The 288,358-nt window shown below is 36.8% G+C and overlaps 2 protein-coding genes and 1 pseudogene across 5 annotated transcripts; 1 reads left to right on the forward strand and 2 right to left on the reverse strand.

Annotated features, from left to right (window-relative positions):
* The first annotated feature begins 3,011 nt into the window (after positions 1-3,011).
* On the forward strand, positions 3,012-122,679 carry GAS2 (growth arrest specific 2). Of its 3 annotated transcripts, none has more exons than XM_082660954.1 (9): positions 3,012-3,071; positions 11,348-11,512; positions 21,894-22,015; positions 44,464-44,605; positions 55,380-55,443; positions 63,496-63,637; positions 70,415-70,522; positions 85,052-85,105; positions 121,500-122,679. In XM_082660954.1, exons 2-9 carry the CDS (start codon positions 11,368-11,370, stop codon positions 121,716-121,718), a joined length of 996 nt encoding a protein of 331 aa, XP_082517080.1. In that variant the 5' UTR covers positions 3,012-3,071; positions 11,348-11,367; the 3' UTR covers positions 121,719-122,679. The 3 variants fall into 3 exon arrangements, with proteins under 3 accessions (XP_082517080.1, XP_082517082.1, XP_082517081.1); XM_082660955.1 differs by lacking the exon at positions 3,012-3,071 and adding an exon at positions 3,258-3,363; XM_082660956.1 differs by lacking the exon at positions 85,052-85,105.
* Positions 122,680-132,156: 9,477 nt separating this feature from the next.
* On the reverse strand, positions 132,157-141,144 carry SVIP (small VCP interacting protein). The gene is made up of 4 exons (XM_082661259.1): positions 140,980-141,144; positions 138,238-138,288; positions 137,587-137,700; positions 132,157-134,590 (listed from the first exon to the last, which is right to left on the reverse strand). The coding sequence occupies exons 1-4, from the start codon at positions 141,031-141,033 to the stop codon at positions 134,576-134,578; spliced, it is 234 nt and encodes a 77-aa protein (XP_082517385.1). The 5' UTR covers positions 141,034-141,144; the 3' UTR covers positions 132,157-134,575.
* Positions 141,145-168,641: 27,497 nt separating this feature from the next.
* Positions 168,642-184,103, reverse strand: LOC309826124 (transmembrane protein 59-like; annotated as a pseudogene). Its single transcript has 4 exons — positions 183,805-184,103; positions 174,126-174,215; positions 171,106-171,179; positions 168,642-169,150 (listed from the first exon to the last, which is right to left on the reverse strand). The product of its transcript is annotated as a transmembrane protein 59-like (transcript).
* Between the last annotated feature and the right edge of the window lie 104,255 nt (positions 184,104-288,358).

The raw sequence follows: 288,358 nt of genomic DNA on the forward strand, positions 1-288,358 counted from the left end.
TCCCAGTAGGGAACAGATATCTGTGCTACTGTTGTGTTGTACTTATAAAGTTTAAAGTTCTCCGTTGAGAGTAAAGCAATAGATTTTTTAAAGTTGCATATCAAACTGAGAGTATATCTTGAATTTTCCTGTGAAATTTCTCCCATTTAATTCATTCTTTGTAGTTTTATACATGAATACTGATAAAAAGTAATAGCATTGACTTTTTATCCCTAACAGTATTTGTAATTTCCATACTAGAACTTATAAAATCCATTTTGTTTGCCTTATGTGATTTAAAAAAATTTATTTCAGTGTAAGTCAACTGAAGGCCTGTATCATGGGCCAAGATGCTAGCTAGGTAGGGAAATACCAACATATTTTACATCACTGATAAACTATTTCAATAAAACATAAATAAATGTTTTCACTTATTACATTGCTTTATGCATTTCTTCAGCACCATTACATGTCTTCATGCTGCTTTCTGTAGCATTTTTCTCACTTGCTTCTAAAGCTATCACTTGCCATCTTTAAGTGCCCTTTCAAAGCTATTTAGGGATATAAGAATGTCTTGGTCACCCTTGGAAATTTATTTTACTTTAATCTAGTGTCTCTTCCCACATAATTTATTTCAAAATTCCTGATAATCTCCATCATCTATTGAAGGTTTGTCCCACTTTTCAGAATAAGTGCATTTATATTATTTCCATGAGTGGGGGGTGAGGGGTGAGGGTGAGGAGAGGCTAACCTATAAATGAGGAAAAAAATACTTTTATTGCTCATTTTAAACATATATATTCATATATATACACACATATATATATTTACATTTAGAAAAAGGCACAGTTCATATTGAAGACAATGTTGAAGGTTTAGAACACTGAAAAACATAGTAACCCAGGAATTCTTAATATAAAGTCTTCAAAACTGTGATAACTTAAAAAGGAAAACAATACTATGTTTTCTTTAAATTTGGCTTGACTTTTCCTTTTTATGCCATTATGTTTCAAGAATGTATTTAGACATTTTTCACCCCGTTAGGTGAGGCATTCGCTTCCTTCACCTCACATCAGGGAGGTTATCATTGAGTCAGTTGCACTATGGTTTCCTAAGACAAATATGTTTAGGTTGAGACCAAGGCAAGAAAATTCTTGGATGAAAAGATTTTCTGACAAATTTTTATAAGTGACTAATTGGAATACATAAGTATAAATTTGATTTAAAAAACACAAAATAAAGATCAAATGGAAATTGTTACAAATGCTGAAAAAAATTTAAATGAAAACACTACTTTGCTGCCTCTTCAGAAATCTTTTGTATTACTTCTCTTTTGTCACCAAAAGAATACTCAGCACAACTCATAGATGCTAAGGGAGAAAATACGTATTTCTCCTAGTATTATCCCTTTGGCTTTTGCTAAAAAGGAAAGAGGATCTGATATAAGGCAGAATTTAAAATTAAAAATACCTGGAAGAAAGGGGCATGAAAGGGAGTAATTTGAATGATTATGTTCTCCCAAAGCTTCTGGAAGCCTCCTTATTTTCCCAAACTGGGTTTAACATTGTCCCTCAATCAACAAAAATATTGTCTTTACACTTTGCTTTTTATAATGTCAATATTGAATAATGTGACAAGAATATTTATATAGAAAGGAGACTATGAGCTTTTGAAAATCTAGGTGTTAAACTTTTTGAACTCTTATACCCTGAAGATATTGAAATTAACATTTATTGGCTGCTGATATTTTGATCATGAAGAATTATCAAGGATGTTTGATTTTACTTAAATTTTATAGGTTCAGAAACTAAGAGTTCTTTGTTGGGCCTGTAGTAACACTCAGATCTATCTGGTTAAATTTTGAAAATTTTTATTATCAGAATGATTGCTCAAATTCATCAGTAACGTGTTCTGTATGTTTTGTTGTTCTCGTTGATGTATATCTAAGCAGTAAGATAGGCCTTTTTATAACGCTGTTTCTCCTTAAAATGAGGAATGGCTCTTTTCCCTTTCTTCCGGGAAGCCTAAGGAGGAATATGGAGCTAACTGCAGTACCCAACTGAACTAAAATAAAAAGCTTGGAGTTCAGCGCCAGCAAACTTTTCCATCTGTTTTCTTCCCTTCTTCATTATTTGCACCGCTACTACAACCAAAGAACTGATGCAGTTTCTAGCTGTTTTAGAGCAAATAACCATTTCCAGATGAAAGCAATAAGTACAAAATGCATTTTTTCAGTTATATCTAAAATTACCCACATCAGTTTGCTATTATCCATCCACAGGTAGTTTCTATTTTTGGGGGGGGTGGAGGGGAGGCTGGGCTGGGTGTGTTGGTACATTGCTCACCATCTTAAACATGATATCCAAGAGAGGACTAGAATACATGTGCCACACGATCATTGGATAGAAATGCTTGTGAAACTGATGAACATGGAAACGACAACAACAAAAAAGTATGATCATTTTCACCTACACTCCACGGAAAGTAGTAACCTGAGGCGATTAGGACACTCAACAAGAGGTCACATGTCTATTAGAGGTGAAGCAGACACTTGAACATCTGTCTGCTTCATGGGGAGACTTTTCGTCTCAGAATACATACCCTAATAAACAACAGTTGGAGAAAATTGTCTATGACATTCAACATAATACTGAGCTGAGGCTGAGAGAAGGAAGGGTGGAACTGTATTTCCTTTTGTAAAGCGAAAACAGCCGTGAAATACAGCCTCTTCTAAAGTCTGATATTTAAAGGGAGTTGTAAGAAATCAAATTGTTCAATTTTAACGAAGAGTGGCCCAAGTTACTGGCAAGCTCACGCCTCCGAGTCTGCAAAATCACTGACCAGGAAAGCAAAACCTTCCCAACACCCAATTTTAATATTGTGCTAAAGCCACTGACTTTGTTAAAACCTCCGAGTTAAATATGATCCCCTCCCCACCGCTCTCCCCCGCCCTTTAGGTTAGTGTTTGGGGGACCGGGAGGGGGCCGGAGCTTGGCCCCAACCTCGGAATTGCTGCCAAGGGCTTGTAATACAATCTCTCCCCGTTTGAAGGGTAAATCAGTGTCAATTGCGTTTGCTGTCCACCAGAAAAAGTAAGCATTTTACTTCCGCTCGGTCTATGTGGACTGATGAAATGTAGGAAATCTGTTTCTGGCAGGGGGAAAAAATCGTTTTCCCAAACAGCACCGAGAGGAGCCATCAGAGAAGTATGAAGAGGGGCAGCGCGGCTGGAGCTGCTGCCGCTGCCGCCGGGCTGGTGGGGTGCGGAGAGCGGCTGCCGCAGGACCCGCGCCGGGAGGGGGCCGGCCCCGAGACGCTGCAGGAGCCGAGCCGGGAGCCCCGGTGCCCCTGAGAGCCGCCAGCAGCCCAGCTCCGGACGCGGGGGTGAGCAGGCGGGCGGGCCCCGCTCTCCGCCGCCGTTGCCGCGGCGTGAGCGCTCTGCAGCCCGGCTTGCGGAGCCCCGGCCTCTGCTGCACGGCTGGCGGCAGGGGAGGGGGGCCGTCGTTGCCAGTAACGTCGGGCACGCGGCTGGGAAGGGTGGAGAGCCTCGGACAGCCGGACGGGCTGTGGCGCTCGGTGTGTGGTCACTGCAGTGGGTGACTCTCTGACTCCCTGGAAGCGACCATGTGTTCCTCATCCCTATTGTGGAACAGTCCAAATGACCGCCGCAACGAAGAAACCCGCTGGGGCGGCTCAGCCAACCGGGGACAGGAGTGAGGATTTCTCATTAGCACAACGATTGTAAAGACACACATATGCATTTCGTGCAGAGGGTCTCTGTCTGCATGCTCAGCGTTGTCCCTTATTGAGGAGAGGAAAGCGGAGGGGGGATGGTCTTAATGGATTGATCCTTATTGCTTTACTTGAGTCAAGGAGGCCGGGAGGGGGGGAAAGAGCACGACACGCGTGATTTGGGGTGATGCTGTCTTCCACTGATGAGTTTGACAGAGTCGAGCTTTTGCTACGTGAATAAACAAACGCTAGGCTAGCCTATGAATCAACCCCCTTTGGGGCGATTTTTTTTGCCTGGTATTGTTCTTCTCGTCCAAAGAGCAAGGTTTTGGAATCTGAAATTATTTGGGGAGCACAGGAGCCAACTTGGCTTTGGAGGCATTAACGATTCTGGCAAGATTAAATTCTATCAGCCTAATAAATTGCCATTAGCCTAGTCCAGACATCCGAAGTTTCTACTGTCATGAATAGAGGGGAAGCAAAAGCAGGGGTTAACAGATTCTGTCTTCTACCTTTCAGTACAATTGGGGTGTGTGTGTGGGGCGGGGGGATTGTACACTTTCCTCCAGTTAACCTTTTTGGAAATCAAAATCTTTCCTCTCTCCCACCTTCTTCATCTTCATCCTCTTACAGTGAAGAGTTTGCAAAACTTTACTGTCTCTCTTGTAAACTCCTCCCTCTCCCCAAGCACCCTCTCCTACAAAGCTAGATCAACTATGGGAGATCTTATGCCCAGGAAATAAGATCTGCATGTGCACAGGAACACCCATTAGGCCTCCTAGTGTTAAATAAAGGCTCAGACAGGTCGGAGGTGCCAGCCAGGCAGAGGAAATCCACCTTTTCTCCTCACCTACCCCCTGAGATTCTCAGAGACAAGGCTGAGGAGGCCTCTGCTCACTGGTTTTCTTCCCTAACATCTTAGCAGTGTGGACGCTGATTAACTCCAGCTGGATCTGGTTTGCCCAGCCTGTCTTTGAAATTGATCAATGAGTTCCTTCTCGAGGAATGCTCCCCCCTAACTGTGGAGGAGGAGGTGGTGACTGTGGCAGTCCTCTCCAGCATGGGCATCTTGGTTCTCAGTGCCTAAGACAAGGTAAGGGACAGATATCTGAGGCATGGGACAGGCAGCCTTTGCAATGCACCTTGCAGCTTTAGTACACGGTTCCCTGAGTGGGCTCTGAAAGGGAAAGGTAGCTTGTATTTCAGCCTGTGTGCTACTGAACTTGGGGCTTAGTTCTTCATTTTAGTGTTACACACCATACTTTTGTGATGTGGACTGTGCTTTGCTGGGAAATAAACTCACAAGGCAAAATTTATTTCATCTGGTGCAAAAGGTACTGTGATTGCCACTGAGTGTCCTAGTATCTTGGTAAGAAATGTTAGTTAAACTTGCAGGTATGGAAGAATGTCAGGTCTTATATTAATCCTAAGTATGTTATGCATAATTTTAGAATTTTGCTTCAAGCCTGCAAGCCTGCTTTATATTTATAGACTTCGGGAGCCTTTGGAAGGCCAAAGTTACCTTGGTTGAAACCAAATAATGAGGCTCTAACAGTTTGTTTGCAGAGGGAGTTGTTAAAACTGGAGCTGATGTTAAGGTAATTTTGGTATCTTTGTGGTTTTGATATGGTGGCACAGAGATCCCGCTGTTTCTTTTAATTTCTCCTGGACGACTATCAAGATTTTCCACTCAGTGTTTTCTGACTAGAGAAAAGAATTGGAGTAAAGGTAGAAAATATCTCTTGGCAAAAAGAGTAAGATGCTTGTGTAATTTTTCTGTCCTAAATGTTTTCAGAGTCAAAGCAACTGAGTTTTTGCTAATGCTCTCCCCTTACATGAGAGTACATATATATTCAACAGAATGTAGAACTCTGCTAGCTCTCAACTACACTATAGTTACGTAAAACAGAAATCTTTTTATTGCAAACAACACACACATGGACACACACACAACAACATCTTCTTATGAATTAAGATTTACTTAATCAACTTAGGTTAAATTTTGATGTAAGTCCTCAAACATCCTAATCAATTAATGGCTTTCAGGTGATTTTCTATTCAAATTAAGTTTGAAATTAATCTGGTAGGGGTCCAGAAACCTGAGCTAAATTGTTTGGAAGAATACTTTAGTATAATTAAAAAAAAAAAACTTAAAAATCTCTAATGCCAAGAAAATATAAGAAATTAGTTCCCACTCAGTCTTAATATTTTGGTCATGATTTGAGAAGGAATTATTATTGTAGGTATACCATCATTTGGTTCAAGACAACTCATCATGGGGCTGCAAAATAAGAAAAAGATTCCTGGAAGAGAGTTAGCATTCCTTGAGTTTGGGCACCAGAAGGGCTGAGTAGGGTACTTTTAATGACTAACTAGACTTGTTACTTAGGCCAAAATGTCTTAGGCTTCCAGTCCCTTATTAATAACCAGAAATTTGGCTGGTAAATCTTCTAAGGTCCATTTGAGTTTAAAGATTTTATTATATAATTAGAAAAACTAGTAACGAGTGTCATTTTGCCTTTACACTTGGCGCTTTTTAATTTCGGACAAGTTGCTCCCCTTAGCCAGAAGCAGAGGTCCATTTACAAGATCTAGAATTACCTTTCTGATTACATTTTGGACTTTTATTTTCTGTTCAGATTCTTAGGTTAAGATTTTACATTCATTACATTGGTTGAGAATATATAGCTTTGTAGATATATTATTGGCCAGCCAAAGTGAATCACATAGGCGTAAAGAACTCAGAATGGTGAAAGAGCCATCTAGAGCTATCCTTGGTTGTTAATTCTTTGAGTCTAGTTTGAAAGATAACATTTTCTCCTTCCAGATTATGGAAGGGTGTTTGGCTTAAGGTGTTTTTATTTTTTTTAATTGTAAAAGACAGTGTTATTGACCTATAAACTTTGTTTTCTTAGTTGTTTCACACCCATAGCACACAAAACTGACTAGACAGAGGGGAGGTCGATGCTCTAAATCAGAACAAAGGTGACCTTTAGTGCAGGGACCCTTGACTGTGGGTTCATTAGCACTCTGTTTTAAATGGCCACAGTTAGGTGTCTTTGTGGGGGGGAAGGGTGTGGTGACATCCTTTCACATTTATTTTGAGAGGCATGGCATTCCCCTTTCTTAATAGCTTATGAGTCTTTGATGCCAAAATGAAGTATAATATGTTACCAAAATTTGTTTTTAAAAACATGTAAACTACCCATCTTGGAGTTCAGCATTTCACTCATCATCCTGGGAGTTTCATCCCTCTCAATATGAAGAAAACTTGGGATTTTCCATTATTTATGGTTTTATTTCATCAATTCTTTATTTGTTTTCATTTCTCCCCCTGGCCTTTGCCATTTTAGTTATCTAGAGTTCTACAAAATATTCCTATTTTTGTTACAGAATTTCTTTTCTTTTTAAAATAAGTCAGTGGAAGCTTTATTTTTGCATATTTCCTATGGTGATGATTTCAATTTAGCTAGTGTTTGTTGAATGTAAAATATATGCCAAATACTGACACAAATATTTCATCTTCACACGTATATGTGAGGTGTTAACCTCCATTATACATACTGGAGAACTCAAGTACAAAGAGAAAAAGTCATATAACTAGGATAGAACAACTACTAAATGGCCAGGTAGTAGAGCCAGTATTTGACCCCAGGACTCCTGATTCCAGCTCTAATATTCTATTATTCACGCTTCTTAGCAGAATTTCATATCAGACAGTAGTGATATAATGTTTATCATTTTATTCTTATTTTTCTGTCTTTCCAATTTATTTTCCATGCAATATTGCGATACTTTTTTTATAATATGGCAACAAAGACTAGAGATAAACCAGAAACCATCTTGGTCATAATCGAAGCACACCTCTAGGTGGTGAAAAAGAATACGTTTTCCTCAGAGTCAAAACTATGTCTTCAACTGGGATTCTGGAACAACAGACTAAACAGAATCTTTAAAACATGTGATATTGTACTTACAGAGTCATTAATTTTTTCTTCTTCCCCTGGGCTGGTTCAAGTCTCATCATATTCATAATGGTTATTCCAGAATCACTTCTATGGAAAGAAAGAAAAAAATACACGCACACACATTCTTTGAAGAATTCTGTATTAAGTTTCTGCATGTTTTTCCCTTTAAGTTTTATTTTTCTGAATTCCAAATCCTGAGGGTTGAGTTATCCATTTTTAGATAGACCCATAAAGCTTGGAGAAGCCATAGTCTGAAGAAGGCATACAAGCATTTGAATGCTTACTCCTTTTTTCAAAGCGATTGGCTTTGCTTAGTAATTACTGAAGTTACTTATCAAGCTTTTTAAATATTTAGGTTGTATGAATTTTAATAGTAACATCTTTCAGTATTTAGATATGTTATACAAAAAAAGAAGTTTCTCTTTCTCCAAAACCTATTTTTTTTCTTCAAGTCAGTGTATCATTTCATTTCCTGTCTTAAAAGCTACCCCTTGGTATCTCTGGTGGTTTTTGAAAATGTTTGAATGAATTCAAAAGATCAGAAATGACCTTTGTCTTGTAATTTGTTCTTTGTGATCTAATTCAACTCATTCAGATGGATTAAACATTTGTTGAAAATTATAAAAGGTTTATAATCCTGTAGTGATCTTTTTATCTGGGTAATATAAATTTATTTGACCTTTGTTCACCGCAATTTAATCATTTCATTTGGAAACTGCTTCAACATGGGGTAATTCACACTCCAAATTTTGATCCGGCTAGGTGGGTCCATTTTCATCTTTTCTATTCATATCTCAGCTATATTTAAATCCAAGACCACCATGTAATGACTTTCAGCTAAACCATAGAGTCATGCCAAGTTTGATGGTGATTTAAAATGTGAAAAAAGGATCAGAAGAATTTGGATCAAAATCCTAATTTTTTTCAAAAGGGACTTAAACAGAAGAGTCCCTTAAACAGAAGAGTCCCTATCTATGACAGTGACTTAGGTGTCTACATATTTGGCATATGTTTCATTGTTTAACTACTGTCAGATGCTAATTACCCACTAAGCCTTCTTTCTCCTACCTTTGCCTCCTGGGAAAATATAACTGTTCTTTCTTTTTTTTCACTTTACATATAATTTTGATTATATACAAAGCAGCGTAACAAACATTGCTTAGTTATTCTTATTGTTTTAACTTAATGATCATCTGTAAATATTAGAAGATAGTTTAAATTACATTTCTGGCAAAATACAGGACAGACTACATGAGAAATAAATGTGCCACTGTCAAGGAAAATAAAAACTTCACTGTTTAGAAGCATTGAGGGGACAGATTGTGTCCCTCTGGCTCACTGAAACTGTTACATGCCATTAGGCTTACTGTAAACTATCCCTTGATGAATTCTTTGCTGGACAATGAGCTTACGAATCTGAGGTGTCTTCTTGCTTTTACAAAGCAAAATAGGACTCTGATGCTTAAATGGAAGTTGCAGAGAACATAATAGGATGTAGGTAAAGTTACTGAACTACCACATCTCACTTTCAGGAAAGTAGCGGGAGATATTGTGTCTTGAGAAGAAAGGCATTTTAGAGGTAACCCTTTTAAGATTTCAATTAGTTATTTAAATGTATGAATCATGTGCTTAAATGTATTATTACTTAAATGTTTGTTTCTGAGGCTAGCTAGCCTGTAGGAATCCTAACCAACTACTGGGAAATGTTTTGTTTTCCTGGGGTTGGACCTATTTTTTAAAGAACTGGGGCAAAAAATGTTTTAGCCTTCTGGTTTAGTCACAGGGTTTGGAGAATCTTTAGGACTTTATATGAATAATGTCATGATTAACTGCAAAAGAAAATAGACAATTGTGATCTTCTGGTCCCTGTAATGACAATTTAGTAGCATATGACAAGGTATATTAAAATGTTTCACATTTTCACTAGTTATTACTTTAGATGACTAGATATACAGAGATTTATGGAAGGTGTTTTCAAAGAAAACTTACAGTAATTTTTTTCTGCAAAAATTACTTCAAAGCATAATTTCTCTGGAAATTAAATTGTCTGTGCTTTTAAATTATATATTTATGACACTTTTTAGGTGTTTAACCATGTTCCCAGCAGTCTTTTCTAATGCTACAGCAAAATGTTTGTGAAACTGTCACATTTTACAGTTTTCTGAACACCAATGTCTTATTTTGTTTAAAAGCTGTCTTTAAAAGGCAAAAATTAACCGAGGCTAAGAGAATTAGAGTTTGAGATTAATTGGAAAAGAATGCTATGTAACGTTTCAAATGATAAAACTGACAAGGATATATACAACTTATACTGGTGAACTTAAAATACCATTAGTAATAAATATAGCTGAAAACCCCATTATATCATATAAATCTTACTTTTTGTCATTTGCAAACATCTTCATTTTCATTTCATTCAGTCATAATGCATTTGGTTATTTTATAGTCACTATTTGCATACAGAATGGAGTTCTACACATAAATTTATGAGTTTATTACCTTCCCGCTCCAATATTACATCTGTAGTTTTAGGTCCTATAAATAATGCATACAATAGTACTACATTTAAGGCCAAGTATATATTCATACATCTTTTCTGCAACCCACATAGAAGATTGTGTTACTCATAGGTTAGTGAAATCATCCCTTACTGTGTAGATATAAGATATGTAATGTAATTACTTCTTTGCTAAACATGAATACAAACAAACCCTAGTATGCAAAACATACAAAGTGAGAAGGTACAAAGTATGACAAAAGAAAACCTGTGACGATATTTATTAGAATTACGGTGTAATTCCTGGGTTATAACGTGGGTTCCTGATGACACTATTTTGTAAAATGTGTCATTCTGAAAACAGTAATGGTCTTAGAGTAAAGACCCAAGTTCAAGCCTGACTCTGCTGTGATCTAGCTATATGATCTTGGTTGAGTCACCCTTCCTCTTTGATTTTGTTTTCATTAACTGTAAAATAAGAGAAGTGTAGTAGGGACTCTAAAAGGATGCACTCCCCCATGTCCCACCCAATTCTCTAAAGTGTAAGTGCATGATTACTTGGCCATCTGCAAAGAACCAAGGGCTGTGCTTAATCTCATAGGTAATAGTTTTAAGAGTAGTGGTCATATGTTTATAAGAAATTTTGCAAGTCCAAATCTTGCGGATCAAAATTTGGAGTGTGAATTACTCCATGTTGAAGCAGTTTCCAAATGAAATGCTTAAATTGCAGTGAACAAAGGTCAATTTTGCTAGTATTCAGTCCTAAAATTCTGTGGAAATCGATGGCTTCAAAAATTAACCCAAACAATGGGAGTTTACAATTTGGATACCAAAATTTTAATCAACCACTTTTTATTGTTTTTGAATAAGTAGAATTTCTTTCCTTAGAAACTGTCGTTTTTCCAAATCTGATGTTTTACACAAGCAGAGAGCTTACTGTTTGATTTTTCTATTTGACCTTTGACAGCTGCTGCTTCCTACCAAGTAGTTGGTCAAAAGTGACAGGGCCAGTACAAGTAAAGCAAACAGTGTTTCATGAGGGTTTAATAATTAATAACCTGACTTGTCATCCGAACTTCCACAGATCCTGTTCCTTACTGTGTCATTGGCAGTGAGATTTTAACAAGAGAAGTCTGTATAAAAAGCAATTGCTCTTTTGTTTCCAAAACAGGTATTACAAGTGGATAAATAATGTGCACTGCTCTGAGCCCAAAGGTACGCAGTGGACCTGGCCTCTCTGATATGCATCAGTATAGCCAGTGGCTGGCCAGCAGACATGAAGCTAATTTGCTACCGATGAAAGAAGATCTGGCCTTGTGGTTAACCAATCTGTTAGGTAAGGTTATAAGATCTCATTTTGTCATCAAAGATAACAGGTTTATTCTCCCTGCTCATGTAGTGTCCTTCTCCTAAGCATGTGACACCACTTTAGAAAGAAAGACTTTCATTATTTGCATTTTGCATCTGGGAGACCTGAAGCATATAGAGAATTTAAATGAATTTCCCAATGTCTCTCACATTAACTGTGCTTAGTAATTCCAATATCATGCATTGTAACTGTGTGGTCAAATTGCTCATTTCATCTACACTCTTGCTGATCTGATTTATTTTTACTTTTCTTTCATGCAACTGACCAGTTTGGTCTATTCTTTTGACACTGCACACGGGCCACAGTCTGTGAGATCTGGCTTCTAAAGCTAGATTTCGTTGCCCTACTTTTATAGTACACCTTCTAAAACTGCTAAATACCCAGACTCTGGAACAATAACATCTATCCTTTGTCCAAATGAGCTGACTGGAGTCATCCAACCTTGAACTAAAATTTTTCTTTTCATTACACTTTTGTTTTTAAGTATTCTTCCAAAAGGACGATCTTAGAGAAAAAGGCTACCTCATGCTAAGGCTGCCTCTTTTTTTGTTTCTGTTGTGCTGGCATATTCAGAGTATACAATTTCAACCATGTGCAAAGTGGAATCATACGTTCAAAGGATCATCATATAAAGCAATGCTTTTTCACTAGTAATTTTTCACAAAGAACAAAATTGTTTTAAGACCTGAAAAAAGGATCCTTATAGAGTCTATAAGATTTGAATATTGAGTAAACAGAATTTGCATGGTGCTTTATCATTTACAGAAAGGATTTCACCAATATTATTTTATTATTGAAAGGATTCCTTCAAGGTAAGTGTTGTTATCGTCACTTTCTAGCTGTTGAAACTGAAGAGTTTAGTGAAGAGCATAGTGCATCTGTAATTTTAGCAAGGTTTGACAAGGTTTTAGCACATTTGAGCAAGATTTTTCTTTTTGCTCACCATGGCTCTGGATTTTTACATTGCTTTTGCATTTTTTAAGCCTTTATCCTAGAGTTAGATCTTTCCTTTTTCCTTACTGTGTGCACATGCTTTTGACAATTCTATGTAGTCTAACCAGGGCTACCGCATATGGAAATGCAGGTGGTGCCCTTTGCAAGGGAGCCCAGTTAAAGGGTAAGAGAAGAAATGCAGAAGGCATCCTTCACATCCATCACTCCCCAGAAAGACCCTTCACTGTGCTATGGAGTGATATCCACCAGAAGGAAGGGCTACCTTTCATTTATACAAGGGGAGAGCATTTTTATTTATCTCCATTATATAGAGGATGTCAATTTAGCCTAAACAGATGGGTTTCCTCCCTCTTTTGTGTGTTCACTAATTATTGTTATATTAGTATTTTATTAACTTAGAGCTGTTTTCAGATATGGGCTGTCACAGCATGGCAGTATAGAAGTTAAGGCACAGACTTGGAATGAACTGCCTGTGTTTGAACACCAGATGTGCCACTTAACTGGCAATATGATCTTGAGCAAGTTATTTAATCTCTCTGTTCTTTAGTTTCCTCATCTATGAAGTGGTAATGACAGTAGGATTGCTGTGAGATTAAATAATTAAAATATGTATACTACTTAGAGCCTGAAATATTATAACTCTATATGTGGTGGTGTTATTCCATTTATATAGTTCAGTGATATGATTAATTTGATTTGATGGGTAAGTTTATTCATTTATTCAACAAATATTTGAGTGTACATCAGCATAATAATTATTTGAATAAAATGGACTCTGGAATCAGAATGCTTGAATTCAAATCTCAGTGCCATCACTTACTAGCTCTGTGATACTGGGCAATTTTCTGAATGCACTGTGCCTGGGTTTCGTCATCTGTGAAATACATATAATACTAGTACCAACCTCATGGGATTGTTGGAGCGTCAAGTAAGATCGTCAGCTTTAGAACAAGGTCTGGCACATAGTAATCAACTAGCTATAGTAAATATACTAGCTATTGTGTTTATCGTGTTTCAGCACAGTCTGCTAAGTGCTAGAGGGTAGAGTGGTGACTAAGAATAGACAGAGTGCCTGTTCTTATAGAGCTTGGAGTAGATTGAACAAGAAATAAATATAAATAAGTGACTGAATAAATGATTCATTAATTGGACTTGGTATAAACACTAAAAGATATAGGTTGCAATAAGAATGTAAAAACAAGGAGATGGGAATGGGGCAAATGATCAGAGGGCTTGGGGAAATCCTTTTTAAGGGATCTTATATTTAAAACTGAGATCTGAAGAATAATTAATAGCTAGCCAGACAAAGTGTGGGGAAAAAAGCCTGTGTGGAAAGAATGGCATGTGCGGGATAGGAAGGAGTTTGGCGCCTTAGAAGAACTGAACGAAGGCTAGTGTCAACAGCGTAGATCAAGAGGGGGAGACTTTCATGAGATTTGTTGGGGCTAGAGCGTATACTGCTTTGAATACCATGTTGAGGAGCTTATAATTTATTGCATGCTCCACGAGGAGTCCCTGAGGTGTTCCAGGCAGGGGGAAATCATGATTATGAGTATAGCCTGATTACACAGGTGTGTTCCAAGGTCCCATGACTTGTCATCAAAAGCATTTTATTTGGTGAATGTGATCATTTACAAAGTAGCTTGAGCAGTGTGAGCAGCCCCAAGACAGCCTCAAAGAATAGAGAGTCAGTGTATGTGTAATGGAAATATCCTTGGACTAAAAGTCAGGAGACCTGGCTCCTAACTGGTGTCAGGAGACCTGGCTTCTGATTCTGGCTCTCTCACTTGGTAAACTTGCCCAAAGTCACTCAGCTATCTTTTCTGGGCTCAGTGTCCTCAACCATAAAATGAAGGGGTTGGAGTAGATGATCTCTAATGTCCATTCCAGTTCCAAAAGTCTAAGTTTCCAAGAAATCCAGCTCTTGAGACCCAGTTTGAAATCATCAATATGTATAAACAAGGAGAAAACAGTTTACGTAAATGAATAATCTTTCTTTTAAAGAATAAAAAGGCTAATGTTCTTAATGCCAGTTATTGGTAACACAGAAGCAACTGATGGCTTGTGAAATTTTCTCAGAAAAGAAATCTTAAAAGAATCTCAAAAAAAAAAGAATCTTAAAATATAGTAAAGTGCCACTTTCTGTTAACTTGAATTCATAAAAGTAGGTAGATGATAGATTTCAAGTAAATATCCTCATGGTAACTTGGAAAGTAGACCAATAGCTTGAGGTTATTTAAAGTGGTAAAACATTCAGAGGTAAGAAAATATGTTATGTACTAGAATGGTGATAATAAGGAAGAGAGAAAAAATGTATGGCTATGTGACAAGATATTTTTACTACACATAATAGATACATTTAGTATTCACGTATTTTAGAAATGGAGTCATTAAAGTAAATTTTAAAATTCTTACTGGTCATTTTGTTGCCTCAGAAATATTTGCAAATTTATATTATACAGCTCTATTTCAATTCTCCATTTTTATCTACTTGAAGGTTAGAGATATCTTGAAGGTAGTTTCAAAGTTGATCTGGTCTCTAGATAAAGTATCTGAATTTTTTGGTGAGGTGGAAATTCACATACTAAATTAAAGCTTCTAACTGGACTTTGCCATTGTAGTGTGGACCTTACTTGTGGAAAGATTTCCTATTTCTTTCTAGCAATACTTGACTAAAATGTAACTTTTTTTCCTTTTTTGCCTTTCAAAAAAAGTAGTAATGATATTCTAAATTCAGGTATTTCTGATCCTACATATAAAATGTCAATTGAAAGGTGGAATTTTTTAAAGAACGCTCACTTTGCATTCAGGTTTTTTGGTGGATAAAAATTATTTGATAGAGAAGAAAATTATTTCATTGGTTCATAGACCAATATTCACATTCTTGCCAATTATGAAGGCATAATACTGTAATTTTCAAGTACTATATACTTACTTAATCAGTAACAATAATAGCGCTTTAGATTCCTCATCATAAAATTAAAGCAGCAATAGCAAATTTGCAATAGCAAATTTTTAGGCTAACTAAAATTTATATATTAGAATATAAAAAACTATTTTATAAGTTAACTAGTTGAGTTAAATAAATTGTCATGATGGTTGGGATTTGTTTATGTGGTAGCATACCAGTCTGATTCGTGAGAAAATCATCCTGTGATATTTACAGACTACTTACATATCTTTGTAGTCCAAGTATGTTTTCTATTGATAATAGTTGACACTATGGAGTTTTATGACCAACACTCAGAAAAGACAGCAAAAGAAACCTGAATCAAGAGAATCTTGCCTCTAAAACATTTCTCTGGCCATTGTCCCCTGCTGTACATTAAATATACACATGTAATTTTTATTTTAGGCTTTCTGTTTTGTTATTTTTGTTCATGAACTAGCTATTGCTCATTTGTTAATTAACTATGTCCTTAGGACATATTTGAACATCAAATGATTATACAAATAAGTCTTGGAGAAAAACTTGTTACTTTGAATAAACAGCATGTAATTAAATTAACAGTCCCAGATTATAGCAACTACCCATCATTCAGATAGATGAGGCGCATTCTACAGATTTCATGATTGTTGAAAGACTATTGAAGACTGTTGTTGGTTTAATTTTGAAATGAATATACTAACATAGATGTTCTCAGATTGTTTATTTATTTTATGTTTCTTTAATCATTTGAAAATGACCTTTATCTTCAATTAGTATTTGTTTAATAACACTACATGAATCACATGGGAGTATAATTTTGAGAAAAGACTGTAGTTGTTGAGCATCACAGAAATTGATATTGCTCTTAAGGATTTTAGATCATTAAGATGTAGGCATATGTGTTTGGATATATGCAGGGAGTTTGAATAAATCAAAAAATGTATTACAAATCAAGTTAAGCTAAATTGATTTTACTAATATTTAGAAATGCATTATGACAGTTGATGTTATGATGATTGTCCCTTTCTCTGACTTTCCTACATGCACATAAAGGAAAATTCAGTTGTTATATGCGTAGTATGATCAATAGGTAATGTTTTCCTTATTTCAGTTATTTCTGAAAAAACCTATTTTTAGCATTAGAAAGTTAAGCACCTATTTACTGGAGTTGCTGCTGTCTAATGAGTTTGGAACAGCTCTTTTCTTTTTTCTTAAAGTCCTTTTACTGGATACTTGTCCTGCAGACTTCTCATATTCTTGATGTAGTCAATTAAAATTTCTTAGGAAAGGTGGTGTCTTATGCTAATTCAAAAGTTTAAAGAATCAAGACTATGTTCACAAATTGACACCTTTCAGAGCAGTTACACCCTAATGTTTTTTACTCAACTTTTCCAACAGAACCGACTTTGTCTTTTGTTGATACAAATACAGGGTAGACTCTGAATCAGTGTGGAGCAGGTGCTGATCTAGGGTTTCTGGATATAATCAATCATTTCCTATCTCACAACATTTATATTTCAGTCTTAAAACACTGACTAGTTTGAGTTAAGATAGCAGATGAGTTGCTTCGAGTTCTCTAATTGGAGAAATAGACTGTGATTGAGAGGTACAGTGGAGATTGGAGTAGAGTTTGATCATATCTAGATCACCCTTATAGATAAAACATACTAGTTTTCTTATGCAATGAATCAGGCTACATAACAGAGCATGCCTGAATGCTATTCTCGGTCATTCTCCAATCATCAGCAAGGTGACTTGCTATTCATTTCTCAGCACCACTGTCTTCAGCCCTACACTGTTTTGTTTTTTTCTGAAGGAGTTTCTAGAGAGAAAAAATCTGTAGATTTTCTAAAAAGAAAAAGAACTGCATTCAAGAGAATGCATTGTTATAGAAAATAGTCATTTGTGTATCCAGCAAATATTGATTTAACTAACTAAGAGTGGTGGCTAAAAACATAGACTCTAAACCTAGACTTCTTGGGTTAAAGAGTCAGATTCACTGTGTGAGCTTAAGCAAGTTATTTAACCTAAATACATCAATTTCATCATCTGTAAAATGGATATAATAGAAGCACTCACTTGGCAGTTTTGTAAAAATATTAAAAACATGAATACATGTAAAGTGCTTGGCATATAGTAAGAACTCAAATGTTAAATATCATTATTAGATATTATATATTATTAGGAAACTGAGTGTAGTACTGCTAACTTACTAGGAGGAAAACATTCTTTCCTAGCAAAATAGAAGATAAAAGGGATAATCTTTATGGAAATTATGGCAAGCCTACATTTCTGGGAGGAATACACTTGTATGTACAAGTATGTGTGTTGATTTTAGTTACCTGACAAAATATTTCAGGTACATGATTATTTCATATCATTGTATCCTCATATTTTAAGAGGAAATGACTAATCACAATATTTAACCAAACCACCTGATCTCTGTCTACTGGCAAATCATGACTGAATTGATGATGTGAAGATCTAAGTTCATAATTATGAACCCAGTAAGTAAAGATATTCTTTCTAGACTTGGCTATTTTGGGTTGACCTTCAAGTCAATAATAAAGACAACCCAGTATGTGTCGGCATTCCAAGGTGATTTAATTGTGTCTGTTCATTGCCCCTTCTTTCACTAAATATACCAAAAACGTGGAAAGATGGGATTGGGGAAGAAATGATTCTATGCTACTAGAATCCTACTGTTTCTAGCATTTATAGTCTAATGTCTCAAACCAGCTACACAATTTATATTAAAGGAGATCTGGTTCTGCCTGACAGAGATTGAACTGTGTATAGCTTTTACTTGAGAAACTGTAATTAGTAATTCATAGCCTATTCTGATGGATTCGTCATGATTAAATTCAGCCAACTTTATATTCAGTTTTTTATATACTTTTGGTAATATTAATAGAATAAAGAGTATGATAATATATCACCCCATATAAGGATTATAACTGATTTCTTAAAATTATACAGTACATTTAAAATGTATATTTTATGATTCTTAATCATTGGATGGAAAATGTTACATATGAAGGTTTAAAAAAAAATTCTCTGTCTTGCATTTTTCCTTCATTTGAGTCAGTACATTTCAACCATAAAGTATGTAATAGTGTCTGCTTTAGCCAAAAAAAAAAAAAAATCCCACCTTTTGGAGCTATAAAATATACAGAATTGAAAGCTGAGACCTAATATATTTTTCATTAGGTACAGATGTTCAATGTTAAATTCCTCAAGTATTCATGAAAAGGAGGATAACAAAAAATTGTTCAGGTATAATGCAGAAAAAGTAAAAATCATTCCTTTTGGTAAATTGCTAATGACTTTTCAATGAAAGCCATTTTTCTTTTTATAATTTACAAGTTCTTGTAAATTTATTGTCATCATCTCATCACTTGACATTATGAATAGAATCTTTAAATTTTCAAGTAGCTTAATGAAATAATGCCTAAAGACCTCTTCCAAATGTAGAAAATCTTATAAGTAATTTATAAAGGAATCATTCAACAGTTTAGGTAAAGTTTACCTTCTTTACCTTGAAATGTAATTGATAATTTTTAAAATATTTCTAATATTTATTTTTATGCTTGTTTGTAATTAACTTTCTTATTATCATTAGAAAATGCAAGCCAATATGGTGAATGCATAATACAAATTCTGTTGTGCTGGCTTTTTTGTATCTTGAGACTATTACTTTCATTCCTTAATTGAGCTGAGCTGCATACAATTTTGAAATACTAATAGCTCTGTATAGGCTACCTCTGTGGTGAGTACTTAGAGCTACTGATGTTTTGCCACCTGCAGAAGTCATTATCCTAACTGAGGGCTAAAATGTGAACTATCCAGTAGGGAAAAAAAGAACATAAAAAAAGTAATTCTTTTTCCTCCTTCACCTGCCCTTCCCCCCAAACTGTAAAAAAATCATTTCAAACAGATGTTTCTTAAAAACCAAATATATTAGATAGTGTGAGTTTAACTTTAAGCCAGTAGTATATCTGTTGTTCCAGTTGGTTTACATTTATCTTAAGTGTTCATGGAATTGAGCTGCATGCATTTTTCTTAAGATAAAAGGTAATCCTATGACTCTCAGTATAAAACTTTAAAATACCTCCTTTTTTTCTTTTTGCTTTAACAACTACTTTTCACGGAAATAATACCCAACATTTTCTCAAAGTTTTCCAAGAGTTTGTTTCTTCATTTGTCAACTCACGTACTCACTGAACATGTTTTACTAGGTACCTTCTATGTAAGTAACATTATGCTTACCTCTGTAGTAACACACACACAAAACAATATACCTCAAGAGGTTTCTAATGTACTGGTGATGACAGGAACTTTGTACAAAGCATGTTATTAGCCACAGAAGAAGTTTGATGAGTGCCAGAGTGAGTGATACTCCTGAGTATGACCATATAGGAAGGAGACTGATGTACACTGGGAGAATCTCTTTCTGGATTTCTGATTAAAGGGAAAGTAGAATGTGGCCAGGCAGATAGAAGATAGGGGGCTGTTATAGGAAGGGGCCATGCCTGGACCAAGGCATGGGAGTGGAAACGGGAGGATCTGCCCATGGAACTAGGAAGGCAGGGTGCAGACCAAGGAACAGGGTGTAAGCAAGGTAGAATAGAAAGGTGGATTAGTGGCATATGAGAGGACTTTGGATATTGGGTTAAAGCGGGTTTGTTTCATCTTTTACGTAGAGGAGAAGATTAGGGACTATGCAGTAAAGATGAAGATTGGCTCAATGAGGGTGGTGTTTAGCAATATTAATTTTAGCAGTGATTATGGTATGTTCTGGAGGCAGACGTTGAGGATACGAGGACTAACCATTGTTCTTGCTGCTAGAGTTTAGGTATCAGACCATGAATTTTTTTTTTTTTTTTTTTTTTTTTTTTTGCGGTACGCGGGCCTCTCACTGTTGTGGCCTCTCCCGTTGTGGAGCACAGGCTCCGGACGCGCAGGCTCAGCGGCCATGGCTCACGGGCCCAGCTGCTCCGCGGCATGTGGGATCTTCCCGAACCAGGGCACGAACCCGTGTCCCCTGCATCGGCAGGCGGACTCTCAACCACTGTGCCACCAGGGAAGCCCCCATGAATTTTTAAAATTAAGATTATGGTTCTAGAAACAGAAGGAAGCATGAATCTACAGGACTTGTGACTAATAAGTTATAGGAAATTAAGACAGGGAAATAAAATATTCTGAAACTTAGAGAATTACAACACCAGGAAAAGGAGAGAGCTTAGGGAAAGGAGTTTTGAGGAATATACAAAAAAGAAATTAATGATTTTATAGAGCCTGGGGGGGTGGGGAATGGAGCCATCGGGAGTGATAGTTAAAGGGTACAGTTTCTTTGGGGAGTGATAAAAATGTACTAACATTGACTGTGGTGGTAATTGCACAACTCTGTGAATATACTAAAAGTCATTGAATTATGCACTTGAAAGAAGTGAATTGTAAGGGGTGTGAATTATATCCCAATAAAGCTGTTACAAAGTGAAAGAAAAGAAGAAAGAAAATATACTTTGGGAGCATATAAGAAAGAAAAATAACTTTTAACCAATAAAATGGCAGGGATGGACAACTGTGAATCATGTTCATAAAAGCAGTAATTGAAGCTGTGAGTGGTTGTGAGGAGACAAAAAAAAAAAAGCAGAGAGATCTGAACCTAATAATTCCACAGTTCAAGCACTGCATCAGGAAGGGGAAGAGTGGTTAGAGGGGCAGTGTTTTCTTATAGAGAGTTTCTTACTTGCATTAATTTTACCTGTATTATCTTCATCAGGAAAACAAACTCAATGGAATTTAGAGATGTGTTTTTTTGTTTTTTAATTTTATTTATTTATTTTTGGCTGTGTTGGGTCTTCCTTTCTGTGCGAGGGCTTTCTCTAGTTGCGGCGAGCGGGGGCCACTCTTCATCGCAGTGCGCGGGCCTCTCACTGTCGCAGCCTCTCTTGTTGCGGAGCACAGGCTCCAGACGCACAGGCTCAGTAGTTGTGGCTCACGGGCCTAGTTGCTCCGCGGCGTGTGGGATCTTCCCAGACCAGGGCTCGAACCCGTGTCCCCTACATTGGCAGGCAGATTCTCAACCACTGCGCCACCAGGGAAGCCCATAGAGATGTGGTTTTATGCATTGGCCACACTCTTAAAATTGCCAGTGGTGGTTGATTTTTGATATACTATGGCTCTATTTTATATTAAAGGGGAGCTATGGAGTTCTTGTGTTGAAAGACATATACACAACACAAAATACCAGTTTCGCTTTATGCTCTTGCCTTACAGGCCAAAGTAACTGAAAAACGTAAAATTCCAAAGAAACCATTCTTTCCAGTGATTTCCTATCTCAGATATGTAACTCAGCTAGAATTGGAATTTTGGTGATAAAAACTGCATATGTTGGCATGAATGTCACATTTGGGTTGGGGAATGATTGTGTTTTTATAATGCTTCTTTTTGTTATTTCAGGGAAGGAGATTACGGCAGAAACTTTTATGGAGAAATTGGATAATGGTGCCTTGCTCTGTCAACTTGTAGAAACTGTGCAGGAGAAATTCAAAGAGAGCATGGATGCTAACAAGCCCGCCAAGGTAAAAGATCCCAAGGCAAAATCAGTCGCTGTCAGATGGTGGATTGCATTTGTAGTCGCTTATGAATTGAGTTTGAGGATTTTGTTGTGAATGGATGCATTAAGTCCTCTCTTAACAATGAAACACAGAGGGTGCTTTTTAATTAGGTAACGTGTTGTTTGCACTCTAATTACATAAATTACATAATCCTTTCAATAAGTCTAATTAAATAGAAGGTTATGGAAGTTGATGGTATTAATACAAAACAAATGCTGTATATAAACTGGTTGAATCTGATCTATTGATTAAAATTTTAACAGAGAAATAACTTATGTCATCAGGCAACGAACAAAATCTGGCCAAGAAAGATTTACTGAATAGGTCTTTGTTTCCAGATAGATTAAGACTGAATACTGGAACAAAATATCTGGAGTGTGTAATATTTTGCTCTTTTTAAGTAAGTAGTATTAAGTATTAAGTACTTAAGTACTAAGTAACTTTGAACAAATTATTTTCTTTCTGACTGCTCATATTTCCTTTCTGCACATTGTTCTAATATTTTTCCTGGTTATTATAAACACATAATAAAAGTATGGTGTTTGATATTTTTTGAAAGGAACAAGGTAGATGACATTTTTCTTAATTTTATTTTTTTTTACTTTCCTTAATTTTAGACAGAAGAAAAAGAGGTAAGAAAAAATGAGGTTAAAATATTGTTAAAGACAGCTTAAAAGTAAAAGGAAAAGCTGTTAAACTTTCTGCAACTCTGGCAAAAAAAAAGTAAAACTTATTATTTATGTCAAATTTCTTTATGATTACTGAACTAAAATCTAAACAAAAGATAAAGCTCCCTGAAACAATGGGTTTCTTTTTATAGCGCTGTAGTTAGTTTGGGGATAATATTTTATATTGCTCTGTAAAGTATTACATAACATAAAAAGCCTCTTCATTTTTTTTTCCATCTTAAAAGCAGGACAGGAATAATGACGCAGACATAGAGAATGGACTTGAGGACACGGGGAGGGGGAAGGGTAAACTGGGACAAAGTGAGAGTGGCATGGACATATATACACTACCAAATGTAAAATAGATAGCCAGTGGGAAGCAGCCGCATAGCACAGGGAGATCAGCTCGGTGCTTTGTGACCACCTAAAGGGGTGGGATAGGGAGGGTGGAAGGGAGACACAAGAGGGAGGGGATATGGGGATATATGTATGCATATAGCTGATTCACTTTGTTATAAAGCAGAAACTAACACACCATTGTAAAGCAATTATACTCCAATAGAGATGTTTAAAAAATTTTTTTTAATTTAAAAATTTAAAAAATAAAAGAAGCTCTGTGAAAATGTTAATTAACTCATTGGCTCCCAAACCTTGCTGTGCAGAGGAATCACCTGAAGATCTTTAAAAACTATGAGGCCTGGCTCCTTTACCTGAACATTCTGATTTAATCCCCATGGAGAAGGACCTGGGGATTGGAATGTCTAAAAAGCTCTGCAGGTGAATCTGATGTGCAGCAAAGTTTGGGAACCATTGAGTTCATTTTTTGTTTTCCTGCATTTAGATGCAGACTAAATGATTTATGAACGATCACGCAGCTAGTAAGTGACAGAGCAAGAACTTGATGTAGACGTCCTCTTTCCAAGTCTAATGCTCTCTCACTTTGGTTCACTATGCATAGCTTAGACACGAAGAGATCGTTTATGAAAATGCAGACAATGTTAGGACTGTTAGGAAACTGATTTTTCTTCTGCTGTGTCCTCCATTGTAATGTAACTGGCTTTTACTTCAGTTCACTAATGAGAAAACATAATGCATAGTAGGAGGACAATTTGCATAGAAAATTCACTCTAAAATAATTAACAGAGGGAAAAAAAAGTGTTGTGCCCAGATTTTTGAAAGCATTATCTTAATAATGCTTGTATAGGTCCTGTAACCTCTATTTGTATTATTTATTGTTGAGGAAAGAGAGCTCATTGCCTCCATATTAAGATCTTGAATCCTTCCTGGTAACAAAGAATAAACAACTCTACTAAGGCACAGTTTTCTGATTTTGTTTATTTTGTCAACTTTTGCTTTTTAAAACAGAAGTTAAGATCCCTGAAGAGAATTATAAGACTGTCAAGTGTAAGACAGCCCACAAAGCACTAGTCTATTGCATAAAGGCTTTGATGTTGAACACATTTGGCTTGGGTTCTAGTTTTACTATCTATTGAGTGGATGTGTCTGAGCCTTAGTTTTCTTATCTTTAAAATAGGATTAATAATTATGCATCTATGCCTGCCAAAGAGCATTACACAAAAAAGACTATTGGTAAATATTACCTCTCATGCATTTGAGTTAAGAGACCCTGATGAGAATTTTAGATTAACTAGAGGAAACTAGAAGAAAAAAATAAGTACCTTGTAAAAGTTTATAGTTAACGTGATAGCTACTATATGCAAATATATGTATTGATACATTTGCCTCAGATCTCCATAGTAATATGTAATATTGAGGATAGGTATGAGTCAGGAGTTTGCTAGCTGTTTCCTTTGAAACATTTATTTCAAATTATATTAGTTTTATAATAAAACTGTAAAACATAAAAAGAAACAAAAGAAATTTTCCTTTCATTTATTGACCCTAAGCCATTTGTTTAATTGAATAAAAAACTCAAGTAATATTTTGACTATGATAAATGTTTTAGTATAAAAATTCAACCATCATTATTAAACAAGTGTAGGTTTTAAAAAATCCACTATGACCTAACTTTCAATGCTCAAAAAATCAAATTTACTCTGAGTTAGAAGTTGACACAATTACTCTTGACTAAATTGCCTTCTGTGTCCTTGGCAAAATTCATGTATTTCACAACTTACTTCCAGTGCAGCTTAAATCAAAATAGCATGTGCTTAACTTTATGAAAAATGCAAAGACAGCTAGTTTTTCTTTTTGCATTTTATGAGAAATTTTTCAAAAGATGAAAAGCCAAATGGCTAATATCTTCATGGCTATTATTGTTCATAAATATAATTTTCTCAAGAGTCATGGTCTTCAGTCCACCTTTGTCTATAAACAGAAATAGCTGTTATATGATATTCGACAATATTTTGTTATTATTAAATCTAAATTTAAACCAGAATAGATTTTCTAAGACCCACGTAGTTGAGTTTACATTGACTGTTTCCTTTAGGAAAAAAGGAGACTTTCAAATTGGAGGTTACAATATTAAGATCACAATATTGTTTGCTTATGTGTGTATGTAAGTAATTATTTTCCACCTGGACATTTTGAAATTTAGGGACAATAGTGGTGAAGATAGATGAGTTGGCCAATTACTTTGCTGAATTAGTAAAACTGTTATGTTTAGAAAGATGTTAAAACAATATTACTTAAAAAAAAAATCAACGGCAAACTTGATCTCATCTAAAGTCACGTTATAGGAAGTCCTTTGTAATTCTTTTCCAGCTGCTTAAATCTCATATTCTTGTTCTCATAGCAATATTTTTACTTTTCCTGATTGATAGTTAATTTGGGGATTTTACAGCTGTGTAAATACTTTAGAGCGAGTAAGTTATGTCTGGTATGTGTGAAGTATGTCTGTGTTAAGAGTGATTTAAACACTATTAATATTTACAAGTAAATTTAATAAATATGTTAGACAGTTTACATATTTAATATTTTATTTATAAATGCATGACTCATAGCCTATTCTGACTTGATAAAATACCCTGAATTAAAATAAATTATATCCTATGATTCTTTCTTTCCAAGCATCAATGGATCAATTTTAAAAATAGCCTCTCTATGATTTTAGCTTTAAGTAGTTAATCTTAGCCTGTGCACTTTCTCATTTTGCATGGAAGCAATGCAGAGATTTCACAGAGTTACGCCATAGTTGGGTTACAAGTATTTGAGACCAGGGTGCAGCAATTTAATGTGTAATTTGATTTTGATTACTTTATATGTACCATAATACAATCAATTTATTATAAATATAAATGTTAATATTCCCAGAGCTGAGGAACTTTAAAGGCAAAAATCTAAACTATTAATCTTTCCAATATCCTATTGGGATGAGAAAACCAAAACAAGTGATAAGTTCAAGGTTAGGTTTTATGCCTTTTGACCCTTAGTTACTTGGCGTCTCCAATCAAGACAAAATAATTGTTACATTGTTGTATGAACTTTCATATCCTGGTCTAGAGAGTTCACTTGCTATTGTATAATTACTCTGTTCTTTTTCCCAATCATGACTTGCTGATTTGTGTACACGATTTTCTGAACCACTGGGGCATCAACATGGTGCAAAATACTCAAAGGATTCAACCTCTTTTTTTCTCCTAACATTCCTGTTTGTCTCATTTATCTTAAGAGTCTCTGCCCCAGACATCAGAGTTTCCCTGGGTTCAGAGTTTCCTTTGACTTCAAAGAGCTCTGGGTGGTTAGATCAGGTTTGAAGTACATGAAGGGAAAAGAAAAAAAAAAAAGAAGTTCTGTTACTTAGTAGAATGCTACATTATGCTCTAAGGAAGGAACTGAACATTCACCATCTAAATGTAGAATCCAGCCCTTGTTTGTGGGAAAGAACATCCTAGTCAGATAGAAGGCCCATAGTATGTTTGCCCATCAAGAAAACCTAGTTCTCTGAGCTGTGAGATAGCAATACCTCAGGATGTTGTGCCATCCAGGAATTAAATAAGACATAAAGATCAGAGTTTTTCCCCTCAAAACTCAATAGCACATTCTGTTGAGAGAACGTCTTACCAAGATTAAATTCAGAGAAATCCAGAAATTTGTGTGTACTGCTGGTGTCTCTGACAGAACAAGTATGGTAGAAGTGGTAAAAGGTTTTTCTTGAAAAGAAAATCTCAGCTGTGATTAATCTACAGGTGTTTGTATCTAGCTGTGCAACTAAAATAATCGTATATTCCTTAAGAAATCCATGATTTTGAAATGCAAATGTATTGCCAAGATTAAACCAACAGAGTGAATCATGATGAGAGGGAGGGAATATAGGTGGAATGATATGGAAATAAATGATTTTTTTGATGGGTTATTTCTCGGCCTGGGATTGAGGAGAGATGAAAAAAATAGGAAAGTTAGTGATAAAGTCCAATTCCTAGGAATTAAAAGAAATTATAAATATCTTCAAGTTTTAAATATATTAAAATAAATTATTCCCCATTATAAAATTAAATTCTCTTGTCCCAACTTCTCTAGCTCAGAGACAATGAAATGTCTTGGTTAATGTTTTTATCATTGGCAGTTTCTTCTGTTCTATACCATATTACAGGGATATACCTAAATGGGGCTTAAACGCTATAGCAGTAAATGTTATAGAATAATAACATTTATAGAATAGCATACATAAAATGTAGAATGATATAAAAAGCTTCTTGACTTTTTTTTCACCCTTTGTCAGCTAGTCATAGGGGACTTGATATGGACTCTATGTGCAGGCTGAGAAAAAAAAGTAGTGTGAAAAGTGAGCAGGATAGGAAGTGAATGATGTGCTTGTGGAATTTACCTGGACCTTCAGGACTGATTGAACTAATTCCATATGTTACACTTCTACTCCATGATAGAGTGTCGCTGGGCACAACTAAAAATATGGTCAAGTTAATTATCTGGAGCTAAGTTCATTATAAACTGTTCAAGTTTCATGGTCATTAGTATCCCGAGACGGGGATTCAACCTCCATCAAACAACCATAGCAAGCTAGGAACACTTACAAGATGTCCTTTACAAAAAAGGCAATGTTCCTACATGGCCTCCACTACTGGCCCCAGAAACTTTACTTAGTTGGCAAAGCCCCCTTCCTGGATTCTCATAGAGTTTATCTTATACCCACTAGAATGCGTGTATTTTATGAACTTATCTAATTTCCCTACTATTCCTGTTCTTCAATATCAAATCAGCAAAATATCATGATATAGTAGAAGAGTTTGGTATTTTGTGGGATGTTGAAATCCCCATAGTCCCTGTAGGCTATGTCACAGAGCTGGAGCTTGAGATGCAGGATAGTAAGTGTTCTGTTATTTTTGTCAAGTGTATGTAAACTGCTTCTGGATTTTTCTATTTATTAGGATTAAGAAAATTGCATCTTCCATATCAGTAGATGCATGCCAAGTACCAGGATATTTGTTCATATACTTCAATGAAAAGACCACATCTGGAACAACTATGATTGAAACTGTTACTTCATTATAATTTCCCCACTGTTCTTTGCATCCCATCTGTCTTATATATGGCCTTGAATCAAATGGAGATATGATGGAAATTACTTTCTTTGCAATGTTCGAGTCATTGATAGTAGTGTGAATCTCTGATTTTTTCAAAATTGTGATATTTTATTTGGTCCTTCTGTCAAATATGAATTATTCCCTGTATCAGGTAATAAAAATTCTGACAGTTGCTGAGAATATCCATGCCAAATACACATTCTGGAAGGCACAATAGTCATAGTGTAATGTGGACTAAGGTCATATATCCATCTATCACCTGGTCCCCACAAGGCATTTCCCTTTCCCTAATGCATAGTAAACAATTGAGGTCTCTTTTATAAGAAGGAAGCTTTACAGTAAAGACTTGAGATCAGCACTCCTTTCATTCACTGGGCTCAGGGTCTACAAATTGGCGCTCATCTGTCAGAACACCTGTACCCTATTGTTATATTTAGTTGTTTTCTTGTCTTATTCTTTCTTTATTCCTTTACTAGACTCTAAGATCCTTGAGGACATGGTTTGTGTTCTATTCACATGTAAGTCCATCATAATAGCTGGCATATAGGTGCTCAGTTGACATGTTTTGGATGAATAAATAAATGAATGAGTGAATAAATGGACCAATGCAGACATTTACTTGTAGATCCAGATGTTGTTATGAAACGATTTTTAATCCTGAAGATTTTTATTCTTATCGACTTGAAAATTCCTCCCTCTGCTGGTTTTGCTTAGCTCAGAAGTCTTTGATGTGCAAAATCATATGGAACAAAGTTGACTTTTTAAGTAATGGAGAAAACGGATTAGAGAATTTTAGGGTGGTACAGGGCAAGAAAAAGGATCTGAGGACATTAAAAGTACTGACAAGAGACTGGCTGAAGCAATAGACCGTGGAGGTCTAAACTAGTTAGTAAATGAATGCTGGAGGAGGTTGGTCATTTAGGCAATTGTAGATGTTATTAGATAGTCACATGATACATTTATTTGAGTTCAGAGCATTATCTAAAGGTAAAAAAAAAATGATGATAGAAATGATCGTATTAATATCCAAATGTTTTATTTAGTTTCGGGATTACTTTTCAAGGCCTGTTTGTAATGTTTGCCACAGTTCCTGTAAAATAAGGATGAGATGAGTGATAACCAGTAGTTTTATGAATTTGCTCACCATTGAGAATTAGGAAGAAGAATAATTGTAGGGCCTTTCATGGAATAGGTTCTCAAGAGATAGTTCTGACCTGAAATGAGGTATTGTTACAGCAATTAAGGGTTGTGTTTTTCAATTACTGAAGGAGCCGTAAAGATGGAATCACCATGTTTCTTTCTTTTCTTTTTTTACATCTTTTTCCCAGTAACTGCCTCTTTTGCCTAATAAAATAGTTGGTGAGTGAAATGAGAATAGAAGAACTATTGTTTCTTCTCAGCCCCTAATTAGTCATCTACCAAAACACTATTTAACGACCAAGGTAAAAGTACAGTTTCTGTAAAACTGCAGGAGGGAATCAGAAAATTGCAGTGTTTAGGAACATGAGCAATAAATACTGCTATTAGCTTTCCAAAAAACGTGTTATTTTATTCACCAGTGGATAGCTCAAAAAGAAAATATAAAAGTCATTAAAGGGTAACAAGTTCATCATTTTATCAATCTTTAATAATATAGAATATTATGAACTACAAATATTTCATAATAATTGAGTCCTACTTGTACATGTCATTTTGACATTTGTTAGATGATTGATGAGTATATGCTAGGAGCAGGAGGTGATGTTATTTGCTCTGTATATTCATGTGCCTGCCTGTTGGTGGTGAGAATGGGTGTGACAAAGACACAGTCTACTCAAGGAGTTTACTCTCTATCAGGGAGAATAGATGTAGGTGGTAGTACATAGATGTTCAGATCAAGCATACAAAATGATTTGGAAGAAAGGAATTTTAAGCAGTCACAGATTAAAAAAGAGAAAGGCAATATTTTATTATGTGGCTAAATTTAGAATAGAACTTAAAACATATAGTAATATATACTGAAAAGTTTTCATACACATCGTTTTAAAAACATTATTTTGAGTATGTCTCATCTAATTCCTAGATCAAAGGTATACAAATTAAAAATAATACCTGCTTTGTAAAATAATGGCTGTACACACACTTGAATGCCCAGTGTGCACTTATATGGCCCTATTGCAATGGTTTTTAAGTGGATTTTAGTACATTCATTTGACCATGTCTAGTACCCATACATTATTACGTTGTTTAATCTTACTTTCTATTACTACAAAGTCAGAATCTAAATTATTCTCATTTGATTGTTCTCAATGAATCATAGAAGAATTGTCAATCTTCCTCTTATTGTATAATTCTTTTGGTCGGTGGTGGAGAAAGCCAGTGTCTAGAAAGGCAGGCTGAGGTTCTTTGGGAAAATTACTAAAAACAGTATAAAGTTTGTTCAATTATCTGTAGATGGAATTAGAAGTTCAACTACACTTTGGCTTTACATACTTATAATTATTTGGACAAGTGTATAGATCCTTGTATAGCCAAATGGAAAATAACCATGTGCAAAGCATAGAATTAACCTTTGTGACAAGCACTCATGTTTGAGTAAGGTTTTTACATAAAAGAAGCAAATGACAAGAATCAGAATTATTTCAGAATTTCCCTCAAATTGCAAGAGAGTAAAATAAATTTTATTACTATTATGTTTACCTTCTTTCTTACTTGTTGTAGACCAGTAACTGCTGACCTTTTTAACATGAGCAAAAGCAAGTCATTTTTTCCCCCAAGTTCTAATGTTCTTTTCACATTGGAGTTTGTTTCTGATGAGCTCTTTGTGCTAAGAGATGTGAGAGAGGGTATTTCTAGCCCTATTCTAATGTGCTGCTGAGAATCCCCAAAATCCAGAGTGAGGGGGGAGAAGGAGAAAGGCCAGGTGGCAGCATTTAATCTAGAAATATGAAAAGTTTCAGAGCCTACAAGTTTATGTGGACCTGCTGATAAAGGACTCTCCTTCAAAAGTGTTTTTGAAAACTGTTTCAAAAGTTCAAAGTGTAAGCTATTGTTTCGTAGTGTAAATGTTGGCTGCATTAAAGACATATGAGGGCTTCCCTGGTGGCGCAGTGGTTGAGAGTCTGCCTGCCGATGCAGGGGACACGGGTTCGTGCCCCGGTCCACGAAGATCCCACGTGCCGCGGAGCGGCTGGGCCCGTGAGCCATGGCCGCTGAGCCTGCGCGTCCGGAGCCTGTGCTCCGCAATGGGAGAGGCCACAACAGTGAGAGGCCCGCGTACCGCCAAAAAAAAAAAAAAAAAAAAAAAGACATATGAAACATAAGACTAAAAATAAAACATGTTGAATTGAAATTCCAGAAAACGTGAAAAAAATTAAAACAAATTTTGGATTAGAAGAAGGAGGCTCACACACACACACACACATACATTTTTCATCTACATGATTTCATAGCACCAGCAGAACATTGCCCCCTGAGCATAAAAGCAAACCTGATCAAATTTTTCCATGATGACATCATCTCTTCCCCTTACACGCTTACATACTGCATTTAACTGCATGCAGGCACATGGGCAAGACAAGATTGTAAAAGGAGTATAACTGGGGAAGTGTTTTCATGATATTTGATAGCACTAATTGTGGTCACTGCTGTTTCGAAGCTCTGTGGGTATAGAATATTATGTCAAGAAAAGTCACTCTCACCACATGGAAAATAGAAAATTAATCATTTTAAAATGAGCTGTTACTAAATGCTTTGGAGAAATTCTGGTCATTTAAACAAATCAATAATGATTATGCATGCCATTTCTTAATGAAGAACATCCACAGATTTTATAACAAGAGCCTTTTTTAAGGGACTGAAAATCAGGGGAAAAGAGTTTCTTTTTAATTTAAACATGTCTAGGGATTGCTTGGTGATTTAAAATATAAGTGCTCACCATATTGATGTGTGTGTGGTCCAAGGTATGTGGTACTGGTATATTACAGGCTAATGGCATAATGTTTTTTAGATGAGGTAATTGAGTTTACAGTATATAGAGCTTTTCAACTGTATCTTAAGCTTTTAGGGGCTGACTACATGAATACCTTCTATTGTTTCACTTAGCAGTTTGAAAATGCATTACATATCATGCATGAAGCTGTCTAGTATGTATTTGATGTTTATATTACTTTGCTAGTCATGTCTAATTTCACGCCAGTTTAGGCTGCTTGTCTAAAGAATGCCTTGCTAGCATCACTGCTCCAAATAAGAAATAATGTAGCAATTCATATGTACATTTACATATGTATAAATATACATGTATCAATTATATTATAAATTATTATAATTTATATTGTTATAATTATATTTATTTATTATGTTAATATTTAATAAGAGCAACAACACCACATTTTATTCTATTTGTCATACTTGCTATATCTAAGCATTGTTTAAAGATTGAAACATAAATGTCTGATCTTTTTTCTCAGACTAAATGAATACCATGTGATATGATAATAAAGCAACCATTTACTAAGTACTTACTCTAGGTCAGTAAGTAAGTTTTTTACATGGATTAAATCATCAGATAATTTAAAACTTAAGTCATGTCATGTCAACTCCTAGCTCAAAATTCTTCAATGGCACCTTGACTCACTTGCAGGAAAAGTCTGAAATCTTTCTAAGTCTATAAGCACTATGTGCTCTGTTCCCCAGCTATCCCCAGTCATATTTCCTATGACTTTCCCCTCACCCCACTTTGCTGCAGCCATACTAGCTTCTTTGCTGTTCTTTGAACCCAACAAGCAGGTTCCACCCACCACAGGGCCTTTGCACTTGCTTTTCTAGCTTCTTAGGGTAGTCGTTCCTCACATGCATGTATGACTTGTTCCTCACTCCCTTCACATCTCTGTTCAGATGTCATCCCTTGGCTGAGGCCATTCCTAACCACCCTATATAAAGTGTCATTTAAAGATGCTGTTCTAGATTTTTCAACAAATAGATATTTACTGAGTGATAACTGTGTTCAAGATGCTGATAACTAAAAAGAAGAAGATTAAAGCATTACTGTCACCTCTCAAAGGGCTTACAGTCTAGTTAAGAAAATAAAATATGAACATATAAAAATACAGATATCAATGGTAAGTGCTCAATAAATGATATATACCAATGGTTCTCAAACTTTTATCACCATAACATATATTACATTGATGACATTTTATAAATTATTCAATAAATATTTATTGGACACTTAAAATATGCAGGACAAGGTAACTCGTGGAGTAGCAGGGAAGGGAGAATAACTTTACGCTAATAATGAAGTCAACAGTGAATTACAGCTGTGTTATGACTAAGTATGGGAAAGTCTAAGTACATGAGTAAGTAAGAGGAAGACCTAACTTAGTCTTGTAGAAAGATTTTTCTATAATTAATTCTGAGGTAGGAATGGGCATTAGCCAGGTAGAGAGGGAACACTGAGTGTTTTAAATACAGAAAATAGCACCTATGAAAACCCTTAAATGTGGAGGTGCAGGATGACTTCGAGGAACTAAAGGAAAATGAGTGTCTGGATACTAGAATGTAATACTAGAGCATCAAGAGGTGAGACCAGCGCTAAGTTTTGTTGGATGTTGTCATCTATTTTTTTTTTTTTTTTTTTTTTTTTTTTGGGTACGCGGGCCTCCCACTGCTGTGGCCTCTCCCATTGCGGAGCACAGGCTCCGGACGCTCAGGCTCAGCGGCCATGGCCCACGGGCCCAGCCACTCTGCGGCATGTGGGATCTTCCTGGACCAGGGCACGAACCCATGTCCCCTGCATCGGCAGGCAGACTCTCAACCACTGCGCCACCAGGGAAGCCCTGTTGTCATCTATTTTAAGAACAATATTATACCATTGAACAGGAACATGATCAAGTCTTTTGGAAAGATAACATTAGCAGTGTGGAGAATGGATTAGGAAAGGTGAAAATGGAACTGAGGACCCACTTAGGAAGCTATTGTCCAGGTCAGGTGAGAAATTATGACAATTTAGCCTAGGATGGTAGCAGTAGTACTAGAAACAAGTTAGTGGTTTTGGGATATACACTTGGCAGGCTTGGCAGGATTTGGTGATGAATTAGATAGAATGGTTAGGGAGATTGGCCCAGGATTTTGTACATGAAGAAATGGGTAGATGATCGTGCTTTATTTTACAGCTGAAAAGGCAGGGGAAGAGTCAGACTGAGGAAAGATCATGGGTTCCTACATATTGTGCAATATACCCCCATGGGTGCCCAAGGGTTATGGGTGCTGTGGACTCCCTGTCACACCAATCCTTTCATTTCTGCTCAAGAAAAAATATAAGCAAATGAATAAGGGGCCAGGGGGGCTGCCTTAATTGCCATAAGTCCTTAAAAGGTTTTCAGTTTTAAACTGTTAGATCAATAGTTTTTTGTTTTTTTTTTTAATCACAAACATCTGGAGACTTAACTCTTAAGCAATTGAAACACATCATTGTACATGGACATCTACTGATATAGACAGTAGATTCTATAGGGGCTCAGAAAAAAAGTTAGTTTGTCGGAGTGCTTAGAGAAGTTTCCATGGAAGCACTAGAATTTGAATTGCCCAGACCTGGTGCAAATAGATGAACACGGAGAAAAAGCAAATACAATGTAAATTCGTGGTTAATGAACCAAATATTGAAGTTGGAAACATGTAAGGGTATTCTAGGGATGGTGAATAGACCAACTTGATTGATGTGAAGAGTATATGGGGAGAACTTTTTGTAGAGGGACAGATTAAGTTGATAGCTGTAAGGTTTAAGCATTTGAATCCTTGTTTGGTAGACAGTGAGCTGGAGACTGAAACCATTAAATTTAGAAAGATTAATATGATGATGATGTGCAGATTGTGTTAGAAAGATCTGAGGTTAAAGATAGGAAGAATACTTTGTGAAGTTTCTGCATTTGTTCATACATGAGATATTAAAGGATTTAAAGTAAGAGTGTCAATACTACGTTGAAAGGGGCAGGACATTTCAATACATATTTATTAGAAAATAACAGTGAGCTGGTTTGGTGACTTATTGGCCAAAGTAGGAAGAGGTGAGGAAAGAATAAAAGCTATACTATGCTTTTTGAAGTTTGAAAAACTACAATTATGAAGGTACAGAACTAAAAGAAGGAAGTTCTGTTTGTGGGAGAAATATAAGAACTTGATAGTTATCCCAGATGGCAAGGTATGAAAACGGAAATGAGGAATATTTTTGAGACTGCCAATGTGTTTCAGTGATCATTAAAATCCCCAACAGGTCATTGAAGCTGCAGGCTGAATTTTATATCATTTTTTTAAAACTTCTCTTTGTTTCAGTTTTCTAACAAACATATATTTATTCCTCATGAGCAAACAAAAGCTGGGTCTCACCCTGTAGCACAAGGGTCTCTTCTGAGCATCCTTAGTCATCAGGGAGCAGATGTGTAGGGGCAGGAAGCTACACTGTAATCACAGGGCAGGAAGCTACACTGTAATCACTGGGCAGGGGAGGGAGGGAAAGCCTTTATTTTGTGTAACTCAGCCATTGGAGAAATGGCTGCCGCTATCACAAGCTATGCATTTTATTCAATGTTTCCAGTGAGATTCATGTCTTGCTTGGAAAATGGATGTGTGTCTGCTTGTCATGAAAACTTACCAGCAGAAATCCTTATTCCTTTGCTACAGATGTACCAAAAATTGTCAAGTCTTTTCAGTTTAGGAGTTTCTTTAAATGTATAGTATTTTAGAAAAAAATCAATAAACAGTTGATCTTGTGAGAAAACAAAACAAAACAGAAAACCTTACTACATGTGAGGCATTATTTCAGGAACTGTTCATATAAACTCATACATCCCTCACAGCAACCCTATGATGTAGACACTAGTATTATTTCACAGGTGAAGTTGATTCACGTGCCTGAAGTCACATAACTAGTAAATCAAGGTCCAGGATTCAAACACAGGCAGTCTAGCTCCAAAGTTTGTGCTTGTAACCACTCCATTCTGCTGCTCCTCTCTGGACATAATATATGCCTTAGCTACACTCAGACTTGTATTTATCCAACAAATATTCCGTAAATACTGTTCAGTAGGTGCTGGGGATAAAATGGTGAACAAAACCAGACACTGTTCCATTCCTCATGGAACTAAACCGTCCTGAGGGAGATAGTTGCTAATCAGTTAATCTCACACAGGAACATGGCAGCAGGAGCCCTTGAACATTGTGGATTTTAAGCAATTATAAAGAAGTGTTGAGGGGTGGTGTTTGGGGGTAAGTGATCTGTCATCTGGGATTGGGAGGTATTTGGGCAAACAGCTATGGGAAGGGCAGAGAGGACAGTTCTCTGTAAGGGCTGTGCAGTGGGAGGGAGCATCGGGAGAATGCAGGAGTGGGAACAGAAGCTCCTGTGGCTACAGAAGATAGGGAAGGACCATGGTGCTAGGTCGGTAGGTAGGAACCAGGCTAATACAACCTGTGGAAGCCATATTATAAGGAGCTTTGTCTTTATCCTAAAAGCACTGGGAAGCTAAATTTGCCTTTCGGAAAGTCCACTGTGATTAGAGTGTGGAGTACGAAGATGAATGCACAGCATGATGAACAAAATTAGAGGATGGATAAAAACAAATTGGAATTAAATCACCATATAAATATAAAGCATGTCTTTTGTTTTTTCCTATGTATTTGTGAGCTTATTATAGTAAGTACAGATGTGATGATGTATCTGTTTTTCAACTCTCATCAGGGTATTTCTTGTAAATAGACTGAAAGTAGACATGTATTTGAAAAAAAAGTAACAGTAATTGGAGATAAACTATGGTCTAGGATTGGTATTAGGCACTTTCCCAAACATTTAATTCTCGTAAAAAGTTACAAATGATGGACCTGAGGTTCCAAAAGGTTAAATAAATAGCCATTTTTTGTCACGGCCTTACTGCTGGTGATTTGCAGTTTCAAGGCTTAAGCCTTTTCTCTGAATTACTAAAAGTTTAACATCCCTGTGTTTCAAACTACTGAGCATCTATGGAGCTATCATTAGTCAATTGATGGGCATTTACAAGGTGCAGTCCCATGGAGTTACAAAAAAAAAAGTCTGCTCAAAAAGTGTTTAGAAATCAGTTAGCCACTAAAATAAATTGAGTTTCCTGGAATCCATCCATAAGGCAATCTTTGGACCTTTGAAAATGCTTTTCTTTATTGGATATTATACAGATGGGTACTAAAAGTAGCTTTAACTAAAATATTAGAATAAGTGACCCTGTGAACTCAAAATTTGCTGCCAGTAATCATAAGTTATTGCACCTTAGAATGTATAAAATGTTGTTGGAAAGGAAAATTTCAAGATACATTTTAAAAGAATTTTCCTGACTATTTCCTTAAGGTAATTTCTTGATCTGTAGAAAGGTCACAGAAAACTGACATACATTCTCAAAAACATTTTTTTTAATTATCATCAACTATCATCATTTGTTTGAGTTCCTATAATTAATTACTAATTAACAATTACCATTAATTTTGTTAAGACTCTGAGGGACTGCCACACCTGGTATCCAACACTTGCTTCCTCTAAGAAATCTTTCATATTCACAGAATGTTTCTCTTCCTTCCATTCAAACCTCATTCTTTCAAGTCTGACTACTATAGCTGTGATTTAGAGGTGTTGCAATTAAAAAAGAAGTGACAGAAGAAAAAGAAGTCACTGGTTTTTACTTCTGTAGAATTATCTAAAAAATTTTTATTCCTTTACACCTTCTACAACAAATGACCTAGTTATTTTTCCAAAGTGTGCATGTAATTTAAACTACTTCTTAGTTTAAAATGTTATTTTTGTTTTTTATTATTCCCCATATGAACACTGAGATTGTAAACTGGCAACCACATAGAGCTGCCTATAGATCCAATTGTTCAAACTCAGGGGACTTTCACATTAAAATATCCAGATTTCCAAATTCTTCTGAGAAACTGGAAGATCCAGCAACACTGGAACTGCATTTCTTTATGGAAACATTGAGTTAGAACTAAATAAATATGGCTGCCCCTCCTGGACATGGCATGAGCTCTTTAGTTTTCCACAATTGCCACCATTTCTTATAGTCCCCTAGTGCTAGCCACTTTGTTCTGTTATTTAATCTGCCTGACTTCTTCTGGGCCTTTGAGTTTGTAACTCCTGGTTGACATTACAATATTAGTAATTCTTTTTATTTATTTATTTATTTATTTCTTGCGTTACGTGGGCCTCTCACTGTTGTGGCCTCTCCCGTTGCGGAGCACAGGCTCCAGACGCGCAGGCTCAGCGGCCATGGCTCACGGGCCCAGCCGCTCCGAGGCATGTGGGATCCTCCCGCACCGGGGCACGAACCCGTGTCCGCTGCATCGGCAGGCGGACTTCAAACCACTGCGCCACCAGGGAAGCCCATTGCCTGCATATTTGAAAGTACATTCTATATACCCTTTGGAAAAGGGAAGATATTAGTTCCTGCCAATTTCCATTTCTTCTTTTATATATCTCTTCTGTTTCATAGCTGAAATGTCTACTTGATGTAGTCAAGGGGAGTATTTTATCTCAAACTTTTGTGAAGAATGGATTATTTAAACTACTATTAAAGTAAAAAAAATAAACTACTAACATTAAATTTTCAGTTCACTGCCTATGGAGAACTAAAGATGCCATTCTCTCCATTTTTTCTAGTTTTAATAGGTGAAAGAAAATACGTATTTCTTTATTGTAATGTTACCTGGCTAAAACCTTGGGAAATAAATCAAATGCTGAAATATATTAAATTCCAGGCAATGGTGAGCTTTCATGGAGCAGTTAGAAGTGTACGGGTGTAAGAGACTGAATGATTCGATTTCAACTATGTGTGAGCTCAGTTTTTTCATCTTGGAAAATGGAGATACTATTATCTACCTAATTCATGGCATTATTTTTTGAGAATTAAAGAGGATAATCTATCTGAAAGTATATGTTTTGTGTGCCTAGAGTGCGGTAAGCACTCACAATGTTAATTCATTCCTTCCCCATCTACCATAAGATTCAGAAAACAAGAAGTCAGGACTGCTTATGTGTGAAGCACTGTATTTGACACTGTGGCAGTATAATGATAAATAATATCGTGGTTCTCTAGGTGTAGATTGTTTTAAGTAATATAAATAGAATTAGTCACTACTGCCCTTCTGAAGCTGTAACACCCACAACACCATAACTAGGACATACACATGCTGTACTCTGCAGCACATAAGTAAACTCTTTCTAAATGACCAACATAGTTATGCATCTCAGTAACTATATCCAGGGGAACTATTGGATTTGAGGGACTTGAAAGACATGGGGACACTATTAGTTAGAGACAAAGTAGTCAAGGGGTTAAGTATTGGACTCTCTAAACCCCCAAATAATGGCTTTACTTTCCCTGTTATGAATGCCCTAATATGATAGCCACAAGCCACATGTGGCTATTTAAGTGTAAACTGATTAAAAAGAAATAAAGTTTAAAAATTAGTCTCCAGTCACACTCACCACAGTTCAAATGCTCAATAGCCACATGCCACTAGTGGTTACTATAATGGGTAGCACAGATATGGAACATTTCTATTATCACAGAAAGTTCTATCGGAAAGCTATTTTAAAAGTGACGTTTAAGTTTAGGGCAAAGATAGAAATAAATTGTTTGCCAATCTTTTTCTGAATTCTTGTACCTGTAACAGAAGAAAAAATGAAATGTTTTCAAGAAAATATGAGAGAAGGAAATCATAGGCAATTCAATATATTTTTACTTGCATTGATGGCAGTGATGATAACTTTATTGAACACTTACTTCTACACTTGAATTATATTATTTAATTTGCACTCACACATAGTCGATGAGATGCATTTTTTTTTTTCTATGTGCGTTGAATAGAAGCTGAGAGTGAGGCACAGAAACATTAAGTATGAGACTGAGGCACAGAAACATTAAGTAATCTGTCCAAAGTACCATAGCAAGAAGGTGACATAGCTGAGTTTGAACTCAGGTAATTGAATTCCAAACCCTAGCAGGTGATTAACCTAAGAGGTAATGGATTGAATTAAAAGATTTTAGAAATAAATTAAAAATCTTTCTTTTTATTTCAACATAATTTGGTTGTTGCTTTGAGGGAATGGGGAGGACACTTTCAGATTTCAAACCATCCATTCTCTTGTATGTTCATCATTCAGTTCACAAGTATTAGTATAGAGGCTGAGAATATATAACTTAGGTTAATCCCGCTGAGAGATAAAAGGATAAACATTAGACTATCAATATTAGAAAAATTAACATGAAATCTAAAAAGAAATAATACGAATGAACTTGTTTGCAAGACAGAAATAGACCCACAGACATAGAAAACAAACCTGTGATTACCAGGGGGGAAGAGGGGAGAGGGATGAATTGGGAATTTGCGATTAGCATATACACACTGCTATACATAGAGCAGATAACCAACCTGCTGGATAGCATAGGGAGATATACTTAGCATTTTGTAATAACCTATAAGGGAAAAGAATCTGAAAAAGAATGTGTGTGTGTGTGTGTGTGTGTGTGTGTGTGTGTGTGAGATAACTGAATCACTTGAAACTAACAACATTGTAAATCAACTACATTTCATTTTTAAAAAAAGAAAGAAAAATTAACATGTATCCTACTTGTACATGATTCTAATGTTTTATTGGTAGTCATTTCTCCTTTTGCTAACACAAAATATTGAAACCTATACCATGGAGGCTGGAGGACGGTAGCATGACTTTTACTAGTGAGTAAGCAAGCCTAAATTTCTACCGGATCTCAGCTCAGCTTGGCAACTATTCTCAACTCATTCCATATTCAGTAACTTTCGAAAACTGTTCAAAGGTTTTATTATATTTTTCAGTTATACTTTTCTTAATTTATGGGAAGCATTTTATGTGTACTATAAATTTAGTGAATTTTGAAGGCCCTGGAAACATGTCCCTTGGAGATGTAAAATCTCTAAGGCAGAGTGTTTGCTCCTGCCCTCACGTTGATTATGATCTAGTGTGAGGGGTCAAATCTAACCATTCATTCGTGTATTCATCAATCAGGTTCTGAGGACATAATATATAGCAGCATTGTCGGGAAAAACTCATCTGAGTAAATAATTAGAGATGGTATTTAAATGCCGTAGGAGTTCTTTGGAGAGTTAAGCAGTAAAGGGAAAACTAATATGGAAGTTGAGCTATATGTGGAGGTTCTCTTTTGAATCCCTAGTTCTTTACATCTGAAGTATTCCTCTCCTTATCTGTGGTCAATTTTTTAGCTATTCAAGTAGACACTGTCATAATTACTCAAGACAGCTCTCTATTCTAAACCTCTTCTTCAAGATTTTTGTGGCAAGGTGAAAGCTGATTTTATTCAGTACATCAATTTGCTTTTATTTTATTTACTGATACTAAAGAAGAGATTCAGAGCTGTCATTTTTCCTAGGATTTTCATGAGAACCTAGAGAAATTAATAATTTTTTAAAAATAACAGAACTTGGAGAGATATACAGTAATTGCTAAGGTTTTTGGAGCTTTATGAATATTTTTGTGTAAAATATGTCAAAAAATATTTATAAGTTCCAAAGGTATTGAGTACTGATATTATCGAATCATGTATTCTTTAATTCAAGTGAAATATGACATCTGCTCTAAGACTCTTATGTATAAATGGCACAGCAACCTTGGGAAGACTGTTGACCCTTTGATTTTTGGTTGGTATGCAGCCAGGAATAATATTGGATTCTACAAGCTATGAGCTATGTCCCTTGGTGGATTAAGTGTCAAATCAATCTAGCTTCTCTGGTGCAATCTGGATATTGTATTCCTTTTTGCCATGAAACCCATGCACCTCATGTCCTTTGGCATGCCCTTATATATGTCAAGTATTTTATAGTTCCTAGGTTATAGTTCCTGTGTGCAAGTGTGCAAACTCATTCATCAGTTTGAAGTGGTTTCAGAAGGTTTTTTTTCCCCACCCAGGGATAGAGGTGGTAGATTTTAAAATGGCTTAGTGTTTGACTCTGTTTATGTTCTTTTCCTATTTGCATCATAAAGAAACTTTACAGTCACCTCTTGAAGACTTTTTTTCAGCAGATCTTTTTGTTATGTTTTGGCTGACATGATTTACCTTATTTGATTATTTAATTGGAAAATATTGATAAAATGTAAAAGTCACTCAAAATCCTAATACATATTTTGGAATTATGTAAATTAAGATATAAATGATTCTCAATGCATCAATCACCTTCCTCAAAGGTAATTACTATCAATCTGATGGATGTCCTCCTTGAATTCTTCCTAAATGAATGTTATATAAATAAATACAATATTCATATTTATAATACAACATATTTATATGCAATTTAACTTTATATATGACCATCTATACTGTGTGTGTATGTACATATACATGCACCAGTATGTATGTGCATACACACACATCATAAAATGAAATTGTAGTGTACATATGTGTTTGCAAATTATTGGTTTCTGCTTAAGAGTATATACTGCACATTTTTATGGTCCAACACATATATATTTATCTTATTCTTTTTAAATTATTGCACAGAGTTCCACTGTATTTGTATACTTTATATTATTCAACCAGCCCTTTCTTGACACATTCTATGTCTATTTTTTTCCTATTCAGTGTTGCAACAAATATACTTGTCCATATGTTTTGAAGTAATAATACTATTATATTGCAAGATATATTTTTAGGAGTAAATTGCTAGATTTAGGGATATATGATTTTTAAGTTTAATAAATATTGACTAATTGATGTTCATGAATATTTTATAAAGGGGACATTAAACTATGCTATTTCTTATTGTTTTTTACAATTCATATAGGAAAGCATTTCTTTGAAAACCACTACTTAACCAAATTGGTTAAGGGGTATTGTTATATGTATATATAAATATATGTGTATTCATGCAAAAAATTTTTTATGTCTAAGCCTAAAACAAATTCAGTCAGCAACAAAGAGATGGATCTTTGCTATTGGACAGACACAGTCTTTGAGTGATGTAGTAACTGAATATTTTAGTTATGTAGCCATAAAATCCCTGGACAGAAAAAGCCCTAGTAATAGTTTGATGATAGTAGGCTTCACCAGTACACCAAGACCACTATTTCATTTTTTGATAACCATCTTTGTAAATGACCTCAACAATCCACAACATTTTGTTTATATTTTCTTGTTCACAGAGAATAGAGGAAATAACCTATCTGTGAATTGAAATCACAAAATGCTTCTCCCTTGATCTTTTTGCTCTCAGAGGCAAAGCTCTGTTTAGCCCAGATCATCCAAACACTTGGCTCAATCTTTCACATCACATAGAATCACATTCTGTGACTTCATGGAATGCCGTGAAAACTGGTTATATTCTATTAAAGGAAAAAACCTCACACAACTCTTTATAACATTTGGTATGGTAAGGGAGATTTCCAGGGCTAAAATTTTATGAGGCTGATAATAGAAAAGTCTATCCGGGTTCACACACTCCCTTTTCTTAAGCATTTTCTTATCCTGGAAGAGAAATGATGCAGAATGTAAACATGTTTCAAGGTCAGATAGCAGAAATCCAACCAGAATTATTTTTATATTACATAAGAGAGCAATAATCTATGGTTTAAAAGGAAATAGTCTGGAAGAATGATGGTAAAATGTTATTGTTAAAAGATAAAAAATTTTAATATTTCCTTTTCTTATATTGGTGATAGAGAATTATGGATGTTAGACAATTCTGCTGCTTTCTTTTGACTTTATAATTCTATTGTAATTTTTATTGTGTGTGCGTATGTATACACATAAAAATGCAGATGTGTGTGTTACATTTTATCTATATTCATATACTGCATTTGTGTTTCATTCTTCTTTCACAAGTGAGAAATTCATTTATACATACTTTATGAGAAATACTGACAGAATACTTAGATGAAAGAGAAGGCCAAAAAAAAAAAAATAGTAGAAGAGAAAGAAAAGAGGCAATCTGAGCCAGGGAAGGGATTTATGTATGTTTACTTCTAGATACTAAAAAGGTAAGTATATGTTTACAGGCACAGATTTTCCTAGTCTCTTAATTAAGAACTGTTTCATTTGAGTTTCATGTCCTTTCCTATAGTTCTTTACAAACCTATTTATTGACATAAGATTGTACCAAAGCGTTTTGTTGAAATCATAAATGTACACTTAACGTGTCACTGTGATGACTGCCAGATATTCCACCAGAGTGAGATTTCTTTGTTTTTCAGAAGCTGCCCTTAAAGAAGATTCCATGCAAGGCCAGTGCACCCTCAGGATCCTTTTTTGCCAGAGACAATACAGCAAACTTCTTATCCTGGTGCCGAGATTTAGGGGTAGATGAAACATGTCTGTTTGAATCGGAAGGTTTGGGTATGTACATTTCCTTCAGAATTTTAGCTGATATAATATTAAAATTATTGTTTGTCTGTATAACTCTCAAGCCTAACTTTTTGTGTGTGATGTCATTTCATGCTTTGTTAACTTTAAAAAAAAATTGTAGTTTGTTGTAAACTTGCAGTTTTTTTGTAAACTTGAGTCTTTGAAGGTAGAAAAATTCACCCTCTTAATCTTGGTCACCTTGTGCATAAAATAACAGGAACGTTAAGTAGCAGAATCCTTTCCTGGTTAAAAATAAGTACATACAATGCAAAATTGGGGGATATTTGGAAAATGTAGGGTTAAGTTTTACCACCAGGCTCTTACCTGGACTAGAAGGGTAGCTATATATGTTCCAGCCCTCCATCAAGAGCATTTTCGTCTTTTCACCTCTACAAAAGTATGAAAACACCATCTCTCATAAGTTCTATCTTTCTTGAAACTGATTTTTTTAGTTAGTTAAGCTTATTTTTAGTTAATGAAACTTATTTTTTAGCTAGTTAAAAATTAGGCAAACAAGCAAGAGGTTAGGATCATTGGAGACGATGGAACAAGAGACAGATACGTTAGTGCCTAGGCCTACCCAGATAATTGTGGGGTTTTTGTTTTGTTTTATGATTGAATTTTGGCAAGTCCACTTCCATACCATAGTTTTGTATTTCCTTGGGAGAAAACATACATTGGATCATTCAGTGTTTTGACATTACTTGATACCCTTAAATGTTCAAACCTTCGATATAAGACCTACCCCAGTAGAACTCTACTATGGAAAGTATTGGAATTAAAGTCCAATTCTAGTAAAGTGGAACTAAGTGAAGAAAGGAGACATTTAGGGGGGAAAAATGCTTTGGTTCTTTTACCTGAGGCTTTAAAAAATCAATTCACAAAATCACGTAATACAAATATTAACATCACAGTAAGCTGAGCATCCTTCAGAGAGAACAAGTATACAAACTGCCTTCTGAACAATGAGAATACACTTTGCCCTGAGACCTCACAAAACAGCATTCCCCTGCTGAACCTAGGAAATTGATGGTAGAGCAGCTAAAGTCTTACTCATTTTATGTGGTTAAGGAAACTTGTATTTGTACTAAGAGGAGTTGATGTGATATGGAAATACTGTCATCAAATTTCTGAGAAGTCTCCCAACAGAGAAGAGGATAACATGAACTTAGACTAGGAGAACATTTTGTACCTGAAAGAAAAATTTAACCAGAAAAATTGCACAGAAGCATACTGTATACAACAGTGTGCTCTATGAATGCTCATTGTATATGTGAGCTTTGAGTGTTCTTACCATTTCCTCACGTCAAAGTAAAAAGAAGTTGGTGGAGGATATGTATGGATATAATTCTTTTTCAGTGCAGTGGTAATTTTACAAATAGATTTTAACTTTCATGTTTATAGGTTTATGCACGTGGATGAGTTGTGAAAAAAACCCTTGAAAGATCTAGTAAATGTCTGAGTGTGTGTCTACACACACACACACACACATTTTTATATATATAAATTTTAAAAACTCAAATCTTAGTCACAAGAAGCACACTCTTTATGTGTGGACAAATAACATCATGATTTAAAATTCTGGAGTGCCCCTACATTGCTGAAGAACTGCCACATGGGGAAACTGCTTTATTTTTTGTTAATTTGTTTACTACACAGGTTTCCATTAAAAAAAGCATTTTTTCAGTGACTACTGTAGGCCAAGTGGATTACTAGGAGCTCTGAATGTAAATATGGTCTTGTCTCAATTTTCTTACTATTCATGAGTTCTTTGGTTAATTGAACTAACCAAACTTTCAGTTGGACTCCAAGAATCTTGGATGGCTTTTTAAAACCCCATTCAAGTAATAAATAATACATTTTATTTTGAAACAATAAAGCATAAAGCAGCTCATGTAACAATGGTCCTGGTATATAAATACATACTCTGTAGCATATAAAATTATGTCATGAAGAATTTTTAGATGGTCGAATTCTTCACTCTGTTTGAAAAAAGCTGACTTTATAAACAAGAAATTTTTATATAAAAATTAAATACATGATAATTTATATGTCAGAGTAGTTTGTTAAAATATCTTTGATTCTGGTTACCTTCTACAGTATAACTTCACTTATACCTTGCAATTAAAATGCAATTAAAATGTATTTATATAGCCAAGAAATTTTCAAGGCTATAAATTTTTAAAATAATTTTGAATCCTCTCAGTACCAAACCAAATCAAATAGTTAGGCTTTCTAGTTTGCTACTCAATGAAAAGATAAATTTGAAATTTCTGCTGCTCAGAATAGGGCATGAGGTGATGTACAATAGGCCCTGTGGAGATGGAAGAAGGGAGCCAATACTATAGCATTGACTTCAGGATTATTCAGAGAAAGGAAACAGCTGTACCCATAGATGTTAATGATAATCAGGAGGAAGCCCAATGAGAAATTCCATTTCCCCAGGTGGAACCCATTCTCCTTGGATTTTTCTTATTCGCTTGTGAGTGAGGAAGTGATTGAGCCGCTGCACTTGCAGAATTGACTTTCTTGCAACAATAATACTGTGTACTCTGCTTGATGTCTTTTCACACTTCACTTTTGAAAGGGAATTTAGGGCAAGGGTGTTTTCTTTTTTCCCTACCTCAAGATTTCATTTCAGTAGCACACAAGATGAAGAGCATCCTTTGTGTCCTAGTGTTTTGAACACCAAATAAAAGAACAAGATGCCCTGATGAAGGGGAAAAATCTGTTTGAATGAATGATAAAGTAGATCATTGTACTGAATGTGTATCAAGAGGCTTCTGTCTTTAGCTCTTCAAAGGTCTTCGCCTGCATAAAGCATTCTTATCTTTGTGGCAACTGATACGTTACCCTCTGTTGCAGTGCTTTTTTTGTACGATTATTTGCGGGAGGATCTTAATTCATGACTCACTCTATCTGTTCTCTTTCCACAACAGCTAATGACAAGAAATCTCAGTGGGTGGGGAAGGGATGCCAGGGATGAACTAGGGAGTATAGACAGCATCTTATTCCATATGCTTCTCTCGTGCTTGTCGTTTTGATTCTGGGCAGATAACTTTCTATGCCACATGACGCGATCACATACAGGGTGTAACCTTCCATTTACCTTCTAAGACATTCTTGAGAGAGAATTTTTCCTCTGTCAAACGTCAGTTCTTGGATTATAAGTTTACTAATATCTCAGAATAGTGTTTCAGAAGTGAGACAATAGAAAAATGGATAAATATCATGAACAGCTTATTCATAAAAAACTTATAAAAGCCCAAAACAGAGATAAAAATGTTTGACACCTTAGTAATAAGGCAAATGCAAATAAAAACTATGAAAAATTAGTGAGAATTAACAATTTTATATTTAGTGCTGAGTATAGAGGAAAGTGGGATCTTCTATACGTTGCTGAAAAAAAACTGGAAGTTGGCATGCCTTCTTTGGAGGGCAGTTTGACATTATGTAAGGTCAGTGCTCATATCTTTTTATCAAGTTGTTCTACTTCTAAAAGTTTATTTGAAGGAAATAAGTACAGATAAGCAATAGAATGTCCATTGAAACATTTTTTATAAGAGTAAAAAAGGGGATGAAATGAATCTATTTGGTGGTAGCTTAAACTGTAGTCATTCATAGATACCAAACAAAAATAATATTCATAATATTTTTGAGACTAAGAATATGTGAAAATTATGATATAATATGAACATGAGGTCTCAGCATTTACATTAGTAAATATCAAAAAAAATACTATATTCAGAATCTGAAAGTAAGATAAATAGTAATTGGGTTGTAAGTAATATCATTTTCTTCTTCAGTTCTCTATTAACATACTTTAGACCGTAAACAGGTGCGGCATGTAATCTGAAACATGAACAATTTTATTTATATTAAGATAATTTGAACCAAGTTGAGTAGAGATTTATTGACATCAGTATATTATACATCAGTATATTTTATATATCAATGTATTATAAGGGCTGTTTTATATTAGGACCAAATATCTATGACTTTTTCTCAATTTAAAAAAATTTTAAATTATGAGCCCTAAAATTGATGCTCCTATATGATTTTTTTCTAGGATATTTTAAGTAGAAACTATTTCTTTAAATTAGTGATACTCTTGCATGGAGGATTTATTATTTGTAATTTACTTTAGCCCACTGATTTAGAAATTGTTAAGTTAGCTTAATTTTTTCCTCAGAGCTTTGTTTATTTTGCTTTACTTATGTACATTCTGGTGAGCTGGAAGTTGGAAAAAGGTAAAAGGATGGGGGAGGGAATATTTGAAAAATGCACATTTTTTTGCTTGCTGTAATTGTGTCAATATTATTATGTTATTGGATGATTATAGGATTTGGAGGCCAGTGACTATTCTTCATCTATTTCTCTGAGAAAGAATCTACTCAGCAAGAAAAGGGTTTGCTATCTGCTGTGCTAGCATGCAAATGTGTGTGATTTGTTTTTTATTTTTTGTATTTGTGTTTGCTGTGTGGCACTGTCTTCTTTTGATGCATGACTCTGAAGAGTAGTTTTATACAGTTCTTTGTTCTATTGAACACTGGTCAAGCACTGACCTACCTACAGTATTGGTCTGATGTTGCACAAAAGTGAAAAGGATTGTGTGTGGATTTTTAAACATTAACATTTTCTGTTTTATACATATTGCATCAGAAAAAGAATCTATGCCTGCCTTCCAGTGTTTGATAAATCATCCCTTGGTGGTGTTGTTGTCTGTATTGAGGACTATAAGAGTATTTCTGTAGAAAAAAAGTTATATTACTTTTATTAATATTAATGTAACATAACAACTTCAGGATACCAAATTAGCTCTGGATCATTTATATTCACATTATTTCTTCCCCAGGAACAATTTATTTTAGACTTTGGATTTTTTGACACCTGTTCTTATAAAGTACTTTATTAGCATCTTGGGGTTTTTTTGTTTTTTTTTTTTGCAGTACGTGGGCCTCTCACCGTTGTGGCCTCTCCCGCCGCAGAGCACGGACTCCGGACGCGCAGGCCCAGCGGCCATGGCTCACGCCTTGAGAGAACAAAATGTCTCCCAGTATCAAGGATTTGATGGAGTCAGGGTTGAATTAGGAAAGGGGACAGCCTTTTAGCTTTCCCAGAATCAAATTTTCACTGTGCGATATTAAATAACAATAGTTATATGCTCAATAAGGGTAGCCTAGCAGTGCACATGTGCTATCATATCTACTTTCCCAACAACCACCATTTTATAATGAAAATACTTGGTTAGGACCAAGAGAATTAAATAACTTGCCCAATATTAACAACTTCTCAGTGACCCAGCTAGGATTTGAATTCAGCTTCATTAACCTTCAAAGATCATATCCCTGTGTTACAGAAAGTTATGCTTCGTATGAGTTAATTTTAGAAGTTCATATGATGATTTCAAGTAAAAGGAAAAGTAAAATATAAATAAAAACCAAATTAGAAGAGACTCTTGACTCCTATTGCTGCTCTGAGTGATAGTGACTTAATCCATTAATTTCACATAAGGTCTGGGTGCTAGAGACAGAAAGGGCACTCCTTGCTCTGGGACATTTTTTGACTTAGTGGCAAAGGCAATTAACTATATTTTATTCTATACATCTTCCATCACTGATGAGATTATGAATGAATTCTCTTTGTTTATGCGAATTATATGGCTGCTGTATCCTGTTTTAAATGCAAACAGTGATTCTGAGAAATTTGGATACACACACACTCAGCATTCTTGAGTTTGTGAGGTTTATTCTTGTTTGCCTTTTCTTCTCTTTAGGTTCCCTCAGATCAGTTTTAAGGCACCTAAATTTCTTTGCTATTCCTAATTGCTCCCTACCTTTAAACTCAAGGATTTCTGCATGTGACTTTCTGGGAGTGACATGATGTAGACAGCCATCCCTTTACTTTCTTGGGAGGCATCTTTTGTACCTTATAGATCCTGGTAGGTGATAAATGCCCATAATACCCATTAAGGGCTAATCCAATTCACAAATTATTTTTTCCTCCATTCATCATCATCTTCATCATCATAATCATCATCATCATCATCACCGTTATCTTAAACATTTCTAGAACATGTTCCATATATCAAATCACATTTTAATATTTTAACCAAAATAGGTATAGAATTATAATTGACGTTTATTGTAATAATCATAACATTGATTAATATAATGATTCTCAAACTTTCATGTGCATATTCATCACCTGGAAACCTTGCTTAAATGTAAATTTTGCTCAATACATCTGGGGTGGGACCCAATAATTTGCATTTTTATCAGGCTCCCAGCTGATACCAATGCCACTGGTCTGTGGACCATCACTTAAGTAGCAAAGGAGTAAAACCAGTTCTTCTGACATCTAGTTTAATGTCTTCTACTATGTCACTCTTTCTGAGTATGAGAATCTGTTCTCTGCTCTGGGGAGGTGGGAAGCTATTAAATTTATGATATTTTCACAATTTAATATTCAGTCAAAAATAAAAGTTTTGCAAATATTTTCTTAAATATAAATCTAAAATATAGTTTCCTTTAAAACCAAAATGAATACTATTGCCTCTAATGTATATAAACCAAATAGATAATGAAATTTTCTTATTTTCATTTTTTGTCCATCTGTTGAAACTTAATATATATAGGAAAACTATACATTCATGGTCTAATGCATTTTATCCTTGCAGATTCTGTGACATTAAAACTCTACCCCTTGCCTTAGCAGAAGGTCTCATTTTCTATTCCTGGAGCTAGCAGCATTCCATTTGACATTTGATGCCCATGAGATTTTAACAGAATCTAGGTTATAAGATTGCCACATATTTTGAACAGGGATCTATGTTGCTTTTCCCAGAGGTGTTCTGCCTTATACTTTTCTTCGAAACAGTTTTGATTATTTAAAAAGAAGCCTCCAATGATAAGACCTTTTGCATAATAATCACCAGTGACTAGACAGCTTTTTGTTTTAAAGATAATTTGTTCAGAGGAAAGAAAGCCATAGTGATCCCCCCTTCTAACCATAACTCAAAGCAAAAGACCATATTAATATTGTAATGATAGAGTGAAAAAATGTTTCCTACCATAAACCTCAATTTAAGTATAAATTTCCTTATATTTTTGAAAAGACAAGTCAGTAAAATGTCTTTAAAATGAGTAGTACATACAACTCAACATAAAGGCTTTAGTTCAAATGCAATATACTAAAAATTGTCTTTCTAATCATCCTGACAAAAACATGCATTCATATATACAATATATAATCAACTTAGGTAACTTATTGAAAATGGGTTCATCTAAATTATTTTATTCCCAGAGATGCAGAAAAATTGACAGTAAGATGTTTAGTGTTTTATAAAATGACATGTTCTAATGTAATTGTTACTTAAGTTTTATGCTTAGCACAAACCCATAATAATGATAGGCTCTCTCCTTTATATCTGTCTATATATGCCGGCCAAATTGACCTACTTAACCTTAAATTTGATTAAATTTAGAATTAACTATTTCTGATATAATATAAATGACAAAATATTCAAAATACACTCATTATAATAACCGCTTTAAATTATACACATCTATCCATAGTAGTTTTTTTAATTCTGAAGTTTCTTCCACTGCTTAGTATGGTGGCTTACATATGACAGGTGCACAGACAAAAAAATGCTTATAGGAAAAAAAAAGTGTATTAATATTAACTAAGCTAAATGAAGATAATCTTTAAGCAAATAATTTACAACAAAAATAATAATAAAGAAAGAAAAGTAACCTTGGGAATTCTTTTCTGTGTGCCAAACATTGGCTAGGAATAACACGAATAGTATTGTGTTAAATCCACACAAAAATATTGCAAGATACACACCATTATTTTCCCTCAGAAAACTGAGATTTTATAATCTCCCAAAATAACAAACTAGTAAATGTTAGAGCTCACACTCAGACCCAGATCTTTGTGGCTCAAATCTCATGGTCACTATTCTCTTTCCATCTGTTAACTTTAGTTTAGAACTTTCTTGAGTGCAAAAACCAAACACAGTCACATCTTTGGTATAATGTAGATACTACTTAAAGACACTTGAATTTAATTTTATAGAATAAGGTAAGAGTGTTTGCTTTTACAATTAAATAAACTTTGACATAATTTAAATTCTTGCCTTTTCTAAATATGCTAGGTAAGATTTTAGCCTTTATTCAGTTTATTGTCACAACCATTATCATCACGATATAATTGTCATCATCCTTGATAATTTGAGACATGGTGTTTACTGAGTAATTGTTCTGTTCTTGTCATTGTGCTGTTATGCCTCTCTGCAGATTTAACTCATTCATTGCTTACAAGTCATCAAACATGATATTTTGGGCCATTATGGATCAGGCATGATATGCCCAATATTCAAAATGCCATTAACAAGTGAGACAATATTATAGGTGTGTTTTGAAGCAACAAAGCAATTGCTTTATTAAAGATAACACTTCCAAGAAAACTGGGAAGTAAAACATCATCTTTCTATTATCATTTTCCTAAGGAATGATGCTGAGTGAGATGTTTATTTGTCTTAAATTTTATAAGCTGGTTCTGTTAAGGATATAAAAAGGAGAATCATGCAGTTACTTTTCGGTTTGCCAAATTGATTTTCTAATGAGTCCATGGTAGATTCAATATTTTAGTGTTGGCATGCAAAGGCTGTTTTAAATTGATAGCTGAATACACAATAGCAATGCATCCTACATATCACATTGTCTTTCTTACATTACCCACATTACTGTTTTTCTTCAGAATGAATTTTATTTTCCATTGAATGTATCTATTGGTATTTACTTCCAATTCTTACATACTCCCAAATTAAATACAATATGTTGATTAAAGAATCATGATAGCTGAGTCAGGTGTTGCTTTTTAGAGTTGGTGTTGACTGCATATTGGCACAGTTTGGTCAGTTCACTAATAATTTTCATATTTTAACACTGTTTCCATCACAAAATGCATGAGATTGTATCCAAGTCTCCTTGAGCTTTAGCTACTTGCTTCACACAGCTTTCACTGAAGATGAGGGTATTAGCAGGGCCTTAAACATCTTCTTCACTTCAGCTTTCATGTATTCCTTTTTCCTGTTTGTTATTTTGTACCATGGACAGGATAAAAAAAGTCCAAATCAGAAGAAACTGATTATCTAGACAAGAAGATTGATTTTCATTTGTTTGCTTTTGTTTTATGATTTTTGTTATTGTTCTCTGTTTGAATTTGGTGCCTATGTGATATTACAGTCCATACATTTCATTGCACTGAAGTCGATTTAATATATCAAAAGTTGTATCATTTAGCCAGAGTCAGCTAATGGTGCACTTGAAATTGGAGGTAGTAAATATCTTTGCTTTAAGGCCCTTTAGTTAAAAGTAATTTTAGACTTCCCCAACCTGGATTTTATGACAATTCACTAAGCATTAGCTGAAACTCAAATGTATATTACCAAGAATGGAAAGATTCTGTAATTCAGATTTCCCGTAATCAATTCTATTTTAATGAACATTGCTGATGATATTAGAACTTATTTTAAAAGCTTTAAAGATGACATTTTATAGCAAGATAATAAATTTTTGTTTGTTTAAAGCCAAGTGAAATCATATACTTTTATAATCTAAGTAAATGTATTTTTCTATTCACCACACACTCCCAACAAATTCCATTCTGGCGTCAGTGGCAAATATTGCCATCGCCATAACCTGTGGAGAGAAGGAATTAGATATTTAAGTGGGGGGAATAGAATAAAGCTGGGAAATTAAATTACTATAAAATTCTATGTTTAAGAATTGAAGCAATATTGCTATTTTTCTTAATGTTTATCAATAAGCTAGTATTTTCTTTTATCAGGATATTGTGTCTATGTAAAGACCATTCTCAATTCAATCTTTTCCCCCCAATATCTGTTGTTAGGTGCTGTATATAATAACATTTTAAAAATTCTCTAATCTTAGTTTAAAAAGAAAAAAGTAAAAGCAGTACATACTCCTCTGGTAGGCTCGACAAATGCAAGTATGATTTGTCAACATTACTGAATGTGTCCAGAGCAATTGATAAAGCAGCTTTATTAAGTAATCATATTATATTAGAAAAGAAATATCAATGCAAAGAACCATCTTCTAATTTGCTCATTTTATGGGCAAAACTGGCTGATGGTATATATTTGTACATATTTACAAAATTCAGTCCGTTGAAAGTGTTTCTTTCTAAAGTATCATTTAATCAAATTTCATTAGGAGAAGACATCAAGTTTCAGAGGGCTCACTTGACATTATTGTTTGGAGGATAACAAAGGACCGTGATGTGTAATTTTTAATCCTTATTCATTGCATTATTTCTGCTAAAATCACTGGTGAAGATAGAGTTAGGATTTTTAAAAGACCAGACTTTGCTTCATAGTCTTATATTTGCTGTCTGTTTTTAAGTAATCCATCAACTATTTATATCATAATTATAGCTACATGTGTTTCCAATATTGACTTACAAATATTAACTAATTGAAGAAAATATTTTCAGGGTGGGATTCCTGAGACTCATGGCTTTTAGGGAGGAAGTTGGGGAAAGAGTTTTGAAAACTGCTTTAGGACTTTAGTAAAGCTAACTGTACTGTGGGTTAGGATGGTTTCTATGAATATCAGAATGAAGACTAGCTCATTTACTGGGACCATGAGCGATGAGGGAGTCCATCCTGCTCCCCATTGAGCTGCTTTACTGTCCTTTCTATTGTAAAGGTGTCCACCTTTGTCTTGTCTTTCAGTCCTCCACAAGCAACCCAGAGAAGTGTGTCTCTGTTTGCTGGAGCTTGGCCGGATTGCAGCCAGGTAGGTCATACTACTGCCGCTACTTAAGACTTGACCATCTCAGCATCCAAGCAGCTGAGAAGCTTGCTGCCTTTTCATCGCTGATGTTTAACCTAGGTGTTGAGAAGCAACTCCTTCAAATATGATCAGTATAAACATCTTGAGAGCAATTGTTCAAACTAAAAAAGTGGACCACCAATATTCTTAACATCGTGGCCTTATCGTCAAAGTCACTGTGTTTAGGCATTTTCTAAATATCCTTTAATTGAATACATTTTCCTTGCAACTCTTTCTTGGGAGGCTGGGGAGGATCTTGTACATGAAATTGTATGTGACAATTATGCTTTCCTTAGTGGAAAGTCTATTCCCATTACTCTCTCTCTTTCTCAGCTCCTTCACCCCTCTCTTCCTGTTTACTCTTCAATAATTTTCAGCCTCTTCTTTTGTTCCTTTTTCCTCATTTTCCCCATTTAACATCTCATCCCTCAACTCTTTTGGTTTCTACTCCTGAGTGGATGGATAGTTTTAAAATTATTCTCCATAATTTGATTGGAAAAAGATAGAATATTATCCTTCGTATGTAGAGATATCTTTGGAATCTTTTTTTTCTAGAAAAGAAAAACAAGAAGTAATTGTAGAAATCATAACTGTAGCTAAATAAGCAGGAGAAGGGACTTTATTAGCTCAGCTGACTTGATTTGGTTTCATGTCTTCTCATTACATTGCAAATCCTCAAACAAAGCTTCTGACAGTTTTATAAAGCCCAAAGAATTATAAGTGAAGATATAAATGTTTCAATAGATCTTGGTGCAAAATAAAACTTCAGAAGTAATTAGAATTCATTTCTCATCCAGATCTGATTATACTTCTAGCATTGAGATCAGATGAACCAATAAGACAAAGTAAGAGTTTGCTCTGGTTGTTAATTCTCAAAGGGAGAGCTATAAAGAAAAGAAAAGACAAGGTGAGCACATCAGCAAATTACAGCAATGGGTAGAAAACTTGTTGCCAATGAATAGCCCTTTTTTTGAGCCAGTGGAAAATTCACTGTAATCAGAAGTAACCCCAAGTTCTTTAAAACATCATAGTCAACATAATCTTAACAAATTGTTCATCAGGTATGGATTTTACTTTATCATAATAATTGGATGAGAGAGATTGTTTTAATTTTTAAAAATTTGAATTAAATAAGAATGAGGCTCCACTCAATAAGGAGTGAAAAAAATCAATTTGAGACATTTAGGGATGTCCCTACTTTCTCCCACACCTTTCCCAGCTATTTTGTGTGACAGCCTCTGGAGAGGGTCCCCTTGTCTTCTGACCACTCAGGTCTCTACTACTCAGGGATAGTTCATAGTATCTGACTGTTTCTTAGGACCCCCTTCCCCTTCAATGCTGTCACTTTCTTGGGTTCTGAGAGGGAGTGAGACAAAGGTACCTATTGCTTTTAGGACTCCGCTAAGCCACTCCTCTACCATGCTTAAGCCTTCTGACCTGCAGGACAAACAGCTATGAGTCAAAGGACTCAGCCTTGAGTCCTTGGGCTCAGCAGATATCCCCTAAGAAAGGTGATATTAAAAATACAGGAGGGAGGAATACACACAAAGTAAAATCTCAGTAAATGAGCTGCTGCCCCTGAAATGCTAGAGTAAAAGAAAGATTGTCTAGAGTTCCTGGGTAATAGGAGATTAGGCAGAAAACTTTTTGTTCACTTGGTTATTTTAATTATATCATTAGAATATTCTGAAATGCCAGATTCTATTTTGGTGCTTTGATAACCTAAATATGTGGATCAAACAGGCATCATGATTCTGAAAGTTGTGATAGAGGTAAAAAGGAGTGGCGCTATCTGCAGAATTAGCTGGGAGTTGTCATTTCCTCTTGCTTGGTGTACATTATTTACCTATTTTCTGGATTTATTTTATTATCTGAACACTGTTAGGAATCTTGCTGAACTAAACATTTTAACTATGACAAGTCATCAAAGAAGAAGGCATGCTATCCAATGACAAAATTCCCTTAGGAATCACCTTTCCTCCTGCTACTGAGTCTGTCATGAATTGCGCCTTGCCATCGTATATAAAACAAATTAATATCTTGGTTAATGAAAGGGAATCATAATGGCCTGGTCAGTTTGAAGGTGAAGCATTATATGAAGTGCTTTGTGTGTGTTTTTCCCCAAATATTTTAAAACTGAGATTCTGGGTTGCTCCTTTTTTTTGGGGGGGGTACGCGGGCCTCTCACTGTTGTGGCCTCTCCCGTTGCGGAGCACAGGCTCCGGACGCGCAGGCTCAGCGGCCATGGCTCATGGGCCCAGCCGCTCCGCGGCATGTGGGATCTTCGCGGACTGGGGCACGAACCCGTGTCCCCTGCGTCGGCAGGCGGACTCTCAACCACTGCACCACCAGGGAAGCCTGATTTTTTTTTTTTAAGCCACTTTATTGAGATACGGTTGACATACAAAAAACGCTGTACATATTTAATGCAAACCACTTGATGAATTTGGATATAAGTATACATTTATGAAACCATCACCACAATCTATGCCATAAATATATCTATCACCTCCAAAAGTTTCCGCTGCCTTCTTTATTATCATCATCATCATTATTATTATTATTATTATTATTATTATTATTATTATTATTATTAATAAGAATGGGTGACTACATTTCTGACCTCACTTTATGACCATGTGATAAAAGCAGAGATTATTCACATTACAAAAGAAAATTACTAATTTCACAACGCAGTGATCTAAGGATTAAGACAATACATTACAATATTCAATTTGTAAATTTTGCCTTTTATCTTCTTCACCTACTTAAGTGATGTGAAGTATTGCACACTTACCATGAAAAAGAAAAAAATATGCTAACAGATTATTCAGGGCATCACTTTTGTGTGCAGCATAAGGTTAAACAGCTGAATGCCAAATGGATAGATTGAACATTTAAGTGTAAATGTCTATTTAAGTTTCTCTCTGTACACATTTGAAGATTTTATCAAAATTTTAATGGAAGTTCAATTGTGCTTTAAAAACACTAACCCAATAAACCCAAACATCACTACCTTAGCCCTGTGTTGAAGCATAATCGTTGAAGGAAAAAAGGGAAATTCATCATTCCATCTTATTTTACTCCTAATTTTTTCTTTAGATGTATTAAACCTTTATCTAGATCATTGTATGTGTGCTTCCTCCTCCCTGTACTCCTCTATGGAGTTGAATTAAGACAGAGTTATTGAATTATTGAATTAAGACAGCATTAGACAAAACCAGAAGTGGTATTTGGAGAGCTCTCAAGAATCACATTAATTTGTACACACAACAGATGAAGTTTGACCATAACAAAATCCTAATACAACCTTGCAAGTTCTGTGTTTTTTCCACTGATAGATGATGTTTCTTTACACTTGATTCTAAACATTTATTTCTCAAATTTACATAGATGTCATCTTAAAAGCATCAACGTCACTTTAGAAATGATTCACTAAATATTTCTAATTCCCTGCTGTATTCTTTTGCCTGGGAACACTCCGTGGAGCTCCTTTGAGAGCTGTGGGGTGGGAGAATGAGACCACTTATTTTTGTTCTCATGGGTGAAACTTGCTTTTATTTTCAACTAAACAGAGCTGTCATCACTGGAGAGTGAAATCCCTCTGTTAATATTTCAGAAACCGTGTCAGTTTCTGTGTGTAAAATATGCATGTTTGTCTTCTGCGAAATAAAACATTCAGCAAAAACAGGTCAATAAAAAGATCTTTTTAATGAGGGTGCTTTGATATTCATTGTTTAAAAAAGGTTACTATGAATTCAACCTTTTTTAAGACTGCAGAATTAAGATTAGCTTTATGATAAAACTAAAAAAACCTTTTGATATTTTGGTTTGGGGCTGTGATGAATAGTCAACATCAGAGGGAAGCGTTTTATATTTTTATTTTTGAGTGTTTTCTTCATTTTCAATAAAATTTATGACCATTCAAAAGAAATATACTTTGTGAATATTTTTGTTAGTCTCCTATTTTAATCCATGCCTTAATGAAATGTTACTTAAAAGAAAATATTCTTATACAAGGCTTATTAATTAACTCATCCTATTTAAAGAGCTTGACTCTGACTGCTAAGAATAAAATTTGTTTTCATATGAGTGAAATTTCCATCCAAATTTAAATCTATCTTTAAATAACTTTAAAACAGAATAAAAAATGGGGCAAAAACCATCTTGTAAGAATCTATAAACTATCTGTTGTATGCCTTAAGAAGGGGGAGTTTCTAAACTTTATCCCTCCAACTCTAGTAAAATAGGCTCCAGATGTCTTTTCTTTGAAAATTATAGTCTAGTAAATAGTTTGAGTAAATTTTCTAGTTCAGGACTTAGTTTAGGGGCTCAATTATTTCATCTAGACCAATCTCAAAAGCTGTATCCTGTGCCAGAAAAATGAAAAGTCCATTTCTAAGATCTCATCATAAAGTTATTAACCATAAGACCATTTCCCTAGCACTATGCATTTTTGAAATGAGACCAAAAATTTATAATATGATATTGCCCTTTCAGTAACCCTCCTATTTTCACATCACTGGGGTATACAGATGCAAAGATTTGGTTTTAGTGGATTCAGCCTTCTTGCTGTCTTTAGTTTACCCTTATTCAGTTTGAAAGCAACAGTTAACCCTTCTCCTGCAAAGCTTTGAAATCTTGTAGTTGGACAAGAATAGAAAACACTATAAATTTTTGAAAACCTTATAAACAAAATCAAAATGTAGAGTGGTATACAGTTAATCATGGAAACCAGAATGAAGCAGCCTTTTGGAGAGCAGAAAAAAGACCTACTGGTGACTAAGCTGGCTTCAGGTGCAGGCCCCCAACCCAAGGGGAATTTCGTGATTTACAGACTGTTGACACCTCCAGACAGACAGGAAGCCAGTGAATCATATTGAAGTGTGTATTTCAGGACTGGCTGACTGTACCTTAAGCAGCTTGAAGTATTCAAAAGCCAATATAAGCAGAAATTTGGGGCTTAGTGTTGATTTTCTATGCAGTGGCATAGCTAATTTTCAGCATTCGCAGATAAAGAAAAATCTCCAGGGCAAAGTTTTCCATGTATGACTTTGTTACCAACTTCATTCAAATTTTGTTTTGTATTCAACATGGAGTGGAGCTTGTTGTTACTTTAATAACATATTTCTTATTATTTCACTTTGTTAAAAAAAAAAAAAGAAAAAGAAAAAATTGTGCAACCCAACCAGCCTGCTCCTGAAAGATGGCATGAATCCACCTACAATTACAAATGAAATCATATTTTCCAATTGACCCAATTTATACTTTCAAATATGTTTTCATTTATGATTGACTTTTAATTGGCTGTGAATTCTAGCATGTTAAATTCCTCTAGCTTCACTGCCCAGTTTATGTTATTATCTTGAGAACATTAGATGTAGCAAAATGTTATACCTTGTTGGAACTAAGAATTCACATAAGTCTAGAGGGATTAAAAAGGGTTGCCTGTTGAAGTTCATCCAGCGAGTTAGCAGCAAAAATGAATTTATAACTTGTTCTGCTATGCTCCAGCACCAACATATTCCTGCCATCCTACAATTCTAGGAAAATTAATTTAAAGAAAGCCTATGGTGAGTTTTTTTGTAAAGGATACCAACAATAGTAATAATATAACAATAGTAATAACACTACATCTTAATTTTGAGGCTGTTACATAATTTCATTGGGTGGTATATTTTAAAAAGTTAAAACTTTGGCAAAAGGACCTCAATGCTGCAGTTTCCTGGTTGTGCAAGCTTTGATACATCAGTTGTCAACAGCCGTCTCAGAGATGGTGCCATGTGTCAAGACACTGTACTGGGAGTGTAATGGATACTGTTTTAATTCCTTCTAACTGTATTAAAACACAGGAATTAGAACTTGCATTTTACAGTGAACTAAAACTGAGGCTCAGAAATAATGTACGTCAAGATGCCCAAAAGTTCCAGACACATGGAAGACGTTCAGTAACAGTTGCTCTTTTAACTTTCTTCTTCCTCCCTCCTCCCCTCCCTCCCTCTCTCTCTCTCCTGCTACATCAGACCTCTAGGACAGGCCACTTTCATCTGTGTTTTCCTGAGAGAAAACAGACTCTTAGAGGTTAAGTGATTTGCTAAATTTAAAGAGTAGGTTAATGGCATAGTTAGCTCAAGTCTGCCTCAGGGAAGAATGATACCCAAATCTTCAAGTGAATATTACTGGTACTTGTCAACAGTAATGAGATGCTGGGTTGAGTTAAGTGTAATTAATGAGTGCTAGAAAGTTAAAAATGTATTTTAGTTTTGAATAGGGTTTAAAGTTTTCTAGAAGAACATTCTTGGGGGGTAAAACACTTATTTACATTTAATGTCGATATGTTTTATTAAAGTGATATGCATTTAAAGGTCCAAAACAATGAAATCTAATTCATCTTTGGAGCCTGAATTCATTGTTATATGAGAATATGGAAATTTTTTGCATTCAAAAAAAGTAGCTATTAAGTATCTATTGTGTGCCATGATCTACACTGGCTGCTAGGTATGCTGTGAATCAGACAGTCTCTACTGTTATAGAATCTGCGGTCTATTGCATGTTTCTACAAATGTCCTGTTAACTGGCCAATCTGTATAAAAGGTTTGAAATGTGATAAATAGTGCCTAAAGTCTTTTAGCTAATGATTTATGTAACTAAAACTTACTCTGTTCACTAGAGGCAGTTAGCAAAACAGCAATTATTATTTGAGTTGTGCCAGCTTACACTGTTTTGTACTGAATTCTGATATAAGTTTTCCAGCTCTCAAAGGCCACCTGACGTGTGTGATGATGTCAGTTAAAATAACAAGCCCTTAGAACAGGATGACGGTAACCTAAGCTTTTACATTTAATGATGTTTTAATATACTATTCACTCACTCTAAGGTATTAGACATATTGCCAACATATTTATTCTCTCTATATAGGTTATTTACTTTGTAGGTAGTCCACAGCCTATTTTGAAAAAATTTCCAAGTGACTTTTTCCTCTTCTTTCTAACACGTGATCACCTGATTAAAATGTCAGAGAAAACCTGAAGTAAGAAAACCTAGATCTGCATCTTTATTCTGTTCCTAGCTCGTTCTATATTTCCTCTGGATCTGTTTTATTTATTCTGTAAAAATGAAAAGGTATAACTACATGAACCCAAAGATCCTTCCCAATTCTCAAATTCTGGAATTATCTTTGGCCTCCTTCACTTAGGTACAATTGATATGCATCTAGGAAACCAAACCAAATTTAAACTTAGCCTAAGAAAAATATGGGAGATTAGAATGCTGTTAACAACTACATCTCTGTCTTTGAACTGCTGTGGCATTTACAATTTACAACACATAATTTTTAACATATTGTTATTCTAAATTATTTTTTGTTTCTTTATTCATTTTCTTCCTCAGTAATACTGTACATGCTTTCATTATGTTGGTCTTAAAAGCATAACCAATGTACTGTATTACCCATTCTACCTTGATCTGGGTCCATAAAGATATACACGTAAGAGTGAATTTCTTCTCTGTTAATTCATTTAAGGACATTTATTTGGGGAAATTGCTGTTTTCAACTTGACTCTGACTCTCTGATTTTATTTCCATTTTTAACAAGCTTATATTCAAAATAGGAGTTCAATTATAGCACTAATATCATTAAAGCTAGTAAATCTGAAAGCTGAAGACTAAATTAATATGGTAATTCATGTTATTGACTCATTAATATATGGAGTATTTTAATTTATTTTTAGTATGTTATGCATCTATTCATTTATATGTTCATATATAGATATAAACATATATGCGTATGTATATGTAACTATAAATATATATGTATGTATGTATGGGGGTGTGCATGTTTCTCCCTGCTTAAAAGGGTGCCAATTTAAGAACATACTATTTCAATGCCAGAGAAAAGTTAATGTTGTTTTGAAAAGTTAGCAGTTTGGTCCTATGGTATAATTGGATGCAACATACGGCTAAGTGTATCATTATTACAACTTATGCATGTGTATTGATCTGGTGTCTTTTAAAAAGGTATGGTGTGGAGCCTCCTGGTTTGATAAAGTTGGAAAAAGAAATTGAACAAGAAGAAACACTCTCTGCCCCTTCTCCTTCACCTTCGCCTTCATCAAAGTCTTCTGGAAAAAAGAGTACGGGAAACTTACTGGATGATGCAGTAAGTAAAATTGGTCAAGTTTCTTATCAACACTTGGTCTTTTTTGAACTTCAAAACTTATTCTGTACAATCTTCGATCAGTCTAACCTTTACCTATTCCAATGTTATTGAAATTTATTTTAAAATCCTATGAGGGGTCTTCCCTGGTGGCGCAGTGATTGAGAGTCCGCCTGCCGATGCAGGGGACACAGGTTCGTGCCCCGGTCCGGGAAGATCCCACATGCCGCAGAGCGGCTGGGCCCGTGAGCCATGGCCGCTGAGCCTGCGCGTCCGGAGCCTGTGCTCCGCAATGGGAGAGGCCACAACAGTGAGAGGCCGGCGTACTGAAAAAAAAAAAAAAAAAAAAAAAAAAAATCCTATGAGGAAGTTTATAGTTCTGCAATTCATTTTGAGATTCAAAACTGAGCCACTTATTTAAAATAAAGCGTCACTTAATTCTGCTGAGTAGTATCTAAAATTTTAGGATAATAAGTCATCCTCCCGAAAATTGTCTTTGAAAACACTTAAGCCTTGATACTATTGGTTCCTGTTTCCTTATTCACTGATAAGAAGCCTGAGGCATGGGACTTGAGGATCTTTAAAGAAGGAAAAGCAAAATACCATGGAGAAGATAACTGCCCTTTATTGACTGCCTGCTATGGGCCGGGTTCTGCCAGTATTCTTCAAGTGCTCTTGTTATCTTTAGGGCAGGTTTCTTATTGAGGAACCTGAGACTTGAAGTTGAAATACCTGCTGAGAGGAAGAGAGGAGCTTAGATTCCAACCTAATTTTGTCTAACTCTCTGAGGTCACCAACCCTCAGAGTTCTTGAGACACCATCTTTGGCAGATTAGGAAATATTTTCATTATACCCTCATAATTACAGAAAACAGATTCTGGGTGTAACAGTAAACAGGATGAAATAAAATTCTCTGGCTACTTCTGTTGTGTCTTAAGTAGTGTGTCATGTGTGTGCATTTACTTCCCAGCACATATGTTTTGAGCGTAAATGTCAAAAAACCTATGGGTTTTATAAAAAATGGAAACCTCGGGGATGTCAGACTGAAGTATGTCTCACATACACAAGGAGAGTTCTTAGAAACTAGCACCAACCATAATGCCAGTTATAAGGAATAGGCAGGATTGAAAAGGACAGCTAGCCTGTAGCTGAGAGTTTCCTTCCCAAGGGTCTGAGCTGAAAAGAGCAGGGGAAATGGCTGTTTGGTGCTGTAGGATGCAGAAAGAAAGATTCCCCCATCTTTTCTTTCTTCCATGTGACACTATAACCTATATTGCAGATTTAAATGAGCAGAAATATAACAATTTGTCTGACCGATTGAGAATTCCTATTTCTGCCAAGGGTAGCACACATAAACTTAGCCCATCAAGGTATCTTATCCAATGCCAGGTTAATTTAGTTTTCCTTTGTTCAATCCACTCAGAAATGAAAGGATAGGCAGGGCATTTTAATAATATACCTAAAAGGACTTTAAAATCACAGGAATGTTTTTAATGATCAGCCACATGTCTTGAATCCTGCTGTTTCATTTTTATTTTGTAAGGTAATTGAATAACATTGTACTAATAGTAGATAATGGCACATTACTTATATATTGATGAGAACAATTTTTTTTTTAATTTTATTTATTTTATTATTTTTGGCTGCGTTGGGCCTTGGTTGCTGCATACGGGCGGCATGTGGGATCTTCCTGGACCAGGACTCGAACCCTGTCCCCTGCATTGGCAGGCAGACCCTCAACCACTGCACCACCAGGGAAGCCCAACAATTTTTTCTTCTCTCTCAGTTATACTTTTTTGATTAGACTTACTTTAGAGTAAGATCTTCCTTTTAGTCTTTCTCTCATAAAAGTGTTTTTCTGGGGTTACTATGCTTGATCTTAGACCTTTTCCTCTCAGCTCTTACCTCTATTCACTTCCTTTAATGCATTAGAGTCAGAGGTCTGACCCTTAACCTCCTAATGAATGAATTACTGAATCAAATGAATTTCTTAGTCCTCAAATTATGAGACCACTTTCTGGTGTTTGACACTGTTGAGCACTCTGTTCTTGAAATTCTTCTCCATGAACTTTATTGCTACCAGAATGATCAACCTAAACGCAACTCAGAATTGATTAAAATTGTATAAGGGCTCTATAATATCCAGGGTAAAGCCCAGACTCAGGTATGTGTCACATAAGCCCTCCATGTTCTGGCCCGTTTTGTCTTTCCCAGACTTTTTTGCCCTATGGATTCATTCTTGCATTCTGATGTATCTGTTGTAAACCTATACTCTAATCCCAAACTCCCAAGGATTTTTTATACCCTGTGTTTTTCCTCACTTGGCTTTCTCACACTGCTCATCTTTGAAATCTACTTTTAGACACCTTTTCATCTTCTAAAATTCAGGTTGTGTGGCCTTCTATAGAAAGCTTTTCTTGGCATCTCTCATCCCAGGTAAAATTGACAAATTTGTCCTTGGTACCTCAAGTTCTTTTATATATTTAATGAAGTGTTTACCTTATTGGGCATAAATACCTATTCTTCTCTAGGTATGGTCCTTGCTCTCAAAGACAAGGACCATATTTTATTCAGCTAGATCTAGTACCATGCTTATTGGATAAATTATTAATGTGGGTAATCAAAGTTTAAAAAAGACTCTCCCTTTTTCTATTTATCTGGAATGGCCATGTGCTCTGGAAATATGTGCACTTCTCAGCTCTGCTGTAGCTTTGCAGAGTGAGGAGATGTCGCCCCTTGAAACCATTTCCATGAGCCTGGGAAAAGTAGTTAGAATGGTTCTCTTTCTTCACCAGCTTGTCTCACATGTGGCCATCCCTCATCCTTGAGAAGGGGAGAAGAAGGACAGGAGGGAGAAGGTGGTGAAACAACTATGAAAGGGATTTTGGAAAAGTTTTACCTATACTCCAGTTCAGAAGAGGTAGATGAGATAGGGACTCTCTTCAAAATGGCAAGACTGTCGCTCTGTGGTTGTTCTTCCCTACTCCAAGTTCTGTTCTCTTAGCTGGAAACAATGAAGGGGGTTTCAGAGAAGCTTTAAAGTTTGTCAGGGTTTGGGAACATAACCATCTGTATAGTGAAGGGGTTTTCATTGAATGTAGGAAATGTTCTAAGCATATATTTCTATACTGTTGCCAGCTAGAATACTATGTTCACAGTCTTCAAACTAGCATTTCTCATGCTAGTTTGAATGTTTAATCAAACACTCACACCACCAGATGACCCGTGGAAAAAGAATTCCATGCTTAGGTTAGTTTGAGAAATACAGCTGACTATAGTCCCTACCTAGAGTTTGGCAATGCATTCTGGCATATCAAAGGCACCAGTGCGTTCCGTAATAAGATCTTGTTTAACCTGGAATTTTCCACGCTTATTTGGCCACAGAAGCCTCTTACAGTCTTCTTCATTCTAATTGGGGAAATTGCATTGAAATATTTGCATTCTGTTTAAGTGATAGTTTTTCATTGAGTGTTTTATTTCAGGGACAGTGGAACAGAGAGAAAAAACATATGAACCTCACTAATGGCTTAAATCAGAGCTTCATATGTCAGATATAAAAAGGAAATAGTTCCTATGGCAACTGCTTCACTGCCTATGAGGCATATATAGCCATTGGGGAGTTGAAGTTCATATACTCCAACATGTTCTTTAGAATAGGGATATAAAATATTGCTTGCAAAGTTCCTGTGTTTAGTTAATACTATTGGCTATTTCTACTCTGGCAAAGTTATTATTTACATCAAAAAAAAAAGATAAAAGAAAAGAAGGAGAATAAAGAAGGGGAGTAAAAAAAAAAAAAATGGAGAAAAGAGTAAAGAAAAAGAAAGAGACGCAGACCTGTGCTAAGATGTCATATTCCAGTGAACCGTTTCAATGACTGCCAGTTTTGAAACTTTCAGTGTGTCCTCACATTTCTTTGTTTGCTACTTAGGAGAATTGTGGAAAATTGAAAAACAAAATAGGTGACCTTTTATGTGGATAATACATCCCAACTTCTTTAATCAAGCCAGACATCGTAAGAGAAACACAGTGGAGTCCATTCGGATTAATTTATTCCCCTGATGTCCTGATAGAGTGATTCGACTGTGATTAAATGATGGGGTCAGGTTTAGTGCCCTCGTGTTGAGCCTGTTCCCACACAATGAGTTGAATACAGTTCTAAGAAGCCATTCTTACTTTCTTCCTCTTCTCCATCAACTTCCTCAGTCTGGGGATGAGAGATAGTATAATTCTGAGTAATCAGGCTCCTCTTGAAATCCCATTTCAACAAAAGCTGGCTGGGTTCCTGGCCAAAACCAGAACACCTGCCAGACTGACTTACCCCAAGGTAATGTAAGAAGCAAGATGTCATCAGTCACTGTTTACTTAACTCCCCACAGCCTGGCCTTGTCTCTTCCATTTCTGCTTCCAGCTCTCACACAGCCACACAAAAGCCCTTGATCTTAAAAAGCAAGTATATTTTCAAAGCTTAGGAAGGCATTAGAGAAGGACAGGCCACTTGAGAAAGTGTTTCTTGTATTTTATTTCATTTGGTACCAATAGTTTCTGTATTTTGTCTAAAAACACTTCAAGATGGAAATACTTTCCATCCATACTTGTGATTGTCATTTCTTAGCAGAGGAACCACTTGAACACCAATTTACTGTCTGCTCAGTTACTACATCGCGGTAAAACTGTGCCAGGCATGACTCTCCTAAAGTCTGGGCCATGTGCTTTTATGTTGCTGAGTGTTGGATTTGTTTTCAGGGTGGCCAAAGTCCTTCTCCCTCCCTCCCTCCCTCCCTCCCTCCCTCCCTCCTTTCCTTCTTTTCTCATGGAATTATTGTGGTGCTAAGGAAAACTGTACTGTTTCTAGCAATAGTATGCAATAAACACAATTTATATATATGTATATATATATATATATATATACACACACATTTATATTTTTTTAGCACTTATTTATTTTTTTAACATCTTTATTGGAGTATAATTGCTTTACAATGGTATGTTAGTTTCTGCTGTATAACAAAGTGAATCAGCTATACATATACATATATCCCCATATCTCCTCACATTTATATTTTTAAAACATGTCTATAAATACATATTGAAGGAGATACACATAGAGGAACACTTACAACACTTAAGACAGCACACATTCATTGGTCCTGTGACCTCACCCCCACCCCAGAATGTGGGTCTGCATTATAGAAGGGAATCCCTAGGGGTAGGATTCTATTAATACTGGGGGAGTGGGTGGATATATCTGTGGCCCAAGTATCATATAGTATGAGAAATTCAGAACTCAAAGACATGGGCCTAATCGCTCACATAACGATGTTAGACAGTTCCCTCACTGTTTGAATGAAAGCCATCTCTAAGATTCTTTGAATCCAGGCTTAATCTGTCACACTGATTTCCTCCTGCGTCCTTTTTAGGTCCCTGTGCTTATTTATCCATTTATTATTTATTTATTTATCCAAACTTATCTCAATATAAGTTTTGCTTCAGGATTCCCCCACTCTTTCTAGCTTTCCCCTCTAGTGTCTTATGCTTCCATACTTTCTGGAACCTTGCTTATTCTAGGGAAACCGAGATGCTTAAGTCCTTTACTCCAACAGGAAAGTGAGTTCCTGCGTGACTCTTCCCACAGTTTTTCTTAGTGGAAGACTGATTGAAGTCAGACCTTGAATTATTTGATGAAATGATTGAATTGCTTTGATGACAAAACTCTAGGAATCATATCTTTGTGGAAGCAAGAATTTGGGTGAGGGGTGTCCAAGCCAATCCCTTCAGAATTTAAATTTGTTCAGCCTAGCTTCTCAAATGTAGGCTGTACCTTATTTAGATCTGTCTTCTCTGGAAACTTTGACTCAAAACACAACCTATTATTCTTTTGGGTTTTTGGTTGGTTGGTTAGTTGAAGAGAGGACAGTTATAAGACACAGCATGGCAGGTTCCCAACCAAGGAAAACATAAATAAATAAACCTTATTCCTAAAATCAAGCACTATACATTGTCTTTAATAGTCACAACTGTCTATAAGCATTATGCACTTATCATTTAGTGTATGTGTTTTGTAAAGAGTACAGAGATAGATAAAATAGGGAAAATCTGATATTCAGACATGGATTCTATAAAATACATACAAATTGTAAGATGCTGCTACAGAAATAGGTTTTGGCAGGTGGGAATTACTGAGGAGTGAATTGCTGGATTAGTCTGGATGAATTAGAGATGACTTCTTAAAGAAAGTCTCAGGATTCAAAATAAGGTTAAATAGTCTCATTTTTAAATAATAATACTTTTAAAATTCTCATTTATTTTGAAAATGAGTAAAATTAATATTAAAGTTATGACGAGGAAACATATAGACTACGTCTATATGTTTCCTCATCATAATAGACTATGTTAACGTGCCTTGTATTCTAGTTCTCAATATATTTATCTTGACAATCCAATGTACACGATCTTTTTAATCCTCTAAACGTGAGAACCCAGCTCGTCATCCCTACACTGCCAGTTGATTTGCTTGTGATTATCCTCCAGCATCATTATCATTGTCATCATCCAGCTTATGCCTTAGTGCAGCTATTGACCTTCACAAAGTGCCTTCAGGGCCTGACCTTTACATAGTTAAGATTTAATGTGATATGTCTATGCTCACATCGTGTCCATAGTCTGATATAGAACAAATTTAAAAGCATTAATGGTTCAGGGGCCTTTGAACCCATGGAACAAATTAATCTAAAGGCAACCTGATTAAGGAGAATGAACTTGCCTGCTCTTCTATTTCAGGTGAAACGGATTTCTGAAGATCCTCCTTGCAAATGCCCGAGCAAGTTCTGTGTGGAGAGGCTCTCACAAGGCAGATACCGAGTGGGAGAGAAGATCCTCTTCATTAGGGTAAAGTTTTACTTTTCACTTGACAGCTTGTCCTTTCAGAGCATATACAGGACTTAAGTTGCAGGTTACAGGGAAAATATGACCAGTAACTCAGCAGGAACTTCCCTTATGGTGCTTACGATTGGATTTGAAGACATGAGGTATGAAAATTTTTATTATCATACATAATTATCACTGAGAGCTAAATAAATAGAACTTTATCTTTTTGTATGTATACACAAACGTATACCCCAAACAGGTCATAGAAATCAAATAGAATGAGGAAAAGAAGAGAAAACAAATTCCTTTTTTGTCTATGCATTTAGTTTCAAAGGAAGAAAATCCACCTCAATGGGTAATAAAAACAGTATTCTGCCCTGGTTTTCCATATCTCAAGTTTGGGAAATGATTAACCTATAGGTCCTGATAACTTTCAAATTATTGGAACATGACTTTTCAAAAAGTTTGGGTTGTAAACCAGAGTGAGGACAGTCAAAACTCGTTACAACGGCATGGTTAAATGATGACTGCCATTTTTTTTACTGGTTTTCTGGGTTAGAATAAAGAAACATGGGCCTGTGCCAATGAATGATTTGGTGGCCTCTATCCATTTTACAATCATCCTAATGAAAAATCTGACTACATGTCATGAACAATTCTTGACTGTAATTATTGGCTCAATAAGGTAGCATTTCAGGCTGTGATCTGTTTTGTTAATAATCAAGAGAAGTTAATCTCTCAAATTACATTTGCTGCTTTTCCTGAGACCAAGAATTCTTCTTTTCAAAAATAAGAAAGTGAAAAATAAAGCACTGATATACTCCTAGAAATCTGCAATTAATAAGTATGAGTCCTTCTAGCTTATTTTTAGTCATTTCCTAAAGAATAGAGGTTATGATTCTGAGAAGCTATATTGTCTTGTCATTTGAATAAGTTAAAATATTTTCCTTTTTATTTTATTTTGTAGAGCTGAATAATTTGGATGTGTACATCTAATACATCAAATGAACATTCTTAACATACTCAAATCAGTGATGACCCAGTAGAAATTTTTTCCAGTGTAAAGTTTTCTTTTTAATGACCACTTTTGACTGAAAGTTATTTGTACGACAATTTTTTAAGGCTCTACAAGATGTAATTTAAAGAAAAGTTGAATTATAATTAGCCTTCAAAAATAATGTCAATCATTTTGTATTTTAATCTAACATTAGGTCAGTGTTTATTGATCTAACAAAAATGTTCAGGTAATAATTGCTATTTTGCTTTGGAAAGGCAATGAAAGGGATATAATGATATGTTATTATTAGGGGCTTGAGAACCAGTTTAGGAGATTGGCCTCCCTAGAGTAGACAATTGGCCCAGTCATCACTTATTGTTTTTTGTTACAAGGATAACATGTTTATTTTAGCCAACCAGCCTGCTTTTGCTTTAACACATTAGTAAATGGTGATTTAGTAGTACCTCCACAGATGTGTTTAAATTTTACTAAGTTGGCCTTTCTCAACTGAAGCTCAGCCTTCTTGAGACTATTAAGTCCTGAAGCTTAGAATCAAAACATAGGGTTTTATTTATTTAACCAATTATTCTTTTTTATAATGAAAGTGTTGACAAAACACATGATTAATAAATTAGATGTTTTTCCCTCTAATGTAACCTAATATCTTTAGGCAAAAATATATATATTACATATATTTATTTGTATCTGGTCTTCCATATTTAGTCAACTCTCAAAGAATTTGATGTCTATATTTGTGAATAACATAAGTGTATCATATTTAACATTTAAAATATTTTTTGATGTTCCATTTTTCTTTTCAGTAAATAGTTTCCTTTTGGTGAAACCTATGCATGTATTGTTTGTAAAGGAATTGAGACTCACTTTACTGAAGAAAATTTCATCAAATTCCTTAGTGATAGCATTTGACTTTAATATCAGTTACCACAGTAGAACATAATGTGCAGTTTCATGCTTCTATAGTTCCAGGAGAGCCTGCAGTAAGAGAACTGACTGTAATGTGGTTATTCACTGATTGGCCCAGCAAGTTATAGCATCATGTTGCTGTGATAGATGTTTTAAAATAGTGTTTTAGTGAATTTTAGTCATTCACTTTTTCTCATTTTGCTCTATCCACATATAATCTGTACTTTTTTTTTTCTTTTTTTGGTGGAAACTTCCCCATTTGGTGGAGAGACCATACCTTTATTTTACATTTGTGTAACCAAAGGGCCCATTCAGTCATTTCCCCCAGCAAAGGGCTAAAGATCTCAGAGGAGCATGACCTTGCCTGTGGAATAACACTTTCCTTTATTGTTCTCCTTTGGTTCTTTTTTTAAACCCTCCTACCTTCTTGTAACCTCATCAGTTTTTTTTTTTGTTTTTTTTTTTAAACCTCATCAGTTTTGAGTGAAGCAACCATTCTAATTACCTCTTCTCCAAAGCCACAGCCTTAGTTCAGGCCCCATCAGCTTTTCTTTTTTATTTTATTTATTTTATTTTTTATGTACTTAGTGCCACTGAACCATACAGTTACATATGGTTAAACTAGTATGTTTTATATTATGTGACTTTTACCACAATAAAAATTTTTTTTTTTAATTTGTACTATTTTTTTTTTTTTTTTGCTGAACGTGGACCTCTCACTGCTGTGGCCTCTCCCATTGCGGAGCACAGGCTCCGGACTCACAGGCCCAGCGGCCATGGCTCACGGGCCCAGCCGCTCCGTGGCACGTGGGACCCTCCCGGACCGGGGCACGAACCCGTGTCCCCTGCATCGGCAGGCGGACTCTCAACCACTGCGCCACCAGGGAAGCCCTGACCCATTTTTTTTTAACCTTAATTTTTTAAAAAGAAAGAATCTATTACTGCCTAAATTGCAAAAGAAACTACTTGTCAAAAAAGGAAAATATCCATTAATATATTTTCATTTCAATTCTTATCTTTTGGCTTGTCAGGGGTCCATTTCTACCCTGATGGAGTAAAGGGATTCTACCAAAACTTTTCTTGTATCTGGTTATCCCTAGAGACTTTTTACCTCTCATTCCCTGGAGTTCAGGAATTGAAATTTCACAGGCAGGCCATATGCACCTTTCAACACATATTTTTCCCTATTTCTTTCTCTGCACTGAATGGATGAACTAGAAATGTCTCATTGATGTGTGCGCACTTTGACCAGTACTTTTGGATTTGTGGCAGGGGCTATATTTAATTGATTGTCATTCTGCACTAACACGTTATAAGGAGTTGGCAGTTATTAGTCAAAAAAAACTCAGAGGTATTGATTTTCAAATGATAGTTAGATGGTTGTTGCCGCTAATATCTTAACTTTAAGTTTCTTTGAACACCTGAATTAAGTAGAGAGTGCCTTTGGTCAAATTCTCAGACACACTAGGGGAATGATTGCCTCATGGTATCTGCGTTGCTGTTCTGCGTTTCTTAAGTTTGCATTTTTAACATTGGTGTATTTTAAACTTTGTCCTCTTTGCTAAGGCTTCCAAATATAGTCATATTTACGACATAGTACATAGTAAGTGGATACATTTATGCATATTATTTCATAAAATGAAATATATATGGTATCTTAGCATCTGTCTCCTAGTTTTCTGTCCGTCCTGAGAGCAGCCATGTCTTCCTGTGGTCATAATGAACCTATCCATGCAAAAAAAACAATTTAGGTTCCTTTCAAGCTATTAAGAATGTTGACTTACTTTTAGTTAAAGAGAACACACTAGTTTGCATTTTACCAAGGTTTATATATATATATAAATGGGATTCTACAGTATGCACTCTATTTTCTGGCTTTTTTTCACTCAGCATAATTATTTTAAGATTCATCAACGTTGTTGCCTGTGTTAATAATTTATTGTTATTGCTAAGTAGCATTCCATTATATGGATACACTAAAATTTGTCCATGCATTCACTTATATCAATAAGACATTTGGGTGGTTTCCAGTTAGAGATTATTACAAATAGAGCTGCTATGAGCATTTATGTATAAATCTTTGTATGGACATATGCTTTAATTTCTGTTGGGTAAATACCTAGGAATGCAAAGCCTGATTTGTATGGCAGGTTTATTTTTAACATTATAATAAATTGCTTACTGTTTAAAAAAAAATAAAGAGAGCACAATCACCAAAAAACACTGACATAGAAAACACTATCCCTTAGAAAGTCATAAATACATGATTCTATTAATGTCTCTATCTAACACAATTACTCCTGATTTACTCTTCTTAACGTGAGCCAGAGTTAACAATTTTATGTCTAACCAAATTCCAAAGTTTGTTGACAACACCCAATGACTTGCCTTATGTATGGTTTTATGGTTATCATATATATGAACACATTTTCTCATTATGCATTCAAATCAACACAATAACAATACAAAAGAATGAAAAAATTAAGAATGTGTGCAGATTACAGAGAAAGAGTGCAGAAGACATTTCTGCAGATGATATCTTTGCTAAGCATATGTTTTGTCTGTGGATTTCTAGAAACCAATGTATGAATAGATACTTTGCATACATGGCTATCTAATGTTACTTATGTAGATGCATCTATATTCTCATGTAGACATGTTTGTTTATATGCACAGGTCTCCATTTAAAGGTGAAGGAGTAATCTCAATATAAAGAATATATATAATATATTATATATATTATATATAATATAAAGAATCCTTTAGTACAAGGGGAAACCTCCAAGGTTTCTGACAGTGGCTTTTAGGCAAATATGCTAATAATCCCCTGCTAAAGTGGGAATTCTCTTGTTTCTAGTTTATCAAACACAATTTCTCATAGCCAGATTTTTACCCTGCACCTTGCAATGAACAACACTGCTTTTGAACTATCCGGTGGACAAAGCTAAATGCAGCTAATTTCTAACTGTGTGGTACAGATACAGATTTACTCTCTTCCAAGGTTTAAATATAACAGCTATTTTTCACTGACTTTTGAGTGATGATAAAACCTCCTTGCTGATGTCTGTAGTAACAGAGATTTAGATATTACTATTTAGCCATGCTGTGTATCTTTGAAATGTAAATAGATGAATCTCAGCCTAATGTTATGATTTTGAGGAGGAGAGAAGTAAGAATTTTCCTTTGTTCTTTTGTTCATTCAGTTAGTTGGTATCTACCCGGGCTTCAAGTATTGAGAAGTCACTTGACAATATAAAGCTGAATAAGCTTGTAGGAAGGTTTTCAGAAATATGTGTTAGATGCCATGAAAATGTCTATACTATTTGATTTGTCAACCCCAATGCAACAATGATAATAGTCCATGTAAACAATCTAACAGTAATTTTTAAAAGTGGTTCCCAGAAAAACCTGGGAACTTGTTAGAAATGCAAATTCCTGGGCCTCACCCCAGACCTATTGAATCAGAAGCTCTGAGGGTGGGGTCCAGACACCCGTGTTTTAACAAGCCTTCTAGGTGATTCTGATGCATACTAAAGTTTGAAACCACTAATCTAAAAGAAAGAACTAACTATATGAAGGAAGAGATTTGTTGTATCAATATAACAGCACAATTGGAAATCACTTGCATGTTTGATCATGGAAGAATATAACCATTCAGGTACTAGGAATGATGGTTTTGAAGACTTCTTTGTATCATTGTGAGACAAAAACTGAATATATAATGTTAAGTGGAAAAAAACCCAGGCTTTGAAATTGTGTTTACATATAAAAATACCCGTGTAGAAATGATGTATAATTATGATTAAGACTTGAAGTGAACAGGAATAATTGAAAATGGTTTTTAATTTTCAGAGGTCATTAAATTATGAGTGATTATTTTTTTCTGTTTTGCATTTATTTCTGATGATGAAAAATAAGAACTCTTTAAAAGAAGAGAAGTCAGCAACCTGATACAGTTGCAAATGTGAGAATAAATAAAAGGATTTCTAAAAGCTGTCAGATTAATCAGCTGACTGCTCATTTTTCTGGTCCTTTGCCTAAGCTTCCGATCTTCTGGACAAGGGTAAGGAAGTTCATTGGAGACATGGTGTTGTCTAGACCAGGGAGGGCTTTGCATTTTGTTGTGAACTTGTACCATATTTTTCCTGGGATGAACCTCTTACCTTTCCTTATTGTTCTGTACTATTTTATTTCTCCATTTTCAAAATTCACTCAAGTTGTTTTCCGTTAGCACTAGGAAATGTGTAAACATCTTAATAATGTCCCTTCTCTTTGCAGACCCCATGAGTAAGCCATATGCTTAGTTTTCTCTCTGCTAGTCATTAAGGCTTTAATCATTTGATATCTCTTTCCTTTAAGGCTCAGTTTTTAGTGACATGCAAATAATCTAATGTTATACAATAAACTGATCTGTGATAATGCATGAAATGGGTGTAAATGGCTCTAATGAGTAGAACATCCATGGGGGTAAGATCTTTACACTTAACACAGTTGCTCTAGTGTTCTGATAGTAGAAGCATGAGAGCAAGCCAGTGGGGTCACATGTTGTGAAGTAGCTGACTTTTTTGGTGCTACTTGCTTTGGGCACTAATATGATGAATAATTTTTTACTTAATTACAATTTACCACTACCCTAATTTTAGCATTGTTCAAAGCGTGTTCCAAGGAATTATAGTTCCAGAAGATGTTCAAAAATATAATTCATAAAGAAGAAGAGTCATAGTAATGGGTTTAAACAGGCTTCTTTAATAACTCTTATTATTGATAATTGACTCAGCCTCTGTCTGAGCAGGTGTGATATATCTCACTTTAACCTCTCATTGCGGTGTGGGAAGCACTGTTGCCATTCCCATTTTACAGCTGAGAAACATAGAGGTTAAGTAACTTCCCAGGTTATAAGGGAATAAGTGAGGAAAGTGAGGTTCAAAAGCCTAACTCCTGAATTTACACTCTTTACCACTAAGCAATACTGATTTATTTATCTGGGATTTCTTGGAGGGTTGAATATACTAATGTGATCTATTAATCACTAGAATGAGATGTATTATGTAGCACTTTCCAAATGTATCTGACTGTAGAAATGGTCCCTCTGCCACCTTTTTTTTTTTTTTCCCCAGAGCATTATCCTGGGCTAGGGGGTCATGAAAACATACTTCGGGAAAGACATTATCAATCAAATCAATTAAAAAATAATTTGGAACATAGAATTATACAGAAATGAAAGTTTTCTCCATTTTCCAGAACTAAAATCCATGTATATCAAAGTACTTCTAAGAAATACTGAATTTATACTCAGTTTTACCTATAAGTTCCATTTGGAAATTATGATTCAAGGAAATGACTGGAAAACTTTAAAGGAAAGGCAGCTAAAATTTTAAAAGTATCATTTGTGCCAGGCATTGTAACAGGTGCTTTATATACATTGTCTCACTGAATCCTCTACCACTCAGCTGGGAAAATGTTTTTATCCTTTTGTTACAGGTAAAAAGACAAAGACTTAGGTTAAGATCTCAAGTAAATAGTATGATACACAAAATCTAGATCCTGTCTCCCAAACCCACAACACACTCCATTCCAAGCAGCTTCCCTGTGGAATGTCCATCAGATGCAGATTTTTATTCACAAGGTTAGTTAGTCCTCTAAAAAGGACTTGCGACTTTTTACAATATGTTTAAGGCTCAGCTGTATAGTAGTGTATTCCTTATATCATTTTTACTTTACATATATTCAGAATACAAAGGGCATTACAATTGCATAATCAGTAGTGCTTATGTAATGTAAGGAAAGGAATATAATTTGTTTGCTTGACTGTATTGGGATAGTAATAAAATTATAACAATATTTATTAGGTGTTTACATGTATGTCAGACACTCTTCAAAATGGCTTATATGGCCTATATAAGAAAATAAGATATATTCTTTTCTGTCTTGATATCTTTTTAGAAGAAGTCAAAAGATAATTTTTTATATTGCCAGTATAGTCTTCTTGAGTCTTCTTACTAATTGTTGATATTTTTAAGTGGATTAATATTATTTCAAGACATTTTAATAGCAGATTTTCATAGTTGGGTAAAACCATATCAGGTTTCATGCTAACACTCTAAAGGGTCTCGGGATTCTTTTTTCCTTCACATTTTAAGAAATCTGACTACTTAAGAAGCCTAAAGAAAAGGCAATGAATAATTTAATTGGAAGTCAGCAGAGGGCTTTGAAATGTTATAGAGTCATTATACTAGTTCTGAATTAAATCATCGCAGATCAATGGAAAAGTCACACACATTGCTGTTGATTCTTTGTAATTACTTCTTTACCATAAAAATTCTTCTGGGTTATATCTGTGTGGTAGAAATCAACTCACTATAACAAGCCAAGCAAGAGAGGTACCAGAGCTCTGTTGCTATAGCAACCCAACCTGGCGATGTCTTCTAGGACTTGCTCTAAGGGAAGGTCCAATGATAGCGAGTAATATTACTTTCTTTTCTGCTCTTATGACACATATTGATTTACTGTGAATAAAAAGTAGCATGATTCAAATTGCATACCTTTCCTGGTAATGAAAAATGGGCTCTTGTGTAAAAATGCAAAGGAGTTTTAAACTAGTAGCAGGGAGTAAAACTTTCATTTATCTTAGTGGAAACATTGCACAAACAGCCATTACTCAGCAGTTGAATGTTGAAAATTCACTTTTTTTGAATAACAAGGATATAAATATTTCATCTAATTTAGCAATTTATGGGAGCAGTGATTATGATTTCAAAACTTTCTAATGGCTTATATTAATTTCTAGGAAAAAATATGGCTATGTTTGCCACTGATATATGTAAAATCTCAAAACATTTATAAGTGTTCTAATCCATGATGAGAGAAACATGGCTGTTACTAGCACATGAATATTTCCAGACTTAGTACCTTTCTTTGCCCAGCTGCCTCAAAACTGAACACTAATTCAGGAAAAGCAAGCATATTCAAAATTTTAAATATATTCAAACTCTTTAAATTCAGATTTCTTTTTAATAATATCTTTGCTCTATTAAAGACACTCATTTCTCTGTAATTTATTCATGTTCAATAAGGCTGGTCTAATAGGATATAATTTACACTTTGGTAACACATCTCTCAAAGGACTTTGCAAATGTTAATGTCTTCTTAACCTCTTCTTTCGGAGAAAGGCATATATCTTAGATGAGTGCAAAATAAACAAAGTGATCAACCACCGCTGTAAAAAAAAATCAGCTGATGGTATGTTGCCCTTCTGAGATTTATTCCTTGAGAATGAAAACCTTTAAACATAGAAAAATTTATACCAGACTTTGTCTAAGATTACACCCAACACTACATTTGACACCAAATTTGAAAGCAAGAAAAAATGCAATTTGATATCTCTTACAAGAATGGAAAGAGTAGTGTATCTGGGCCATTTTCCATATTCCTATTTAAGTTAGAGAATTCACTTGTTCTCTTCCCGTTGAATTGTTAGGAAGTACATCAAGTGTGAAGAACAATAAATAAATGAGAGCTCAAAACCAAAAATCCTTTTTCCCTGAGAATTTACCATTATTAGCCACTTAGCAATGAGTAGATTTTTTTAAATTTTGTGTCTTCCTTTTACCTGAACTGATAAGCATTTTTATTCATCTCCAACTGAATTAGCAAGGTTTAGCATGCCTTTAAGTTGTACAATACACGTGTGACTCTATTCCACCTTGAATCATTTTCTTTTGCCAGTACACTGCCTCTGGAATAAATGGACAATTTTTTTTCACTAGCCACAAATCAAAATTATTTAAACTTACGGAAGCATTGAAAAATTAAATGGCTTCATTGAGGAAATGCACAGGTCCTCTGATCTGCATTCCCAATTTCTGCATTGCTATACCCTTCCTGACATTAAGATAAATTTGTTGCATATATATACATCTTTTTTTTTTTTTTTTTTTTTTGCGGCACGCGGGCCTCCCACTGCTGTGGCCTCTCCCGCGTTGGAGCACGGGCCGCGGAAGCGCAGACTCAGTGGCCATGGCTCACGGACCCAGCCGCTCGGCGGCATGTGGGATTCTCCCGGACCGGGGCACGAACGCACGAACCCGTGTCCCCTGCATCGGCAGGCGGAGTCCCAACCACTGCGCTACCAGGGAAGCCCACATCTATATGCATCTTATATAGTGGTATATGTATGTGTGTGTAGGTACACATGCGCGTGTGTGTAGTGAAAAAGCACAATTTAGGGAGTTAAGTAAGTCCAATGATTTGGCATTTTTTATTTTAAAAGAGATCTCAGGTTGATTTTTCTGTACCAGAGATTTGAATTCCTTATCAAGAAGTTTGTGAGAAAAATTAATCTTTTATTTTGTCTACATTTCTTTACATATACGATTTAACACTCATGGATTGTTTTCTGTGTGTCAGGTGCTTTTCTAAGTACTTTCCTTGGATTCTTTTATTTAGCCCTCACAACTCTTTGAGATAGGTGCAATTATTATCTCCATTTTAACAATAAGGAAACCAGTATTAGGAAGTTAATTACTTGCCAAATGTCACGCAGCTGTAGGAGTCAAAACCTTTCTTTGAATTCAATATATCTGATTTCACAGCCCATGATCTTAACTATATGCTATTCATTCTATTTCAGACTATCTAGTCATGTGGCGTGTGGTGTTGTGTGTATTGCTGTTCAGCGTTTCAACATCCACTAATGATTGACCTGTACTTAATGTGCAGCTCCTAATTTGCTTCTTCCTTTGCTGATGTGGTTTGGTAAAACATGGAATTTAATAGCCAGTCCCTGTTAGAGAGACAGAAGAGAGTACCCAGGAAACAGTCTTATAAAACAATAGCAAACCATCCCCCCACAAACAATTCAGAAAAACCAGGATAGCTTTCACATTGTTCAACATAGTTATTGATTTTTTTTTCATATATTGACCATACTTGAAAAATCTTCCCAAAGCAACAATTTATTTGATGAATGAACAAACTAAGGAATATTCTCAATTTACTGCAATTATATATTTCCATTTCCAGTTTGCTTTTATGTTATTAAGATTAAATCCCCTTAATTTGATTATATATGAAAGGATTTTCTGAACATACTGTGGTGGAGTAGGGAGGTGAAATTGCCTTTTGTACCTTTTAATATTTTTATTAAAGGGATTAAATTAGACTTATGACGAAGTATGAACTGAAAATTTTTGGCATGGCAATTAATGCTTTTGAATCAAGTTTCCTAAAAATAAGTTTTGAGTAATTTTTAAATAACATTTTTTCCTTATCGTGTTACTTGATGGAGGCTAGAGTATTTCTTACTTTTATATGGTTTGTAAAGTACACTTACTTATACATTATGTCATTTTTTTATCACTACTCTTTAAAAAAATCAGTGTGATTGTTAATCTACATATCTTATTGATGAGGAAACTGCAGATAATAGAGATTTAAGAACTTTCCCAAGGTAATCCAGCTAGTAAGTGGTTGATCCAGGATTAAATCATATTATAATTTTTATATACTAAATTCCATATATTTAAAATGTCACACAATAAAATTTCCCTTTGAAGTTTTAATTTTTATAAATTTTAGCATAACTGAAAACCCTTTGTTGTTCCTTATGTTTTTGATTTAAGAATCATTTGCCTTGTGTTACATAATAATATGAAATTGTAAAGTTTATAAGATCTTTCTTTCTTCCTTTTGTAGTCTTCCCAACAAGAACATTTCTTGGTTTACATGTTCTATGCTGGTATAAATGTGAATGATTTTTTAATGATTGAAATCTGAATGATTTTTTGCAAAAGGGAAAGAAATGGAACAATTATACACAAAGGGTATTGTGTTCTTGAATTATTGATGAGTCTTCCAGCAGCCAGAGAACAAACCTGGGAAATGTCTGTCATTATAAATTGTATGTAATCCTTCCAAGGGCTCAAGTTGCATAAACAGGATTCAGCCAGATTCATTAAGAAACATACTTTGCAACTGTGGCCATCTTGAGTTTGTACTGAATGTAGTCAAGCATGGTAGCAATTTTGTCATTACAACATTGACTATAATAAATTAGAGCTCATTTATTTAGTGGTATCTTTTTCATAAAATCAATGAGTTAAATTTCTGCAGACTTGGTCATGTTAGACCTTGCTTTGTCTTTATCTTCTAATACTTGACATTTTGAATTTCAGTTCCTCAGTAAAAACATGGAATCTTGGTTCTGGACCCAGCAGGTGCCTTCACCACCTAACTGCCAAGACTTTTATTTCAGGAATCTTACTGATTCACGTCAACTTTTCATTCGCTGGAATGGTGTGTTCCGCTCTTATTAGTATTAACATTTTCATCTGAAGCTTGGTTGTATGTTGTTTAGGATATATTCTGCCATTTCCTGCCATCTTGTTAGAAGCATACTAAGATCTTGAGGAAATCGTTGTGTAGATTTTGGGAGGAACAAAGTATAAGAATTTGGGTTTAATATTGGCCTTAGGATATATACTCAATAGAATATATACTCAGTTTGCTTTACTATAATGAAAATCCTGATGTTACCAAAAAAGTTTTAAATCACAGTGAGTTATTTAGAGATATTTGCCCTGTTTCTCTAAAAGGAACATCAGCAAGAAATCACTCTTCTTCTAGCTGCAGCTTTCTCTTATATTCATTTCCTTTTACATACTAGCTTCTCTTGCCAACTTCTAAGTCTCCTGCACTATACTCACAACTTGTTCTTCCAGAGCTCTTGGCTATTATGGAGAAATGCCTTCTCTCTAGTCCAGAGGTTTTATAACCTAACTTGTAATACAGCTACATTTTAGGGCACTATAAACTCCATGGAAAAATTATAATTATTTGAGCTATCACCATGTAAAGGGCTTTCTCATTCTCTCTCTTTCTTTTAAACTAGCTCTATAATTTTTGGGGGGTCAATTTCACAGAAACTGACACCTTAGTTAACAGTCTTTAACTTTTACTCTAAACATGGTCACTTGTATTTTTCTTGAAATCCAGCCTCATAGAACATGTGGGGCAGAGATGATTGGATAGTCTCTCTGAGGCCTCATTTGAAGGCAGGTAAAGGGAAGACCTGGGATTTCAAATTCACTTCTAACTTTGGCATTAGGCATAACGTCTCCAAGGATCCCATTCCCTAACTGCAACACCCAGACAAATAGTAACACATTAATTTGTCATCATCCACCAGTGTGTTAGCCATGATAATGTCACCCTGTCTAGGACTCTTTAGATAATCATGGTCTTTAGAAGTCCTGGGCTAATAGAAAAATTATGGAAAGTCGTATGGCACACAGAACCTTAGGAGTTTTATTAGCCTGTCTACCTAAGGCTAAGGTAGGCTTCAGCCTTGCACAGAGAGGAACTTTGGACCAAAATGTATATGTCAAAAAATCCCTCTCCCATGGTGATGTTTACAAAATGTCTTTCTACCTTCTTCTAAGTTCCCTAACAATCTACAACCAACATGACAAGGAGCCAAAGTGTTCTCAGAAGCCAAGAGCGGAGTGTGTCTCATATCCAACCTTGGAAAGCTCATCTATCTCCTGTATTTACTCAACGTCTTATAACAAAGAGAAATCCTCCAATGAGCACTGAAAGAATTCCAAAGAAGCCTGGGTTTTTAAACTGACATCCTGGCACCAAGGATTGAGTAAGGTCTTTCTTCATGTACAGCATCCATAGAACTGGTGGATAACACAATTATATATATCAGCTAGAGGAAAGGTAAAGATGAAATATTCTAAGGATAAAATGGAAGATAGCCTTGAATAATAAGTTACAGACATAATACTATCTGATCATGGGAAGGGAAATGAATGTTTCCCAAGGATAACTTTACTTTGGAACCCTGACGCTTAAGCTGAGAATCTGGGACCTGTCCTTCAATTCTGACTGAAGGACTTTCAACCAATGACCTTTCAGATAAACTAGGCATCTCGCTGTGAGTATGTGACCATTGTGAGATTAGAACACTGCATAAATACCTTTTTAATTACAACAGAAGGAAATGGTAGTGTACCCACGTGTCACAATTTTCTGAGTGGAAATACAATGGTAAGGCCTTGAATAAAAGCAATAGACCAAGTAAGTGGGGAAGTAAGATCAAGATGGCAGGATATTCCCCTAAAACAGGAAGTTTCGTACAGAAAATGAACACTTCATTTACTTAACAATTTTCTCTACAGTTTCATGAAACATTCTCTAGAGCCTGGTATATTTCACTTGTGGAATCGAGACACAGACTTGATGTTATTTTGGGGGAAAAATTATTTCCTTACATGTATCTTTTATTGTTATAGTAAGAACTCAGAAAGGAACAAGAGACCAAAGGACCCCAGAAAATGGATAGTTCTAAACATTTATGTTTTAAAATGTGAATGACTAACACAGTCTACAATTCTCAGACTATGTATGCTTTAGTTATCACTTAATGTAGATAATTAGGCAATAAAATTTCCCTTGACTATAGGATATGAAGAAATATAGGAATAGTCATTATAACTTGAAAGTAAAGGTTTTCTTGAATCTCATCACAAAAGATCACAGTTTGCATTTTCAGGTAACGTTCGTGTTCCTTTCTGCAGTGGAGATGGAGAACATTTTATGAACTTCATATCTTCTTGTTTCAGTAGGGTCTTCATGGTTGTGACTATGTCTCCACAGCCAAAGCAAAGCAGACGTTTAAGGTAATTACTTAGATAATTTAAGTAATGATTTAGTAATTTAAAACCTTGGGGGAAAACCTCTCCACTTTGCTTTCACTGTGGAGCCTTGGCCTCCCATCAAATGAGGGAAGTTGGGCATCCAAAAGTGAATCTTTTTCCAGTTTTTTATTCTTTTTTTTTTTTTTTTTTTTGGTGAGGTATTAAAATGCTGCTTCTCCTTTAGTGTTCCTGTAGCAGTTTGTAAAAATGGCAATCTGGAGCTTATTGTGGATAGGTGGCAGGCAGTAACCTAGTGATTTTTGTCTTTTCTTAGTGTAATTCCCATACTCCAGTGTGTTCCTTCATTGAGCTTATTATTTAAATTATTTGAAAGTATAAACCTGAGTTTAGCTTCTGTATGCAATATCATTTTAGCCTTTACTTTAAAACATTTAAAAGAATACACTTGTGGAATAAAAATGAAACACCATATAATTTCAGAATATTTAATTCTGAAATTATAATTTCATTCTACTCCCATAGCACAAATTGCCCTGTGTGGTTTAACACATGGAACCCCACGGACCTTTGCCAAATTTCTGCTCCTGACACCATATCTAACCTCCAGATATATCAGTAGTACTTTAAATTAACACGTGTGATTTATTACTTCAGTATAAGAAAAGTTACAGGGGATAGGAATGGGATAGGACTCGAATTTGAGGCCCTGAGGTTTCCAGTGTAGACAGAAACATTAGCTCATTTTTAGTTTTTAAGTATTAATAATTATGATCTAGAAAGAATAGCTTACTTGAGTAAGTCTTGTCTATTTCACATAAACAAATAACTGTTAGAAAAGATCCATTTTGTCAATTCTTCTTTAAACAGGATGAATATATCTTGAAACTACTTTATGAGAACTAGTTTAGATTTCAGAAAAAGTGTTGTTGAATGCATCTACTTATCTGTAATTTATTTCTGCACTCATTCACCAAATGCACGAGTATGAGGCATGTGCAAAGAACTTTTAGAAATTTCAAGGATATAGTTCCTCTGTAAGCTGTGTTTCCTTATAAAGATCATGCATAATTATATAAATAATTGGTCACACACTACTGATAATTCTGACAATGAAGTATAACTTAACCGGTTATCCACATTAGTAATTGACAAGCAGGAGAAGGAGATGAGTTCCCTTAGAAGCACTTCTAAAATCTCCTCACTGAACCTGAAAATGTTATAGAACAACAGAGCACATGACTGTGTTGGGTGGCAGAAAAACACCACACAGAACTTTCCTTGGACCTGTTGAAAGTCGTTGCATAATGACCTGTGAAGCAACTTACTGCTAAATGTACGTGAAACCTAAATCCGTTGCTCTGATCTGACTACGACAGCCTTAACCCCCATCGATCACCAAAATTGACTGAACCACTCTTCCTAGCTGGGTGTGAAGTTTCCCTTTTGACTTTTCAGATGTCACTTGGTTAAAGAGGAAGATGTTGCCTGACAGGTTTTCTTTGTTCAAAGAACATGAATGTCTGTGTTCTTTTCACGACTTAAAATTGCCACACCTCTCTTTGCTTTTCTCTTTTTAAAAAATTTTTTCATACATGTCTTTTAAAAGGGCATGGGTATTGAACTAGAAAGTCAGGAATATAGTTATCTGATAACCCTCATCACAGTGCTTCACATTTTAGGGTGGATCTCTATATTTGAAGTTGGTATGATTTCAGTAGGCATCGTGGATTTTATAGGGGAGGTTTGCAATGGAGCTGGCAGGCTAGTTCTTTTGCAGGCAGTTAACATCTCCTTTGGGAAGGCTAAAAACGGTGCAGAATTCTCTTCTCTCCTTTTCTTTACCTTCCCTTTTTCCCCTAAGAAGATGAGTAGAGGAAGAGAGCATACTTTGCTAAGTTTTGGGGGTGGGATCCCCATTCTGGTCTCTTGGTTTTCTTTCAAATACAGACATAGAATGACAACAGGGACATTGTCTTAATTGAAGTGAAATGCACTAAAATCAGACTTGCTTCCTGGAGGCATTTCTCAGAGACCCTATGATGCCCAAAGCAAGAGTTTGGAGATGAGCTTTATCATTTGGTGGGTACGGCCCCTCTTGGGAGTTACCTCTCCTTTCACCCGTGAACGCAGGAGGTTCTGGAAGAACAGTAAGAGCTTCCTAGGCTATGACGAGCACAGTTTAGAAAGCTTTGCTGTACATTGGACCTGCAGGCTGAAATACCAGAGGCCAGCTGAGGCCAAGCCCCTAGTCCTTCCTCCTCCTGGGGGCTGCAGTCTGCTGCTCGTTGTCTCACTTTGCTCTCACACTATTCCCTGCAGGAATCTCAGCCCTGTGGCCCCTCCAACTTTTGCCTGCCAAGCTATCTTCATTCCCGAGCCTCATCACCCAGTTCTGTTCCCAGTTTTCAGTTCTCCCTGCCTTGTTCAAACCCCTTTCCACAGGTGGGACTTATGCTCTAGTCATCTTTGCTCCTTATACCCAATGCCACACCTCAACCTTAGTTTCTGAAATCTACACCAGCTTCGGATCTGGCCCGGTCTGTATAGGCCTAGAGTTGGGTGCCTGCTTTGGGATTTGTTTGGTTCTCTCTGAAGCAAGACTACCTCTTCTGCCTACTGTTGTTGGCACTTCTGAGATCAATTTTCTTCACTCCCAAGATACCACTTTTTGACCCTCTACCCACAGCAGGTTATGAGAAAGGTGGCAAGCATCACTTTAACCACTTAGATTACAGCAATGTCCACATAACCAGAGGCTAGTGAGGGAGCTGTTGATGTACTTAAAATGCCTCCACGCAGTGTTTGCTGCCCAGACCTGTCCAGTTAAAAACATTAACACTCCATTTTTATTTTACATGCAACTTCATACTGTTATCTGCAAGCCTACTTACTCTGTTACAAGTACGTCTCCAGAATAACAGGTGTTTTCTCATATTACTATAGGCATTGGAGCTTTTTATTACAAGTGGCTTGCCTTCATCCGTGTTCTGTCTTTGATTTCCTTAAAGTGAAAGGCTTTCAAAACAAGTCTTATGTCCTTGATTAGAATACATTTAGTGTGTCATTTTAAACAGAGCACTTTTTCCATATTTTAATAGAACAATCTCTGTAGTTTTGTTTTTTTTTAAATAGCAAAGCATTTAAAGATTTATCCAAGAGGTGCATAGTTAAATTGCTTGGGAGAGCTGGGAGAGTACTTAAAGCTGTACTTAGTACATTGATTTGAAGAATTTAGATCATGTTGGGGGAGACATCACAGTTAAGTTAGAGCTCTACCTTTCATTAGTCTTTTCAGGTAAAACATTTTTGGGGGTTAGATTTGGGGGTGGAATTCCAAATAAAGTGTTACCTATCATGGGGTTTTTCTATTAATGTGGGCTTCAGGAATCAGGAAGAGCTATCAGGAGAAAGAATCATCTGAAATGAGACTAAAATAATAAGTCTAGGTTAGCCAAAAAAGAGTAGAAAGGAGAGTGTTTCAATCAGAATCAGAAAAGAAACAGCATGCACGAAGGCTCAGAAGCGCCAGAGAAAAAGGGATAGGGAAAAAGATAGAAAGGGAGGAATGGGGGCCAGAGATAGAATGAGACATTATCAAAACTCTTAGAAGGGCAGCCTTCAGAGCGGAGGACAAGGGAGGGAGGGGGTGGAGAGAGGCTTGTAGCAAATGGGAGACAGGCAGGCAGATGCACAGAGCTAACTCATGAACCATGAGTTCATGAGTATTATGTATTATGTACATAATATTGTATTATGAGAGCTTTAGCTCCTGAAGGCAGCGTGGAGATAAGAATTTTTTGAAGGGGGGAGATGTGAGTAGACTACATTTTAAATTGCTAAGGCTATAGAGTGGAGAATGGATTGAAATGATGTAAAATTGGAGGAATGCCGTCCACCCATATTGCCTTGAGGAGTGTATGGGTCATGATAGAGGCAGCTCAACCTGGAGACCTATCTGATAAAACTTCCAGATATAATACATATTCTGATCTACTGGGCAAGGCTCTCTATCTTGGTGTATAGGTTATTTAACGTTGAGACACTGTTACGTTCATCTTTGTCCCTTAAATAGAGTATCGAAAAATCGACATGTTGGTGTTGACTTGTTCTGACACATCTGCCTGGCATAGAGGAATTGGCTGGGTTTCAATAGGTCAGACTTTCCACTTGTTAATAAGGAGTTTCTTTGGTGAGAATGTTGCATAGAATAAAATTGTAAGTTACTCCTAGAAACTAGAAGAGAATGATGGGAAGTGGTGTTTTTATATTTTACAACTGTTGTGTGTGTGTGTGTGTTTTTCTTAAAACCTCTGGGTAATATCAATTGACAAGAGTCAAATAAATTAATTAAAAGGCACAGGCTGCTGCTCCTATCAACAAGTTTTTAGAAATGTGTTACCCTAAACTCTTATTCTCCAAATGTTACCCAGATTCTCAGCTCCAGGCCTGCCTGGTGATTTGGTACATGTTTTGTTTCGCATAGCAGGGCTATGAAAAATACAGTGCTCTGCTCCCAGTAAGCCCAGCAGTGAGGCCAAGACATTTTCTATAAAACTGTTTCTTGGGCCAAGAATCCTCCCAAGAGTATTCTTTGGCCATTTAAAAATTTCTTTACATGAGTTCATTACATATATACCCAGAAAGCAGTGATTCCAGATGTGCAGCTGAGTTCAGAGCTTTGGGTCCATGTTAACACAATTTACACTCCTCCTGTTAAGTCCCCAAGAGTGGTCAGCAACAGGAATGAAGCATCTATTATGTCCCAGGTACAAATGTCATGGTCAAAGCAGTAAACAAAAAGTCTCTTTTCAAGTTCTGAGAGTGAGGAGACAGACAAGAGATTCATAGGCCAAGGGTAAGATAGGAAAAAGCCAGATATAAATTTTTTAGGCTTTGTGGGCCATACGGTTTCAGTCACAACTACTCAACCCTGTTGTGTTAGCACAAGTGCAGCCTTAGGCAATATGTAATGAGTAAGCATGACTGTGTTCCAATAAAGTTTTATTTATAAAAGTAGAATGAGGGTCATATTTGTTTTATGGGCTATATTTTGGCAGCCCATGACATAGGTCAGTAAATAAATTAGCTGTTCTCATGTACTAGTAAGAAATGGAACAGAATAGGATAATGTGGAAGAGAGATATGGGGTGTAGCTGCTTTGGCTACAGTGGATGCAAGACCTCTTTGTGATTGCGTTAAATCAATGTCCAAGCGATTAAAGAGCAAGTTGTCAATATCATCTACTTTTCTTTCTCTTAAAAACATACGTGAAGGTAGTAAAGTTAAATTGCAGATTACATATTTATAGGAGGTAGAGACTGTATAGAGCAGGTTGACATGTACATGGACTCAAAAATAACTGCACTGTTGTTGAAGAGAATTTCAGGTATCTTCTTGTCATGCCCCAGCCTTCATTAATTCATACTTCCTTCGAATTTCCATGACATTTATTAACTGACGATACTCACATAGTATTGAGAAGAAGTGATATTGGTCAGTACGTCTTTTGTATATGCTGCCTTTTGTGTGTGCTGCCCAGAAGTGTATGGACCCTGTTTTATACTAATTTCTATCCTAGTATAGAATAGGATAGAAATAGTTATCTATCCTATAGGTAGATAGCTATAGGTACCTATCCTATAGTGTGTTTTGGTGTCCTTACATTGTTGACACACCATAACTGTGGGTTATCATTTCATGAGGATCAGAAAAGTTAAAAAAAAGAATGCAGCTAGAATTCCAACAAGAAATGGCTCAGACTGAGAATTTGCTTTCACAATGTATCAGTGATGGTAAAATACTCACGGAAGAAAAAGGAGAGGTACACTTTGAATCTCAAGTGCGTCTCTGATAAAATCTGTAGGGTCAGTTGTTTTATGTGTAGTAGTTGTTAAATCCTGAGCCATAAAACAAATCAGAGAGTGTACGTTTATCAGTAATACAATGTGACATTTGGCTCACTTGGTTAAAGCATGTGGAGTAATCTGTTAGACAAGAGGCATTACTTCTTGTGTGTAAGGAGATGAATAGGAATCATGGCCTCATACCTCAAAGACCCAGTTGGAAAGGGACTCGAGGTTTAATCATACAGGTAAGATAAAATAAGACAAAATAAAAGCTGCCATAAGACAGAGCATGATTTCAACCACAGATTCAGTAATTCACTGGACAAAAATTTGCTGCATACCTACAATGAGCTGGGCACTGTTCTAGGTACTGATGAATTTAGAGACATGAACATTGGAGTTATCTGGAAAACTTTCCAAGAGAAGGTGGAAATTCTCCAGTGTCTTGAGAAATAAATGTAATTTGAATGTGGCGAGACATTTTTTGGAGAATAATAGGGTAAGTGTGGTTGAAGAATAGGAAGAACTCAAGAGATGTTTGAATAGTGAGTGGGCCAGTTTAGCTGGAGATCATGTAGAGAGTTTAAGGAGAGGATAATGTGAGAAAGGTAGGTTGGGGGCAGCTGTGAAGGGCCTTGAATGTAAGCCAAAAAATTTACATTTTAACCTGATGGCAACAGACAACAACTGGAGATGCTGATCAATAGCATGATAAAATTGAAGTTTAAGGCAATTAATCTGGGAGAGACACATATAGAATTATAGACAGGAGCAGGAAGAAACTAAAGGCAATTCAACTAATTAGGAGGCTATTCCAATTGTTCATAGGATATGACTATTAATTAAAATGGTGGCAGAAAGAGTAGAAAGAAAAAGGATGGACAATGTAAATAGTAGTTTGAAAGTAGATTTGATTGGATATTAATAGAATAGAGGGAAAAGGCAAAGAAGAGACTAGAATTTTGAAAATGAAGATTTTCTTAAGATACATTATTTTTTCCCAAAAAATTTAAGAGAAGAAACATTGATAGCTTAAAAGAGTCCCTGAGGTCAAGTGATTCTGCCGTCAACTTGCTATATAACCTTGATCAAGTTATTTCAAATCTTTGTGAGTTATCTGTAATGAGAATTATGATAATATTCATTTTAAAGGACTGACCATTGTTTCACTCATTCACCAGATACTCTACAAAGTTTTTTCTACCTCCTGAAAATAGAGTAGTGAGTAAGGCAAGGTCACTGCCTTTAAGGAGTAACTTTCTAGAAGAGACAGATGCATTTTAAGTAAGCACATATAACAAGGCAATTTGGAGGTTGGTAAATGTTAGAAGGAAACATGTGATGTAACATAAAGCAGGAGAGGTTATTTTAGGAAAAGCTCTAAGAGATGGCCTCTCCTAGGAGGTGATATCGGAAGTGAGACTTAGATGTTGAGAAGCAGCCAGGCTTGAGGAATTCAGGGAAAACAGTTTAGAGGTGACAGGAGGAACAAGAGCAAAGCTTGGCTTATTTGAGAAGCAGGGTAGCAAATTTTTTACCTTATATTTGAACAATTCTGGGAAAATGGGGCCACTCTAGGAGCGCTATCTACAATGGTAGTGGTTGGCTGTTAGTCTGTGGGTGGACATTACAGCAGATTTCAAAGGGATACCTGCCCTCTAGTGTGCCCCATGGATCATTTTAATCCTTGTAATAGGCTTTCCCCAACTCTTCTCAGTACCATGGAGAAAAGGATGTATGCACACATTGGTTCAGTGAAATGCATTAATATTTTCTTACATAGGAAACAAAAAATTCTGAGAGGCCAGCTTCTGTCAAAGAAGAGAGTTCCATTTGTTTATTTATTTTTGCAAATGAGAAGGACTGGAAACAGAGGGAAACAAACAGTGTTCTGTTGAGGGATGACTTGCATGTTTCAGTTTGGTCTGTTCATTCTTATATAAACTAGGGCAAAACAATGACCCCATTAAGTGTTATCTTTGCTTACTTCAGTGTTTTTCCTTTTGGGGAAAAAAATCAAATACTAGAATCAGGAAATACTTTGATTGGTGTGGGTTTACATTCTATCATCTCCTCACCCACGAGAAAATTCTGAAAAACAGGCCCTAGAATTTTGTTCTTTATGAACTGTAGTCATTTTTTTTCATTGTTCGGTCCATTCTCATAGTTTAGAAGGTGACAGAGAGACAAAAAGGAATAGAGTGAGAGTTTTTCGACCTTGACTCCCTCTACACTTAATCTGGTGTCTCCCTTGTTCTATAGTCTATAGTCTATAGTCTCCCAACTATATTGACTTCTCCTCTTTCAACACACTATGTTGTTTCCTGCTCAAAGGCCTTTGGAAATACTGTTCCTTTTCCTGGAATGCACCTCCACTCACTGCCCATTGCCTAACATCTCATTTTTAAGTTGTCACTCCTAATGTTTCATCCTCCAACAAACCTTCCTTCCGCACATTGGGCCCCTGATAGATTAGGTTTCTCTGTTAAGAGGTACTGATCCTAGACACCTTATAACTTCTTCTTCTTTCACTATTAAGGAGCTTAGGGGTGTGACTTGTGTTGGAGTTGCTCACTGATTCTCTCAGTACAACATACTCTCCAGTACTTGGTCTTGCATATGAAAGTTGCCTAATAAATGTTTGTCAAATGTATTGCACTAAAATAAACAAATATTAAGGCATAACGCAGGATTTTTGAAAGTTGAGGGACTCTGGAAACAAAGCTGTGGAAAAGTAACATCATAAGTTGGCTGTGAGTGACAGAAACGAGAAAAACATCAGTGACTTAAAGAACATAGATGTTTATTTCTCCATCATGAAAGTCCAGCGCTGGTTTCATGACTCTGCTCCTCAAAGTTCTCAGAGACTCGGTTGCTCCAGCTCAACACTCTACCATCACTAGTGGTGGGCCTCAAACACATGGTCCAGGGTGGCTCTGTGTCCCAGGCAGAAACATGGAGGGAAGGATGAAGAAGGGACACTTAAGGAGAGTTCCTGATTCACTCGATTGTTCTACTTACATCTCATTGGCTATAACTTAGATATGTGGCCATATCTACCTGCATGGGAGACTAGGAAAGTAGCCTTTATTCTAGTCAGCTGTGTGCCCAACTAAGCTTTCTACTGCTCTGGAGGAAAATACGAGGGTCTAGGGATCCACCATGTCTTTCCCAGGAGGTCAGGGTACAAATCACAGAGATCAGGCATATCTGAGTGACCACTTAGCAGATCATCCTGTGCCCTTGGATTTAAGGCTTTGATTCTATAATTTGTAACAAAAATTAAAGGCATAAGAGTTACTTATTACTGTTACTAAAATGATCTGTTCTTTTGAATAGTGGTTTTTGTGTTTGCTTTGTTATTTTGGGGGAATCCATACAGGAGACTAACGATGAGGATGATTGTAATAAGGAGTAGCATGCTTTTCTCATGAAATGTATTGACTTGTAAGCGGTCTGATTCTAACTTAAAGTCAAAATTAAATTCAATCAGCCATAGAAGTCTTTAACTTTCAATAAGTATGGTAAAGGAGAGTAAGTGTGATTTAGAAATAAAGGAAAAAATAGTCACAGCATCTTATATTTATTTAATGCTTGACTATTTACCAAGCACTTTGAATTAAGGGCATATGACCTTATAACAAATAGCCCTCAAGACTAGTGAGATTTGTAGATGAGAACCTGAGAAATTAACAGACCGGAGTCGGACAATTTATAAGTGATGGAGTCGAGATGGAACCATGTTCATGTGATATTAAGTTCAAGTTCTTCTTCCTGTCCCCCAAAGCATGTCAAATCCTGGTGAGTGAACATGTGGAAGTATGGATAAGAAAAGATGCATCTCCTAAATGCCCTGTTGGTAAAGCCTGCAATAGAAGAGGAGAACATTACAATATTTATATGCGTAGCTGATATTCTTCAATCCTAGTTCTTAAAGAAGTTTCATACGGAACCTTCCATGGCCAGGGCTTTTAACTACTTAATTACTGCAGCAAGCAGTGCACGGTGGCAGGACATACTCTCCTTTGACAAACAAGGGACAGCACACACACACACTAAAGACATGCTGTGGTCTACACTCTGGTTTCACTGAGCAACCAAGAGCCGATTTCTTTGTATTCTGACTTATTCTCTGAGCTAGGGAGGTCTCGCACAAGGCCTTTCAGAGCTAGGCTTTATGGAGAGCCATATGAAATGAAATTCAAGGATATTATGGCTGTTCTCACAGGATAGCTATTTCCCGACACGTGTCCCCGCCTCTGCTGTTGTAGCAGGTCATGTCTGAGTGCAGCTGCCACTGGCCTGATTCAGAATTTTTCACTCACACCTTTAATTAAAATTTCTAGCAAGCCCCATCTATCATTTCTCTTTTGTAATTTTTCTCCCTCAGAGGGAAAAGCTCTTGCGGATTTATAGTGCTTTTGTTGCTACAGGAAGAGATTTGTAACCCTTTAGCAACTCATAGATTTTCGTTGGTAACCTTAATGGAAATCAAATCACAATGCTGGTCTGTGCTTTTAGCCAAAAATGTGTGAGTAAACTCCTTGAGATTTATCACTTAATTCAGTGTAACACAAAGTCCAAAAGTGTAAAATCAGCAGGAATTATTTTTAATATTTTGTAACAAAGTAGTTCTCAGCTTGAGATATCTAGATTCCCTGTGTCTGGTACGTACAGAAATGGGGCTTCATAGGCTAATTTTAGTATCTCAAAAAGCAAAGTGGAACTTGTACCTTCATCAAAGGCAAGGGTGCATGAGCTCACCAAAACATTAGGCTTTAGGTCAAATCAGTATAATAATCGTTTCTTTATACTAATCAATGGCTGTTCTACATAGCATTTTTGTTTGTTTTTGATTAGTTTAAATGGGGACTAAGTTATTTCTTAATGAATAATTTTTGCAGATAAATTCTCTCAGCATGATATGTAAAAAGAATGCAGATTTTAGAATAAAACATAAGATGGAGACCTGATACTGTTTGGTCCCTTTGAGTGAATCAGGCAACTACAGTGAGAATGAATTTTCTCAACTATGCAAAGGGGATTAGTGATATCTATGACAGAGTCATTGTGGGAGCTAGAGAGGAAAGCTAGTCCAGCAACGGGCACATAGTAGTCACTTCATTAAAGGATGGTTATCATCACCATCATCATCATTCTCAAAGTTATCTCATTCCATCAACACATGGGGGTTTAAAAGAAAATTAAAGTAAATCACTTCCTTAGTTGAGAACCTATTGGGTAGCACTGTTTGAAGACCCAACAAAGATAAGACTCAGCTGATGTGGGCAAAGCCAGCTTGAGCAAGTCATGATGTTGTTAAAGGGCTCCTGGTCACCATCTGTGAAAAGGAAAGTATTGGATGCTGATCTGTAAGGTACTTTGTAGCTTAGGTAGTTTATATTCCTCACCGCCCAACCAAGACTTCCCCTCCCCAGCTCTGCCTTACGTGGACAGTGATTTCTTGCAGGTCACTGCTCCTCAATGAGCCTAAGTTTCCTTATCTACAAAATGGATATAGAAACATGTGCCTTCTGGATTTGTTGCATATTAAGAGCCTGGCATATAGTAGAAATTGCTTGAACTGTAAGTGGAGGCTGATCTCTCTAAGGAGTCCACTCAGCTCTTCTCACAACCAAGGTTTCCTAGGCTCTTCACCTTCCTGGCCATCCTCTCTGGGCACACTTGAAGCGGGCTTTATCCTTCCCCCACTCTGCCTGGGAATCAGACCCAGTCCTGCACACATGTTCTCAGAAGGGGTCTAGGTCCTCTGCCTACCTTCGATCTCCACTCTCCTGTAAGGGCATTTAAGCTTCATTTCTGAGACATCTCTCTTGACACTATTTCTCAACTGGTTGTTGCCTCTAACTGTGAGGTCTGAGATCATGGGTTAGAGTCATTGGCAGACCATATTCCATCATCTGGCCTGGCCACAGAAGGCTCCAGTAAACCTGAGACAGGCAAAAGCCTGTGGTTAAATTGCAAGGACATCCTTCCTCTTGGAGAACAAAAAGGGCAGGGGGGATTGAAAAAACTCTAAAATTCTTCTGTCACACTCTAAGTGCTTCATCTTCAGAATTCTGAATGACAAGGACAGCTTGTTTGGCCCGCGAGAGTCGTGGCTGTTTTATAATCTAAATCCAACCTACTCTGTGTATCACAGACTCAACACTGCACAACATCCTTGCTGATGGAAAAAAAAAGCCAAACAACACACACACTCAGAAAGTACATCCTTGCAGGCTGGGTGGACAAAGAAGGTCAGTGGCATAAGGCATCTAGTGCCCTCCCACCCCCTCTTTTTCTATTAATCCTGGGTGGGTGTGTAGTCTGTCCTCTCTCACACACTCACTTAGTCTCTCTGATTCACTCTGACCTAGTATTCTCATTGGAAACTGTTCTTCCTTGCTCCTGACACGTTCCTACTGTATCAGAGCTGCCAAGTGGCAGCTGCTTAATATTTAAGAACAATATTACATACAGAACAGAACAGTATTCGTGCTGATTAAAGAACTTTGCTGGTGTCTTGGGAACCAGGGAACGCCCCAGTCACCTCCACAGCTGTGCCTTGACACTTTGTGTGGATTACAAGGTTCTTTGGGAACTCTGCTAAGTGTGTCTCCACCTTTACTTTTTGTTACTACATTGCAACACTTGGAGTTTTTGCTCTGAGCTCTCTGCCATTCAAAGTACTGGATATTATGCCACCTTCACTGGAAGGGTTGTTAGCTTCCTGAGTACCACTCTTCAGAATGATGTGCCTATTGGAATATAAATGGCAAAACAAAGCAACAGACAAACAATTGGCATAGACGGTTTTACTTTTATGTGGGAATTGGCATGATAATTCTGGAAGATATCAACATGTTAGCACATCCAGGAATTGCTTTCATGCTGATACTGACTATGAGTTAGTTATATGTAGTGATTTGAATGGATTCTGAACACAATGAGTACAACACATAGGAGTGAGGCTTCTTGAAAAAGTCCTGTAGAATGACTTCGTTTTTTCATGGGGAGGTTTGGTTAAAACCCAACAGAAACCAACAACAAAAAAAACCCCACCCTCTCGTCTTCCCAAAGGCAAGCCACTCTTCTTGTGCCACCTCAGAATAGTTTAAAATGTTCCTAATTATATCTCATAGTTATGTTAAAACAATCACAAAGCTTTTCAGACCTTCCTTCATTTCTAAATTCAGATCTACGTTTACCTCAGTTGAGTTTAAAAAAATGGGAAAAGGAGAACTTTATCTGAGCTGTCAACATCGATTTGGATTTTTTAAGCAATTGGGTAGGTAGAAGTACTGGTAGAGATAACTAAGTAGCCTTGTGGTGGGTTTTTGAAGATTAACTAATAAGACCAGCAAGGGATCTCATCAATTAATAAGTCACTGTCAGTCCGTTTATCCACTTACCCACACAGCAAAAGGTTGTCACTTGTTCATTATGTGCAAGGATCTGTGTTCAATAATAGTAATTTAGAGTTAGTATTAATGACAAATCGCATCTCGAGATGTATCTTGGACATTCTGCTGAAGTTCTAGAAGATAATCAGTGATGTAGGACAGAAATGATTCTAATTGTATCTATCACGAACTTCTATGCATGTTGTTGGCCTTGCATGGAAATGCTGTTTATGGAAATAGACAAGAATAGGTTCCTGCCTCTGTCACTGAAGTCACAAAATTGACCACAAATGGAATAGAACACAATTGAGTGGGACATTAGCAGTGTTGGTGGGCTGCAAACTTGTGTCTCCTTCAGTGGCAAACATCACCTTCATAACCTTCTCCACAGCTATTTGTCATTTTCAGTTCTGTCTTTGAGGACTTACCAAAAAGTGAGAAAATGCTTCTCAAACTACTCAAAATTTGACTCTCATAGTCACTACCCTATGGATTCTCAGTAATAGTTGTGTATTAGAATCACCTGGAGACCTTTAAGAAAAATACCCTTCATGAGAAATTCTGATTTAATTAGTCCAGAGTGAGCCTGGTCATCTGCATTTTAACATGCATCCTAGTAATTTCCTTCATTCTCCCATATGAATTATTTTTCTTTAATGCCATGAAATGGGCACAAGCTGTTATTACAACTGATACATTTGTAGCACTTAACTTTGGTGAGGAAGAATAGAAATTAAGACAAGACCCCTGATCTCAAAATGCTCGCAGACTTTGGGCTCTCTGAAATGTGTAACATGAATCCCACTCCTGTAGTTCATTATGCTGTGGTACCCTGGCCAAGTTGTTTGATCCCTCTGATCCTTGGAAATTAAACTACAAAAGGAAAAAACTAATACTTTCCCCATAAGATTGTTAAAATTATTAAGTGAGATAAAATGCTCAACAGAGAGTGACAGATATTATTGGATTCTGTTCACCAGCATTATTATTATAAATGGCATATGTATAATTTATATAATTACATACAATATATGCAATTTATGTTCATATAATATGCATAATTGTATGTCTACATACCCACATACACACTACATATTTGTCACAGAGAAACAAATATTCGAGAACAAAAGATTTATTTAGAAAACAAAAGCAACTTAATAATTTTAAGTCCAATTAAAAAAAATACAAGGCAATGGTGAGAAATGTTGGGGAAAAGCATGTTTACTTCTTTTGTTCCAAGAGAATTTAAGCAATGCAGCACTAAATTTTTCTTCAGGGATGAACCCACGCTCTTATGTGCTGCTTCCCCCTAGTGCCTAGATTCAACAACTGCAATTTTGCTACGCGTTCCTTTCTTTGACAGGTTTTTCAAGGTTGTAAAACAGCTTGGTACCTTGTTAATTATTTTGAAACAGATGTTAAATAACGTTGAGATGTGTCTGTGGGAATTTATTTGTTCCCCTTCCCTTTTTAAGTATGTAATAGCTGATAGCTTCAGGCCCACGCAGAATGGATTACTGGCTCCTTGCTGGTCACGTGGCTTGCCTGCCTTTAAGGTGTCAAGGTGTATCTACAAAGTGAAATGGTGTACATTTCCTCCTCAGCTCTGCATTTTAGCAAGGCACTGCTGACCTACAGGAAAAAGGAATGTCCCCACCACTTTTCCTCTATTATCACTCTTATTATTCCTATAGGAAAGTGTTATTTTGTGAGAGTCTTGCATGTTATTTAATCTGATGAGAATTTTTTTTTTTTACAGGAGTGGTTTAAATATGATTTTAATCTAACTTCATATGAACAGTCATATGATAATAGAACAAGGTTTCTCAACTTTGGCACAATTGACATAGTGAACCAGACAGTTCCTTTTTTTTTAGTGACATATTCTGATTGATTTATTTTTATTTTTGGCTGCATTGGGTCTTCGTTGCTGTGCGTGGGCTTTCTCTAGTTGGGGCGAGTGGGGGCTACTCTTCGTTGCAGTGTGCGGGCTTCTTATTGCGGTGGCTTCTCTTTTTGCAGAGCACAGGCTCTAGGTGCTCAGGCTCAGTAGTTGTGGCTCTCAGGCTCAGTAGTTGTGGCTCGCGGGCTCTAGAGTGCAGGCTCAGTAGTTGTGGTGCACTGGCTTAGTTGCTCCACGGCATGAGGGATCTTCCTGGACCAGGGCTTGAACCTGTGTCCCCTGCACTGGCAGATGGATTCTTAACCACTGCGGGACCAGAGAAGCCCCCAGACAGTTTCTTGTCGTGGGGGGCTGTCCTGTGCATTGTAGGAGGTTTGGAAGCATCTGTGACCTCTGCCCACTAGATACCAGGGCAACTCCCCCTTCTAGCTGTGAAAACCAAATACGTCTCCAGAAATTGCCGAATGTCTCCTGGGTTGAGAAACACAAATGTGACAGCATGTTATGGTAATTACGTATGAACAGGTGATTTTTATACTTTTTAGTTAAGTCTAGGGTTAGTACTAGTTGGAAACAGATTGTATGATGCCTGGTGCATTGTCAGAAAATTCAGTCAATCTATTCATTGATTTATTCACTCACTCACTCATATATTCAAGAAAGGCAGTATCATATATTAATAAGTGGTCTGAGTCTGAATCCAGCTCTGCCACTTACTAAATTTTGTGATTAAACAACTTGATATCTCTAGGTTCCATTTTCTTCAACTCTAAACTGGAGAGAGTAGTTATATCTACTTCATAAAATTAGCATGAAAATAAATGAGATGTTGCCTTTAAAGTCCTTAACACAGTATCTACTAATTAGTAATTGCTCAATAATTGTTGGTTATTGTTTCACATATATTTTTAGTAAATGCTCTGTGCCAGGGATGATGCCAGTCACTAGAGAGATAATGCTGGTTAACCTATTTTTGCAAAATAGATTAAGGTTGTGGTGGAGAACGAAATTAAATAAAGATTTACATAATTATTTTGATTGCTATTGTGATAGATGAAGGAGAAGAACATGACCCTATTAGGTGTCATTTTACTGGGAATGATACTAACATGACAGAGATGCTTTTAGAGAATCAACTGCTAGTCAATAATCAATCAGCTGAAGTAGAGAAAAATCCTACTTCCTGGAGCCTTATCATGGCCCCTAGACTAAAAAACCTATACCACCTTATACACTCTGAAATTAATTAGCAGAAAAGCTATATGTTTTACCTCTGAAATATGTTTTACCTATGTTTGTAACTCACTTTTATGCTGAGTTATAAAATAAGAGTTCAGAGTGAAGGTTTATTATAACACATTAATTATGACAAAGTGTTCTTCTAACTTGGCATGATATACAAGCATGGGCCTCAGAACCTGTCCTGGAAGTCGCTCTAAAGGGATGAAATGTTTGCCAAGGCAGTTTGCCTTCTGTGTCTAACTTTTCTCTGCTGTCAAGTAGGGAATGTATACCCTCCCCATTTCATCTGCCTTACATCATGTCATGATTCCCACCTGGGAATCCAGGGTGCATTCTGGGAAGAAGATAACATCAATCCTGAGGGGTGAGAGAATGAGGTAATTGGGACACTATGAAAAATATTCTATGAGGCACAGCCTGCTGGCCCAGGCCACCATCTTTAGCCCGGACTGCTGCAACAGTCTCCAAGCTGGCCTACTACATCTACTCCGTCCTCCTTTCTATGTAGTCATCACAGTGCCGCTAGAGAGTGCTTGTAAAAATGCAAACACATTATTTCCCCCCTCAGAGTCTGTAGAAGGCTTTTCGCTGAAGTTGGAGACCAGAAGCCTTAAATGGCTCTACAGGGCTCCTGCCTGGTTCTTCAGGCTGGTATGATGACACTATTCCCTTTGTTTTCTGCAATGTCATTGCCACATACACTCTGTAGCATCTTCAGTGAGTCGAGTGCCCCACATCGGGGACCAACTTGATTCCTGTGTCTGCAATGTTCTCTGTCTACTACTGCCCCCAACTTCCTTTGACAGATTAACACATACACATTTTTCGCGGTTCAGCACAAAAGGTTCATCTTCCAGGCAGCCTTCTTAGACTTCCCAACACTGTTAGTTTTCCTTTGGATGTATTTGGATTGCACTTGATTACATGTAACAAAAGAAATGCGTTGATGGTGCCTTAAACTTCATAGACAGTGAAGTTCAGAGATCACTGCTGCTGCTTCTTCACCAACACGGTATCCCACTAAGGACATGGGCTTTTTACATCTTCTGCTCTGCTGCCCTGAGTGTATTGGCTTCCATGTTCATGTTTCTTCCCTGTGGTTGTAAGATGGCTGGGGACACTGGTTCTGAGTTTAAGACAGGAGGAAGGTGGAAGAAGTGGTACTGGTAATGACTTCCTTCCGGAGATCTTCTCATCCCTTGTTGGCCAGTAGAGTTATATAGTCACCCCCACTGCAAGGAAAGCTGAGAAAGTGGGTGTTTTGATTTCTCAGTCTCTAGCAAAGAAGCAAAAAGAAAGAAGGAGATTGAGAATGGCTGCTGAGTCCGTTAACCTAAATTGACTTTCAAAACATGATTTTCGATCCCTTAGCCCCCTGGAATGATCCTTGATGGTACTCATATTTACCTTTATTGGTTCAATGTCTGTTTCCTCAGTAGACTCTAAGCTTCATGAAGGCAAGGATGTATTGGATTTATTCTATATGCTTTCTGTAGTGGTTAATATATTATCTGCCACCTAGTAGTTGCTTAATAAATATCTTTGGAAAGAAAGAATAAAGAGTGCAAAGGACCTAGTTGGCAATGTGGAAGATAAAATGTTGAGTGAGACTCAGGTGCTCACAGTAAGCATTTTACAAGAGATAAGGCAAATAAACAAGTCATTATAATTTAAAAAAAAATTTCAAGAGGGCAATTCAAAGGAGGGACAAATGGTATCTGATTTGGAGATAGGAAAGTATGAAAGCCATGAAAGCATCCAGATAAGAAGTAGATTGGGGATGACTTTCTATATGTCATCAGGGAGAACGTATCCTATTCAAAGAAAATGACAGTATTCAGGAAACAGTGAGTGATATAGTTTGGCTAATGTCTACGTAAGGTAGGTATATATGGGGAAGAAAGCTGAAGAGTTGAGTTCAGGCCATATTTTAAGAACCTGGAATATACGTATCAAAGATTTCTCAGTACACAGTAAGTTCAGTCCCATAGCGGTGTGTACGGTGGCCCTGAGAAGAAGGGCAGAGAAACTGAAAGCAATTATTGTTTGTTCAAAAAGAGAACAAAAATCTGATAATGGTTGATGGAAGTAAGAAAGTATGGAACTGATTTGAGAGATATCAGAAATTAAAGCCTATTGAGCTTGGCAACGTCTTAACTTCTTAGTGTGGGCTGGCTTATCAGCTATCTGTCTTGTTTTGAGTCTGTACTGCTTGTCCCCTGTCCAAAGCCATGTTCTCTGAGACATTCCCCAAAGCTTCCTTTACTCCTCACTGAGGTTTCTTCTAGCTCATTCCCAAGAATAAACCCTTTCAAATCCTGAAATCCCATGACCTCCTGGTGTCCTAACCCCAGGCTAGAAGGGATTTCAAGATTAGGAGTTGAAACATAATGCTCATAATTTTATGTTGTCTCTTATAAATCAAAATAAAGGTCCAAGGATGGAAGAGAGAACTTATGAAGTTACTCGAAGGTGAGAAGGCACCAGCAAGATCAGTCAAGTTGTCCCTTTCTCTTCACCTCGATCCAAGTCTCAGTCATTTCACCTCTTTCCTAAATACTGTAAAAACCTCTTATCCAATCTCTCTTCCTTCAAGCTTTGACTTTTCTATGGATCTGCTGGAGATCTTTGAGCAATAGAAATCTTGCAATGCCAATCCCTTGCTTTAAACCCATGAGTGGCCCTCCCTGTCCCATGTGTACAGAATTCAAGGTCATCTTATTCTTTTTTTAATTTAATTTTATTAATTTATTATACAGCAGGTTCTTATTAGTTATGTATTTTATACATGTTAGTGTATACCTGTCAATCCCAATCTCCCAATTCATCCCACCACCACCACCACCACCCACCACTTCCCCCCTTGGTGTCCATACATTTGTTCTTTACATCTGTGTCTCTATTTCTGCCCAGCAAACCAGTTCATCTGTACCATTTTTCTAGGTTCCACATATATGCATTAATATACGATATTTGTTTTTCTCTTTCTAACTTACTTCACTCTGTATGACAGTCTCTAGGTCCATCCACGTCTCTACAATTTCGTTCCTTTTTATGGTTGAGTAATATTCTATTGTATATATGTACCACATCTTCTTTATCCATTCGTCTGTCGATGGGCATGTAGGTTGCTTCCATGAGGGTCATCTTATTCTTGATCACTCTTTACCTCACTAGCTGCATCTCCTAACAGTCTCTCCTCCTCCCTCTCACATTTTAGCCATGGTAGCAGTGAACTACTCGGTGTTATGTTCAGATTGTGCTGCTTTATATTTCTGTCCCTCTGCATGTGCTTTTCCCCCAACCCGGGATGCCCTTCTAGCCCTTCTTTATCCAGTGAAATCCTACTTCTCTTTGAGACTCAGATCATTTCCTCCAAGAAATATTCTCAAGAGCTCTTGCCCCTCAAGACTAAGTTGAAGGTATCTCTAAGATTCTTTCATAACATCCTTTGCAAACCTTTATCAGCATAAGCTTGACAAAGCTATGTGGGAGATAATTTAAATTATGTTAGAATAAAAGGATCAAATAGGCTCAAAATGGAAAGAAAAAAAGATAAGTCAGGCAAGATTAAATACCCTCCTGAAGACCTCTTAGGATATGGGAGAGACAGGGAAGAAAGGGTGGTAGACTTGAGAGTTAAGAATGAATAGATGGTGAATGTGCTGAGACTGGTTAATGGAGTTTTATGAAATTGCACAAAGAGCTTGTAAAGGTATAGAGGGCAGGGAGAACTCTTAAATGGAAAATTAGGCAAAGTGCGGAGAGGAGGGCATTAGGTGAAGATGTCACACTTCAAAGACCACTGCCAGGCTGATGTAGATGGAAAGTAGATCTCAGCTTGTAGGCCTCAGTGCTGAAGTCTTCAAGATCTCAGACAGTCATGCTTTTAATAACTACTTAATGGGCAAAATATGGAGTATCCATTTCTGAAGGCCACTGATGTGACTCTAACATTAATTACAAAATTTTTGGTTTTGATCTTGCAACATAAGCTGGTTAGATGCTAGGGGGCATGAATCACAAAGTGACAGAAAAGAACTTTGAGTGGCCGTAAAAGTTATTAGAACAAACAAAAGAGGACATTTAAGACTGAAGAAGGAAAGAGCAGAATCAGAGCGACTTACATCATTGGTGGCTTTCCCTCTTGTAGACCTACACTGCAGATAAGGGGATGGCCTCAACCTGTCTACAGTGGTGACATTTTTATTAGCAAGCTAGGGACAGAGTCTGTATCTGAGGCCCTTATATTAACACACATATTACCAGAGGCTTAGCTGAATTGGAAACAAAGCACTAGGAAGTACAGACTAGATTTGTCACTGAGGAGTGGGCATTGCTGCTCCTTCAACATCATAATTTGACTTGGAATAAAAGGACACAGGAAAGTGTTTATCAGAAAAACCACGATTTCTCATTGACATGAAGAGGTATAGCTGTGCAGGTAGGTTCCTGAAATATGTGAGGACACTTGTGTAAACAGAAACATGTCATCATGTGCAGTGGGTTGTTGAGGAGAGAAAATGAAGTGGAACCCACATGACTGAGGAATGGTTCTGTGGATTTTGTGATGAGAAAATTCACATTATTTAAGACAGATGGACTAAACCAGAAAGAAAGTCTTCCATTGCTCCAGCCAGGCCCTAGTTAGACAAACAACATCCCTCCAACAATAGTTGAAGGAAGAAAAGACATGGTAATGGGGATGGATGTATATATATTTATATCAGCTGGAATACATTTATAAAAATTATTGCTCTAAATTTTATTGCTATAGCATACCTGTACACACACCTCTCACACACACACATGCATGCATGTATGAAAGACTTTAAAAAATCATGAGTAAAATTACAGAAATGAGAGAATAGAAATATAAAATTATGGAAACATAAAAAGAAAAGATAGACTGCTGAAAACTTTCATGGAAACTTGGACAGACAAAGAGATACCTGAATTCTTGGAGACAAAAGTGAATTTAAGAGCAAAGAAAATCAATATGCGAGCTTTGGAAGTTCTTGTCTGAAAATGGTGAATTTGAGCAGTTTCAGGTGATCGTTTCCTAGGGTATTAGTTAGGTGTGGCTTTTATCAAGAGAGTGTGTGTCATCCTCCCTATGGGAACCTCTGGGTGGCCCCATGGAACAGTAGGCTCATTTATAAGTGAACATATGACCAGTCCCTGAAGCAAGGGTGGGTAGACACAGTCAGTGATGAATTGTTTAATTGTTCTGCACTTGGTCTTTAGGAAGACTGAATAATTTGAAAGTGAGCTCCAAACTTCACCTCCTCATATTGGAAAATGAAGGCTGGAAATAGAGTATTCAATAAAGAAAGATTTTTGAGTTCAGAATAGTACAATCTATTTAAAAGATGTAGCAAAGAGTAACTGTGTGGAAGATAAAGATTTTTTTAAAAGCCATATGCAAAAGTAATATTTTTACATATATATTGGTAAGTGAGATTGGTGTATATTCTTCTTCTATGCTCTTGAACTGTTTTAATAGCATGAAAAACTGAAAGGAAAAGCAATACTTTGTGCCTCAGAGAAGGTTTTTGGAGACAATGAAGTTTACAAGGAAAGCAGTGACTGGCATTTAATTAGCATGGAGGGAGAAATAGGAAGAACCAGGAAGCGTGATCTTGGAAGGAAAGTTTCTGGAAAAGAAATGCTAAGGCTTTAATTGTAGACTTATAATTGTTCAAGAGTCAGAAAGAACAGGGGAGGATAAAACAAACTATAAGGAAACAATGCAAGTAGCAAAGCTTTGCCCTCCTAAGTTCATGTAGCCATCTTATCTGAGGAAATTGTGATGTTTTTGTTTAATGTTGGGAGAAATCCAAATATGTATAATATGAAAATAACTTTTAAAGTAACATTAGAGGATCAAACGAAATGGTGGTATAAAGGATTTTGTAAACCAAAAAGTCTTAATAAAATGTTAGTAAACATTTGAGATTAGGTAGCCAGGTTGGAACTCAGGTCTGAATACTCTTCCGTTATCTACTACTCCTGAAGTATGTCAAAGAGGAAAAAAGATTCATCATTAAATGTGTAGTGATTTCAGGTAACGTTGCATCCTTATATAGTGAAGTGTATGAGAGCCTGCCAGCGAGTTTGCAAAAGAAGAATAAAGTTTTTATAGCAATAATATAATTTTGTGGATAATAAAATATGTTTTCTATGTTGATGTTTTAGAAATTCTATTTTTCCCCTTTTAGTTTTGTTTCCTTAAGTAGCAGAACTGAGGGTTTTAAATTAAATTTTAATTTTTGTAAATATATATATATATAGTTAATAAAGTGGTGCTGTAAGATTTATGTTCAAAACCAGCAAACCTGCCCCTTCCCTTTCTACCCTTTTCCATTCTTCTTCTCCCAAATTTTCCCTAGAGGCAGCTAGTTTCACCTCTGGAAGCTGTTTCTTCTTTCATTTGTCTCCAAATTTCTAAGTTATGTAATCATGCTGTTCTTCCTTAGTTTCTAAATTTTAGACGTTTTCTATGGTCTGCTTATAAACCCAAGGTAGCAAGAGCAGGAAGATGACAATTTAGCAATCTGAGGCTTCCGCCTAACCCCCCAACACACATACACTTTCCTTCCTCCTATTTGCCGAGCATCATTGGTGGTACCACAATGTTGGTCAAATCAGTACTGTAGTCAGTATTTACTTTATAATGGTCATGTAAATATTGTAGTGTGCCATGATTACTTTTATTTTTTGTAACCATTTTTATTTTCCTTGAAGTCAATAATGTCCTGTTTTTGGTCCTCAGTATGACTAAGAACCCCTATCAGATCCCCTGAAAGAACTGTGAAGCCCATCACAATGACCATGTCACAGGCAGAAGCACCAGTTCATCTGTTGGTTTCATTTCTGGCCTCTCCACATGTGTCCTCCTCCCCCAGATTGGCCTCACAGTGTCATCCGAGACTTTTTTTTTAAACTTGCTTTGATGTTTTTTAAACTTGCTTTGATGGTGGATTCCCTATTTCCTGGATCACGTGTCTTCTGGGGATTACTCCCTTGTATTCTTAGAGCGCACCTGAGAAAATGTAATCATTCATTCACCCAACATATATTTATTCAACATATACTCTGAAACATGCCGTGTTCTGGGAGTTGAGGATATATCAGAGAACAAAACAGATGATCCCTGGCCCCCTTGAGGACCTTATATTCCTGTGAGTGTGCGTGTGTGTGTGTAGGGTCGTCAGATTAAATACAGGATGCTCAATTACAGTTGAATTTCAGATAAACAACAGATACCTTTTAGAATGAGTTTGTTTTAAATATTGCAGGGGACATACTTATACTGAGAGAGTGTTTGTTGCTTATTTGAAATTCAGACTGAACTGGGTGCCCTGTATTTTTATATGATAAATCTGGCAACCCTAGTTGGGACGGATTCTACTGTCTAAACCATAAATATAATAAATATGTAAATTATAGAGCTTGCTAGAAGGGGTAAGTTTTGTGTTGGAGTGGGAAAGGAAAAGTAGAGCAGGGTAAGGTAGGCTGGGAGTGCCGGGAGCAGAGACTGCAGTTTTAAGAGTCGTTAAGGTCAGCTTACTGAGGAGTTGAGAGATTAGCAAGGGCATGAAAGAGGTGCAGAGTTAGCTCTCCAGTTGTCTAGGGGAAATGTTTTCTAGACAGAAGGAACACCAGGTCAAGAATGCGCCTGGAGTAGCCCTGGAGTGTCTGAGAAATAGCAAGGAGGCCAATGTGGCTGCATCAGAGCATATGAAGGGCCCCGTGGTAGCACATAAAGTCAGAGAAGTAACAGGAGTTCAGGTCACGGAGGAACTTGGAGGCTGTTGGAAGGACCCTGTAGTGCGTTCCCGGTGAAATGGGAAGCCAGGCAGTGTCTTGAGTGGAGCTGTGACCCAAGGTAACTTCTGTTTGGACAAGATCCCTCTAGTTTCTCTGTTGAGAGTGTACCGAGGGGCAGAACAGGAGCAGGAAAAACAGTTGGGAGGTTATTGTGGTAAATCCAGGTGAGACGAAGGAACCTTGGGATGAGGGAGATAGCAGTGGAGGCGGTGAGAACAGATTGGATTCGGATTTGGGATGAATTTTTCCTCTAACACTTTATTGTGAAAATATTTCAAAGAGAAGTCAATACCCATAGAACTACCATCTGGTTCTACAATGAACACTTTGCTGGACTTGCTTTATCGTGTATCTGTCCATCTTTTCATCCTGTTCCTGAGCCCTAGTCTGGAGCATCTCTGATTCAATTTCTACAAAGAGAAACCTTCAGTCTCCTGCTGTGATGATGTGGTCATTGGTACCATGGAGATAGTCACAGGCATAGCAACTCTGGAGTGGGGTGCAGTAAAAATCTGGGGGCTAACTGATCCTTATACTGATTTTCAGCCATTTCTCTTTTTTTTCAGCTATATTTCTCTCCTTACCTGATGGAAGTACCTGACGACTTTAAAACCTGAGTTTCCTATAGTTTCAAGGCCTGATCTGACTTGCTTCACTTTGTCAGCTGTCATTTCAAGTTTTTAGTTTCAGCTCTCTCTACCCTCAGTCAGTTATGACTCATTTATCTTTTTTCCATCTTCTAAAACTGTGCTTGACCTTTTTTGTCTACTGTTATATCCTCTTAATTTCTCTTTGCCCTGGTAGCTTTATAACATCTTTATTCCTTGCCTTTCATTTGAATGGGGCTTTGAGAAAAAGGAGACTCAGGTTTTCAAATATTTTGTCAATATAAAAGTTCTGAATATATTTAGTAATACTTGGTTTTCCACTTTAATGGGTCTACCAACATACTAAAGATACATTAAAAACAGGGGCAAAGCAGTAATTTTTCCAGCGTCTGGATTCCAGACACTGTTGTTACTTTTCAGGACCTGAATTGCCACCTTTGGCAATGTTAACCTTTGGCTCTCCCAGTACTGATTCCAGTCTGTTGGGTTTTGTTATCAGTACGTAGAAGAGAATGGAGTTCAGATTGAGTCAGACAAACATGGCCCTGTTTGATTAGTGGAAGGGTTGGGCTTTCATTGCCTCTTGGAGCTCAGCTCCCCTTCCTAATAGATGTTGCATCTTTGGGGTAGATGAATTCTAGTTTCTGTTGGGTGTATACCAGCTACAAATCCTTCCTCTAGACAAGTGTTCCCTTTCCGGCACCATCATTTTCCAGCTCGCTGCTTTCACTATGCTGAGTATTCTATTAAATATTTATGGTAACTTTGCCTTCCCCGTCTGAAATGTTGCCATGGACTGGTAATTAGATTGCGGCTAAGGCTTCTTCATTTCCTTTGGTGCAGAACTGGGAAAATGGAGACCTTACATAACGAGGAGATGAGAACTGACAGACAGTTGGCAGTAAGGGCTCCTGCACATATTTCAAGGCAGATGCAAAGGGAACTTTTTACCAGTCAATGGTTACATTCGTCTGCTAGCTGCTCTTCTCATGTTTGCTTCCAGAAAGAAGCTACTGAGAGTCATTTGTCTACATTGAGCCTGGGAATTAAACTTTTTACCCCTCCAGAGGGAAACAACAAACGCAGGCCAGGAATATTTTTCTGGCCAGCCTCAATAGCCAGAAGGTTTCTGATTCAAGGCCCTGCTCATGCTGGAGGATTGGCTCTCATCATTAGGACACTGCAACAGTTCACCCTTCAAATGAGGGTTCGAGGATTACATTCCCCCTGCTGTGATTTATTACTGAAGACAAGTCACAAAACTGGGAATCAGGAGACTAGGTCTGTGTTCTTGCTGTGTGTCCATGAGCTACCCACCTAACCTCTTTTTCCCCATTTGTGCAATGGGAACAAATATTAACCTGCCAAACCACTGAGCAGGTGTGATAACAAAATGAAATGATTTAAGTGAAAGTATTTTGCAGGCTGTCAGAGATTTCTGCTCTACAGTTTCCTTTCAGAGTATGGGGCCCAGGGCAAAGCACTCTGGGTATACCTAATTTTCAGTATTCTTGTATGGGTTAAACAATCAGGTTCAAATTTAAACAAATCCTTCCAAGCATGTATTAAGTTCCTTTATGTTCTGGGTCTGGGTACATTGAGAGCTGGGCGATAGGATCATAAATGGAGACATCATAAATTGACAACACCTATTCCTAAAGAAAAGAGGTTTGTCCGTGGGAAGAGTCTAGGTAAGAACTCAGGCAACCATGACTCCTGGTGAAGCCCCTTTAGAATGTATAGTTAAGGGGTACTGAGTCTTGCCTTCGAGGTCAGAGAAACTCAAGTTCAAATCTAAACTTTGTCACTTCCTAGCTAAGTGACTTTGGGCAATTTACTTCACCTTTCTGAGCTATCGTTTTGTCATCTGTAAATGTCGATAATAATGCAAGCCACTTAGAGTTACTACAAGAAGTAACTGAAATAAAATCCATAAGAAGCTTATCATCATTATCACAATAACAGTATTATTCTTTTAATAATAATTATGATAACGGCAGGTTGCTATTGAGTATCATGCCCCAGGCAACGTGGCTAAATGCTTGCTCATATTAATATCTTTATCCAAAAAACTCTATAATCATTTTACAGATGAGAAACTGAAGCACAGAGAGATTCAATAAATGTCTTAGGGTTGTACAGCTAGTTAGTGTTAACCATACCTAGGCAGTCTGGTAAAGACAAAACAGATGGTAGCTTCTGCTCTGGTGACTGTAGTTCAAATCTCTGAAGCGTTATTTAGGAAAAGGGCGTAATAAACAAAAGGATGGTTAGGTAGATAAAAATGAGACAATAAACATGAAAAATTCTTTGTAAACAATAATTCCAGAAGCTTGTTTATTTGGGTAGTATTTAACCGTTTATAATTTCAAGTAGCTAGAGATGTTGAGATGAATCCCCAACCTTTGACAAAAAGGAGCCTTCCTATGTCACCTGTGGTTAACAGAGCCTCCGCTGCCCTATTCACAGGCGACCTCAACACGTATCTTGAAAATGCAGGTTTCAGCCTTTCAACTAGGGATTGAACACCTGCCATCTTACTCCTCCAGGTGTCAGGGTACCTTAGGCAGAGAGCTGAATTCCCAGTTGCCCAATTTTCAGCGTATGCCATTTCAATATAACATTAGATGATGACAGAGTCTGTTGTCCTATAAATTAATTTAACACTCTTTCTCTGGATGACTGCATTCTAAAAACAATATTTTCACTCAAGTTATGAGGGCTTGTAAAAGCATACAGAGAGCAGGGTTGGAAACATATGATGTCCCAGGAAGCCAACTGATCTAAATTTAGGTGGGTTGTCTCCTCTCCTCAGTCCGTGTCAGAGATGGTTGCCTCTTAGAAGGATGGCTCAGGTGGAGAGCAGTTCACAGATTGGGCAGAAATATGAGCCACTGTGGTCAGTTAAGTGGGGAAGGGCTTAATGAGAGTGGCCCCAAACACTTAAGCATTGAAAGAGAAAGAGGAGGGGTTGAAATTTTTATCAAGTGATTTGTTACTATAGTGAACTATATTTTTAAAAAATATGCATTCCTGGTGTTATGAGAATTTGTGAAAGGAGATAACGAAGAGAATAATATACTTACTTTTGGATTCATTCAGGACGCTTTCTTCTTCTCTCCTTCTTTCCCCTTCTCCTTTCTCTCTCTTCTGTCCATTGCTCTATTGATTCTCAATACAATCTCCCCCTTTTAAATATGATCCCTGTTAAAGCTTCCTTCTCTGACCCAAAATCTGTCTCTCTCAAAGGAATTCTTTAAACAATGTTTGATGTGGGTTATCATTCACATCCTGGTTTTGTTTTTTTTAGACTCTTCCTTCTAAAGACAAAGCATTTCATCTTTTCTTTTTTCTTATCTTTCCATATGTGATGTTTTACATAGCACATATGGTAATAGTTGCCAGGTACCCTTTAGAGAGGTCAGAAAGATGGACAAGAAATAAGGCAACAAAGTATTGTAGGTGCTTTGCTTGAGGTCTGTGCAGGAAAATCTCAAGGTCCAAAGAAGGTAATCTAAATGTCAGAGAGTGCAAAAATATTCCATAAAGGCAGTGATGCCTGGGTGGAGCATTAGTAGGTGTTAACATTGTTCATTCATCCATTTAACGAGCATTTATTGAGTGCCTATTATGTACTTTTCACTGCCCTAGGCCCTCAGGGCATAAAATTTAGCAAGGAATAACCTTGTCTGGCACTCAACAAATATTTGTTGAATGACCAATGGAAGAGACTCACTTTAATTCACCTGGTGAATGTGGAACAATTCTCTGCATGTAGAAAGGGATGAAACTTTCATGGGATTCTAAGGAGTTCAGAATATTTGTTGGGCAAATAATTTGGAAGGTGGTCATGGGTACAGAAAGGTAGGGCCACAGTATAGCGCATAGTTGTGCAGTGTGCAACCTGCACAACAGTATGTGATCATTAAGGCATAATGAGAAAGAAGGTGGGAAAGGAACTGGACTGTGAAGTGCTTGGTGTCTCCGGGTGGTTGTTCTCATGGGGACAGGAGAGGGACAGAGGTAGGGGAAGGGATATCAGAAACACTGGCAAATTGTTTCCTCAAATTATGTGTTCTTCTGCCCACCCTAGAGATGCAGATCCTGCCCCATCCCTACACGCACAAGCACACATACCCATGCATGCTCGCACGCTCACACCCTTGCTTTCCCAGAATCTTTGCCATGGGCTTTTGTTCTGATGAGAAAGAGTCATATTCCTCAGATGGACTGGAACTAAAAATGGCTGAGGAACACTGCAGACAATGGAGAACCACTCACAGGTCCACTGCAAGGCAGTAGCCTGATCAGATTTTCCTTTTTCAAAGATCACTCTGGCACTGGAGTGGAGGGTGGATTAGTGAAGTGTGAGGGATGATGAGGGCATCCTGCTGGAAAGCTTTCACATCCTCCGGGTCTAATGACATTTGTATTCAGAGCACTAGAGAGACACTCCTGCTTCCCTGCATTTTCAAGTTCACCGGCAAAAGACTCAAATCAGAATGAAAGAGATGTGTCAGTGTTTTGCTGAGAAGGTGGCGACACCTGAAGCATTTCATAGGAATTATGATTTAGGACAGATGTGAACATGCAAGCAGATCTGTACTGGGGAATTAATAAAATAAAGCTATCAAATATGGACCTAAAGCATTTAACTTTAAATTCTGCATACCTAAAAGACATTTCCTGTTAGTTAGTTATTTTTGTTGGTGGTATTTTGCTTGTTTTTTGTTTGTATAATATAAATTTATACAACCTGGTCACCTTAAAAACCAAATACATTACCAGTAAATCCATAATATTTCCTGGCTCTCTTATGTGACCATTTTTTTCATTTAGTAAAACATATGATTTTCTGTGATCCATACATAAATATCAGCTCTGCCTTGTCAACAAAAAGTGAGTCGACGTAATTCTGATTAATGTGCCCAAGAAGAAGAAAAATACATATTTTTTCTTGCTTTAAGTTCTTAACAACTGCACATGTGATTGCAGTCTGTCTCTCCAATAATTAGAAAGGAAAAAAAAAATCTTCTTCCTGAAGTCCTGTTATCACATATCATAAGAGCCAGACCACTAGACCCCCTGATACCGCAGTGATCTCAGAATTTGTAGGAAGCTATTGATTAATCATTTCTACAACGTTTTGGATTTTCCATTATGTTGTAAGTTGATATAAGAGAATTAACTTATTTCCTTTCAACCCATTTGTTTCTTTAAATTAAGTATCTGGATGAGTTACAGAATTTGTTGTTTATGGGATAGTTTGTTACCTTACTATGTTAGGAAAATAAGATTGAAAGGTGGTACTAGAAAGTGGGCTTTAGGTAAACATAGTGTAGCCTGACAAGATGTGCACTGAATCCAGTAAATCAAAAGACTTATCTGACATGTTATAAACCACTACTGGGTCAATATATTAAGTGATTCATCCACCTTTCAAGATTGGATTCATTTTTAGAATAATAATTTTTGGAAGAGTATAGCTGTTCAATTGTAAGGCCATGTACTAGATTGGGAGTAAAGGAGGTGTGATTTCTAGCCTGGCTCTGGGAACCCCCTGTGTGACCCTGTGTCTGCCAGTTTGTACATCTGTGAAATGACAGCATTGCCAATGACCTCAATTTTTTTATCCTCCTTAATTCAAGAAGGCATATTTGCAGATTATCTGGCACATAGTAGGTGCTCTAATATTATGACTCTGTGTCAACTAAGAAAAAAGTTTCCCTTTTGCTGGCACAAGAGAAGAGACCTACTAAGAAAACAACACGTAGTTAAATATCATAATAGAACAAAGGCAGAAATCAAAATGCCCTTGGTAAGAATGGGAGTTCTTTTTCCCATTATTAGAAGAAATTATTAAAAAACATAACTTTGAGACCTACTGATTCTTTTCCCTGGGCAAAGTATGTATGTCACTCATAGACATCAAAAAAAAAATGTTTACAATAACCCAGATCTGCTTATGAAACTTCATTAAGGCCTTTGGGAGAAATGTTGAGACAAGATTTTTGTTATTTTGTTCTTTTCCCCTTCAGCATTGAGAAATGTTGCTAAATTGGTAAAGAATCTTTTTCCCTTTGTTAGAATCAGGGGCATGGTGAGGAATGAGGTCAACTGTAGAAAATAGCAATGTTAGAATAAGCCTAATATGCAAAAAGTACTGCTTTGCAATGTACAGTGTTGGGGAATATTTGTAGCAACTCTAACTTATTTTTCTTTACTCAAGAGAAGTGCAACTAGCACAGGGAGGTCAGCTTGATGCTTTGTGATGACCTAGACAGGTGGGATAGGGAGGGTGGGAGGGAGGCTCAAGATGGAGGGGAGATGGGGATATATGTATACACATAGCTGATTCACTTTGTTGTGCAGCAGAAACTAACACAACATTGTAAAGCAATTATACTCCAATAAAGATATTTAAAAAAGAGAAAAATGCAACAAACAACATAGAAAACTACACTGAATACTCAATTCACATGTATATTAGCCCTATTAGCCAAAACGAGTTATCTTTTGGAATGGAGAACACAAAATTGTTCAACATTGTGAAGCATTAAAAATAAAGGAACTGTAAAATGCACACTGAACAGAGAATCAAAGCCCAGCTCTCCTTATGCCAACAGATACCTATAAATATATTTTATTGTATTACCTGTACTTGACACATATTTATTTCTGAAATAATTAGGGCCACTTAGAGGATAACCTTCTTAAATTAAATGCAATATTTATTTAAAGTTTATTAGGACATAAAACTATAAATCATTTTATGTGAGCATTTAATCTGCTTAAGCAACTTATAACTATTCCTGACATTGATAATTCCTTGGCTGTGCTAAATTATCACTTGTAAGTAACTAAGCAGGTATGAAAATCTAAATCTAGGAGCTTTACAGAATAAGTGGATATGGTATAATAGACAAAAACAAAAGGATTCTTGTCCCAGTTCTGCCACTGATTTGTTGTGTGATCTTGCACAAGTTGTTTAAGAGCATCAGTTCTTCTAAGAGTATCAGTTTTACTATCTATAAAATGGGAGTAATACTGATACTGATATCTTACATTAGGCAAAGTAAGTAGTATGGAAAGATACATGAAAAGGAGTACTATATAGTTACACTATTGACACTGTTCTGAGATCACATATGTGAGAGTCCAAACATGAGAGGTACATCATCACTCTTTTCAGAGAGCTCCATATTATTAAAAGGGGTATACAGGTAAATTAATAGTTACAATTCGGTAGAATGAGCAAAGCAGTGAAATCATGTGTAAACTAAACAGCACATGTCAAGGAAGGATTCCCTTATCCATGAGGGGTATGACCCTGGAAGATTTTTTCAGGTGGAGGTGATGTTTGAATTGGGGAAATGTTTATGGTCCTGGTGAGCAGGGAGGGAAGAACAGAAAGGACGTTCCACATTTAGGGGCAAATGTGCAAAAAGCATGAAAGAAAGAGTATGTTATCTGGGAATATAGAACTACAAGTATTCATGGGTCCCAGGGCTCAGGGAAGGGATGAGGCTGGCAGGAGTGGTCACGGAGAGTAACATATGCAAATAAAGTGACTCACCCTACAGGAAAGAGGGAGGTCGTGAGAGTATTTAGGCAGGACACGATCACACTTGCACTTATGGAATTCCATTTGGTGGCAGTTTACTAAATGGATTGGACACAGCAAGCCTGGAGGCAGTGAGCCCTCTACAATAGACCAGGGAAAGATGAATTCCTGAACTAAGTAGTGGCAATGGTAGCAAAAATCCTGAGAAACATTTAGTGGGAAATGAATGTTTTTGGTATCTGACTAGGTACGGAGGTTGCTCATGTCACCAACCCTATGATGAAAGACCTGTGGGGCCCTAGTGGAAGGAAAAGGGCAGGTTGCCTTTGCATTTGGAAGCTCCAGGAAGAAACAAGGGCTAGAGTTATAGTTTGGGGACGCAAAAGTAGATGGCAGTGAAAACCATGAGGTTGCAAATAGAGAGTGGTTAGACTGAGAAAAGCAGTAGAGAAAGGACAGATAACTTCAGAATCCTCTGGAAAAGCAAAACTTAAAAATAAGTAGAAGAAATACAACTTGTGAAGGAAGCAGAGAGAGAACCCTCAGGTAGGTATCAGGACATCCAGGAAAGAGAGTCTTGTCATGGAGAGTAAAAGAGTAGGGAGTTTCAAGGAAGGAGTGTCAGTACTATCAGATACCTTATTGAATGATCAAAGAAGACAAGGATTAGGGACAGTCCACTGGATTTGATAATTCTAGAAGTCATCTGGTTTTCTTTCTCATGCAGTCAGTTAAGCAGAAGCAATGCCTACTGTTGGTTGGACAGTAAATAGGAAATTAGAAGTGAAAACGTTGAGTGTAAACTTAACTGTCAGGAAGCTCAGGTGTAAGGAGAAGGTATGAAAGCAAAGTAGACTGGGATGAAAGAAGAGTTTTCTTTGCACAAGAGTGGGAAGGGCTTGGATACGTTTATTTCCTAAAGGGTAAGGACCATTATACACTAAATTGGAAAGAGAGAGAAGAGGGATGAGATGTTTGATGTAGCTGGGTTCTTCATGAGCGGAAATGGGGATTAGGACGGGGCGGGGGTGGGGGGGGAGGACTTGACCTTGAACAGAAGGACTTATTTATGTGACAAGAAAGGCAGGGTAAAGGATAAATGTAGGTTGGAGTGAATTAGCGGTGGAGGTACCAAGAGAGAGGAAGCCATGCCTGACAAAGATGAAGTCATGGTAGACTGATGAGGATGAAATGGGTGGTGTACTTGAGAATAATAGAGAGGAATAAGAAATGGGACTGACCGAAACAAAAAATAAAAGGCTCAGTTAATTGCACGTGGTCTAATGTCACTAATCTCTGAGGTGGAAGGAGTTCTTCCCGAAGAGCTCAGCAGCTCAGCCCTGATTTAGGAAGAAGATTATACACTTAATCCAAGGTTGGAGTTTGACACGTAAATGCTGTGAAGGGAAGGAAGGGTTGAGAGCAATTTAGTTTATAGCAGGTTGATTTGCTTTTAGGTTAAACAATAGGGATTTTGTTTATGGACATGAGGTTGGCATTCGTTTCTTCCTTTTTTTTTCTTGAGACTGAGCATGTTCTAAGAAAAGGCATGGAATTTAAATCTCTACAATCAGGCTATAGGAATACCTGTAGCTCTGATACCTTAATCCCATGCTTGAAACTTGTCCAGTTTGACCATTGGCTTTCTTTGGGAAGTTATACGTTGCTGATTAGCTATAGGAAGATTCTGGAAGACGAGACGAGCAGAAATTTAATTCCTATGTTACTCACATTCAGAATGACTCTGTCTCATGTTGAATCCACTTTGCATTGTCCTATGGATTCATTAAAGAATCCGCAAGCAGAGTTTTTACCTTCATGATCATATACTCCAGGCTGAAAAGCATTTCTGTCACTGTTTCCCAGAGTTCACTAATTGTTTAAAGACTCTTCTGGCTGGCGGTTCTTTCTGGTTGAAACAGCCTGCTTACAGTCAAGTGAACTTGGGCATTCTGCCAGGGACATTCATACCAAGGACGTTTAGAGACAATTCTTAAATATAATTTACAGGGCTAGGAGGTACCAGAACTTCAACAATAGGCAAAAGCAGTGCTCTTGGAACAATGGGAGAAAGGGTCAAAGTGCTATTTTGACCCTGGCCTTTGCAGTTTTTGTTCCAGTAACTCCCAAGTTTTGAAAACAGGAAGTAGAGGCACACCCAGGAACTTGTGGCAATGAAAATAGGCCCGTAAAATTATAAAAGCCTTGATGGATTTTATAAGGAGGAACCGTTGTGGGAAGAGTACTAGACTGGGAGTCAGGAAATCACATTAAAGATCTGGGCCTCAGTATCTCCAACCTAAACAACAGGAACATGGGACCACTGGCGGACCTGGGGAGACAGAATGGTTATAAGCTAAATCCTGACTCCTCTTATATGCTTTATATTTCATGGGTTCCCACTGAGATTTTATTTAATGAGTAGATGCTGGTGCTAAAATAAGTTTGAAGCCTTCTTGTTAGAAAATGTTTCCCCAGATCCTTTCTATTCTAAAATTCTAATATTCTAAGTGAGAATAACCAGTATAGTTACACTTAATTCTCATGAGTCTAATAGTTTTAATTATTGTTATTCAGCACATTTTTATTACTTTCCACAATATTTGATTTTGAAAACTGCCTTATGTCAACCCCATGTTTCAGGATTTCATACCTTGAGCCTATGGATGGATTTTGGGGAGTCTGTGAAAGCCCTAAATATATATGCAATATTTTGTGGGTACAGGCATACAGAAAGAGAATCCAAAACTTTCATCAGAATCTCAACAGCTAAGGGCAAAGTCTTCCCCCACTGGATAGGAGTCAAAAAAATCCAGATCTGAAGGTAACACAGAATGAGAGAAATTCAGAGAGATTTCATAGGCTCTACCATGAAAAGTACTTACCAAACCCCTCCCAAACCTATATTCCCTTCCCAAGATTACATTGCCACTCTGTGTTCATCGTATTTCGGGCAGGGGAGAGGTCTTTGGTGAAGGTGCGACATTCCCCCTTATTCTTACATTTTGTGATATTTGAAAGAAGCCAAGATCAAATCTTTGGCTCCCTGTGCCAATCCTCCACAACTCGGACATGTTTTTACTAGGTAGAAAGAACCACATATTCTTCACCTTTTCAATCTGTAGCCTTGTTAACCCTGGAGCTCTAGATGGTTCATGGCCCTGAAGGTAAGGGTTTTGTTTTTTTTGGTTTTGTTTTGTTTCTAAAGAAGTATTCTATCGTAATTAAGAAGAATGAGAGTAAAGACAACATAAATGTTTGGCCATTCCATAATATCTTTCCTTGAAAGCCTCAGACAGTGACTAGGGAAGATTTCAATTTTTCTGAGTGCATTTTCAATTCTATTTTGCATTGAGTATTTGTGTGATTATTAACTTTATATTCCAAAAATAGATAAACAACAAGGATTTACTGTATAGCACAGGGACTACACTCAGTATCTTGTAATAAACTATAATGGGATAGAATTGAAAAGAAAAGAATATATATACATATATATGTATAAACGAATCACTTTGCTGCACACCTGAAACTAACAATATTGTAAATCAACTATACTTCAATTAAAAAAAGCTATATTCCATAGCAGGCATTTCCATGGTCTTTTAAGTCCTGGTTCAGAGGGGAATAACCCAGTGGGGAGAACAGAGCTCTGATCTGAGGCAGCAAGCAGGAAATTGGGCAATGATGAGGCTGTGATGCAAAATCAGGTGTCAGTGTCAGCAAGGAGCCTCTAGACTCGCTGAACCAAGCAAGGGATTGTACCTACACCCTGATTCCCACAGCAGGGCAAAGCAGGATCCTGGGGATATGTACCATGCATGATCCACTTGCATGGGAAAAACAAAGCTTCTCTCATAAACTGTATGCTAACTCAGACACTGTGCAAGAAGTGGAAGGACAATAGGGGCTTGAAAAACAAAACAGAAAACAATAACGCTAGAGCTGGAAGCTGATTTGAGATACTGCAAGAATTCTCAGAATTTAACTCTTTTGCTCTCTTTTCATTCCAGATGCTGCACAACAAGCATGTCATGGTCCGTGTGGGAGGAGGTTGGGAAACTTTTGCAGGGTATTTGTTGAAACACGACCCCTGCCGGATGCTGCAGATCTCCCGTGTGGATGGCAAGACATCCCCCATCCAGAGCAAATCTCCAACCCTCAAGGACATGAATCCAGATAATTACCTGGTGGTCTCTGCCAATTATAAGGGAAAGAAGGAAATTAAATGAAACTAGTTGGTCACTACAAGGGGACTCTCATAATGGCCTGTATCCACATCTCCAGTAGTCAGTTTAGTTCACATGCTCTGAAAATTACTTTGGAAAAAGACATAACAGATAGAAAGACGTCATCATGTTGAAACATGCTCAAAGAGTAGCACTATTTATTTTAAACGCTTCTGTAGAAAATGACCTATTAAAAAATTATCAACTCAGATTTAAATTAGACAAATTGTAGGCAAATCATTGTTTCTCGATATGTGAACATGGTATTTAGAACACAATACTAGCAATACAATTCTAGCTAAAGATAAAAATTATTAGAAGAAAATAGGATTTACAGTTAAGTCAACAGAAAGTGCCTGCCTAATGTGTACAGAATAACAACACCCCAGACATTTTTTATAATTGCAGGATTTTTAAGCTGATTTTTTAAAAATGACAATTAGTGTGATGATGTGCTACTAAAAATATCCAACAGCACTATAAATTAAAGTACAGTGTATCTACGACAGTAATACGTTACTGGAAAGGCCACTTCAGAAAAGTTTACATTCACTTGGAAGAATGCCTTAAAGTTTATCCCTTATCTCTGAACAGACACCTGGGGCACTTTTGGAAGTTTTCACTGCACCCCTTAGAGAATGGCTTATGAGTTGTTTACACACTCCTAGACACGTGGCTGTGTTGAGACTGAGTGTAATTCACACACATAAGCTGACATACGTTTATATTTTGAAAGAGTAAATTGTACAGTCAAATGTCCATTGACTTCATGTTATTTCAAAGCATTTTCTTATTATATCTTTAGTTAATCCAACTTTGCTGTGCTGTCTAGTAAAGTAATTTCACTGTAGCTAATAATGTTACAGACTTATGTATACCCTTGTATACCTAGGACAGGGCTGTTTTGTACCCATGAACAGCAAAATATTGTCCTCACTGATTGAAGAATTAAAAAGATGTTAAAAAATTTTACCTGTCTCTATATCAATGCTTCATTCTGAAATAAAGATCATATTCAAATGGCAACGTCCCCTGGGAGTTAAAGGAAGAGTCAAATTATGGTTACCTAGCACTTCTTCACTTTGGATAGCTGAGTGGTGCTGGTGTTTGTTTTCCTTAGCAGAGAGTCTAGGTTTTATCATAAACAGTACTTTAAGGGCTGCCCTGAAATAAAAAGTATAGGCGAAATTAATTTGTCATTTCCTCATTTTTCAACAAAGACAAAATCCACCTTTCTTGCTCCAGAAAGTCAGGGAGGAAGTATTTCAGTTTGTCACATGAATGATTTAATCAAAGCAGACACAACCTTTTTTTTTTTTTTTTGGTATTTATTGAATTTTATTTATTGTTTTTATACAGCAGGTTCTTATTAGTCATCAATTTTATACACCTCAGTGTATACATGTCAATCCCAACCTCCCAATTCATCACACCCCCACCCCCACCCCCACCACCCGCCGCTTTCCCCCCTTGGTGTCCATACATTTGTTTTCTACATCTGTGTCTCAGTTTCTGCCCTGCAGACCGGTTCATCTGTACCATTTTTCTAGGTTCCACATATATGCGTTAATATACGATATTTGTTTCTCTGACTTCCTGCACTCTGTATGACAGTCTCTAGGTCCATCCACGTCTCTACAAATGACCCAATATCTTTCCTTTTTATGGCTGAGTAATATTCCATTGTATATATGCACTACATCTTCTTTATCCATTTGTCTGTCGATGGGCACTTAGATTGCTTCCATGACCTAGCTATTGTAAACAGCCCTGCAATGAACATTGGAGTGCATGTGTCTTTCTGAATTATGGTTTTCTCAGGGTATATGCCCAGTAGTGGGATTGCTGGATCATATGGTAATTCTATTTTTAGTTTTTTAAGGAACCTCCATACTGTTCTCCATAGTGGCTGTATCAATTTACATTCCCACCAACGGTGCAAGAGGGTTCCCTTTTCTCCACACCCTCTCCAGCATTTGTTGTTTGTAGATTTTCTGATGATGCCCATTCTAACTGGTGTCAGGTGATACCTCATTGTAGTTTTGATTTGCATTTCTCTAATAATTAGTGATGTTGAGCTGATTTTCATGTGTCTCTTGGTCATCTGTATGTCTTCTTTGGAGAAATGTCTGTTTAGGTCTTCTGCGCATTTTTTGATTAGGTTGTTTGTTTTTTTAATATTGAGCTGCATCAGCTGTTTATACATTTAGGAGGTTAATCCTTTGTCCGTTGATTCATTTGCAAATAATTTCTCCCATTCTGTTGGTTGTCTTTTCGTCTTGTTTATAGTTTCCTTTGCTGTGCAAAAGCTTTTAAGTTTCATTAGGTCCCATTTGTTTATTTTTGTTTTTATTTCCATTACCCTAGGAGGTGGGTCAAAAAGGATCTTGCTGTGATTTATGTCAAGGAGTGTTCTTCCTAGGTTTTCCTCTAAGAGTTTAATAGTATCCAGTCTTACATTTAGGTGTTTAATCCATTTTGAGTTTATTTTTGTGTATGGTGTTAATGAGTGTTCAAATTTCATTCTTTTACATGTAGCTGTCCAGTTTTCCATCACCACTTATTGAAGAGACTGTCTTTCTCCATTGTATGTCCTTGCCTCCTCTGTCATAGATTAGTTGACCAAAGGTGCATAGGTTTATCTCTGGGCTTTCTATCCTGTTCCATTCATCTATATTTCGGTTTTTATGCTGGTACCGTATTGTCATGATGACTTATCTTTGTAGTATAGTCTAAAGTCAGGGAGTCTGATTCTTCTAGCTCTGTTTTTTACCCTCAAGGTTGCTTTGGCTATTCAGAGTCTTTTGTGTCTCCATAGAAATTTTAAGATTCTTTGTTCTAGTTCTGTGAAAAATACCATTGGTAGTTTGATAGGGATTACATTGAATCTGTAGATTGCTTTGGGTAGTATAGTCATTTTCACAATATTGATTCTTCCAATCCAAGAACATGGTATATCTCTCCATCTGTTTGTATCATCTTTGATTTCCTTCATCAATATCTTATAGTTTTCTGAGTACAGGTCTTTTACCTCCTTAGGTAGGTTTATTCCTAGGTATTTTATTCTTTTTGTTGCAATGGTGAATGGGATTGTTTCCTTAATTTCTCTTTCTGATTGTTTGATGTTAGTGTATAGGAATGCAAGAAATTTCTGTGCATTAATTTTGTATCCTGCTACTTTACCAAATTCATTGATTAGCTCTAGTAGTTTCCTGGTGTCATCTTTAGGATTCTCCATGTATAGTATCATGTTACCTGCAAACAGTGACAGTTTTACTTTTTCTTTTCCAATTTGTATTCCTTTTATTTCTTTTTCTTCTTTGATTGCCATGACTAGGACTTCCAAAACTATGTTGAAAAATAGTGGTGAGAGTGGACATCCTGTGTTGTTCCTTATCTTAAAGGAAATGCTTTCATTTTCTCACCATTGAGAATGATGTTTGCTGTGGGTTTGTCATATATGGCTTTTAGTATGTTGAGGTAGGTTCTCTCTATGCCCCCTTTCTGGAGAGTTTTTATCATAAGTGGGTGTTGAATTTTGTCAAAAGCATTTTCTGCATCTATCGAGATGATCATATGGTTTTTATTCTTCAATTTGTTAATATGGTGTATCACACTGATTGATTTGCATATATTGAAGAATCCTTGCATCCCTGGAATAAATCCCACTTGATCATGGTGTATGATCCTTTTAATGTGTTGTTAGATTCTGTTTGCTAGTATTTTGTTGAGGATTTTTGCATCTTTGTTCATCAGTGATATTGGTCTGTAATTTTCTTTCTTTTTCGTAGTATCTTTGTCTGGTTTTGGTATCAGGGTGATGGTGGCCTCATAGAATGGTATGGGAGTGTTCTTTCCTCTGCAGTTTTTTAGAAGCATTTGAGAAGGTTGTGTGTTAGCTCTTTTCTAAATGTTTGATAGAATTCACCTGTGAAGCCATCTGGTCCTGGACTTCGTTGGAAGATTTTTAGGTCACAGTTTCAGTTTCATTACTTGTAATTGGTCAGTTCATATTTTCTATTTCTTCCTGGTTCAGTGTTGGAAGGTTATACCTTTCTAAAAATTTGTCCATTTCTTCCAGGTTGTCCATTTTATTGGCATAGAGCTGCTTGTAGTAGTTTCTTAGGATGCTTTGTATTTCTGCGGAGTCTGTTGTAACTTCTTTTTTGTTTCTAATTTTATTGATTTGAATCCTCTCCCTATTTTTCTTGATGAGTCTGGCTAAAGGTTTATCAATTTTGTATATCTTCCCAAAGAACCAGCTTTTAGTTTTATTGACCTTTGCTATTGTTTTCTTTGTTTCTATTTCATTTATTTCTGATCTAATCTTTATGATTTCTTTCCTTCTACTAACTTTGCGTTTTGTTTGTTCTTCTTTCTCTCGTTCCTTTAGGTGTGAGGTTAGATTATTTATTTGAGATTTTTCTTGTTTCTTGAGGTAGAGTTGTATTGCTATAAACTTCCCTCTTAGAACTGCTTTTGCTGCATCCCATAGGTTTTGGATCATTGTGTTTTTGTTGTCATTTGTCTCTAGGTATTTTTTGATTTCCTCTTTGATTTCTTCAGTGATATCTTGGTTATTTACTAATATATTGTTTAGCCTCCATGTGTCTGTTTTTTGTGGTTTTTTTCCCCTGTAGTTTATTTCTAATCTCATAGCGTTCTGGTCAGAAAAGATGCTTGATATGATTTCAATTTTCTTAAATTTACCAAGGCTTGATTTGTGACCCAAGATGTGATCTATCCTGGAGAACGTTCCATGTGCACTTGAGAAAAAAGTGTAATCTGCTGTTTTCAGTTGGAATGTCCTGTAAATATCAATTAAATCTATCTGGTCTATTGTGTCATTTAAACCTTGTGTTTCCTTATTAATTTTCTGTTTGGATGGTCTGTCGTTTGGTGTAAGTGACATGTTAATATCCCCCACTATTATTGAGTTATTGTCAATTTCCTCTTTTATAGCTGTTAGCCTTTGCCTTATGTGTTGTGGCTCCTATGTTGGGTGCATATATATTTAGAAGTGTTATATCTTCTTCTTGGATTGATCCCTTGATCATTATGTACTGTCCTTCCTTGTCTCTTGTAACATTCTTTTTTTTTTTTTTTTTTTTTGCCTTACGCGGGCCTCTCACTGTCGTGGCCTCTCCTGTTGCAGTGCACAGCCTCCGGACGTGCAGACTCAGTGGCCATGGCTCACGGGCCCAGCCACTCCGCAGCATGTGGGATCACCCCATTCTTTTATTTTAAAGTCTATTTTATCTGATATGAGTATTGCTACTCCAGCTTTCTTTTGATTTCCATTTGCATGGAATATCTTTTTCCATCCCCTCACTTTCAGTCTGTATGTGTCCCTAGGTCTGAAGTGGGTCTGTTGTAGACAGCATATATATGGGTCTTATTTTTGTATCCATTCAGCAAGCCTGTGTCTTTTGGTTGGAGCATTTAATCCATTCATATTTAAGGTAATTATCGATATGTATGTTTCTATGACCATTTTCTTAATTGTTTTGGGTTTGTTTTTGTAGGTCCTTTTCTTCTCTTGTGTTTCCCACTTATAGAAGTTCCTTTAGCGTTTGTTGTAGAGCTGGTTTTGTGGTGCTGAATTCTCTTAGCTTTTGTTTGTCTGTAAAGCTTTTGATTTCTCTGTCAAATTTGAATGAGATCCTTGCCTGTAGAGCAATCTTTGTTGTAGGTTCTGTCCTTTCATCACTTTAAATATACTGTGCCCCTCCCTTCTGGCTTGTAGAGTTTCTGCTGAGAAATCAGTTGTTAACCTTATGGGAGTTCCCTTGTATGTTATTTGTCATTTATCCCTGTTGCTTTTGATAATTTTTCTTTGTCTTTAATTTTTGTCAACTTGATTACTATGTGTCTTGGCATATTTCTCCTTGGGTTTATCCTGTATGGGACTCTCTGTGCTTCCTGCATTTGGGTGGCTATTTCCTTTCCCATGTTAGGGAACTTTTTGACTATTATCCCTTCAAATATTTTCTCATGTCCTTTCTCCCTCTCTTCTCCTTTTGGGACCCCTATAATGCTAATGTTAGTGCTTTTAACATTGTCCCAGAGGTCTCTTAGGGTGTCTTCATTTATTTTCATTCTTTTTTCTTTATTCTGTTCTGTGGCAGTGAATTCCACCCTTCTCTCTTCCTGGTCACTTATCCGTTCTTCTGCCTCAGTTATTCTGCTATTGATTCCTTCTTGTGTATTTTTCATTTCAGTTATTGTATTGTTTATCTCTGTTTATTTGTTCTTTAATTCTTCTAGGTGTTTATTCTTTAATTCTTCTAGGTCTTTGTTAAACATTTCTTGCATCTTCTCCATCTTTGCCTCCATTCATTTTCCGAGGTCTTGGATCATATTCACTATCATTATTCTGAATTCTTTCTCTGGAAGGTTTCCTATCTCCACTTCATGGAGTTGTTTTTCTGGGGGTTTATTTTGTTCCTTCATCTGATACATAGTCCTCTGCCTTTTCATTTTATCTATCTTTCTGTGAATGTGTTTTTTGTTCCACAGGCTGCAGGATTGTAATTCTTCTTGCTTCTGCTGTCTGCCCTCTGGTGGATAAGGCTATCTAAGAGGCTTGTGCAAGTTTCCTGATGGGAGGGACTGGTGGTGGGAGAGCTGGGTATTGCTCTGGTGGGCAGAGCTCAGTAAAACTTTAATCTTTTTGTCTCCTGATGGGTGGGGCTGAGTTCCCTCCCTGTTTGGTGTTTGGCCTGAGGCAACCCAGCACTGAAGGCTACGGGCTCTTTGGTGGGGCTAATGTCCGACTCTGGGAGGGCTCATGCCAAGGAGTACGTCCCAGAACTTCTGCTGCCAGTGTCCTTGTCCCCACAGTGAGCCACAACTGCCCCCACCTCTGCAGGAGACCCTCCAACACTAGCAGGTAGGTCTGGTTCAGTCTCCTATGGGGTCACTGTTCCTTTCCCCGGGTCCTGATGTGCACACTACTTTGTGTGTGCCCTCCAAGAGTGGAGTCTCTGTTTCCCCCAGTCCTGCCAAAATCCTGCAATCAAATCCTGCTAGCCTTCAAAGTCTGATTCTATGGGAATTCCTCCTACCATTGCCAGACCCCCAGGTTGGGAAGCCTGACGTTGTGCTCAGAACTTTCACTCCAGTGGGTGGGCTTCTGTGGTATAATTGTTCTCCAGTTTGTGAGTCACCCACCCAGCGGTTATGGGATTTGATTTTATTGTGATTGTGCCCCTCCTACCATCTCATTGCGGCTTCTCCTTTGTCTTTGGATGTGGGATATCTTTTTTGGTGAGTTCCAGTGTCTTCCTGTCAATGATTGTTCAGCAGTTAGTTGTGATTCCGGTGCTCTCACAAGGGAGTGAGTGCATGTCCTTCTACTCCATAATCTTGAACCAATCTCAGACATAACCTTTAAAAACAACAGGCCTGGTATAATTTGGTGGTGCTGGAAGTCATGATAATCATTATGGAAAAAAACTAAAGTTTTGTAGAAAATAAAATCATCTTGGAATAGTGATTATTGTTATATCTTTTTATTTATTAATTAATTTTATTTTTGGCTGCATTGGGTCTTTGTTGCTGTGCGCAGGCTTTCTCTAGTTGTGGCGAGCGGGGACTACTCTTCTTGTGGTGCATGGGCTTCTCATTGCAGTGGCTTCTCTTCTTGTGGAGCACGGGCTCTAGGCACGCAGGCTTCAGTAGTTGTGGCACGTGGGCTCAGTAGTTGTGGCTCGCGGGCTCTAGAGCGCACGCACAGTAGTTGTGACGCACAGGCTTAGTTGCTCCTTGGCATGTGGGATCTTCCTGGACCACGGCTCAAACCCATGTCCCCTGCATTGGCAGGCGGATTCTTAACCACTGTGCCACCGGGGAAGCCCTATTGTTATATCTTTTAAAATACAAGTGATTTGACTTTTTAAAAAAATTATTTATTTGTTTTTGGCTGCTTTGGGTCTTAGTTGCAGCTCATGGGATCTTTGTTGAGGCACATGGGATCTTCATTGTGGTGCGTGGGCTTGTCTCTAGTGGTGGCCTGTGGATTTCCTCTAGTTGTGGTGCACAGGCTCCAGGGTGCGTGGGCTCTGTAGTTGAGGCACATGAGCTTAGTAGTTGTGGCATGCAGTTGCCATGTGGGATCTTAGTTCCCTGACCAGGGATCGAACCCCATCCCCCATTGCAGTGTGGATTCTTTACCACTGTACCGCCAGGAAAGTCCCGAGTGATTTGACTTGTATGTTCCTCAACTAATATTAACACTGAATTTCTCTGTATAGTAATCAGCAGTATTTCCATCAAAACTTTTACTGTGCTTAAATTTTTCTCCTAAACATTTATGTCTTTAATAATTAAAGTTAATTTAATTAATTTAGTTACTATTTTAGTTTTCTATTCCTGATGTAACAACTTACCAGAAACTTAGTAGCTTAAACAACACAAATTTATTATGTTATAGTTTTGTAGGTCAGAAGTTTGAGATGATCTCAATGGGGTAAAATCAATATGTCAGCAGGGCTATGTTCCCTTCTGAGGAGTCTAGGAAAGAATCCGTTCCTTTGCCTTTTCCACCTTCTAGAGGCTGTCTGATCTCCTTGGTACATGTCCTCCCTTCCTCTATCTTCAAAGCCAGCAATAGAGTACTGCAGTGATGCTGCTTCTTTGTTTACATTTCTTTGACCACAGGTTGGAAAGGTTCTTTGCTTTTAAAGATCCATATGGTTAGATTGGGTCCACCTGGATAATCCAGTATAATCTCCCCATTTTAATGTCATTAACTGAATCACATTTGCAAAATACCTTTTGCTGTGTTATATAACATATTCCCAGATTCCAGGGATTAGGATGGGACCACCTTTTGGGGAGGGTGGCTTTATTCTTTCTGCCTACACATCTTATGATGGTCTTTTTAAAATTTATTTATTTATTTATTACCTTTGGCTGTGTTGGGTCTTAGTTGCTGCCGCATGGGCTTTCTCCAGTTGCAGCGAGCGGTGGCCACTCCCCGTTGCGGTGCACGGGCTTCTCACTGTGGTGGCCTCTCCCGTTGTGGTGCATGGGCCTACTTGCTCCGCGTCATGTGGGATCTTCCTGGACCAGGGCTCGAACCCGTGTCTCCTGCATTGGCAGGTGGATTCTTAACCACTGCGCTACCAGGGAAGCCCTATGATGGCCTTTTTAAATGGAGCTAAGAACATGGTCACAATTGACATTGGGGTCTAGCTGCTAGCTGAATGGCACTGAAAAAGAATATGGAAAAGTGAGACTATATTCAGAAGGAAAGGACTAAGTGTAGATGGCTCTTACTCATTGACTTAGTGAAAATCACTAGGTTCTTTTTTCAAACTTGTTTTGGTTATCATAGATCTTGCATTTCCCATATAAATTTTAGATTGTTTTGTCAATTTCTCTGCCAGAGTTTGCTAGGATGTTTCATTTAATTTATTGATCAATTTGAGAATGCCATCTTGACAACACTGTGTCCACCAATCCATGAACATGAATGTCTCACCATTCATATATTTAAAAAAAAATTTTTTTCTCAGCAGTTTTGTGGTTTTTACTTCAGATCTTTTACCTTTTTCTTTTTTCCTAAGTATTTTATCCTATGTGATGATACTGTATGATTGATATTGTTTTAATTTTCAGATTGTTCATTACTTGCATATAAAGACAGAAATGATTTTTTCCATATAATGATTTGGTATTCTGCAACCTTGCTAATCACCTTAGTTTCAAAGTCTGCTATATATGCAAATGGACGGTTTCAGTGGCTTTTGAGAAAGAGAAAACTACCACATCTCAATCAACTTAAAGTACATACAGTAATCATGGGCATTTGACATGCTTGCTTGGAGATGTTAAAGGAATACCTTAAATACCTTAAATATCAACCCAGATAGGTATACATATCTACCTACCTCTTACTGATCTGTTTATGCAGATATTATTCAAATCTAAAACTGACAAGGGTTACCTTTTCTTCTAAGGGCAGAGCATAATTCTTATCAGTGAAAATAAACAAGTTGAAATGTTGGAGCAGAAAAAGAAAATTCATATCTTATGCCAATTCTTCTGAGGTATCAAGGATGATAGAACCTTTACTATAGTATTTCTCTAAGAAAAATCCAGACTAATAATAGCATTTTTTTTTTTTTTTTTTTTGCGGTACGCGGGCCTCTCACTGCTGTGACCTCTCCCGCTGCGGAGCACAGGCGCCGGACGTGCAGGCTCAGCGGCCATAGCTCACGGGCCCAGCTGCTCCGCGGCATGTGGGATCCTCCCAGACCAGGGCACGAACCCGTGTCCCCTGCATCGGCAGGCGGACTCTCAACCACTGCGCCAAGGAAGCCCAATAGCATTTCTTTTTGGAAAAGAAACATGCTTACCTATAAATTATTTACGATGTAGTAAAGATAAATTTTTGTTAAACAGATGGCCAAAGCCAATTTCTTATATAGGAAAATGTATATTTGTACCCTGTAAGGCAGTACAGCATTTATAACAAAACTATTAATTACATTCCAATCAGTGGAACAAAAGTATCACATACAGATGTTTTAAAAAACATGCAGCACGTTAGCAAAGGGGCTGTGTGGTAATATACAACTCTTTGTTACCACAGTAATAGTTTAATGATTAGAATGAAGACGTAGTGATTTAAGCATTTTATATCTCAACATGATAGTTACATCTAAGCATTTTACTGTTTGGTTTTATTTTAGTTATTTGGTTGGGGAGTTTGGGTGACATATCAATCATTATAATGCTTTCCTATTTAAATTATGAATTATGGGAAACTGGCTCTAGGCTAAGTTTTCATCAGGAACTGATTCATAACTTTGAGGAAGATTCCTGGAATATGTGTATGTGTGTATACATTTTTTTTTTAAGTAGTCACTTATTGGTTTCCTATCACGCATCCAGTCTCTCCTTTTTCCTTCCCCTTCCTAACACTATTCCTAACATTGAGTATCACCCCTTAGCCCATGCAACCCATGTGGTTTTGAGGAAACACGATCACACCCATGGAGGCAGGCCATGATTGGCGGGAATGGCATATCCCACTGTTCCTAGAAAGCAATTCATCAGCACAGCATTCTTGGTTCAACAGTAAATAAGCATGGTATTTGGATATAAACTGCTATTAGAAATAGAGCATTATCCCCTAGATGTAAACCTTTTGTTTACACTAACCCAAGCTGTAATTCTCTAAGCTGTAATACAGATAAAATTGTTCTTTCCATACTAAAACAGAAGCAAGGACGTGCACAGTTCTAGGATAGTATGCTCTGGTTCTATATCCATTCATCTATTAATGTTCCTTTTCTTTTCTGCCTTGGAAAAATTAATCATGTTGAAAAAGTCAAAAATTATATTTCTAAAATATAACTCAATGGCTTCACTATCCTTTATGAACAAACATACCACTAATTCTCTAAAACTTAAAATTGAACCTGTCTATAACTACATATCTTACCTGGATAGTCACAGATATTTCATTCTGTAATAGAAGGAAGTGATTTTTCCAGTGAGGAGTCAAGAGATCTATATTCTAGTTCAAACTCTTTAAAATTAACATATATAACATACTGCAATATAACACAAGATTTGTGGGAAGGAGGAGCGAGATAGTGGTTCAGTTTCCTTTCTGTAAATCAAATGAGCTGGTCTATTTAATTTACAGTCCCTATTGTACTTGATATTTGAAAATTCTAATTTAGGGCTCAGACTGTGGCCTTGTCATCCAAAAGAGCAACCAAATTAAAAGACACAGCAGTTCTTCTATTTTAGCTTATTATATATTAAAAAACTCAAAAAACCAAATATGTTATAATACATGTTACAAATGAACAAAAATCTACACAGTTTATGGCAATGTATCATATAGAATTACCTCACAATATTTTTATGTTTAAAGTAGACCTTTTTAAATACAGTACTTACATATTCCTCTTTCGTATATTCATACTTGCCTTGGTAATTTGACATCTATATAAATCTTATGATCGTTCTTTAATAAATACAAAAGAATAAAAACACCTATGAAATGTGGACAAACACATTACCACTATACTTTGTTATATTTAACCCATCCAGATTCTTAGTTTAACTCATTCAATTACTGCAAAGATCTTTATAGAGCTGAATCTGATACTGTATAATAGTACATCACTGCCCTCTGATGGTACCACTAATATATAATTTTAAACTCAGCAAGCAAAAAAAATCCAAAAAGTATTATAATGTAAAACACAGTATGTTAATTTTATAAGCTACAGAAGTAGAAAATAAATTAGGGGAAATTCAATGTTTTCTACAAATATTAATTTCTTAGTAAGTTATAAAAATTTACAGTGTTCCTTCATATAAGCCCTTCAAATGATTTTTCAAGATTTTCCCTGATGATCAGTTTAAAGGCACTAAGTCCATAAGTTTAAGCAAAAGTCTTCACATATAATGAAATAAAGAGATATAAGGTTAATCGGCAAACTATAAATAGCTAGGTCATTTTATAAAGGAGGGAAAATACAAGTGCAAACTTTAATATCTGAGATGTATGCAGAATTTTTCCATGCAATATATAAATATATATTCACTATTTAGGCCCATGTTTTAACTACTAAAAAACGGCAAATCACCCACTGTCTGCAGAAGAGCAAATGTAGGGAAAATAAATATTTAATGAAAGGTCTGGCCATTTTCTAAGTCTAACAATCAAAAGCATTTTCAATATTCAATTTTGAAAAAGCACTGCATTTAAGAGCACTAAAATTACGAAGTCTGAATCTTCATTTATTCAAAGAGAAGAAATTAAATTGAGCATGTCCGCTTGACTGCAGATATTAATTATTGGCAGTAGACTCTTCCACTCGTGTTATGCTTTATGAAACTGTCCACTAGAAAAGATAAAAATATAGAGAAAAGTACATTTTGTTTAAAGTTATGTTACTATACTCTAGTGAACAAACAGATAAGAGAGAAATATAGGCTATACAAATGTAAAATGATCTTTGTGAGTAGCAGTGATTAGTAAAATTTTACATTATAGTATGAAATAAGATACATGATGGTATAAAAATATAAAGAAATAAAACAAAATATCTGGGCAGATTAATGAGTGGTAGCTAGATTCCCAAATACCTGATAATCAGTAAAAGAAAAACAAAACATCACAAAACAAGAACAACAATGAAACTACAAAATAAAAATAAAGAAATTCTTGTTTGAGGCAGGGGAGCGAAGAAACGGTAGAAATTATTAAATAATGGTCTGGCAAAGTCTTTTCCTTGCTTAACTTGAGAAACTATTCCATTTGGTGTTCTGTTTAATCAAGTTTATTAAATCTGCAATAGTAAGTTCTGAAAAAGCCATTGGGATATTACCAGAGATATTTACCAGTCTCTAAAGTAGTGTTTTCCAAGTACATTCAAGGAATTTTTTTTTAACATATTTTTAAAAAATCTTTACTTAAAGTTTGAAAATTAAGGATTAATCCAAGTAAACTTGCTTTTCTTTATTTTAGAACTTCTTACAGACTTAAATAGTGTGCCTTTTTTAATCTCTAAGAAAGGAATTCAATATATAACACAATATTCAGGATTTTTAAACATTTTTACTATGGGATTCTATTTTCCACAAAATATCTCTTAGGACTAGTGTTACAAACACTAGAGCAGTGATTCTGAATCTGGTTTGACATCAGACTCCTTGGGGAGCTTAAAAATCCTGATGGCTAAGTCCCACGCTCAGAGATTCTGATTGATATAAGGTCAGACCCAAGGTTCAGTCTTTTTTGAAAGCTCCTCATGAGCCACTGCTCTAGACATCTGCCACCACTCCTCTACTAGTGTATCCTGAACTGATGCTAGTTTGTGTCCTGATGCTATCATCACACTGACTTCGTAAAATAAGTTCTGCCTTTCCAGAACACAGTGAGCATGGCCAATGCCAAGTGTCCCAGGAAGAGGCAGCTAGTCAGGAGATGAATATGTGGAGGGCATGAACACAGGGAAGGACATGTTTTCCTCATACTATGAAGTCGGGTTAGGAAGAATCTAGCTATACTACAGAACACTCAAGGCCAGCCTGTAGAACAGGCCTGACAGCAGCCCCTAAAAGAGCCTAGGCCAAAGGGTTTGAGCATTAAAGTTACTCTTTAAAGTTACTCCAAAAATTTATTTTGAACTTCACTTTATGCTCTCAATGAGCAATGCAGGTGGTCAAAGAAAAAAGGTACTAAATTTAACACTGAGATGTTCTTCATTTTGAGCACTTCTGAAGGGACCAGAAGAAATATAGGGCCTAATTTATTTTTAATCTATAGGCTTCAGGGCACAGAAGCTTTGGGTTTAATTAAGAAAGCCCCTTTCTCCCTTAAGAGTTCAAAAGCTGATGTTAAATTTGTTAGGTTACAACATGTTAAATAAGTACCTTCTGACTATACATAAAGTATCCCTTTTGTAACATTATATGTGACTTCAAGTCATTCAGAACTTCTTTTTCTTCTACTATGAAATAGTTGATCTCAGCATCATTTTCAGTTCCATAATTTAATTTTCACAAATTCTTTGTCTTTGAGAACTCTATATGAAGTAAACCTGGTGACACAGATCTTTATCTCAACAGAATATTGAAAGTAAGCATCTATACTTCTGATAAATATCTGACCTTGTATCTTCCAACTGTTTTACTTTACATTTATTCTATTCTATTATGAGGGTATATTAAAAAATAAATAACTAAACAAACAAACAAACACAATGGTCAGTTATTTACCTTAATATCAAAACCAATTATTTTATATATTGTTAAAAGTTAACTATAAAAAATTATTTTCTTTTAATTTCATTTATTAAATGAGATTAGATGAAGTAACATATAACGATAAAATGTACACAGATAAATCTTATTGCTATGTGATATTCCTGAGTCAGAATCATGTCTGCTCAGGATGCTCCTGAACTGCCTGCCCCACAACTTGGGGTGGTACGTACATATATGTATTTATACAGATAGTTTTGAGAGCAAAAACCAAACCAAATGGAGAAGACAGAGAATCAGCTAAACAAGTGCTCATAAATCACTGACAAATTAAATATAAATGAAACTCAGGACATTGTCCTTTTCACAAATACCCTTGAGAAATGTATTTCCTTTAAAAATGGAAGAAGAAAATCTTAATATCTGAACCATTCGCCTCCTGAGCTTTCACCTGTAAAAGAAAACCTTTATAATCCTGCTAGACTGTAAAGATCCCCAAGTTCAGGGACGTTGTTTAACTTGTCCATCATTATATTTCTAGTGTCAAGAGCTACAACTGCTGCTATTGGGATGGGCATGTGTCAGACTCACCTGTGTACACCCTATTGTCCAAATTAACATTAACGTAACTATGATAATGAGTGACAATGGGTAGCTCAAAATCTCAAATCATTTAGTGAAAAAAACTCAAAGAGTTTGATCAAAGAGTTTGATTACAGTATAATCCAATTTTCTAAGATTGAAGTATAAAATGAGATTAGAAATGATGTCTGTCAAAATGACACTGAATTTGGGTGATTTTTACTTTCTTCTTTGTGTCCTTCCATTTTGCTTAAGTTTTCTACACATTTAAGATTGCCATTAACCATATAAGTATGAAGTATTATGATATAGGGTTGAGATAAACAGGAAAAGTCTATTTTCATTTTGGGAAAAAGAAAGCAAATCTATTCCAATGAATGTTGGAATGTCCAAATAAGCTGACACTTCTTCCAATCTATATTGTTCATGCTTTTAAATTAATTCACAATTTTCTGACAATCCAGTTCCCGAGGAAATTATTGAACAGATTGCTACTGGAGTTTTGAAAAATTCCAGGTAAATCAAACCTTAAGTAAATTTTAATACTTACCCTAAGGCCACCTTCTGGTGGGGGTCCAGATGCAGCCATTTCTTTTTCTATTTTTTCCTTTTTCTTTCTCTTTTCTTCCACAGACTGAACGTTCAGAATGCCCCGAGATGCAGCCTTCAGGAAAATTATTAAGGAGTGTAGAAAAAGAACAAAAATTAACTTCCTGTTACCAAAAGGTGTTGTTTGTTTTCTGCCTTTTAGGTTTTTCTTTGGAGTTGGGGGGTAGGCGATGGGGTTGGTCTATTTTTGGTAACAAAGAATTAGACTATTTCTACAACAGCTTTACGTACAACATATGATTTCTTCATTGGGTATTTTGCAACCATACACATTTCCCCCCTAAAGTTACTTCACATCTGTCAGTGTTTTATAAGGCACAGTCATTTCATCTCAAGGAAGAATGTTATTAAGATTCTTCCTTGGCATCTCCCATAACAGAAGACGTGTATAGAAATTTTCATACATTAAATGACATAAATGCATTAAACCAATTTATAGAAACAGAAATCATTTTGAAAATGTTTTCCTTTAATTTAAATTTCTAAGATATCAGATACCATTTTCACTACAGAATACTACTAGTAATAGATATCTATAGAGAACAAAACGCAAATTTAATTATCTAAGGTAGAATTTTATTTTTACTCTCACCTCCTTCTGTCTTCTTTCTGCAGCCTCTGCAAGCTTTGCTCTTTTTTCTTCCTAGGAAAAATGTGTAAGAAATATGGTTTAAAACAAAACCAAACATTATCCTTGATATTTTATACTTTTATCTTATAGGTAATATAACAGTTTACAAAAATAGTACTGGCCCCAAATGTCCTATTAAGAATGCCATTATTTATAACATTTATAAAATACTCAACTTTCTGAATTTCATTCTCCCAATCAATAAACCTTCAAGGACTTCCCTGGTGGCACATGGTTAAGAATCCGCCTGCCAATGCAGGGGACATGGGTTCAAGCCCTGGTCCAGGAAGATCACACACGCCGTGGAGCAACAAAGCCCGTGCACCACAACTACTGAGCCTGCGCTCTAGAGCCCGCGTGCCACAACTACTGAACCTGCATGCCACAACTACTGAAGCCCACATGCCTAGAGCCGGTGCTCTGCAACGAGAAGCCACCGCAATGAGAAGCCCGCATACCTCAACGAAGAGTAGCCCCTGCTCGCCACAACTAGAGAAAGCCCGCGCACAGCAACGAAGACCCAACACAGCCAAAAATAAATAAAATAAATAAATTTATAAAAATTAAAAACAAATTTAAAACCCTCCAAATAAGCACATGATGAGACATACACCTACATCTATATCATATATATACATTATATATCTCATACATACATACACATACACACACAGAGTGGCCTATAAAATAATCTGTTTGCTTTTTCAAAAAAAAAGAGCTTACAAGCTAGTCAGGGCAATAATAAAACAAATGACATTTAATAATACAAGCAGGGAAATACACGGTTTGGTACTGCCAATTAAAAAGGAGTTTGGGGCTTCCCTGGTGGCGCAGTGGTTGAGAGTCCGCCTGCCAACGCAGGGGACACGGGTTCATGCCCCGGTCCGGGAAGATTCCACATGCCGCGGAGTGGCTGGGCCCGTGAGCCATGGCCGCTGAGCCTGCGCGTCCGGAGCCTGTGCTCCGCAACGGGAGAGGCCACAACAGTGAGAGGCCCGCGTACCGCAAAAAAAAAAAAAAGGAGTTTGAAGCAGGCTGGTATTTTCGGAAGAAGTTCATGAATGAAGTGAGTGAATCTTATTGAGTAGGACAGGAAGGACTAGAGGAAATTTATGAGATGTACTGTTTCATGTTGGGAAACCGTGAATATTATTTTTCTATATCTATATTATTCATAATAATAAGTTATAAATTATGTAAATATATGACAGTAAGTAGCATTCTCTTGGGAGCTGTGTTAATAATTCCCCCATTTTCCATACCACAATACATTCATTCATTCATTTCATCCATTGGATAAATACTTATTGAGCAACTATCATGCCTCAGGAACTTTTCTAGATGCTGAAGATACAGCAGTGAAATAATACAGATAAATGTTTCCACCCACATGGAATTTACATTCCAATGAGGACAGTCACATATAATCAAATAAATATACATCTGTCAGACTGAAGTAAGTGCTTTAGGGAAATATAAAGAAAAGTATGGTCGATAAGAAATGGAAGGATGGGTGGATGGTAGCGTGGAGGATCTACTTTATGTAGGGTGGTGAAGAAAAGCCTCAAAGATAAAGTGACATTCAAGCAGTAAGCAATGTGGTTATCTGGGGCGGGGGAGGGGAGGAAGGGCTTAACAAATGCTGGCAGATTGGTATTTTATCAATAGCTAGATAAACAAAATTAAGAACATTTAAAAGCAACAGTAGCAAGAAAGACAAGGTGAACTTTCTCATATCAACTTCCAGGTCATTTTTAGTATTTATGATCAAATAGCTGAAGAGTTAATGTACTTCCCTAAACAACTCATTTCCTTCAACGAATTTTTAGCCAGATACAAGAGAGGAATTTAGGTGTTCCGTTATCAACTTCCTGTAAGGATTATTAAGGTAAAAATGCTGTTAAAAATTAGAAAGCTACAAAAAGTATAAATGTATTATACCACAAACCACCTAGTTAAATCTGAAATTATCCAGATAAATAACGAATACTTTCTAGTACAAGTATGTCCCAAATATTGCATGGAACAAACCTACGTATCTTTTAAATATATTGTTTATCTGAAACTTCAAAGTTAACTGGGCGCCCTATATTTTTATTTGCTAAACGTAGCAACTTTACAAACTGTACACTCGGTACTACATAAAATACTTCAAAAAAAAACCTTAAAAGTGATAAAGACTAAAGGTAAATCATTAATACAATATCCAATAAAGCGCAGAAATATACGAGACTTTATTGATCACCTTCTTTAAACAGCTGGTACAAACAGGAAGATGCACATCTCCTACAAGATTAAACACTTCAGTTCCCGGAGAAAGAAGGATTTCTTTTCGCACCCTAACTCCATATACCGCATCGCCAGGAATGGCCGCCACATCGCACCGTCCACGTGCGCCTGCGTCCTACGAACTGCCAATTCTGCCACCCGGCTGAAGGTAAAGAGACGCTGGAGCCGCCTTTAGAAAGACACCGACGCGGCGGCAGCAGCCCAGGTCCGGCAGGCAGGACCTCAAGGTCCCTCGGAGCACGGCCACCATCTCCGCCACCAAGGTCCCCGTCGACGGGCTCCACGGCCCGTGCCGCCGCTTCCAACGGCCAGTCCTGGGGCCGCAGCTCGGGGCCTCCGGCGCGCCCCTCCGAGAACAGGTGCTCGCGGCGCCGGCGGGCGGACGCGGGGACGCTGGGAGGCGGTCTTACTTACCAGGTCCGGCGAAGGAGGCGCGGCCTCCGTGGGACAGGGAAAACACAGCCCCATGGGGATCGCGGCTGGGGGATTCTCCTCCTGGGTCCGCCCCAGACCAGGCCGTGCGAACTGCGCGATCAGACCCGAGTCCCAGTTATGCGGTGCTCGCTCCGCCCTCAGCGGGCGGCTTGGTGACTGGGTGGCTCGGCTCCGCCCCGCTCCTCTGCCGCAGCGCCCCACCACCGCCCCGCGGCTCCACCCCCGCCCCACCATTCCTCTGGGGCTCGGCTCCGCCCCCCTGATGCCAGCCTCCAGCCTGGTCGTGCCTGGACCCCACCCCTGAAGCTAGCCTCCGCCCCACTGAGCAGCCGCCCCACCCACACTTCCAGAGGCTCTGCTAGGACGGGGCCTTGATCCCAGGAAACACCTGCTGAGGGCGACATGCAGAGGAGAGGTGGAAAAGCTTGGCTATGGCCTCAAAGCTAGCCCAGTTGGCTAGCCCTGTATAAATGAGTGACAAGACTCTGGATAGTTTATGCTACCCCTTTTGTGAGAAGGGACTCTGACCTCCAAGAAATTAAAGCCAAGATTTCAAGTTGATGTCAGCCCCCTTTTTGTAAGTGCCACTCAGTACTACTTCAGTTAAGAGGGCAGAACGTGAAATCCATCACTGTGTTTTAGAATTGAGCCTCATGAATGCACCTTTAGTTGAGTTTCCTATTAGTTTCTGGTGCTTTGGATTCATTTATCCATTCAAGAGTAATAATAATGTTTGATATATTCAGAAATATTTACATTGAATGCTTCTCAAATTTTAATAGGCATTAAGAATCACCTGGGCATCTACTTAAATGAATTAACATATGAGTTAACAAATTTCACAGCCAAATGGATGTATCATTGGAAAATTGATGCAAGCGTGCAGGGTTCTTGATCTTAATCTTCTGTTAACAGTTTTATGAAGCCACAAAGTTTTCCTTTAGAATTCTATAATTTCTTACCCAGTTCAGTGCTATGGTCTAAAAATTATCAGAAGCCTGCACCTGTCAAAAAAATCCTTTCTATGACTCCTCTTGAAGATGAAGCATTTTTTGCAAGAGCATGGGAGTGAAATAGTGACCATATGTAAATGACAAAGGACTTAAAAAGACATGATTGAAGATCTGATTACAGTGCAATTGACAAAAAAACTTGGTTACTGCTGTGACATACAACAATTCAAGATAATTACTAACATTATACCTGTTAACATTTTACTAAGACATAACCAGATTTTTAGGAGCTCCATATAATTTCCAGTATATCTATATTAATAACATTTACCCATACAACATAAAATAAGAAGGTTTATCAGCACTCATTTGATAATGCTTCCCATGTAATTTAACATACCAAATAAGCCTAATTTGTTTAATATTTCTCTTTCTCAGATGCTTCAGGTATCCTCTCTGAAGCATCCTAGAGTTAGCTAGAAGTCAAAATAACTTCGATTAGAATTTGATATTTGGGAAGTTTTTCAAAAATATCAAAAAGGTTTCAAAATACTTGGTCACATAGGATTGTATGTCACAGTGGAACAATACTTAATTACTTAACCAGTGACAATAAAAGATTTCAAAAGCAAATGTCAAAAGTTGTAACAGATTACTGGTTAAAGGTAAAGAAACTTTGCAGTCAGTTATCCAAAGCAAATCAATATTTTAAGAAAACTTTGTCTTCTTAATAGAGAGAAAGCCAAATTCAGGTTTTGTACCACTTTACCTTTCATAATAAAATTAATTTACTCAATTAAATTGATTCTAATCTTTATCACTCCTGACCACACATAGAATGGCTTTCTAAAGATTCATTTTTTTTCCCCTCACAATCTTCTACAACTTTCTATATCCACATTAATTTGTCCCTTATTTTCTTTCCCATTTAGGAATAACCAGCTTTAGGACAAAATTACTTTCTTTTCCCTTAACAAAACGCATTTCCATTCTTTATACCTTCTTTTTCCCATACAAAGATGTTTTCCTTATTAATTTTTACTAGTTTTAATTACATATTTTAATTATTATAATTCTTAACCTCAAAAAACTTAGTTTCTAGTGAAAACTAAGGAGTAAGCAATTTATGAACTTGTACATTAGCATTTTGTAGATAGGCAAACTTGTGAATACTATTTGTAGTTTCTAAAAACAGGTGATTCCTTAAAGAAAATGTCTCAGTGTGACACCAAACATATTTATTTATTTATTTATTGTGAATTTTATTTTATTTATTTGTTTATGCATCAGGTTCTTATTAGTTATCTATTTTATACACATCAGTGTATACATGTCAATCCCAATCTCCCAGTTCATCCCACCACCACCCCCACCACCCCTGCGCCACTTTCCCCCCTTGGTGTCCATACATTTGTTCTCTACATCTGTGTCTCTATTTCTGCCCTGCAAACTGGTTCATCTGTACCATTTTTCTAGGTTCCACATATATGCGTTAGTATACGATATTACATATTTATCAATAGTCCTAAATATCTTTAGTTTCTCTGTAAAAAGAAACCTATGTTTGGTAAGTAATATTTCAGTATCTTATTTGGAAATGATCTGGATATTCAATGAATTGCCACCATTGAACTTAATTTAGCAGATTTTAAACACTTTGTTTAAACACAAGTCATTATAAATATACAGAAGAGGAAATTTATTTCCCCCTATTATTAAATCATAACTCTAAATCTCTAAATAAGTTGTAAATCCAATTGTAAAAATTTAAACATGAATACATCATTTTCAAAGGCTTATGCATATTATTATTTGTTGAAAAGAAGCAAGTCTCAAATTACCACAGAAAAGAAAGTGGTAGTAAGATATGGTGTTTAATAAAATTCTAGACCCTGTAGCTTGGATGTTAAATGGTTGCACTGTTTATTTTGCGGAAATGTCAGAGCATTGTCTTTATTTTTCAAACGAAGTCAAATCACAAAATGCCACTTGATGTTAGAAATCTGCATATTTTGTTCTGGCATGATTTCTTCCATACAGACTTCAGCTTTATGTCCACTAGAAGAGATTAAAATACACAAAGAAAAATAAATTCAATCAAAATATACATAAGGAAAAGTTTATACAAACTGTAAGTCCTCTGGGAAAAGTCTCAGAGAGAGAAGCCTTTCTTATACAAAAAGAATTGTATAAAGAGCTAGAAATGCTATTCTAAATTAAAACAAGGTCACATTCAGATAGAAGCCAGATATGAGATGCACTATTATCAAATAAATCATATCTGGGAATAAATATGACATAAACATTTTTTTCTACGAGTCAAGGAACAAATGCTACAAGTAAAAAGAATTTGCAGAAACCAAAACTAACAATCAGGAGAAAGGGTGAAGGCATTTCTGAACATAATGGATTTGACAGAGATGTTAAGCATAAGGATTTTTCTTCCCAAGTCTTATGGTATGTGATTGACTAAGAAGGTATGTTATACGCATCTATTGAGTGTTTGAAGTCTTGAAATGACCCAAAATGAAGTGAACAAGAGGGACAAATAAGTGAAAATGGAAAGATTATGTATATCACTATTAGGAAGAACTGAACCTTAAAATAATATTTCAGGATAATTTTAATATGCATGAATATTATAATTATATAATTAGGAGAAAACTTTTGTTATAGAGATTTTAAACAGACAAAATGAAAACAAAAACTACTTTTTCAAACTTTTCACAACACAACTGAGTGCTCTAGCCTCATCCTGCATCTTCTGTTCTACTGGGCACAATCCATGTTAATAAAGGACTTGTACGTATGGACTCGGACCTTTATTTTCATCCCAAACCATTTAAGATGTACAAAGTAGTGTTATTCTGTGTGGTCTGGTTTTGGTGCTAATCTTACATTCATTACTACTTTGTAACAAAATTAGTAGAGAAATTGAGAGTAAACACTTATGTTTGTTTATAATAATTTGATATTGCCATAACATTTTGATTGCATGTTACAGAATGATCAGTCCACAATGGTTTGGAAATTAAACCAAACAAAATTTATCTCAGCCCACATTTGAGAAGCAGGGAGAGCCTGAGCTTAAATAGGAGGTATTATATATTTTGGTCAATATATAGAAGAAACACTAGGATAGTGTATACTTTGGACCTTTGAGCCCCTGACATTCTTTTTTTCGGGAAAAGCGTGTATTTTTTCCTTTACAGAATATCAGAACTTTCATGACTGCCTAGTACTGCCAAAAGAAAATATCTGGATGTTCTGAAGATAACTCCAGAATTTTTGTATTAACGACAATGAATACTAAGTACCAGATTGAGCTCAGACTTTTCATGGATCATGCATTTTATTTTTTATATTTGTATTTATTTGTGAGACATTTCAGTTGTCTCTGAAAGCTCAAGTGAATTGGTGGGATAATTGATAAAGAACATTTTGTAGATATTTCTATAAGACACATCTCGTAGCTCAAGAAAGAAAAAGGAGCTTTTTAATGGAATGCCCTAAATGGTTTGGTATTGAGGGCAAGGCACAAAAGGAGGAGATCAATGGCACAAGATATCAGCACTGGAAAAGGGATAGAAAGATTAACCAAACTAGGGCTTCCCTGGTGGCGCAGTGGTTGAGAGTCCGCCTGCCGATGCAGCGGACGCGGGTTCGTGCCCCGGTCCGGGAAGATCCCACATGCCGCGGAACGGCTGGGCCCGTGAGCCATGGCCGCTGAGCCTGCGCGTCCGGAGCCTGTGCTCCGCAACGGGAGAGGCCACAGCAGTGAGAGGCCCGCGTACCGCAAAAAAAGAAAGAAAAAAAAAAAAAAACACAAAGCACAGATTGGGAGAAAATATTTGCAAAACACATAAAGAACTGGTATCCAAAATATACAAATGACTCAAAACTCAACAACAACAACAAAAAATTAAAAAGTGGGCAAAAGGTCTGAACAGACACCTTTCCAAAAAAGTTATACAGATGCAGATAAACATATGAAAAGATTGTCAAGAGTACATATCATCAGGGAATTGCAAATTAAAACAATGAGATATCACTACACAACTGTCTAAATGGCTACAATCCCCAAACACTGATAACAAATGTTGCCAAGGATGAGAAGCCACAGAGAACTCTCATTCATTGCTGGTGGGAATGCAAAATGATACTGCTACTTTGGAAGACAGTTTTGCCAGTTTTTTTCCAAAGCTAAACATAGTTTTACCATATGAGCCAGCAATTGTGCTCCTAGGTACTTCCCCAAATGAGTTGAAAGCTTATGTCTACACAAAAACCTGCCCATGAAGGTTTATGGCAGCTTTATCGATGATTGCCAAAAATTGGAAGCAACCAAGGTGTTTTTCAATAGGTGAATGAATCCATACAATGGATTAAAAAAATGTTATCAAGTCATGAAAAGATATGAAGGAAACTTCAGTGCGTATTACTAAGTGAAAGAAGCCAGTCTGAAAGACTACATACTGTATGATTCCAACCATATGACATTCTGGGAAAAGCAAAACTATAGAGATAGCAAAAAGATCAGTGATTGCCAAGGGCTTGAGAGGGGTGAGGGAAGAGGGAAGGGATGAATGTATAGAGCACAGGAGATATTTAGGGCAGTAAACAATCTCCTGTATAATATTGTAATAGTATATAAAATGTGTATATATATATATATATATATATATATATATATACATATATATGTTTGTGCGGGGGAGTGTTTATCAGCTTTATTGAAGTATAGTTGACCTGCAATAAACTGCACATATTTATTTGAAGTGTACACTTTTAAATGTTCTGACACGTGTACACCCGTGAAACCATCACCACAAACAAGATAATACATACATACATATAAAGAGGCTATTTTCCTGATCAAAAAGAACCGATTCAGCAGGTGTATACTTTTCGCCCTTTGTCCTGTATCTTTTTCTTTTGGAATGTGGACACAATCTCTACCTATGTAGAAGCTTTTATGAGACAATGAGAATAAAAATCATGTGAAAAGTGTGAAGGATCAAAAAGACAGAAGGAACCTGGGACTTCTTCGATGATTTTTGAAACCACCCTATCAACCCTAGACCGCCTAGGTCAGGAGTTCTCCTTTGGAAGAAAAAATACTCCTATTTGGTTAAACCATTGCAGTTGAGTTTCTCTTATAAGGAGATGAAGTTAGAAATTCCTAACTGACATAGCTATCCATTAGCTGGGCTTATAAAATATTTTCTTTCAAAAAGAAAACCAACAGAAAAAAAATCTTAATGATCAGAAATATAACTTTTCCCAAATCTTTCTGTAATCTTTCTATAATGAAATATAATCCTGATCCTGGAAGTTGCCTGAATAAGGCCAGGGCTCACTACTAAGGTGGAAGAGGAATGGATGAGGAAATTTGGGGATTTTCACCCTGAAGAAAAGTCTGCATATGAAGGGAGGTAACAGCTTTCTTCAAATATCTGAAAGACTTTCCAGTGGAAGGGCCATTGGATTTATGACTGGCTATTAGACGTGTAATTGGTACCACATGTAAAAGGCTCATGGAGGCATATAACCATGTTCTGTGGAAGAACTTTTAAATCCTTGTCAAAGGTATGCAAAGATGGAATATAAGCTATGGTAGAGTTTTCTGATGTTGCCAAGGGTTCAAGCCTAGGCTGAAAACCTATTTGGCAGGAGGTTTTGTGATTTATTGTCCAAATAATACAACCCAGAAGATTTAAGTGAATAACTTTAGGGAGTCAGATAATATACGCAAAGGAAAAACTGGAATCCAGAGCACTGAGGTTTCAAAGACCACACTCTTTCCATTAAACCACATCATCTCCAGGAGACAACTACAAGAGATTTAAATAACAGATGAGAATTTGATTAGAGGAGTTTTAAGGTATCTTCCCAGACTGCAGTTACTGATTTCTCAAAGGAAAGGAAAGAAACAAAATTTAGAGTGTTCCATAAATGAAAAATTGAGGATGCCTCTTGCATTTAAGGATCTGTTCATTTTAGTGGAGTCTCCACATTTACTAGGAGTCCTGGTTCTGGAACAGGGGCAGGCCTTGAAAAACGTTTACTAAATTTCCTCTTCTGTTTCCTTAGGTTTTGCATACACTCAATACGTTTATCTGTGGACTTTGGGAAAATTAAAAGGAAAGAAGACATTTACAATGTTAACAGCATAGCATGCTGACAACATTTTTGGTTTGTGTCCATAAAAAAAGATAAACACAATCAGTGCATACAGCTTACATAGCTACATAGAAATAGGAAAAAAACTTTTTGCAGATGTGTGATTTATAGATGAAGAAAACATTTTGGAGCCTCAGTATTCTTTTTTTTTGTGGTCTTAGTTGGGGCACATGGGATCTTCGTTGCGGCAGGCGGGATCATTCCTTGCGGCGCGTGAGCTTCTCTGTAGTAGTGGTGCGAGGGTTTTATCTCTTCTCTAAGTTGTGGCGTGCGGATTTTCTCTTCTCTAGTTGTGGCGCACGGGCTCCAGGACATGTGGGCTCTGTAGTTTGCGGCATGCAGGCTCTCTAGTTGAGATGCGTGGGCTCAGTGTCATGGCGTGCGCGGGCTTAGTTGCCCTATGGCATGTGGGATCTTGGTTCCCCAACCGAGGATCGAACCTGCGTCCCTTGCATTGCAGAACAGATTCTTTACCACTGGACCACCAGGGAAGTCCCACCTCAGGAGAGTTTTCAAATGAAACTATTTACTCTTTATTTCCACTTCATTAACTGTGCACAATAGTGCACAATATGGACAATAGAAAACAATGTTAAGAAGGAAGAATAGGACTTCCCTGGTTGTGCAGTGGTTGAGAGTCCGCCTGCCAATGCAGGGGACATGGGTTCGAGCCCTGGTCCAGGAAGATCCCACATGCTGCGGAGCAACTAAGCCAGTGCGCCACAACTACTGAGCCTGCGTTCTAGAGCCCGCAAGCCACAACTACTGAGCCCACGTGCTACAACTACTGAAGCCCGAGCGATGGAGCCTGTGCTCCGCAACAAGAGGAGTCACCGCGTGAGAAGCCCACGCACCGCAACAAAGAGTAGCCCCCGCTCGCCACAACTAGAGAAAACCCGCACACAGCGACAAAGACCCAACATAGCTAAAAATAAATAAATAAATTTATTTTTTTAAAAAAAGGAAGAATAAATCATACAATGAATTTTGTGTGATCTTATGTTTATAAAGTTCAAAACCAGGAAAAACAATATCCTTTTAGAAGCACATAGGTGATAAACTATTAAAGAAAGAGATTAGCTTGATAAAAATAAAATTCAAGGTAATGGTTACCTCTGGGAGAGACACAGGGAGGTTGAGTAAGGAAGCGGCTCCTAGATGAGTTCAAGGATACTCATGTTTTCTTAAATTGGAGGTATATTTTGTTACCCTGCTGTAAAGTTATGTATGCTACATATATCCTTGTGTATGTATCACATGTTACATTAAAAAAAGGAGAATATTAAACCATTTAGGTTATCCTAGTTAAGACTCATTCTGATAGTAGTCACAAGATCCTAGAGTCTCAAGAAAGATAACACAGAAGGGTCTAGCTGATAGAACTTTTGTCCTATTAGGGACGATCACACATAAAGGGACAAGATAAAGTCACACTTTTGAATTAACCATAATTATTTATTTAAACATTACCTGCCTTTCAGTGATGTCTGAAGGATAATGCCATTTTGAGCCTTCCTACATAACATGTAAAATTAAAAAATAAAATAAAACTCATGAGCAAACAGAAAAATCAGCTATTATAATAGGAAGCCTATGCTACTGTTTTCTATTTATGTAATAGATGCCTATTATCCCAACTGCAAGAGGCAGGATCAGAATAAGAGCATCAAAGTAAGCATTGGGGTGGAAGATGAGATAGTATTTTGAGAAAAAAGAACCTGCTATGAACCACATTACCGGGACTACTGAGATTTATTCTGGAAGGAAAGGATGTACAAGAAATCCAAAAATTCATGTTTCTGTTGGTACTGAATATTGTCATGCTGGGTCAATAAGTCATTCAACAAACAGATGACTGCACGCGCCTGGCCCCCAGCAGGTGCGAGGTGGGGCTCCTCCTCCCGGTGGGTCCTGCAGCCCAGAAATTAGTCTGCCTCCTTCACCCGGGATTTCCCAACCCCAAAGCACTAACCCCCGCGTAAAGGCCAGCAGCGCGAGCGGCCGAGGCGACCTCCCACGGGGGAGGCCGGCGCCAGGGCGGCAGAGGGCCCGGGGGGACTCACGGGGTTGACGTGGACAGCGTCGTCCTCCCTGCAGCACAGGCACATTCTGCAAAGCCTCGCAGCGCAGCGGCGCCCACTGCCGGACCCCCGCCAAGTCCTCGCGGGTGCGCCACCTACGGCCCGCGAGCCCCACCCGGTCCCGTCACAATTCTCTTTATCCTGGCCAGGAGGGCCCCGCCCTTTCCCTTAGCTGTCTTCCAATCCCAGTGCCGGGAAGGTGGAGTTCCTAGCCTCGGAAGAGCATCTGTGGAACTAGGGATGTCAGGTCACCACAATCCCCTATCCTTCCGGCTCTGTCGCTCAAACACCCACATAACACCAATTTTCTATCTTCCAGTCCGGAACTCTCTACTCTCTCTCCAGGGAGTTCCCTTCCCTTCTAACACATCTAGCTTAGATTCCACGGTCCCTCACATTAGCCTATCCTCAGGGTTCTGAATTCCAACACCTCATTTTTCTTCCGTCACAGTTTCCAGTTGGATCCATCCAACTACTTGTCTTCAGGTCCATAACCGGGCTGAAGGGGGGGAAATCTTGAAGATGGCTACAATACATATTCATGATCTCCAGCTTAAACTGGGTCCTCATCGCTGCTTACCACTTTCATGTTGCACTACCTCTTTCTTTTTAGTACTCCTCAGCATTTCCTTCAAACTTTCTTCCCTCTATTAAAATCTGAATCCACCATCTCCCCATCACTTTTAGCAGAAGTAGGACAGTTCTTGCTTCACACACTAATAATGGCTAACACTTCTGTAAGGCCAACTGGCCCGAGGCAGGGGAACACAATTAGATTCACAGGTTGCATCAGACCGAAATTCTCCGGACCACCCAGTTCCAGAAACTGCCCTGGAGACATTCCGGACCACCCAGTTCCAGGAACTGACCTGAGGACTTTGAACCCAGCCCAGTCTTCCCGCCTTTCGAGGGGCGGGACTAACGGTCCCCCAGGATACCCGAAAAGACCACCAAATAAGGAATACCCTGCGCCCTCTCAGATTCACCACACCCCTTTCCCTTCTTCCCCTATAAAATCTTGCCCAACCCTCACCCGGGTGCGACTTCTCTGGCCCCTTTCTCTCGGACCAGTGAACCTCGCCCGGGAGCGCTCCCTAATAAAGCTCACTTGAAGCTTTCCTCTGTTTCGCGGCGCCATTTGTTAAGATCCGACCTTACAACTTCTATAGAGTTTATGCTTAGCATATTAGCTCATTAACTTCTTATAGCATCCCAACAGGGTAAATGTGTGATGATTACGGGCTGGAAAATAAGGGACTAGTATGTTAAATAACTTGCCCAAGGTTATACAACTGGAGAATGAGCTGGGATTTAAATCCACAGTCTGCCTCCAGAGCCTGTGCTCTTAATACTGTGCTATGCCACCAACTGCTTTTAAAAGCGATAAAACTAATTCTGGCATGCAGAAAGAATTTAGTAACTGGGAATAACTGCTGCTGGGGTCCATTGCTACTGCCAGGTGAAGTGTCATGGCTAGAGTGACACTGAGAGCAAGAGAACAGGTCTGAGTCCAATCCTTCTCCCCTCCACTTGCCTTCCAGTCTTCCTTCAGCACCCACTATTGGCTAAATCTACAAGGACTCCAGCTGGCTAAATTTCCAGCTCTTTTATTTCTAAAGAGAAATAAAATACGCAGAGCCCCAGCCCTGGCTTCACAAAGTAGAATATGGAAGAGTGAGTTTAGAGCTGAAAGACAAAAGGTCAACAAGTGGCACAGCAACCATCGTGCCCTAAATCCCTTTGCAGTCCTTCAACTATACATCTTTGAGAATGGTTTCAAACCTCCCCACTACCCATATTGGTAACCTGTATCACTCTACAGTCAGCCAATGTCCTGCACCAGACACAAATTTCAAAATGTGATATGGCCTAGAGTAAGGGGCAAGGGTATTAACTTTCTGATTCTGGACAGTATATTTGCATAAAAATTGCCTTTGCAGGAAAAAAATGCACTTTAACTGTAAAATAAATTATGAAAACTCCTAAATACTAAATGTAAGCAGAATCAATATTCCTACTTATTCATGTTTGATTGGTATAGAGCTGCAATTCTCAAAGTAAACTCCAGAAAATACCACCATCCCAAAATGTTTTACATGAAATTTTACATGAAAAAACAAAACAAGTAAACAAGCCACACTTCCCTCCTACCTAAAAATGGGTACTGAGTTCAAATAAGTTTTGGACATTATGGGTTAAACAAAGTTAAATAAGTATCTTTACTGTAGGACTACTCAAACCCTATTAATATGCTAAAGTGATTATGAATTTCCAAAAGGGTATATATTATACGTTTGTCTAATTTATTGCTTGTGGGACCCTTTTTCAGTGTCCCATTTGTAATCTCTCTCATTTACACGTGGAGGATTCTAGATTAAAGACTGAATCCTTTTACTGAATAACTAAATATTATTTTATATTACTTTAAGCATGACCTTGCAATGTCATAAACTACATCAATAATTTTTTTAAAAAACATTATTTATTTTATTTATTTTTGGTTGCGTTGGGTCTTCGTTGCTGCACGTGGGCTTTCTGTAGTTGCGGCGAGTGGGGGCTACTCTTCGTTGTCGTGCGTGGGCTTCTCATTGCCGTGGCTTCTCTCGTTGAGGAGCACGGGCTCTTGGCACGCGGGCTTCAGTAGTTGTGGCGCACGGGCTTAGTTGCTCCGTGGCATGTGGTATCTTCCCGGACCAGGGTTCGAACCCGTGTCCCCTGTATTGGCAGGAGGATTCTTAACCACTATGCCACCAGGGAAACCCCATCAATGACTCTTAATATCAATATTTAAATCAGATTTTTTCCCACATGCAATTGTTTTTCTCATTTTCTGTCTAAGCAAAATTTGCTGATCTTTGTTTTATATCTTAAGTGGCCGTTTCATAATGCAAGTAAGATTAGCTTGTTAGAGTGTTTCTGCACTGCAGCTGGTATTTTTATTATCTTTGTGTATTTGAAAAATATATACTGATGAAATCAGTTGAAGTAACATTGCACTAATAAATGCTATGCTATATCTTGTAAAACAGGATAAGATTTATCAAATAGAATATCTACACAATTTTCCTTAGTTTAAATATTAAGTATTTTCTTTCATTTTTTGCAAATGAAATCATTTTAGGTTTGTGTCTCTTCAGTTTTCTTTTCTATCATCCCTAGTATTTCAAAACTTGGTTATTTAGCAACTGAATTTATAAAAACATTTAGATATTTCATTCACATTTTTATAAGCTTGTCATGTTTGACATTTCCATAATTAGATTTTATTTTGTAAGATTATACAAATATAGTGCAAGTTCTTAAAAAACTAAACTGTAAGCTTTTCCACATAAATGAAACAACTTACGCAGAAATACAAATGGAATGGCAACATTGATCTGTCTTGTGCTATTATTTACAGATTTTCTGTTATGTTAGTTTGTTTTCTGGGTTTCCAACAGGCCATGGAACCTATTTGGGGGCATTAAGGAACTTTACTTATTTACTTTGACTTCTATATAACTATTTTTCGATTTGAAACTATTTTCCACAGTACATAGGAGAATTTTGACAAATTCATATATTTAGAATTTTCCTATGATTTTATTTTTAAAAATAGCTTTGAGGGAGTAAAACTTTTTTAGATCCTAAGATTCTCTAAACACTGGAAATTTTTCTTACAATTAAAGTCTGTTCCCTTTCCAGGATAAAATGCTATTTGTCTACTTAGTAAATAAGATGTGGACAGATTCATCACTCTTTCTTTTTAGCCATTTTTTCATTCTACAAATATCTATATCCAGTGAATGACTCTTCTGTTCCAGTCTCTGTGGCTTGTGCTAGAGTCTTAGTACTGAATAAGCCAGATTCCTATATGAATGGGTACTGTGTAAAATAATACCAGTGTAGGGCTGACTCCATGGGTGTACAGTCTGTGTAATCACACTTAGAAAGATTGATGCTCTGCTCTTGCTGTCTTAAAATTCTTAATTTTTAAGCAAGTGGCTCTGAAATTTCATTTGGCACTAGGACCTGCAAATTGTGCAGGTTGTCTTGATCCTATCCCACAACGTTTGTGAGAAACATCGTTCTATCTATCATCTATCTATCTATATCTATCATTATATCTCTGGGACACAGTAGCATTTTGTATCATTTTTTATTATTATTTTATGTAGGGAGTTTATAGCAGATTTTTCCTTTTCTGTACCCATGCAGTTAAATTGTGAAATCTAGGTTAGAGACTTTTAATATGTCTATATTAAGTTACATCTTTTTAAATTCAACCTATCATTTCATCCTGTCAAGAACCCTTTTGTTCTCTATAGCAGAGCACCTCCATGTCATCTGCTGACCAGATCAGCTTGTTATCATCATCCAAATTTGTGATGAAAATCTTGCACAGAACAGGACTGAGAAGAACGCTCTGTGTCTCAGCACAGAAAGATGCACAGAAGTTTCATCCATAAGTATTTACCAGTACCTTTTGGCAGAATTGTTTATTCAGTTATAAATTCACTCAACTTTGATATCAGCTAGATCTGATTATATCCATCTTGTGCACATTAATATCATGAAATACTTTTTCAAATATATTATTGGAATCTGGATGTGCTTTAAGCTACTAGTCCACATTGAAGCTTGTTCAGTAAACTTCTCCCTAACTTAGAAATTGACTTAGATAAAATTCTAGAGTTAATATTGCATAAAGAAAGCAATGAAGGAGTTAAACTAGGGAGGAAAAAAAAACAGCATTTTTGTTGGACTGTTTTATATTTATTTCGTGGGTTAGTGTATTAGTTTTCTATGGCTGCTGTAACAAATTACCACAAACTTGGTGGCTTAGAGCAATAGAAGTTTATTCTTTTACAATTCTGGAGCCAGAAGTCTGAAATCAAGGTGTCAGCAGGGCTTTACTCTCTCAGGGGGCTCTCAGGTAGAATCTGTTCCTTGGCTTTTCCAGCTTCTGGTGTCTGCCTGCATTCATTGACTTGAAGCTACATCATCCCAACCTTTGTCTTCATCTTCACACATCTTTCTCTTCTATGTATGTGTAACCTCTCTGCCTTTTATAAAGGTGCTTGTGATGGTATTTAGGGCCCACCTAGATAACCCAGGATAATCTCATCTCAAAATCCTTAATTTAATCACATCTGCAAAGACCTCTTTTCCAAATAAGGCATCAGTCATTAGGTTCCAAGGATGAGGACATGGGCGTATCTTTGAGAACAGTTATTAACCTACCACAGATAATTTTGCCTTTTAATTTTGAATTACATATAGGAAGGGCATTGTACATTTTCATCCTTAGGGCTACTATATATCTTAACCTGGTCCTGGGTAGGGGTTAGTTTCACCTGCTTCTCATGAGAACCTGCTTGTTCTTTCCACCACCTAGGGCTGTAGCTCCTCACCTTTGTGTTGTAGAGCTAGGGCCACCCTTAACGTGTCTCTAGGTTACTGGGCCATTGCAAGGAAGGCAGTTAATCAGCTGCTGCAGTTAGAATGCTAGAAGTAACAAGTGACATCTTTTGCCATTATTAACTGTGAGAAATTATTTTTGACAATTTATTTATGGCACTTTTAATCACATATCTCTATTGGTATGACATAGGTCATATGTCACTGTTTCTGGTCTCTGAATTCCTTCTGGACCAGCAGATAAGTCCGGTCTCTGAGACTGGGCACAGGAATGAGCTGGCAGAGTTAGTGAGCTGCTAGCTGGTGATGGTGCCGAATGAATCTTGGGCCTGGCAGAGACTGCTACCAGAAAAAACAAGGCAGAATAAGCACTTATAGGAGAGGAGATAAGGGGCTTGGACTAGAGAAATTCCACAAGGCACGGGAAATCAGAGGCCGGCATAGACCGTCTCCTAATTTACCTTTGTATTAATGGGTAGGTAATGAGTAAACAGAGGAGAGATAAGAGAGACGTCAGAATCCACACGACATGCCCTATAGGCAGGGAGGGACCATATAGGGAGTCACCTTCACATTAGCCTGGGTGATAAGAAAGCTATGGGTGCAATCTGGCAATTTTAAAAGGTGAGGTTAAACAAAGAGAGATGGAATTGAGAATTGAGGTTAGAAAAGGTGAAGTAAATCAACTGGAAGACCTCAAACCAGTGGGGGTCTCCAGCTTCTAGAGCTTTGGGGAGCTGATATGCCAGGAACCCTGCTTCCACCCAGTTAAACTTTCTCCTAAGTTGTTTTGCACTTGATCTGCAGTTTAGCCTCTTTACCTTTTTGCTGGTTCTCTGCATCTCTCATGCCTGCCCCAGTGTAAGGTCAGAAAAAATGAGTTACCTTATGTCAGAACGCCTATGAAGTCTCTATTTCAGAACTCTTTCTCAACAACTTTATTTTGAAAAACAGTTTCTCAGGAAAATGCATTAGTTGGAAATTGACCTTAATGGATCCCAGCTTTGAGTACTTATTGAGGTCACCTAGATGAATCAGTAAAAACACAAAGAAATTTAGTAGTTGTGTCTTGAAGTAGAACTTCATATTTGGAAGTACGGAAAGTCTTGTAAACAAGGCTTTTAAGAAATCACTTTAAAAACTAACTAAATAAATGGCTATGCTTTGGAGATTTCTAATACACATATAAAGGACAAATGAAAATAATAAACAACTGTTCTAATGTTATGTGAAAGAGTACCTAGGCTTTGGATAAATTTCCAGTAACATGTAATAGCATCAAACTAAAATTTTAAAAGTGCTGTATTCTGAGGCACTGAGATGGAAGTGAAAATGAAAGTTGTTGAAAACTGCTCAAAAAAAGGCGCTTGTGACAATTAAGACAGTGATGTTGAAAATGCATGTGAAGAGGTTGAATAAAACTGTTTAATGAAATGCGGGTATGGAAATAAGCAATATTTCTAAACTAATATGTTTTTATATAATGTGGTATTAAACATGGATGTATAAGAAAATAAGTTAAGTAATACAAGTAGACATTTACCTATTACAGTTACCTCTCTAAACGTTTAAGGGCTCAAGTTGACCCCCCCAAAAAAAAAACCTTGGGGATATTTGCCCTCCTAAATGGTCTCTTTCTTAATTGGAATGTTTGGAATGTTTTAACTTATTAATCAATTGTATATTACAAATTCAAAATGTTTAGAAAGGACTGCAAACACAATTCCTTACCCTAAAGAACCCAGTCTTACTATTAAATCATCAGACGCACAAGTATGCACGCACACACGCACACTTCGAAGGATGGTGCTGTTAAATCGTAAACTGAGGCATATTGAAATTTTTATGAATTTATTTAAGCAAGAATTGATTCGAATGGGGCAGCACCAAACCAGAAGTGTTTGGGAACCCTGGCTGACAGGAGCCACTTTCTCTTATACAGAGAAAGTGCAGAAGCAAAGAAAGGTTATTTGTCTATAGTTTAAAGCCTAATTGGCTGTTTGAGAGTGGTTGTAATTAGCCTCTTGATTTCTTAGCATTGAGGTATTTACAAACTTAGATTTTCGGTTGCTTACATAGGCTACAGTGGCATTACAGCCTCATCCATCTAATGGCCTCCTTGTTTGATTAATTTAACAGTGCAAAACATTCTCTCAAGTCTCTGCGTTTCATTACATACAGTCAGCCTAGAGAAACATGTAGGGACCTGTTCTTCTCAGCTTCGCATTTATTTTCTGATTTATGGCCGTCTAGGTTATAGGATCCTTTGTTCTTGCTTCATCCTAAAAAGCAGATCTTCACACATAAGAGTATTCTGGATCTTCAGAGCATCAACAACATGAAAAATACTTAGGCTGATGTGATCAACTTTCACAGCAAAACTTAAATGATTCTCTCCCCATCAGGGGTGACGTTCACAAACTGAGGGAAAAACTTCTGTTGCTGTCTCCCAGGCTACAGCTCTCAGTAAGATACGGAACAAAACTCAACTCACAGCCCTTATGTTGTGTGTTTATCTTTCGATTGACATATTTATTGGAAAAAAGCACAATGCAATTTAATTTTAGAACAAAATTAATTAACACTTAAGTTTTACAGATGGAGGGAGCTCCTCTTAAGTACTTAAAAGTCTTAAAATCTCAAATTGTGGGGAAGGTGGGATGGGAAAGATGAAAATGCTAAAACTGTCATCCCATGTAAGAGCAGACAGTTGTATTCATATTCAAGGGGATTACAAATCTCTTCCTTCCTGTATTCTTTAGTTTTGACTATCATATAGTTTTCTACACCAAATTGATATTTTGAGAACACAAATAAAAACACATAGTATAGAAGTGGAGATTGAAAATTTATCCAAATAGCACAGAGATCTATTTGTTAAGTAAGAAAAAGAATTAAGACATAATTATTTTAAGACTTCTGATTCCATCTTATCTTAAATCTTTATTTAATTAGTCTACCAAAACTGCATTGGGTATTTAACATCATAGAAGTAAATATGAATTGTTCTTCTGATTCTTTTTTTTTTTGGCTGCATTGGGTCTTCGTTGCTGTGTGCAGGCTTTCTCTAGTTGTGGTGAGTGGGGGCTGCTCTTCTTTGTGGTGCGCGGGCTTCTCATTGCGGTGGCTTCTTTTGTTGCATGCAGGCTTCAGTAGTTGTGGCAAGTAGGCTCAATAGTTGTGACACATGAGTTTTGTTGCTCCACAGCATGTGGTATCTTCCTGGACCAGGGCTTGAACCTGTGTCCTCTGCATTGGCAGGTGGATTCCTAACCACTGCGCCACCAGGGAAGTCCCTCTGCTGATTCTTTATACAAGCATAGGATCATTAAGAGTTGGATCGGTATTTCACAGAAGACATTTTCCAGATACCAGGAACTGAAAAACCAGTGTGGGAAATATCTCACTTTACCCTTACAGATATGATGACTTCGCTTTTTTACAAGACAAAAAAATTAAAAGTAATGTTGTTTCTTAAAAAGTATTGCCTTTCAAGCATATATTATATGACAAATATAAATGTCAGTGGATCATTATATTGATACTTAACTGACTGTCATAACATTAAGTTACAGTGTTGATTAAATAATAAAACCCTTGGAAAGTTCCTCTTTCCTACCTTTATGTAGAACTGACACAATGAAAAGGATGAAACTTTATTGAACCGATGCCATTTTTAAGGAGTACTATGCTGGTCACATGGACTGATTTGCTCAACAATATGGCAGGTTTGGATACCATGATTTTGACATTTATATAGCACTTTTACATACGTTTCTAAATCTTTCATTTATAAATCATTTATTTCATATGGTGTTCATTTCATTTGAACTCCATAAACCTTGGGAGGAAAGTAAAGTGCAAATAATTCCCTTTATTTTAAAATTAAATTTTAAAAACAGGTGAAGCTCAGAGAACTTAGGAAAACTAACCAAAGTGATTTCATTTAACATTTATTGTCAATAGGTATTTATTGAAAACTGTATTAGTTAGTATTCCTTTAGTTGCAAGAAGAGAAAAACTTATGAAAGTAACAAACTGAAAGATTTTATTATTTTGGTTTACCTGACTGGGAAATACAGGAGGAAATCTGGTTCAGTCAAATAATTATTCATCTCCATTAGCTTTGTTTCCCTCTATAGGTTGGCCTTACTTTGTCTTGCTGTGGATAGATTTTTCTGCAGATAAAAGGGACCTCTTCTACCCCCATCCTGCTGCATTTTGACCCACTATCTAATAGAGTCCTCACTGTTAGCTTTTGGGGAGGAGTCTAATGAGTATATAGGACCAGTTAAGAGAACTTTTAAAATACACCATTAAACAGCTCAGGTTAAATCACATTAAATATGATTAGTACTAATAAATTAATGGAGCATCTTTTCTTTAACTCAGAAGTTTCAGCATTCTCATTTTTAGGTTGAATCTAATCAACACTTTAGAACAGTGACAAATTATTATTCCTTTCTTTGGACTTTTCTGTCCAAGTATAAATGAGTGAAATCTGAATGTCATGGTTGGTTTTAGAGATACCCACGCAGAAAGAAGCCCAGGATGACAAATAGAAAGTGTGTCATTCAGCCTGTGGAAAACTACTAAAGGAAATAAAGTGAACTCGGCTAAGAACTGTAAAGTTCTGAGAAGGAAACGTATTAGTGGAGATTAGAAAATCTTTTTATTAGGCTTTAAAAATCGGATTTATATACAGTCCACATTTACTCAAACCCCATTAAGTAGCAATGAAAACAGGCAGGGTAGAAAAAGTAGAAGCTTCACTGTAAAAAATATCTTGGCTCAAATTTTCTTTGCTCTGTTTCGGTATGAGCTACCTTAGGTGCAGCTAAACCACATCTCTGTTTTCCAGTCAGTAAGACAGAGCTAATCTATTTCTTAGAGTTGTAAGATTTAAGAAATACTGTAAAACATGCTCAAGTATGATTTTACTCTTCTTTAAAACTATCTGGGGATAATTTCTCATATGGCTGAAGTTTGCACAGTGATAGTAAAAGAAGAGCTAGGGAATGAGTTACTAAAGGGACATGTAGCCTCTTTCTCCATAAGGATCAATACAATGCATAATAATTCTTTATAACATTAAAATATTATGTTGAATAACTTAGAATAATTCTTAGAATCAGGAGGTCTAGCTACTTTGCAAGTATTATTATTTTTTTCTAGAGTGGTTAGAAGTCATACCCATGAAGTGTAAGCAACTGATTTCCCAGCACAACTCTTCAGAATGTGTTCATTTTTAGAAAGATATCCAGCAGGTGGCACCACAATCATAATATTTACACAGTAACAAGTTTGTAGTGAGGGAGAAAAAAGAAAATTATTATGTAGCCAGAAGATGGTGCTAAGTGACCAATCTTTAAAAACCAACATCTGCGTTTGAAATAGGCAACTTCCATTTTAGTGAATTCCAGGATTTATAATCAGGATGCTGTTGACACCATTGTTTGAAATTCTTCAATTTTAAACTTCAAATTTATTATTTATACAATAAAAGATCCCCGACCAGCTCAAGAAAGCAAGAAATACTTTTCTACTCTACTTTTATAACTCACAGTGGTTGCAAAGAGAAAAGACTATATTTAAAATTTTTTATTTTACTGTTTCTCTAGTTTCATATGTTCAAGATTATACTTTTTTAAAAAATATAAGGACTTATTGTCCACCTCGAAATTCCTTATTCTTCTTCTTCTATTCTTCCACTAAGATTCTCTTAGGAAAATGAAACGCTGAATTGGAAGACCTAGAACCTGCAGATATGCTTTCTGACATGTCCAAATCAGAAAAAAAGTTTTGAAACATTTCTTCTGTATATACTCTGTGGACTTTTCTAAAATACTGTTTAATGTCTTCGTATATTCTGTTATTAATGTTCAAGTCTTTAATCACTTTAAAATAATAGAAAATAAAAAATTAAACTGCTTTCAAAGTTTGCTTTAAACTTTCATCTAAACAAAAACTGTATTCTAGGGGCTTCCCTGGTGGCGCAATGCTTAAGAATCTGCCTGCCAATGCAGGGGACATGGGTTCGAGCCCTGGTCGGGGAAGATCCCACATGCCACGGAGCAACTAAGCCCGTGCACCACAACTACTGAGCCTGCGCTCTAGAGCTCGCCAGCCACAACTACTGAGCCTGTGTGCCACAACAACTGAAGCCCGTGTGCCTAGAGCCCGTGCTCCACAACAGGAGAAGCCACCACAATGAGAAGCCCACGCACCGCAACCAAGAGTAGCCCCTGATCGCCACCCCTAGAGAAAGCCCGCACGCAGCAATGAAGACCCAATGCAGCCAAAAATTAATTAATTAATTAAACAAAAAAAGAAATGTTAAAAAAAAAAACTTCTAAAAATTTGTGGTGGTTCATTTGGAATTCTCAACACTTGCCTATTAAACATCTCTTAAATGCACCCATTTCTCACCAGTCACCCCATCTCCTTCATCCTCTAGCCTCAGCTACTGGACCATTCCAATAGCCTCTTAGTAATTGAGTTACATTTCCTCCTTCTCCCCCTCCAACCTGTTTTCTCTCATGAGATCAAAGCGACATATTGTAAATGCAAATTTGATCATTTCACTCTTGTTCTTAAAACTCTTCAATAATCTTTGTAAACAACCAAACCTCAAACATGCCCAAAATTCACTTCTCCAGGTCAATCTCTTAGGAAGTCATTCTTCCCATTCATTTTCTATGCCTTTGCTGCACGACCTTTTTCAGACAATGCTCCCTCCTCCTACAGGTCTTGTCTTCTTTCAATTAGCAAATCTGTTCTCCTATGTCTCCATCTAGATGTCTCATATGCATTCTTTGGATCACAACTCAAATCATCGCTTTCTCAAGAAAGCTTACCCTATCACTCAGGGTATCAGAGCTTTCTATTACTTGTCCCACAGGACTGACTAACTCTCCTCTGTGGCACTCCCCTCTGTAATTGACATGGTTTATGGGAGGTAAATTGATCAATGTCTCTTTTTGCCCTAACTCTACCATAAGCTTCATGAGGACAGAGGTGTGTTCACTTTTCTTACTGGTGAGTTTGAAAGTGCCATACTTGACATGTGGAAAGCTCTCAATAAATATTAGTCAATTGATGGAATGAATGATTTAAAAAAAAATCAGAAGTCTCTGGAAAGTGTAGTTGACCTTATGGGTTCAGAATACCTTCCACTGGCAAGATGTTTACCCTTAAGAGAAACCTCAGGATGTAGATGAGAGCTGTCTTCATATATCTACAAGGCTGTCATGAGACAGAAGGGTGAAGCTTACTCTTTATGTATCCAGAGGGTTGATCTAATACCGAACGCTTACAGAAAGAAAGAAATCCAAGATTTAAAAAATCTGAGTATCTGACAAATTTCTGCATTCAGTGGAGAAATGCCTATAACTTAGAGATATTTGAACGTAAATTAGTAGTCCATCTGGTGAGAGGCAGAAAGGGGAATTCAAGAACCAGCAGGGCAATTAAGTGGCCTTTGAAGTCCCTGTGAGCTTTGAGATTCTATGGAGGTATGATTTGTCAAAAAGATTATCTCTGTCTTTGCCATGCTGATTGCATTCTGAGACGAATGCTGAATGGAGTATGGCTTCTTCCTTAGAGTTTTGGAGAATAAGTTTCACTGTGTTTAGGACTTAAAAGAACATGTGATTTCCTAACATGATCTGTACCACTAATTTCAGCTTAGGTTTACATTGTCAACCTCTTCTTGGGATACACCTGAAACAAAATGTAACTAGAACTTGCTTCAGATATATTATTTTCTCTGATAACTGAAATTACATTTTTTTATGTAACTTTTACTGCATCACTGATAACATTTACTGATAAACTTTTGAGAATACATTTGATTTTGGGAACAATAAAATTTGTTTAATTTGTTTTTGGGGGGTATTCTAAATTCTGCATTTCACACATCTCAATTCCATCCATAAATGTAAGTGGTTAATGAGTTCTTTGTTCTGTGAATCTAGTTTCAGACTACTGCAGGAAAAAGGGTTAAAATCTTTACACTTAATATATAAGCTCCTAACTTTTATGCCTCAACCCAGATTTTATATTAAACTACAAACAAAAATATTAATTTACCCTCAGGCTCATGATACTATATAAACTAAGTAGTTCTTAACTGTTTTTGGTAGATTGAAAACAAAACTTTCATTTGAAGATCTTCATATCAATTTAATTCCAAATACAGTGAGATATACATTGTACCATTTTCATGAACAAAAATGAGGAAGCAATCTCAAAGTTGATTGATAGGATAAAGGTTAAATAAACTACATATGTAAAGTAAGCCACAATGCAGCCTTTTAAAAGAATGAAGTTGTGTAATGAATACTGACATGGAAATATGTCCATGATATACTATTAAGAAAAAGTATCAATTAGCAAACAGTATGGACAGTGTGTTCCCACTTTTAAAAATGATGTAAATAGGGGCTTCCCTGGTGGCGCAGTGGTTGAGAGTCTGCCTGCGATGCAGGGGACGTGGGTTCGTGCCCCGGTCCGGGAGGATCCCACATGCCGCGGAGCGGCTAGGCCCGTGAGCCATGGACGCTGAGCTTGCGCGTCCGGAGCCTGTGCTCCGCAACGGGAGAGGCCACAACAGTGAGAGGCCCGAGTACCGCAAACAAAACAAAACAAAACAAACAAAAAAAATGATGTAAATATATCAAAAGATGTCAGAAAGTTTTTATCTAATCTGGTAGCACTGGTTATCTCTGGACAGTGGGATTGCGTATTGGAATGGCTGCAAACATGAAAATTAGAATCTCCCTTTTTATACATTTGACACACTTTGTTGTGGGTAAAATTTTTTCCCACATGCATTTACCTTTAAAAAGAAAACCTAAGAAGGACACGAACTAATACAATCTATTGTTCACTTTCATCTGTAAGAATAAAGAGGAGGAAATGAATCATAGCCAGAGACTAAGATGATATTCACTTCCAGTGTACACTGTCAAAATTCAGAGTTCTTTTGTGAGAAGAATAATAATGAAATCACACATAGGGATCAGAATAACTAAATATATACTTCCAAATCATCCTTGTTCTTGCCCTTACCAGCTCAAGGAGAAACTCTAGCTTTCTGCAAAATCTCTTTCTACCCCAAATTTTCTTTAGGCCCAGGGGATTTCTCACAGCTCCATCTCACTACATTTTTGTCCTACCATGTTGGACGCCACCATTTCCCCACAGGACTGCTGTTGCTTTACTGGGCACAGTGGATATGGCAGAAATGTTAGAACTCTTAGCTATTACAGATATGCCATGGTTTCTCTCAGTAGGCTTGAGTAGACAGAAGGGAGCATACGTATAGTGGTGAGCAAAGGGCATTTCTGGGAATTGTAAAGAGACCAGCTAATTTAAATAAAGAATTTGTGTTGGTGAGAAATGGCATGAGATTTAAAAGGAGTATTTATGTTACACAAGATATGAGATTTACAGTCACAATATAATAAAATATAGGTGAATCAGTAAGGCTGAGTGCAGAAAACAGAAATTACTATAAGTATTTTCAGCAGAAAAGAATTTAATACAAGATATTAGGTGCTTACACAATTGTTGGAAGGACTGAAAAAACAGGTCCTGGGCTAGACATTCTGAATGGGTTCCTAGAATAACGCAGAGCTGAACCACAAGGGGAGCTACCATCTCAGAGGCAGCCACTGTTCCTTGCTTTGACAACTTCCTCTCACTCCGGAGGACGAGCAAACTGAAGCTGTGACACGGCTATCAGAAATCCAGGCTAGGAAGTCACTCAGTGTTTTCATAACATTCTGTGTGTTCCACCAAACTTGAGCACGAGGACTGGAGTGCAGCTGTGTGAAAGTCTCACATTTCTAAATTGTCTGCAGCAAAAGCCAAAGGGGGTAGGGAAATGGCTGTTTCTTCAATCTGCCTTCCAGATCTCTCCTAAGTACTGGCAGTATGTAATTCGCATCCAGAATGCTAGCTGCATGAGTATTGGGGGGGGATTTAGGTGATAACTTTCTAAACCCTCCAAAGTGAAGACTTGAGGTTGAGAATCAAAATATCCACCACATATAGGGAAGTTCCAAGCAGGAAAATCAACTATTAATAATATGGCCATCCAGAAAAAGTGCTATTAACATTCTGTCACAAAACTATTTTCTTTCCATGTGTTAGCCTACCTATCTATCTATCTATCTATCTATCTCATCTATCTCTATCTCATTTACTCAATTGGAAACAGTTATTATTTTTCTAGCTTGTTCAGCAGACCTTTATACCCTTCTTCAAGTAAAAACAGTATTTGTTTTCCTTTAAGGAAGCTCTATCTCAACCCATATCCATGTTGTCTGGGCTAACAAAGTTTATCCCCTTCAACCCTAATATCCCAAAGTGCCACTTATAGGTTATATGAACAAAAAGTTCATTTTTTTCCCTAATCATTTTTGACTTCAGTTTTTATCAGTGGTATTTGGATTGTAGGCTGGGAAATACTTTATAACCTTTGATTTTCCTTGATCAACATGGACTGAGACACACACAGAGAGAGAAAGAGAAATGTTTATTCTGAAGAATTGGCTCACATGATGAAGGAAGCTGAGAAGTTCCATGATCTGTGGTCTACAGCCGTAAACCCAGGAAAGTCAGTGGTATAAATCAGTCTAGGTCTGAAGGCCTAAGAACTAGGGGAGTGATGGTTTAAATCTCAGCCCAAGGGCCAGATGAGATGTGATGAGATGTTCTAAGTGAAGCAAGCAGGCAGGAAGCAAGATAGGGTGAATTCCAACCTCCTCTACTTCTATTGTATTCAGCCCTCAATAGATTGGATGATACCCATCTGCATTGGGAGGCCAATCTACTTTCCTGGGTCCATGGATTCAAACGTTAATCTCATCTGAAAACACCCTTACAGACACGTCCAGAAGTGTTTTAAAGATATTTCTACTAGTTAATTGGATTGAGGAAAAGTTCAAAATTCAGTGCAATGCTATGAATCATGTTATGAATGTTGCCAATGTTAAGATTCAGCAGCAAAATTATTAGATGCTGTTTTAATTCCCTTGATTTACTTTTTCCCACTATTTGGAGCAGAATTTCTCAATGGTTAATCCTCATGTTATGGAGGCAACTTTTTATCAGCCTTTTGCCCCATCCCTTTCTGTGCCTTTCATGAGACAAGATGAAACTCATCTTCTTTGTGGTTCTTCCCTCTATCCTTATTCCTCACGTTTGGCATTTTTAGATGGGCTGAAGTATAACTGGTTTTATGGGAAAGACTAGGACGTATGAAACAGTGTATTAGGAAATATCAGATATAAGGGCTTTAGAGTCAGACAAACTTGGGTTTGAAGACTACCTTTATCTCTTATCAGTTGCATAGTCCTGGGAAAATCACTTGGAGCCTCAGATAAGTTATTTCTAAGGTAAGATTTTTATAACCATTAGAGATAAAGCATAAAAGCAAGGTGTTTAGCACACAAGAGGCTAATGTTCAAGAAAGTAATGATCAACATTATTATTATCTATTTTATGCAGTCTGATGAATAAAACATTAATGAAAGTGTTTCCTGTACATTTTTACATTATTACAATTGCCATCCTTATCTATTTTAAAAAAACAATCACTACTAACAGCGCTGTGCTCTTTTTTTAACATCAAGATTTATAAAATGAACTTACTTGAGATGAAATAAGGCTGATGACTCAGGTTCAAGACTGTTTTCTTGAGCAGATGTTACCAAGAAAGTAAAACTTCACAAAGAAGTTTCTCTGATGTGAGGGTTATTTCAGCCCAACCCAGTCCATTCACACAGGCAGTTGCAGAGTATGTTATATGGCCACGAGTATTGACTGAAGGCTTTGTGTGCTGTGATAAATTCTGCTTTAGATGTCTATCCTAAAGCCTTCTATTTTAGCAAATATCCCAGCAAGTCAACAGCGTTTTCTGTGGTGCAGTCAGAACAGTTTTCAGCTGAATCCCTTGCTTTTTTAACATTTATCACCACGGCTCCTCGGGGCTACATAACTCATACGAAACAAGGTTTCCATCTGCCTGTGTCTCATTCCTCTCCACATGCAGCGCTCACCCCAACATGTGCTATGCTCCAGGGTCCTGCAGAAAAAAGCACTGGTGTGATACATCTTCATGTGGACGCTTCAGCTCTGCTGCTGCTGCCGTCACTCCTGCCTTATATTGTGGCACAAATATGATGAAAGGAAACAAGGGCAGAGATGTTGGTCTTAGTAGCTAAAGATGATTTCTCGTGGGACTTTAACCAAAGGCATGCTCTTACAAACAGGAGATTCCAGTTTGGGACTGCATACTACAATTTACACGGGTACTAATACTGAAGAGCCCTCTTTGAATAAAACTCAAATTCTGTTTCCAAACTTCTGATTCTTTCCTGGTTATTTTTTGAGAAAAAGGTACAAAGAACAAGGATAGCACACGCACGGCCATGCCTTTCTCTACTCCTGCTCAAGGCAAGGCTGGCAGGCATTTTTGGTTGCACATCTAAACACATCTCTTCCTTTCTTGCTAACAGGATTCCAAACGGGTTTGGGTGATAAGATGCCCAGCCACATGATATTTATTGGTCTGGGAGTTGGAGATGTAGGCAAGTTTGAGAGGGATATGCTGAGAATAATTTCCCTTCCTGATCAAAGGGAGCATGTAAGTAGAAACCCATTTTGCCCATGCCTTTTATTTATTTATTTTTTGGTGAGAATGCTGTTGTGTCTCCAGCTGTGGCACCAATCTCACAACCACATGGAGAGTAGTTGCCAACCCAGCAATGGTGACAGAAAAGTTGGGAGAAGTCTTTGGTAGCACTGCTGAACGGCCACTCCAATGCTGGCCCGTCCTACCTCTAGACTTCTGATTTGGTGAGATGGTAAGTACCTGTTTTTTGTTTTTTTTTTTAAGTTTATTTGCAATTAATAGTGATTTTTAAGCCCTATATCCAATGAAACCATTTTAAAAAGCAATATGTGGAATGGAAATTTAGATGTCTATTACACTTTTCTTTAAAAAAAAAACACCTTAAATTTCTGAATGAGCAAGATTCATTTTTGCAGGTAGAGGCCCTGCTTCTTCGTGATCTTCACCTTTAGATCTAGCAACCACAAGAGAAGAAGCTGGATATCTGTTTAGCTTTTGTTCATTCACACATTCCAAGTCACCACAGATACTCAGCTCCTCAGAGGGAACATACTGCTCCACAGCTGTAGCCACAGTTGCACAACAAATCCAGAACAATACCTTCAAGGAGAGGACAAGAGTCACGGTTAAAATCCACCCGGAATAAGAGAGAGACATCTTAAAAAGTCATCACTTTCTCCGTCTTCAAGATAGTTCCTATGTGCTTGTGAACTTCTCGTTTGAAGATCTGAGGACATTTTGCTTAGTGACGGTTCTTTCGAAATTTTAGGCCTCCTGCTCCAACTGTGGTGCATACTGGACTTCTGGCTTCAACTGGAATATAACTGTTTTTCCATCATCAGCTTGAAAACAAAAAGTCCACGAAGAGGTTATGAAGCTCTGTGCAGAGCCTTTTATTATTTATTTATTTTTTAAAACAACAGAAACTTATTTCTCACAATTCTGGAGGCTGGAAGTCTGAGATTAGGGTGCCAACATTGTCAAATGAGGGCTCTCTTCTAGGTCGCAGACTTCTCACTGTATCTTTACATGGTGGGAGGGGAGTTCTGTGAGGTCTCATAAGAATACTAATCCCATTCATGAGGGCCCCACCCTCAAGACTAAAGCATCTATCAAAGGCCCTACCTCCTAATACCATCACATTGGACATTCTTTTTTTTTTTAACTTTGTATTTTATATTGGAGTGTAGTTCATTAACAATGTTGTGTTAGTTTCATGTGAACAGCAAAGTGATTATTGAAGATCTTGTTTTTTCAGGAACAGGCCTTCTCACAGGTAAACTTGGAGTACCTTTTTGATTTTGGGGGTGGGCTGGGGCATCATTTTGGTGGATTTGTGCCAGGATGTAGTGGGATAGAGCTGGACTAAGGAGAGGTGGGCATCTGAAGCCTCCAGATGAGAAAAAATTCTCTGCATGAGGGCAAGTTAATTTTCAGGAAGCTTAGGGATTCAAAGTCAAGGAAAAACCATAACCTTCAAGTAGGCTGAGAATGAAAGATAAAACACAAAAGATCAGGAGTTTCTTATGGGAGAGCAGAAGCAAGAGTATGGGTCAAGTGAGAGAATTAAGTGTATTTCCATGAAAAGAATAGGGTGTCCAAGGCTGGTAGCTATTGGATCCCTTCCTGCCCCCTAAGGAGTGTGTGATCCTGGCTTAAAAGCACAACATCATAGAGATAAATGAGTCCTTCTTCTAATGTCCCAGCATCTTTTCAATTCCCCTTTCCCTAAGCTCTGAACCACGGAAGGCATCTCATGTTAAGAAGTGGATTTGTAGGCCTCTGAATAAAAAGTTGTGGTTTTCTACAGAATAGTTCCTATTCTAAAATCACCAGCCAAAGCAACATTCTGTTCAGAAAGTGGTAAAAATATGATTAGGGGCTTTTCATATATGTTGCTCTGTATAGTCAAGTTAAGAAGCCTTTTCTGAGAGCCTTTTAAGAGCTTGGCACTGGACCAGTTATCATCTTTCAGGAATAACAGTGTCATATTGTACAAGAACCTTGTAAAATCCATGCAAAAATATAGCAAAGGGCACACTTTCTCTTTCTTTCCAGCTAGCTTTTCCCTTTAAAAGCAACCTCTATCTATCAAAATCAGTAACATCTCTTTCTCTAATATATCATGAAATACCTATCTATGATGTTTCTCTTCCAACATGCAGACATCAATAAAGGGTTGGCCAACCTCTCTCAAGGAGAGTATTACAACATTCACTTGGAAACAATTATATATATATATATTTCATAGTCATTTGTCAAAGCTTCCTAAAACATCTGAATTTATGCAATAGCTACTGTATCAGTCAGGATTATTAAGTGGAAGCAACAGTAATAACTCTCATTTGAGCAGAACATTTGTCGAAAGGTTATTGAGCAGCTCTCAGAATCTCTGAGAATGGTTAGAATCTATGTAGCCAAGAACAATGCCCTAAATGACACTGAAGAACTTGTCTGGTCTAGACATCACTGCACTCTCTTGGTCATGGGCACCACAGTATACTACGCAGACACCATCAACACTGGTCCATGACACTAGCTTTGGATACATGGTGTAGGTTACTACTGATTCAGCCTTACCACTGACGCCACCCTCTGGAGAATAGACTCTACGCAGTTACCATCTTTTGCATTACTAACATATGATTCAAAGAGCAGCTTGGGTGCCTGTGATTGGAGGAGATTGGATTACATCCCTGAGCCTCAACTGCAAGGAAAGCCAGGAAAATGAGAATTTGGAATTTTCTATTTATTTAGTAGGAAATTATATTTGTCTCATTGGCTAGGAATTTCTGAAATGAGTATAGAGGGAAGCATTTGGTCACGTCTGTAGAAATTATTTTACTGTTATTCTCTGGCTGGAGTGTGAGGTTTCTGTTGACATACAGTGGGTAGCGGCCAGAGATGCTGCTAAACATCCTACAGTGCACAGGACAGGTCATGACAACAGAGAATTATCAGTAGTGTCTTTGTTGAGAAATACTGCCCTTAATAGAAAAGGATTGCACATACACGTGGCCAAATGAATGACAAATAATCAGGCAGTAGATGGTTTGCCACCTTGGGAGTTTGGTTCAAAACCTGGGTAAAATTTGCAACTCACCCCTGTACAGAGAGGGAAAGGAGAAGTTGAAAAAAGAGGCAGACCACTCCATATTGGTAGGTGGCACATTTAATAAGCAAGGAAAGTTACATAGAAGACTTGTCTTGGAGGGCCACAAAATGAGTAGATCTCTGCATCTACCCACTAGAATCTTGAAAGTTTATATAGCAGCCTTGACAAGTTCAGTCACGTATTCAGTCCAGATGGTCTCAACTACACAGCTCTCTCAAGGCTGTATCTTTAAAATTGCTCCCACTATGAGAACAGTGGGCAGAACATACATTTCAAGGAAAGGAGAGGAGATAAAGAGCTTCTGATTGCCCAGGTCTAGCTTGTGGGTCAACCAGCGACCACGTCCTCTGGATGAACTCCTCCAACAGCAGTGACCAAAGCTCTTTTCTTTTCTTTTTTATTTGGTTTGTTTTTTACAGTTTCCATGCTTTGCTTCAATTATACTTTTCTATATTTTGTGAGAGAAGACACATATGAAGCAGATGCAACAGATTCACTATCAACAAGGAAACATTTCAGAGAAGTCAATAACTTACCTGAGATAACACAGATAGTACATGACAGAATCATGACTGAAACCCATAAAGGATTTCAAAGCTCATGTCCGTTCCACTCTGCCATGCTATTTTCTATTGTTATCTGGGACCACAGACAACACATTTATGACAAGATTTTTACGCTTTTGTAGAAAGTATAGATATAGCACACAACAAAATGGGAGTAAGTCCTAATTTCATTGATGTGCTATAACCATCTGAGTTGATAGTGTACTCAACCTCCATCCCACTCCTCCAGATTACTTAGGGATCTTACCAACCTGTTTCCAGAAGAACTTAAGACAAATGGAACTGGGAGTGATATATGTCTAATTAAATGAGTAGTTTTTACTCTCTCCTTAAGACAGGGCCCAGAAAGTAGAAGGATGCTAAAGCAGCAGTGACATTCCTGAATGGGGGTGTAGGAATATTATCCTCTCTCCTCTTTCCTCTCTCCACATTATGCTGTATCCGCTCCACACTTGCCTCCAAGGCAATAATATTTTCTGCTGAGCACAGCACTGCGGGTAGAGGATGTTCTCTCCAGCTCCAGAGAAATCCACTGCAGCCTGAGGCAAGCACTTGCATCAGCCCTAGTTGCAAGGTCTGGAGCAGGTGATTCAGATCTAGCCACGCACTTCAGATGTGCCTGTAGAAACAAGCAGAGGATCCCTTTGGAAACCCTTGTCTTATATAATTTGTGTCAATTAGCCTTTGGCTTTGACACTAGCTATGAAGTCCATATAACATAGTGTATTGTTTTGGAGAAACCATCTTCAGGTGGCAGAAGAAATTTTCCAATCCTCCAGCCTCGAGGGAGCATATCTGAGCTCTGGCTCCAGAGACAAGGAGAGAGAACACAATCTTTGGACAAGAGTAAGCACTTGGATTTCTGGTCATATCTGGGGAAGCCTTCAGTAAGTTACAGACACTAGACTTTTTGATAAGATGAGAATGTGTGAATGCAAAGGTTGTGTTTCAGGAAATTTATTTACATACTATATTATACAGCAGGTTATTTCAGTTCTTATATGTTAATGCACCTAATTATCCAAAAAGTCCTATGAGAAAGATACTGTGTCATTCTGATTTCCAGTTTACAGAAGATATGGCTGAGGACTGGAGATATTAAATTATATGGCATTATTACATAGTAAGTAGTAGAGTTGTACCCAGGTCCATATAACTCCAAATCCTGGAGTCTCCAATACAACATTTATGCTGCAAATCAGCCTTTGCTTTTCTTCTTACAGGTGAGAGTATCACCAAGTTTTGTCTTTCCACGTTTTGCCATTTCACCTATGCATTATGGAAATGATCAATAATAACATGGGCTTCGCAGCTTCTCCAACTACAAGGGGGCACCCTTAAAACTCTGGGAAAGGACCTAATATATTAATAGAGGGAGAAAATCCAGACTCCCAATCCTCCATCCTCCATCCTCCTCACTCCCACCAAAACTAGTGTTTTTTCAAAGTAAAGGTCATGACCTTTTAAAGGATCTTTAAACCAATTTAGTGATCCAAAACCAGCCTTAAAAAAGGAACTGGCTAAAACACAAGATATGAGAGCACATCATTCACATCCAGTGAGGGTAATATTACGTGAAAAGCTTTTCCATTTTTGTAATATATAATGAGGGTTATTGTAAATATAAGTTGTATTTCTTACTGTGGGCCACGTGGGCAATAAGCCACCGGATGTGCTTGGAAGCTACAGTGAGACCCACAAATCATTACAACATTACCTGAACTGAGGAGGGTGGGATGGATGGAGTGAAGAAACTTTGTCATGGAGTCCAATACCTCAAAAGTACAGTGGTTGGGAAAAATAAACACACACATGCACACTCCTTCTCATCTAGTTCTTCTTGTCCTTTATCAGCTCTTCCCAGGACTTGGAGGAAGGGCTCTATAACTTGAGGAACCTAATATTTATTTAGCATCTATAGTGTTCCTGTTGCTTCACATGCATTACTCAACTTATCCTTTATAAGCCAATAGGGTGACTAGAATCGTCTGATCTCGGATAACAGCCTTAGTCTCTGTGGTAACTATGGTTTTCATCTACTTGTTAAATTCTCATTATTACCATTCTTCCGGTGATAGGCCTCCCCATCTGGAAACAGGAGTGTACCTCCTTGGTCACAGTGACTGGGTGACTGGATAGGAAGGGAGGGAAGTGGTCCACCTTGGGGCAATTGGAGTCACTCACCTGGATTTTGTGCTGGAGCTGGCAGTGAAAACTCCTCCTTTATCATTGACTTTGAGTACTATGAATGTAATCCCAGAGCTGAGGGCAGTACTGGAAGAATGCAGGGAAAACATAAAAGGAGAACAAAGTTCTTTTGGTAGTGAGTTCTCTGTCCCAATCCTTGAGGTTTCTTTGCTGGCCTTGTTCTAGATTATGTGAGTCATCCAATATCTTTCCAATCAGTCACTAAATGCTTATGCCAGTAAAAAGTTGAGTTTTTATCAATTTCCACCTTGAAAGTCCTAACAGAGAATATGCAGCCACTTGAATTTGAACCAGGTTTGCCTGACTTTAAAGTTTATGACTTTGCATTGGAATAATTCATAGTATCTTACATGTATCTAGGCTCCTGGAAATATTTTTTGGCCACCATCGTTTGTTCCTGGATAGCTATCTTTTCAAGTCTTTTATAGCCAGTCCATATCCTGTTTTAGACAATGAGGTGAATGATGTAATCCTTCCTTTCAAAACACTATGGAGAAAGAGGAATTTGGGGTCTGTAGAGAATGACTTATACTCAGAAAGACAGGCTAGTCGTGGGGCTAAGTGTGTGGACTCTGGTGCTGGTATTCCTGGTTCCAGGTCCTGGCGCTTCAGGTTATTAGGTGCGTAGACTTGATCAAATTACATCACTTCTCTGTGCCTCATTTTGCTCTTCTATAAAGTGTAGGTAATTGTACCTATCAAGAATGTGCTGTGAAAATTAAATAATTAGTGCACAGAGACCATTCAGAATAGTGCCTACATATACTTAAGGAATGTTTGTTATTATTACTTTCTTGAAGTATTAATTTTCATCATTTTTTCTTTTACAAAGTGAAAAACTCTCTTCAGATAGAATCTTACCTAAAGTCCCAAAACAGAAATTAGATAACAGAGATGCTTTGGGAGGTAGGATGGGGTTCCTGGATGTCACTCAGTCTCAGCTCTCCTTTTATAGCATCTCTAATAGACAATATTTGAATTTATTGAACTTTTACTCAGTGCCACATTTTGTGCTGTTTGCCTGAATTTTTTCATGTAATAAGTACAATGACCCTGTGGGGTAGGTATTATTGTCTCCATATAGAGATTTACTTATTTACAGGTGATGAAACTGAGGTTTTTTGAGGGTAACTTGCCAAGGGTCACAGAGTCAGTAACTGTCAAGACTGGAGCCAGATATGCCTGATATCCCTGAACCAAATGTTCTTAACCATCCCATCATGCTGCTTACCCTCAAGGCTCAGGAACTTGACTTTAAAATAAGCCACTTTTTTAGATGACTTGGGTTATCCTTGTATCTTGAAATGATGAATTGGTTGTACTCCTGGATTTTACGCAGGAATTAGTTTTAGAACACTTATTTTTTTATGTGAGTTCGGGAATTAAATTGAATTATATATTTATAGCATTAAATTATATTTAATTATAATTAAATGACAGCATTAAATTATATAAGGTGTGAATCCAAAGAACCTGGATCCATTGGGATGAGTATAAATATTAGGCCATGGAAGCCAGACTAACACAAGCATAATTATAAAAAAGACTTAATTAACAAAGAAGCAATAATATGCTCAGACTAAGTTAGAAGACTATAATTTTATTGAATACTTATATTCTTTGGTTCAATGTTCAGCCTCATAAAAATCACAGGAAGCTCCTGGAAAATTTTATATAAGAAAATTTCTACTTTCCTGAAAGCCAAAACCTTTGTGATATTTGATGTTGGGCAACCCTCTTCTCAGAGTAGATGTTTTCATGGCATTCCCCTTGATAATAATTTATCTCCTTTTTATAATGAATTCTTCAGCAGGAAGGAACTCCCTTAATCCCAGGGGCTGCCATCTTGTAGTCTCTTTCCCATTGACATCTGGAAACTTGTCAGAGGGAAGGGTCTGTTTTTTTCCTTTATGTATCCTTCCACTGCTAATTAGGTGGCAATAAAAAACTTCCAGACTTTGTGCATTTTAAAGATCACAAACCATATGACTGTCTCCCATCTCCCTGACCAAGGCCTGAAAGGATAAAAGAAATTATTACAGGACCACGGACAGAGTCAAATAAGATCCTTATCTCGATTGGAACAAATGCCTTTGACCAAGAGACATAGATTACTTGAAAAGAGACAGCTAGTGAAATCAACACCATGATCTTATGTCCTTGCTCCTTTTGAGAAACTGCTGGGGCTGCCCCTTGGGTGAATCCAAATGGAAGCCAGAGGGTGCTGAAAGCTCTGATTTAGTCCATACAAATCAGCTTATAAAGGCAGAGATCAAGAAGGAGATGGGTGGAGAGTAGACTGGATGAAGAAATGGTGACTGTCTAGTGTGGATGTGACTGCACACACACACATATACACATGCATACAAACTTAATGAAAATTCACTCCCTGCCAGTCATTAGTGCAAAATTGACTCCTTGGCTGCAATAAGGGAATTTTTAAATTATTAGTGGAGCTAGGCTAGGTGAAAAGTTTCTTATATTAAAATTTAGACTCATTGCAATTAGTTATAGCTCTAAATCAGCCAGGTAGAAAAATTGATACGTAAGCTAATTTACTTCTAGAAATTTGCAAATAATTGTATCAGATGAGATTGCAGAACAAAAATCCCAGTAGTCTCCCAGGAGACAATTTTTTTTTTTTTTTGCAGTACGCAGGCCTCTCACTGTTGTGGCCTCTCCCTCTGCGGAGTACAGGCTCGGGACGCGCAAGCTCAGCGGCCATGGCTCACGGGCCCGGCCCGGCCGCTCCGCGACATGTGGGATCCTCCCGGACCAGGGCACGAACCCGTGTCCCCTGCATCGGCAGGCAGACTTCTCAACCACTGCGCCATCAGGGAAGCCCCAGGAGACAATTTTTGTAATGACATTATTAAGGCTGGCAGTCACTGGGAACAAGGGACTAGAGGAAATGATCAGAAATATAATAGCTCTCTAGCCCTTCAGCACAGATTATTTTCACAGCAAACCATACCTTTTGCAGAGGCTGACACTACATTTCTATTCCACGTATTAACTTTACTGATCTACAGTGGGTCTAGCTGTATAGTGAACCACTGAATTCTTATCATGAGGAGCAGTCCAGCTAATATAAATGCACTTCCAAGGGATTCAAGCACGTAATCCCTAAGGCTGAGAAAAATGTGTTCCTTTGTGGATAACATGTATATATAGCTTCAGGTTTGCATTGGAGTAGGTTTTCAAGGTTTTTGCTAAAGGGACCTAAGTTTCAGAAGTTACATAAAGTGAACTTGATTTCATCCCTGAAGGTTTTAACATTTTCAAATTAATAGATGTGCAAATAACAAGGGGATTGTGCAAGAAGTGAAATAACTGACATTGCCCCTGTCTTTTAGGATGTTAGGGTCAGCTTGGTGGCTGTACTGTAGGGTATCAGCTTCCTGAAACCATGCCCCGGGAATCTCTTGGGCGGACACTGCACCTAGGAGAAAAAGAAATTCGCTCTGCCTTCTAGTACAGACTCCCAGCTCTCAGGTAATATGAACATCTCTCCTGACTCCAGTCCCTGAAGGACATAACCCTTTTTGTTAAAACCAACAGCACAATACCTAGTCAGAGACAGGGAAGGAATTGTTTCACCCTAGAGGACCTGATAGGAAAGTTCAAAAGAGAGGAAACAGGCATATGTTAGAATAGCACCCCAGCTTCCCAAGATCAACTTTCTTAGTCCATTCAGGCTGATAATAAAATACCACAGACTGGATAGCTTCGAAACAACACAAATTTATTTCTCACAGTTTTGGAAGCTGGAAGTCTGAGATCAAACATCTATTATGTTAAGTCATTATTTGTTGGGGTTTCAGCTGTTTATAGCTAAATAAATTCTTAACTTTCCATCAGTCTCTTAAGAGAGAAAGATCATTCTTCAAGTGATTAGGAGATTTAAAAAATCACAAAAGGATGATCATACACCCAAAATGGTCACTTCTACTAACTGTAAGAAACATTTCATTGATAAATATCAACGCAATTGACAATTCCTATTAAAGATTGTGCATGTGTGTGTGCACACACATTGAAGGCTGTCTCAACCTCTCCCAGTTGATAAAAGATGACTATAGTAAGATCCTTGCCCAGGTATATTTTGGAAATTTCATTGATATGTGCATTTTTTGAATTAATGAGATGGTAATAAATAGAACTAGAATTTACTGAAACGAGTTAGAAATATCCAAGAAACCAGTTGGATCCTTGATGAGGAAGTAAGTAGAGGCATAATCCCTGGGTTTCTGGGAATGGAGAGAGAAAATCTAAAAATAATCTAATATTAGCCATGGATTTGAGGGTTACTTGTTTGTATACCCGTGTATCATGCCCTTGGCCGTTGTGATACATAACACAGTGAGGGACTTAGTCTGCTTGGGCTACAGAGTCATTTGAGTAATATAATTTTAATTAATTATATGTAAAAGTATATAATTTAATTAATTATGCCATTTCATTGACCTGTGCTAATGGCAAAAGCACCATTTCCCAAATAATAAATTAGTAATATAATGAATTATTGGACTATTTCTTTTTTTAATTTTTATTTTTAAATTATATCTATTTGATTTACAATGTGTGATTAGACTATTTCAATCATTAGTGTATTTCAAATTATTTCTCTAACTTTTATTTACATTTTTGTTTTTTAATTAACAAATAACGAATGGTATATCTACCAAGAATGTCTTAACTCTGTGTAGCTCAGATACTGCTAAGAATAACGGGGAATATGGGGAGAGGAATGATTCTCTTTAAGTACGGTTTGTGCCTTTTGTTTTGCCTTCTGTCTCCAAACGTGAGTATGTTCACAGGTAAGTATGCTTTTTCTACAGAATGAGTATGTGAAACCTACATCCCATGGCTCATGCCATCTTTACTTTGCCATTGTCTACCAAAGCTGTACTGTAAGGCTACTGTTTTGGTTTTGCCCAGTAGAAACTCAGGTATAGTATTCTGGTATTTATTGGTATTCTGGTAACAAATGACTAATGGAAATTGAATGCTTGAATGATAGTATTCTATTCCTTTAAGTGGTTTTAGTTGTTCACATCTTCAGTGTTTTAATGTAAAGCAGGAGAACAACAAAAAAAAAAATGGAAAGAGGGAGAGAAAAATGAATTAATCAGGAGGGGAGAACCAGTTTTATTCCTTCATGAGTAAGTAAACTTGGGAAACATAAGAAACTGAGCTTCAATATCCTCATCTGAGAAATGGAGAATATAGTACTTCAGAGAGAATCATTGTTTACAAGAATTAATATCATGTGCGCAAGATGGAAAACTCACAATGGGTACTCAATAATTATTCATGTTCTTTCTCTTATGAGAGGATCAAAGCTAACACAGGCAGACAGTACTTAATCTCCTTTGGTTTTAGCTTCTTCAGCTACAGGAGGGCATATTCTAGGTGACCTAAAGTGACCCCATGCTCAGATTCGCCAGGCAGTATACGACCAGGCCTGAGACTATGGGGTTACTTCTATTCCAGATCTAAAGTTTCTTTTAACGCTTTACCATTTCTTGGTTTGCATGACTAATACAACTTCTGGGAATATAAATGATTAAAGTGTAAGTCATGGTGATAACCTATGTCAGCAGCTACAGCAGTGATAACTAGAGAAAGAGAGGGAGAGAGGGAAAGAAAATGAGTAACACTGGACAATTAGAAAGGGGATTCGGAAATTTTCACTGAGTTCTCATGTTCTTTCTTCATGAATATACAGATATATTTAATTGCAATCTTCTCTGTATTTTAATCTTTTTATTTCAGAAACCTTGGCTAATCTTTGTATATCACTTTCTATTTCCATAGGTGTAAGAGTCTCTTCACAAAGTTGTGGGAATGGATATTCTTTTTTTTTTTTTTTTTGCCTCTCACTGTTGTGGGCCTCTCACTGTTGTGGCCTCTCCCATTGTGGAGCACAGACTCCGGACGCGCAGGCTCAGCAGCCATGGCTCACGGGCCCAGCCACTCCGCGGCATGTGGGATCTTCCTGGACCGGGGCACGAACCCGTGTCCCTTGCATCGGCAGGCGGACTCTCAACCACTGAGCCACCAGGGAAGCCCACTATGCAATCTTTTAAAAGCTGTTTTTTTGCCAAAGCTCAACTGTGAAAATAAATTATTCAGATTTGCAATGTATGCTGATGTGTTTAAATGATTCAAGACTTCAGCCCAGCCTTGTAAGCCATTAGCAAGTTTATTTTACATTATATAACTATATCTATATGTCTTTAAGCGTTTCAATTTCTAACTCTTCTGAACTTAATAGTCTTGTTGGCAACTAGACTTCTGCAGATTATTACGTCTCTGTCTTCAAAACAGAAAATGTCTATATATTTCAAACTAAACTCCAGCTTTTTCAAAATGCCATCAGCCAAAGATCACATCCACAGCACATTAAAATACAAAGGTCTATAAAGCTGAGATAGATTCATTTGGGACAAAGGATCTATTTCTCACACCAAGGGTTAACTTGAATTTAATTCCTACAATATATGAAAATTTAATCTTTCAAAGATTCATAAAACATTTAAACATATACTTTTTAAAAATAAATTTATTTATTTTTTTATTTTTGGCTGCACTGAGTCTTCGTTGCTGCACATGGGCTTTCTCTAGTTGCAGAGAGCAGGAGCTCTTTGTTGCAGTGCACAGGCTTCTCATTACGGTGGCTTCTCTTGTGGCGGAGCACGGGCTCTAGGCTCATGGGCTTCAGTAGTTGTGGTGCACGGGCTTAGTTGCTCCGCAGCATGTGGGATTCCCAGACCAGGGCTCGAACCCATGGCCCCTGCATTGGCAGGTGGATTCTCAACCACTGCACCACCAGAGAAGTCCTAAACATATACTTTTTAAATTTTAACTTTTTTGGCATCTTGAGACTTAAAATAGCTCCCAAATTTTCAGTTTTGTGTTGCATAATGTTTCAGGTTAGAATCGAATCAACATTTGACATTATCCTATTAAAAAAAAAGAAATCACGGTTCTTATTTGTAATAACATGTCCCCCAAAAGATGTTTTTTTCTTGTTGTTTTGTTTCTGTTTTACCTGAATGGATCAAGCCATTGACTTGACGACTTCAGGAAAGAGACCATAGAAGCTATAACTGATGTTCTGTATGTACAAATCTCTGTTAGGAATAACACACACACACACACACACACACACACACACACAAGATATTTAATAATTTTGTTTTTCTTTAACTGAAAAAAGTTACATGACAGGAATAGAGTTAGCAGATTAGAGTATGACAAATATTTGAAACATCTGGGACATACTTAAACTAAAAAATTATTCATTGTTAACTTTATTTGTTGAATCTGACAACCCTAGTCAAAAAGAAATTTGTGATCTTGAAATTAGTGAATGAACAATCTCTTCCAGTAAACTCAGATATTTGAAATTTAAGTACACAAATTAAACCAGCCTTTCTATGTTTTAATTATAATTTCTTACAATTCTTCCTGCCTTCCCCCTACTGCTCAGTGAAGAGTTTAAAAAAAAAAAAAGTGTATTCAAGAAGAGCATTTATTTTGTAAGAGTATTTAATAGTTAAGAAAAGGCAAATAATTTGAGACCACATGGCATTTACAATGTAAAAATTAAACATCTGGGGCTTCCCTGGTGGCGCAGTGGTTGAGAGTCCGCCTGCCGATGCAGGGGACACGGGTTCGTGCCCCGGTCCGGGAAGATCCCACATGCCGCGGAGCGGCTGGGCCCATGAGCCATGGCCGCTGAGCCTGCGCGTCCGGAGCCTGTGCTCCGCAACGGGAGAGGCCACAACAGTGAGAGGCCCGCGTACAGGAAAAAAAAAAAAAAAAAATTAAACATCTGTTGCAGTCCAGTGAATAGCAAATTATAGAATGTGTCTCTAAAACTATGAAAAATACTGTCTTTTCTCTCAACTTTATTTTAAATATATGCATTTTCAGAAGTAATATCATGCCATCATCTTTAATTTCATTCTGTAATTTTGTAAATATAAAGTATATTTACACTTCCTTTAGAATGTGTCTCTTCATAGCTACTTCCTTTATTTTCCCTCATTGCTCTAATCATGAATCCTTTTCCTTTACAGTAATTCCCCTATGAACAAATGAGTTCCATTCTGAGAGCAAGTTCATAAGTCCAATTTGTTCGTAAGTCCAACAAAGTTAGCCTAGGTACCCAACTAACACAATCGGCTATAGAGTACTGTACTGTTATAGGTTTATAATACTTTTCACACAAATAATACATAAAAAACAAACAAAAAATAAAGAAAACATTTTTAATCTTATAGTACAGTACCTTGAAAAGTACAGTAGTACAGTACAACAGCTGGCATACAGGGGCTGGCATCGAGTGAACAGGCAAGAAGAGAGTTACTGACTGGAGGAGGGAGAGGGGGTGGGAGATGGTAGAGCTGAGGGATCCTCAGCAATAGGAGACGGAGGGCGAGCTGCAATTTCACTCACGCCTGACGCTGATGGCACAGGGTCTGGTTCCTTGCTGGATTCAATTCTCTCTACCCCCTTGGACAAATGATTCAGTGATGTCTGGGTAGCAGCTCTTTTTTTCTCATCATAGATGACAGGGTAGCACTGGATTGTGTTCTGAACAGCTGCTGCAACCTTCATGTACTGTTCTGTGTTTGCATCCTGTGCCTCAAAAACTAGCAGTGCCTCCTCAAATAAAGAAAATCCTCTTGCCATTTCCTGCATCGTGAATCTCTCTGGTTCTTCAGTTACTTCTTCCTCTTGTCCCTCTTCATCCTTTCTCTGGGCCTCCAATTCCATCAGGTCTTCATTAGTAAGCTCCTCGTGTTGCACAGCAAGGAGTTCAATGCAGTCATCCTCTTGCAGATCTACCTCCAGCTTCTCGCCGAGGATCACTAAGTTGCTGAAGATCTCTTTGGACTCCTCATCCACCTTCTCAAATCCACAAAAATCGTGAACAAACTGTGGCTAAAGTTTCTTCCAAACCCCATTCATGGTGACGGCCATAACCTCACACTAAGCAAAGTCAATGTTTTTATGGTCTTGTAGATGTTATAGTCCTTCCAAAATTGTTGCAGGGTTGTTCCTGATTCATCACTCGCTTTTACTGCCTAAGGAAAAGTGTGATGTAAATAATATTTCTTGAAAGTCGCTATAACTCCCTGGTCCATAGGTTAGATGAGCAACGTAGTATTTGGTGACAGATGCACTACTTTGACACTGGGATGAAAGTCGTCCATGAATCGGGGGTGGCCCAGAGCATTGTAGAGCAGCAAAAGAATGTTGAATGGGACATCCTTCTCTCCAAGCAATATTTCTCTACCTCTAGGATAAAGTGGTGGAGAAACCAGTCCTGGAAAATGGCCTGTGTAACCCAGGCTTTGGGGTTACTCTTCCACACAACAGGAAGAGAGCCCTTGGCTATGTTTTTAAGGGCTCTTGGGTTCTCTGAATGATAAACTAAGAGAGGCTTCAGCTTCATCGCCGGAAGCTTTGCCACCAGACAACAGAGTTAGCCTATCCTTTGCTGCTTTATAGCTTGGCATCAACTTTTCCTCCTTACTGATGTAACTTCGGTCTGGCATCCTCTTCCAGTACGGTTCTGTCTCATCCACATTAAAAACCTGCTCAGGTAAATACCTGCTGCCTCCCTACTTACTTTTACATTGTGAAGTTTGGCTGTAGCCTTGAACCAATGAAACCAGCTATGGCTGGCATTAAAAATGTGCCCTCTGATTCTTCACCGTGTTTCTTCTTCAAGTCTTCATAAAGCCTTTTGGCTTTCTCTTGAATCAGCATTAAGCTGAGCGGGACTCGACACCAATGTGGATCCTGCATCCACACATTGAGGCATTTCTCCATCTCCTCTGTCACTTTTCCATGCTTCTTCCCTATTATTATTGACATCATCAGCACAACAGACTTCACATGTTCCATGATTTTGTCCTTGTCCTTTAGAATCATGCCGATGGTTGATTCATGTTATAAGAACGTCTACCATCTTTTCGCCTCACTCCACTCTCTCAATTATTTTCACTTTTGTTCCATCGTAATCACACGTGCTTCTTAGCAGTACCAGCTGCATCACCGCTGCTTTTACGCTTGCTTCCAGACATCCTGGGCTTGAAATAAACATACTGTACTACTGTACTCTATACAGTACTGTACAGTAAAGTACACAAAAGCACAAGGACTCGTAGAGGATGCATGTATGTGACAATGTACACCAGACACATGAACTAACTTATGTTGATTGGACACGTGAATGTACATTTGCATCTTTGAAAGTTCACAACTTGAAGGTTCGTATGTAGGGGACTTAGTGTATTTGGATTAGCCTTCCTTCCTACCTTTATGCTTGAAGCCTCTTCTTTCTCAAGTATATTCTTTTAAATTACTGTAGTTAATCTTCCTGAAGACATATTTATCATTCTCCTTCTCCAACTCATAATCTTCAGTGGTTTCCTATGTCCTTCTTAGCTTCTCTTCAAATTATACCATCTTCCAAACAGTTTTGGCTTTTCAGTACTCGAGCAATATTATTTCCAGTTGCTCCACAAGACACGTTATTCTCTTCCTTCCTGCAGTGCTGGTTTTAATCTCCATTCAGTTCCATATCTAGTGTAGGTGTCATGGTTCAGGAACCCCTTGCTGAAGGACTGTTTGAGATCTTGCAGCATCTGCTGAAGAACATGAATAAACAAACAACATTAGGAATTAGCAGGAAGGTATGAGAATAGAATCTACTTGTGATCTTTTTAGTCTACTTACTTCAGGTAAATTGACTTGTCTTTTTGTCTTCACTCAGGATTTTGTTCATTTCTTCCAAGACTACTCTTCCCACCTTTCTAGACTCTACTGATAATATCCTAGAACAAAGTTTGAATTTTAATTTTTCCTTTCCTAGCACTCCTCCCTTTTCAGTAAATTTTAACAAGTCTTGCAATTTGTAACAATCAACTCCAAGTTTAATAATGTTAAATACTTCCCTCTCCTCTGTCTCCACCTACTTTATCCCTTGATAGTTTCCTTTGTCCTTAGTTCCAGCTCTTTCCACTTTTCTTGCTGTCATCCTAAACAGAACGGCACTTTTTTGTTTGTTTGTATGGAATCACTCTACAAAACTTAAAGAAAAACATTACAATTATATGACACTCTCAGTACATAGAGTTGTGCTGTGGTCCCTGATGCAGTGTTTTGAGATGTCTGAGATGGTAACTAGAAGGTAACTAGGTAACTGACCTTCCAGTGAAAAACACTTTTATTTATTCTTTAAGAAATATTTATTAATGATCTTCTTTTTTTCCATTTAAATCTTCTTTATTTTCTCTTTGCAATCTTTTTTAGTGAGCAGGTCATTCATATCTAACATTAAATATATTCATAAATATTTTGATGTTATTGTAAATGAGGATGTTTTAACATTTCACCTTCTAATTGCCCATTGCTAGTATAGAGATATAATTGAAATAAAATGCAAAATGATTGGAAAGAAAAAATTTAGTCATTATTGCAGATGACATGATCATGTATAGAAAACCCAAGAGGATGTTCAAAAGGCCACAAATTACTGGAACTAGTAAGTGAATTTTATAAGGATACAGGATATAAGGTCAATATAAAATTAATTATTAATGATCTTCTGTTGTCAGGCTTTTTGGATTTATCAGTGAAGAAAACAGACAACCATATATGCACTTCGGTAATTAAAGGTACTGTAGCTCACCTACCAGCTGTGGCTCTCCCTGGAGTACTCTCATCTCCAAGTAGCAACATTTACTTGCTCAGGGAATGCAATCAGAGCCCTGTTGATACAAATAGACTTGTGTATCTGAAGGTCACAAGCATGGGTGATACCAATTTACCCTGTCTTACTCCCTACACATCAATGCTCAATGTGTATTTTAAGATAGAGTCCAGTGAGATGCAGTAGTAACTTATCTTTTTTGTATCAAAGTGGAAACTACGTACTCAGAGAGGTTAATTAGCCCAAGTTCATTTTGCCACTTCTGTCATGTTGGACATTTAGACCCAGCTCTGCTAACTCAAAATTGCATACAATTTTTCCTCAGTTGTTTACCCTTTGCAAACAACTATGTTTTCAACTGTTCATTTTTTGATTTAGCTATTTAGTTTTATCTTTCTAAATATGTTATAAAGCTGGCAAGGACAGGGATTGTGTCACATATTTTTACATGATTCATAGATACTTTTTGACAGATGAGAATATAGCAGCTCCTCATGAGTACATATGATTATCCTGATCTCGGAGAGACAGCAGTGAGTGGTGGCATGAAGCGAGATCTTGATTCCCTGCCCAGGAATTGAACCTGGGTAGCCTGGATGAAAACCAGGAATCCTAGCCGCCATACCCCCTTGCTCTTGCCCCAGTGAAAAATGCATTTCTCACAGACGCAAAAGCTGTAAAAACAAGTACAAAATTTATTATTAGGGACATAGCACAACAATAAGTGGGAGAGTTCACAGAGGACAGTTTGTTCAGTTAAGATAGAAGCAAGGCAGAGATGCACACCTGGAGAGAAAGGGTGTGGGCGTCCTCCCCAATGAGAAGGACTGCAGTAAAGAGGCGGTTGAATCATTTATATAGGGCAGTTCTTCCAGGTCTTTGTTTACCTTTGGTCAATTATCTGGTTTCTTTTTCCACACCTGACCTGCCCTAGGACCCTGCCCAACATGCGTGCACAACTTTTTTCAAGATGGATTACAGCCCAGAGGTCTACGGGACAGCCTTAGCATCATATACTATGGGGTGGTGCCCCCTCCTCTTGACCCCCAGGAGCCTTTCTGCACATGTGTAATATTTTCCTTGTCCCAAGGATGGGAAATGTATGACCTCTTGATCTTTTAACAGGGTTTAACCCCTCTCTGTCCCTGCCATAAGTGTCCAATGTCCAGTTATCTACCCCATTCTGTTGTTTCTTATATCGAAGTGCAGATCTTGAAATATAGACAGGAGTCTGGTCATAAATATGTAGTCCAGAGATCATTTGTCTCTTGCCTCAGGAAATGTAAACAGGGGGCTGGTAATGAATGTCTGGCCTGGATCCCATCTTCTTCTCACCTCAGGAAGTGTGAACAGGAGGCAAGTTGTAAATGCCTAGCCTGGAGCCCATCTATCTCTTTAAAGATCTTTCTGAATTTTTAAAACAGAGAATGTTTTTAGGGCATAGAAATTATGCTTAGGTGACAGTGGAAGTTTGTGTATTGTGTGTTAAATGTCAAAGGTAAATCTTCAAAAGACAGATGCTACCATTGCTCTGCTATCTCCCTTTCCATTAACCAGCACATTTGGATTGCAAACAGATGTTCACTGAACAAAAAGCTACTCACATATACAATTACCAATTCTGTATGCACCAGTGAATGCTCCAACTACACAAAATGTTGGCTAAATATGTTCAATTTCATTGAACGGTATTTTCTCTAAGGGACTGGATACCTTGATCTTGCTGGTATGTAGTAAGTAGATAAAGTGCTTCTAATTTGTCTCTTGGATTGACCTAAAACTGTAACCTATTTGCAAAAATAGAGAATAAATCTGCTGAAGACTCATGGACATACGTTCACTGCATCTCATAGGTAGACACAGAACTTCCTCTCTATATTAGGGAGAGAGTACAGTTGTAGCCAGGAATTTCATTTGCACCTCCTACCTACTATGGTGTTTTTCCTTAATGAATAGAACAGTTTTAGGACACTAGGGGCAGAAAATGGAAAGCATCAATTCACCTATTAATTCTGAGTCTCTTAACCTAGCCAAAGAGTCACTGGAAAACAATTAGTCTTGGCAGTCATTTCACAGCTTTTGTGTAAGACCTAAAATTTAACATAAATTATAATGTTTAACCATTTCTTATAAAATTTTGGATTTTAACAATTTAGAGAAAACCCAGTTATAACAATATACATTAGTAAGCTTTAGGGAAGAAGTGAGCCTAAATTCAATAGTTTAAAATTTGGACTCATGTCTGTTAGTATTAAATTAGTATATATTTAACAATTAAAAAAATACTTTACAAAAGAGTTTATTCAGAGCTGACTAACTGTAGGCAGACATGAAATACTCTCAAAGCACCTAGACTGAAAACAGTTGAACATAGACATGTTTTTGGAGTCAGTTTTGATATTGACTTGGTATTTTTGAACCAATTTGCATATGACAGTGTGCCAGAATGTTACAACCTTTCAGAAAGAAAAGTAAGGCATTTCCCCGACATTCAGTGAATGAACTAATCAATTTTGTTAGTTGCAATAATTCCAAAGTTATTACCTGAAAATAGCCAATTACTGTAAACGTTAAGTTCTCAGAAAATATTAAGCTTTGGTTGTATTTTAGTTTGACACAAAACAATACACAGCCTGGTTGGTAATTGATAAGATCTAGAGAACAGTTTGGAATGTTCTGAAAAAGGAATTGGCTAGTAGACCCATAGCTGCTTTAAATAGAACCTCTGATAGAGTAGAGTGGTGGTTATCAGAGGCTGAGGAGCAGGGCAAATGGGGAGATGTTGGTCAAAGAGTATAAACTTTCAGTTAGAAGGTGAATCAGTTTTGGGAATCTAATGCACAGCATGGTGACCATAGTTAACAATACTGTTATATACTTGAAACTATATATATATATACACACTATATATACATATATATATATATAACTGTATCTACTGTTATACATTTGAAAGTTGCTAAAAGAGTAGATTTCAAATATTCTCACCACAAAAAAATGGTAATTATGTAAAGTGACAGAGACATTAGATAATGCTATGGTGGTCATCAATTCATAGTATGTAAGTGTATCAAAGTAACATGCTGTCTACCTTGCAATAAATGAATAAATGAATGAATGAAGAAAGAAAACCACTGATAAAAATGGTTTTTTTTCCTTAGAAATGATAACACTAAGAAAAGAAATTTACCTATGAGATCATTACTTTTGTTTGGAAATATAGATTCAAATACCTCCCTTTAAAAAAAGAACACTATTATAGAAATGTTTTGTATTTAGAGAAAAATTGCAAAGACAGTACAGAGAGTTCCTATGTACCACACCTAGTTTCTCTTATTATTAAGACTTTATATATGGTACATACTATGAACCATAATATGAAACATACTATATACCATAATGTGGTACATTTGCTGAAATTAATGAACCAATTTGACACATTACTATTAACTAAAGTCTATATATTATTTATATTTCTTTAGTGTTTACCTAATGTCTCTTTTATGTCTCAGGATGCTATCCAGGATACCACATTACATTTAGTTTTCATTTCTTCTTAGGCTCCTCTTGACTGTGACAGTTTCTCAGACTTTCCTTGCTTTTAATGACCTTGATAATATTGAGGAGTACTGGCCAGGTATATTGCAGAATGTCCACATTTGGAATTTGTTCACTGTTCCTCTCATGGTTAGACGGGTTATATATTTTGGGGAGGAAGACCACGGGGTAAAGTGCCTTTCTCATCACATCATGTCAAGGGTATATGCTCTCAAAATGATGTATCACTATTGATATTAACCTTAATCGTCTGGCTGAGGTAGTTTGTATCAGGTTTCTTCCCTTTCCATTCTGTAATCTTTGGGAGGAATCCTTTCTGCATAACCCACACTTTGAGAGAGGGGAGTTATGCTATATCTCTTTGAGGGTGGAGGATCTACATGAATTATTTGGAATTTTTATGCACAGGAGATTTGTCTATTCTCACCTACATATTTAGTTACTTAATCATTGTCAAAATCTGTAGGGCAGGTCAGCAGGCTGGAGACCTAGGGAAGTGTTGATGTAGCTTGAGTCTGGATGTAGTATTCCCTCTTCTTGAGGGGACCTCAGTCTCTTTCCCTTAAGGCCTTCAACTGATTGTATAATACCCACCCACATTATGGAGGGTAATCTGCTTTGCTCAGTGTACTGATTTAAACGTTAATCTCATCTAAAAAACATCACCTTCATAGCAACATCTACACTTCTCCCTGACCCAGGAGATACTCACTCTCGTGCTAGTTCACACTCAGCCTCCAGCAGTTTCTCAAAATCACCCTTTAAGTGATCCTACCTGTTTAGGATTCCAGTAGCTTCTGCTCCATTTAAATAGATATTGGTTTTGTCCCTGTGGATGAACTCATCTCTCCATATTTTAGGTGGCAATTTGCCCCATAACTCACTTCTCTGATGAGTCCAAGAAACATCACTAATTTCTAGTTTGTTCAGATTTGTTGTTGTTATTAAGAACAGTAATAATAACTGTTAAACACATTATAAGTTGAAAATTAAACTGAATGCATAAGACTATTTTTTTCTCTGCAAAACCCTTCAAATAGTTTGTAGTCACAGTTAGAAAAATAAATTATGTTTTCATATTAGTTGATTCTTCAGAATGCCATGTTATTTGCAGAAATAAAGTAGAAAAAAAAGGAAATAAAAAAGTTGTTGGGTTGTGTAAAACAGACATGCATGCTTGAAATTGGGAGTAAAAACATTGAATATCTCTGTCAATACATAAATTAAATACAAAAACAACAGCAGCAATAGAAATCTTTGAGAATGTAAATCTCATAACAAAACAAAACAAATAAAAATGCATTTGTAGGGCTTCCCTGGTGGTGCAGTGGTTGAGAGTCCGCCCGCCAATGCAGGGCACGCGGGTTCGTGCCCCGGTCCGGGAAGATCCCACATGCCGCGGAACGGCTGGGCCCGTGAGCCATGGCCGCTGAGCCTGCGCGTCCGGAGCCTGTGCTCCGCAACGGGAGAGGCCACAGCAGTGAGAGGCCCGCGTACCGCAAAAAAAAAAAAAAAAAAAAAAAAAAAAGCATTTGTATTTTGATCAGACAAAACAGAACTTAAGGCAAAAAGCATAATTAGGGATAAAGAGGAATGCTGCATAATGGTAAAACAGAAAAATAATAGTTTGAAACTGCATTTTATAAGCATACACCAAGCCCTGTGGGTGAGGGACAAGCAGGACTGGAATCTCAAGATCAAGGACAGCTTTATGGATTTATGATCTGTGCAATTGCCCAAGGTCCCACATTCAGAAGAGCAGCATGCTTGATTTAATGCTCTGTTGTCACCATTTTGAAATTCTTGTAATTTTTGAACTAAGGGTTTCCTGTAGCCGTTTAGCACTGGGCCCTGCACATTGTGTAGCCAGTCCTGCTCAGAATGCCTGGCCCAGGATCAAGGATATCTTCTTCTTCTTCAGTGGGTGGGATTGTACCGAACTTAATTTCTCAAGGAAACTGTAATAGCTTTTCCCTAACAGCTTAAGTCAATTTTCTTTCCAAGTTACCAGCTGCGGTTACTGGTATTCTCATTCATTCTCTGCTTAATTGTCTTCCATACTCATGCAGCTTGGAACCTTACTCCTGTCTGTTTATATCTCACATCCAAGTCTGTTTCTCACCTACATTGTACAAAGGTAGAGTAAGAGAGGGGCAAGATACTTCGTGTAGAGAATGTCTGCTTCATGTGTCCAGCAGCACACTGACCCTCATATTCCTCTTGAAGGAAAGATGAGAAATATGGGTACCACATGCCTCTTCATGCTGACCCTTGGATTTCACACTTTCCCAGTGGAGCTTACTTCTATACTTATTTCATGAGATGTCATGAAATTCACTGTCTGATACCTCCCAACAGTCTTGGAAGTCCATAAAGTAAACATGGACAGAATTATAAGAAGAAAATTAGAAACCCACATCAGATAAGATATGTATTACCTCTCCCATTAATGAATGGATATAGCAGATTGAACATTTGTTAATTGAACAACCTAATTAACAAAACTTATCTATTGTACACTCACACAGCATTTCCCTAAAACAATCAATTTATCTGCTCTTCTTTACAGAAAAAAAAGTACTTTTTCTAAAACTTGTCTATTTATACTTCCTTCTGTCCCCATTTTTCATTCTCTCTTCAATCCAATTCATTATATCTTCTCTACATTCCACTAAAATGCTCTTTTCACCGTCAAAAAATAAACAACTGTGTTGTCAAACCTAATAGATTCCTTTCCTGTCTCCATTTATCTGGACCTCAGAGTTGACCATACCTTCCTTCTTGATATACTCTCTACTCACGGCTTCACTAATAGAGTTGGATCCTCAGTCCTCTTTTCTTCTCTATCCATATTCTCTGCCAAAGGGATCTAATTAATTCTTATAGTTTTAAAGCCTGGCCATTTGGCATCTCTATAATAATTAAGTATGGAAGTCAAAAAGAAAAGATATGGAGCTGGATTGAGATCCCAGTACTGTCACTTAAAGCCCATTTGACCTTGGACAAGTTATTTCACCTCTTTTATCTCAGGTTCCTCATCTGTAAAATGGGAATAATATTAACTACCTTATTGTATTATTAAAATGATTAAACTCATTAATAGATGTAAAGTGCTAAAAATAGGGCCCAAAATATAATGAAGGATATTTTTAAAGATATTTTCATTGTAAAATTATAATCCTAATACAAATAGAAAGTGAACATGTATCAAACACTTTATTCAACTCATCAGTCAATGAAAGAACTAGTTGGATGTCATAATGATTCAAAGGAGAATTCAAAGACAAAGAAGATATTTAAGCCAACTAATTAGTAGACCAGTAAAAATATCTCTCTGAAATCTAAATATTCAGAAGGAACCAGCCATTTGAATATCCAGGAAAGTGATGTCTTCCAGGCACAGGGAACAGCAAATGTAAAAGACCTGAGTGGGGAATGAGTTTAGAGGATTCTATGATCAGAAAAAAAGGTAGTATAGTTAGAGTGTAGTAAGTGATGAGAGAATGGGAAGGAGATAATGTCAGATATAGTAAGCAATAGACCACTCAGATCCTTAAATACCTTGGTGAGGGAGTCTAGGTTTTATTCAGAAAGCAATGGCAAAATATTGGAAAATTTTAAGGGGGGTGGGGTGTGTGTGATGATTTTGAGAAAATAGACACTTATTTTAATTGCCTAGTTGTGACACTTAAAAATTAATTATTGACATGATTTAAAGGCATTTTATACATATTAATGGAATGTGAAGAGATAGTTACCAAAAGCATATATACATTAGTACCCAAGATCAGTGGTTCAAAGGAAAATATGTCTGTCTGTGGATTAGAAGATCCTAGGTTAATTTACCTGGAATACTTTTGTGGGCTAGAGAGGCAGTAGGTACCGTGATTGGGAGTTCCTGCTTTAAAGCAAAAAGACCTGTGTTCAAGTTTCTGCTCTAATCCTTTTGGAGCAGGTTACTTAACCTCTTGAAGCTTCACTTTTTTAACCTTTAAATAATAGTAATAACATCTATCCTAGAATGTTTTGTCAGCATTAAATTGAGGGCTGAATGACAAATATTCTGGGCTCAACACAGTAATTAACATGTTAAAAGACCTCAGTAAAAGTAGGCTATTATTCTCGAAACCCAGTCCTCACTGAGGTTACTTGTGTTTTAAACACCAGCCCAGACCACGTAATAAAGGCAATATCTGTCTAAATTATTCTAGGGAAAATTAAAGTGGCTTGCATTTCTCCTTGTCACCTTGGATGCCAAGGTACTGGTTCTACTGACTGAATGCTGTTTATGGATGATTTTGCCATCTCAGTGGTACTCTGGTTGTTCCACTTGCTAGCACTTTAATCCCACCATTCCCCAATGTATTTACAGCACTAATCAAGCAGGGCAAGTAATGATGCATTAACAAATACACCCTGAAGTCACAGTGTTTTAATACAATGAAGCCTTAAAGACAATGGTGGTTCAAGTAGCTCCTCTTTCCTGCAGCAACACTGTCTGGATCACATGGTTTCCAGAGCTGCTGTGTAATTGGGAATGATAACTGGGGTATTTGTATTGCCTGTTTCAAAGAGTTAAGCCTTAAACTCATATTGTATCTCTACAACATAAGAACATAAAATTGGATATGGGATATCCAAGTTCTTAAATGGCCTTCCTTATTCATATTGAGATTCCCTACACCAATCCCATCCTTAACTTCTGCCAAGATATTTGTCTCTTCTTTTGTCTCTCCATCTAGGGTTCCTAATATTCTTACTCTTCTCCAATGTACAAACATCCTTACATCCTTTAAAAAAGAACAAAAAACAAACTCACATCTCTGCCTTACTGGCCATGCCTTGAGGTCTGCATATGTGTTTTGCTTAAAAAAGGAAGCTATCTGTACTATGGAGAATATTAGCCATTATTTCAGCGGTAGAAGGAGATGCAATTAGATGGATTGTCTTATTTTCTCTTCCAAATGTACTAATATTTTAGAACCTCTTTTGCTTATGTAGGAATATAAAACTGAAGTCAATTATTACTTTGATAAATCCAGTTTCAACTGTGTAATATTTTTTTCAGGGACATTATGCAATTCAAGATATGCTAAATAAGGATTCTGAAAGCAAAATATAATAAATATAATAAATGTTACAGTTGAGGTAAATTCTTGTTTATTCAGTAGCAACTATATTCAAACATTTCACCCACTGTAAAGTTATGATTAGTCACAGATTCATTAACTAAGCTAATTTTGAATGTGTTAAAATAACTACAAATGAATGGAAATGAAGTAATTAAAATGTAAAGTAAAAAAGCAAGAAGCAATTCTGAAATCTAATTATGTTAACGTTCATAATGTTATACATTCGTACCTAAAATCTACATATAGAAAAGTTTACACAGATAGGTGGTGAATAAATGTCCAAGTTATCCACACCTAATGTTACTTCCTTGGAAGGAAAGAATGAGAGGACTCATTTCATTCACAGCTGCTGTTATTTTAGGCCAGAGAAATCTGTAAATACCAAGATAAACACAAAAACAACAAAGAAGCACAGTGTCTTTGCTTATAAGCCAAGGACGATAGATCTGGCTCAAAACATAGGGGTGTATCTGAAATCTACAGAGTCAGTGGGAAAAGAAATGATGGTATTAGCAGAGTGAGGTTAAGGAGTGGGAGAAGAGAAACCCCTTGAGCTCTGTGGCTTTTAAGTCACATGATTAGGCAAGGTCCAGACCCTTTCCTGGTGGAATCAGAGCCAGAGTTAAGTAGTAATATTAATGGCAGGACTTCGACTCTACCTTACCGGCTCCCATTCATTGTTGGTTCTTAGCGCCACCTCCTCCCTTAGCCTCCAGCAGGGAGGTTGAGGGTCAAATCTTACAGGACTTATGCCTTAAACACTGATTTTCATGGAGCTCTGCAGGAAGTAATTTCTGCTTCTGGGAGACCAGACTTCAGGAAATCAATCTTGATAAGTTAAACCTACCTCTCATCCTGTGAAATTTTATAAACTATAAATTAGGTAGATCTCTTCACCCATTCATAATATTTTTTGAGGTGCATGACATAGATTTAAGATTTTATTAATATAAAATACAATATTTAGCAGCATCGATTCAATGGTTTCTAGATAAAACTGACAAGACATTTTACTTAGGCTGTCAATTACCATGTTGCTTGAAGATGACTCTCAATTTTTGCTATTTTGTCTTTGGGTCAGGTTCTTCTTATGAGGCAGAGCTGGGACCTGGAACCCTTTGCTGCAGTGCTGAAATACTTGCACCTGGACAAATGTTTCCTCCAGCTACAAAATACAAAGAAACTATAAGAGGCTAAAAATAACTGTGTCAAGTACAGTTGGGGCAAATTCTGTACAAAAGATACAAAAAGACCAAAAAAAGCCCAACTGCCAGTTCTGAAGAGCGGGGAGCAAAAGCAGGGTACTGCACATGCCCCTGCACACAGCACCACAAAGGGGTGAGCAAAACACCTAAGCCACCCCTACGGCCTGACCTCTGGATACACCCTTGGGGAGTGAGTAAGCAATGGAAACTATGGTTTGTTCTAGCTCCCCCTGCTGCGGCAGGGGCCCCAGTAAAGCCTTGCCTGGATTTCTTGTCTGGCTTCTTATCAGTTTATGTTGATTAAGGAGGCCAAGAGCCCTGGTCAGTAACACTTATAACCGATGTTCTAACCACACAGAGGGTCAAAATTATATTCTCTACCTATTCCCATTCTTGACCACAGTTGATTTTGGTTATTTTTCAGTTTCACTTAGTTTTTCCCTAATTCTCAATAATATAAAGAACATACACAAATTTTCTATATTTACCTACTGGGAAAGTTGGGAGCCTTATTTCTTTTCTCTGATTGTGATCATCTTCTTTCTTCTTTCTCAGGTGTCCTCTCTGTTGCCTGTGGACAGGCAGAAAGGCACTTCTTGCCTCCTTACAGCTTGGCTCCCTCCACACAGGTGCACCTGTGTACCCTGACACTTTCCAGAGTGACCCAAATCACTCACAGGTATGTGGGGCTGTGTCTGCACGAAAATATGGTAGATGTGAGTTTTGGAATGGACTAAACAGAAATTCTGAAATCCATTTATTATGTGATCTCGAACAAATCCCTTCACTGTTTTGTAACATAATTTCCTTTCATATAAAATAGAGATAATAAAATGTATTTTGGGGGATTGCTGTGGGAATTATATGAGCTACATAATACACAGATTTTCCTACTACAGTGCTTGGCCCATAGTAGATACTGAGAAAATGTGAATTCCTTCCTTATATTCACATTATAAATTTACCAGTATGATTATCTTTACGTTTTCTGCAATGTACACAGCAAAGACATAGTGAATGAAAGATTGTTAAGATAAGCGCAGGAATATAGAGAGCCACAGTTGGAATTCCAAGAAACAATGGAAGTTTTTATTTTATGCTTATCATACCTTCCCAGCTAGTCCTTAACAAATAATAGTCAAATTCAAGATATCCATGAAACCACAGTTTTAGAAAGTATTTAAAAGAATTCATTTGTAACATGAATTTTAAACACATCAAAAACAGACAAGAGGGCTTCCCTGGTGGCGCAGTGGTTGAGAGTCCGCCTGCCGATGCAGGGGACACGGGTTTGTGCCCCGGTCCGGGAAGATCCCACATGCCGCGGAACGGCTGGGCCCGTGAGCCATGGCCGCTGAGCCTGCGCATCCGGAGCCTGTGCTCCGCAACGGGAGAGGCCACAACAGTGAGAGGCCCGCGTACCGCAAAAAAAACAAAAAACAAAAAAACCTGACAAGAGTTATTCTAATTTTTCATTAAAAAAAAAAAAAAAGGCATTTTAAAGTTTAAACTCTTCAAGAGCAGGGACTATGTCATATTCACCTTTATTCCCTGAGTAAATATGTCTGAATGAATATATGACTCTCTGCTGATGTCTTTTATGTTCAGAAACTACTAGAGATAGAAAGTAAAAAAGAAAGTAAATGGTCCCCAGTCTCTATTGCTGGTGTCCTGGAGAATCATTATAACATCTCTTTTCTTTTTCATTTTAAAGAAAGCAAAGCCTCTGAAACCTGAGTTTTTTCTTTTTTAATCATTTTATCTCTTTTGAATCTTTTTAAAAATGTTCATGCCATCAATAAACTAGAGAGTACATCACTGGGAAAAAGTCGAGGAGGTTTAAATGATAATTACATTATCAATTTTTGATATTTGCATTTTGGTGAACAATATTTTGAGAAATGGTAGTTGCTATTTAGAAATACAATAAGTATTTAGATATAATTAAGATATAAATTATAATAATATTTAGAAAAAATAGTGTTTACTGTGATTCCTCAGTCATTATGTATAATGCTTACATAACTAACATATATTGAGTGAAGAGTTAAAATCCCATTTTACACCTCGCTTCTCCTGCTAGTACCTTAGAGAAATAGAACATACTGGAGAGACAGTGTATGGTCTTGTGCCTGGGGTGTGAGTTGTCCTGATACTATTATGCAAGAAATTAGTCATTTTTCCCTTTTATGCCAAAAGACTTCACTTGAAAAATATTTAGGCCACTCCAACTGTGATAAAAACCTTATATGAAAATATCTCCTGACAGAGATGACACTAGGGTGAGGCCAGTGAGACACTTGCCTCAGGCATGAGATTTAGGGGAGCCAAAAAACTCAGTAACTGAGATAATATTTTAATGTACAATTTTAAAAAATAAAAATGAATGAGAAAACTTCATGATAAATACTGGTACTTCTGATTTGTCTTTTTACTTCAGGCTTCAGTGTGGCCCTTATTTATCATGTCTTTATTTAAATTTTTGATATTTTGTTCATCATGGAGCTTTTGCATTCATTTTTGTTTTTTAGAAATAGTGCATTAAAATACTGCTTGTCTTGACTGAATTTTTTGGTGCTCCCTACATTTCTTTTCCCCTAGGTGAGTGTCCCACTTGCCTCACCCTTTTTCCACCTCTCCTACCTCTGACAATGTGCAGAAAACTCTGAACATGAATGTCGCCAGCATAAAAATTGAGTGAAGCACAAAGGAAACAAACTTAGATTTCCACGAGCCTGTCACAGAGGCAGGAAGTTGCTAGAGATTCCACAGCTAAAAAAAGAACTTAATTTAATTTGAAGTAATACATGTAAATGTATAGAATATACTAGATGCATTGTAAGCTTCTTATACTTTATAGAAGTTCTTCTTAGCTATTAATATTGTCATCTTTACTATTGTTATTAGTGGTTTATGGCTGATTTATAAATTCCTGTTTATTACTAAACCTTCATTCTTTCTAACATGTCCAATAATTTTGGGCTGGACCAAATGATAACAGTTCAGTGTTTTTAATATTTATTTTACAAAATTGCTTACACAATTTATTTTGAAAATTATTTCATGAGTTGCTTTAAAGAGAATTTTGTCAAAATAGTTCATCCTTCTCATCCCATATCCAATGTTCAATTCGTCCTTTGGAGAATGGCTAGTATCTGCATTTCAGTAACTTCCATGAAATTTAAGAATTATCAAAACTAAATATCTTAAAGGGATATAGTTTTGCTTTTCTTCTGAATGTTTAAAATACAAAGTAAATACTTAGGAAAATAAAATGAAAAAGTTGTCAAAACAACTCGACAAAGTTGTTTTAAATTTAAACTAAAGGCTAGATTAAGTTAAATTTAAAATGATCAGAATTTGTATTTAATAATTAAAAGCACACATTTTTAACATTATGCTTTTTTTTCCTATACATTAGAACTTTTTTTTACTGCGTACAGAATAATAGTTCTAGTACTATTACACTTTCTGAAACTCACCTTTAAACTTGTGTTATCTGCAAAATTGGGGTCCTGGTCCAGAGACAGGTGACTGTGACAGAAAATCTATAAGAGAAGAGAATTCATCCAACCTTACCAACCTTTGAGCAGGTTTTTCTTAGATGATTAAATATCAGCCAGAAAAAGTAGACACTAAATTGTCTATTAATTAAACTCAGAGCATAAACTTAGAGTGGGTCAATAAATCAATTTTTCTTCTTCTTCCAATATCGTCTCCTTTGGAAGGCCCAACACAATATCCAATTTCCATGAATAAATAAAAAAATAAAAGTATTTTGTTGATACTGGACAATGTACAGTCACTTGTCACCATCAGAAGGGCTAAATACTTTCGTGGCAGAACACTGAGGTGGGTGGTGTATCCCCAGATACATTTTTATCAAACTTCGGGGATTAAAAATATGCTACATGTCTTATCCAAGATAGTAAATAATAGAGGAGAAATTTAAACCTAGGTATCTGAAGTTCATGCTTTCTTCCAATGGGATCGTGACCCAATTGAACCTAATTAATGCTCATTACTTGTTCTCAAGTAATTGTTTGTTCTCAAAACCTTTATTTAACCCGCTTTGCATTAAAGCCAAAAATTTACACATAATAATACTCAATGCAGGGCAGTAAGTACATCCTGATAATAGTCTAAATTTCCAGTACGTATTTCACAGTGCCCTGTGTGTGCTAAGTTCACAATAAATACCCATTTTTGGAACAAATCCTTAAAAAGAGAATTGTATCATAAAGATAAATTTAGAAATTCTTTCTGTTAGCAGTCAGCATTTTCATACAGAATGGTTTTCTTCTTGGATCCAAAGGTGGTCTCAACCTCGCTCCCCACTAGGCATAAAACTAACTCAACCCATGATGACTTCCTGACAATACCAAAAACAATAGCAGTGCACTCTTGACCCTTCTCAACAGTTCCTCTTATATCAATCCTTCTCCCATCCCAGTAAAAAATTACTTTTTTGAACTTACATTAACGATCTGGAAGTGCATTTTGAAAATTCATACTCCTGCTATGTCATCCTAATCCTTTCCCTTCTTTTCTTCCCAAACTCTAAATAAATGGCCCAGTTGAAAACTTAATATCATATCCAAATAACAAAATTTACTTCAATTTATGCTAAAACTAATGTATGAAGAGATCTGCTTTTGCCTAAATATTAAGATAAATCTGTTTTAATATACAGGGGGTGAGCTATGCTGTCCTTTGAAGTGAATCAGATTTTTTTCAGGTTTATTCTTCAATGATAATAGACCTTGGATAGTACTTATTGATAACCCCAGGTTTCAAATATTATTTCAAAAGAAGGACTTATGACTCATCATCTATTATGATGATTATAATTTTGATGTAATAATAGTTATTATTGTAAAGGACTGGCATTGCTAACCTATTACTTATATGAGTTACCGTGAGTCATTTTTAAGTTCAAAAACTTTTATAGTATGATATATTTTACATCCTGACTATGAAAATCTAATTAAATAGGTCATGCCTCTCTTTTAAGTAATTTATTTAAATTCATTTTAAAATTGTGGAACTTTGTCCCTTTACTTTCTTTTTAAAAAAGAGGGAGGTTGTAATTAGAAAGAATAGACATATAATCACCTCTCTATACTTCAAAGTAAAAGGTTCCTTTGCCACTAAAATAGTTGATGAAAGTTTTTCTCTGCATTTAAATAAGCTTTTTGGCAGGTAATGGAATTAATTTGATTGATCAGATGAAGAAAAGTAATTATTTCATGAATAGTAAAGTGGACATCTAAAATTACTTGGAACTGGATTTCCCGGGTGGCACAGTGGTTGAGAATCAGCCTGTCAGTGCAGGGGACACGTGTTCAAGCCCTGGTCTGGGAAGATCCCACATGCCACAGAGCAGCTAAGCCCGTGCACCACAGCTACTGAGCTTGCGCTCTAGAGGCCGCGAGCCACAACTACTGAGCCCACATGCCACAACTACTGAAGCCTGTGGCCCTAGAGCCCATGCTCTGCAACAAAAGAAACCACCACAATGAAAAGCCCACGCACTGCAACAAAGAGTAACCCCCACTCGCCGCAACTAGAGAAAGCCTGTGCATCTCAACGAAGACCCAATGCAGACAAAAATAAATAAATAAATAAATAAATTTATAAAAAATAAATAAATAAAATTACTCTGAACTGACAAAACTTTTTACAAGGAAATGTCCTTTTCAAACATATTATTTCTTTTAGGGCTTATATTTCTTCACTACAAGCATGGAAATATATGAAGTAAAAATAATGTCCTTGAAATTCCCTTTTAGATTAAGCTATTTAGGTACTATGGTCTATTTTACCTCATAAGCTAACAAACGGATACCCATTTAAGTGAAAGAAACTTAGTTGCATATGTCTGATTTAAAACTATATTCATTTACTAAATACATTATTTGCTTGAAATCTCTTTACTTGTGGAGGTAATAAAAACGTTAATATTTTTAAATGGCTGAAAATTTTCAATCATCAGACTAATATTTTTGAATTGTCAGTTTCAATAAAAACCTATGAACTGAACCACAATGTTTTCTTTTTCTTTGTATTTTGACTTTGCCCGTAAAAATTGACATTGACATTGACATTATAGAAGGAATTCAGTTAGTTCTAGAAAATATACCTGTGATTACTTTCAGAAACTGCCAATTAAATGATGTGAGGAAATGGATATTTTATAGAGAAATATAAAACATTTTATTTTGTTTATAAAGAAGGAAAAATGAAGAGACGGCCATGATGAAAATATGTAGCAGTATAGAGGTGTCTTTTTCTTACTCTTTAGAATTCTCACAATAGACTACTCTTCTCTAGTTCTTGATAATCTTCCAAAGAGAGAACTGCCTCCTTATACAAAATGTAACAGGCTTTTCTGTAGTTAGACATACTGAATCCCACACAAAAATACCAGTTAATTAAGAAACTTAAAAATAAACCTTTAATTTTGAAAAATACTAACTTCTAAAAAATCTAAAAAATTCTTCCTTTCTGAACTCATAGACTTTTAAAGATATTTATAATTTTCCATGTCTTGAATTATTTTTTGTACTTGAGAACTTTTGATCTTACATGAGCCTTAATGCACGTTGGAATAAATGCAGACCTCTGAAAGATAAAAACAAAAGGAAAAATCTTGAAGACATATAGATATAATGTATTATTATTATTTTAAAATATTATCATTTCTTATTGTAAAACAAGATAAGTAGTGGTTAACAGCAAGTATTTTCAGTCAGATGAACCTTATTTCAAATCTCAGCTTCTCCATTTACCTAAGCTTAAGATCTGGGGAAAGTTATTTAACTTATCTATGCCTCTGTTTCTTTACAATTTAAAATGGAGATAATAAAACCTACCTGACAGGTATTTGTAAAGATTGAGAGGCTATATGTACAAATAGACACTGGCCAGACCGTATATGATGATAGGACTTAGATCAACAACCTCTGTAGCAATCAGCCCAGGATGATCAGGACTTTGTCCATAATTGACAGCTTCCTTATTTTTTTTGCCCCTATTCCCAATGCAAGATCAATCATACAAAGCCAAATATGCTCCCCAAACCAGTCATTGCTTCTAGTTATTCCTCCCCTAGTTGTCCACCTCCCTGCCCCCCTCTGCCCAATGACTTCCCTCCAATCAGAGGACAATAGAAACCAGAAACCTTCCATTTTATTATTTTTCTTCACTATAGTTTCCCATTTCCCTGCCTACCTTTGGGTCTCTGCCAAAGGCAAGTGGAAGTGGCTTGGTAAATAACAAACTCTGCATAAATCTCTGTTTGTTCTCATTTGGGTAGTCTTCATTTAGTTCTGCAAAATTCAATGAGAGAATGAATGTAAAGATCCCAGTCCCGTGTTAGGTACAAGTGCTCAAAAAATGGACAGAAACTCCTGTTGCATGGTTGGGTCTATATTCTCCTTAATTCTGCTGAAAGTGATGTTTCAAACATGTCTAACATTTTATATTGTGTTTGGAATAATTTAATGCACAGATATCCTTGCTTTTTGTCAGCATGCATACTGTCCAGAACTAGTAAAATAATCATTTTAATTTAAAAGTACATGATTTTCAAGAATAGTGAGTCTCCTGTCATAGAAATCAAGCAAATGATGGCAAATGACCTCTCCAAGACACTGATGAATAGGAGGGGAGGTTGAGCTAAAAGAGGCACATCAGAATTTCTCAGTGAGCATTTAAAGACTACAGATTACTTGGCCCCAATTATAATCTAATGAATCTGAATACATAGGGGGTGGGATCCAAGATTAGGATCATTACAAATCACTCCAGGTGCTTCCAGTGAGACTGGTTTATACACAACAGTGACAGACACCTAAATTAGATGATTTTTCCATTTTTTAAGATTAGAAACACAAAAAAACCCTCTTCATATTACTCTGTTAAAAAATCTAGAAAACTAGGCAAATTTCAGTAATATCTTTTAATTAGAGAACTTTGTATTATTAAGATTAACATCAAAATGTAGTTTCTCCATTCCAATCTTACATCTTCTGGACTGGAGAGGCAATTTAGATTCCAGCTGTCAGGCAGACAACTTTCAATTTGAGTTCAGGTGGCGACTATGTTTTTATCCACACATACACTAAAAATTATGGACAACTTAGTGGGAGCCAGGGACTCCCACTCTAGAGTTAATGCTCTATAAATTCTGCCTCTTACTTTTAGAATCTCCTAAACTCTTCCTATTCCCTGGCACTCAGCCTAGGGAAGAGTAGACTATTTCCAAAACTCTTATGATTCAAAAGCTCCCGTTTTTTATAACAATAAAAAATACAGGTGAGGAGAACAACCTATAAGAACTCTGCCTCTCTGGGGATATCCCTAAGCTTGACATGTGGCCTGAGCCTTTGCCTGGGTCACAGCACAGCAGGCAGGAAATGGATACAGAAGGTGCTCTCAGGCCTGATTTTGTATAGCATCTATTTTTCTATATCTGCGAAAATGATTTCCGAATACTTCACTGTTTAGGGATATCTGTGAGGGAAATTCAGGATCTGTGTGCCAAACACACAGAGATACTAAATGGAGTGGAAAGAATTGCCAGTGGCTGGTACAGCTTTTTAAAGAGAGAGAGAGAGAGAGAGAGAGAGAAAAGTGAAGATGTGGGTAATGTAAAATTTAACAGATATCTCACTGAAAATATAGTAAGCAACTTCTCATTTAGCCATCTGTGCTCCAACTTGCTTTGTAGGAAACTAGCATTTACAAAATGATTTCATTCATTTACTAAGGACTGGTCTCAGGGTGCTTGCATTTATGGTGTCATATTTGTCTCAGGGTTCTAGCTGTTATTCATTCAGGTAGCATGGTCAAAATCACTTGGTCTGAAATAGGTTGAGAGAGGATCAGATAGGGAGTCTATGCTTCCCCAACTGTCTCCATCCATGTAATAAGAAGCTCTTGTTAATTGCATACAGCCTCGGTTCACATGCCAACTCCAAATGATGCAGCCTGGACCACAGTGTTAAGAAAGAGTGTGAGACCAAGTCATGACTCAGCAGAAAAGAGCTTCATGCAAGATTGATGCCTTCTGTGGGCCTGGGTTCAGCATGATCGCATCTTCTTACAATTATCTGTTAACATGTCTATCATCCCACAAGTATAAGCTTCTGTAACACAGAAATAATACTTTATTTATTACAGTATCATCATTTACAAACACAATGCCTGGCCTCCAGTAGTTAGTTTATACATGAACGACTATTCTTTACTACCTAATGGGCAGCATCACAGAGTGGCAAGAACTGTAAGTGGTAATTAGAGTATATTTCTGTTCATTCAGAAAGTAATGTCTACGGTAATAATTGGAATACCACACCTAGTCATCACCATGTTCAACTCCATCCAATATTCTGCCTCTGAATGGAAACTAAAGGCTATTTTAATTCCTTCATCAAGTTCATATTTTTCTAAAAGACGTATTACAAATTCTTACCAAGAACTAATGTATCTATATTTCCAGTCTTTTAGCTTCTCTTAGAGTAACACATTATAGAAAATAAGAAAATAACTCTATTGCTTGATTTTTAAAATTCTCCTGCAAGCCTCAAATGGATTACATAACTTTGTAACTTAATAGTAGTTCAAATACTACACAATATTAATAAACAAATAAAAACTAATTCATAGTTTAAATAAAATACATGTATTTATATATTTTATGTGTATATGCATACATTTATATATATGATTAGAGTACCTTAGTAAACACCCATTTATTTACAGTGTGTTTATCATAAGATGTTAGTAAATTTGGAATATAATTTTCCTTTATATAAACTGTTTCTTGAATTTTTCTCCTCCTAATACCCGCATACATTTTGATTTTTTTTTCAGTTTGCACTATTAAGAAAAAAACAAAAACTAAGTCAGTCATTTTGGCTTTTTAAACAACTATGAGATGGAAATAAAATGACTAAAATAAAGATGTGAGAGTCTTTGAAAGCTTGTAATAACTCTATTCACTGTGAGAGTGAGTCTTGGTATTATTTAATGGGATTGAACTGATTAGCTAATAGCAAAAGACGCTACTGATCCCTGGCAGACCTCATTCACCTCAATTGTATTTTTCTCTACAAGCATTTACTCCTTCATTAAGCATTTATGGAGTGCCTGTTTTACATACAGAGCATTTTGTTGGATTTAAATAATTCTACACAATTGTCTGTGAGTTTAAGTAACTTCCAATCCATTTGAGAGAATAAGGCATCCAATAGAAAAAGGGAGATAATAAGAAAAATAATTAAAAAGAGTTGCCATCCAACAACTGGCTTGATCTATAAACCTTGGGGTCTTCATTTACACTGTCCTCTCCTTTATCTATTACATCTCCATCCATTCAATCGCCAAGTCTTGGCAACTCTCCCACTTATAAATTTCATAAATCCATCCACACTTCTTCCATTGCCCTATCCTTATGTTCTTTACAATGCACATTTTTGAGGAGAGCAACATGGTCTTTTTTGTACATCCCTTACAAAGTTTTTGCTATACATAGTGCACAGTAGGTGTTCAAGAAATTTTTTTTTTTAATTGAGGCAAGATAGAAGTAAGGTTTGAAAATGAGGCTAAGGAAATGCAGGAAACACTTATTTTGCACCTAGTGTTTCCCAGGAACTAGACACGCATTAACTTAAACTTTCTCAATACCTTTGAAATGAGTCAATTTTATCAAAAAAGAAACTAACTTTAATGGACTCACAATAGCCTTCAAATTAAAAAAAAAAAAAAAGCAAAGTAATAGACTAGGGATACAAACTCATGTCTCTACGAATTACTTTCCCATTAAATATTGTCTAAGATATTTTACTTTTATCCCGAGGAAATGGGTGACCAGTTAAAGATTTTTGAGCCAGAAAAAAACATGATAACAGCTGTATTTTAGAAAATTTAATATGGCAATAGAGTGCATTATTTTGAAGAGATACTAAATTCAGGGAGCCACCAGACTAATTCAATGAGCAAGGAGATTATAAATAATGTCCTGGTTAGAATAGAGCAAGTGGAAATTAAAAGAAGGAATAACTTTTGCCATAAATTACAATGCAGTTTATGGTACTGTTTATGAGAAACCAGTAGTTCTTTTTCCACTGCAGAAAAAAAAATATTTTTTAAAGAAAAGAATCACCTTCTGGAAAACAGGTCACTTGCAACCTTGAGGGTATTCCAAAAAATTCATGGTGCTTTTCTTCTAGTTTAGGAAATGTGCTGCAATGCCAGGCTAGTTTCTGACGGTGCTGTAGTTCTTCTTCTACATCCTGGAGTAATTCATCAAAGTAACTGTAGGCAAAAGAACTTAAAGATTTGGCGTTTCCAATTTCATCAGCTGACAACAAGCCCCACAGCAAACTCTAAGGAAATGCAAGTCAAAAAACTGAAAGGAATGGCTCCTTGACAAGATGCTCTGTAGGTATCCATGAAGAACTACTGAGTAGGCAAAGCTGGGAGGCAGTTTTTGTAAGGTTTAAAAAACATGACAAATAAAAGATTCATAAAACCTGATCTGATTCATTGTTCCGCACTTCTTAAGCGATGTTTTTAAGCCAGTTATCTTCCCTTGAGTTCAAGCACTTTTTTTTTTTTTTTTTTTTTTTTCTGGCTGTACGCTGGCCTCTCACTGCCGTGGCCTCTCCTGTTGCGGAGCACAGGCTCCGGACGCGCAGGCTCAGTGGCCATGGCTCACGGGCCCAGCCGCTCCGCGGCATATGGGATCTTCCCGGACCGGGACACGAACCCGTGTCCCCTGCATCGGCAGGTGGACTCTCAACCACTGCGCCACCAGGGAAGCCCTCAAGCACTTTTTAAAAGGAAGAGTGCTCATTGCTAGGCTGTAGATCATCTTAATAAGAATGAGAGACAAAAAGCTAAGAATGAGATGATTTAATCTGACTACTGTAATGATAAAAAAGGACTTAAAATTCCAGGAAGAAGAGTTATAATCATTAGTATAATCAAAGCACCTTTGAAAAGAACAGAAGAAATACTTTTTGTAATGTTGCATGCCAGAGTGGAGTGAATGCTACAATTTACCATTTTTGGCATCCCAGGATCACTAAAATTAAATAATGAAATTTTGTCCCTAGTTTGCATTACTAGAAGCTCTTTTTAATATGAAAGCATACTGTAAATATACTAAAAGCCATTGAAATATGATTTCAAATGCATAAACTTAGTGGTATATAACATATATCAACAAAACTATTAAAAAAACAAACAGAACTGATACAGACCAAAAAAATTATATAAAAGAAATAGGACAACTAAAGCCCTAAAAACCCCCAACATTCAGTTTGCGAGAAAACTCTGTGTTACAAGGAGAAATTTTCATGTGTGAATTAGTTTCATGGGAAGTAAAAGAAGTACATATTTATAGCCAAGAAGAGACAAATTATTTGCATTGAAATATTTATTTCAGGATTACTCCTAACAGCAGATAATTAGGAATAACCTAAATGACTAAAACTGACAGATTAAAGATGATATTGTAATGTACACTGAGTGACTACCCAGAGTTAATCCCCAAGACTATCCCCGTGTCTGATGCTAACTGTAAATTCCAGGGGTTCCCCAAATTACCCTTGGGTTCAGTAATTCACTAGACATACAGAATTTACTGAAAGCTGTTATACTCATAGTTACAGTTTACTACAAGGGAAGGATTAGGTAAAATCAGCCAAAGGAAGAGATGCTTAGAGAAGGGTCTGTGAAGGTTAAAAACATGGAGCTTTTGTTGTCTTTAGGATGTGTTGAACCTCCTGGCATTGATCTGTGATAATACACATGGATCATTATTGCCACCCAGGGAAGCACATCTGAGCTTCAAGCCCTGGTTCAAGCCCTGGTCCGGGAACCCATTATCACATTATTGCTTCCCCGCCAATCTGCATTGGCAGGTGGATTCTTAACCACTGCGCCACCAGGGAAGTCCCATACTTTTGTTATCAAACAATATTTGTCACATGGTCAGTTCCATTACTAATCTATTTGGGCCTTGAAGTCATGACTATATCTTAATCACCTCTCTATTTGTAGCTCCTAGCACAGTTTATGGTGCTGTATTCAATAAAGATCTAATAAATTGTTTTGTGCACATTAAACGCTCAAAAACACTTCATTATACATGCATGGAATTGATTTAGCATTTGTTTAAGGTCAGTATTTGAATCAAAAACTCTAATTTAATACAAAATGATGAACCAATAAAGTCAACAGGTGTAAGGGAAACTACATCAGTGCATATGACTCAGAATAATTGTTTCTTTGTTATAGGGATATTATTTGTGCCTTTAAAGCATGCTTTATACATATTTCTACCTTTACATGCAACATATTACTATGAAAAATTAATAAAGAATTAGAAAATGAAGATAATATTCTATGCTTGGAACAGACTAAGAGGATATTTATTTGGATACTTTCTCCTGCTAACTCTTTGTGTTTTATATTCCACACCTCAGCTTCAAGAATGTCTTCTGTCACACCCCAACTATCAACCTACTGTTCTATGAAGAAAACCAAAGGATTGCTAAAGTTTTCAGTGTGGCAACTGCCATTTATCGATCTAAAATTCTATGGCTTTGAATAAACCACAACAGTACATTTAAAGTAAGAGTGAGGGCAGAAACCATAACTTATTCACCTGTACACCTCCCAGAAAGCTAAGTTCACTGCTCTGTCAACAGGAGGTCTCAACAAATGTTCATTTAGTTGAATTAAACTGCACATCAGATTATTTTGGATTTTCATGTGTTAGGGGTCTTTATGTCAGCAATTCCAATATTTCAAGGCACATGAGAGGAATAATCAATATCAATTTTGTGGCAAATCTAAAATTAAGCTGTTAGACTCAGCTTGTTACAGACCACATAAGAATTAAGGCACCACCAATATTTTTTTCATTTGAAAATTAATTCCAGGGGCTGATTCCAGGCAATTTTGTGAAATAGGCCACTTTGATTTTGATTCCCTTCTTTTTGTTGCTAAGTCCCAAATCCTTTTGGTGGATTCTCTCTGCAACATTTTTGCCAGTGCCCTTTGGAACTCAACCCCTTCCCTGTCATGCTTCACTTAAAGGCTCCCAGTTGAAAATTTGCACCTCCTTTCCTGCCATTAAGTTTTATTTTTGGCATGTGGGATCTTAGTTCCATGACCAGGTATGGAACTCGTGCCACCTGCAGTGGAAGCGTGGAGTTTTAACCACTGGACCACCAGGGAAGTCCAGCCATTAAAAATTTTTCATGAGCTATAACATTCCCCCAAGACTTGGGAGCACCAAGTGTTGAGGATCATTCTACTTAAATATTGTATTACCATGAAAGCATAGTAAGGAAAATTCAAGAAATCTGGAGGGGCAAACAGAATATCTATATGAAGGAGATTTTTATAGGGATTAAGAACTTTCATTTGTTCACTACTTGTAGCTGATGTATATTGGACACTAACTATATTACAGCACTGTTCTATCTATGTACTTCACATGTACCACATATTTCACCTTTACAGTAACCCTGTGATGTAGGCTTTGTTATTATACCCATTTCACAGATGAGAAACTCAAAGTGCAGAGAGATTAAGAAACTTGCCCAATGTTGTGCAGTTTGTAACTGGAAAAGTTAAATCAAATTCAGCTGGTCTGAACCCAGAGTTCATCCTCTTAACCACTTTTTTATCTAACAAAATTGGTGGTAAGCAACTTTTGTTTGGGGGGCACATTAGGTAATAGGGATACTGAGATGAATTAGACATCATCCCTGCTCTCAAGGAGCTCACAGTGGAGCAGTGAAAACTGTTATTTAAACTAGTAATAGTAAAGGTAAACACTTTATACAAAAGACTTTTATTATTTTATGATATTCATATATTTTATTTTTAAACATTCAAAGCAATTAAAGTATTTACTGTAAGAGCAACATAGCAAAAGTACAAATTAAAATTATGATGAAAGAAAAAGAAGTTCTCAAACCCATTACAATTTTTTTCCTTTTTTTCTGTACCTTCTCAAATACTTTAGAATCATTTCATATTTTACTTTTCCCTACCTACTCATATAATTTGCCACTGTGTAGTAAAGAATTTGTCCTTAGCAAAGAGAGATTACTCTTACCTTTGCCTTCAGCTTCTGGTAGATAATCTATGTCATACCTGATAGGAGTGTCTTTGTTTAGTGTGGAAGCTGATCACACTGGATCTTAGAGTGGAACTAGCCATATCATAGGGTGGATACTGGCCATTTGAGAAACACCAACCATGTGATTTAGGGTGGGAGTTTTGGGTCATGCAGTATCAGTTGACCTGGAGGCTGAGATAAAGTTCTTGGGCACTCAGTTAATCAATGATGCTTATGCAATGAAGCCCTAATAAAAACTCTGGACACAGATGCTCAGACGTGCTTCCCTGGGTTGCCAAAATGATCCATGTGTATTATCACATGGATAATGGGATAACAGGTTCAAGCCCTGGTCCAGGAAGATCCCACATGCTGCACAGCAACTAAGCTTGTGCACCACAACTACTGAGGCTGCGCTCTAGAGCCCACAAACCACAACTACTGAGCCTGCGTGCCACAACTACTGAAGACTGAGCACCTAGAGCCCGTGCTCTGCAGCAAGAGAAGCCACTGCAATGAGAAGCTCACACACCACAACGAAGAGTAGCCCCTGCTCGCCACAACTAGAGAAAGACCATGCACAGCAACGAAGACGTAAAGCAGCCAAAAATAAATAAGTAAATAAATAAATAAAGTTAAAATGATACTTAAAAAAACAAGTATGCCATAGACAGAGTAATGGTAAAAGGATAAATGTATCAGCTCTGGGCCCACCCACCTCTGCAACCAAGTCTTTTTCACTGGTCCATGCTCCCAGCATACCCCTCATATACAAGAATTGCAGTAGCATTAATGAGGAATGCTTTCACTCCTCAGTGCCTTTGCACATGCTGCTTCTTGTTGGAAAATCTCTCTTGTTTCTTACTTTCTTAATCTGATTTAACCCCTGTTCATTCATCAAGAATTGGTTTTGGTCTCATTTCTTAGGGGAGCATTCTCTGAGAATCCCAGATTGCTTTAGCTGCTCCTCTGATGTGTTTCCAGCATCTTATGTGCTTTCCTCTACCCAGGCAATATCAAACTTCTTTATAATTGTCTATTTATGTTTCTTTCTCTGAAAGTTGAAAGTACCTTAGAAGCAAACTCTGATTCTTATTCAACAGTGTGTACATAGTAACTAGCATAGTTCCTGGTGCCTTGTAGATGATCAAAATTTGTTTACTGAGTAAATGTACCAATGGGTGGATGAAATTAGGAATAAACCTTTGCAGGAAGTTCAGGAACGATTATTCAATGATTTAATAATTATTCTGTTACTACCAATTATTGTCAGGCCATATGTTAAATAATGAGAAGCTAAACAGGTAAGACTTAGTAGACTCTATCCTTAAATAAAGAGAACAATTTAGAGAGATGATGGATAAATAAAGAGAGGCTAAAGTATTGGATTTAGAGCTCAGGGTATGACTGCTCTTTTAGAGGAAGACACTAGGGGCTACTTCATCAGATGAATTGGGATTGGGGTAGCTTAAGAATTTCTCTTGGAGGAGTTTTCTTTTGAGCTGGGTCCTGGGGGTCAAGATGGTGATGGTGGAGCCATTCAATCAAATAACAAACAGAGAATGAGGAAGAGGTTTGTGGCTGGGGAAGCTGATGAGTTCATATTGAGTGTGAAGTACACGTGGGACACCAAGATGAAAGGTTCAAGAGAGCATGAGGGGCCAGCAAGGTGTATGCACATTAGGACTCACATCTTAAATAACTGGGCATCTTCATTAAGAAAAAGAATACAAAATTAGCAACAAAAATAAATGCTTATTTCCTTATTCTTATAAAAATGAAATTACCATGAAATACAAATTTTAAAAGGTTTACAAGCACCAGAACATCACAGGTCCTTTCAGCAAAAATATTATCATTTTTAGTACTTTTAGTTAACTGTCAGAGATACTTCTGTAATATTTTTGTTCTTAGATTTTTAAATTCATATTTCTTGACTATCACTTCATATGATCAACATTTTGTAATAACATTTCATAGAGAGAAATAGAAACATAAATCCATCTTTCCTCTGGCAGAGCCGTGTCCTTTTATTACCATAATTTAGACTAACATATTTACACCCTTATTGGTCATGTCATGTCTAGAACTTCCTCTGTAGTTGTTTATACAAGCAGAGCTTCTTGCTTATGGAACATCAGCTTTGACATGGACCCCATTCTGCTCAGTCACTTCTTCAACATTCTCCCATGTCACTCATGTCCCCAGCCCCCCATGCCAGCCAAAACACATTCTTTGTGAAGAGTAAAGTGTTCATGAAACCTGGGTTCTAGAGCTACCTAAGTTGAAGTGGAGAAGTAATTCATTCAGTTCTTCTTGGGGACAAAATGGGGTCCAGATGCACAAGGAGGCCACCAGGGCAAGTTGCCCTGCCAACTCTTATAATCATCCACAGCCCCAGGGTCACCACAAAACAGAGAGTGATCTCAGGCTGCAACAGCTCTCTCAGCCTCAAACCCATGACTCAGCTTTCTATTTTTCCCTTTTGTCCCAAGTGGGGAACACTCAGAGCTTTAGAAGGGGCCCTTTGTCAGTGAGCAAATCTGCAGTTTAAGGATATTCAGCTACACCATAAACACACCTTTGGGTTCCAGAGCATGGAGAAATAAAGTGCCAGTGTCCTGTGACATACACTCAAAGTGTAATCATACATCATGATTCTGTCTTGGAGGAGCTGACAACTCATCCTGAGAGTTTAACATGTCCCCTTGCATATAAAATAGCCAGCTGTGATTTTGCCCAGGCAGCGAGTCATAAACATTAGATAAATATCACAATCTATGCTGTAGAGAGGACAGAGAGATTTTTTCAAATTTAGGTGAACCCAGAAGGCTTTGTGAAGAGGGTAGAACTTGAATAAAATCTAGATCCACAAATAGAATTTGTATACATTTATGTAGGGGAAAATAATTCCAAGTATGGGAAACAATGTGAGCAAGGAAGTGAACGTAAGAATCAGGGTGATACAGTTAATTTGAAGTAAGTACACATAATTTCTGGAAGTCATAAAAGCACACAAAATAGTGCTGTGTGGATGTTGCCAATATTTATCAGGAAGTAGTCCGCTATCCCACAGTCATATGTGAAATAGAGGTCATTAAACTTTCATCTTCAGGTCGCGTCAAAACACAAAGAGAATGATTCTGTTTTCTGGATAGTCAATCCAAACGACTGAGTTTATGGAAGGAGAAGAAAGAAGTACAAAATTGGACTTCCCTGTACTAAATCCACCTGGACTATCTTGGCTGTGAAAAGTTATCACTATTTTTTGTGGGTAGGATTTATAAATTTGATCCCCTGGGACATTCTGCAAAAGAAAGGCAATTTGGCATATCTCTTTTGGGGCCTGCAATGGAAATGAAGTAGAAAAAAACAAGTTTTTTGCTCTCTGGCTACCTAGCGAAATTAAATTGCAAAATAAAAACCTGGAACCTTATTAACTCATTATGTGCATTTTCAAGCGGTTCACGCAGAGCCACTGAATGATATGCATCTTCACATTCAGTACAGTTGGTTTAAAAGAAGAATAACACCTATTTAAATTTATAGGGATTATATTCTCTCACAGCATAATTTTCCACCAGAAAACCAAAAATCTAAATAATTTTGGTAGGGGGAGAGGGAAAAAGAGCAAAGTGTCAATATGAGCTTTGTTTTCCAATCACTCCCAAATTATATTATTCAAATTCTATCAAATCATTTAGAACTGCAACCTGAAGATTCATTTTTATTTCCCCACTCATCAAATTTGTCTATGTAGAAAATGTGGTCTATCTGAAAGTGTCATAGATCTATCTTAAGTAGAAAAAGTGATCTACCTCAAAGGTAAAGAACCTTATGTGTATCCTATTAAAATTCTTCAGACTTCTCTCCAACTGTTAAAACTTTAAATATGGAATTGTTCCTCAGCCCATATTTGATTTCACCCATCTATGTGAATCAGGCTATTATTACTGTTTTTTCTCTTCTCCTCTACTCCTACATTCATTCTAATTGTCTAGGCTCAGAGAAAAGAGGTTTGTACATGTTTCTAATACTTTATTAAAATTTTTACTTTTCAAGTATTAATATAAATAGAAGTACTTCTTAACTTCTCCAACAGTTGCTTTCTGCCAGATGAATCCTTAAATAGCATCTCTTTAATATACATTTTCTTTTTATAATCATTATAGCTAACATTTATTGGGTATTTACTATGTCAAATATTGACTAAATGTAGTATGTGAATTGCTTTAATTCTCACAGAAAACAAATGGACTAGATATTGTTATTATCTTCTTTTTTATAAGAAACTGAGGACAGTGGTTTATTATTTGAAACCCAGGCAACCTGACTCCAGAGTCTATATTCTTAATTACTACTTTATCTCCACACATATAGCATAGTGATATATACAGAGAGGATTCTTGCTAGAAGCATGGTGAAGTTAAATTGAAATTCAAGGATAGCTAAAAACACTTTTCTTTTGGAGACCCACTTTTCCATAGGACAACGAGAAAAAAGTAGTTTGTCATTTCACTCATGGGCATCATTTATTACTTTTGGGAAGACTAGAATTTACCCAACCAATATTTACTGAATATCTACCAGGTGAAAATTGTACAGTCTTAGAGAATATTTAAATCTCATGATTACTGACCGAAAGAGGCTGGCTCAGAAGTTTCAGAACTCTCCTAAATTTGCATACAAAAATTTGACTTCAGGTAGATATGTGTATTTTTCTGAGTAGGGTGTTCAAAGCTGTCATCAGAGTTCCCGAGAATTAATGACATTCTCCAAAATATTAATAACCACTGTCCTGGGGATAATGGGCTAAAGAAGACTGGTTTTGGACCTGGTCACTTAGTTCTAAGTGAGGAAAGTCCTCTCAACACGTATGCTCCAAGACAGCTCATTTTTTTTTTAATACAGCAGGTTCTTATTAGTTATCTATTTTATACATATTAGTGTATACATGTCAATCCCAATCTCCCAGTTCATCCCACCACCACCCCCTCCCCGCGCTTTCTCCCCTTGGTGTCCATACATTTGTTCTCTACATCTGTGTCTCTATTTCTGCCCTGCAAACCGGTTCATCTGTACCATTTTTCTAGGTTCCACACATATGCGTTAATATACCATATTGTTTTTCTCTTTCTGACTTATTTCAGTCTGTATGACAGTCTCTAGATCCAACCATGTCTCTCCAAAGACCCAATTTCATTCCTTTTTATGCAAGCCAGGTCATTAATACCCAGGGTCCACATGGGGATGGGAGTTTCAATTTCAATGGTGTTGTAAAGTGTGAGTTTTGCCCAGATCCCTTTTGAACAAATGAAGATACCAGAGATTCCATCTCTCTACTTCTTTCCACTGTGAAGATCCGTCTAGCTGTACAACCACTTCCCCGGATTTGATCAAGTGACGCAAATCCACCGGCATCAGCACAGTTAGCACTGATGAGACCATTGTTTTATTTTACATTTTTATTGTGACAGAAACTTGTTCCATGTGTTGAGGAAAAATGAAAATAAAATTCCTGTCAACCTAGAAAATCCTTTCCTCAAATATAGAGAAGAAAGAAAAGAGTTTTATTATTGAATAAACATTAAATCAAACAGGGCTGTTCATCACAGGTAATCTTCTAATGATATTAGAAAGACACAAAGAAATTCCATCCTTTGCATACCAACAAGCAGATATAATCTATTACATGTTCTCAAGATTAATGATAATTTGTTTGGAAGAAGACTTGGGCAGAACTGTTTGCTATGTATTCTTTCATAGTTTACTTCAAATTCACCTGGTAATTGGGGTAGCCAGCTGGGCTAGCTAATTGCTATTATCTCAAGCAATAATAAAACTTCTGTATCTCTGTGATAAGCCAGTGGTTACAGCTTGGAACAAGGCCTCTGGGCTAAAATTCTGATGACAAGGAGGTAGGGACTGCCTGGAGCCTAGACAGATGGATTCTCTTTGATATTTACATTTCAAAGACATGGCTCCCAGGCCTTTAAGAAAAAATTTCCTGGTTTTTCCTACCTTATTTACCCTTTATAAAGATTTACATACATATCAAAGTGACAGAGAAAGGATTTATGAATAAGAGGTTTCTCAAGGAAATGCGGGTGGAGAAAAGTTTTTGACTTTTGAAATCAGGGAAATTGAATAAAAAAATTACCCTTCCAAGGGTAAAATAGCTCCTTTCTAGAATTACAATGTTAAGAAAAAGATGTGGCATTGGCTTCACATATGATCTTTAGAATGGAATTTCCCCCCATCTACCCCATCCATCGAGATAACAGTTTTAGGGGCAAACAAACTTAATATGTGTTTCTGGTCCTGCTCTCCAGAAAGCAGACTCTGAGATGGAAATTCATGCTCAGGGTGTGTAATGGGGAATTATTAGGATCAACACTGTGGAAGAGTGATGGTCACAGGATTTGTTAAAGTAGGCAGGTAGCTAGATTATAGCAGAGAAAGTGGGCCATAGGCCAGATGGCAGGAAACCACACATCTCAGAGATAGTGGGGGTCTTTGCGCAGACAAAGAAAAGCAGGAACCTCCAGACTGACAGGAAACCACACATTTTGGGATGAAAAGTGTCCTGGAGGCAGACAAAAAAAAGCCTGTGCAGTCAGGAGTCTCCTATGTTTCCAAATGGCTGCATGTACAAGTAACACAAAAAATGCATACTTAGAATCTGTACAGATTGATCCTCTTGTCTTTTCCTAGCCTTAGAGCTCGAGCTAGGGCTATAATCTTGGCTTTTTGTGCTGACGTCTGAGGGGGGCAGGGCATCAGCCTCTATGACCTTATGTAAATCTACTATGGCATACCTTGCTTTCCGGACACTGTCATGTATGTAGTCACTTTCATCAGTAAACCAGCATCAAGGGGCTAGTCCCTAAGGTCAGATCTGCTAGAATATACCTGTTCGATGATCTCGGTACAAGAATGAGACAATTCCTCTGGGCTTTCTACTGGCATAAGGGTGGCTGGATTTAAGGTCTGACATACTTTAAGGGTTAATTCAGGAGAGTCAAGAAGGAGGGCCTAATATTTTGTAAGGCAGCCTCCAGTCAGCCATTGATACACTTTAATTTCTAATATTCCCTGTATCTGGTGTATAGGGTTAATACTTCCAGGGGTTGAGCCATGGTGAGTTTTTGTGGCCTCTTCAACTAGCAGGGCTGTGGCTGCTACAGCTCTCAGACAGCCTGGCCATCCTGAGGCCACTGAGTCCAATTGCTTTGAGAGATATGTCACTGGTCATGGAATTGGCCCTACTTTTTGGGTGAGAGCTCCCAGGGCTATTCCCTGTTTTTCTGAGGTAAATACAGTAAAGAGCTTGTTAAGATCTGGAATCCCTAGGGCTGGGGCGCTAGTCAGGATGGTCTTAATCTGGTCAAATGCTGTTTGTAAATTCCCTGTCCAATCTAGTGGTTCCATGTCCAATCCTTTCAAGGCCTCATACAATGGTTTTGCCATGACACCAAACCTGGGGATCCAAATCCTATAAAACCCAGTCATTCCTAAGAAGGTTCAGAGCAATTTTCTTTGTATGTGGTGGTTGTTAGCGGAGGATTGCTTCCTTATGCTGGGTTGTAAGGGAGCTCTTCCCTGGGCTTAGAACATGTTCCAGTTAGGTGACTCTCTGGAAGGCAATTTGGGCTTTCTGTGGGGATACTTTATACCCCCTGGAGCCCAGGAAATTGAGGACCTGCACAGTACTTTAGTCTGAAGCTTCCTTTGAGCAGCTGCAGATAAGGAAGTCATCTATATATTGTAATAATGCCCCTGTCTCTAATTTTAGTTTCCTTAATTCCTTAGCTAGGGCATTGCCAAACAGGTGTGAGCTGTCCTGGAATCCCTGAGGAAGGACAGTCCAGATATATTGTTGGTTTTCATTAGTGTCTGGGCCAGTCCATTCAACAGCAAAAAGGTATTGGAAATCAGGATGGACAGAAGAAGGCATCTTTAAGATCGAGGACTGTGTTTAAACCAGGCTGTGTCCTCGGGATCTGAGTAAGGATTGTGTATGGGTTGGGAACAATTGGATGAAGAGGAATTACAGCTTCATTTATGATTCGGAGATCTTGGACCATTCTATGTTCCCCATTTGGTTGGAGGACAGATAGGATTGGAGTACTGCAGGGAGATTGGCATGGAGCCGAAGGCCCCAGCTTTTATTTTTATTTTTTCTAACAAGGTGGTAAGTTTCTGAAAACAGGCAGTAGCCATAAAAGGAGGTGGTCTGTGAAAAAGTCTCTCTTTTCCCTTCCCTTTTGTGGTGGGTGCACCTCAGGCCTTGGTGCTGCCCTGCCCCAACCCCTTCCTACAGAAGCTCCGTCCAGCTGGTGGTGGGCCAGGCGCAGGGGGGATATGGCGGCCCAAGGCAGAGGCACTGTGGCGCAGGGCCCGGTGGCCCTGCAGAGACGCTCCCAATCCCTAGACCCGGGTAGGCAAGTACAACAAACGCGGGTCGCTCCCCGCCCCCTCCATCTATCCAGGGGGCGTGGCCATATGTGCCCTGACGCACAGCGTGAGGTCAGAGGGCGGTGCTGCCGATAGACCCCAGACCTGTGGCGGACCCTGGACCGGGGCGGCCGAAGGCCAAAGGCAAGCGGAGGCGCGCGGCGAAGGATGGCAGCCCGGACACAGTCCCACCACCATGGGTCTCAGCTGCTTGGGGCAGGACCGTCCCCTTTCCCAATGCTCGGCGTTACGGGGCACAGACCATCCAAGGCCGGAGAGAGCTCCTAAAGGGACTGCAGCAGCAACCATGGCTGGAACTCTGTGTAAGTAAAGTTGCATTTTGTATTTTCACACAGTTGGACCTGATGACAGTTAATTAAATGGTGGATAAGGCAAACCCAGAGGGCAAAGGTCCAGACGCTAGCTGCTTGTGAGAACAGCGGGAAACTTTCCTGACTTGCCCTGCGCATATTAACAGTGAAAGGGGAAGGCCTAGCTGCAAGGTTGGAAAATGCTGGCTGAATAGGTGGACCAATAATAAGTCTATAAGGGTAGCCGTGGGGAGGGGGCACTGTTATGTTTTTGTTTTTGGTTTTTTTTTAATGCGGTACGCGGGCCTCCCACCGCTGCGGCCTCTCCCGCCGCGGAGCACAGGCCCCGGACGCGCAGGCCCAGCAGCCACGGCCCACGGGCCCAGCCGCTCCGCGGCATGTGGGATCTTCCCGGACCGCACGAACCCGCATCCCCCGCATCGGCAGGCGGACTCTCAACCACTGCGCCGCCAGGGAAACCCATGTTTTTAAGTGTGTTTCTAAAAGCTTTGCGTGGAAATTGCCTTCAGGTGAGCGGACAAGCCTATCATCTCTCTAGTCCGTTCCATGACCCACTCCTCCTCTCTCGTGGGAGATTTCTCTTGGCAAGCACCCAGCGGCTTTTAAATGCTTAACTGGCAGTCACATCTCTGAGGCAATAGGTCCAAAAATGGGACAGATGATTTGAAAGCAGGAGTGAAATGGTGGGAAGTAAGGCAGCCCCTCTCAAGCGCGAGGGAGGAGAGAGGCTTCTCCTTGTGGCTCCGCCAAAGATGTTTCTTCCTGGAGGGTAGGTCCTTGTGTCCTCACAGAAAGAATTCAGAGACTAGACAGGAAGTCAAGAAAGAAAAGCGAGGATTTATATAAGCGATAGTTGGCTCTCAAGGGGGGAGAGGGCAGTCTTAGGTGAGTAGCTGCCCTGAGTTTCTTTGGCAAGCTGGTTATGTGGCGTGTAAGAAATAAAGGGGCAGAATATTCACTGGGGAGGGGGTCATAGTCCCTGATTTCACCCCAGCTGCACCTTCCAGAGGGGAGGAGCGATTTTTGTCCTTGTTTAGTCTTGATCTGAAGTGTCATGGTATCAGTGTAGGATGGGAACTTCTTATCTGCAAGGCTAATTTTATTGTAATGATGGCCTAATGAACAAAAGGTTACATTTGGATGCCTGAGATTCCTGCCTTTTCCCAACTTTCTTTTTTTTTAAAATTAATTAATTAATTAATTTTTGGCTGTGTTGGGTCTTCGTTTCTGTGCGAGGGCTTTCTCTGGTTGCGGCGAGCGGGGGCACTGTTCATCGCGGTGCGCGGGCCTCTCATTGTCGCTGCCTCTCTTGTTGTGGAGCACAGGCTCTGGACGCGCAGGCTCAGTAGTTGTGGCGCACGGGCCTAGTTGCTCAGCGGCATATGGGATCTTCCCAGACCAGGGCTCGAACCCGTGTCCCCTGCATTGGCAGGCAGATTCTCAACCACTGCGCCACCAGGGAAGCCCTCCCAACTTTCTTTGTCGGCCTCCAGGACACTTATCATCCCAAAATGCGCGGTTTCCTGTCAGTCTGGAGGTTCCTGGTTTTCTCTGTCTGCCCAAGGACCCCTGCTATTTCCAAGATATGTGGTTTCCTGCTGTGTGGCCCCTGTCCCCCTTTCTCTGCTCATATCTAGCTACCTGCCTGCTGTAACAGACCTAGCAACGGCAGAGAGTGAACTGTGACATGATCAGGTCTGTTGCTGAGAAGGCCCTGCATGGTGGGCATGCACTGGGGCAAGGAGGATGGACCTTTAGAAGGGGATGTGCGTTGACTAATAGCATGTTGAGTTGCCCTGGGAAGGAGGTGAAACCCTGGCAAAGGCAGTTCTCTTCTGAAAAGGGTGATTCCCAGAGAGGGACTCAGCCACCAGCCACCTGGGGATCTGGGTGGCACACCACAACACCCACTCTAGTGTGTGACATTTTCTTTTTTGAAATTTAAACTCTACTATGTTTCAACACCATTCTTAAATTGAACGAGTCATTGTGTGGGCGAACAATTTTAAAGCAAAGAATTACTAGAGGATTTGTGGACGGTCTCTGTGTACTTAAAGAATAAACACAGAAAAATAGGGTTGGGCTGTTTGAAATCCAGGTTACTCGGATTCACTTCCCAAGTCTGCATCTTTTGAATGGGGTGTCTTTCCTTTCTCCCATACCTACTCCGCAGTCTATGAGGCTCAGCCTAGACATTTACGAACCTCCTTTGTGGGAAGTCGATTACTCTCAGTGCTCAGAGTGACCATTATCAGGATTAAATCCACAGTGTGGCATAGTTTCTGAGGGGTTTTTAAATAATAAAGCATTACACGTGATAAATAGCAATGTATACTTTATGTAGTTTGCCAATTTTAATTATATCTATGGTACAGAGCCTTAATAAATGAGTCCTTTCAAAGAAGGTTACAATATCTATATAGCATTACTTTACCCTGAAAAGAAAATTTTCCTATCTGTGACCTTCACTAATTTGTAGATATGCAAACAATAAAACTGTTATCTAAGACATTCACTACTGAAAGGACTTCAGTGCTTCTCTTTAGGCTGCAGAAAAAGTCCAAACTCTTTTTTGTTTGTTTGTTTAAACATCTTTATAGTCCAAACTCTTATGCAGAGCTCATAAGGCTGCCAGTCTCAGATTCAAGCAAGCGGCACCCATGCCCATGTCACTGGGCTTTAGAGAGTACCATATGGCCCTCCCTAGCTACACCAGTCTTTGGAGCCAGGGAGATATGTAGTCCTTGCTTCTGCGTCTCCCACCTTTCAGATCTCGCTTTAGAATTTCTTGCCCAATGGTGACCTGTTTTCAGGAGCTAGGTAGGCTTGTAACATATGACCTGTAAATTTTCATTTATATTCTTCCCTCATGCTTCACAAATACTGAAGAGAGGACTACTTCTGCTTCATGAATAAACCCCTAATTTTCTCTTGAGCCCCGTCTTTTTTCCAACCCTGTCTCTTCCCTTGTAACATGTACCTAGAACATAGTTTATGTAACTATTGACAGTTTCTTAAACAAATCATTGTTTCTTATCTTTCTATGTTTGCATTTCCCTCTGTGAGTGATTTTCTCTGCATAGACTGACTGCCCCTGGCCTCAAAACCGATTCTGCCTTGTCCATCAGGCCAATTTTCATTGAAGAGGCTGTTTAAATATTGCTCCTTGGTGAATCTTTTCTTAGTCCTTGTCCTCCGTTCACCCTCACCTGGGTTCACTTACATACTCGTTTTTCTCTATTCTCGATGGAAAATATTGACATTGATTTAAGTATATTCCAGTTAGTTGAGGGCAGGTACTATTTCTTAGACATCTTTCTAACAGCAGAGTCTATCACAGTACCTCATAAAAGAGTAAACAAACACTTCAAAAACATCTGCTGATTGAACAAATATATAAACTATTCAGTAATGTGATGTTAACATTTTTAGGATCAGAAAAAAATAGGTCAAGTAAGTGTTATCATGTGTTATCAAGTGTTATCATGTTTGAATGTGAAATATGTCCTGTTATTTTAATAGTCTTAGGTTGAAGAGTATTTGGATTATATATATACAATTTATATGCTTGAGTAGCTGCCAGGGCACAGAGAATTAAATTGCCAAATCCAGACAGAGAAAATTTATAGCAATGAATCAAAGAAAGGGTTAGTGTTTATTTCATTCTGTGACTAGAACTTAGAAACTAAGAGGTTCAGGGTTATTTATTAATTTAAAAATACACGATCTTCATTACTTTTTTAACAGTGTGCGGGATAAAGTACTAAGAGAGTGTTGCAAATAGAGTTTGGGGGAGATACCATCCAACTGGAATTGAATGATATTTATTTTATGGCTGCCAAAGATAATGCTTAAAACTTCATATGTTTAGAGAATGCTGTCTACCTTTATTCTACAACCTTATATCATTTCCTTAGAGAAATTGCAAGCTTATTGCCCCAGACTTAGCTATTACAAAGTAGGTACACTGTGCTCTCAATCAATACGGACAATTCCCATGCTTAAATAGTTTATGTTCCTGGAAAAAAAAAAATGCTTGCAGTAAAAATGGTGTCATTATGTTTCTTATACAAAAAAAAAAAAGATACAATAAAGGTATAATGCCAAAGTTTTTATAGACATATAATTTAATCTCCTAAATTATAACTTATATAAAGGTTTTCTCAATTATATTTAAATTTAAGAAACAGGACAACACAGTAACAATCACCAACCACACACACCATATCCATATCAATCTATGATTCGAGCAATAGATATTGATTAAACAGTGGTATGCTGTTCATTACTCCTATTTTCAGTTCACTATACAAAACATACAGTGATTTAAAAAATCCATTAAAATCATGTATTTCAGAAGGACTTTAGTTTTTATATTTCCCCTGGCACCTCTGAAAAATAAACCTTTGGTGAAACGATACATGGCAATTTTTGAAATGGGAGACCGTTTAGCTAGCTGCCTTCCTTTACTTTCTATCATTTTATATTTTAAAGATGAAAACACCTATGACTTGAAGAGATTAGTAACTTGTCCAAATTCACAGTAAGAAGCTTTAGATCCAGGAATTGAACCTGGCAGGCCGGCTTGAGACCTTGCACTTTGAACCACTATGATATATACACACTACAGATTTAATGTTTAAGTCATTGATAAAATGCAAAAAGGTTCTCATGAGTAATGATTAACAATCCAGGATTATAAAGTAAAATTCAGCATGCATATGCTTTGGAGGTGCAGAGACGTTCTGACTTTAAGGACTGAAGATTAAACAAATTTCAAGGTCCCTTAATTTGCTCCTTAATTTAAGTCAAAGTCTGTGGGTGAGATCAGAGTACAGGAAGCCAGTACATACAGGCAGGTGTTGCACCTTGCTTTCCCAATTTGTAAAACGTGAGATCATAATTGGATCTATTTCAATACTAGGGGTATCAGATTAGCTAATCCATTTAAAGTACTTAAAACAGTATCAGGCTCATGAGGAGCACTTGGTAAATGAAGATGATGTTGTTGTTGTTATTATTACTATTATCATGCAGTGATGCTGATTTTTAGAGGTAGCACAGTTAAGTGATAAAAAACACAGAAGACTGGCATTTGTTTCTGTGTTTTGCCCCTACTTGTGTGGAATTTTGAATGTCTTAGTTTCTCTGAACTTAAGTTTTCTCACCTGTAAATTGGAATAATGAAAGCAAGCCTGGCCACTTTTTAGAAAGGATATTAAAATAAAAATATTAAAAAGTAAAAAGAAATAGGTGATATTAATTTTAATAATATTATTTAAACCATTATATCCAAAATATAATTACAACATGAAAATATATAAACTATATAGAAAATTATTAACACAATATTTTGTATTCTTTTTTCAAACTAAATCTTGAAAATCCAGGGTGTATTTTACAATTATAGCACATCTCAAGTTGGACTGGCCACATTTTAAGTTCTCAATAACCACAAGTGGGTAGTGGCTGCCCTATGGGACAGTGCAATATCATATCATATAATCCTCAATATAACCAGTGAGGTAGATATTATTGTTGTCCTTATTTGCAAATGAAAATACTAAGGCTCACAGAGGTAAAGTAACGTGATTGAACAAATATGTAGCATCACCAGGTTTCAAATAAGGATTTCCTGGCTCCAAAGCCCATGTTCCTAATCCGCATACTGTCTTTCAAAGCTTTCTCCTCTATGTCGGCCTTATCTATCTCTAGTCTCTTCATTTTTAACTTCAGTGGAATTCTTGCTGCTAGCAGGGGATGATGGACTTCGGAGGGAAAATGGAGGGTGTGGCCAGGCTGAAGTTTGTAGCCCCCCGAAAGACATCACAAACATCTCAAGCATATAGTCTCATACCCTTGCTTTCGAATCATGATTTCAAATGTTTTTACCAGAGTCATACCAATGGCACAAGAGGAAACTGGTATTCATAAGAAAATGAAGAGCAAAGCCAAATAACCAGCTGTGAAGAGGGAGTGAAATTTATTTAAAGTCTAATGATTTTTCTTCCCTTTTTTGTGGGGAGGAAAGGTTATGCTGCTCCATTATAGCCATGTTTCTTTTAATGTAAAATTAATGTTTAAAATGGTTCAACATTGAGGAAAATGTGATTTTTGAATACACCTGCACACTTCCACATCTTCAAGTGTCTTCTTAACACAATTTGAGAAGCACACCTTCCAAATGGTCTAAATTTTATCTCTGAAGCGTTCAGATCTTCAAAAAGCTGCACATGCAGAAATCACTATTCTGGTGCTTCCTAAAATTACACTAGCTGGATTGTTCATGAGTCAGAAATAACTTTAGGAGCATTATTATATTTATTGTATTGTATTCCACTACAAAACATGATGCCTTCTTTTAAAGAGAGAAAGGGGCATTTTTCTCAGGCTTCATTATTCGGAATACTTCCTGGTCTTATCTAACACTGAGGCATTGATATCAATTTCCTCTTTGCACTTGTCAAAAGTCACATTTTTGGCTCACTCCTAGAAACTACATGGGGCTTCATGGAATGTATTTGAGGAGTATACTTGAAATTTTATTTTTCTTCAGCTTACTTTTTTTTTTTTTTGCGGTACGCAGGCCTCTCACTGCTGTGGCCTCTCCCGTTGCAGAGCACGGGCTCCGGACGCGCAGGCTCAGCGGCCATGGCTCACGGGCCCAGCCGCTTCGCGGCATGTGGGATCTTCCCGGACCTGGGCACGAACCCGCATCCGCTGCATCGGCAGGCGGACTCTAAACCACTGCGCCACCGGGGAAGCCCAGCTTACTTTTTTTTTTCAATTTTTAAACACATTTTTTAAGAGAAGTTTTAGGGTCACAGCAAAATTGAGCAGAAGATAAAAGATTTCCCATGTGCTCTCTTCTTCCACACACATACAACCTCCCCCATTACCAAAATCTCTCACCCAATGCTACATTTGTTACAAGCAATGAACCTACATTAGCATGCCATTATCAGCAAAAGTCCATAGTTTACATTAGGGTTCACGCTTGGTGTTGTACGTTCTGTGTGTTTGGACAAATGTATAGTGATATGTATGTACCATTATGGTATTATATAGAGTAGTTTCACCATACTAAAAATCTCTGTGCTCTCCATATTACTTTTCTACAGTATAAATTCCTTTGTTTTCTTTTTTATCATACGTATCATGTATACAGTCACATTTAAATGAGGCAAGATATAAATAGAAAGAAGTAATCATTTCAGTTATTATTCAGTCCCTGCAAGGGACTAGGTGGCCCCTTGCAGTCTGACCACAAGTTTTCGGTGAGTGGCTGTCATCAGAGCTTCTCAACGGCGGTTTTTCAAACAGGACCCTTTAGCAGGATCAATAGTTCTATAGTTTTTGTTTGTGCTTTTTCTAAGAATACAGACTACGCGACTGAATCCAAGGTCTGTCATGACTGCCTGGCTCCATTTTATTTTGCATCTCTGTTAGCCACACCAGGTCCATTGACTATGTTCTGTTCTTAGGGGATTTATTTTATTTTTACTTTTACTTAGAGGATGTTATTTTATGTGTACAATAGTCACCTAACCTTTATAATAATATCCTAATTTCCTTTCTATATTGTAAGCTCTTTGGTGCCACCATCCATGCTGTTTTCACCTTGACATCTGTGCCTGTCAAGGGCCATGGCACACAGTTGGTGGTCAGTATTTTCAAAATGAGAGTAATTTGCCACTAAACGGAGTCTAGGAACTGTGTGATTTCCCGATTTGTGGGCTTCACAATGCCACAGATACATAGTAAACACTCCATAAAGTGTCATTAAAGTAAATCTGGAAACTTACATCAAAAACATGTGTATTAGTTTTATCATCTATTATTACTTGTATGGACTAGGATATAAGTATATCAGTATTTAAAGGATCTTGTGTATAGGTACTGCAATCACATTTGCCAATTCATGTCTAAATTGAATTAGAATAACTCCTGTAATTCCTCAACTAGACAGAAAACAACTAGAAAATACTCAGTATTAATTTTTACAGTAAGGGGATTTTCTGATTTTTATTAAAGGTTGAAAACCAAGGCTAGGCTGACAAATGCATCTGTCTAAAAATTTCAATAGCTTACATAATCACCACTTATCTGAAAGATTTTCTAGGATTCATTACGTATTTTCAAAAGGTTTTTAAAAATGAAGGTGAATGTGACACATTTTACGATTCAAAAAATCTTTGAACCTTCAAACAGATTTTTTTTTCTCTTCCCTAGAAGCAAAGGGTTATTAATTTCCATTCTAAATTTTACTTCCTTTTTTTAATGCATAAAGGCAAAGCCTATTAACTATAAATTATCAGCCTCATTGACACGCTCTTATCCTGTTTACAAAGTTTGAAATCTCATTAATTTAAGATCTGATAGCAAAAACTGAAACTAACTTATATGGCAAATGCCAAAATCCGTATTAATTTTATGTTCTTTAAAAAGCTCTGATAGCTAGTGGGAAGCAGCCGCATAGCACAGGGAGATCAGCTCCGTGCTTTGTGACCACCTAGAGGGGTGGGATAGGGAGGGTGGGAGGGAGGGAGACGCAAGAGGGAAGAGATATGGGGATATATGTGTATGTACAGCTGATTCACTTTGTTATAAAGCAGAAACTAACACACCACTGTAAAGCAATTATACTCCAATAAAGATGTTAAAAAAAAAAAGCTCTGTGACTTCTACTTAAAAAAAGATAAATTAATAAACGTGTTAATGGGAATATTTCTGTGGAAGATAGTAAGATAATACTGAACAGAGCTCATTCTCGTTCTTTGTTAAGTTGTCATTCTTTTGAATAACAATGTGAAGGAGAAATTCAGGAGCAAATGCATTTATATATTTATATCTATATATTTACATGTCACTTTTAACCAAATTATAGGTAATAATGGCCAATCTTTCATAGAAAAAGAAATTACTTAATATCAAATTACATTCATTGAACCTTTCAAATGTCCCTTCCTAAGAAAAGCCTACACTTAACTCCAAATCTAAATTAGCTGCCCCTACTGTGTGTTTAGCCTGTACTGTTCTTTTTCATAGCAATGATCATATCTGTAATTATGGGCTTATTTGCTCAATTGCTGTTTATTAATGTCTGTCTTCCTCATGATATTATAAATTCTAACAGAGGCAAAGCCTTGTTGTTTTTTTGTCCCCCTGCTGAATCCCCAGTACCAGGAGGAGATGTACAGTGAATATTTATAAAATTAATCAATTAATAAGCAACTGATCTAAAAGAGGCTGGGGTATTCATACATAGCCACCCAGATGTTTCTTTCTGTTAAGATTTTCAGTAAAGGCCTAGTCAATATGTTTGTACAGTGTTTGCATTGTAATGAATTAGGAAAGATTATGGTTGGAATTTTCAGAAATCTTCCTCTTTCTTCCCTCTCATTGGCAATCAATCCATTACAGATGTGTAAATCTGGATGCAAAGAACTTATCAGTTCTTTCCTTCCCTGCTCTAAAGTTCAAAGACCCATCAACAAATCCAGAATGATAGATTACTTTATATCAAGGGGGAAAAAACCTCATATTCTTTGTTCATATAGTATCTTTTTAAAGGTATTACAATCAAATAATATTATTGAAAAGTTTTTTAAATTTATATATGTGCCAGGTGAGAAAAAAATACACGGAAAATTTTGGAAAAGTATTTTCTTGACATTTACTAATTTTAGTGATGTTAATGAAATAATTTTTTTGTGTCAATCATTGACATTCTATTATTTCATGAAATATGCTTTGGGAAATACTCATCGAAGTAAATTTTTTTTTTTTGCGGTACGCGGGCCTCTCACTGTTGTGGCCTCTCCTGTTGCGGAGCACAGGCTCTGGACGCGCAGGCTCAGCGGCCATGGCTCACGGGCCTAGCCGCTCCGCGGCATGTGGGATCTTCCCGGACCGGGGCACGAACCCGTGTCGCCTGCATTGGCAGGCGGACTCTCAACCACTGCGCCACCAGGGACGCCCGAAGTAACTATTTTTAATCAATCAGTCAACACATGTTTATTAAGCATCAATATGTGCAAGAATAAGAAAATCATGACGTCTGCCCTCCTAGACTTTTCTAGGGACACAGAAAATAAATCAATAACCAAGTAAAATAAGTTTGATGTAAATCCTCTGAAGAAATTTAACAGGGTAATATAGCAAAATAAAGAGAAGGGATGACCTCTTTCTGACAGGGAGTTAGGGGAAGACCTCACTGAGAAGGGGATATTAAAGCTGAAATCTGAAGTTCAAGAAGAATCCAGCTCTGGGAAGAGCCAGAAAAGACCAGGACAGACACGGAGAATGGAAAGTGAAAAGTTCTTTAGATAGGAACCAGGTTATATTTGAAGAGCTGGAGAATCCAAGTGTCTGTACTATATATATTAAATGCCATCAGAGTACTAGATTCCATTGAAGAAAAAGATGGGCAGTTCATAAAGAGCCTTATAGACACATGGTGAGTGATCTGTTCTTTATTCTGTGGAAATGCACCAAAGGATTCTAAGCCTCATGATAATATTATCTGATTCACATTTATGAAGGATGTTCTGCCTGCTTGCTGTCAGGAGAATGGAAGGGAGAGGGACAAGAATAGAAAAAGGGAGAAGACTTTCAAGGTTATTAAAGTTGTCAACTAGGAGATAAAAATGGTTTGAACATGGATGGTGACAATGGAGAGGGGCAAGAGTAAATGAATCAAAATGCAGTTTGGAGGAAGAGCACGGTGGATTTCATGTGGAGTCTGATGGAATAAAGAGCCTAGTATGACGCCTGAGGTTTCTGGGTTTGAGTCATTGGTTGGATAGTGATGTCATTTACTGTGTTAGTGAAAAGTAAAGAAGAAATAGGTTCAGTGAAGAAAATCAGTGAATTCTTGTATGTTAAGTTCGAGATGCCTTTTAGACATTGTAGAGATGTCTGGTAGGTAGTAAATGAGTCAGAATACAGAAAAAATGTTGACTTGAGATTTCTAAGTCATTAAAATATAACTTATATGACACCAACTATCTATGACACATATAGTGTTAGGAAAAATTGTGAAACGTTTTGAAAACAAATAGACCAAGATTACTGGGTGTAATCAATGGAAAACTATTTCTCATCTTTAGCACAGCCTTCTGGGTGATTTAACTTTATAGGAATTGGTCTTTCATTGTCTTTGAGCTGTTGTGCAACTATGTAAGTTGTAGATAACTGTTTGCAATGAAATGATTCTTGTCTGGAGATATGCAAATAAATTTTATCTGGTGAAGGGACAGTTGCGTCTCCCATCCACAAAGCCAGTTTTGCATATGTTTATAAATTTTGGTCCACCTCCAGCTACTCCCTTCAAATAACCCATCATTTTCTTCATGATTCCTATTCTTTGAAACAGTCTTGCTTATTTAGTGGTTTAATTATGCATTCCCTGCCTTGTCTAACGGAAGGTGAGGTCCAGAAAGGCAGAGTCATTACCTATCTTTAGTTCATCACTACATCCCAAGCAGCTAGAAAATGCCTGCTATTAAAATAAAGGCTAATAAATCTTTTTTATATAAGTGAGTAATAACATTTTTGCTACCTCTTGGAAAACAATCTGCAAAGAAAAAGAAGAGAGCATAGTCTAGTTGTTATGCTCTGTTATGGACTCACAGTTTCTGTCGCCTGATAATATATGTAACTTTCTGCAAGTTAATGATGTACCTTAGTTTTCTCATTAGAGAAATGGTGATAATAACTGTACCTACCTCTTAAGATTGTTATAACAATTAAATGAGTTGCAGCTTGTTAAATACTTAGAAAAGTATATACCTTGTATTTAGTAGGTATTACACGTGTTTTTTGGACAAATAACAACAGACTAGATGACTCAAATTATAATTTAAAGATTCAAGATGTTTTCCCCATGTTTACTTCTTTCCTATTTACTGACAAGTTCTTTCAATAAAGAAGTATGCAATTGGATGAAAGCATTTAGTAAATTTTTTTCTATTTTAATTTTCTCTTTATCATATTCCCAGCTGCCATTTTCAAGGCTATTCTAAAGTGCAGTGTTTGGTGGGGTGATGAGGGTGGGAGAATGCATCCTTCAGCTGCAGATTATTTGGGTTGTAAATTATTCATAATGTCTATTGCTCAACCATCATTTATTAAGTAGCTGGTACCTGCATTTAATTTTTTCTGTAGATGGAGTCTTCCCTTCCCTTCCCTTCCATTTCAACTGGGAGAAGGCTTCTTTTTAGGATTTCATTTTAGCTTGTCATTCTCTGAAGGGTATTTTAAATCCTCTCTCTGCACATTGTATTTTCCCAAAGAATTTTGCACTGGAGTAATTTAGATTTTGCAGTATTGTGAACATGCTTGTCCAAATCCTTTATCATGACATTTCAAGTCTTGGGAAGCTGCGCTCAAAAACATAGCCATTTGAGAAGATGCAAACATCTTTAATGAATCGATAACTTCTTCCTCTTTTTCCCATAGTTATGTTGTCTCTTCTGGGTTAAAAAAAAAAAAAAGAAAAGTTAGCCTATGGCAGGCGCTGCGCAAAAAAGCTAAATTCAAAACCTCAGCCTTACTTTAAAAACTCTTCAGATTTTGTTCTTTCTCTACCTTTCTAATCATCTCTGATTACTTTCCCCATGCACCTGGTGTTTTAGTCTTATTGACTTATAAGCTATCCTCCGCAACCCTGATTCCTCTTCTTGTCTCTAGCTCTTTGCTCAAGCTGTTCTCTTCTGTCTAGAATATTCTTTGCCACTATGTAAACCTAATAAAAAACTTTTTTTGAAGCCCACTCAGATTTCACACTCTCCAAGATGCCTCCCAGATACACCCAGGGTTTTTATATGCCTTTCTTTCTCCTCCAGTATGTTTGTAACTCCATCAGAGCACTTATTACGATCTGCCTGGAATCAAATTTTCTCCATTTATTTCTCTGTGATTATTCATTTAATTGTAAGCTCCTGAAGCTCAATTTAATTTTTGTCATTATGGACTACAGGAACCTGTAGAATGTGTTGCCAGGGTGAGTTTTAACTGCATGCGTGCTAAAAGAATCATTCTGCGCTGCCCATGGAATCTAAAGTTGAGGCTGCATTCAGATTTTGCTTATATCCCTAACATGGGCAAACCAACCTCTAGTGTTCCTTCATCTGTAAAATTAGAATGAAATCAGCTTCTTTATAGAACTGTTGTGGAGATTAAATAAGATAATATTGTGAAAATGGTATGTAAACCATAAAGAGCAATATAAGTACCGATTCTGTGATCTCTTCTTTCTTTTCAGGCATTTCTCTCTGTCCTGTGCTTTCTGAGTAGCATTTCACATGCCAAACTTTTTCCTCCCTTCATACACCCCCATTGAGCAACTTTGCCTGGTCTGTTTCTTAATTTAGTAATGCATATCTTCATTTCTAACTTATATATATTTAACATTTAGAAATTCAATGATACTACTGCTCATACTTGCTTCTTTTAATCAATGTAACACCAGTGTAATGCTAAGGGGAGTTGTGTAATGGTTACACACGATAGTGATCAGAACAGTGGAGAGATGCTTACAGGGCAACGGGTATATGCTGGTGATAGCTACAGAAAGCTGAGTTTTTCTAGTCCAGGTCTTGAAGACATAGTTGTGATTTTAAGAAGAGAAAGATATTAAGCATACATAAATACTGTTGCGATTAGAATCTATAAAGATTAGTGCATTTTTCATTTTACTATTTTTAGCACTGCTCCAAAAAAAAAATAGGCAGAGGAAGAAAAATAAGAGAAAAATAATAAAATGTAGATTAGTTTCTTCCTTGCTTATTATATAATTTACCAAAAAACCAAAACAGATCACACAAGCAGATATATATGTAATATATAGCTGGGCAATGATGAGGAGATAAGAAATAAATTGTTAAAAAGGATGATGGTTAAGAGTAGATTGTAGTTCTCCAGGCTAGGCTTGTTTCCTTTCAAGTTCTCTTAGCTTTCGCTGAGACCAAAGGCATCTTGCTCTTTTGAATATCACAGAGTACTTGTGGTGCTTCACAGATCATAGCTCTATCTGGTTCCCATTACCCCATTTTCATGGAAACCTGAAATCTCATACTGCTCTTGTCTGAACTGTTTTCCAGGGAAGCTTGTCATTATCCTCAGTTGTTGGATATCAACTGCCAGGCTCTTGTTTAATACTGCCTCCAAGCCCCACCTCTTTCTTCCTCCTTGTTCTTCTAGGTGCCAGCTCTCTTTTACTTTTTCTCTGTCTCAGATTGTTCAAATAATCATCCTACTTAATACCTAAATGTTATAATATTTTTACATACAATGTCATATTACCCAAACACCTCCTTGTAATCATTGCCTAAATCTCAACTGTGCATCTGCAAATATCCAGGAAGAATATGAGACTTCATAATTCAGCAGAATCTCTGATTCAGTTGGTTTCACCTGCTGTAGAAGAAATGCACTGGGGTTTAGGATCTACATTCTTAGCAGATTTTGCAAATTAAATAAATTCTTCTTTTTAAGTTTCCCCAACCATACTTCCATTGTAATATCCTGGTTCTTGTGTGAGTTATGAATATTCAATATATTGCCTTAATATACAGGCTGTTAGCAAAGTGAAATTAAGATTACTTTACTGAGGCAATGAGATAGCAATAAAGGAGTCCCAGATGTTTACTTTAGTGCCGACAAAGTGCTGTTGAAGCAGTGGCCTCTAGCAATATTTATATATTTTTGTAAAGCAACACTCACTGAACCTTCTAAGAAGTTGCTAAGTTGAAGATCTGCAGCAAATTTTGGCATCAAACTTTTTATTTCTGCACATATATTCTTCCCACTGACTCCAAGATGTCACTGAGAAAAAAGGGGATAAACAACTTTTTATTTTTTCCTTTTAGAATTGTTAATAATTGGATCAAAAATCAGATATTGAGGCAATTACCAAGTATTTGGCATTCTAAGGTGTATGTCTTTAGAGACCGATTATCAAGAGGTAAATTGATGAAAGCAAAATCTAACTACATTTATGAAATCTATACTACGGAGCAGAGCAGAGAGAACTAAAACTGTCACTGACAGTTTTATCAAGTGATAGTGTTGCTTCAGAGGTCTTGTAGAGAATGAATCAAGACAAAATACTTCTGGAGAAAAAATAAGTTCTACCAAATTAAAAGAAAAAAAATTGTATTGTCAGGCAATATTAAACTATCTTGGTCTATATTGTCTGAAAGCATATTATCTTGATCTCTATTATATTACTCAGCATATTGCTCCCACAATAAATAAGGTGTCAGCCGTAATTATAAGAAATTCTCAGTGGGATGAATTCTTTTGTGAAATCCTTCAGTGCTCTTTAATACCACGAAAAAAGTTGGACTTTTGTCCTGTAAATCTCTTAAGAGATGTTGGGATGTCTTAGAGATACTGCAGAATTAATCCAGAGACGAAAATTGTTGGGAAAGGCAGTCCTTGTGCCTGTAGTCTTTTCACCCCGACTCAGACACATGAAAATGGTTATTGGGCTTGGAGCACTATCCTACCTAGAGATAAAGATCCTCCACATCCTGTGCCAAGCTTACCACCTAGTCTTTTCTTGAAGCATGTGAGTCATAGGGCACAATCCCACTGCAGGGCGGGAATGGGGCGGAGACAGAACCTTTTGGCCACTGGAGAACACCACCAGCTATTGAAGCTGACCTTGTTTTGTCTCTTCTCCATGTAAGTAAATCATTATTCCATCCAGTGCTTGACTGTATTGTTTTCTTCTTGGCCACTCCGATAGCAAGATGCAGTGGGTAGAAGCATTTGGACTTCTATCCCTGGTGGCTGGCATTGTGATGATCTTTCCTCTCCTCCATGTAGTTGGAGTCCTCCCCTGGGATTGGCAACCCGTGCATGGTAATCTGCCCCTACAAAAACCGTCATGACTTTTCAAGCACATATGTCCTATGAAGGAGAGAGAACTGGACTCTGTTTACCTATTTTCATAAACGATACCTGTTGTTGAGATAAGAATGACATCTGCTGAAAATGAAATAATAAAAAGAGAAAAACGTGGTATTTTTTCTTTTAATAAAATCTCATACAAATCTTCTTTCATTACCCCAAATTTTGCTCTTATCCTTATGTCAAAGGACGGACTTGATAGACAATGAAAATGAAACATGAAAATGTTTTCTTATTCTACAGTCATGAGTAACTGATAAAGTATCTTCTCTGAGAGAAGCAGTTATTCAAAGTTATTGCTTTAATACCAACAAACTGTGTATCATGCATCTCATTTTGGCCTAAAATGTTTCTTTATGCAAAGAAATCATTATATAACTGCATCTCCTTTTTTTTTAACACTGTGGTTTTTATACAGCTAAGTTTACCATTTACTAGATTAGTCAATGACAAATACTCAGTGTTTATGCTTTTTTGACTTTCTCTGGCATTTGAAATATAAACTCTGTTTCTCTATCTCAACTTCATTAATTCAGACTCTTATTATCTTCTGTCTGAAATATTTTTCCTCAGTAAATTTTGGAAACATTATCAAGAGTTAAACCCTGAAGTCAGTTTTTTTTTTTTTTTTTTTTTTGTCACTTACTACAGAGGTTACTAACCTTTATAAGAACCACTTTTACTCATACATAAAATTAGAGGATTTTGCTTCTCCTCTCCCTTTCCTGGTAGTAAGATGTTCCGTATTCCAAATTAGTCAGATTATTCTTTCTTTCATTAACTATAACATATATATTTTAACTTTGAACCTTATTTACATAATATCTTATAAAATATGTTTGAAATCACTAGGTAATTTGAAATACTGTAATTGTAGAAAACATGAATACTTTGTGCTTATGATTCATGCTAAAATATAACAAAATTAATAATGATTTTGAGACAGTTGGATTGTATAACAAAATAGTATATTTACATCAACTAAAAAATTAATAATATAATTTTAAAATTCAAAATACATGTGAGTATATATTCACACACAAACACAGTCAAGCTTTGAGAGCTTGTGCTAGTTTTTTAAATTCTCTGTGCCTCAATCTTACTCTTTATAAAATGTGTTATTAGTAGAACCTACCACATACTTCTCTCTTGTGAGTTAAATGAAGGAATGCAAGTAAAATGCTTTAAAGAGTGAATAACATATAGTGAGGAAACATTTATTATTATCATGTGGGTTTTTCTCTCCTGATTCTCAGTGTGGCGTACAATATGCCTCAATGATAAACATATCTACAAGGAAAAGCAGAACTTTAGAGAGTGGCTAAATGTCATCTTATTGAAACGAGCATTCAGGGACTGTTCTGTAGAAGAATTTTAAGTATGATACCATTTCTCCAAACTTATTACAGCTAGCTTACTTTGCATTATTTATTACTACTACTATTATTGTCAAACCAGAGAAATATATCTATTTTGAGGTTTACTCTTTCAGCTATTAAACCAAGAGAAGATTATCTAACATATTAATATTACATTGGAAGTTCTTGTTATTTGCTTACATTTATATTTTAAACTTAATTTTTTATAAAATTTTAAGAGGTATAAATTTAAAGAATTTAAATTTTCAGATATTTAAAAGACTTCATGCTTATGGCACTTCAAATCAACACTGAATATCTCTGATATACTTTTTTATTGTTATTAAATGAAATCCATAGTTGAGTTTGAGAAACACTGGCATTGACGGCAAATATAAGGAAAGGGAAATGAGGCATCATCAAGAAGTGTAGGAATGGAGGATGACTGCAAAGTACTTTGGGGAGCGTCTGTTGTGGGCATGGAGATTCACCACCTAGATCCTCCTTCAAGAGAATTCTTGTTGCCTCTGCTTCTGGGAGTGCTGTCAGTGGACAGCATTCAGCTCGCAGCCTCTCCAGGGATTGCTGCCTTGTCCAAGCTCATGACCTTTCATGCATGGCTAACATCCAATGACTGATCAAGATGGAAGTATATTAACCTGGCTGTTTCTGCCACCCATGGGACAACGTTGATGGGGCCATTGCGGCTCCAGATTCCCTGTGGAGTCCACTGAAATAGTCAAGCCTGTATCTCAACTGTACCCTCTACCTGGTGCTGCTTCCTTCTACTCCCTTGCATATATATTGATCCCAAAGACAATCCCTAATAAATATAGTGAACCCTAAACTCCATTTAAGGTTTGCTTCCTAAAGTAGCCATACTGCAATAGCATCCATTTCAAATTTTTCATTTTATGAATGAAGTTTTTCTCTATCATATATTGGGAATTGAACTGCGATTGATTTTCATTTTACTTTCTCCCATTCAATCTGTTCACCTTTTTAGAAGTGGTACCAATGAGACACTAGAAAGTCTATGAAAGAAAGGAATCCAATGATTAATTCTTAAACTGAATAAATTCTCTCTGGACATATAATAATTGATTAAAACCATTCCTCAATGAGTAGAGTCTGAGTGAGATGTTCAGGAGCTCAAGGTATCCAAAATAAAGAAAAACTATATTAAAAAGAACAAAACTTATCACCCCCAAAGTTGCCAAGATGTGATATGAAGTATAAATACACCACAAAGTCTTGCTATAGCACAAGAAATACTTGTGAAGTAGATCATTAATGAAGTTCTTTCTCTTAAGATCTTTTTTTGTACGTGTTTACACAAAGAAAGAGAGGGAGAGAGATCTTGCAGAAATTTTTCTCTTTAAAACTCTCAAACCAGTTATCCATGGGGCACTCCACTAACGTGTTCTCTTTTTTTCTTATTTGCTCTCTTAGTAATTGACCTGTGTTTAGTTGCTTTTGGAAGATGTACTCAGGCAGCTCCAGATTGGTGAGGAGGATTTGTTGCTGGGCAGCCTTACCTATAATGATGGTTGGTGGCTGGGCCTTTGACCTGTCTTGGGGAGGACCCGAGGCAAAGCTACTTCTAACTTTTGTGTCTTTAAGCCAAAGAAAACATAGATTATGGGAACAAACTTTTAAGTTACTTAAAGAGCACTATAAAAAAGTAAGAAAACTGCAGAGAATATCTGTGTTTTATTCTTAGGCTTTAGGTAATTTAATTAAAAAAAAGACTTGGTTGACAAATTTTAAGCATCAGATCAGTGTTTTATTAAGATTTAAAACACAGTGGTTATTTATTTCACATAAATAGCATTATAGTTACTGTTGTTTTCTTTATAGCAAGCTATAACCATTAGATAAGTATTGATCATTTTTAAGCCACGGGAAGATGATGAAAGCTTGCCATTAAGTTTTGGAGTCATGAAGATAGTAGCTTATATTCTTGGTTAGCAGTTAAATCTCTGCCTTATGTCCTTTAAATCAAAGGTGTTTTCTCTAGGGAATACGAAGGCATTTTCAACCCCTATTTTGTCATCTCACTGAACATGGGGGCAGAAATAGATCAGAAACATGACACATTTTGTTAACTGTGGTCTGCACTCAAGGGCAATTAGCATGCTGTTTAGTAATTCTGTTCATTAGCTTGTGTCTTCCTGAAACCTGAGGAGGTAATGAAAGGCAGACATGTACAAAATAGAAAAATAACCAGAAACTGTTGTCAAACATTATGCTTCAATTTCTTTTTTCTTTTTGCAGAGCCATTTGGAACAGATAATTTAAAAAATCTTAAGGTACATGTTTTGTTGGGCTTTCATATATTTTCATCCTCAGTTAATCACTTTTGTTCTTAGGTATTTATGATTGCAGATGAATGACAAATGCTTTGCCCATTGTGGAATGGTTATGTTACGACTTTAGAATGAATAATTGCCATGAAGAAATGACGAACTAGTTTGGAAAATAACCTAAGAATATGCCTGAATATGAGTTTTCTATTTGGTAAAAGAGGTCTAATTAGTGAATGTGTGTATGCAATCAAGGCCAGTTGGAAGGATATGGTATTGGCTACCCATTTGAGACCAATCTTTCTTTTAAATGTTATGTTCCTACAAAACCCTCTGAAGAAGAGCAACGATAAACATGGGGAACAAAAGTTCTACTTTGGCAGGCTGAGGTCTCCTGGGTAATAAGAATTGCAAGTACTACAGATTAACTTTAAATGTAATAAGTTAGATTATATCTGAGACATAGTCCTGAAATTTAATGGGTTGCTAAAAGAAAATACTCTGCAATTTTCTTAGCTCTTTAAGTGCATTAACAATTACTGCCTTGGAGAGAAGTTGTTTATGTTGTTTATTTGTAGCCAAGACTTTATGTTGTTTATTTGTAGCCAAGACTTTTATACTAGAAGTGGCCAAGCATTTATAGGCTTGGCTTCCCATGTACAAGTGAAGCTTTATTTCTTTCAAATTATATCACCAAAAGTCTGTTACATGTTTACAATTCAAACACAGCATTTACACCTATATTTGAACTACTGTATTATAAAAGTTGCATTGTTGTGGTTATAATTTAAAACCTAGTGATAAAAAAGGGAAAACTCTGTCAAAGGCTAGCATTGGCTTGAAGGGTTCAGATCTTGCACATAGAGGATTTTCCTAGGGACCCCTGCTGATGCACATGAGAAGGATAACAACAATAAAAGCAAGATTGCAGAACATAGTGTTCTCACACCAACTTCTCTGTTTTCTAATATATTACCTTATTTCACTCATTGAGTTTACTCATTTGCTCTGCAATTCTTAGGAGAAAGGAGAACCCATGATATAAATAGTACCCAAGAAAAAACAATTATCAACAGCAGGGGTCTCAAGCCTCTGAGAGTGTGGTAAACCTTTGGTCAAAATATATCTTTACCTTTTCATATTAGAAAATACAAAACATTCACTCACATTTAAGCAGTTGTTATTTACTCTCATTAATTAATGCTTGCTTACATGAATATATATATATGATTTTTTTTCACAATAATCCATGTAGGAGGATAATTCTTATGATAAATCACTAAATGTAATTTTAATCAGTGGAATTTCTACATTCACAGTGGTTTTCCCATTGTCTCTCCAGGCTCTTTGAACAGCAGATGGGGCCAAGGTAGCTAGTTACTTACTGCTGTTTGTAATAACTGATTCCTAAGTAACTCTGAAGGAGTTTTCCCCAAGTTATTTCTGAACAGCTTGAACTACACCCTAGTAGGTTGAACTAGTAGTTCTTGGGCACTAATGTACCTCAGTAGACTGGTGTGATACACATGCGCTAGGGATGCGCCATACATTGAGCTCTTCAGTCTTTGGATTGAGCAAGCAGGACCTGGGGCAGCCAGGGCTCTTATGGCTTGGTGCTGGTTGCGTTCCCAAGGAAAAAGATTCTAAAATGGAAATTGAAGATCAGTTCTTTATTAGGGAGTGATCTTGGCGGCAATATCTATGCATGGGGTGGAAAGGAAACAGGATTGAGAAGATGGAGAATTCCAGTAAAGTCCTCAGCTGACCTTAAAGGTAGGTTTAGAGCTAGAAAATCTTTCATATTTGTCCAAAATTGGATGGAGGGGGCTGGACCTTTATACACTTGAAACACTGAATATGCAAATGGCAATAGCTACACCATACATAACGATAGAATAATGACCAACAATCTGCAACAGTCAGCCCAAGAAGCCAACCCACTATTTGTAGCAACTAGTCCAGGGAGTCAAATAACCTCTGTAGCAACCTCTATAGAAAGGGGTCTCTGTAACAGTTAACAAGAAGTTGATTCTTGTCGGACAGAAAAATGGAACACATTAATAATATTCATTGTTTGTTATGATGTAAATTTTTCCCTAGACTGAATGTTGAAAAGCTAGAAGCTAAATAAAGATGAAAAGAACTATCCCTATGCTAAATATTTTATCTTTGATCATTGATTCACTTTTTTTTCTTGCTATTTTCTGAATAGTCTCCTCCCAACACACATTCTAGATTAGTTCTCTTCCCATTCTGCACCCACTTTTCTCTTGGGTGATTTGCATAGTTATGTTTGGGATTGAGGACAAACGTGGTATACAGATGTGTGGGAATACTATATATGTATTTTACGTCACATTTGATCTGATTTTAAGCAGGTTTTAGAATTCCTTCATTAGGAAAATAATTTATTGGGAGAACATTCATATTGTGATACTAGTTCAAAAAATTGTCATCTGACTGTCAGGAGGAGGAGAAGTATGAATTTTTTCCCATGATTTCCCCTTTTCGTTGAGCCTGGAAGTATGAAACAAGAATATTGAATACTTGAATACAATTCTAAAAAACATGTGGTTTCTTCATTTAATTTTTACAATTCAAAACAAAATTGCCAGAGGTAAAGCTCTGACTTACAGTCTATCACTTTAACCTATTCTTTGTGAAGTATTCCCAACTCACACGTTATTATTTTACATGCGGCTCCCCTGTTAATGTAATGGAAATTATTTGAATAGAATACCTTTTGGGAAATTTATGCATCCTAAAAGCTTTATCCTCTTATTGTCCTGAATAAAGAAAATTTATACTGGAGAAAAGGAATTAATGGGGAGGTGTATAGGCAGTGATTAAAATAGGAATTGGAATGCCAGACCTTCTGGATTCATATCTTTGCTCAACCAATTTTAGCTGTGTGACTCTGGGCAGGTTATTCAATCAATCTCTGTTTCTTCATCTGTAAAATGGAGATAACAAGCATTTCAGAGTTTTCAAGTAATAAGTAAATTAATATGGATTAAGTCCTAAGAAAATTGCCTGGCTTGGAATAAGGACCAAGGACCACCACACTACACAGCTCCAGGGGCGCTATTCACAATGATTTCTATGTGATTGGTGCCCTCTGGAACACAACATAATATGGGTAACGTGCCCTTTGCAGTTGTGTTCCACACAAGTGTTGGTAAGCTTGAGGAAAGTATAGCTTTTATATTATTGTGATTCATGCCAGGAGGACTAGATGTCGTGGTTCACTGGGAACAATACTGGTTTCTGTCTGTCATCCTTGCGTTATTGGTGCCACTTTTCTATCCTGGAAGTGTTCTCATTTGAACAATAAATTGTATGGTCACTGTATTCATGGCTGTTTAGGTAAATCTTGTTAGTATATCTTTTGAGCTTTCATGATCTATTCAAATCGCAAAGTCTATTCCAGCAGACTCAGATAATCTACTTGGCTGAAAAGATCAATTTCTTTTTTGAAAAGAAGGTCTTCACTTTAGTTCTGAAGAAGCACAAAGACTTCCTTTCATTGTTTCGTGTTAGTTTTTCCAATGATTTATATTCTTATTTTATTCACCTCTGTAAAATAGTATTTTTAGCATGGTTTCTTAATGTTATTGCCTGCAGTTTATTTATTTGACTGAGGTTTTAGCTTTCCTGTGTTACCTAGTCATCTGTGGAATCAGATCTGCTTCTGTTTTCCAGACAATGCAAGAACAATCTTTGATTTCCATGTCATAGTCTATATAGAAAATTATATTTGCATTTAAACTTAGGCCAAAAGAAGGTTTGGGTGAGTCTACATGGAGTCTGTTAAAATAAGCCACCACATTTTATTTAGATTCTAAAATTATAAGGAAAAGAACTTTTTCCATTTTTGAAAATGAGCTTGCTTCTGTGGCTTCTTTTATAAATCAGATATTATGCTCAAAATGGTTATTTATAATCCTTAATTTTTGATAGTTGCCATCTGTGATGAACGTGGTATGAGTAGGTGGTAAGAAATGGCAGAAGAATATTTATCACTTTGTTATTTATTGGCTGGAACATCTTTCTTGCCACTAACAAAAATTCAGATAATTTAAATTCTTTAAATTGTATTTCCAAGGGTGCAATTATTTTTTTTAAACTGAAAGGCCTCTTTTCTTTAAATGACAAATATTATATTGAAATTTCTTTTTTTTTTTTTTTTTATTTGCGGTACACGGGCCTCTCACTGTTGTGGTCTCTCCCGTTGCGGAGCACAGGCTCTGGACGCGCAGGCTCAGCAGCCATAGCTCACGGGCCCAGCTGCTCCGCGGCATGTGGGATCTTCCCGGACCGGGGGCACGAACCCGTGTCCCCTGCATCGGCAGGCGGACTCTCAACCACTGCGCCACCAGGGAAGCCCTCACATTTCTTTTGATAAACGAATTTTGATTCAACTTAGAATTTTTGATATAAAAATTATTCAAAAGTGTTGAATAAAATTTCCTTAAAATTCACTGATGCTGCTCAACTAGTTCAGTGTTTTGTTTTGTTGTAATTTAATTTTTTACGTTTATTTAGCCCAGTCTTCTTCCCAATACTTCCCACTAGGCCCTCCTTACCTACCACTCAATATATGTTTAACATTTTAAAGTAACACTTTCTATATTTTCTTCTGTCAGCACAACATCATCTCTACTTGCTTGCCTTAACCAAAACCATCTTCTAAGATGGTAACTTCCCATATATCTCTTTTACATAGAAGCTCTTTACTGGTTTCTCTGGCTTTATTGAGAATTTTATGATTCATTTTATCTATTCTTTTAGCATATCAATTATACTTCTTTTCAGAAGTTTTTTTTTTTTTTTGCATTGTTGTGCTGGAGTTTACAATATTCATTTTAAATTACTCTAAGTCCATTTTCCAATAGTATTGTACCACTTCATGTGTAGTGAAGGTACCTTATAACAGTGTCCCCAGTTCCTTTCTCTGGTCCCTTATGATATTACTGTCATTCATTTCTTTTATTCATATAATATAATGACCTAATGCAGGGGTCGCCAACATTTTTGGCACCAGGGACCGGTTTCATGGAAGACAGTTTTTCCACGGACGGTGGGCGGATGGTACAGGTGAAAATGCAAGCGATGGGGATCGATGGAGAGCGGCAGATGAAGCTTCACTTGCTTGCCCACTGCTCACCTCCTGCTGTGAGGCCCAATTCCTAACAGGCTGTGGATTGGGCCCGGGGGTTGGAGACGCCGGACCTAATGCATTGCTACTCTTATTGCTTTAAAAAATGGTTCTATTTTCAATCAATTAAGGGTAAGAAAAATGAAATATTTTTTACCTCATTTATTCATTTCTCAGCACTCTTTCTTCATGTAGATCTAATTTTTTGACTTACGTCAGAACTGCTTTTAAAATTTCTTTTGGGGTAGATCTGCTGGCAATGAATTCCCTCAGTTTTTGTTTTTCTGAGAAAGTATTTCTCTTTCACTTTTGAAGGATCATTTCACTGAGTGGAATTCTAGATGGACTTTCTTTCCCTCATTCAGTCCCTTATGTATGTCATTCTCTCTTTTTAATTTCATGATTTCTTAGAAGAAGTCAACTGTAATTTTTATAATTATGCTTTTTAGGTGCTATTTCTCCCTTCTCTGGCTTCTTTCAACATTTTCACGTTGTCTTTGGATTTCCTAAGTTTGAAGATGATATATGTGTATGTGTGTGGAGAGGACAGTAATGGTGGTGTAATTTTTTCCCTTGGCTTTCTTTGAGCTTCCTGTGCCTGTGGGTTGGTTTTCATAATTATTTTGGAAAATTCTTAGCTGTTAATACTTGATATACAGATATTTTTTGCTCCACACTCTCTTTTTTCTTCTCCTGGTATCCTAATTAATTGTATGTTATACTATTTGAAATTGTCCCACAGTTCTTGGATGTTCTGTTCTAGTTTTTTTTTATTCTTTTTCTCTTTGTATTTCCATTGAGAAGTTTGTACTGACTGAACTATTTTCAAGCTCAGTAATTCTTTCCTCAGCGATATCTAGTCTACTAAAGCGCTCATCAAAGGCATTCTTAATTTCTGTTACAATGTTTTTAATTGCTAGATTTTATCTTTGTTACTTTCTTAGAGTTTCCACATATCTGCTTACATAACTCATCTATTCTTTTATATTATCTACTTTTCCATTAGAGCTCTTAACATATTAATCATAGTTAAATGCTTGTCAGATAATTCGAACATCTGTTTCATATCTGATACTAGTTCTGATGCTTTCTTTGTCTCTTCAGATTGTTTTTTCTTGCGTTTTCACATGCCTGGTAATTTTTTGTTGAAGTGCAGACATATTGCATTGAGTATCAGTAATTGAGTATATAGGTCTTCAGTGTGAGGATTTATGTTAATTAAGCTGGGAATTGAACTATGCTTAATATTTAACATAGCTATAGGTCACTTAGGTTTCAGAGTTTTCAGGTGTCCTTGTTTTTGTCTTCTATATTGACTTTGAGCTTCCCTAAGTACTCCTCCTCAAAGAAAATTTGCGTCTTATAGCTCTTCTAGCTGTAATCCACTGTTATTACGTAAGCCTTGTTGGTGTGGTACAGAGTAGGCTTTTGTCATGCAGAAGGTTCTGGGTGTATATCATAAATATCAATAAGTGCTCTTCATCTTTCCCAACCAGAGTCATGAAAGGCTTTCTTATATCTTTGCTTAGAGAACCCAGTGGACTGAGTGTAGAGTCCACAAAGTATGGGATTACCCCTAAAATTATGGCCCCTCGGAGTTTCTCACTCTCATTCTGGTCTGCACTTAGCCGCCATCAACCAGTCTAAATTAACATTTGAGTATTCATATCAGTTTATTGCCCCAGGGACGTGTGTTAAAATAATTAGAATATGACTCTGATTCTCTGCATGTTTGTCTCTCCAGATATCAGGCTTGTTCTTTGTCTTGCAACCTCAGTTCTCTTATAGATTCAGGAAAATCTATTTATTTTCATTTTGTTCTGTTTTTTCTGTTGTAAGCATGGGGATGACAACTTACAAGTTCTTTACATGGAGGAACTTAAACTAGAGGCTGAGGCTATTACTTATCACTTTCTTGAAACAAACAAATTTTAAAAACCTCTCTTCATTAGCCCTCTTGACCTTTCCCCATACTTCCGTGTTATTGCCTCTTTTTGTATAATTTTTTATATAAGCCTCTGTGTTATTGTCACAGAAGACCTTGGAAGATTTTGGCAGTTGAATCATAGATTATTTCTGTACCTCAAATTCTGTCACTGTCAGGGTGATTTTATTGTCCATGTGGTTGGATGTTAACTATAAGATAAATGTCTTGGATCAATGTCATTGAAGGCAACAATCTTTGACCCAATTTTTCTTATCTTAAATATACAGCTCTCTTTGCCACACACTACAACTCTCTAGTTATTGTGCTGTAGCAAATGTTAATATTTACACAGAAGCCAATTAAGTAAAATTGTAATTGGAAATCAACTGAGAATGAAAGCAGTAAATCCACCATCTTTCCGTGATATCTATAAGAACTTTTCAAAGTAGGGAGGCTTTGTGAGACTTTTAATAAATGTTGTTAATGAGCAAGGATGAAGGAAACTGAAATATGGGCCAATAAACATAAATATAGACGTTGTGTATAAGGTCCAAATGATTTCATTAGCTTCATCAACTGCCTTACATAGAAAGTGTTTACTTCTGGGATGGATGTCTATTTATGGATAATGTTCATGAGTTAACATATTGATAAATGTTACGTTTTATCAGTGACCCGTTTGGGGCCGTACCATCCTCTCAGGGAAGAGCGTGCCTTTTCCCGCTCGGCTGTGCACGCGGCCTGCATCCGCCTGAGCTTGCTGCCTTTAAAAACAGCCGCCCAGGGAAGAGGACGGAGCCTCCGTGGTGGCCCCTGACGGGGCTTCAGCCCTGGGCTCAGCATCTGGCAGAGAGCGAACAGGCTGTCCCCGCCCTCGGTGGGGGTCGCGGTTAGGCTGGAGTGGCACCGGGTCGAGCAGCCCAGGCGGCCGCTAGTGCAGTAGTTCCTTCCCTTTCAGGGTCTTAGTTAATTCTGCTTTATTTTACTTCCACTTGAATATCGATTTTACTATGAACAAAATTTCTACTAGGCTCCTTCAAATCTTATTTGTTTGATTATATCATTCATGTATTCAGTCTTCATATTTTAGAAGACTTAAACAAAGGTCTATGAATGATTTTTCTTCAATTTTACATTCTTATAGCTTTACTCTGGAAGTAATAGAAAGAATAAATTGTTTTAATGGATATTCATGAATGAAAAAAGAAAAAAAATCCTTATTCTGCATAAAAACTAAAAGTGTTTTAAAAGCTAAACTAAACACAAAATTTGGCTCATATTTACATTGTTAAATTATTTCCCTGACAAAGGTTATATATTAAACTGAAAGGTTATGTGGTGTTTATCCTGGAGATAACTTGTGTTTCTCTTTCCAGTGTAAAATCATTCTTAAGTTTATTTTCTTTAATTATATGAGAATGCATCTAATGTGTATTTCTGCTTAAATTAAAAAAAAAATTGGTATTCTGGATACACAGATAGGACAAGTTGTACTTTTAATATTAACTATACATCCTCTAATATCCATACACAAATTTATTTAAAGTGTATAGTTATGCTCTTTTGCAATTTCATGAGAATATTTAATATTGTATAACCTTTGGGCTAATGTTTTAAATGTTAGAGAAAAAGGTAATCTAGAATACTTAGTTCTTTTTTAGGAAATGTTGCCTTTCTCAAACAAACTAAAACAACAAAAATAAAGCCTTTAAAAGTTATTGGATCCAAATAATATACGTAGAAAGACCAAGGTGTAACTTGGTCTCCACTCTCCCACTTTCGTATGGGCTAGACTTAGTGACTCACTTCCAAGTAATAGAATACGATAAAGAAAAATACTAACATTGTAGTGGACAAACCTAGTAAGCAATACTTTAACCAAGTGATCGTGGTCAACATCATTAGTAATATCAAGTAACCCCTGATATGACGTTATAAGAAGGGCACTTCTCATGTTCTTTCCAAAACCTTATAACCCTGGTGTAATCATGAGAAAAACATCAGACAATTCTAATTTAAAGGACATTCTACAAACATCCTTGACCAGTCTTCCTCAAAATAGTCAAGGTCACAAGAAACAAGAAAAAACAATGATACGGACAAATGCTAGGGCCACTAAGGAGGCATGATGACTAAATATACTGTGTTATCCTAGATTGGGTCTAATACAAGAAAGGGTGTTGACAGGAAAACTGGTCAAATCCAAATAAAGTTTGCAGTTAATTTATAATAATGTACCAATGTTGGTTTCTTAGTTTTTACCTATAAAATGTATATAATGTAAGATGTTAACAATAGGAGGAACTGAAACAAGATGAGGGGTGTATGTGAACTAACTGTAAGATCTTTGCAGTGTTTGTGTAAATCTAAACATAGCCCCAAATTTAAAAATATACTTTAAAAAACAAAAAACTTAATGGAGTAAACTCAGTAATGGCTGCCATGAAATTCCTTATGCATGTAAAAGTATTTCATTGATTTCAGGAAATATTTTGGACATAAGTTAAGCCTTATATATATAAAGCCTTATATATATATATAAAGCCTTATATATGTGTGTATATATATATATATATAATTATATATATATAATTATATATATATAATTATATATAAATGAAATAAAATATTTCATTGATCTCAGGAAAGATTTCGTATGTAAGTTAATTCTTTAGTTCAAGTCAAGAAGCCTTGAATTCCTATTATCTAATTATATCACATTAAATATGCCCTCCTTAGACTAAAATCTAAGTTTCAACATGAAGCCTAGTTGTCAACTTAAACTGACTCCTTATTTATTCAGCTTATACAATGATTATTCTCCTGAAATGTTACATTTCTACATTAAAAATAACTTTAAAGGCCATCTAGTCTGAATATTCAATATTTGTTTTACCCATGTCCATTTCTCCAAAAGGCTGTCTAATTTGTATAATCCTCTGTAGAGATGAAGTTTCCATTCATATAATATAGCACATTAACTGATTGGATAACTGTAATTATTAGACCACTCTTTTTAAAAAAAATTTATTCATTTTTGGCTGCATTGTGTCTTTGTTACTGCATTTGGGCTTTCTCTAGTTGCAGCGAGTGGGGGCTTCTCTTGTGTAGTGTGGGCTCTAGGGCGCATGGGCTTCAGTAGTTGTGGCATGTGGGTTTCAGTAGTTGTGGCATGTGGGCTCAGTAGTTGGGGCTCCTGGGCTCAGTAGTTGGGGCTCGTGGGATCTAGAGCGCAGACTCAGTAGTTGTGGCGCACAGGCTTAGTTGCTCCGTGGCATGTGGGATTTTCCTGGACCAGGGCTTGAACCCATGTCCCCTGCATTGGCAGGCAGATTCTTAACCATTGCGCCACAAGGGAAGTCCCCTAGACCACTCTTTATATTCAACAAAACTGATTTTCCTATAGCTCCCACCAAATGGTTCTGCCTTCTGGGTTCACACAAAACAAGTCTCATTTCCTTTCTACTGAGCATGTCTTCCAGTTTTTGAAGACAGCAGTCATGTCCCCTCACAAGTCTATTCTGTGGACAGAACACATAAAATGATTGTTAAGACTATTTCTAAGTTTAAAAAAACTATGAGGTTCATTGATCTCAATTTTATTCTGCCAAAATATAACCTTTGATTCTTTCCCCTATCAAATTTATTCCTCCTATGTTGTCCTAGTCTCAGTAAATGACATTACTCTCTGATTAAGCCAAATTCTAAGATTACTTTTTGATTGCTTTTTCCCCTTTCTTCTCTGTACTTAATCCATAGCCAAGTCCTTGAGAGTTAACCCACAAATATATCCTTTTTTCTGTCTTCACTGGTACAAACCTAGTCCGAGTCACCGCCATCTCTCACTAGGTCTAACTGTTCTCCCTGCTTCCATTTTGTCCCTTTTACAACATACTTTAAAAAAACACGGAACAGATAATGTCTTTCTTCTGATTAAAAATACCACTTCTTAGAATAAAAATATAAATTTTCATGTGAATCTGTAAGGCCATATATGTTTCTACTTCTTTTTTACCTCTCCAAAGTTCTTTTTTGTTGACTTTCTCTTTTATCACCTTGCTCCAGACACAGAGACATTTTTCCGTTCCTGAAATCTGCCAATTTAGGTTACTTGACTTAGGACATTTTAGGGGAGTTGTTGAGTGCTGTTTTTCCTTATCTTCACGTGCTTAACTTCTTGTCCTAATTGTTTCAGCATATATATCCTTAAGGAAGCCCCTGACCTCCCAATCTAAAGTAGCTCCCAATCATTATCACAGCACCTTGACTGGTTTGCCTCCTTTGTTAGAAAGTAAGTTCCATGAGAATGGGACTGAGTCTTCCATGTTACTATTGAATCTGTAGGACTTGGACGAACATCTGGCACCTAGTAATATTCAATTATACTGAAAGAGAAAAACTGCCTAAAAGCAAAAGTATAAATAATGAGTAAACTGTTACTGGAAGTGATGGACTTGGCTGTTGTATATTTGAATGAAAGGTTGCATTAGATAACCTTGAAAACTTTAATAAGTTTAAGACTCTGTGAGTCTGCGATTTTGAAACTTTATCTTAGAAAGCTTTTTGGATGGCGATATACCCTAATGGTGCTTATGGGCTTGGAAGTAGACCATTCAGGCTTCTCACATTTACTAAGTTGTGATCTCAAGCTATTCACTTAACTTCTCTTTTCTCAGGAATCTGATTCATAACAAGGGAACAAGGATGATAGTGTCTATCTCTAATGGCTATTGAGTTGATTGAACAAGAAACAAAATATAATACAGATACAATGCCTAGCACAGTGATTTCCAGATAATGTGTGATGAATAGATGTAACTTTTAAAAATTATTAGTTTTTTTACTTTATACTGAACTGCATAAAAATCTCAACTTTGCATTGCTAAACTGTTTTCAATAATGACCTTAGGTTATCCATGATGGTTATGTGGCCCACATGGGTTTCCTAAAAAAAAAAAAAAAAAAAAAAATTAACATAATTCCAGGGCTATATCCTCATATCTGGTCTTGCCCTTTGTTTTTTCCCAGCTCTGATGAGTATTTATTCTGTGCACTGTATGATATACATCTATCATGGAATGTATCATAATATATCTTGGGTCTCTTTCACTTTTATAGCATCCTCTAAAGACTCATCATGTTTCTGTATAATTATGAAGCTATGCAACCTTATTGAGATTATATTTATGTGGTTTAAATATAGATGGGAAAGTGTTTAAGGGACAACAGCCCCAAGGCAGCAGATGGCCAATGTTTTTTCCAGTATTTTCCTAAGTTGCAGAGACTGGCCCTAAGTATTCTTGAGGACAAGAATTTAAGGTAGACATAGGAATGTTATCAATATATTAACAGACAGTTCCTTTTAAGGAACACACTTTTTTCTAATGCTACCACAGTTTTCAAGATGTGCTAGTTTAGTCCTACGGAATAACTTACTTGATATCTTTGCCTGGATCACATATCAGAAATATTACTACTCAAAAAATAGTTTTTATGCAGAGCAAGATTATAATGTATATGATTTTCTCAATATGCATTAGCTGTAAGGCACTTCTGTACTGGGCCTTAAGAATTGGTATTGCAGAGAAATTAAAGGAATATGAATAAAAATATGCAGTTGAAATATAAGCTTAAATAGTAGAGCAATCTACCTTTATGAATATATAAAGTCAAATACTTTTTAAGATTAAATAAAACATATATATTTGATATGGCTGGAATATGTTATTAAACATTTGAATAAAGTTGACTGGTCTGGGGGAAGATTTTTCAGTCATCCTTCCTGTATGATTGTATAATTAAAGCCATTTAAATTTTCTGTTGAATTTTAAAGACCAAAGTATTTTTATATGGGTCATATATTTCCCCTTGTAAGAAAGGAAAAAAATAAAGATTTTGTTAAATGATGTTGAATATTAGCTTATTTAGGTGATGACAAAATATTTGAATGATAACAGTTAAAATACAAAAGTAAAAGAAAAAATAAAATTTACCTATTCAGATGCCTTGCATAATTGTAATAAGCCAATTAAAATACAAATGGAAGATATTTTAAAATACGAAATACTACTTCAAAGGTTCAAAGTAGTCCTTGCTCTTTCCCAAGAGTTCTACCTTTTATTATTTTTTAACTCAGGATCATATTCAGCCCTGAGAATGTCTATTAGTGTCAACAGAAAGGGATTCTTAGCATTAAGTCTTGTCTTCTAAATGGTAAAAGTTCATCCAGACTTGATTTAGTACTTTGGACAGAGCCAAAGGCCTACTGTACATAGTTTCAGGATGAGAATGAAAAAAGATTGAGATCAAGTATATGCCACAGTCTTTATATAAATACAGAATACCTATAAACACATAAATTGGTTTATTGGGCTGTAACGTTTTGCTAAGTGTGTGAAGGTATTGGAGGAAAGTGATTTTAAAGGGTTTTATTTTTCTCAAAACGTTTGAGAAATTAAACTAATAAAGAAAAACTTTATTTCATTAAATTACTCGTTTTTTAACAGTACATCATTAATATTTAAAATTTATATTAGTTAAATTAAATGAATATAATAATCCAGGATAATACTTCACTAAAGTAACTAATTGTAATTATACAAGGGGGATCTCAACAAACATGATCATTTTACATAGATTCAGTTGGAAATTGCCTGAAATACTTAATTAAAGAAAAGCTGGAGAACAACAGTCAACTCTACCCACCACCAGTCCCTCCCATCAGGAAACTTACACAAGCCTCTTAGATAGCCTCATCCACCACAGGGCAGACAGCAGAAGCAAGAAGACCTACAGTCCTGCAGCCTGTGGAACAAAAACCACATTCACAGAAAGCTAGACAAGATGAAAAGGCAGAGGGCTATGTACCAGATGAAGGAACAAGATAAACCCCCAGAAAAACAACTAAAGGAAGTGGAGATAGGCAACCTTCCAGAAAAAGAATTCAGAATAATGATAGTGAAGATGATACAAGACCTCGAAAAAAAGAATGGAGGCAAAGATTGAGAAGATGCAAGAAATGTTTAACAAACACCTAGAAGAATTAAAGAACAAACAAACAGAGATGAACAATACAATAACTGAAATGAAAACTACATTAGAAGGAATCAATAGCAGAATAACTGAGGCAGAACAACGGATAAGTGACCTAGAAGACAGAATGGTGGAGTTCACTGCTGTGGAACAGAATAAAGAAAAAAGAATGAAAAGAAATGAAGACAGCCTAAGAGACCTCTGGGACAACATTAAACACAACAACATTTGCATTATACGGGTCCCAGAAAGAGAAGAGAGGGAGAGAAAGGACCTGAGAAAATATTTTAAGAGATTATAGTCAAAAACTTTCCTAACATGGGAAAGGAAATAGCCACCCAAGTCCAGGAAGCCCAGCAAGTCCCATACAGGATAAACCCAAGGAGAAACACGCCGAGACACATAGTAATCAAATTGGCAAAAATTAAAGACAAAGAAAAATTATTGAAAGCAGCAAGGGAAAAATGACAAATAACATACTAGGGAACTCCCATAAGGTTAACAGCTGATTTCTCAGCAGAAACTCTACAAGGAAGAAGGGAGTAGCATGATATACATCAAGTGATGAAAGGGAAGAACCTACAATGAAGATTACTCTACAAACCCAGAACAATTAAGAAAAGGGTCATAGGAATATACATATCGATCATTACCTTAAATGTGATTGGATTAAATGCTCCCACCAAAAGACACAGGCTTGCTGAATGGATACCAAAAAAAGACCCATATATGTGCTGTCTACAAAAGACCCACTTCAGACCTAGGGACACATACAGACTGAAAGTGAGAGGATGGAAAAAGATATTCCATGCAGATGGAAATCAAAAGAAAGCTGGAGTAGCAGTATTCATATCAGATAAAATAGACTTTAAAATAAAGCATGTTACAAGAGACAAGGAAGGACACTACATAATGATCAAGGGATCAATCCAAGAAGAAGATACAACAATTGTAAATATATATGCATCCAGCTTAGGAGCACCTAAATACATAAGGCAACTGCTAACAGCTATAAAAGAGGAAATCAACAGTAACACAATAATAGTGGGGGACTTCAACACCTCACTTACACCAATAGACAGATAATTCCAAAATGAAAATAAATAAGGAAACAGAAGCTTTAAATGACACAGTAGACCAGATAGATTTAATTGATATTATAGGACATTCCATCCAAAAACAGCAGATTACACTTTCTTCTCAAGTGTGCACGGAACATTCTCCAGGATAGATCATATCCTAAGGTCACAAATCAAGCCTCAGTAAATTTAAGAAAATTGAAATCATATCAAGCATCTTTCTGACAACAATGGTATGAGATTAGAAATGAATCACAGGGAAAAAAAAAAACAACACAAACACATGGAGGCTAAACAATACATCACTAAATAACCAAGAGATCACTGAAGAAATCAAAGAGGAAATCAAAAAATACCTAGAGGCAAATGACAATGAAAACACGACAATCCAAAACCTATGGGATGCAGCAAAAGCAGTTCTAAGAGGGAAGTTTATGGCTATACTAGCCTACCTCAAGAAACAGGAAAAATCTCAAATAATCTAACCTTACACCTGAAGGAACTAGAGAAAGAAGAACAAACAAAACCCAAAGTTAGCAGAAGGAAAGAGATCATCAAGATCAGAGCAGAAATAAATAGAAACAAAGAAAACAATAACAAAGATCAATAAAACTAAAAGCTCATTCTTTGAGAAGATAAACAAAATTGATCAACCATTAGCCAGACTCATCAAGAAAAAGAGGGAGAGGACTCAAATCAATAAATTAGAAATGAAAAAGGAGAAGTTACAACACACACCACAGAAACACAAAGCATCCTAAGAGACTACTACAAGCAACTCTATGCCAATAAAAAGGACAACCTGGAAGAAATGGACAAATTCTTAGAAAGGTATAACCTTCCACGACTGAACCAGGAGAAATAGAAAATATGAACAGACCAATCACAAGTAATGAAATTGAAACTGATTAAAAATCTTCCAACAAACAAAAGTCCAGGACCATATGGCTTCACAGGTGAATTCTATCAAACATTTAGAGAAGAGCTAACACCCATCCTTCTCAAACTCTTCCAAAAAATTGCAGAGTAAGGAACACTCCCAAACTCATTCTATGAGGCCACCATCACCCTGATACCAAAACCAGACAGAGATACTACAAAAAAAGAAAATTACAGAACGATATCACTGATGAATATAGATGCAAAAATACTCAACAAGGGCTTCCCTGGTGGCGCAGTGGTTGAGTCCGCCTGCCGATGCAGGGGACATGGGTTCATGCCCTGGTCTGGGAAGATGCCACATGCCGCGGAGCGGCTGGGCCCGTGAGCCATGGCTGCTGAGCCTGCACGTCCGGAGCCTGTGCTCTGCAATGGGAGAGGCCGCAAAAGTGAGAGAGGCCCACGTACAGAAAAAAAAAAAAAAAAAAAAATCCTCAACAAAATACTAGCAAACAGAATCCAACAACACATTAAAAGGATCATACACCATGATCAAGTGGGATTTATCCCAGGGATGCAAGGATTCTTCAATATACACAAATCAGTCAATGTGATACAGCACATTAAACTGAAGAAGAAAAACCATATGATCATCTCAATAGATGCAGAAAAACCTTTTGACAAATTTCAAAACTCATTTATGATAAAAACTCTCCAGAAAGTGGGCATAGAGGGAACCTACCTCAACATAATAAAGGTCATATACAACTAACCCACAGCAAACATCATTCTCAATGGTGAAAAACTGAAAGCATTTCCTGTAAGATCATGAACAAGACAAGGATGTCCACTCTCACCACTACTTTTCAACGTAGTTTTGGAAGTCCTAGCCACGGCAATCAGAGAAGGAAAAGAAATAAAAGGAATACGAATTGGAAAAGAAGAAGTAAAACTTTCACTGTTTGCAGATGACATGATACTATACATAGAGAATCCTAAAGATGCCACCAGAAGACTACTAGAATTAATCAATGAATTTGGTAAGGTTGCAGGATACAAAATTAATGCACAGAAGTCTCTGACATTCCTATACACTAACAACAAAAACTCCGAAAGAGAATTTAAGGGAACAATCCCATTTACCATTGCAGCAAAAAGAATAAAATACCTGGGAATAAATCTACCTAGGGAGACAAAAGACCTGTATGCAGAAAACTATAAAACACTGATGAAAGAAATTAAAGATGATACCAGCAGATGGAGAGATATACCATGTTCTTGGATTGGAAGAATCAATATTGTGACAATGACTATACTACCCAAAGCAATCTACAGATTCAATGCAATTCCTATCAAATTGCCAATGGAATTTTTTATGGAAGTAGAACAAAAAATCTTAAAATTTGTATGGAGACACAAAAGACCCCAAATAGCCGAAGCGCTCTTGAGGGAAAAAAACGGAGCTGGAGGAATGAGACCCCCCTGACTTCAGACTATACTACAAAGCTACAGTAATCGAGACAATATGGTAGTGGCACAAAAACAGAAACATAGAACAATGAAAGAAGATAGAAAGCCCAGAGGTAAACCTACCCACTTAAGGGCAACTAATCTATGACAAAGTAGGCAAGGATATACAATGGAGAAAAGACAGTCTCTTCAGTAAGTGGTGCTGGGAAAACTGGACAGCCTCATGTAAAAGAATGAAATTAGAACACTCCCTAACGCTATACACAAAAATAAACTCAAAATGGATTAGAGATCTAAATGTAAGCCTGGACACTATAAAACTCTTAGAGGAAAACATCTAAAGAATACTCTTTGACATAAATCACAGCAAGATCTTTTTTGATCCACCTCCTAGAGTAATGGAAATAAAAACAAAAATAAACAAATGGGACCTAATAAAACTTAAAAGCTTTTGCACAGCAAAGGAAACCATAAACAAGACGAAAAGACAACCCTCAGAATGGGAGAAAATATTTGCAAACGAATCAACGGACAAAGGATTAATCTCCAAAATATATAAACAACTCATGCAGCTCAATATTAAAGAAACAAACAACCCAATCCTAAAATTGGCAGAAGAGCTAAATAGACATTTCTCCAAAGAAGACATACAGTTGGCCAAGAAGCACATGAAAAGCTGCTCAACATCACTAATTATTAGAGAAATGCAAATCCAAACTACAGTGAGTATTACCTCACAACAGTTAGAATGGGCATCATCAGAAAATCTACAAACAACAAATGCTGGAGAGGGTGTGGAGAAAAGGGAACCCTCTTGCACTGTTGTTGGGAATGTAAATTGATACAGCCACTATGGAGAACAGTATGGATGTTCCTTAAAAAACTAAAAATAGGGCTTCCCTGGTGGCGCAGTGGTTGCGAGTCCGCCTGCCGATGCAGGGGACACGGGTTCGTGCCCTGGTCCGGGAAGATCCCACATGCTGCGGAGTGGCTAGTCTCGTGAGCCATGGCTGCTGAGCGTGCGCGTCTGGAGCCTGTGCTCCACAACAGTAGAGGCCACAACAGTGAGAGGCCCGCATACAGCAAAAACAAACAAACAAACAAAAAGCTAAAAATAGAATTACCATATGATCCAACAATCCCACTACTGGGCATATACCCACAGAAAACCATAATTCAAAAAGACACAGGCACCCCAGTGTTCATTGTAGCACTATTTACAATAGCCAGGTCATGGAAGCAACCTAACTGCCCATCGACAGATGAATGGATAAAGAAGATGTGGCACATATATACAATGGAATATTACTCAGGCATAAAATAGAACGAAATTGGGTCATTTGTTGAGATGTGGGTGGATCTAGAGACTGTCATACAGGGTGAAGTAGGTCAGAAAGAGAAAAACAAATATCGTATATTAACGCATGTATGTGGAACCTAGAAAAATGGTACAGATGAACCGGTTTGCAGTGCAGAGTTTGAGACACAGATGTAGAGAACAAATGTATGGACACCTAGGGGGGAAAGCCACGGGGGAGTGGGAATGGTGGTGTGATGAACTGGGTGATTGGGATTGGCATGTATAAACTGATGTGTATAATATTGATGACTAATAAGAACCTGCTGTATAAAAAATAAATAAAATTAAATTCAAAAATTATCAACAAACAAAAAAAATAGAATTTAATAATAGGAACTATGTAATTGGCCTCTGCCCCTGGTTCCTGGCACAGAGCTTCCAAAACCCTTATAAATTTTTCTAAGTGACAAGGGCACCAAGAGCATCTTTTGTTCTAATACTTGTTTTGTGATCCTGGTTCCTGCCACTGAACTCCTTAATCCCTTCGGAAATTCTTTGATAATAGCAGTTTCTTTTCTTCTAATGGGATGACTCTTGGTGGGCTCCTGGATGGGGACTGGTCACTGGAACGATCAAGCCATGATTAGAAGTTTGAAATTTTTAGCCTCACCCCATCCGTCATTCTCTAGAGATGGGCTGAAAAGAGTTAATGACTGATCATGCCTACATGATGAAGTCTCTATAAAAATCCCAAAGTACAGGGGTCAGAGAGCTTCCACGTTGCTGAGCGTGTGGAGGTGCTGGTAGAGTGTTACTCCTAGAGAGAGCATGGAAGCTTCAAGCCCCTTCCCACATACCTTGCCCTAAGCATCTCCTCCATCTGGATGTTCGTTTTTATCCTTTATCATATCTTTTTATAATAAACTGGTAGCTGTAAGTAAAGTGTTTTCTTGAGTTCTGTGAGCCACTCTAGCAAATTGATTGAGCCTGAGGAGGGGGTTCTTGGAATCTCTGATTTATACCTATCAGTAAAAAGCACAGGTAACAACCTGGACTTGAAATTGGCATGTGAAGTGGGGAGACGTAGTCTTGTGGAATTGAGCCGGATACTTGTGGAAGTGATGCTATCTCCAGGTAGATAGTGTTAGAATTAAGTTAAATTGTAGGGCACCCAGCCAATATCACAGAGATTGCCTGGTGTGGGAATAAACCCCGCACATCTGGTTTCAGAAGTGCTTTGAGTATAGTAGTGTGAGAATAAGGAGAAACACAAGAGGAAGAAGTGAGTTATTTTCCTACTCAGATAGTAATGTCTTGTGTTTTAAAATGCATGTATGTCTATTATGTATGTTAACAATAATTTTTTAAATGTAGGAAGGATAAATGAAATTAGTGTTCTAATTTTTTAGCATTACCAGAAAAATATCAAAAATTTCTATTAGATTTTAATGTACTAGAGATTCATGTTGACATAATCTTTAGGGTCACTAATAATAATAATCTCTAGGGCTACTAATAAGAAATTGGAAGCTAACAAAGTAATAGAAGGGGAAACTTTTGATTATTCAAAAGAAGGCCAAAGGTAATAAAAATTGACATAAAATAACTTTGGTATAAAAAAAGCAAAAAGATTGTAGTTATGAGCTCAGCTTTATATCCTAACTATATTACATGTAAATGTACTAAATATGCCAATTAAAAGAGAGTTAGTATAGACAAGTATATGCTGCTTATAAAAGACACATCTTTTTTTTTTTTAAACATCTTTATTGGAGTATAATTGCTTTACAATGGCGTGTTAGTTTCTGCTTTATAACAAAGTGAATCAGCTATACATATACATATATTCATCTCCTCCCTCTTGCGTCTCCCTCCCACCATCCCTATCCCACCCCTCTACACGGTCACAAAACACCGAGCTTATCTCCCAGTGCTATGCGGCTGCTTCCCTCTAGCTATCTGTTTTACATTTGGAAGTGTATGTATGTCTATGTCACGCTCTCACTTCGTCCCAGCTTACCCATCCCCCTCCCTGTGTCCTCAAGTCTCTACGCCTGCGTCTTTATTCCTGTCCTGCCTGTAGGTTCTTCAGAACCTTTTTTCTTTTTCTTTTTTTTAGATTCCATACATATGTGTTAGCATACGGTATTTGTTTTTCTCTTTCTGACCTACTTCACTCTGTATGACAGACTCTAGGTCCATCCACCTCACTACAAATAACTCAATTTCATTTCTTTTTATGATTGAGTAATATTCCATTGTATATATGTGCCACATCTTTATACATTCATCTGTTGATGGACACTTAGGTTGCTTCCATGTCCTGGCTATTGCAAATAGAGCTGCAATGAACATTGTAGTACATGACTCTTTGAATTATGGTTTTCTCAGGATATATGCCCAGTAGTGGGATTGCTGGGTCGTATGGTAGTTCTATTTTTAGTTTTTTAAGGAACCTCCATACTGTTCTCCATAGTGGCTGTATCAATTTACATTCCCACCAACAGTGCAAGAGGGTTCCCTTTTCTCCACACCCTCTCCAGCATTTATTGTTTGCAGATTTTTTGATGATGGCCATTCTGAGTGGTGTGAGGTGATACCTCATTGTAGTTTTGATTTGCATTTCTCTAATGATTAATGATGTTGAGCATTCTTTCATGCGTTTGTTGGCAGTCTGTATATCTTCTTCAGAGAAATGTCTATTTAGGTCTTCTGCCCATTTTTGGATTGGGTTGTTTGTTTTTTTGATATTGAGCTGCTTGTAAATTTTGGAGATTAATCCTTTGTCCCTTGCTTCATTTGCAAATATTTTTTCCCATTCTGAAGGTTGTCTTTTCGTCTTGTTTATGGTTTCCTTTGCTGTGCAAAAGCTTTTAAGTTTCATTAGGTACCATTTGTTTATTTTTGTTTTTATTTCCCTTCCTCTAGGAGGTGGGTTAAAAAGGATCTTGCTGTGATTTATGTCATAGAGTGTTCTGCCTACGTTTTCCTCTAAGAGTTTGATAGTGCCTGGCCTTACATTTAGGTCTTTAATCCATTTTGAGTTCATTTTTGTGTATGGTGTTAGGGAATGTTCTAATTTCATTCTTTTACATGTAGCTGTCTAGTTTTCCCAGCACCACTTATTGAAGAGGCTGTCTTTTTTCCATTGTATATTCTTGCCTCCTTTATCAAAGATAAGGTGACCATATGTGTATGGGTTTATCTCTGGGCTTTCTATTTCTGTTCCATTGATCTATATTTCTGTTTTTGTGCCAGTACCGTACTGTCTTGATTACTGTAGCTTTGTAGTATAATCTGAAGTCTAGGAGTCTGATTCCTCCAGCTCCATTTTTCTTTCTCAAGATTGCTTTGGCTATTCAGGGTAAAGGACACATCTTAACCATAAGGACCCAAAATGGAAAATGGTAGACCATCCATAATCAAACTCAAAGAAAGCTGATAAAAATATTGTAATATCAGACAAAGCAGTCTTTGAGGTAAGAAGAGATAGAACGATATTTCATAGTTATAAGGAAGTCAATCCAGTAGGAATATGTCATAATTCTAAATTTTTATGCTCAGTAGTATTACCTTAAGTAAATTTGGAAAAATTGTCAAAAATGAAAGTAATAATAGACAAATCCACAAACCTAGTGAGAGAAACTGAGACCACTATCAGTAATTGATAGGGCAAGCACAGAGAGAAATATATAATTATCCTACTAAATGAAGAAAATAATATAAAAATTCAATACTTATTTATAATTAAAAAATTATCAGCAAACTAGTAGAGTTCTTCCTTAAGCTGATAAAGAGTGCTTACAGAAAACCTAAAGCAATTTCATACTTACTGACAATACATTAAAATTTTTATTCTTGAAATCAGAGATGAGACAAGTCTGTTGATTAATAATATTTCTGTTTAACATTTTATTGTGGGTAATTTATAGGAGGATAAAATAAGAAAATAAATATATAAGTTTTAGAAAGGAAAAATAAGTTACCATAATTCATTGATGACAGGATTGTGTACCTAAAATCTCTGAATGAATATGCAGAGAAACTGTTAGAATTAATACGTGAATTTTTCTTTTTCTGGATTAAAAAAGTTTATATTTAATATATCAACACAAAAATGAAAAATAAAATGAAACATTAACAAGGAATAAATACTGAAAATTTCGCAGGAACTCAACCCTGAAAACTGCAAAAGATTATTGAGAGAACCTCAAGATTTAAATGAATACAGTCATACATCATGTTAATGGACTGAAAGAGTCAATATTGTAAAAGTGTTAATTCTCCACCATATTATTTTTATTTTTAATACACTATCACTCCACATTTTAGCATATTTTAAACATTTTATATGTAAACTAATAAGTTGATTTAAAAATATATTTAGAAATACCAAGACTCAAGAATAGATTAAAAAAACATGAAGGAAAAGAAAAAGGCTACAGGAACTGATTACCAGATATTAGAGTAGTTAATTAAAAGGAGGTGAGTTAACAGATCTATAGTATATTTAATTATAGAAATCATACTTTTTAATTGATTGTCAATCATTGATTTATTCGAATCTTGTTTTAATCAAAGTTAAAACTAGAACAGCTACTCTGTCCTGATCCCAATTTTGAATGACTGATGTATATAAGGTTCTTATTTTCATTTAAAAAACAGGGAATTTTTTGATTTGAATAAAACAAAACACTGTTTCTGCCTCTGTTTCATGCCATATCCAGCAGTTGTATATGAGGGCTTACTATATTCTCAGTAAACAAGATCTCCATCCAAGAAAAACACTTAGTGACAAGCATTTACTGCTATGTCAGAAGAAATCATTTAAAGCATGTTTTCTATATTTCCTTATGAAGCATTAATTTTTAATCTTTCATGTTTAAATTTAAAGTACTTGATACATTATATTTTTATGTATAATATGAGGTGAAGGATATAACATTATCCAATTTTCTCAGCATTTTTTTTAATCAAAAATTCATCCTTTTCTCTCTGCATTCCAGGGACATCTTTGTTGCTATAAGCTGTACATGTAAGAAAGCTATGTATGTGTGAACCTATTTCAGGATTTTCTATTCTAGCGGTATAATTTTTAATGGTTTCTATAATTTTACAGTACATTTTAACACCTGTATTGACATTGTTTTGGCTTACTATCTCTATTTCTAAAGCTAGTACCTACTTTGCCTCTGTAACTAACTGAATCTTCTTTGGGCACCAATTCATGTCCTACCTTCCAGGAGAACTCCCTGACCACATCAGCTGGTGTGTACATGGGAAGCGTAAAGACAGATGATGAAATGTTTTTCTAATGAGAAGAACAATGTAACTTTGGGAAAGTGGTTTAGTCTCTCTGTACTTCACGTTCCTTATCTAATATTTTGGAATTATAGTAGTAGTTTCTCAGTAGGAATGTTAGAAGGATTAAAACTGGACAAGTATATAAAGTGACTTGCACAAAGTAATCTTCCAATAAATTCTATATTTTGAGTTATTTTATTGTTACTATTTTATTTTAGATGGAAGCAGGCATATTACATATGAAGGGCCAGGAGTAATTCAAGTTGGCTCTGATAGGAATTCATGATGGTGAGTAGAGAGAGATAAGTTAAGGGAACAGACTAGTCTCCTCATTTAAATAGGTACTAGTTTTCAAAATGGGGATTAAAATCAAAGTGATGTAAAATAAAATCAAAATGATATAAATCAAAATCTGATCAGATTTCAAACAGAAAGTAATATAATACAGTCTTGTCTAGGGTCTGATCCTCACCCATGACTGTATGTATCTATTTAAATTAACAATAAATATGGTATATTTGCTTTGCAGAGTTTCCAGCTCTCTACACCATATTTCAAAAAAGAAACCACTGTGACAACTATCACATATAATAGTGCTTAAATGATGCATTACTATAGCATGGTATAAAAAATGTATCTTACCCTTTTTGCAACGTGCAGAGGTGAAGAATCACTTTCCTTGTAGTCAGGAAATGCTTCCTACATGTTTGGCACTGTTCTATGTGCTTAACATATATATATACTAATTCAGTCTCCATTAAAAAAGCCTACTTGGTGAGCATTATCTTTATTGTAAGTTTACAAATGTCAAAATTGAAATCAGAGAATTTAGATAACTTGCCCAAAGCAGCTCACCTAGTAGATGGCAGAGCCTAAATCCAAACCTAGTAGTCTAGCATGAAAGTTAATACAAAATAGAAAATCAACACAATATTTAAAAAACCTTCAATACACTATAGGACAAAATGGTAATGTCACCAGAATGCTTTCAGTAAATTCTATATGGAAACATTTATAATGATCAAAGTAGAGTGTCATGTGATTTAGAGGACAGATTTCTGTGGATTTCCAGGTTTAAATATCCTCAGCATGATATACTAGGCTGTCCATAATATAGCCACTGTCTGTCCTCACCATTCATCATTTCTTTAAACATCTCCCATCTGCAGTTGTATTCCAGTACTCTCACATATCTGAAAATTTCCAATTAAACCAGGCTTTCTTCCTGACCCTGATTCTGTTTATTTCTTTTGAGTTGAATCACTTCTCCCCACCTTCACACCAAAAGCACCTCTTTCATTAATCTTTTCCCTCACAAGTAGAATCAATCCTTCCTTTACAGATAATTTTTCCCTTTACATAATTTTTGGCGATATTTTCACTAAGCATGGAATTATTTGTTCATATATCAATTTCTCCAAATTGATATTAATTAAAGATTAGGTCTTTTTATATGTCTCCATGATCCCATTTCTTAATTCAGCGTCAGGCACATGGTGTTTACTCAAAAGTAACACATTACATGAATGAACAAAAAAGGTGAATGAATGAAAATGCCAAGAATTTATAACATAAATCCATGAAGATTTGAGATTTTGGGGGGTGTAAACATTCTTGAATTGATGCTGAAAGATGTTTATTCTACCATTTACATATTTTTCGATCTTTAAACAAATTACTTATGAAGGCTTTGTAATGCTCAACTTAAAGAATCATGTGGTTCGGGAGATAGACAATTAACTGTGAGTCTCTGTACCAGAAGTCCACAGAATAGCTAGGAAGTTTCATAAGGAATGCAAACATCATAAGGCATGGTAGAGGATACCATGAGATGCTCTAATGAAGCACTAGAGGATACCAAGAGATGCTCTAATGAAGCATTAGAGAATTTTAAGGAAAGAGAGTTTCCTTTCAGCATAAAAGGAATTTTTTAAAAAAATTATTTTATTTATTTTATTTTATTAATTTATTTTTGGCTGCGTTGGGTCTTCCTTGCTGCGCACAGGCTTTCTCTAGTTGCGGCGAGCGGGAGCTACTCTTTGTTGCGGTGCACAGGCTTCTCATCATGGTGCCTTCTTTGTTGCGAAGCTGCAGCTCCAGGCATGCGGGCTTCAGTAGTTGCGGCACATGGGCTCAGTAGTTGTGGCACACGGGCTTAGTTGCTCCACGGTATGTGGGATCTTCCCAGACCAGGGATCTAACCTGTGTCCCCTGCATTGGCAGGCAGATTCTTAACCACTGCGCCATCAGGGAAGTACAAAAGGAATTTTTAATATATTTTATTACTCATATATTGTTTTAAAGTCTCCAGTGCCTTGCTCAGTGCTGAGCACATAGAATCAATAGATTCTCAATTTTTATGACATGACTGAATGATTTAGGGATATGGATATATGCAAAAAGAGTATTCATTCAGAGAGAAATAAGTAAAAACAATCTCAGAAGCAGAAACAAATGGGGCAGGGAGGGGGGAGAATTGTCTCTCTGTGTCAAGTAGGAGAGTGAAGGGTTTGGAGTATGGTAAGAATGAAGATCCAGAGAGAACCGCATTGCACTGGAATGTTTATGGATTCTCTGTCCAGCAGAAGTAGAAAAGGAAAAACAACTCAAACTGATTTTATAGCAGTTTTATTAAGATATAATTCACATGCATACAATTCATTCAATTAAATTGTACAGTTCAGCAGTTTCAGTATATTCACATAATTGTGTAACCTACACCACAAACAATTCTTACGTTATTTAGTCATAACCAATGTCTCAAGATTATAATTAAACAACAGCTATACAAATCACTCAATAAAGCATCTGCCTCCTATTAAATATTGCTTCATAAATGTCAGCCACACATTGTTATTCAAGTAAATTATGTGACAGAGAGAAAGTCTGTGAACTGTCCTGACAGTGATCTGAACCTCTGACTATCACAGTCATTAAACCTGGAGCAGAGTTGTTGACCTGCCTCAAATAATGTTCAGTAAAACATGAAATCTAAGGAGCTAGCTAAATTGGCAGCATACCCATGGACAAAGGGGCTCAATACCAGAATTATTCCACAGCAGAGGTGAAAGATGAGACAGCCACTTAGGGCCTCCTATAGATTCCTAATGATGCAAGTGCCTCTTCTGACCTGTCCCTTAAACATGCTAGAGATAAAAGCTTTCCCTGTGCTTCTTAGCAAAGCTCTATAGTCTTTGAATTTCAGTTGTGAGAGGAGACAAATGTAGCTGTCCACATTTAGTGTCTATGGCTTAAAATGTTAGAAGTCTTGGTTAGAGCACCAGCTACTGGAAAACCTCAGTGGAATGAAGGACAGAAGATTAGATAAATTTCAGTTCAGTTAGGACTGTGTGTGTGTGTGTGTGTGTGTGTGTGTGTGTGTGTGTGTGTGTGTGTGATTGCATGCTTGCACAGTGCTGTTCAGGGACACGCATGTTCTTCCTATGGTTGCTCAGAATTCACTATTCTCTTAACAGAGAGTACAAACAAATATGTGTTGGAATACCATTTAGAGATCACCTGGTCTAACCTCATTTTCAGTGTGATTTTTCAAAATGGCACAAAAAACTACAGGAGGAACAAATGTTAAAAATCAGTTTAAGGAAAACTTCTGGAATTGTGGTGTAAGAAGCTCCATAAATGATTTTCTCAGTGAAACTACAATAATGGATAAAAATTATAAAAGAACAACCATTTAATGTCCTGGAAATTATCCTAATAGGAGAATAGAGATGCATATTATAGACACAGATCACAAATGTGACGCATTGAAGAGACATACGGGTTTTCTTAGTGATCCGGAAGAAGAGGAAACACTGTACTTTTACTGAGTAATCACCATGTTTCTGGCAGTGTGCTAGGTAATTTTAATGTATGTATTTAATTGAAATCTCACAAAAGCTCCAAGAAGTTACTGCAAGTTAGTTGATTGCATAATTTTCACTTGAAGGGGGAAAGATCAATTCATTCATTGCTGGCTATATTTATTGAGCGTTTTCTATATGCCAGACATTGAATTAGGTCTTGGGGATACAATATCCAACAGATGGATACCATTGTTATTTTCACAGATCTTTCCGTATAATGGGGGGAAAAACATTAAACAACCATATAACTGACAATATATTTACATCATGGTATCTATTATTACTAATAAAATCAATGCATCAAATAAGTTATTGACTGCTTAACATATGCCAGGTACCAAGATACATTCTTACCTATGTAAGAATCTTATACAGCATCTTAAATGATAGCTGACATTTATCTGACAGTCACTACTTTAATACTTAAAACAGTAGGTACTATTGATACATGTGTTTTACGGTTGCTGAAACCAAAGCCCATGGACATTTGCAACTTACACAAGATTTTACAGAGAAAGTAAATTGAAGAATAAAGTTTTGATCCTAGATATATTGCCTCTAGAAGCTTAATATGCCCACAACTTCTAAGTTAATTGTTCCCACCATCCTTACACAATTTATAAGCAACATGGCTAGAATTCAAACCCCTGTGTTCTGACTTCAGAACCTATACTCTGAACCACTCTGCCATGCTGTCAACATGTGAACAAGAAACAGAACGAGCAGTTTTGGTGCCATGAGAAGTATAAAGAGAAAGTGTTTATCAGGAAGGGACACTGAGGTTGAGGTAGGTGAGCCGTGTAGTGGTACTTAATAGATGGGGGAAGAAGAAAAATGATTAAAGATTTAAAACATGCACACACACACACACACACACACACACACACACACACACAACACACACAGGGGAAAGTTAATCATCAGTTTTAAAGAGTCAGATCAAGGTCATACCTCAGTTTCTAATTTCTAACCACTGTTGTATTTTTCTAGTAATTCTTTTAACTTCACTTCTTATTTTTCATAATTTTTGAGATTCTCTTTCAACTTTAAGTGTGAGAAAAGTTAGGAAACTGGTAAAGGAGACATCTACTATTTCTACTCAGTAACTGTAAGGAAGCTATATTGGTGTGTTTAGAGGTTTCAGTGAAAGACTTTAACCAATGTTAATTAGTGAACTGGAAAAAAAAAAGAGGTGTGTTCATCTGACAGGAACACTTGATAAGTAAGCAAATATATTACACATAAAGACAGATTGCTGAACTTGAAATTTTATTGTAACTTTATGCAATGAAAGTATTATTATTATTTTTTGCGGTACGCGTGCCTCTCACTGTTGTGGCCTCTCCCGTTGCGGAGCACAGGCTCCGGACGCGCAGGCTCAGCGGCCATGGCTCACGGGCCCAGCCGCTCCACGGCATGTGGGATCTTCCCGGACCGGGGCACGAACCCGTGTCCCCTGCATCGGCAGGCGGACTCTCAACCAATGTGCCACCAGGGAAGCCCTTGAATGTATTATTTTATGACCTGTCAACCTGTTTAGGGATAATTATAGTTTCTATATTATAGAACACTCATTTTGTCCTTCTAAAAGAACATCAATTATCTTTTTTTGGACAAATCTCACAAGAACTCTAATTAATGAGTGAAACTACTTGCTCATTTGCCTTTATAAAATTCTCTTAAAAGTAAGCCCCTCTGGGAATAAAATAGTTTATAAATAGAAATTCAGATGAGCCATTATACAATAATTATATTTTCTTTATTTTTGAAGCACATGCAAGTAAGTGTGATTAAACAAAAAATAGAGATGTGCTAAAATATTTACAAAATATTAATGTACCCAATATTTTCCGAAGCTTTTGTGTTCATGTTTGAATAGTATTTTAGAACAATCTATAATGAGAAGAAAATTCTATATTAAAAGTACATACATGTTTATATACATACAGACATGTTGTAAATAAAGGTTTAAATAAATATCAGATATGAAAAGAACAAATGTCTTGGTATGTGATTTGAGATGGGAAGGCTCTGACATATAAGTTAGTTTAATGAAATGTTCACAGAAATGTGGTTTTGAAGGCAGGTCTTGACACATTTAAACCACAGAACTGAATCTGTATACTTTTCTTTCTACCTCTGTTTCTGCACATTTATCCTGCAGAACAGTCAATGCCAAATTACCCACTTCCTGCTCTTCTTCATCTCTGTGCTTTTGTATATTCTGCTCACTTTGCCTGGAGTGCCCTTTTCAATCTCTGCTTTTCCTCACACTTGTGCCTCTTACATTGTTTTAAATTTTAGCTCAAAAATCACTTCCTTTAGACTTTTCGTTATTTTTCCTCTTCTCATATATCATTTTATCTCGTTTGTTATAATATAACTTTTTCTGTAAAATCGTGACATTTATTTACATGCACATTTTCCCCAGTGCTACCTTGGAATAAAGGAAACACATTCTAATCATCTTTTTATCCTTCATTTCTAGTGAGGTAATTAAAACTTAGTTGGTGTTCAATACATGCTTGCAGAATGAAGTGAGGATAAGTAGTTGAGTACAAGGCAGATGATGCAGGGCATGCAGAGTTCCAGGCATGGGAGTAGTGTCTGCATTGGCAAAGGAACTCAAGAGAGCACATGAATCTTTGCAATGGTGACTTATCCAATGTGTATGGAACAAGAATACAGAAGGGCAGAGGCTTAAAAGGGAAGATGGGGCTCTAGATTGTGAAGGGCCTTATTTACTTTGCCAGAGAGTTTGGTGGCTTCTTGTAGACAAAGAGGAGACCTGGAAAGACTTAAGCCAGGAAATGAGATGATCAGGTCAGTGTTTTGAAGAGAGAATTGGTTGGTGGTATGATGATGAACTTTTATCTATAAGACAACGGAATTAGAAAGGCTGATTCAAAGTGGTATTTTTGTTGAAGAGGAGCAAATTAATTAAGCAGATGCTTTGAAGGTGGAATTCACAAGATCTGAAGAGGATATGTTGCTTAGAAATTATTTTCAATGCAGTCTTCTTAATGTAGTATGTAGTCAGATGGCATGTTGTCCTATACCGAGCAATGTCTACTACGATTTTCAGTCCAATAATGAGATTCTATTGTTGGACAGGGCTATGTGCCTGGCTGGACAGCACATATCAAGAGAAAAACTGTAGTAATTGTCCTCCACCACCAGTCACCACTCTCCAACATCTGGATCCTATCTTTTGGGGAAAAGTGGTGAGGAAAATTCAGTTTGACACTAGTGCTTTCAGGTGAATTCAACTGTCTTTATTATCAATTTATGGAGTAATTAAGATGCCATTACTCTATAGAGAGTTTTGCCTTGAGATAGTCTCAGTAGACCTTTTTATTAATGTATGTAACTCACCAAATTATTTTTTATAAAAGTAAATTATTCTTGAAAGAATGACCATCCCTTTATCTCTCTAGTCCTAGTAACTGGCACACAGTAAGCAATCCATTAATAAATGTTTGCTGAATGAATGAATGGTTGAAAGGCAAATAGAAAGTTGAATGAAGAGTGAAGAAGGAAGGACGTGTAAGTGCTTTGTGATTCTAGCACAAACATGTGTAAAGAAGTGCCATATGCTTGAGTCTCATTATTTTTCCCAAGTGTCACTGGTAAAGGTTTTACAGTTTTTTAAAAAAATTATTTTCATAAGACATTTTTGTCATTATTTTTAAATAAAAGAAATTTGCTCCAAAAATATAATAACTTCCAAGATTTAATGGCTGTGCCATTCCAAACTTAAAATATCTTCTTACCACTTAATCACATCAAAATCTAAATGTTCTTTTTCTTTGGTTATTAATTTAACAAATATTTATTGACAAATTAGTTTGTCCCACATGTTGCTGTGATGATGATGCAAAGTGAAAAGGCATAGTTACTATTCTCAAGTGTTTATAACCTTGCAAAGAGAAAAACATGTACATAAACTTTTCGATACCAGTTAGGTGGCATATTAGTTGCCTAGGGCTTCCATAACAAAATACAACAGAGTGGGTGGCTTTTATAACAGAAATGTATATTTTCACAATTCTGGAGCCTATATGTCCAAGATTAAGGTGTTGGCAAGTTTGATTTCCCTTGAGGCCTCTCTCAACAATAGGTAGGATATAGGATATGGCCCACCTAAATGGGACAGATGTCTCAGACTTTCAGACTCTCCAACCTAGAATGGACAGATATTTAATTTTTAAGCAAATAATAATATTTGCTTAAAATGGTAAAAATGTGCTGCTGAAGATAAGGACATGAAAATTTAATTTTTTACAGCTTTCCCCTCTCATTGTGTCTGCTGTCATAATCATTTCTGCAGCTCCCAACCGAGATGTCATAAACAAAAACAATCAGGACTTTACAAAAGCATCAATGCCTGCAGCAGATAAGAAGCCAATTTTATTGCAAATGCCTTTTCATGAGGAGTGAGGGTGGTGTGGTGTCTATGAAATACATCTCCAAGAAACTACTCTCCAGCAGGGTTTCTCCAGGACACCCATCTACATTCTTCCATCAAGAGAGGAGCAGGACTTTGTTCTCAAAGGAACAGATACTTACTCTAGATGTGGATTTGTCTTCCTTGCCTGCAGTGCTTCTGCCAAGCCCATCATCTGCGATATTAAGGAATGTTTCATTCCCCATCCTGAAATTCCATACAGCATAGCTCGGGACCAAGAAATTTGTTTTATAGATCATAAAGTGCAGAACTGCTCAAGAAATTTATTGTTCTTGTGATACCTACCACTCGGAGCAACTGGCCTGATATGATGGAGCTGTGGCCTTCTGAAATGCCAGCTGGATGCCTAAATCTTTTGGGGCTGGGGTAATGTCCTCCAGGATGTGAAATATGGTCTATATGAGCAACTAACATATGGTTCTATTTCCTTCATAACCGGGATTCATGAATCCCTTACCTTCAGGAAACAAGGGAAGAAAAAGAAGTCACTTTTCTCACTATTTCCCTGAGAGATCCACTGACATCATTATTTCTGCCTGTTCTCAACACCTCTGGGCTCTGCTTGTCTTAGTTACCAAGGGAGAAATATTTTAATTAAGGTCTACATCAATAGTTCCATTAAGCTCAAAGTTTAAACCAGAACTTAGTTTCTTTGGGCTCCTCATATTAGTGAATCAATAGACAGAGATCATTGGTGTTCTGGCTGAGGCGATTGATCTTGATTGTCAGACAAAAAGCAGTTGGATTGTTAAGACACAATGGGGTAAAAATTGCAGAAGATCCTCTGGGATACCTCTTAGTATTCCCTACCCAGTGATTTAAGTCACTGGAAAAATGAAAACAGTTGAACAGAGGAGGGAGTCTCATGACCTCAACTAAAATCATAACTAGCCAGGGTTCTTGCTGAAGGCAGAAGGTGGTAGAACAACGTAGTTATAGATATCAATTATGATCACATGACCAACGGCAAAACTGAGAACTGTAATTGTTATGGATAGTTTTCCTTACTTTGATATGTACATACTTGTGTATGTCTTAACTTTTAAAATCTTTTCCTCTTAAATTTGCCTAACATGTAATGTAAGAAGTATTAGTAGTAGTCATACTATTTGATTAATAAGATATCAAAGAGGAAATGTGACTTATATAGAAAAGAAATGAATATTAAGGACAGATAAAGGGGTTTTGTATCTTATTTTGAGGAGAAGGTTGTACACAAGACAGTTGTATTATGTTGTATGGAAACAGAATTTTGCTATTATTTTATTTAGAAATTATGATAACTATAGTTAATAAAGGTGTATAGAAATGTCAAGTTGACAAGGGGTAAATTGTAGTGGAGTTGTATTGTGTCATCTTGTCAAAGCTAGAACTACATTTTGCAGAAATTTCTCCCCTATGTCATTCTTGGTTAGTTTGAGCCAGATTTCTTTGTGAAAATTGGAAGAGAGTAGTGAAATAGCAGCTGTATTCTTTTTACACTCGTGAGGTAAAAGCAGGTCACCAGGCACAAGGCAGGTTTACATGTATTATCACTTATCTGCTGGTTCACTTATCTGCAGGTTTCAGTCCACATAGATTTCACTTACCCTTGAAATTTTCTTAGTCTTGCTGTCCCCATTGGATGTCCATCTTCCCTTCCTTATTGCCTGCCTAGCTGACTTTAGGCTGTAGCACCAGACAGAGAATAAACAACCTCCCAAAGTCTGTTTAACCAGCTTCCTAAATTCTGTAAGGTCGAATCCCAGTAACCTGTTGTATGTGTGTATTACAGTAGTTCTGCTTCTGTGGTTGAACTCTGACTGATAAAATTAGTGAGAAAGTTTAGAGCCAGTAGGAGAACACTTTCTTGTTTTTAGCATATTGTTCTTTTGCAATCTTGGAAAACTGAAGTTAAATGTCTATATGTGTATATCAACATTATTCTCACACACTATGTGGTTATTCCCTACCCACTATATTTTACCAATCTTTAAGGCAACAAAATACTTTGAATATTGTCATTATTCAGCCAAATATGACACTTGCACAGCTGTGGCAAATACATTTTAACTAGAATTGACAAAGCCAATTACTTCATTTCATTAAAAAACCATAAGCCTTCTCTCACCATTTTCAAAAATATTTTATAAATATTCTATGACTCATTAATTCTACTGTTTTAAAATTGTTTCTGATTTCAAAACTTACCTTAACCTTTAAATGCTTCTGAAAGTTTAGGCTCTGTTTCCGTTCATAATTGGTCTTTTATTGTGAAGAACAAATAGGTCTGCAGAATTCTATTCTGACTCTGTTCATTCTTATTACAAAACTTTTTCAACATTTTGATTTATTTTCTCCTCTCTAAATACGTCCCCCTGGGTAACAGTGCTGTTACTGAGCAGATTAATGCACCAAAGGAAAAATATGGGTTTGGCAACTGACAGCAGTTGTCTCTTCCAGCTCAAGATTATATTCCCTTCCAGATTTGAATTACAGTGGGAACAGATGGACAGTCGGCCAATAAATGGTCTGCTATTGCACTTATTATCTTATATAGCACAATGAATTCATGAATATTTTAATTTGAAATTCTTGGGCAATATATGAACTCTGTCCACTTGTCAGTGGTGCTGTTGTTATATGGGAGATATACAATTCTGATAAAATCATGTTAAAATACAGGGTAAAGGCCCAGAAGATAATTATAATGCCACATTTTATGAAAGAAGAAAATGAAAAATACAATTATATATGGCATTGTGACAGTGTACAGAAGTCATGTTTATGTATCAAAGAATATTTTACATCAGAGAACATGCCTTTATATGTTTTAGAAATTTATCTTTTGTCATGTGCCTAAACGGGCAACAATTTAATAGTTGTACTAATTAAAAATTTGAGAGACTAAGACGCAAATTTAGATTCTAATGTTTGTTCGTTCATTCATTGAAAATTATGTTCTCTTTCAGTTTGCAAGACTATCATAACATAGCCAAGGAATGAGAGTAATCATCTGATTCTTTATTAGAGTTATATAACCTCTTTAAGATAGTAATCTTTTCAAAATGACAATCATTTTGCAGTTATCTGCACTTCCAAATATATCATATATGGATTCAACTGCAAAGTACTGGGTCATGCATTAGGTATTGAGTCAGTGATGTCACATATTTAATGCAATCATCAAACCTACTCTTCTAAATTTCTTTTTGACTACATCCAGATTAAAGAATTTATAAAGATAACCAGAATATTTAGGAAATGAATAACAATTTAATTTGTAGTTGCTTAAACTTAAAATTATTTTTTAAAGAAAATGAGCCTTACTTCCTTGAACAGTAGTAGATATGTATGTAGTTCTTTTGGATGCATATCAAGACATCTTCCATCTGTTGTACATTGAAGACACTACAATTAAGAGGGATTCAGTAGTAGTATTCTTACTAACTTTATATGCAATTCCTCATGGATTATAAAAATGGAGCTCTAAAATTTATTACTAAGTAAGAATATTCTAAAAATAAAGATTGGGAGAAAAGAAACACATATAACAAGAGAGTGACATTAAGAAATATCAAAACTGAGGCAAAACAAAAGAGCAAATGATAATAATGCACCTAGCAACTTTCTCTCATCTTAGTTTACTGAAGTTAAATGCAGTCACCAAAGGAATATCCAGTAATAAAGAGTTGAAACTAAAATATTCCAACTGTAAATCACGTTTGACTTCAGTTTGTATGATAAATTTTCTCATTACACTTATTTTTCTAATTCTACAGCTTCACTTAACTTGATAGTAAAATTAATTCTATTAATCCAGACTTTTCAAAACATTCCTGAATACTGAACTTCTACTCATTCTTAACAGATCTGATAAATACATGAAACCGTATTAGCGTCCCCCTGGAAATATGTGGAAGCCTAGCACTGAGAATACCATTAAAAGACTACCATTTTTGGCAACTGTGCTAGAATCCAACATATGTTTTACTCTCTTTAAACTGTCTGCACAAATAGATACAGAAGATAGTCTAAATGAAAACTTAGCCCCAAAGATGAGCACGCAATCAACACATCTAACAGAGCAAAATATCCAAGACAGAAAAAAAAGTTTAACATATGGAAGAACTGAAACATGAGGAAAATGGTAACAGAGGAGGCAGAAGTGTACCTTCAAATAAGGATAATAACATTAATCACAATAACTAGCATTGATTATTTCCATGTGACCAGCACCTTTCTAAGACTTTATATGTTTTAACTTCATCTGGAGTATGTAGAAGAGTAAACCGTAGTCATAAAATAAGAACTATTAAGTAAGGGAATAAAGCTAGAGATCTCAAAAATAAAAACTGTTGTTGAAATTAAAAATAAAAGATGAGAATGGACTGAAAAGAAGATTAATTAGTTTCTGGAAGATCTTGTTAAAGAATTAAACAAGAAATCACCACAGATGGAGAGCGAGCTGGGAAATATGAGAGAAAAGTTGTGAAACATGGAGGATACATCCAATAGTTCCAACATCTAACTGGAGGTCCAGAAGGAGTACAGGTAATACATAAATAGACAATAAAAGAGATAATCTGTAGAATTGAAGAAAGAGTTCTTTGATGAAAAGAATCTGCCCTGTATTGAGAAGGATAAATTTAAAAACAATAAACTAGAACATTTAGGCATAGTGACAAAGAGTAATTACATTAGAAATATAATATTAAGTTTCCAGAAAAATATGTAGATAGGGCCACTGGAGGCAAGATGGCAACAGAACATCTTCAAGCAGAAGGACTGCAAAGGCCCTGAGACAAGAAGGGAGAAAATCGACAGCCTTAAATTAATGTACTAAAAATTAAAAGATTAAACATTAGTGAACTATACTTTCATATTAAGTTAGGAAACAACCAGAATAAGCTCATGCAAAGTATAAGAAGGAATTAAAAGAGGAAAAGTAGAAATTTATGTAATAAAAATGAAGGAATAGAGTTAATAAAAACAGAAACTTTAAAAATGATAATAACGTATACAAACTTTGGAAGTATGAAAAAAGAGATAAGGAACAAATAATTTTAGAAATCAAAGTATGAGGACTTCCCTGGTGGTTCAGAGGTAAAGAATCCACCTTCCAATGCAGGGGACACGGGTTCGATTCCTGGTTGGGGAACTAAGATTCCACATGCTGTGGGGCAACTAAGCCCACACGCCACAACTACTGAGCTCATGCACCTCAGCTAGAACCCACGTGCTGCAAACTACAGAGCCCACGCCACAACTAGAAAAGAGAAAACCTGCACATCACAACTGGAGAGAAGCCCGCGCACCGCAGCAAAAGATCCCACATGCTGCAACGAAGATCCCGAGTGCTGAGATGAAGACCCGACGCAGACAAATAAATAAATAAATAAATAAAAATTAAAAAAAAAAAGTCATAAAAAAGAAATGCTCTTTCTCTAGAAAAAAAATGAAATAAATATAGACACCAAGAAGATTGAAACAATTCTAATAAACTACTACAGGCAATTTAACCTAATTCATTTTTGGGAAATACACATGACAAAATGTGCTCTCTCTAGAAGAAGAGAAGTAGAATAAAAGTGGAATCAATTGTAATGTCCTGAGACATTGAAATGTGAGGTGAATATCCACCAGCCTGGAACAATTTTCTTTATTCAAATTTCAAATCAAATATCAGGTTCTGGGCTTCCCTGGTGGCTCAGTGGTTGAGAGTCCTCTTGCCGATGTGGGGGACACGGGTTCGTGCCCCGGTCTGGGAGGATCCCACATGCCGCGGAGCGACTAGGCCCGTGAGCCATGGCCGCTGAGCCTGCGTGTCTGGAGCCTGTGCTCTGCAACGGGAGAGGCCACAACAGTGAGAGGCCAGTGTACCACAAAAAAAAAAAAAAAAAAAAAAAATCAGGTTCTTTGAGGCTTTTCTGCTCATCCTAATGAAATCAGTTGCGTAGTCTCCATTAACCCTCTTATTTTTTTTCATGGCTCTTATCAGTGCTTGGGAAATTGTACGGTGCTATGTCATGCTTGGAGCTGATAGTAGCTACTCAATAAATTATTCATTGTCTAACAAATTGACTGACCAAACTGACTGATTTATTAATCCCATTTTACATTTTCTGATTTCTTTTTGTTGTTATTTTTTCTTTCTACCACTTCCTAACTTTTGTCGAATTTTTCTTTCTTTCACTTCCCCTACTGGATTGCAAATTATCAGACTATGACCAGGTAAAACCACATTAAGCTTTTGAAACTAAAATAAGAAATGAATAAAACCAAAAAACCAAAACCAAAACAAAACTACTTGGTACAGTAATTGTCTTGACGTGCTACGCATATCAACATGTTTTGCTTTTCTGAGCTAGAGCTGGACCATTGCTACTCTAGGCAAGCAGAATTTGCCACCCCAAAACATGCCTCTTTGGCATAAGAATTATTTTAGAGTTTTTATTTTTTTTTATTTATTTTTTTTAAGAAACTGCAGACAAAGAAGAAGGTCTGAAAACTGAATAAAAGTAAAAGTCACCTTTTATAAGAGACATTTACGTTTATAAGATAAACCTCCACTTGTAAGGCTGTTTCCCTCTCTGCACCAGGCAGAGAAAGATGATCAAATCTCCAGAATCTCTTGTCAACAGAGAAGTTCATAATAACTCTACCGGTGTTTACTGTACTTTTTCTGATAACTTCCTGTGACTGGACTTCTCCACCCGACATCTTTCTTTGTCTTTAGCTGGATATAATATTTAAGGCGGTGACTTGGACCATTTGGAGGAGTTACTTAGTTTTCCTGGGTATTTCTCATGTATACAGCAGGTTTACATGTTATTAAACTTCTATTTTTCTACTGTTAATCTGTCTTTTGTTATGGGGGTGTCTTAGCCAAGAGTAGAAGGGAAATTATTTTTCCTCCCCTCTACTACTTTTAATAATTTAGGAAATCAGCACCAGAAACAAACATTTTAAAAAGTATATGTAAGGACTAGAATCCTTTTTTTTAATTGTGATGGAATCATTCCAACATCAAACAGGTTTCCATAGTTTCTTAGTATGTACGTTTTCTTTAAAAATATGAAAACATTTTCTGAGAATTGTATGTATTAATTTAGATCACTGAATTAAGGGACCGAGTTTAAAACCTTGTTCCAGATGTTAGAAATATCTGTTGCTCTTGGAGACTGCTTTGATGGCCAGCATTTTTTTTCTACTATGTAGGCATTTAAGGATACTTAACAGAGTTGAGGGCACTTTGCTTTAGATGGGTCTCTCTGTAGGAAATATCTGAAACAAAAGCAGAGTGCTTTCAGTGTTTTGTCTTGACTCTGTGTGTGATTTTACTCTAGTTGTTGATCCTCAAGTCCTCCTTCAGGTGGCTTCTCCGTTTTCTGGCAAAGTTTACACTGAGGGGTAGGATAAAGATTGTTCTAATGGCAGATGCCTTGAGAAAGCCTCAAAGGTTTTGTATTCCTGTAGGAGTATGGCTACAGCCTTGACTCCAATTCCCTCACTTTTTCTCTTTAAAAATCCTACAGAACAAGAAAATTCTTTAAGCAGTCCTATAGGACTAGTACTAATAATAACAGACCAATCAGTACCTTTAGGTAGAGAAAAACTATAGATTCATCTTCCCTCACACTAAAAAAGTGTGCATGCAGAGGGACAGAAGTCTGCTTGAGGCAGCAGAGTCAGAGGGGAAGCTAACAACACTGAGGCAGGCCAGTGGGCATCAGAATGGCTGGTTTGGTTGGTGGGAGAGCTACAGTATCGGGAAGGGCAGTGGCAGAGCCCAGTAAAACCCTGCAGATACAATGCTCCCCCCATCCCCAGGGAGGGGAGAGCACCGTCCTTAGGATAACTGCTATGAAAAAGTCTGAGAATGAAATGATCAAGACAGGAAAACAGGGAAAGCATTAAAAAAAAGCTTTTGAAATTTGAAGAACAAAGTACAAGCCTTTATTAAATAAACTGTTTGACACTTAACAGAAGAGGGAGCCCTTGAGCTGAGAAACCCAGACAGCTACTCTAAACGCTTCCTCTCACCTGCAAATAACTCTTAACTGTCACTTGTCACCTGTTAATAGCTGGTCCATAGGGAAATTTACTAATGAAGGAGGGACTCGGAGAACAGGGTGGCTACTGCAGGGATGTAAACAAGAACAAAAAAATCTCTGTATACCTATCTATATAGTTTACTCTTGAATCCTATAAATGAATTACTACTCAAAAACAAGCAAGATAATTCCTTGAGATTAAAAACAAACTGAAACAAGTAAACCCAACTGTATATTAATCTTAACAGTAGCCACACAAAGAATGGGACTTCATAGCATATAATTTGACTGTGTAACCTTAGCAAAATGTACAATAAGCACAGAACCAAATGGAAATAATTATTTTATTCCATTCAGAAACTTAATTAACAATAGCAACGCTAATAATAATATTTTGAAACTATTTCTATTATATAAAGAGATAAAGCAAGTAAGTATATTAATTATTTTGAGTTAAGATTATTAGTGCTACAGAAGGTAGATATAATTTGAAGATGGATACAACTCAAAGAATTTAAGTAAGTCCACTGTTATGTTAAAATTGAACTGGATTTAGTAATGTTAATTCATTTTTTTTTTAACGTATTGGGTTGGGACTTGCCTTGCAGTCCAGTGGTTGGGATTTCGCCTTCCAATGCAGGGGGTGTGGGTTTGATTCCTGGTCGGGGAGCTAAGATCCCACATTTGGCCTGGGACCAAAAAACCAAAACATAAAACAGAAACAATATTGTAACAAATTTAGTAAAGACTTTAAAGAAGGTCCACATCAAATAAATAAATAAATAAAAATAAAATGTTTTGGGTTGGCCAAAAAGTTCTTTTGGGTGTTTCCATAAGATGAAGTTACAGAAAAACCCAAATGAACTTTTTGGCCAACCCAGTATCTTCTAAACATCTTCTTTGTCTCTCCAAATAGGCTGAAAGCAGTATTATTCCAATAGTGAGAATCTCTAACCTTAGGGTTTGCCCCCCTGATGTCATTCTGCACTAAAAGGAACTAAAATTCCTTAGAAGAACAACTGATTTCAAGTCTTAGGCAAAAACAGTATAAAGATGCCTGCGATATTTTTTGGTGAAAGAAAATTTTCAAAAACTTTGTGAGGTGGTGTCAAAAATGACACCAGATCCGGCTTGAAGCCATCCTCGCTGACTGACATTGTGATGATCTGAGAATTTTTTTTAAATTGCAGTTAATCGTATGTCTATATACAAATCCAATAGTCTATAAGACTATGTGGGGATAGAGAGAGAATGAGAGGGTGAGGGGAGAAGAAAGAGACATTAGCCAGAAATAGCATTTATTTGTCAACTAGGGCGGGTATTTGTGTCAGTCTTCTATTACGTGCCAACTCTGATCCTCTAAGTTGCACCGATATTTGAGGCCCTGGTCCACTTGTTTTGCCTCGGCCACATTAGTGACCAACTCCATGGACACACAAGCCTACAGCAACTCACAGTTTGCTTTTGTCCTGTGCCCCTTCCCTTCTGCCCTTTACCTTTGCCACGGAATCATGACAGGCATACCTCGTCTAATTGCTCTTCAATTTATTGTGCTTCACAGATAATTACGTTGTTTACAAATTAAAAGTTTGTGGCAAGCCTGTGTCTAGTAAGTTTATTGGCACCATTTTTCTAACAGCATTGTTTTTATTTATTTATTTATTTATTGAAGTATAGTTGATTTACAGTGTTTCAGGTATACAGCAAAGTGGTTCAGTGGTTCAGAATACATACATATATATATATATGTGTATATATATATTCTTTTTCAGATTTTTCCCATTATAGATTATAACAAAATATTGAATACAGTTCCCTGTGCTATACAGTAGATCTTTGTTATTTATCTGTCTGTTACATAGTAGTGTGTTATCCGTTAAACCCAAATTCCTAATTTATCTCTCCCTCCCCCTTTCCCCTTTGGTAATCATAAGTTTGTTTTCTGTGTCTGTGAATCTATTTCTGTTTTGTAAACAAGTTCATTTGTATCTTTTTGTTTTTTAGATTCCACATATAAGTGATGCCTTATGATATATTTGTCTGACAGACTTCACTTAGTATGACAATCTCTGGGTCCATCCATGTTGCTGCAAATGGCATTATTTCATTCTTTTATATGGCTGAGTAATATTTCAGCCATTAAAAATATTGGCTGAATATCTCCTTATCCATTCACCTGTTGAGGGACATTTAGCATTTAGGTTGCTTCCATGTCTTGGCTGTTGTAAATAGTGCTGCTATGAACATAGGGGTGCATGTATCTTTTTGAATTAGAGTTTTCATCTTTTTCAGTGTATGCCCAGGAGTGGGATTGCTGGATCATATGGTAGTTCTATTTTTAGTTTTGTAAGGAACCTCCGTACTATTTTCCACAGTGGCTGCACCAATTTACACTCCCATCATCAGTGTAGGAGCGTTCTCTTTTCTCCACACCCTCTGCAGCATTTATTATTTGTGGAATTTTTGGGGATGGCCTTTCTGACTGGTGTGAGGTTATATGTCATTGTAGTTTTGATTTGCATTTCTCTAATAATTAGTGATATTGAGCATCTTTTCATGTGCCTGCTGCCCATCTGTATGTCTTCTTTGGAGAAATGTCTATTTAGGTCTTCTGCCCATTTTTAAATTATTATTATTATTTTTTTGAGCTAACAGCATTGTTTTTAAATTAAGGTTTGTATATTGTTTTATAAGACATAATGCTATTGCACACTTAAGACTGAAGTATAGTATAAATATAACTTTTATATGTACTGGGAAACCAAAAGTTCATGTGACTTGATTTATTGCAATATTCACTTTACTGTGGTAGTCTGGCACCGAACTCACGGTATCTCTGGGATCTGCCTGTCCACACTCCGAGACTTGCTTGCTCTCCTGTAAGTAGTAAACCTTGCCTGATGGAAGGTGGAAGCTGGTGGATAAATTATCTCTTTCACTGCATGGACAGATGTTCCTGAGACAAAACAGTAAACGTGGCATCTCAAAAACCACACAAACTAGTAATCAACTTGCTCATGCCAAGCAGCAGGCAATTTCGTGATTGCTCCCTCACACGTTCTCTTTTTACTAGCCCTTCGGTGACTTCTAGGATTGTCATAAAAGGCAACCACAGTTTCATTTAATTCTAACTGAAATTCAGTTCTTAATGTATTTGTTCATTCATTTATTTTTTTGTTAATGTATTTAACATACCTTAATGGAAAACCTTCCATGTGTCAGACACTGTTGTAAGTACTAAATTCTTCAAAATAGCTGAGAAAATGGAATTTTTGCATTATTAAATTAAGAGCAGTGATATTTAGAAGCTACCCTCATACAAATTCAAAATATGATCTTCATGGTGTCAGGAAGCTAATCTGGCTTTAATCAGTCCACCTATCTGTGCAGTGTTCTGCTTTACTCACAGGAAATTTGTTTATTGTATTACCACAGTGGTGGATGTTTTCACTTATGTATGACATTTTGTAAGCATAGCATAAAAAAAGCTTTTAAAAAGCTACTTCTAGTATGTTATTTTCTTTCTTTTAATTTTATTTATTTTTATACAGCAGATTCTTATTAGTTATCTATTTTATACATATTAGTGTATATATGTCAATCCTAGTCTCCCAATTCATCCTCCCCACCCCCTGGCTTTCCCCTCTTCGGTGTCCATATAGTATGTTGTTTTCTATATAAGGATTTACTTTATTAAATCAGCTAATAAACTGAGCTATTAATCACAAAAATGATGGTTACTGTTATAAATGATAACAGAAACTATCATAAGTACATTTAATAAATGTATATTTTTTGTTTTAGACATTATTTTAAAACTTTTCTCTAATTTAATTCTCATATATTATGATAAACCTGACTACTATTCTCATTTTAGGTAAATAATCTGAGGTCCAGAGAGTTCAAGTAAATTGCACGAGGTCACTTTGCCAATAAGAGAAAGAACTAGGATTCAAATCTATGTCTGAACCCAACATCTGAACTCTTTCCCTCATTGTAACTGTGACCATGTAACCAAGCTTGCAGTTTACATTTACTGCTCTGTTGTAGTTTCGAATAGAATGTCCTGTTACCTTCCAAAGTGTCCTGGTTTGGAAGATGAAATATGTGACCACCCTACTCATTCCCTACAGCTTCATGTGGCCCCTGCTCACAGGGTAGGGACAGTTCAAGTATGTCCAGAGGTATTTTAAAGAGTGATCAGATATGGAGGTGAAATTGCAAGTCCAATATATTTTTCTAGCTCATTATTGTTCTCAGCAGCAGATAGATTCCAAACAGAATAGGGGATTTTAAGAAAAACAAGAAATAGGGAAGTGGGAGAGTTACATATACAGAAATTCAGTGACAATCAGGTAGTGCCAATAAAGAGCAAAACTGAGCTGTTTCTCTGTTAAGAAGGTAAACAACTGGATTTCATGATATTCAGTTATTTATGACTTTTGCCAGTGAATAAACATTCACTAGATTTTGCAAGAGTACCTAGATGACCAGTCAAGATAATATAGATAAATAGGAAGGTACAGGATATTGCCTGAAGAATAATGTCACTGATAAATAAGGATAATCAGTCTCTGAACATCTTATTTGGTGCACCTGTGAGCCAACATAAGCATCAAGAATGAAATACAGCACAAGTTTATTTTGTGGCCATGGATAGCAGTCATGGTGGGCTTCTTTGTCAGATTATAAATCAGTTCCATAGCACTACCTTGAGATTAATGAGTGTTTCATAGAAAATGACTGAAATTTACATAGATTTATGCAAGATTGGAATCTATTTTATTTGGAAGTAATTTATATGGCTATTCTTTTCTTTTTGGATATCCAGTATGAGAGCAGAACTCCAGCAAAGGAAGTGTATTAACCAGGAATAGTCCATTAAAAAATCTTTTTAATGCAAAAGATTATCCAATGCCTTTCAAATGCAGTTCATTCTTTTATGACATTATTCATAAAATATATATATAATATACATTATATATTATCCATAAAAATATATATATAACAGTTGATCACTTTATGTTGACTGTAAAATGCAGAAACCTTTTGTATCATTTAAAGACTTTGAATCCCTTCTGAAATTTGAGGATGCAAAGCAACATTCTACTTAATGAGAACAAATTATGTTATTATCAGACAATATTTGAAAATATGAAGTAATTCATGCTTAAAATTGGGGAATTAAACATAAGTAGCATTTTCTACACTGCTTATAATTAAACTGTTTATCCAATAAGGATATTATAATTAAAGAAACGAGAGACATAACTTAATGTCATGTAATTTGTTAAACTATTTTTGAACTATCGACACCAATTCTCATATCTATAGAGATATATGTAGAAGAAAATGGCCTAATTGTTGTTTCAGAACCTTGGACAGGCACTTTATGTTTTACTTGACTGAACTCTAGTCATCATCGAATTTATGCTCACATTTCTTCTAGATGAATGAAAGAATAAAGAAGGGAGAGAGTAAGGAAATAATTGTAAAAAATAGTTTCCAGTACACAGATAGAAACTGTTTTCAAATCTTGGATCTTAGTAGTTATGGCACATGGGGGGAAAGTGTTTATCATCATCAACAGTTAGTTGTCTCACTTATAAAGTGGATGATATACCATTTTGTCAAGAGTTGCTGGGATGATGGGAGGAGTATATATGAAAACAATTTTCAAAATGAGTCAACAATGCAATGAATTTATATCAATATCTAATATCACTTGGGTTGAATCCTTTTAAATATGTCTAATGTAAAGTCCTGTGCTCCTACACCAAGGCCAGCACACATCTGGAGGACTGATAATGATACTTGTCAACAAGCAATAAGTGGAAGTTCCCAGTCAGGTGCTTGTTTAGAGAATAGTGAGGGCATGACATGTGAAAAGAGTCAAAGGAAATATGGATGTTTAGATTTTATCTGGCACAACTTAGAACATCTGTCTTTCATTGAGACTTTGACAATCAATCAGCCAGAGGGAATCAATCAAATGGTGACTGTTTTGGGGGTTATGTTTGGTTTAATAATTGTTCATCAATTGTAGATTTGGAGGTGTGCTTTAAGTGGTTGGGAAGCCATTTACCTGGGCTTGAGTGAAAGGAACAGACATTGAAAAAGAAAGTTGAATTTCTTGAATTCTAAGAATTCTTCCAACTTGAACATGTTTCTTCATATCCATTAATTTACAGCAAGGGCATGTTCCAGGACATAGAGAATGCAAAAGGAAAAACAGAAACAAAATTTTGGAGAACAAAGATACAGAAAATAAGACAGAAACTATGTGTTCCTGAAATAAAGCAAACAAAAAATCATTAACAAAATGATTCAAGAAACAATTTCATGCTAAGGAACTTAACTTTCTAGATTTAAAGGGCCCACAAAATGACAAGAAAAAAATGAGATTGTATATTATATATTCCAATCAAGGAATATCACTGTGAAAGTCTGAAACTTTGAGGATAATGAGAAAAATCAAATCTTTCCACAGAGTGAAAGAAAAAAGATTCAAGAACCAGAACTGCTTTGGACTTCTCATCTTTTATCATTCTTGGAATTTGAAGTAGTCTGGTTCCTCAGAATGTTGAATTGCATTTTCTGCTATCTTTTGTAAAGTGGAAGAACCATCCAACCACTTTCATATCCTAAATTCTCTTATTAATTTCTTGAATATAAGTCTTTCCTTTAATCCAGAGGTTGGCATAATATGGCCTGCAGGCCAAATCAGGCCATCTGCCTGGTTTCATAATGGCCTTGTGAGTTAAGTGTTGTTTTGACAGGTTTAAGTGGTTGAAAATATTAAAAGAATAATCTTTTATAATGATTATATGAAATTCAATTTCAGTGTCAATAAGTAAATTTTACTGGAAAATGCTACAATTCATTTATGAATTGTCTATATTTGCTTTCACACTTCAATGGTGGAGTTGAGTAGTTGCAACAGAAACAATATATGGGGCTTTGCATGTCACTCCATGCACTGCAGATCACAATGATGCGGTGATAACAGCATTTCCAGTATTGCCTTACTGTAACTTTTCAGTTTTTATTTTACTTTATTTCAGTTTAGTTTATCTTATTTTATCAGTGCATACCAACCATGACAAAATAAGAGTAGAAGAGAGAAGTGGACTTTGTATGATGTGCTTATAAATCTTAGTTGACTGCAGCTTATTTTGATATTGAGTTTGATAACAAAGCATTGAGTTTGCTATATGATACTAAAGATGTATTAAAAGAGTGCAACATACGTTGATATTACCAAACACTCATCAGATCTTCCTAATTCACAAGAAAGCAATGGTCATAAACATTTAGGAAATTTAAAATATTTCATTGCAGTAGAATTTCTTCATAAAAATAGAAAAATTAAAAAGTGCCTGCCAGCAAAGTAAGTTTCTGTGTAGCTCATTTGTAAGCTGAGCAAGAAAAAAACTTTACTGATAGCGAGTTAATAACATCGTGTTGGATAGCAGCAGCTAAAGAAATGTCACCACAGAAAACAGATTTTTAAAAGGTAGGCCTTTGACGAGTGCAGTGGACTGAAGAGTTTGACATCCATAATCAATTAAAAAAGAGCAAGGATTTTTGGTGGCTTTCTTTGTTTTATAATTAGTCAACAGATTACTGATGCTGCTTAACTGTTTATTCGAGGAGTTGGCACCAAGAAGTCCTTGAGAATTAGCCTTTGTGAGTAGTCTGCATGGAAAACCTATGGGAGAGAATATTTTCATAGAAGTTGAGAAAAAACACTGAGTGTAACCTCACATGGAATCTTGTAAGACATACTAAAATTGCCCTGGTAAAAATACGTCTGAGCAGAAAAATGTTCAGTCAAGCAGATTAACAATGTTTTTGGAAAGTATAAAAGCCTCTGGTTACTCACTGTACAAATCTTCTGCAAGCATTTTGTGGAAAACACTGAATCATGTTATAACCATGTGCTATTGAACTAATAGTATCACTAGTGAATTGCATTTGCTCTCATGCATCTTCTCATGCTCTCATTCATTGTGAAACATGAATTTTTGTCCGAAATAGAGTCTGAGTGTCCTGAGTTGAACTACAACACAGTGTGCAACAGCTTTACAGTGGTAAAGTTTTATTGTGATATTTTCAGCTCAAGGGCCAGGCTGAAATTTTTCTGCATGAGAAGAATTACCTTCTAACACTGTTATTGAACACTAAGTAGCTTTGGAAATTAGCTTTTGCTGCAGACTTGATAAAGTTTCTTAATTTCAAACTAAGATTACAACATAAAATAGTGCTAATTTTGCAAATTTACAATTACAAAGAAAATTGTGTCTTCTGTGAAAAATACCAAGAACTGGTATTTGAATCACAAGTAACCTCAAGTTGCTTTGTGTACTTGCCATGTTGTCAAAAGTTAAAACGAAAAGAGAGGTCTTCATTCTCATACAGATTTACATTAGATATATTTTTCTAAGCGCAAACTACAGTTCCAGGAATTTTTTTTTTCTTCAGAGCAAATGTCAAGGAAATTTCATGTTTTAAAATCTGTTTAACATGGAAATTG

The sequence above is a fragment of the Grampus griseus genome, assembly GCF_964374135.1.
Source record: "Grampus griseus genome assembly, chromosome: 8".
Classification (NCBI taxonomy): Eukaryota; Metazoa; Chordata; class Mammalia; order Artiodactyla; family Delphinidae; genus Grampus; species Grampus griseus.

What these genes read in the sequence shown, in the direction of transcription:
- SVIP (XM_082661259.1), bottom strand. Translation starts at nt 141,033, where the DNA reads ATGGGGCTGTGTTTTCCCTGTCCCACGGAGGCCGCGCCTCCTTCGCCG. An exon ending in CGCCTCCTTCGCCGGACCTG is followed by an intron (nt 138,289 to 140,979) that starts GTAAGTAAGACC and finishes CATTTTTCCTAG; the next exon opens with GAAGAAAAAAGAGCAAAGCT. An exon ending in CAGAAAGAAGACAGAAGGAG is followed by an intron (nt 137,701 to 138,237) that starts GTGAGAGTAAAA and finishes ATTTTCCTGAAG; the next exon opens with GCTGCATCTCGGGGCATTCT.
- GAS2 (XM_082660954.1), top strand. Translation starts at nt 11,368, where the DNA reads ATGTGCACTGCTCTGAGCCCAAAGGTACGCAGTGGACCTGGCCTCTCT. An exon ending in GAAACTTACTGGATGATGCA is followed by an intron (nt 63,638 to 70,414) that starts GTAAGTAAAATT and finishes CTTCTATTTCAG; the next exon opens with GTGAAACGGATTTCTGAAGA. An exon ending in AGAAGATCCTCTTCATTAGG is followed by an intron (nt 70,523 to 85,051) that starts GTAAAGTTTTAC and finishes TTGTTTCAGTAG; the next exon opens with GGTCTTCATGGTTGTGACTA.